General features: G+C 41.9%; 2 protein-coding genes across 3 annotated transcripts; one reads left to right on the forward strand and one right to left on the reverse strand.

Moving 5' to 3' along the window:
- The first annotated feature begins 59704 nt into the window (after positions 1–59704).
- On the forward strand, positions 59705–111402 carry SERPINE3 (serpin family E member 3). The gene is made up of 9 exons (XM_089680358.1): positions 59705–59903; positions 69570–69858; positions 78210–78443; positions 84573–84770; positions 92908–93106; positions 94456–94556; positions 99584–99670; positions 107643–107726; positions 111303–111402. Exons 2-9 carry the CDS (start codon positions 69600–69602, stop codon positions 111344–111346), a joined length of 1206 nt encoding a protein of 401 aa, XP_089536484.1. The 5' UTR covers positions 59705–59903; positions 69570–69599; the 3' UTR covers positions 111347–111402.
- Positions 111403–121005: 9603 nt separating this feature from the next.
- Positions 121006–187331, reverse strand: INTS6 (integrator complex subunit 6). 2 transcript variants are annotated; one of them, XM_089680326.1, is made up of 18 exons: positions 186895–187331; positions 186708–186785; positions 176052–176201; positions 147752–147841; positions 145934–146117; positions 143847–143972; positions 141226–141380; positions 140839–140991; positions 139030–139162; positions 135820–135914; positions 135599–135709; positions 133265–133480; positions 133048–133174; positions 129676–129818; positions 129320–129548; positions 128120–128473; positions 125300–125393; positions 121006–121676 (listed from the first exon to the last, which is right to left on the reverse strand). In XM_089680326.1, the coding sequence occupies exons 1-18, from the start codon at positions 187003–187005 to the stop codon at positions 121583–121585; spliced, it is 2643 nt and encodes an 880-aa protein (XP_089536452.1). In that variant the 5' UTR covers positions 187006–187331; the 3' UTR covers positions 121006–121582. The 2 variants fall into 2 exon arrangements, with proteins under 2 accessions (XP_089536452.1, XP_089536453.1); XM_089680327.1 differs by lacking the exon at positions 176052–176201 and having other exon boundaries at positions 186895–187330.
- Positions 187332–288358: the final 101027 nt, after the last annotated feature.

Genomic DNA, 288358 nt, shown 5'->3' on the forward strand with positions numbered 1-288358 from the left:
CATGATAAATTAGCACTCGCTTCAGGACTCATTTGGTGGGCAAATTACTATGTTGATGCAGAAAAAAAGCAAAGTGGAAGTAAATTCTCAGTCAACATTACCTATTTTTATTCCTTATGCTGCTAGCATTAGTAATGGGAAGGTAGATTATATTTAGTTTCAAACCTTTTTTTTTTCAAACCTTTTTTTTTCTTCAGTTACTTCCTGGTTTCTGGCTTAGGCCAAAATGATGTCATATATCCCAGGAGTCTCCATGGGCATTTTTTTTTTTCATCTAGGAGGAGGGGAGGAAGGGCTGTTTCAGCTAAGCACACCCTCCTGTCTGCTTCCCTATCCGTAGGATCACTCCTAAGCGTTTTCAACAGCATTTTGCAGAAACACAGTACAGTCCATTTAACATGATTTCCTATGGGACATGTTCACATTTGTGTGCTTTCACCCAGTGCATTTTTTGGAAAGGGTCAGGGACTTATTTTAAGGCAAAAAGTTGCATTTTTGGTTCTATAGACTTTAATGGAAACGCATGTACTGTGTTTTTTATGCGTTTTTGCTGTGTTTTTGATGCGTTTTGCATTTTAAATCTGCCTAGCAACAAGAAAAAGAAAAAAAAGTATCAAAAATATGGCGAAACATGGCAAAAACACAGGTGCAAAAACACAAAATGCAACGCAAACCGCAATGCAGAAATGCCTCAAACACAGCCTGCATAGGTGTGACCCTAGCCTTAGTGCAGGTGGATTCCAGGAAGTAAATTCTACATGAATCATCTGCCCTTAATCAAGATGGCCCCAGCTAGATATGTTAGAGGGGAGTTTTTGAAAATGATTTCTCAAAAAAATAAAGTAGGGAAATGACAGACAGGCAGTGGTTCTCTCGTTCTGGGAGGACCTCCAATGACGTCCTCCCACTCTAGTTGTGCATGCGCTCCTCCTGGGATCACCGTTCAATGGAAAGAGCTGATGACGTCGGCTCTGTCATGTGATAAGCTGTGTCCAATCACAGCCGATTGCATGTAAATATGGAAATGCCGATTACACTGTTCAACAGGTAAATAGTTTTGGGCATAAAATTAGCTAATCTTACATAATTTTGGGGTGCTGAAAACGAAAATGACCCTAAAAAATATTGATTGGCTCTAGTTTCCATGATATATTCACCCATCTAATGACGTAAGCCATTCAAAATTATGATGCAACTTCAGCTGCATATTGCGCAATTGATACTGGTGACCAATAGAAAATTGCATGTATACTGAGATGATGCAATATTAGCCTTTAATTGCATCACTTCACTGCATAAAAGCTGCAGTATCTGTAGCTGATTGTAGTTCGACAGCGTTTTTACATTTCGTTTTATGCTTATATAGGCTACTCAGTAATGCCTCGAACTTGTGTGAATAAAGCAGATAATTTCTGCTATATCTGCGGTGAAATAACTTTTATCTCACAAAAAAGGAGGATAACAGGAATGATTAAGAAAGCCTACAACTTGTATTTTGGCTGCAAGATAGGAGACCAGGACAAGAGCTGGGCACCACATATATGCTGCAATTCTTGTGGTACGGCACTGGAGCAATGGTTGAATGGAAAAAAGGCAACTTTGCCTTTCGCTGTGCCAATGATTTGGAGAGAGCCAACAGATCATGTTAGTAATTGTTACTTTTGTATGGTGCCTCCAATTGTAAAAGGGCTAAATAAGAAGAAAAAGTTATCTGTGCACTATCCAAATATTCCATCGGCAATACGTCCAGTTCCTCATGGAGAGGGGCTACCAATTCCTAAAGCACCAGAATCCTTCGTGGTTGAGTCAAGTGAGGAAGAACCTGAAGCGTGTAGTCACGTGCAGTTGTAAGAGATAGCCCTTTCCTCGAATACAAGAGAAAAGCCAAGAGAAGCAAAACTGACACAAACTGAAGACAAAACTAGTGAGAATCCTAAGTATTAAAATGATTCAACTTAGCTTATGGCTATAATTTTTCTTGGTAATCCTATACAATATATTATGCCATTTAGGCTTTGTTATGTAGTCAATATCACTTGCTTTATATTTGTGGAAAGACATCTATCTATATAATTATTGTGCATTATGTAGTCATTACGCCTATAGTAGAAAACTTTCCGTTTACAGAAAAACTAGAGCCAATTGACAAATTTCATTGTTATATTTGAACTCAGAATGTGAAATTCATTAAGAAATGGATCCTTTTGTTTCCAAAACTGGCAAAAAATAAAAATTTGTTGAACAGTGTTATCAGCATTCCTCTCCTCATGAGCTGTCATGCAGACAGCTCGTGAGGAGAGGAGAGCCTGTAATTGGCATTCCTCAGAGGGGACATGTACACTGATTATCAGGGCACTGATGATCAGTGTAGCCCTCTCAGTGCCACCTGTCAATGTCCATCTATGCCACCTGTCAGTGCCCATCAGTGCCATATCAGTGCCTACCAGTGCACATCAATGCCACATATCAGTGCCCATCTGAGCTGCTTTTCATTGCCAACTATCAATGCCAGTCAGTGCCACCTATCAGTGCTGCCAATCAGTGCCACCTATCAGTGCCATTCAGTGCCGCCTATCAATGCCAGTCAGTGCCGCCTATCAGTGCGCATCAGTGCTGTCTATCATTGCCAGTCAGTGCCGCCTATTAGTGCCAGTCCGTGCCGCCTATCAGTGCTCATCACTGCAGCCTATCTGTGCCCATCACTGCAGCCTCATTAGTGCACATCAGTGAAGGAGAAAAATCACTTATTTAAAATTTTATAACAAACTTTTTTTTCTTTAATTTTCAGTTGTTTTTGGTTTGTTTAGCAAATAATAAAAACCCAGAGCTGATTAAACACCACCAAAAGAAAGCTCTATCTGTCTCAAAAAAATGATAAAAAGTTCATATGAGTACAATATTGCATGACCGCGCAATTGTCATTCAAAGTGCAACAGCACTGAAAGCTGAAAATTGGCCTGGGTAGGAAGGGGGTAAAAGTGCCCAGTAGGCAAGTGGTTAAATATTAAAAACAAATGAAATAGCTTTTTCTGTTTTCAGTGCTAAGATACAGTTCCGCTTAAGAACCCTCCTTTTTAAATGTAACTTTTTTTAAAATGTTATTAAACAATTAGAACCTCAGGGATTAAACAAGGTAATCAAAGGTTTCTGGCTGAAATTCGAAAGGAGAAAATCTAAAATCTTCCCATCTGGCCGTTAGTTATGCCTAATTCCCAGCTTGTGCATATTTCACACTTAGTAACACGGATATGCTTTAAAGCATTTTAGAATCAGAGCCCACTGAGTATTTCCCTATCGTTCGATCCCACAGGCTTAGACGCAGTTTCCAAATATTCGGCCTTTGTGCTTGCCACTCACATTATTGACTCCTGTCCGTTTCTGTACAATGCACATTTATCCTCTAATAATGAAAGTATCGCTTAGCATTGTATGTTTCGGGGAACTGAAATGTTTTTTGAAATACAAAGTGTCACCTGTCATGTAGCATTTTCCATTTCCTCTTCTGGGCTTTGCCATTACTATTCACAACAATTTGAGTGCATGCTGTGAGATCTTAACTTATTAGGCAACGATTTCCCCTTGAAGCAGAGAAGGGAAAAACATGAAAGGGAAAAACTGGAACATCTTAACACTTCAGTGCCAGCCACCAAGCACAGATTAAGAGCTTGCAGCAGACTATTCTTCTAAGCTGGGAGTGATATCGCACCAAGCGGTTCCTGGGCACAGGAAATTATTGTTCTTGAAAACACAACAAACAACAATTCATGTATTTTATGTCAGAATGACACTTACACCTAATAAGTCCATATTCTTTAATCAAAGTTCTGATATTGATGTTGCTGTTATCATTATTAGTTAATAAGACTACATCCTCTGCAGCACTGTACAAAGTATGTTAATATTAATACACTTGGCACCACGAAGAAAGGGAGGGGTGTTTCCATTGGTAATTAGGACATCGGGCAGTGAGCTAACCCAGAACTGTGTCTGGCAAATTTGTGCACTTAAAGTGGAACTGAACTCTAAAAAGGGAACATCTAGAAGGGTTAAAATAGAATTAAAGTTAAAACGCTCTTCTTTTCTTTTGTATGGAGTAAGGGAGGGTTATAACCCCTGTTGTTTTTTTTTCTTTTGGCTATCTGTGTCCTGTTGGAATATTTTTCTGCATTTCGAAGATTAATCTTCATTTTCTGTCATATAGCTAACACAGAAAGTGGGAAGAAATCCCACCAAAGTGAAGGAATTCCTGGTTGTCAACAGAACTAGTGTCCCCATTGGAAGGTTTCTCCTTTGTTGCTGTTTTGGTGACAACCCAAATTTTGGTATTTTCCTTCATTTTCACTTTTGGCAATCACAGTAAACAGGAGAAATGGACAGAGAAAAGCTCCCTACCAGGGACATAATCAGCAATAAAAACCTGAAAGGTGTTGTAATTCCTCTCCACTATGTCCAAAACTTAATCAACTATCTTTCACCTGGCCTATAGAACAAAAAACGGCAGAGTGGGTGCTTTCATATTCTGGGTGTATGTCAAATGAAGTCCTCCCAGTCATGGGCCTCACGTGTACCCTAGCGGTTATGCTGCAGCAAGATCTGTCACCTGCTGGGTCCACCAGACAGAGCAGATGACAGATCCCAGTACCGTGTGATCACTGTGACCAATCAGAGCAATCACATGACAGTTGTACACAATGAATGGCTTTCATTCATAGCCATTCATTGTGTACTTTTGTGCTGATCTCTGTGATCGGTCACAGTGATCACATGGTACAGATAGGGTCAATCAGAGCCCATCTATACCATGTGATAGCTGTGGCCAATCACAGCTGTCACAATAGTACGCAATGGCAATGAATGGATGCCAGTCACAAAAATGATTGCTTATAATAGTGATCATCACTGTTATAAACAAGCATAATGTAAAAAAACAAAATTCAGATCACCTCTCCAAAGTAGTAGAGTGTCACTATGGTAACACTGCACAGCTTTGGTCAAAGTATGTAAAAAAAAAGTATACAAGAAAAAAAAGAAGACAATTGTTTAAAAAATTGAAAAAAAAATTATTTTAAATTATTATACACACACACTATATTGCCAAAAGTATTAGGGCGCCTGCCTTTCCACGCACATGAGTTTTTAATGGCATCCCAGTCTTAGTCCGTAGGGTTCAATATTGAGTTGGCCCACCCTTTGCAGTTATAACAGCTTCAACTCTTCTGGGAAGGCTGTCCACAAGGTTTAGGAGTGTGTCTATGGGAATGTTTGACCATTCTTCCAGAAGCACATTTGTGAGGTCAGGCACTGATATCGGACAAGAAGGCCTGGCTCACAGTCTCCACTCTAATTCATCCCAAAGGTGTTCTATAGGGTTGAGGTCAGGATGCAGGCCAGTCAAGTTCCTTCACCCCAAACTCGCTCATCCATGTTTTTATGGACCTTGCTTTGTGCACTGGTGCGCAGTCATGTTGGAACAGGAAGGGGCCATCCCCAAATTGTTCCCACAAAGTTGGAAGCATGAAATTGTCCAAAATGTCTTGGTATGCTGATGTCTTAAGAGTTCCCTTCACTGGAACTAAGGGAGCAAGCCCAACCCCTGAAAAACAACCCCACACCATAATCCCCTCTCCACCAAACTTCACATGCAGTCAGGAAAGTACCGTTCTCCTGGCAACTGCCAAACCCAGACACGTCCATTGGATTGCCAGACAGAGAAGCGTGATTTGTCACTTCAGAGAACACGTCTCCACTGCTCTAGAGCCCAGTGGTGGCATGCTTTACACTGCATCTGACGCTTTGCATTGCACTTGGTGATGTAAGGCTTGGATGCAGCTGCTCGACCATGGAAACCCATTCCATGAAGCTCTCTACTCACTGTTGTTGTGCTAATCTGAAGGCCACATGAAGTTTGGAGGTCTTTAGCTATTGACTCTGCAGACAGTTGGCAACTGCTGGGCACTGTGCGCTTCAGCATGCGCTGACCCCGCTCTGTCATTTTACGTGGCCTACCACTTCATGGCTGAGTTGCTGTTGTGCCCAGTTGCTTCCACTTTGTTATAATACCCCTAACAGTTGACCGTGGAATATTTAGTAGGAAGGAAGTTTCACGGATGGACTTATTGCACAGGTGGTAAACTATCACGGTACCACTCTTGAATCCACTGAGCTCCTGAGAGTGACCCATTCTTTCACAAATGTCTGTAGAAGCAGTCTGCATGCCTAGGTGTTTTATATTATACTCTCGTGGCCATAGGGTGATTAGAACAACTGAATCCAATGATTTGAAGGGTTGTTTTTTGTTTGTTTTTTAAATACTGTCACTAGTCAGTGTCCCTTATCACCGCCACACCAGCCATATGATGATGCTGTCCTGCTCTGGTGATAGCATGTAAAAAAAAATTGTGAATTTTTTTTTTAATTTCTTAATTTTCCAAAAAATTAAGACAACAAAATTACAACTTCAAAAAACTCACCATGCCGCTTTACAAAAAGGGATCAGTATTTGTACTGTCCTGGCATTTTAGGCCTCAAGAAATGTTCTGTCAGTCAGTACATCAGGATTGATCAATTATCAGATATATACCATGATTTGTTGACTCTATAATTTCCCACAGACTAAATAATATACACTGCTTTGGGTTATTTTTACCAAAGAATTGTAGAACCAAAGAAGGATTATTTATTTGCAAACTTTTTAACAGAAACAAAGAAAAATGTGTTTTTTTAAAAAATGTTTATTTTGTGTTTTTGTTTATATACCAAAAAAACTAAAAAATGCAGTGGTGATTAAATATGATCAAACAAATGGTGCAGCGCTATATCATAATCTTACACAACAATGGGATAATGACCTTCTGAAACATATGTCAATGTATAAAGATCAGCATGCACACATATACATGGCAATATACACAGTAGTACAGTACCTATGAATGTGTTAGATCTGACAGGATCTATCAGGTGGTAAATAGTGCAAAGAACAAATGGTCCCATATAGGACCTAAATGCGTGATAATACCTGTCCCCCAATGGGACCAATCCAAAGTGTGATATACAAAAAAAATGGGTCCCTGTGTAGGGATATATAATAGAATCAACAAGTGCTCAGTGTATAAACCCACATCTGCTATTAATACAAGTGTAAACTTCAATGTCCATATTCAACCATCATACATGCTAATGGCGAGAATATAGCAATAACTTCTCCTTGTACGGGTGCTCCAGTGCTGGTGCAAGCGGTGAGTGCAAATCCTAAATGGCAGGCATGCCCGCTCACCTTCCTGCTGCTACCCACAAGGGTCAACACACTTTTCGGATCTCCCCGGATCCTGTACACAATCTCCAGGTAGGTCGGGTTCCACAGCCCCTTAATGATCTCTCCTTCACCTCCAATTACTCCTCCATACACAGGTGACCAAAGGTATACTCATACATACAGTATAGATCATGTTGGAATCATAAAATGATAAAGCAAAGATCCTCCATAGTGCAATACTGTATTTATTATCAAATCAAGTAAAAAACGTCATGGTGTCAACTCACATTTGGGTAGAAACAGTCAGGCTTCTTACACCACTAACCATGGGTGTACTGCATGCGCTTTTGGTGTACTAAGATTGCCCTCACCGAGGGTGCGTCACCACGCCGCATCTACACGTTACGTCACACCCTCGTGACTTCCTCAGGATAGCATCATGGTGTAGCTGGCTCGTATTTATAGGGGGACTTGGTTATCAATCAATTTGTAATGTGAACCACAACAGTCGTGGCCATTTTCCTGTAGTCCCTGTAATCACGGACATTTTGTTGTAGACCCATTCTATCTTATGTATTTTACTGACCTCCTTGTGATGTGTCTCTTGATATATTAGGGGTCTAGCCACTATTGTGACTACCATCTATATCTCCGAGGGTGATAAATGGTCCACTAAGGAACTGAAAAACCCCCGAGTAATGTATTGTGCCGATAGATGGTATATTTATCAGTCGTAATATATGTTTTTAGTAAACCGCTATTAGGTGAAACGTCATCATTTTGGTATCCTGAAACTGATCTGAAATGCGCATAGCTTGCACCAGCACTGGAGCACCCATACAAGGAGAAGTTATTGCTATATTCTCGCCATTACCATGTATGATGGTTGAACATGGACATTGAAGTTACAATTATCCATTACAATTGGACATTATCCCATTGTTGTGTAAGATTATGATGTAGTGCTGCACCATTTGTTTGATCATATTGCATTGTCCAGGTATAGGTGGTAGCTGCTGTAATATAGATTCATTCATTCCTAGCAGCGCAGGAGGTTTTTCACAATATTTTGTCAGTGGTGATTAAATACCACCAAAAGAAAGCTCTATCTGTCTCAAAAATGATAAAAATGTCATACTCGTGACAGTAATTGGCTTTCAAAGTGGCCTGGTCAGGAAGGGGGTGAAAGTGTCCGGTATTTAGGTGGTTAACAAACGTTCTAATAGTGTGTTCATTCCAAGCCGTTCACATAATTTTTCCTTGCCATGGTATGTAAACCAAATTACTAACATTTTCAATGAGCTTTATTTTATTCATGTAATTTAAAAGGAATGTTATATATCATTAAATCTGCTGCTTTCCTTATTATGTATGTCCATCCAAAACATTATTTTTATACTTTTTCCTACCACTGTATACTTTGAAGTTGCTGATCAAATAGCAGCAAATAAACTTTCCTGAAGTGGTCAGATCAATGACATTTAATTAGCACTTTGTTTACAGTGTCATTCATTGAATGAGTTTGATAATGATCAATACACGTGCCAATATCCTCCAATGAATTGCATCGACTCCATCCTGGATCTGGTGCTGATCTGCAGGTTTGTCTTTCAGGTGCATACAATTCCAAAAAGATGTACAGTTGTGACCAAAATTATTCAACCCCCACTGAAATTGAGTGTTTTGGCCAGTTTGACATTGCTTTTGATCATTCAGTCATCTTGCTTACATTTACATTAAAGAGGCACTTGTAGGTCAGACAAATATAACATAACAGTTATAATGAAATAACCACAAATGTCTTTTCTGTGCTCACAGCATTATCAGTTTTATTCAACCCCCAAGTGACATTCAATCTTAGTACTTAGTACAGCATCCTTTTACAGTTATAACAGCTTTTAAACGTGAAGCATAGCTTGACACAAGTGTCTTGCAGCGATCTACGGGTATCTTCGCCCATTCTTCATGGGCAAAGGCCTCCAGTTCAGTCACATTCTTAGGCTTGCGCACTGCAACTGCTTTCTTTAAGTCCCACCAGAGGTTCTCAATCGGATTTAAGTCTGGTGACTGCGATGGCCACTCCAAAATGTTCCAGCCTTTCCTCTGCAACCATGCTCTAGTGGACTTGGAGGTATGCTTGGGATCATTGTCCTGTTGAAAGGTCCAACGTCTCCCAAGCCTCAGGTGTGTGACGGACTGCATCACGTTTCCATCCAATATCTCCTGGTACTGAAGAGAATTCATGGTACCTTGCACACGCTGAAGCTTCCCTGTACCTGCAGAAGCAAAACAGCCCCAAAGCATGATTGACCCTCCACCATGCTTCACAGTAGGCAAGGTGTTCTTTTCATCATAGGCCTTGTTCTTCCTCCTCCAAACATAGCGTTGATCCATGGGCCCAAACAGTTCTAATTTTGTTTCATCAGTCCACAGAACACTATCCCACAACTTTTGTGGTTTGTCCACATGGCTTTTGGCATACTGCAGTCGACTCTTCTTATTCTTTGGAGACAGCAAGGGGGTACGCCTGGGAGTTCTGGCACGGAGGCCTTCATTACGCAGTGTGCGTCTTATTGTCTGGGCTGAAACTTCTGTACCCACATCTGACAAATCTTTTCTCAGTTCCTCAGCAGTCACACGGGGACTTCTCTCCACTCTACGCTTCAGGTAGCGCACAGCAGTCGAAGTCAGCATCTTCTTTCTGCCACGACCAGGTAGCGTTTCAACAGTGCCCTTTGCCTTGAATTTGCGAATGATGCTTCCTAAGGTGTCTCTTGGTATGTTTAACATCTTTGCAATCTTCTTATAGCCATTGCCCTTCCTGTGAAGAGAAATCACCTCTTCTCTTGTCTTCCTGGACCATTCTCTTGCCTTCACCATGTTTGTAACCACACCAGTAAATGTCTAGAAGGAGCTGAGTATCACAGTCATTTTAAAGCTGCCTAATTGGTGCTTATTATGCTTGATTGCTGCTCGGTGACATCCACAGGTGTTTTCAATACCTGATGGAAAGCACCTGTATGAACCTCTGTTCTTCAGAGTGGTAGTCTTTAAGGGGTTGAATAATTGTGGCAATGAAGAAACCACATAAGAACCATTTACTACTGTATTACATAAACAATTGATGTCATTTTAGTTGCATTTGGGTAGTTACAACGTCCTTGTAGGATTTGATTCTGAATACAATTCCAAATGTACACTATAGTCCCTAAACCCCTTTACAGCATTGGGGGTTGAATAATTTTGGTCACAACTGTAGATTGCACACAGACAATCCAAGTTTGAAGCTTTTTTTATTTTGCAAAAAAAGATGTACTGTGGACGTGCGGCTGCTTACTTTCAGCCCCCCCGTCGGCACCCACTGTGATTGCACACAGCAGGAGCCTGTCAGCAAGTCCTGGTCACTGATTCAAGACCTGCTGACTGGCTGTGTACAATCACAGTATAGAGCTCTGTGTTGGTAAACAACATGGAGTTCTGTACAGAGGGAGATATAATTTAGTAAAAGCAGCACACTTTACACACATTACACATAGTGAGGCACACATTTAACCCCTTGAAATTAACTCCTTCTCTGCCAGTGTCATTAGTACAGTGACAGTGTATTGCCACTCATCACTGTATTAATGTCACTGGTGATGTCAGTTAGTCAGTTAGTAGTAAAAATTCCAGTATACATACCATTGTTTGTAAGCGCTATACCTTTCATGCAATCCATATACACTTATTAGGATTTTTTATCAAAGACATGAGAAGAAGTCAAGAAATGTTATTTTTATTTTTTTTTATTGGATGTTTCATAGAACGTAAAAAATATTGTTTTTTTTTTTAAATCAGTCTTTTTTCTTTAACCACTTCCTGTCCGGACACTTATTGTTAATATTGCAAAAAATGGTGATTAAATGCCACCAATAGAAAGCTTTATTTGTGTGAAAAAATTATATAAATTTAATTTGGGTACAGCGTTGCATGACTGCGCATTTACTAGTTAAACTAGAGCAGTGAGGTATAGCAAAGAATAGCCTGGTTATAAAAGGGGTAAAATCTTCCAGAGCTCAAGTGGTTAATCACAAGGTAGCAATATTGGTGAAACGCTTCAAGGTGACTTTGTTGTACCATTTCTTTTTTTTTTATTATTATATCTTTTATTAAATATTTTCCAATGCATAAATCAACATTATATCAAATTTATCAAAAATACAGACATTTCACATAGATTATATATTCCTGTCCCCTCCCACCCTTATCCCACACCCCCCAATTAAATTACCTTGTAATTCCTTACCTCTATTTACTTCCATATTGTCCTCTCTATATCTATATCCCTTTTTTTTCCCTCTTTACTTTTTCTTTCCTTATTCTCTCCTCCTTCCCTTCCTCTTCACTTCCCTCTCTCTCTCTTCTTCCCTTTTTTCCTTCTCTCCTTTCTCTTATCTTCATATACGACCCTCCTTAGTTAAACTCTCTTTCCTCATACTACCTGGGACTCCAACCACAAATATTTTTTTGATGTTTTAAAGTCATACCATCTACCCCATTCCTTTCTCTAATTTTTTTACATTTTATCTTCATCTATATGGTATAACTCCTCCATCTTATTTATATAATCGATCCTATCTATCCAGTCCTTCATTCATGGGGGCTCCTGTGCCTGCCAAAATTTGGGAATGAGTCCTTTGGCCACACTAATTAGTTGGTATAGTACATTTTTTTTTATTGTTTCACTGACATCTCTGACCTATAAAATAAACACACCCACGGGTCCTTCTGTATAGTGATCCCCACTATCTCCTGTATGTTTTGGATTATGTCTTGCCAGAACACCTGTATTTTAGAACAATCCCACCATATATGTGACATTGTATGTGGACGTGGATCACCAATAAAGCCCCAAGGATCCTATCTGATGACCATCCATCCTTTAGAGGGAAACTACATAGTTCCTGACCCCCCTTGATGACACCTGGAGTTTTGATAAAAAAGGCGCATTATATATGCGCATCCGGTGAGTGCGCATTACTTACATTACTGCACAGACACCGGTTCCAGAACTACAACTACTTTAAGAGCACAAGAGTCACTTTCGAACTGTTTTTATATATATATGAACTTTGCATTTGAAATATACTTTTAGTTGATTTTATATGACTTAAGCGCTGCACCTTTTTTACAGTATTTTACTAGGTTTATTCTTTGGTTAACCTTTTGTGCACATCGGCTTTTATTGTGTTATAGAGCGCTCACATTTTCATCCATTTTTATATATTTGCCATTGTCCCCTTAACCCACATCCCCTCCAAAATAATGCTGAAACTTCTGCTCGTTGTCTATGTGCCACACTCGGTGTAATATACCATCTCACTAAACATTTGTAATTCATTTCGACTGTGTTCATACTCATCACCCCATGTGTTAATTTAAATATCTTATTTTTCTGTTGTGCGTTTATTTTTGTTCCCAATTTCCTTTCCCATTTCTCTAAGACTAGCAGAGGGTCAGATCCCATCAATTCAATAAAGGTCTTATAGATCCTAGAGTTGGCATGTTTTGGAGCTTTATTAGAACTCAACATTTTTCCAAATGGGAGCATGTCCTCCGGCATCCTCAGTGGTTTGAGTGAGCATTGAGACAAAGTGTCTTAATTGTTAGTACCTCAATTCATCTAATCTGAAAAGTAAATCTTTTTTACTCTTTAAATCTTGAAAAGTGTGCAACTTTCCTTTATCTATTATGTCCCTTAAATATTATCTTTCCCTGGTGGGAAAAACTCCGTTCCCACCAGGGGAATCAACAGTGAATTATACTTCCAACCCATTTGCTTGTGCATTCCATCCCATACTCTTAACACCTCCCGTGTCAACGTGCTAATATTTTCATCCATAACACAAAACTTTTGTGGCATCCAAATAATCCTCTCTAATTGTGCGTTGCTTAATATACCTTGCATTTTAACCCAACTTTTCTCCGGTGCATTTTATGTCCAATCTACAACTCGTGACAGTATCACCAAAATATATTTCCCTTTACTGTCTCAAAGAAAGATCCTGGTATATATACTGGGAGCATGTGGAACTTATACAAGATTTTTGGGACTATCACCATCTTAACCATATTTATACGCCCAATCCAAAAGATCCAACCCCTTGAGAGTCTGCTCAACTCATCCTTTTTTTCATTTATTAATATGAGATAATTTACCTGATATATGTTCTTTATTGTGGGGGTTAACTTTATTCCTAGATACCCCAAATCCCTCTCCCTCCATGTAAATGGAAAGTCTTTTTGTAGGATCTGCATCTCTGTCTTTGAAATATTAATATTCAGAATTTCTGATTTTGAGGGGTAACGTTAGTCGGGGGTTCAAAATATAAAACAGCATGTCATCCACATACGCTGCTACCCTATGTTCCACCTCTCCTATCCTAATTCCTGTAATATCTACACTCTTTCTTACCATCACTAAAAGTGGTTCCAGGGATATGACGATGAACAATGGGGATAGTGGACATCCATGTCTAGTGCCATTATACATTTTAAGAAACCCTGAAAGGGACCCATTGACCTTTACCGCTACTGACAGGCTATTATAAAGTTCTTTTATCCACCTTAACATTTTGGCCCCTATTCCTAAAGCTTCTAGCATATCTATCATAAATCCCCAATCTAACCTATCAAAAGCTTTTTCAGCATCAGTCGCAGGATTATAGTCAGCCGTTTCTCTCTCTTTGCTTTTTATAGAAGGAACAATGATCTTATACCATTTTCCCTCCCTTCCCACTTGATCTAAGTGTATCCATTCCAGCATCAGCTCTTTCATCCTGGTAGCTAACACATTTGTGTCTATATTTAATAATGATATAGGACTGTACTAGCGCATTGTGAGCTGTCCTTCCCTTCTTTAAGAATAATTGTTATATATGCTTGCAGTGATTCTTCTGCCATTCCCATCCCCTCTTCGAACGCATTCATATATGTACAGATTTTAGGGACCAATAATTCTTTTAATTTCTTATAATGGCCCACTTAGTATCCATCGGGTCCTGGGCTCTTTCCTCCTGCCGTACTCTTCAGGGGCATACTAATCTCATCCTGGGAAATCACTCGTTCTAGGGACACTAACTTTTCTTCTGATATTCTTGGCAGACTTGCTGCCTTTAAATATTCCTGCCTTTTCTCTCTTTTTTCTTCCTCTATAGCTTTCCGGTTCTTAGAATTCACATCATATTACCTACTATAATATTTTTGGAATGTATTGGTGATATCAGTTGTGGAGTACCCCCTTATTATCTTAAATTTTTTCAATAAAATTCTTTGATTTCTTTTCCTTCAACCTATTCATCAGATATTTTCCTTGTCTATTCCCCCACTGGTATCTTTCTTTTGAGACCCTATTGACAATCTTCCTTGTTTTCTGTTCCAACAGATCTTTTAATTCTTCTCTTTTAAGTGTGATCTTTTGATGTGTATCTATATCCTGTTTTTTTTTATGTACCCGTTCTAGTTTATACAGCTCCTCTGTCACCACTCTTATTTTTCTCTCCTGGTCTTTCTTTTTTTTGGTCCCAGTGGCAATCAAAATTCCCCTGATGTAAACCTTATGTGCCTCCAAGTTAGTAGCAACAGATACCTCCTCGGTTTCATTCAGAGCAAAAAATTGCTCTATTTTCTCCCTTAACCTTTTCTCTATTTCAGGGTCTTGTATAAGCGTTTCGTTTAATCTCCACATAGCCCTTTTATTCCATTCACTTCCTACCCATAGTCTCGCCATGACAGGAGCATGATCCGAGATAGACATAACTTCTATCTTAGATTCGACCAGTAAGTCCAATTGTCTGTACTCAATCATTATGTAATCCAATCATGAATATTATCTATGCGCAGGAGAGTAGGAAGTATAATCTCTTTCTTGAGGATGTTTCACTCTCCACGTGTCTATTAATTGACTTTGATATAACATCTTTTTGATCTTTCTTAATTTTTTACCACCCTCTCTCTGAGTACTCGAAGACGTATCCATCCATGGATCCAAACAAAAATTGAAATCTCCTGCCACGATCAAACTACCCATCTAGAAATCCATACGTTTCCCCAACACCCCTTCCAAGAATACCTCTGGATTTTTATTTGGGCAATAGATGTTAACCAATGTATATTTTTGTCCCTGTATTTTCCCTCTTAAACACAGAAACCGACCTTCTGGATCCACCAATTTCTCCTCCACATCAAAACCTATATTTTTTGAGCACCCGATTGCTACACCTTTAGCTCTCTTTATTGGCGAGTCCGCATAGTACCAGGTTGGGTAGTGCTTCAACTTCCATTTGTATCGTAAGATAAATGTGTCTCTTGTAAAAACACCACATCTATAGAATATTGGTGCATTTCCCTAAGTATCTTACGTCTTTTAGTCGGAGAGTTTAGCTCATATCTGTTTACTGTTTCTCTTCTCCTCTGCATTTCCATTCAAAGGGAAAGAGATATAGACTATTCAAATCATGGACCTTCTCCTAATCCCACCCAACCCAGCCTCCCTCCTCCCCACTACCCCCTCCCCCTTCCCACCCACCCTTTCCCTTACCTACGGTACCCCTAAAAAACCTGGCCTACATATTGCCCTGCGATCTGATGTGGTATTGCCCCACTGATGATTCCTATTTTGGGATATGGCTCTAAACATGTACGCCTACTCTGGACCCCAGCTCACAGCATAAGGGTTTTAGAGTTTAGTGACATGTTTGGCCTCCTGACGTCCCACCATTTCTTATTTATCTTCCTTAAGATTCCCTAAGAGTACAAGGGGAGGGGGGACACAGGGAGAGAGAGAGAAAAAAAGGGGAGCCCATGTCCCCAGACCAGGGGGAGAGGTCGGGGGATTACTACCCCCCTCCTCTCCCCCCACCACCCCAACTCTCCCCACCCCAAGTCCATATACCTTCTTTTTTTATTTACTAACTGCAACTTCTCTTTTCTCAGCCTTACACTCTCATTAGACCCCTCTGACCACCCCGCAATGTCCACATTCTGCAGTTCTAGTTTATCTCAAAAGCCACTAAGTTCTTCTGGGAATTTCAACCTTGCCGATTTCTTATCTTTCCACCCAATCCGCCTTTCCACTGGAAAATTTCCCTTCTATTATTTTTCTGGGGCAACCCAAATTTAGTGTTTCCTTTACTTTTACTTTCGATGATAACAGTAAACAGGACAAAAAAAGAGGGGGAATATCCCTAATGGGGTAACAGACAGCAATATAAACCTAATAATTGTTCTATTCCATCTCCACTCTATCTAAAATGAAAAAAAAGTTTTGCCTTTAGTTATACTTTAAGCCAGATTGACAAGAGCACAAATTAGCACTACAGTAATTTTTTCATGTATTTACTTTCACTAAAAATTTGAATGACATTGTGTTCACTTATGAGAGCATTTGATATTTGTGCAGTAAATGCAATGGCATCCAGATCATCTGATCACCTGGAGAAAACATTTTTATTTATTTTTGTATATATATATATATATACATATATATATATATATACACTGTATATATATATATATTAGGAATATTATTAGGAGTGTGTCTATGGGAATGTGTGACCATTCTTCCAGAAGCGCATTTGTGAGGACAAGCACTGATGTCGGACGAGAAGGCCTGGCTTGCAGTCTCCACTCTATTTCATCTCAAAGGTGTTTTATCAGGTTGAGATCAGGATGCAGGCCAGTAAAGTTCCTCCACTCCAAACTCGCTCATTCATGTCTTTGTAGACCTTGCTTTGTGCACTGGAGCACAGTCATGTTGGAGCAGGAAGGGGCCATCACCAAACTGTTCCCACAAAGTTAGAAGCATGAAATTGTACAAAATGTCTTGGTATGCTGATACCCTAAGAGTTCCCTTCACTGGAACTAAGGGGCTAAGCCCAACCCTGAAAAACAACCCCACATCATAATCCCCTCTCCACTAAATTTTACACTTGGCATAATGCACTCAGGCAAGTACCGTTCTCCTAGCAACCGCCAAGCTCAGACACGTCCATTGGATTTCCAGACAGAGAAGCGAGATTTGTCACTCCAGAGAACTCTCTACTGCTCTAGAGTCCAATATCGGCGTGCTTTACACCACTGCATCCCATGCTTTGCATTGCATTTTGTGATGTAAGGTTTGGATGCAGCTGCTCAGCCATGGAAACCCATTCCATGAAGCTCTCTATGCACTGTAGTATTAATTTGAAGGCCACATGAAGTTTGGAGGTCTTTAGCTATTGACTCTGCAGACATTTGGTGACTTCTGCACACTGTGTGCTTCAGCATGCTCTGACCTTGCTCTGTCATTTTACATGGCTTACAGCTTCATGACTGTGTTGCTGTTGTTCCCAGTAGTTTCCACTTTGTTATAATACCACTAACAGATGACCATGGAATATTTATTAGCAAGGAAATTTCACAGATGGACTTATTGCACACGTGGCAACCTATCACAGTACCACGCTTGAATTCACTGAGCTCCTGAGAGCGACCAATTCTTTCACAAATGTTTGTAGAAGCAATCTCCATGCCTAAGTGCTTTATTTTATACACCCGTGGCCATGGAGGTGATTGGAACACCTGAATCCAATGATTTGGAGGACTGTCCCAATACTTTTGGCAATAGAGTATATATATACAGTTGCAAGAAAAAGTATGTGAACCCCTTGGGATTACGTGGAGTTTTGCATGAATTGGGCATAAAATGTGCTCTGAACGTCATCTAAGTCACAACAATAGAAGAACACAGTCTGCTGAACATAATACTACACAAACATTAGATGTTGCCATGGTTTAATTGCACATAACATGTAAACATTCACAGTGCAGGGAGGAAAAAGTATGTGAGGCCCTAGCTTAATGACTTCTCCCAGAGCTAATTGGAGCCAGGAGTGAGCCAACCTTGACTCCAATCAGTGTGATGATATTGGATGTGTTGCTGACAGCTGTCCTGCCCTTAAAAAACACACACCTGTTTTGGGTTTACTGGTTTCAAGAAGCACTGTCTGATGTGAACCATGCCTCGCAGAAAAGAGCTCTCAGAAGACCTACGATCAAGAATTGTTGACTTGCATGAAGCTGGAAAGGGTTACAGAAGTATCTCCAAAAGCCTTGATGTTCATGTGTCCACGGTAAGACAGACTGTCTACAAATGGAGAAAGTTTAGCACTGTTGCTACTCTCCCTAGGAGAGGTCGTCCTGTAAAAATGACTGCAAGAGCACAGCGCAGAATGCTGCATGAGGTAAAGAAGAATCCCAGAGTGTCAGCTAAAGACCTACAGAAATCTCTGGCACATGCTAACATTTTTGTTGACACATCTGCAATAAGGAAAACATTAAACAAGAATGGAGTACATGGGAGGACACCACGGAGGAAGCCATTGCTGTCTGAAAAGAATATTGCAGCACGTTTGAAGTTTGCAAAAGAGCACCTGGATGTTCCACAGCACTACTGGCAAAATATACTGTGGACAGATGAAACCAAGATTGAGTTGTTTGGGAAGAACACACAACACTATGTGTGGAGAAAAAAAGGCACAGCACACCAACATCAAAACCTCATCCCCACTGTAAAACATGGCGGAGGGAGCATCATGGTTTGGGGCTGCTTTGCTGCCTCAGGGCCTGGACGGATTGTTGTCATTGATGGGAAAATTAATTCCAGAGTTTATCAAGACATTTTGCAGGAAAACGTACGACCATCTGTCCGCCAACTGAAGCTCCGCAGAGGATGGGAGATGCAACAGGACAATGACCCAAAGCATACAATAATTCAACAAAACAATGGCTGCAACAGCACAGAATACGCCTTCTGGAGTGGCCCAGTCAGAGTCCTGACCTCAACCCGATTGAAATGCTGTGGCATGACCTTAAGAGAGCGATTCACACCAGACATCCCAAGAATATTGCTATACTGAAACAGTTTTGTGAAGAGGAGTGGTCCAAAATGACTCCAGATCGTTGTGCAGGTCTGATCTGCAACTACAGGAAATGTTTGGTTGAGGTTATTGCTGCCAAAGGAGGGTCAACCAGCTATTAAGTCCAAAGGTTCACATACTTTTTCCTCCCTGCACTGTGCATGTTTACATGTTATGTGCAATTAAACCATGGCAACATCAAATGTTTGTGTAGTATTATGTTCAGGAAAATGTGTTCTTCTATTGTTGTGACTTAGATGACGTTCAGAGCACATTTTATGCCCAATTCATGCAAAACTCCACGTAATCCCAAGGGGTTCACATACTTTTTCTTGCAACTGTATATGTATGTGTGTATATATATATATATATATATATACAGTACACACACATATACTCTCTATATTTATTTATTTAAAAAAATTGTTAACTTGTCAAACTGTATTTTTACATGTTTTTTTTTCATCTATAGGCAGTCTGGATTTGGTGATTGAAGTCCAGATCCAGAACCCCATGCAGCTGTGCAGCAACAGATCATTTCTACTAGTGATTTGTTGTTGGCTGCAGTCAGCCAACAATACATTGCTATAGCAGTGATCTGCTGTAGGGAGAGGAGGAACAGAACTGCACCAGCTCTGCCCAATCCTTTGCACTGACAGTAGGCGCCGTGATGTCAATATACTCCTGATATATGACAAGAAGATCCCACAGCTGGAGTATACAAGACCTACAAGACTGGGACTGTCTCAGCACACTGGACCCCACTTTTGAAAAAACTGAACTTGAAAATTGAGTTTTTCTTAAAAAAAAATTAGAATGTGCTCCACATGTGCCAGATTCACCTCTACACAATAGAACTATGTACTCTGAAGATTTTCATTAGAAGATAAAGAATATGTATTTGAAAGCTGGTATAAAACCAGAGTAACAGTCTAATCTTTTCTCTTTTCTTCTAAATATGATCTGACCAGAAGGGTTCTGTCTGTAATAGATAAATTCATATTGACAGATAATCCAGATCAAGTTACCTCTGCGTACCTGGTGGTACATTACCACCCACCCTCCAAATATCAGCAAGTTTAATTAGGATCGGATTAAACCATGCTGACAACTCCACTGTTCACAAATAGGGCACAAGAGGTTAAGTACCTCACAATTTCATCTGTGTAATGGGAGCTACAATATTACAAAAAGACATAACTGCGTTTAGTATGCGTAACTAACACACACGAAAAGCAGACCGTATTTAAAACCCATTTTTATTTTCATTTTATGTCTTTTTTTTAGTGGTTCTTACATACAGACAGTAAGCTTATCTCCCTTTCAAAAGCAATCTTCAGTGGCTGACAGATGCCTGTTTTTTTTTGTTTTTATTTTACTTTTTTTAATTGCTAAACAGCAATTTTACATTACAGGGCAGTGCTGCAACTGCAACCCAAACATTTTGCTTGTGGTTACGGTGCAGCCCTATCGATCTCAATAGGTGAGATGTCGTCTGTGTTCCATTGGGGACAAAATCCCTCCAAAGCAACAGAATCCCTTGTTGTTCCCAGAGTCACCAAAACTTGTGTCCCCATTGGAAGATTTCTACTTGTAGTGCTACCCCCATAGGAGCCGCTGAGGATTTTTGGGTTCCCTGTCTGTCATGAGCCTGATTTAGAAGCACGACCACTGCTGACACCATCGTAAAACTTTGACCAGGAGAATCCCCTGGCCCTGGAACACAAAGTAATCACACAATTTATGGTGAACCAATATTTTGATTGTATTGATATCAAAGAAATGGTGCCAACACAAAAGAAATAACTGTAATTGTGCACAGATGCTAGACACTCTGCAAGGCTCAGCCAAATAATCAAACACAGTACCCCTTTATCACAAACCCAAAATGTCCTGCAGGACCTGAGTTTAAATGCCATTCACCACACTGAAATATATGTCCCAAAAATGAGCTTTAGTACGGTTATCAGGATATTGGGCTAACTCACTTTGGAGTGTCAGTTGTCTGGAAACAGGGTTTAACTAGAAGATGAATACCCAGATGTTAATGCCCCCTTAAATACCACCCCAAAATAGGAAGAATAATATAACTCTTCTATGCGTGTGTTGGGACTCTAGATGGTGCACGTTATGATCAATGTCCTTTTTGGCTGAGAACAAGATTGAGGAAGGAAACACAGTAGAGGGCAAAATTCCTCCCCTGACTGATGGTGGCAAAGTCAGAGAAAGGCTTCCTTAGTGGGAGTGGGAGTGAGTGAAGGCAAGGATCAATATACTGTAGACGAAGAAGGGAGGGAGTGAACTCCAATAGGATTTGATTTCAATAGTTGGGGAATTGACTTGATGAGGCAAGCTCCTTTTATAGCTATAATATATTGGAGATGAGATATTAAGGGTACTGCTATCCTCCAAGACAAATGTACTGCAGGAGCAGTCCTGCGTTCAGAGCAGTAGGAAAGTGGCACAGAAGCTGTAGACCACAATACTGAATTGAGCTAAGAAGTCTGTGTTGTAGGCTGTGTAGACCTCAGTACTGAATGGGGCTAAGAAGTCTGTGTTGCAGGCTGTGTAGGCCTCAGTACTGAATTGGGCTAAGAAGTCTGTGTTGCAGGCTGTGTAGGCCTCAGTACTGAATTGGGCTAAGAGGTAACTAAAGACAGTTTCAGTAATGGAACCCTCTCACCAAATCTGCAAACTGGGTGGAGTGAAAATGGTCTCTTGGTTGGGGGGCCCCCTGGTCCTCTTGGTCCCTCTGAGAATGGAACGATACCGGGCAGATTCCACCATCTGTAGGCCTACAGAATCAGGTTTCCTGCTTGTCAGCAATGCCAGCTATCTATAATACTTTCTTCCGGATCTCAGATGCAACCCGATCTGGTCTGGGCCTACCGAGTCCCACAACAGCATCCAGCCAATGTCCTCCTTCTCACACAGTCTCTCTCCTGAATTCTGGAAATTCCTGGGCTTTTTGGTTATATAGTTTTGCCAGCTCCTCTGGGAAATGTTGTCTGCTTCCAGCCTGCCTGGGCTGGATCCTGCTGGATCCTGCTGGATCCTGCATTCAGCATACAAGTTCAGCAATGCCTTGCTATGCTCAAGTCTGTAATAGCTAAACTGCAGAACACCGCCATCTTGTGATTAATCAACATCCTTCAAACAGTAACAGTGTAGTGTGTTACATACTCTATTCCTATTCTAGTAGCAACCCAACATTTGGGATTTTCTTTCACTTACTCTTAGTGATACCCATAAACTCTACAAATAGAGAGGGAAAATCTCCCTAATGGGAACACAGACAGTAATACAAACCTGACAGGGGTTCTGATTTCTCTCCACTCTATCCAAAACTAAAAATAAATAATTTGCCTTCAGTAAGACTTTAAGAATGCTTTTTAACGATAGAAGGTAGGGAAGGCAGTATTTTCAACAGAAACCAAAATCAAGAACATGGGGACATGACCTTAATCTAACTGGAGGAAAGTTCAAAACTAATCTCAGAAAGTATTACATTATTGAAAGAGTAGTTGATGCTTGGAATAAACTTCCAGCAGAGGTAGTGAGGCAGTCAACAGTAAATAGCTTCAAACATGCTTGAGACAAGCATTGATCTATACATGGACAAAAAAGCTAATGAAAAAAAAACAAACAAACAAAAAGCCAAATAAAAAACCCAAAAAATAAAAAAACAAAACAGAAAAAAAAATGGGATTACTTGATGGACCACTTGTTCTTTCTCTACCATAACTTTTCTATGTATACTTTTCTAAGGTAAAACTTTTTTTTTTAATTGACACCTTGCTGTATATTGTGGTATGTTAATAATTTATTCATGCAGCTTGTAAAGTTACTGAAAGATCAACTTTAAAGTGTTATTAAACCCAAAATAAAATATTCTTTTATTCCAGTGCACCAATTCTTAGATGTGGCGGCTGTCTTCCCTTTTCTTTTTTTCACCTGGTGATCTGACCTGTAAGTCTGTTATTTTTCAACAGACCAAACTGTCCAGCAAAAGTAGCAGTTAGAGGGTTGAGATAAACCATTTAACACTGACAGCGGTGCTTACAATGGTCAATGTTTATTTATTTATGTAAGACCTTTATCGCAAAATAAAAAAAAAATGTTGCTGAAACTGCTTAAAAAGTAGTAGCTAGAGTTCCACTTTAAATTGTTAGTCACATCCATCTAAATCGTCCAGTGCATCTAACATTACCCGCTCCCCAGCCTGGCAATGCTGCTGTTAAAGGGTTAGTCTCCATTGCTCCACCATTCAGAGTGGAGACATGCTAAGACAAGAAGTATATTACTGGCTGCATCACTGGGTGAAATTAAAAGTAAAAAAAGAAAACAAATGCAGCCATCACATCTAAGAATTGGTAAGCTGCAATATAGTAAATGCTTGTTTTTGCATTTAATATGACTTTAATGATTTTACAATAACATTTTAATTATAAAGAATGATTCTGCTGGACGCTGCATTTGAGCATTGAGAAGGATGTAGTGTGTGTAGTGTGTGGTAGCAAACAGGGGCGGACTGACAACTCATGGGGCCCCTGGGCAATAGGGGATCATGGGGCCTCTGTGTCCTTGCACAAACTCAAAAAAGCCTTTGAAAAAGGTACCAGGGGCATCTCATGGGGCCCCCTACTGACCCCGGGCCCTCGGGCAGTGCCCGAGTTTCCAAATGGTCAGTCCGCCCCTGGTAGCAAATACAAAGCAACATTTACTTTGGCAGTTTATCCAAAAGAATTATCTGGTAGTTAAAGGGAAGTGGAGGCTTGCCCTTGAATGATAAAGAAAATACATTTGTGAAGCAAATAACAGCCCACGTGTGCTATAAAGAAGAAAGGAAACAAGCAGAACAAATCCTATCATGTTCTGAGATGAGCACTGATGACTGAAGAAGAGGTCCTGGAGACTAAGCACTTACAAATGAATCATGCAAGGTTTGTAAATTTTTTACTACTTTAATTTCTGCTTCTTATATATATATACTGTATATACCGTGTAGCACCCTCATAGCTTAAGATGCTGGGCAAATTTAATTTTTGGCTCCTTCGGTAGTCAAGGGAGCAGTGATTGTTGCTTTGCTCTGCTCAGGGTTTCATAGGCTGAAAGTTTGACAGCTTCCCTCTGCCTCTGGAAGAAACTTCCAGAGCACGGGGAGGGGGATTCAAATCATCAGCTGCATATTTATCATTCCCTGGCCATTCCCTGGAGAGGAGTGTCCAGAAGGTGGCCTGGGGAGGTGATAAATAGCCTGAAGCCCTGGAGAGATGGTTCTTTCCTCCCCAGGAGGGTTGCAAGTCTAGGGGGGGGCTGCTGCCCCTCTAAGGCAGCGTGTGGACTGTGTAGCTGTTATTTGAGGTTTCAGGTGTAGCAGAGATGAGAACCTGAAGCAGTCTTTGAGGAGCTGGCTGTTATACTTCAGCATAAGGGATCTGGTCTGGAGAAGGATCATCTCCTTCACTGGGCTGTGTCTGAAAGAAGCTGGAAGGGGTTAAGCTGTCCTTGTGAGCAGGGGCGGACTAAGCATTTGGAAACTGGGGCACTGCCCGAGGGCCCGGGGTTAGTAGGGGGCCCCATGAGATGCCCCTGGTACCTTTTTCATAGGCTTTTTTGAGTTTGGGCAAGGACACAGGGGTCCCATGATCCCCTATTGCCCGGGGGCACCATGAGTTGTCAGTCTGCCCCTGCTTGTGAGTAATGACCCTGAATGACCCTGAATTGTGATCCCCTGTAACTGTGTGCTTTTGGGATGTCAGAGGTCGCTATGGACTGACAGGGCTCTTATAGGGTCTCTGTACTGCCCATTCCCTTGTGTCCGCAGTGGAATGTATGTGTGGAAACCTAGGGAAGAGTGTCCTCCTGTTACTGTGCAGCATTTTGGAGTATCCTATGGCCATACCCCTCTCCTGTATAAAGTTCTTTAACCACTTGCCTACAGGGCACTTTTACACCCTTCCTGCCCTGGCCAATTTTCAGCTTTCAGAGCTGTCGCACTTTGAATGATAATTGTGCGGTCATGCAACACTGTACCCAAACAAAATTTTTATATTTATTTTGAGACAGATAGAACTTTCTTTTGGTGGTATTTAATAATCTCTGGGTTTTTTATTTTTTGCTAAACAAACTAAAAAATACTGAGCATTTTGAAAACATTTTTTCTTAGTTTCTGTTCTAAAATTTTGTACATAAGTAATTTTTCTCCTTCACTGATGTGCACTAATGATGCTGCAGCGATGTGTACTGATAGGCTGCACTGATGGGCACTGATAGGCAACACTGATGAGGAGACACTGATAGGTGGCACTGAAGGGCATTGACAAGCATCACTGATGGGCACTGAAAGGCAGCACTCATATATGGCACTGATAGGTGGCATTGACTGGCACTGATAGGCGGCACTGACTGGCACTGATAGGTGGCACTGAATGGCACTGATAGTTGGCACTGAAAGGCAGCTCTGGTGGGCACTGATATGTGGCATTGATGTGCACTGGTAGGCACTGTTATGTGGCATTGATGTGCACTGATGGGCACTGGTATGTGGCATTGATGGGCAATTACAGGTGACATTGAAGGGCACTGACAGGTGGCACTGATGGGGCTACACTGATCATCAGGGCACTGATCGTCAGTACCTTGATGATCAGTGTAGATGTCCCCTCTGAGGAATGCTCTCCTCTCCTCACTCGCTGTCAGCGTGAGGAGAGGACTGCTGGTAACCGGCATTTCCTATTTACATGTGATCAGCTGTGATTGGACACAGCTGATCATATGACAGAGCCGACCTCATCTGCTCTTTACTCTGATTGGTGATCCTCTGTCTCCCAGGGGTGCGCATGCACAGTCAGAGTGGGAGGACTTCATATGATGTCTTCCCAGAACAAGATAACCGCCGCCCGTCCGTCATTTCCTTATATGGCGGGCAGGAGGCGGTTAACCACTTGCCTACCAGGCACTTATACCCCCTTATTTACCAGGCCAATTTTCAGCTTTCAGCGCTGCCGCACTTTGATTGACAATTGCGCGGTCATGCAACATTGTACCCATATGAAATTTTGATAATTTTTTTCTCACAAATAGAGCTTTCTTTTGGTGGTATTTAATCGCCACTGGGTGCTTTACTTTTTGCGCTATAAATAAAAAAACTGCAAAAAATTTGAAAAAAAAAAAAGTTTCTTTGTTTCTATTATAAAATTTTTCAAACAGGTAATTTTTCTCCTTCACTGATGTGCGTTGATGAGGCAGCACTGATGGGCACTGATAGGCAGCACTGATGGGCACTGATAGGCAGCACTAAAGGGCACTGATAGGCAGTACTAATGAGGTGGCACGGATAGGCGGCACTGATAGACAGCACTAATGAGGTGTCACGAATAGGCAGCACTAATATGCAGCACTGATAGGCGGCACTGATAGGTGACACTGATGATGGGTACTGATAGACGGCACTGACTGGCATCATTGCTGGGCACTGACTGGCGGCACTGACTGGCACAACCGCTGGACACTGACTGGTGGCACTGACTGGCAGCACTGCTGGGCTGCACTGGTGGGTGGCACTGGTGGGCAGCACTGGTGGGTGGGCACAGGTGGGTGGCACTGGTGGGCACAGGTGGGTGGGCACAGGTGGGTGGCACTGCTGGGCACAGGTAGGTGGCACTTCTGGGCACAGGTGTGTGACACTGCAGAGTGGCACAGGTGGGTGCACTGCTGGGCACAGGTGGGTGATCTGCTGGGCACAGGTGGGCGGAGCTAGTGGGCGCACTGCTGGGCACAGGTGGGCGGAACTTGCGGGTGGCACTGCTGGGCACCGATCATCAGGGCACTGATCATCAGTGCCCTGATGATCGGTGCCGATCCTCGCTCTGACAACTGCCGGTTCTCGGCAGTACTTTCCTCACGATCTGACAGCGTGAGGAAAGTGCAGCCGAGAACCGGCACTTGCATTTCCCTCTGATCAGCGTGTCATTGGACACCGCTGATCATGTGGTAAAAGGACGCTGTGATTGGCCTTTTAGCACATCACGTGATCAGCTGTGTCCGTAGGACACAGCGATCACGGAGATCGCCGGGTGCGCGCCCCCTGGGGCGCGCAGGAGAGCGCGTTCTGGGAGGACGTCATATGACGTCCACTCAGAACTGGCCGGCCGCAGTGCAGCCGTCATTCGGCTATCTGCGGTCAGCAACAAGTTAAGCAATAAATATATTGTGAATAATTAGCTATCACCAGGGGTCCCTATGGGGGCAGCGCTATATGAATACCAGTTAACTATTTTCAGCTAAACCCTGAGTTACATTTAATTTGCTAAATCTCTGTGTATCATAAATATCTGCTATGTTCTTTTAATAAAATACATTTCATCTTTTTTTGTATCTTTTGTTGCATCTCAGCACTGCTAATCTCCTGAAGTCACTTCCTGTCTATATGCATACACTCCAGTAATGGTTGCATGATGTTTTTTCAGAGCGGGTTTACCGAGAGAGACAGCAGTGGAACATTCTGTGTGATGTGTAGTTGCCATTGGAAAGCATAACTGGATTTATTAAGCAGGAGCACAATGCAATGGGCCCAGAATAGGTAAATACAATCAACTGATGCTACTTGGGCTAAATAAAGAAAAAATTAAGTCTGGTTGCCGTGTCAAAAGTTTCCCAAAGATGGTGGATGGAGGAATCCTCCCCTGCTATTGTATTCTGACAACAGGACTCCTTCGCTGTCAGGAAACACTGATCAGCATTGCAGCCAATTGGTTGTAGCAGCTTATCAAATTAAACTTTTCCAACATTCCAATTTCACAGAAGTCAATCAGTAACTTGATTTATGTCACGTGGGAATGACGGATGGATCGAAATTTAGCCGGTGCTTGCTGAACCAAAGAAATTTCAATTAATCTATGGCCAGCTTTAAGTATCCTTTCTTAACCAGAATTCTATGGAAACCTGGGACACATATTTATTTATTTATTACTGACATGCGTTGCCCGGTTCACGTAGTCCTTGCTTCATAAGCCAGTTATAGACCGGGGCAGGTGCCATGTGTTATTACACTGTTGTTTTTAAGGTGAGTGCACTGGGCGCCCTGGCTGCCATTGTGCTACATGCTGGGTGTGCTTTGCACTCCTGTGCCTTTAAGAGGGGTGGGCTCCCTTCATGTGCACCTGCCCCTGGTCTATCCTTTAAATGCATATGCCTCTACTATGGGGACTCTCAAATTTGTAGAGTTAGGACCACAGAATATCAGGGTGCCGTGATGTGGCTCTGTGGCTTACGTATGTATTTGCAAATGTGTGCTAACTAAACCCCTGTTTTTAACGCATACTGTTAGGTAAATTTGGTTGTTGGCAAGCTGGCTTGCGAGTTGTTTTTTGAACCATTTTTCCTTTATTACTGACATGCGTTGCCCGGTTCACGTAGTCCTTGCTTCATAAGCCAGTTATAGACCGGGGCAGGTGCTATGTTTTATTAACCTGGGACACATGCAGAGGTTTCTAGGGGTTTGATCTCCCACATGATGGTGCAGAGCCCTTGCTGTTGGAATAGGAGCAGGGAAATGAGAGGTTCCCACTACTAGACAGTGCTGAAGGTCGAATGTAATTTTCTACATTACATTTTTATTAGAAAGCTCTTTTAGTAGTACTGTATATATAAAGGTAATTTTGAATCAAGTAGGAAATGGTCAAAACCCCAGCCCTTTATTATGTTTACTTGGGTCTTGTTGAGGAGAATTCCCTTCAATTCCTGTCCATGAGGAAGTAAGAGGAGATATCACCAAGGCAAGGGGATATGCTTCCAAGACAGTTGTCATAAGAACAGGTTCCCGATTGGAAGATGTTCTCTTACCTCCCGTTTCTATGACAACAATTTTTGGACTTCCTATCACTTTCTGTACTTGGGACAATCACCTGGCCCAATAGAGATTACCTCTCCAATGGAGTCACACACAGCAATGAAAGCCTGACAGTAGTTTTAACCTTCCTATATTCCAACCAAATCTAGAATAAAAGGTTTCGGCTCTACATATAATTTAAATTTTTTCACATTGAGCAATTTTTTTTCTTGCTTGCTATTCAATCTGGGTCCTACCGTTTAGCCAGTGCAGACCTTTTGTTTCAGACTCTTTCTCATGCTGTCTTTCCTAACAAGGCCAGGTAGTCATCAGAATGTGCAGAGCTGGTGTTATAACATAATTGCCACTAAATGGAAAGAATGAATAGGATAAATAGTTGTGTATTAGAGATGCATAAATGAATGCAGAATCCAGCAAATACCATAAATTGTTTTACAGTATAATGAGCAGCAACAATTGTCTTTTCCTCACTTGGGAAGATCTTGTGTCTGTTTTTGTTTTTTTTTTTTAGGATGAACAGAGAGATACAGTACATTAATGATGCCCAAATTCTCTGGAAGTTTTCTCACGGTTTTAGATAAAATTTGAGATCAATTGCCTAAATCACAGTGGTGGTGGCTTGCACAGCTAATAAGGATCTTTTATGGCCATAAAGCTGATCACTAAATCTCACACCATTTACTGGTTATATGTTCAGAGTGGAAACTCAGTTTTCTCCATTTATTAAAATGTTGCTGAATGAAGTTGAATTTTACAGAAAAACAACTTTTTAACCCTATTTTCTATAATGTGCCTCCTTCACTTTCGAAAATTACTTTACTGCAACATTATATGCATTTGAACATACACTATATTGCCAAAAGTATGGGGACAACCCTCCAAAACAGTGGATTCAGGTGTTCCAATCACCTCCATGTCCACAGATGTATAAAATCAAGCACCTAGGCATGCAGACTGCTTCTACAAACATTTGAGAAAGAATGAGTTGCTCTCAGGGGCTCAGTGAATTCAAGCATGGTACCGTGATAGGTTGCCTCCTGTGCAACAAGTCCATCCATGAAATTTCCTTGCTACTAAATATGTTAGTGGTATTATAACAAAGTTGAAGCAAATGGGAACAACAGCAACTGTGGTACATTACGTGGTAGGCCAGGTAAAATGACAGATCGGAGTAAGCGCATGCTGAAGAGCGCAGTGCGCAGAAGTTGCCAACTGTCTGCAGAGTCAACAGCTAAAGACCTCCAAACTTCATGTGGCCTTCAGATTAGCACAAGAACAGTGCGTAGAGAGAGCTTGATGGAATGGGTTTTCATGGCCGAGCAGCTGCATCCAAGCCTTACATCACCAAGTGCAATGCAAAGCGTCAGATGCAGTGGTGTAAACCACACCACCATTGGACTCTAGAGCAGTGGAGACGTGTTCTCTGGAGTGACGAATCATACTTCATTGTCTGGCAATCCGATGGATGTGTCTGGGTTTGGCAGTTGCCAGGAGAACAGTACTTGCCTGAGTGCATTGTGCCAAGTGTACAGTTTGATGAAGGGGGATTTATGGTGTAGGGTTGTGTTTCAGGGGTTGGGCTTGGCCCCTTAGTTCCAGTGAAGAGAACTCTTAAGACATCAGCATACCAAGACATTTTGGAAAATTTCATGTTCCCAACTTTGTGGGAACAGTTTGGGGATGGCCCCTTCCTGTTCCAACATGACTGTGCACCAGTGCACGAAACAAGGTCCAAAAAGACATGGATGAGCGAGTTTGGGGTGGAGGAAATTGACTGGCCTCAACCCGATAGAACACCTTTGGGATGAATTAGAGTGGAGACTGTGAGCCAGGCCTTCTCATCTGATATTAGTGCCTGACCTCACAAATGCGCTTCTGTTAGAATGGTCAAATATTCCCATAGACACACTCCTAAACCTTTTGGACAGCCTTCACAGAAGAGTTGACGCTGTTATAGCTGCAAAGAGTGGGCCAACTCAATATTGAACCCTATGGACTAAGATTAGGATGTCATTAAAGATCATGATCATGTAAAGGCAGGCGTCAAAATACTTTTGGCAATATACAGTTAGGTCCATATATATTTGGACACAGGCACAATTTTAGATTTGTTCAGGTATTTACCAAAATATATTCAAGCTATAGTTATATAATGGATATGGACTGAAAGTGCACACTCTCAGGTTTAATTTGAGGGTATATACATCCAAATTGGAGGAAGGGTTTAAGAATTACAGCTCTTAAGAGTAGCCATCCCCCTTTTTCAAGGGACCAAAAGTAATTGGACAAATGAATGTAATCATCAATAAAATGTTCATTTTTAATATTTTGTTGAGAATCCTTTACTGGCAATGCCTGCCTGAAGTCTGGAACACATGGCCATTACCAAAGACTGGGTTTCCTCCTTTCTGATGCTTTTCCAGGCTCTAACTGCAGCTGTCTTCAGTTGTTCTTTGTTTGTGGGTCTTTTTGTCTTTAGTTTTGCCTTCAGCAAATTAAATGCATGCTCAATTGGGTTGAGTTCAAGCGATTGACTTAGCCATTGCAGAATATTCCACTTCTTTTCCTTCAAAAGCTCCTGGGTTGCTTTTGCAGTGTGTTTTGGATCATTGTCCATTTGCACAGTTAATCAACTTTGCTGCATTTGGCTGAATCTGGGCTGACAGTACATCTCTAAACACTGCTAAATTCATCCGGCTGCTTCTGTCTTCTGTCACATCATCAATAAACATCAATGCCCCAATGCCACTGGAAGCCATGCATGCCCATGCCATCACACTGCCTCCACCATGGTTTACAGATGACGTTGTGTGCTTTGGATCATGAGCTGTTCCAAGCCTTCTCCACACTTTTTTCTTCCCATCATTCTGGTACAGATTAATCTTAGTTTCATCCATCCAAAGAATGCTTTTCCAGAACTGGTCTGGCTTTTTTAGATGTATTTTTTGGCAAAGTCTAATCTGACTTTTATATTCTTCAGGCTTATGAATGGTTTGCACCTTGTGGTGATCCCTCTGTATTTGCTCTCGTGAAGTCTTCTCTTGACTGTAGACTTTGATAATGATACAGCCACCTCCTGGAGAGTGTCCTTCACTTGTCTGGATGTTGTGAATGGGTTTTTCTTTACCATAGAGAGGATCCTGCGATCATCCACCACTGCTGTCTTCTGTGAACATCCATGCCTTTTTATGTTTTTGAGCTTGCCAGTGTGTTTTTCTTTTCTCAGAATGTACCAAACTGTTGATTTGGCCACTCCTAATGTTGTTGCTATCTCTCTGATGGATTTGTTTAATTTTTGAAGCCTTACAATGGCCTGTTTGGACAGCTCCTTTGAACGCATTATGTAGGTTCACAGCAATACATTCCAAATGCAAATACCACACTTAGAATCAACACCAGACCTATTACCTACTTAATTGATGAAGAAATAACGAAGGAGTAGCCCACAGCTGGCCATGAAACAGCTTTTGATTCAATTGTCCAATACTTTTGGTCCCTTGAAAAAGGGCTGATGGCTACTCTTAAGAGCTGTAATTCCTAAACCCTTCCTCCAATTTGGAGTAAACCTGAGAGTGTGCACTTTCAGCCCATATCCATTATATAACTATAGCTTGAATATGTTTTGGTAAATACCTGGAAAAATCTAAAATTGTGCCTGTGTCCAAATATATATGGACCTAACTGTAATGTACATTACACTTTATATACTTTTGTGTATGCGGTATGTTCTAGACAGGAATAATACATCTGCCCCCATAGGCCAACTGTCTTGTGCCTCTTGCTGACTGTTCAGTGTGTACATTTAAACTTTTGGTCACTGAACTTACATTTTGACTTCTAGGACAGTTGCTCAACCAGGGTTCTGCTAGAGGTCCCCAGGGGTCCTGCTTCTGACTAATGTTGTAGACAATGGTGGCTTTAGCGTTCCCTCTGCTGTGACTGCCACTGCAGTGGATTCATGTCAGCCTGACAGAGTCTTTCATTTCAGTTTTGAGTGCCACTGAGCAGATGAAATCCATATGATTATATATATTTAATTCCAGCACCCTATGCTACCACAGTGAGCCACCAGGCAAGCAATGGACAAGGGATGCAGTTTAGTCTTTTAGTCATTATTCGATCGACAACTCAATGACACACTAACATATTGCGACCTATAGATTTGAAAACCATTTGATGAGTTCTTTTTTAACCACTTGCCTACCGGGCACTTATACCCCCTTCTTTACCAGGCCAATTTTCAGCTTTTCATTTTTTCTCACAAATAGAGCTTTCTTTTGGTGGTATTTACTCGCCGCTGGGCGCTTTACTTTTTGCGCTATAAGCAAAAAAAGTGAAAAAAATGTGAAAAAATTTTTTTTTTCTTTGTTTCTATTATGAAATTTTTCAAACAGGTGATTTTTCTCCTTCACTGATGTGCGTTGATGAGGCAGCACTGATGGGCACTGATAGGCGGCACTGATTGGCACTGATAGGCAGCACTGATGGGCACTGATAGGCAGCACTGAAGGGCACTGATAGGCAGCACTAATGAGGTGGCATGGATAGACGGCACAGATAGGCAGCACTAATGAGGTGTCACGGATAGGAGGCACTGATAGACGGCACTGATAGGCGGCACTGATGGACGGCACTGATGATGGGTACTGATAGAGAGCACTGATAGGTGGCAATGACTGGCATCACTGCTGGGCACTGACTGGCGGCACTGCTAGGCATTGACTGGTGGCACTGACTGGCAGCACTGCATTGATGGGCACTGGTGGGTGGCACTAATGGGCACAGGTGGGTGGCACTGCTGGGCACAGGTAGGTGGAATTGCTGGGTGGCACTGCTGGGCACAGGTGGGTGCACTGCTGGGCACAGGTGGGCGGAACTGATGGGTGGCACTGCTGGGCACCAATCATCAGGGCACTGATCATCAGTGCCCTGATGATCGGTGCCGATCCCTGCTCTGACAACTCCTGGTTCTCGGCAGTACTTTCCTCGCGCTCTGACAGTGTGAGGAAAGTGCAGCCGAGAACCGGTAATTGCATTTCCCGGTGATCAGCGTGTCATTGGATACGGCTGATCACGTGGTAAAAGGCCGCTGTGATTGTCCTTTTACCACATCACATGATCAGCTGTGTACGTAGGACACAGCAATCACGGAGATCGCCAGGTGCACGCCCCCGGGGGCACGCAGGAAAGCACGTTCCGAGAGGACGTCATATGACGCCCTCCCAGAACTGGCCGGCCGCAGTGTAGCCGTCATTCGGCTATCTGCGGTTGGCAAGTAGTTAAGGGGTTCCTTCAGGGTAAAATGGGGAAGACTGATCTGGGATTACAATATCTTCAAAAGATGGTAGTAGGAGACAGCAATTCCTGTCAATGGATAAGGCGTCCCAATCAGCTAATTTGTGGGTTTCATTTACACTTCTGGACAAAATTTTGGCTGTTGTAGAGCCATCCATAGGACCTTTTCATTTTGAGGCCTTTACTTTATTATTATTATATTATTATTACCTTTATTTTTTGGCTACCAAAGTATAGACGTTCCATTACTATTTATACCTCAGATCAGCAGGCAGATTGGTGCAGGATGTATGGCTTATACCACACCCATCCTAATACTCACAATTTGACACTATTTTCAAGATGTGGCCTTACAAGTGATTTGTAGAGTGGCAAGACTATATTAGCATCACTTGTTTTATATCCTTTCTTGTATATGGCATTCTTCATTAATGACATCTACACATCCATTTTGACTATATAATACATATTGTTGTGGTGGTTTATGTAAGGATATATATTATTTATAAAGGGCGTGTCCCTTTCCCTTAGATGAAATATTACAGTGCCTCCAGCCGTTAAAATACGGCAAATATTTAGTAAACCAATAATTTGGACACTTTGATAATTTGATCACCACTTATTATTATACCTTGAATTCTTTTAGCCAATATGATTTCGTACCATACACACAAAATTTGCCTTATAATAGATAAATATAAAAATTTATTTATGTACAAAAATTATATATATATTAACACAAAACGCAAAAGACTGGTGATAAATGAATATTGGTACACACAATCAAAAATATAACCTACCAATGTAAGACACACTAATCAAGTTTCTAACTAATTACATCAATCACAAATTTTAAATGATATGAGATTTATTAAATTTATTAATAATTAATAATTTCGAATATCTCAAAGGTTATATTCTCGCACGCCGTGGCCATAGGATTGCAAGAAGTAAGCCCTTGATATGTGATACTCTGGTTATTAATATTCAATAAATTATGAAATATGGAAAAATTTATAATATGGCAATAAACAGTTTTTTTTAACAGTAACACAGTATCTGACTACATATATCTAACTACTCAATATTGTTGTAATACACTAAGGTAATTTTATGATTCTACACAACAGAGAAAGTAATTAATACAAAATCAAATAAACATCTCACCACACCTGGACGTCAGACTAGGCAACTCTCCCGTGGATTTAGCTGGCAGTGGAACGCCTTTAGACTGATATATAGGCAAGTGATAGATTCAATAGGGGAGAATGTAGGAAGTTATAAGTTTAGAGGTTTAAAGTTTTAGGAAGTTTGAAAAGATGGAAGAGTAGTTATTTCAGCAGAGATCTTCTTCAGATGTCAGGTCTTTCCATGAGGTCTTTATGAGGGTTCTTCTTTTTCTTAAAGCACATGGGCTTTTATATCCACTAGTCCATTGTTCTAAGATACCTTCCCACCAGGCTTCCTGATTGGCTAGTTGAGAAATGTGTGTACATAAGCTATTTCTCACCTGCCCACCAGGTGGCGGTCATGTATCACAGAACAATGTGAGTATTTGAGATGACTCATACCTTGGGTGGAATCTTCAGGTAATTTCAGGAATAAAATATACGGCACTTTCCAGATATAGCAGTGATCATACCTATGATATTCTAAATAGGGACCACGGAATATAGGTGTATATTCAGTTATTCCTACTCGAAATATCATCCTGTTTGTTTCCTGATAAGACATGTAACTAATGCTAGTTTATAATACATCTTACTTCCCATCATCTCAATACTCAAGTTAGTGATATATAGTTCCCATTGCTGAGTATTTAGTGGTGTTTAAAGTCTATGACATCTTATTTATAATCTGTTTTTGTAGTACATTTTTGTCATGATATACAGTGAACTTTTAAACTTAAATGTCCTGAATTTCACCCCTTTGTTTCAGAATCAACATTTCCTCTGTGTAGGGAAAAAAAATTCTCTATTTGCCTGGCCCTTGTATTGGACTCATGGTAAACATCTGTTAATGCCTTCACCCTTGGTGAACAATAGTATATGGTAATAGTTTCAGAGGTCTGTTGGTTCATCACACTCTACAAGGTTTGGGTAAGCTCTCAGACAATCAGTTTGGTTCCTCTATTGTCATGTCCAGACCTTGTATATGTTTACCTGCTTATTGAAGTCTGAATAATGGTGTTTGATCACCTGTAGAACTTCAAAATAGTATTGTCTCTAGGAGGAAAGAAAAACAATCCCTTCACCCATTCTCTCCAGTTCTTTAACTAGAATTCTTGGTGGTTCAACCAAGACAAAATTAACTCTTAACATCCGGTTATGCTGATCTGTTTGCCATATAATACTATGTCTTGATAAAAGTCATATTCTTGAGACGTGATTCAAAAGCCCACAACAAAATCCCCCTTTGTTTTTGGGGTATAGGCACGCGTAGAGGGGTGTCTGTATCGAAAAACATGAGTGGGACTTTTGGGTTAGAGTGATCGTTCGTCTTCTCCGGTGAAGGGAATGAAATTCAAAAAAAAAATTTCGATAATAAAATGGCAGCGGTCATGCTGGTTGTTCCTCAACTTGACTCGGCGTCTTTAGATGGACACTTCCGATGATGATCCTGGTCTTGTGATGAGGCCGGCCTGGCCTGGCACATCCACCTTGGGGTCCATGGGTCCTCCGCACGACAGGTCTCTTAGACGGTCTCCTAGGCGGGTCTTTTCCTCTGGACTGGCCCTTGGTGGCCTGGGACATCAGGTTATCGTCTCCGGATCGATCTCTGGCATCTGGTCTTTCCCACAGGACATTATAGCTTCCTTCTAGGGTCCGGTCATTGACACCTCCGATCGCCGGTCTGGTCATAGTCTGGGCCTTCCTTTCTAAATTATTAAAATGAACAGTTTAAGTATGGGATATACATAAAATGATGTTACTGGATCCTGTAAGGCAAAAGATGAATTATATGTTTAAAGGAAATTTAATAATGATCTCAATATCTCCAGATAGGAATTGGTGGGTTCAGTCTTCCAACAACTGCAATTGAGACTTCGGATGGCAAGCACGTAATTGATTGATGTGCACCCATCTATCACTGATTTCACCATACCGGGTAACCTGCAATTTATATGCGACCGGAGAGATTTTATCAATGATAGAGAACGGACCTTTCCAAGATGGAAGGAATTTCCGTTCCTTGATCTGGTCTCTTGCAAAGTTGTATAGATAGACCTTGTCACCAATCTCATATTCCTTCTTGGAGGTTTTGAGATCATAGTATGTCTTAGCACTAGTTGCAGCTCTTTCCAAATTTCGCTGGGCAAAGGCAAAAGCATATTGCAGATGTTTACGTAAATCCTCTATGTACTGGTGTGTGGTGGTAGCATTGATCAAATTTTGATCTGTAGTGCGATACAATAAGTGCTGGGGCAGTACCATCCGTCTACCTGTCATCAGTTCAAAAGATGACATTTTTGTAACTGTATTCGGAGTAGCCCTCAACGCCATCAGGACCAGCGGGAGTTTGACATCCCAATCTTTGCCTGTTTCCTTAACAAATTTCTTAAGGACGTTAACGATGGTCTGATTGTATCGTTCTACACCACCACTAGAGGCTGGCCGATAGGCGATATGCAATTTCCTTTTAACCCCCAAAATTTTCCACAATTTGGCCATCACTTCGCTAGTGAAGTGCGATCCTCTATCAGACTCTATCCTCTGAGGTAAACCAAAACGAGAAAATACATGATTTATTAGCAATGCAGCACATGTCTCGGAGCTATTATTTGGTGCTGGTATACATTCGAGATACTTGGTGAATAAACATGTAACTGTTAACATATACCGATTTCCTCGTGAAGATTTTGTTACGGGCCCAATAAAATCCATTTGAAGGTCTGACCAAGGCATACATATCCCCCTCTTCTGGAGAGGTGCTCTGTGAGTTGGCTTGGTAGGTTGAAATTGGGGACATATTAGGCAACCTTGGCAGTACTCCTTCACATCACGTAACATATGAGGCCAGTAGGCATAATCCCGCAGGATCTCATACGTGATCTTTTCTCCACGATGACCGGAAGTGGGAGCATCATGGGCATGCTGTAGCATCAAACCTCTAAATTTAAGTGGGACGACCCATTGTTGTACGCCACCCTTTGAGGTTCGTATCAACAATCCCTGGTATAAAGAGAATTGGGATTTGGATTTCATTAAGATACGTAAATCCTCCTTCCCACTACATACTTCCTTATTTATGGGATTTTGGTTGGGATCTTCTATATGACTATAAAACAAGCCAATTATTGGGTCTTCTTTTTGGGCAGTAATTAAATCCTCACTAGGAGAATCGTGACTCCACTGTAATGCATTCGGATCACCAGCTGTTCTGGCCTGTTGCCTGGTGACAGCTTCAACCTGTACGGTACCTAAAAATTGATCAATGTCTAACAGTTCACCGGTGATTGCCCCTTCCTTGGCTAGAGAATCGGCCAGATCGTTCCCTTCCTTCTCGGCACCTAGAACCTTGGAGTGGCCTTTGGTCTTCTTGAAGTGCAGGGTGAGATCATTGGACCTTACCAGTTCATCGATGTGACAAAAGAGCTTACCATGTTTCACGGGTTTGTGATTACTCTTGTTCATGTTGTTTCGCTTCCACCTAGGGAAATACTCCACAAAACTATTCCTGACATAATTGGAATCGGTTATGATGGCACACTCTCTGATGTTGAACTCTATAGCCATCTCAACTGCTCTAAGAATTGCAGTAAGTTCAGCAACCTGACTGCTTTTTGGTCCAAGTTTGTATCCCACAGAAATTGGGGTGACACCTTGGGTCCAAACGATTCCAATACCTGCCACTAGTTGGAGCTGTTCCCCATCCTTGTGATGAAAAGCACAACCATCCACATATACACACGGCAGCTGTTTACAGTATTCTTCATCGTAAACCTTGTAAGGAGAGAACAGTTGTTCTTCCAGAAAGTCAGTGTCCGGGGCCTCCATAGCAGGCGTAGTTGCGGAACAATCATGGAGCTCGGCTAGGCCCTGGGCTACTGGACTTTCCTTGTTCTGTTTGTACCGAATTTCAAGAGGCCACCCTTGCAAAGACAAAGTCCAAGCAGTGATGCGGCTATTAGACACATTTCCTCCCTTGATACGTTCACTCTTTAAATACTGTAAAGGCTGGTGTGCCGTTTCAACAATGATTCTCTCTCCCTGAATGTAACTGCGGAAATTCTGTAATGCCCACACGGTGGACAATAGAGCTTTTTCACAGTCACTGAACTTTACTTCAACCGGGGACAAAGTTTTACTGGCATAGGCAATCACCTTACTGACATCATCACGTTTCTGGTAAAGAACAGAACTCATACTTACCTGCGTAAACCCTGTCTCTAGATAGAAATTTTTACCCCCTTCGGGATATCCGAGACACGGAGCTTGTGTGAGACGTTCCTTTAATTCCTTCATGGCGTCCTCCTGTTTCTTACCCCACGACCATTCGACATCCTTCTTCAGTAGGTGAAGCAGTGGCTTGCTTATCTCGGCGTAATTATCAATAAACTTACGCGAGTAGTTTACCATACCTAGGAAGGATCTCAATTCTTTAAGGTTAGTAGGGACTTTACAATTCAGAACCGCCTCAACTTTCTTCTTTTGTGGGTTCAAACCTTCAGCAGTAACTTCATGGCCTAGGAAGTTTACCTTCGTGCGACACCACTGGGCTTTTTGTAAGGACAGTTTTACTCCTGCTGCTTTTAATTGGCCCAGGACATGCCGAAGTTCTGTAATGTGTTTGGCCATATCAGTACTTTTGATCAGGATATCGTCCACATATGCCAACGTCCCCCTTTCGAAGGCGTCTGGCATGGCCTTGTGCATGAACACAGCAAATTCATGTCCGGAATTTATGAATCCAAAAGGCATTCTCACCCAACAATATTGTCGATTCCCAAAACTAAAGGCCAGTTTGTATTGGTCTTCCTCGCTCACCTTTATGGTCCAATACCCCTGTGCACAATCCAAGGCTGTGAAAACTTGGGATCCTTGGAGCTGGGCTAGACATTGGTCTATGTATGGGACAGGCCATCCTGACATGTACACACGCTTGTTTAGCTGACGGAGGTCAGCGCACAGACGCCATTGTCCATTGGGTTTTAAGATACCCAGGATCGGGTGGTTGTAGGAGCTGTGGATGGGCCGAATTATACCCCTTTCATGTAACTTCCTGATAATCTCAGCTAGAGATTCATAGGAAGCTAATGGTAACCTATACTGTCTTACGAATACTGGTGGGGCATCTGGATCTGTTTGGATCCTAGCGATGTGTAGGTCAGTAGTCCCACAATCGTAAGAATCCTTGGCAAAGATCTCTTGGAATTCAAGGAGAAGCTCTCGGAGCAATTGTCGGTCGAGATCACTGGCACACGCGTCGGCGAGGGCCACCATCTCTTCCACTAACTCCTTGAATCCAGGAAAGCTTTCCGGCTGACCTATCTCATATGCCTCTTCAAGTTTTGTGGTGAGGTCATTGGGTATGTGATGTGTGTGTGTGTTCTCCTGCCATCCAGGTTCTTTGGGGTACTCTTGTTCTTTGATTGGGTGATCAAAGACAATTGATGTCTCTTCGACTCGACAGGTGCCATCTTTAGAATCGAATGGATAAATGGACTCTATGGTGAAAATACCCTCTGGTAATGAATGGAATGTTTGTTCAATTAATTGTTCCTCCGACAAATATTCATCGGGGATGAGTCCAATCACCTGGTTAGTAACCCCAAAGGTATAATATTCAGTCTCTACCGCTAGACCAATAAGGGTCTCTTTGGGTAAGACGATGTCCTGATTGGACAGATTATGTATGTAAATGTACATCGGGGATTGATGTGTGTTGACTAGGGGCGTGTGTGTAATGTTCAATCCTTCCCCCTGCATTTTATGGGAGAGGCATACTAATGCATCTGACCCCTTCAGTCTATGTCCCTTTTTAACTTGGATGGGGAGCATGAAATTATTTATGCCCTTAGGAATTGTAATCTTTTGGGCTACCTGGACTTCAACAGCATGAGGCATCTGTTGCTGGGATTTTAAAGCTAAGTCCAGATTTTGGTATTTTTCGGGGTCCCCCTTTAGTCGACTCCATAAACAGTCATTAATTAGGTCGACTTGCATTGCAAAGCGATGTAATACATCGTTGCCAAAATAAATTTTAGTTTGGGGATTATCCAAGACTAGGAACACATGGGTGGCTGTTTTGTTTCCTACAGTGATGTTTAAGAGACACCTAGCCATTGAATTGTGATCATCAGAGTCATCAAGGGAGTCTGAAATCCAATGACGCTGAGGTGTGGAGAAACGGATCATTTCCATTTCGGTCAGGTGTTTTATCAGCCCATGGCTTACAAAGCTGTGTTCCTGTCTCAAATCTAGTTTGGCATATTTTGACCTATTAAGACCATTTATCCGGATGGGGATAAACAAGTCGCTGTTAACCCTTTCAATACCTGTCAAGAATTGGGTATGATCTCCCCCTTTTCTTGGTTTATCCTCCTGATGAAAAGATATCGTAAGGATGTCATCTTGGAGGGAAATATCTTTTATTTTATCTTGGGGAATTCTAAAAATGTGTTCCTCATCTCTTCTGATAGGGTTATGGTCATCAGGTTTGATAACCGTTACATCAGGAAGTTGGCTGTTCCTGAAATGGATTTCTAATGATCCAGGCCTTTCTTCCACCAGGTGGCAGTGTTGTCGGGAATGGGGAGTTTTAAGTTTCCCATATTTAATTGGGGTATTTACCTGTGACCACAGGACTTGGTTCACACAGTCAACTATCGTGTTCAGCCTTTTTAGGAAGTCCATCCCAATTATCATGTGGTGCTGGGAGATGCTGGCAATGATGATGGGGTGTCTCAGTTCCTTGTTACCCAGTTTCAATTTAAGCCAGGCGGTACCCATGACTTGTAACGGGTCTCCACCTACACCAATCAATGAGCTGTCAAAACTTTTAAGTCTCGGCTTGGTGGGCATGACATTCGCCACTTTGTCAAAATGTTCCTGTGACATGATGGTTGCTTGGGATCCAGTGTCTATTAAGCCGACAATCGAAAGATCACTGGCATCCTGCACCTGCACCGTGGCATAATATCTCCCATCAGATTCAGTCAGCTCACACATGAAATTAGTGTGGTTGAAGATCTGTGGGCCCTTCAATAACCTATGACTAGCTCTTATCTCACCGCATGTGGTGGACACATCACCCTTATCCTCCCTGGTGGGATTCTTGGACTGTCTCAAGACAGAAGCACAACTAGAAGTTGGTGCTCCGTCTGGCTTGTCAATCCCGACGACTTCCGATGCCGCGACTATATTAGGGGCAATAGATGGACACTGAAAAGCAGGAGAATCATTAATAACCAACAAATGGTCCCCCTTTGCCTGAGAACTAACTTCTCCATTAGTAGGCGTGTCAGGGACGGGGCACACATCTCCTGTCATTTGACTCAGTGTCCTCCCCTGTTGGTTTAAGGCTTGGTTGCCTGTTAATTCTGTGACCCTTGGTTGGTCACAGGAGCTGCTCCTAAAAAAGGATTGGATGGAAATTGAGTGACAAGCCTGTCCATTTGTTCAGCCATTTTGCTGACCTGTGCCTCTATTTGTCCAATACGCTCAGAGGAGTCATTCTGTTGATTCTCCCTTTTCCTATACTTGCGCTTGTATTTTGGACGAGACTGGTAATGAGACTCAGAGTCAGAACTACTGCTCTGGTCCCGACGCCATTGTTCTCTCTGAGGTTTTGGGGTCTCCCTGTTATTAAAGGGAGCCTGGGGTACTGTATCCCCCCTTTGAGCTTGAGGGTGTTCTTGGCGTGGAGGAAATCTTTGGAAGTCGGAGTTTTTATTAAAATTGGGATTCTTATTGTAATTATGGGGCCTGTTGAAATTGGGGTTCCCATAAAAATTCCCATGTTGGTTTTGGCGAGGATAATAGAACCTCTGAGGATACCATTGCCTCCTTTGATTCTCATCACTATACTGGCCCTTACCATACTTTTTATTCTTCTCACTTCCACTACCGTAGTTCCCTGGCTTTTGTCTATCCTTTCTCACCCACTGGTTTTGGGGTGCAAAGTTATGGACCTCCTTCACTTGCTGGGTTTGAGGTACAAATCTAGGGGAACCATTGGTTTTACCCCCACGGACTACTTCCGCATATGATTTCTTCTCTGCCTGCAAATTTGGATTTGGAGGGGAAACGGTAGTGGCTGCTACTATCTTGGGGCTATTTTTGGGTTCTCTTTTTATCCCGCCCTCACTGGACTGTTGGATCGAGAATAAATAGTCACTCTCTCTCACCAACCAATCAAGAGAGCATCCCTTTCTGTAATCCTTTGCAAGTCCCAATTTTATGTAAGCAGGTAATGCTTCATAGAATAGTGTCTTGAATTCTGGCTGGTTAGGATTGGGATCCTTTTCAGCCAGGAAATAGGCATTTCTGAGGACAGCCAGAAATTCTGCAGGGCTTTGGTGAGGACCACACTTTAAATTGTAGGCCGCAGCCTTGGCAGAGGTTACAGTTTTATAAGGCCCAAATTCCATGTGGCACTTATGTTTAACCTCTCTCCAGGACTGATTGGAATAGGCCCTCAAGGTCTCAAAGAATTGCCGGTATTTCTCTTCAAACACCCATGGCAGCAATTCTATTTTGGTGTGGTCATCTCTAATGCCCAGAATCTCTAACGTCTGTTCATATGTTCTCATGTGTTCGGTGATCTCAAGGGACCCTTTCTTAGAAAACATAGGAACAGTGTCCTTCAGGAACTTAATAACCTTTGGGGTGTCATATCTCCTGAATGACCCCTGGGATTTCCCTTCCTGCCTATATGAAACCTCATATTTTTCTTCAGAGCGCTCTGGAGTGTATCTTGAAAGCTTAGGAGGTGACCTATATTCTGACCCTGACTCACTATCAGATACTTCGCTGTGATGCGGGTATCTCCGCTCATCAGCCTCTGGCTTGACTGGGTTAATCCGTCTTTGGACCCCAGAATTTATTTGGGCCGTCAACCTTATAATCTGCTCCTCCAGAGTTTTCTGCTCAGATTTTATCAAGGTAAGTTCTGACTGGTCATGCTTATCCCCTGGGTGAACTTTAATTTTGACAGGAGATAACCTCTCTGATCTGAAGTACTCCACCTCATCTTTTAAGTCCTGATACTTCTTTTGAAGTTGTTTTAATTCCTGAAAGTTTCTTTCATATAGGTCCTGAGCACTTCGAAAGTCTCCGACCAATCTATCATAATGTTTCTCGGATTCGTCTAAACGAACACCGGCATGACCAAGCTTCCCTTTCAAAGACTCAATGTCCTGATTTTTGCTTTCTAACAAGAGGCGGGCCTCTGACAACTCTTCCCTTAGAGTCATGGTCCGCTGGGCAGCTCCAGCGGTCATGAACCATAACATGGGCCAAGCTTCTAGGAGAAGTCTGTCACGGCTTCTATCACTTTCTGCTCCAGCAAATGCTATTAAAAACCCAACAACCTGGCCCTTTTGGTTGAACAGGTCCTCAAAGGTGCTAATAGCCTGCTTTTTCTCTTCATCCACAAATTCCTTATTGCTATCCCCCAAACTTAATCTCTTGCGGAGATAATCTATTACTTCATTTTCAACATACTTCTGCCAAGCACCGGCAGCTTTCCGAGCTGGCTTCATAGCTTCTTGCTCAATGCCTTGAGCCGCCATATTTTCCTCGTTATGCTTGGAAGAGGTGGATCCGTGATTACTGGATGCCATTTTGATACAAAATATATGTTTGATAAAGTGTACAAATATACAATCACCAGTGCGTTTTGTGTTATGGTACGATTTCTATGAATCTCAGCAGTGCCTCCAAATTTATGTTGTGGTGGTTTATGTAAGGATATATATTATTTATAAAGGGCGTGTCCCTTTCCCTTAGATGAAATATTACAGTGCCTCCAGCCGTTAAAATACGGCAAATATTTAGTAAACCAATAATTTGGACACTTTGATAATTTGATCACCACTTATTATTATACCTTGAATTCTTTTAGCCAATATGATTTCGTACCATACACACAAAATTTGCCTTATAATAGATAAATATAAAAATTTATTTATGTACAAAAATTATATATATATTAACACAAAACGCAAAAGACTGGTGATAAATGAATATTGGTACACACAATCAAAAATATAACCTACCAATGTAAGACACACTAATCAAGTTTCTAACTAATTACATCAATCACAAATTTTAAATGATATGAGATTTATTAAATTTATTAATAATTAATAATTTCGAATATCTCAAAGGTTATATTCTCGCACGCCGTGGCCATAGGATTGCAAGAAGTAAGCCCTTGATATGTGATACTCTGGTTATTAATATTCAATAAATTATGAAATATGGAAAAATTTATAATATGGCAATAAACAGTTTTTTTTAACAGTAACACAGTATCTGACTACATATATCTAACTACTCAATATTGTTGTAATACACTAAGGTAATTTTATGATTCTACACAACAGAGAAAGTAATTAATACAAAATCAAATAAACATCTCACCACACCTGGACGTCAGACTAGGCAACTCTCCCGTGGATTTAGCTGGCAGTGGAACGCCTTTAGACTGATATATAGGCAAGTGATAGATTCAATAGGGGAGAATGTAGGAAGTTATAAGTTTAGAGGTTTAAAGTTTTAGGAAGTTTGAAAAGATGGAAGAGTAGTTATTTCAGCAGAGATCTTCTTCAGATGTCAGGTCTTTCCATGAGGTCTTTATGAGGGTTCTTCTTTTTCTTAAAGCACATGGGCTTTTATATCCACTAGTCCATTGTTCTAAGATACCTTCCCACCAGGCTTCCTGATTGGCTAGTTGAGAAATGTGTGTACATAAGCTATTTCTCACCTGCCCACCAGGTGGCGGTCATGTATCACAGAACAATGTGAGTATTTGAGATGACTCATACCTTGGGTGGAATCTTCAGGTAATTTCAGGAATAAAATATACGGCACTTTCCAGATATAGCAGTGATCATACCTATGATATTCTAAATAGGGACCACGGAATATAGGTGTATATTCAGTTATTCCTACTCGAAATATCATCCTGTTTGTTTCCTGATAAGACATGTAACTAATGCTAGTTTATAATACATCTTACTTCCCATCATCTCAATACTCAAGTTAGTGATATATAGTTCCCATTGCTGAGTATTTAGTGGTGTTTAAAGTCTATGACATCTTATTTATAATCTGTTTTTGTAGTACATTTTTGTCATGATATACAGTGAACTTTTAAACTTAAATGTCCTGAATTTCACCCCTTTGTTTCAGAATCAACATTTCCTCTGTGTAGGGAAAAAAAATTCTCTATTTGCCTGGCCCTTGTATTGGACTCATGGTAAACATCTGTTAATGCCTTCACCCTTGGTGAACAATAGTATATGGTAATAGTTTCAGAGGTCTGTTGGTTCATCACACTCTACAAGGTTTGGGTAAGCTCTCAGACAATCAGTTTGGTTCCTCTATTGTCATGTCCAGACCTTGTATATGTTTACCTGCTTATTGAAGTCTGAATAATGGTGTTTGATCACCTGTAGAACTTCAAAATAGTATTGTCTCTAGGAGGAAAGAAAAACAATCCCTTCACCCATTCTCTCCAGTTCTTTAACTAGAATTCTTGGTGGTTCAACCAAGACAAAATTAACTCTTAACATCCGGTTATGCTGATCTGTTTGCCATATAATACTATGTCTTGATAAAAGTCATATTCTTGAGACGTGATTCAAAAGCCCACAACAATATAATTACATTGAAAGACGAACACCTGTATAAAACCCACCTTGGAATGCATGAAGCAAGGATATATATATATGGTAATGGCTTTATTGCACTTGAAGATCTGTTAATTTTTCTTCTTAGGCTGTCCCAGTGCTAAAGCTGTTCATAGTAAAAAACTAAGAGTTGGAATTAGTATAATGAACAGATGGTAAAACTTTTAAAAGAGATGTCATTTTACCCCTGTACCATTAGTAAGACCTCATCTGCAATACGCAGTTTAGTTTTGGGCACCAATTCACAAAAAGAACATTGGGGAACTGGAGAAAGTGCAGAGAAGGGCAACCAAACTGATAAGAGGCATGGAGGAACTCAGCTATGAGGAAAGATTTGGGAAACTCAATGTATTCTCTCTTCAGAAGAGGAGATTAAGGGGAGATATGATCAACATGTATAAATACATCAGTGGTTCATATAGTGAACTCGGTGTAGAGCTATTCACCCTGAGGTCATCACAGAGGACAAGGGGGCACTCTTTACATCTGGACAAAAATAAATTTAATCTCCAAACACGGAAAGGTTTCTTCACAGTAAGAACTGTGAAAATGTGGAATGGACTCCCTCAAGAGTTGGTTCTGGCCAGCTCCGTGGATTGCTCTAACCTCTTCCATACACTTTTACCCCCTTCCTGCCGAGGCCATTTTTCAGGTTTCAGCGCTCTCACACTTTGAATGACAATTGCGCGGTCATACAACATTGTACCCAAACTAAAATTTTATCATTTTCTTCACACAACTAGAGCTTTCTTTTGGTGGTATTTAATCACCATTGGGGTTTTTATTTTTTGCTAAATTAACAAAAAAAGACAGAGAATTAAAAAAAAAAAAACACGCATTTCTTTGTTTCTGTTATAAAAGTTTGCAAAAAAATAATTGTTCTTCATAAATTTAGGCCAAGATGTATTCTGCTACATGTCTTTGGTGAAAATAACCCAAATTAGGATGTATTTTTTCGTTTGTAGGAAAGTTATAGAGTTTACAAACTATGGGATATATCTGAATATTGTTCAATCCTGAAGTACTGACAGCCAATCTAATTTCTTGAGGTCAAAGAATGTCAGAACAGTACAGATATCCCCCAAATGACTCCTTTTTGCAAAGTAGACAGTCCGACGTAGTTTATAAGAGGCATGGCGAGTTTTCTGAAGTTGTATTTTTTTTGTCATAATTTTTCGGAAAATGAAAAAATTAAAAAAATTATTATTTTTTTTTTTTTTCTTTACATACTGTCACCAGTGCAGTACAGCGTCATCATATAACTGGCATGGCGGTGATCAGGGACACTGACTGGTGACAGTATGAAAATATATATATAATTTTATTTACTTTTTTTTTTTTTATTACATTTTTTTTCTTTTTTTTAAGATTTTTTTTTCATATTTCACTATGACCAAAGTAGTACCATAGTAACATGTTACTACTTTGGGGAAGTGATCAGTATTTTTTTTTTTTTTTTTACACAATTTGCTTATAGCAAAGAATTACTTTGCTATAAGCAAGCATTTACCTGAATGACATTGATTCATTCAGTGTTTTTTTGTTGTTGTTTTTTTTGTGCTTAGCTGTGATTTGGCCACGGCTAATCACATGACACAGCTGGGCTGTGATTGGCCCAGCTTGTGTATGTGATCGCTGTGACCATTCACAGCTAGACATACTAGTATACAATGGATGGCATGCATGAAGCCATCCATTGTATACAACTGTCATGTGACCTGCTGTGATTGGTCACAGCAGGTCACATGGTACCTGCAACAGGGCCGGTACTCAGATCTGTCATCGGCCGTGTCTGAGGTACATGGCCAGTGACAGATCGCGCCGCTGCGCGGCTCTGCAGGCGTGCAAGCTGCGCATGCCCGGGAGGACGCCATACGGCGTCCACCCGGAACGCTGAGGGATTTTGCCGGCTGCCAAACGGCCATTGGCTGGGCGGCAAGAGGTTAAAAAGGCCTGGATTATTTTTTGGATACACAGAATATAACTGGATACTAACATTTATAGGTAAGGTTGATCCAGGGAATATCCGATTGCCTCTCGGGGGGATCAGGAAGGAATTTTTTTCCGCTGCAGGAGAAAATTGGATCATGCTTTGCTGGGTTTTTTTGCCTTCCTCTGGATCAGCTGTGGGTGTAGGATTATAACTTTTTTTTTCAATGATTGAACTGGATGGACTTTTGTCTGTTTTCAGCCAGACTAACTATGTATGTAACTATCTCGGGGGTTAAAAAGGGCAGGAGTGTAAAGAGTAGCCCTCTCATCATTTCGGCCTCTACCACATATGTGACGCAAAGACTTACAGTTTGTTTTCTTTAAAAATTTGCCAAATTCTGAGTAGAAGAGCCTGTCAGCCCTCTCAGCATGTAGGGTAGGGTAGATGGGTGGTACCTCCAAGATATTTCCCTCCTCATTGGGCGCCAAGTGTGGGTAACATGAAAGGTTTAACCTGGGGTGGGTTATTCCGGGCTACACTGGGCAACTAGGACAGGTCACTGTCTTGGACATGGGGTACCTTTACTTGTGCCATGGTCACCAAAGCCCTGGGACAGGGTGGAGGTCCCTTTCAGGGATAGCTCAACCCTAAGACAGACCTCCAGCTACAAGATGGCTGTACACCGTGTACCCTTGAACAGATGACTGAACTCTAGGTAACTCTCTTGAGTCCCATGTCAATGTGCACCACTACTTTAACTTGTTTTATTTAGGAGGGACACGCGGATGCCTTCTCCTCCTGTCCAGCGTATCTCCGCTACCTCACTCCCAGTATCGTAATAGAATCCCACCACTCATCTAGCGTGGACTCAATGTGTGCACTCACTTAACTCTTTCTCTTCCGTACCCTTGACCAGGCCAGGTGCCTCTGCAGTGCTGATCTGCTCCATTGCTACAGTTGTGACCAAAATTATTCAACCCCCAATGCTGTAAAGGGGTTTAGGGACTATAGTGTACATTTGGAATTGTATTCAGAATCAAATCCTACAAGGACGTTGTAACTACCCAAATGCAACTAAAATGACATCAATTGTTTATGTAATACAGTAGTAAATGGTTCTTATGTGGTTTCTTCATTGCCACAATTATTCAACCCCTTAAAGACTACCACTCTGAAGAACAGAGGTTCATACAGGTGCTTTCCATCAGGTATTGAAAACACCTGTGGATGTCACCGAGCAGCAATCAAGCATAATAAGCACCAATTAGGCAGCTTTAAAATGACTGTGATACTCAGCTCCTTCTAGACATTTACTGGTGTGGTTACAAACATGGTGAAGGCAAGAGAATGGTCCAGGAAGACAAGAGAAGAGGTGATTTCTCTTCACAGGAAGGGCAATGGCTATAAGAAGATTGCAAAGATGTTAAACATACCAAGAGACACCTTAGGAAGCATCATTCGCAAATTCAAGGCAAAGGGCACTGTTGAAACGCTACCTGGTCGTGGCAGAAAGAAGATGCTGACTTCGACTGCTGTGCGCTACCTGAAGCGTAGAGTGGAGAGAAGTCCCCGTGTGACTGCTGAGGAACTGAGAAAAGATTTGTCAGATGTGGGTACAGAAGTTTCAGCCCAGACAATAAGACGCACACTGCGTAATGAAGGCCTCCGTGCCAGAACTCCCAGGCGTACCCCCTTGCTGTCTCCAAAGAATAAGAAGAGTCGACTGCAGTATGCCAAAAGCCATGTGGACAAACCACAAAAGTTGTGGGATAGTGTTCTGTGGACTGATGAAACAAAATTAGAACTGTTTGGGCCCATGGATCAACGCTATGTTTGGAGGAGGAAGAACAAGGCCTATGATGAAAAGAACACCTTGCCTACTGTGAAGCATGGTGGAGGGTCAATCATGCTTTGGGGCTGTTTTGCTTCTGCAGGTACAGGGAAGCTTCAGCGTGTGCAAGGTACCATGAATTCTCTTCAGTACCAGGAGATATTGGATGGAAACGTGATGCAGTCCGTCACACACCTGAGGCTTGGGAGACGTTGGACCTTTCAACAGGACAATGATCCCAAGCATACCTCCAAGTCCACTAGAGCATGGTTGCAGAGGAAAGGCTGGAACATTTTGGAGTGGCCATCGCAGTCACCAGACTTAAATCCGATTGAGAACCTCTGGTGGGACTTAAAGAAAGCAGTTGCAGTGCGCAAGCCTAAGAATGTGACTGAACTGGAGGCCTTTGCCCATGAAGAATGGGCGAAGATACCCGTAGATCGCTGCAAGACACTTGTGTCAAGCTATGCTTCACGTTTAAAAGCTGTTATAACTGTAAAAGGATGCTGTACTAAGTACTAAGATTGAATGTCACTTGGGGGTTGAATAAAACTGATAATGCTGTGAGCACAGAAAAGACATTTGTGGTTATTTCATTATAACTGTTATGTTATATTTGTCTGACCTACAAGTGCCTCTTTAATGTAAATGTAAGCAAGATGACTGAATGATCAAAAGCAATGTCAAACTGGCCAAAACACTCAATTTCAGTGGGGGTTGAATAATTTTGGTCACAACTGTATGGGAGACAGACTGCTTGGAGAGAGTGCCGACAACTCCCTCTTTGCCATCCCACTTGACATAGGTACACGCTTCTTCACAGGCTGCTGACTAGACCTTCCTTACCCTTGGTAACCACTTGCTGCTCTCATGCCTCAATGTGCTTACTGACCCAGACTGGAAACTATGTGTGTGCCAGTTACTTAAATACACCCCTTTAAAAAAACTTCAGAACAGGAAGAGGGAAAGTTTCAATACTTTACTTGAATAACTTGAGCAGTCCATATGACAGAATACAGCTCTTCCTTAACCTAATCCCTAACTACAATGGCTGACCCAGCATACCTGCACAGGCACAAATAAATCCATGGAAAGTTCTTATAGGAGATGCTCCAGAATACTGGTGGCCTCAGGAAGGACTGCAAGTCCCAGCAATCCCCCTACATTTTGGATGGTCTTCGGACATGCAGTGCAATTGGACACAGGCACGGGACTTTGTGGCTCCCCAACAGGTTCTCTGACGGCTCCATCTGCTAATGCCTCAGGTTCACTAGCTCCTCCGGGCTCTTGGACTCAAACCACCTTGCCCATTCTCTTTTATAGCCACACAGGACCAGTGGGTTAAACCCATAAAAACCTGCGGAAAGCCGGACCAGGAAATAACAGCAAGTTTAACTCCATCCCTCCAGGCTGGGGCTGCACCTAACTACTACGTTTTAGGCAAGCCACCTAGAAGAATGCTGTAGAGAAGCATCCTTGCTTTCTCTGGGGAAGCAGTGGTCTTTCTTCAGAAGTCTGGCATGCACCCTGATATGTCAGAGCCAGAGCTTAGCATGGGACACGTCAGAGCTCTCCAATAAGACCACGGAAGGTAAATCAATCACTGGTATTTAAAACACATGCAACAGGAAGATGCACCTGCATCACTATTTTATAAATGTCACATTAGAGGGTCATTTAGACAATTGAATGGTTGTTGGCAGCAACTTGTACAGTCCCTGTCCCACTCAGATAAGAAAACTGGCCACCTATTGGGTTAAACTCTCTGCTATATTGTGTCATACTCCCATCGGCCTGCTCACAACATCCCCAGCCAAAAGCCTTAATATTTAAGAACAAAAGGAATGTAAAAGCATTTCAGCACTTTCAGCACTTTACTGCAACTTCACATTTTCACAAAGCTTCCCACGACATTTCAAGTTTAACATACTATCAGAATCTTTGGCATGGAACACCAAGAGCAAGGTTAACACTCTGTAGCAGTCATTTAGTGCAGAGCACATCTTTTAGTTAAGCCATCTTCCCTCTTCTCCATTCCTTTCCTTGGGAGCACCACAGAGTTGGGACCACCTCCCTACATATATTAAGTCTACAGCATCGAGCTTCCATCACCACATTACAGGAGCTGCAGCTGTGGGTCAGGGGGAATAAAGTGCTTCCATTAGTATAACAGTCTCTTCCTAGTGTACATTCTAAAGCTTGGCCGAGCGGAGCACACTCCCAGTTTACATTTTCGATCCCAAGCTTCCACCATTACTCACATATGAGGACTTTGTCCAAGCCCCCAAAGCCTTGTGCACCCCGCTACAGGACCTGCAGGAGACAGTCAGGAGAGACAGGGTGACTTCAGCTTTTCCTCCCATGATCTGTGCCATCTGTTTTAAGAGATCAGCCTTGCAAAGGACCCTTTGGATCAGCACTGTGTAGGACTACATCTCAGCAGCTCTCGGGTGTCCTATTCCATGTCCCGACTACCTACTGGCTCCACCCACAGCTGGCATTTATAGTATGTGGGCACTGACTCCACCCACTACATCACTAGGGATTTCTCTCAAATGGGAGCTAACACTTGCTTACAACTTCCCCCTTACAATGCCACCATGCCTACATATCCATCTAGTGGCAGGCAAGCTAACTGCACCTGCCAACAGGTAGCCCTCTGAAGAGCAATCCGTAGTGGATTTCTTCTCAGACAAGAGGTGAGGAGGCGTTATGTCCCCTCCTTGCCACTTGTTTTAAACCCTAAAAGCCTACACCTCTGTGCCAAAACCACATGCATTGCTTGTGGTTGTGGGGCGGTTGAGGCATGGTCCTGTTCATTTGAATGGTTCACATTCAGCTGCCTGTGCTGCCTAGCGTATACGTTTTATCATGCTGCAATGCAAAGAATCATGGCTGCAGCATGTGTATGCCACTGTACTGCTGCCTTTGTACCTTAGAGGGGACAGTTAGGGGGGCAGTAAAAGCTTAACTGCCTGTTTTTACTGCTTCCCAACTGCTAGTGTAAGCTAAGCTTTACTGCTTTCACAAAAAGGGTTGGGTCCGTTTATAAACAGGTTGCTTTTTTACATATACAGTCATCGCCAAAAATAACACCACCCCTGCATGGAATGTGTCAGATTTGGCTCTTTGCTTTTCCACTTTTCCGTGTCATACCAATACAAACTAAAGAAATAAACATGAGAATGCCTAAACATTTGTAATTGTAACAATTTTCTGGGTGAAGTGGTGTATTATCTGACAGAAATGTAGGGGTGCCAATATTTTTGGCCATGATTGTACATATTGTCCAGAAGATTGTTTCTTTTTAACTGCCTTCCTGCTGTCCTATAGTAGAACTACTGCTACAGGGTGTCAGGGCTGCACAAGATCACACACACACACATATATATATATATATATATATATGTGTGTGTGTGTGATTTGCAGTTCCAGATAGGTGGCACGTGCGTGCAGCTAGGGATGTCAATCACAGGGTCCTGGCCAGAGATTCCGCGCCAGCACCCAGCGATCGCCATGTACAACTGACAGGGGAGAGACCTGTGTGTAAACATACTGCTGTGTATTTCTCTGCACAGCAGTCCCGCAGTCCCACTATAAGTCGCTGATTGACAACATTACTAGTGTAAAAAAAATAAAAATAAAAATTCCAGTATATAAAGGTGATTCAGCGAGCGCTAAGATGATGAGAACATAAGCTGCTGATACACTACAAGGAAAACCATATAACCTCTCGAATATATTCAATATGAAAAAGTGCAGCGTAATAAACAAATTAAATGTGGTATATCAGAGTCTGGCCACACCCTCAAACAGACAGTATAACGTCCATAGGAGCAATGTCCGGTAAATGACAAATGGATGAAATGGTGACTTTGTTACTCCCAGTGAGGCACTCGTTAAAACAGTGTAGGAAATATAAGAAATGCGCACTCACCAGATGCGCATTAGATAAGCGCAATATTAATAACCAGAGGTCCCCTCACTGGGAGTAACAAAGTCACCATTTCATCCATTTGTCATTTACGGGACATTGCTCCTATGGACTTTATACTGTCTGTTTGAGGGTGTGGCCAGACTCTGATATAGCACATTTAATTTGTTTATTAGCGCTGCACTTTTTCATATTGTAAAAATTTCAGTATATATACCACCATTTGTAGACGCTATAACGTTCACGTAAACCAATTAAAAGACATGTAACAGAATACATTTTTTCCTAAATTTATGAAGAAATTCAATTTTTTAAATTTTTTTACTGGATATGTTTTATAGCTAAATGTTAAAAATAATGTTTTTTTTTTTTTTTTTAAATTGTCGGTTGTTTATAGCGCAAAAAAAAAAAGCTGCACAGGTGATCAAATACCACCTAAAGAAAGCTCTATTTGTAGGAAAAAAGGACATAGATTTATTTTATATACAGAGTTGCATGACCGCGCAATTGTCAGTTAATGTATCGCAGCGTCGTATTGCAAAAAATGGCCTGGTCAGGAAGGGGGGTAAATCTTCTGGATGGCAAGTGGTTAAAAAAAAAAAAACAAGAAGCAAATAAAGACTCTGCAACACTTCATCAGCATCAGTGCCACACAGTATTCCATTAACCTCCGTTGAATTGCTCCTTTGCTGGCTCCAAGCATTGACAAATATCGCTCACTTGTAACACAGCTTGTTTGCCCTGCTAGCAATGGAGCAACTCATTAAAGACTGGCAAACTATCTCTTAACAATTCTGACACTGGTGATTTGTCACCAGCATCAAGATTGCCCGTGTCACATAGCCCTTATACAACATTGTATATATTAGGTATATTTTGCTGTATTGTAGAATATTGTTAGAATGAGATATTAAATATAAGAAAATAAATAAGTAAATCATATAGAAACTATTATAAAACTTTGATTTTTTTTTCCTTAATAAATTGTTACTGTTTTTGTACATACAGCTCTATCGTACAGGTAGTTCTAAATACACATAGAATATAACTGGGATGTTGGGAAACAATACCCAAAAATAAATTGGAGGAAGCAGCGGTTGAAGGCTGGATACCCAGTAGAAATTAAAGGGAAGTGATATTTTTTTCCTAGGACCATCTCACCTGTGAGTACTTTAATGCCTGGTGTTGGTTTTTGGGGGAGATAACATCTTGTGGGCTTGATTCCTTGGTGGTGTGATAGAGTAAAAACCCCTACACACAAAAGTTATGAGCTGGCAGAAGAATATTTCTATAACCTATGACAGCCAACTATCTATACCACTCCTATCTAAAGAGGGATTGCCACAGAGGTCAAGGAGAGAGGTGACATAGGGAGGGATAGGGGATCAGGGAAGGATAGATGGGAAGAATATGGAAAAGGGAGGGAGGGGTTCGGATTATGGCCTGGAATGGTGGGTGCTTACCCAGAAGGGCCCTCTTCCATGTCTGGGAAGGCCGGACCCCCTCTAACGCTGCCCACCCAGCATCCAGAGAATGTGTCACTTTCAGAAACCTAAGTAGTACCTTTTGGTTAGTAGTAAAGCATAGTGTGACTCCCTTAGATAAGGACAGACATTATTCTTTTACATCAGAAATTTTGTCCAATCTTAGGACTGATTCCTGTAAAGTAGGGGTGTGTTTAGACAGCCAATGGATGGGAATGCACATTCTGGCTGTCTTGACCATGTGCATAGCTAAGGATTTAAAGTAGTGTTTGTTAGGAAGAGCAGTATGGTTCTGAGGTATTGAGATGGTATATAATTTAGAAGGTGGCTGGATACCACTGCAGTAATGTGGTGTACTTCCCACCAGTAAGTTTGCATTTCAGTGCATTGTCACCATATTCTCTTTCTTTTCACTTCACCAGCATCTATTAGTCATTTTAGGGGAAAGAGTTTGAGCAGTAACAAGAACATTCTATACCATCTGGACCATAATTTCCATTCCGTAACATCCATTTTACTGGATTCTTACATCGAGGGAACCTTTGTGGATCATACAGTTTACTAGCTCCCAATCCTCCACTGTCAGTATTTATCCAGGTCTTTTTCCGATGATTCGAATGCCGACCCAACATTGGGAGTTTGACTGGCATTCATGCTCATGTAAATGGTTGAGATCAGATGACTCTGTGGGGAGACATATCATTTTAATGTTTCAGAGTCTCACAGGACCCTTTCATTAGGCATGTGACACATGAGATGAAGGGGTCCTGCGAGACTCCGAAACGTTACCTTGCTGTAACTATGTGATTGTTCATTAAAACTTTTGGACCCATATTGGTGATCCTCGGTGTGCTGGTGACATTCTCCCTTACTGAAGGAACGGCAAACCCATGCCACTCCTTCAGAGCCAGGTATCACTGCCAAGACTAATCGTGGCTTGGCCAGTCAGCCGGCCAGAGATTGCAAACCCGGAAGGTAGACTGGGTGAAGACTGCTGGAGAACTTTGTTTCAAAGTAAGTCTCTTACAGGTGAAACTCGTAAAATTAGAATATCGTGCAAAAGTTCATTTATTTCAGTAATGCAACTTAAAAGGTGAAACTAATATATGAGATAGACTCATTACATGCAAAGCAAGATAGTTCAAGCCGTGATTTGTCATAATTGTGATGATTATGGCTTACAGCTCATGAAAACCACAAATCCACAATCTCAGAAAATTAGAATATTGTGAAAAGGTGCAATATTCTCGGCTCAAAGTGTCCCACTCTAATCAGCTAATTAAGCCATAACACCTGCAAAGGGTTCCTGAGCCTTTAAATGGTCTCTCAGTCTGGTTCAGTAGGAATCACAATCATGGGAAAGACTGCTGACCTGACAGTTGTGCAGAAAACCATCATTGACACCCTCCATAAGGAGGGAAAGCCTCAAAAGGTAATTGCAAAATAAGTTGGATGTTCCCAAAATGCTGTATCAAAGCACGTTAATAGAGTTAGTTATTTGGAAGGGAAAAGTGTGGAAGAAAAGGGTGCACAAGCAGCAGGGATGACCGCAGCCTGGAGAGGATTGTCAGGAAAAGGCCATTCAAAAGTGTTGGGGACTTTCACAAGGAGTGGACTGAGGCTGGTGTCAGTGCATCAAGAGCCACCACACACAGACGGATCCTGGACATGGGCTTCAAATGTCGTATTCCTCTTGTCAAGCCGCTCCTCAACAACAAACAACGTCAGAAGCGTCTTACCTGGGCTAAAGAAAAACAGACCTGGTCTGTTGCTCAGTGGTCCAAAGTCCTCTTTTCTGGTGAAAGCAACTTTTGCATCTCATTTGAAAACCAAGGACCCAGAGTATGGAGGAAGAATGGAGAGGCACACACTGCAAGATGCTTGAAGTCCAGTGTGAAGTTTCCACAGTCTGTGTTGATTTGGGGAGCCATGCCATCTGCTGGTGTTGGTCCACTGTGCTTCATTAAGTCCAGGGTCAACGCAGCTGTCTACCAGGATATTTTGGAGCACTTTGCTTCCTTCTGCAGACGGGCTTTATGGGGATGCGGACTTCATTTTCCAGCAGGACTTGGCACCTACCCACACTGCCAAAAGCACCAAAACCTGGTTCAATGACCGTGGGATTACTGTGCTTGATTGGCCAGCAAACTCGCCTGACCTGAACCCCATAGAGAATCTATGGGGCATTGCCAAGAGAAAGATGAGAGACATGAGACCGAACAATGCAGAAGAGCTGAAGGCCGCTATTTGAGCATCCTGGTCTTCCATAACACCTCAGCAGTGCCACAGGCTGATAGCTTCCATGCCACGCCACATTGAGTAATTGCTGCAAAAGGGGCCCAAACCAAGTACTGAGTACATATGCATGCTTATACTTTTCAGAGGTCTGATATTTTTCTATGTACAATCCTTGTTTTATTGATTGCATGTAATAATCTAATTTTCTGAGATTGTAGATTTGGGGTTTTCATGAGCTGTAAGCCATAATCATCACAATTATGACAAATCACGACTTGATCTATCTTGCTTTGCATGTAATGAGTCTATCTCATATATTAGTTTCACCTTTTAAGTTGCATTACTGAAATAAATGAACTTTTGCACGATATTCTAATTTTCGAGTTTCACCTGTATAATGTGCTAGTATGTAGTGCATACTAGCACGTTATAATATTGCAGGGGGAAACTTTTTTTTTTAAAGAGTTTAATACCACTTTAAAGAGCACTATTGGGCAATAGTTAGTGACTTAGGGTAGATATTTGCCCTCCTTATGATGAACAGTGATATTGGCTTCCAGTAAACGTGGGAAAGGTGAGGGAAGCTCTGTAAGGGAGTTGAACGCAGACACAAAGTGTGGGGTGAAGCTATGACCCAGGGACACTGTTAGGTCATTTGGCCCAGGACTTTTGCCAGATTTTATTTAGTTTAAGTACTATAGACACTTGGACATTATGGGATGTTCTAGCCATTTAGCTTAATTCTGAGAAAGGACCAGATGAAAGGGTTAAGAAGTTTTGGATTTTCATAAGCATGACTGTTTGGGTTTAAGTTATATAATTGTTCACAGTAGGTCTGAAACTGGAGCTTTGATATTTTTAACAAAAAATGTTTCTTATTCAAAAGACCAATACGAAACATATATCAATACTTCAAATAGACTATTGTCAAAGGCTTTACTATTTATAGCCATGCCTATATAGCATAAAAATCCGCTGAAGTATAATCAGGTCACACTGTTGTAAAGATTGAATGAAAAGTGCTGACTGTATCTCCAAGTGTCCCTTCTTGTGCCTTGCACTGGATTTGCTGGTGAGTGACCAGCCTCTCTGCCTGGCTCTATATAGATCCACCAGTACACAGGAATTTGGCCAGAGTGGTACAGACATCGCCAAAAGAGACTGCAGTCACCGACTATCCCTTTCAATGCAGTCTCATGACTTAGCTTTACACATCCACACATCAAAGTGCCTGACAGAAGGAGATTCACAGAGAGATACGTAGAGGAGGTGCAACACAAGGCAAACTGTGAGTACACCAGCAGACGCCTGCCATGAATCAATCTCTACACAATGAATGGGATGCAACTACATACAAAATCACAAACCTGTAGATTGTTTCTGCCTAAGCTAAAGCTAGAGAAAAGATGTACAAATATTGGAGATGACAGATAAAAACTGGAGCAACTGTAACGCTGTTCCTTATAGTATTCATCTTTCCAATTAAATAAAATCTGACCACATATTGTCATGGACAACTCCAGTTTTAAGAAATCAACCTATTGTGCGGGAATTTTTGAATACTGGAGTAAAAGAAACAAAGAAACAATGGCAGATATAGTAGCCTATCAGATGCCATCTCTTGTTCCTGATAAAAAGAATCCATGAATGTGGTTGGATATTAAGGACAATATATCCAATCCTGCCCCGTTTCATTATTACAGGTTATAAATAGACATTTTTTAAATATAATAAAATATAATAATGAAACGTGAATATATGTAATGAGAAATTATTTTATTTATGTTGATATTGTTTTAATTTTCAACACAAGGAGTTTAATGGCACCCACAAAAACTGTATTAAGATACCTGTGGTTTTGGGAAGTACATATGACAGTCAGGTTAAGCATGGGCTACCACTGATAACAGATCTCTGATAAGGATTGGCCAAAAATGTACCCTCGACTGTCTGATTTCAGTTAATAGACTGCTCAGATTGTTGGCCACACATGTTTTTTTCCAGATTTGATGTGTTACATCAGCAAATTTCACCAACAATTGTGTAAGGTGAGGGTCTACCTGACTACAATATAATGTTAATAGATTGTTAAGGTAAACTCGCGCAGTGAAAAAAATAAAACAATTAAATGAAAAACAAAGTTGTGACTTTTGTCAATCTCTAAGATCGATTCTGATACAAAATGTGTATATGCACACCATTTGTGTTCATAGTTCATAGTGTTCATGGTTGTTTTATACTGTAAGCTCTAATGAGCAAGATTCCCATGTCTCCTGATTCCACCATGTTCTGTAATATGTAATGTTCACTATCTATCTGCACTGCATTTAACCCAGAAAAAGCACACAGATCAGGAATATTGTATAATAATAGCAGGGTGCTGTACTGATTTATTTAAAACCCAACTCTGGGCTAAGAAAAAATTATCCTTGAAGTGGGGCTGTGTCCACACTGCAAGGGTTAACTGTTTATTTATGTCTAGAGCAGCTATTCTCAGTCAGGGTTCTGTGGAACCCGAGGGTTCCTCCAGAGGTTGCTAGGGGTTCCTTGAGCTGTGGCTGATTGACCTCCTTTTTTATGGTGCCTACATAGTTTTAGAGCCAACATCACTTGGCAGAGTCAGCAGCATGACACCAGTGAACTTTTTAGCTATCTTAAAAGCAGCAGTAAACCGCTTAAATCCCCTGAATAATGGCATAATGTGCTAGTATGTATCACATACTAGCACATTATGAAATACTTGACTTAGAAAGAAGCCCCCCAGCATCTTCCCCTGGTCTTCCTTCTGCTTTCACTGGCTCAGGTCCTTTGAATGGCTGAGCCGCGATGACATCACTCCCATACATGGGGGTCATGGTGTACGACACAGAGCTCTGAAGGGACAGCATGGGTGACGGCACCGGCAGCATCCAGTATGAATATCTTCTAAACACTGCAACTTTAGGAGATATTCACTGTACCCAGTGGTGTATTTAGGTTTCGTGCTACCCCAGGCAACACAAAAATCGCCCCCCCCACACGGAGAGACCCTGACACTGACCAACATCCCCCACGAAGAGTGCCTGACATTGACCAATAACACCCCAGCCCCCCCACCCGCACCTGAGAAGAGAGCCTTCCACTACCACTGCCCCCCATACACTGGCAACCCCCCAGTGAAGAAAGAAGACACCCACCTTCACAGCTCTGGACATCCCTGGGAACAAGAGTCAGGCTCTGCATACACCATCAAGCATTCCGCAGCCTCTCTCAGATCCCACCTGGTCCCTATGCTGTGCGTGTCTCTTCTTCCATCCCTTCTTTCAGGGGGTGGCGCTGTCCCCCTGAAAAATTCCTCTGCCCCCATGAAATATGCCACCCTAGACAAATGCCTTGTTTGCCTTGTGGTAAATATGCCTCTGACTGTACCTACAGGTAAGTCTTATTAAAATGACTTCAGCAGAGCACTGGTTAAAGCTTGTAGGAGGAGTTTTCTTTCTGCTTTAGGAGGATGCAAAACCCCTGACCTCTGCTGGACCGTGCTGATTGGCCCTATGCTGATCACATGCACTCTCCCAAGAAAAAAAACCTCTCTAGTAATACACACTATACTGATCATGTGCAGAAGGGCTATGGGTTCAGTCTGTGTTATCAGCGTGGATAGTTGAGCAAGAGGAGGGGCAGAGAAAACAGGATAAAACAGCCTTTTTACACAATGCAGATGATTAACCCCTTAGGTTGCACAGTGAGTATAACCAGCATGCTTTACTGTATATACAGACTGATTTTACTGTTGAGGGTTTAGTAACACTTTAAGCAGACTTTACAACCACTTTAAAGTAGAATTAAACTCCCACTGGACACTTGTACCTAAAGGTAAGCTTATAATAAAGCTTACCTGTAGGCACAAGGAATATCTCCTAAGCGTGCACTGTTTAGGAGATATTCAGTGTCCCTGGAGCCAATGATGTCAACAGCGCATGCGCTCTGAAGGAACAGTATATATAGCTCTGCTCTGAGGCCTAGACTCCCGCGCACATGCACAAGAGTGATGTCATCGCGGTTCGGCCAACTAAGTAGCCAGAACCCGTGAACCCAGAAGGAAGATCGGGTGAAGATGGAAGCCCTGTCAGCAATGACAGCATGCCGCTGGAGGGCTTCATTCTAAGGTAAGTCTTTCACAATGTGCTTGTATGCGATGCATACTAGCACATTATGACGTTATTTTGCAGGGGAATTTTTTTTCTTTTTTTTTTGGCAGTTTACTACCACTTTAAGGGTGTCATTCTGAGTACCACTGTAAGGGGGATTTCTTCCCACTGACCTTCAATGTAAGTGACATTGTTCCCACTTACCCCCCAATGAATTGATTTTAGCAGGGTTTCCCCAACACCTGAAAATTATTTCAAGGATTCCCCAACGGTAAAAAGTTTAAGAAAGGCTGGCCTAGGGAAACAATAAATGGAGATACACTTACCTCACCCTCTGCAGCCAGATCAGTCCCCACAGCTTCTGCACCCCCACACTCTAGCGGTCTAGGGTCCTGACATCATCAAGACCAGAGCAGGGTCCATAGTCCTGCTCTGAACATGAGGACACCAAGGGCAGTCCAGCTCCGGAGCATGGGGGAGCGCCTTCTGCCATTTGCCAGTTGAGTGGAAGATCAGGTAGATAAAATTGTTTCTCCTCTCCCCTGGACCAAATGAGCTATTAACCCTTGCAGGGCAGACACAGCCCCACTGCAAGGGATATTTTTTTCTGCCTGGAGCTGGGCTTTCATTTTTTAGTTTAAAAATGATAAAATCAAATGTAATATAAATGTAAAATCAAGGACTCTTAAGCTGGCTATACATGGATTGAGATTTGGCCAGTTCAATAGGATCAACTTTTCACGAACGGGCTTGTTGAAAAATGTTTACAAGTCAAGCACATGCAGCCAATGTGCTGCAGCACTGATCAGTGCATTCTAATGGCAGGAGGGTTCCTGTGTCTGAATACAACTACACAGTGGGGAGGATTCCCACATCCACATCAAATGTGTTGTTAGGGAATTGCACTCAGCTTTTTTTCCTTCAGTTGGCTGAAGTAAAAAAATTACCAGCTTTACTCTATACTCATCATAGGGTGTCATTCTGTTTGTATTAGTCACAATCTTCCATCATCATTAAAATTTCTATTATTGGAATTACAGTTATTTAAAATTATTATTAGAACAGAAACTATTGATGTTCTGTAGTAAACATAAACTAAATTTGAAGTTCAATAAAAATATAGATAAAAAAGATTTCAGGACTGGAAGGAACAAATGGCAGACACTGCAATGTGTCCATCAGTTATTTGAAGAACAGGCACTATGGGACCTTTAACTGTAGGATCTTCTGTTATTACACTGTCAGATTAGTTTTACATTTTGTCAGCAATCATTCAAGAACAGGGATGAGTAATTTTTGTGAAATTAATTTACCCACAATTATTTTATTTTTTTAATTGTTATATAACCTGTATGGCGTGCTAGGACATCTCCACTGAAAATTCGAGACACGTCACACTGCAAGGATAACATTATCAAAGCATTTTTTTGTTTCAGATATAACAAGGGATATTGTACTGCTATACCAGCCTTTCTCAACCAGGGTTCTCAGGAACTCTGGGGTTCCTCCAGAGGTTGCTAGGGGTCCTTGAGAAGAGAGCAATGGCAGATTGATCTCCTGCCGACATTGGCCACCAAAGAAAGGGGGCACTAAAATGTTCACTGTCTATTTCTTTTCTGGCCATTATTATTCTTTGTTTCATTCAGTGGAACCTAATTAATTATTTAAAAAACATACCAATCATGCTAATGTATCATAAGTTGTAGATTAAATAATTTTAGTTGGGGTTCCCCGAGACCTGAAAACTATTCTCCTTGATAAAAAGGTTGGGAATGGCTGTACTATACAATGCCATCTATAATAGCAAAGAATAATAACAATTGAATAAAAGAGAATTCTAATAACAATTAAAAATAATCACCCCATTTTTATTTTGTTATAGAAGTCTTCCAAATTTAAAAGTCAATCCTCTTTGAGAACAGAATACATAAATTCCTCCAGTTTAGATAGGATTTTTGTCCTGTCAGTCAGAGGCTTGCTAGAAGCCTGGGTTGAGTCAGCCTGGAAGTGAAGCATTGAGGTTACCTCAATACAGGCTGGGAGGCTCTACAGGACAGAGTTTCTGGAGCCTTCCCACCCTTGTAAAAAGCTCTGGCACTTTCTAGAAGAGGGGCAGAGGAGGGGAGGAGGCCTGGATTTGCATGTTTGAGGGAACCGGGCCAATCCCCAGGCAGGAGGCCTGGCATTGTGGCTAGGACAACCCTTAAATATGGGAGAGCCTGATCAGCAGGATTAGTTGGAGTTGAGTGGAAGATGGAGTGAAGTATGGTGCTGGTGTGTGGAGCCCAGGAAGGGACCCCAGCAGATGGGGGGGGGGTGGCTACCTACAGACTGAAGCCAGACAGAAGGAACTCCACTGTCACACAGTCTACTAGGAAAGACAGAATGTTAGCAGGGAAGGAGCTAACCCTGAGTAAAATCTGAAAGCAGCTGTAACCCATTAAGCTACAGGAACAGGAAAGTGTGAGTACTCCTACACTCCCTGGACCAAAGAAGGGAGAGGGCGGTCAGGTGCAATACCCAACTAGTTCTCCCTGGGACTACTTTATTGTAGATCTTGGAATCCCTTGCTCAGGGACACCCTCCGGACAGCCAGTGGATGAGGGATTTTCATCTGGGTTCTTACGAGGTTCACCAAAGGGGACCAAGTGCTCCTTACAGAGATCGTTTGCTGATTTTTGTCCATTTTTGATGAGAAGTTCATCCTCAAAGTTGTACAGTTCCTTGGGCATTCCATACACCCCTAGACCCCATCCAAGTTGTTAAACCCTAATAAAAACAACAAAACCAAGATCAAGGACTGTTTTACTGACTTCAGATGAGAGTGCTGGAAAATGAGTTTTGTCTGGCTGTGCAGAGCTTAGGGTGGACCCAAAAACTCAGCAGCCCTCGAGGGGGTAGCACTACATATCCTTGGTTACATGTAAAATGAAGTTCTCTCATGACTATTTGAATACTACTCCTAGGAAATGTTGTTACTATAAGAATTTTCTTTTAAAAAGCTCAACTTCATCATGATTTTTTAAGTGTAACATTTTAGGTGGGTCAGTGAAAAAAACATCTTGCTATAGATTTATTTATTAAATCTAGGTGAATACTTCCAGATTTTAATTTTTACCTTAGAGAAATTGTCAAACAGATGAAAATAAAGTATATCTAATCCCTAACTGGATGACATTTAGTTTGCTAAAGCACTTGGTATAAATAATTGTCATGTTTTTTCATAAAATACAGTTTAAACTGTGCCGAACAGGGGTGTCCGACTAACGCAACAACGCGCTGTCACTTACGCAACAAAGGCACTCTCAGCCCCACACTACACAAAGATTTTCCAGCTTGCAGGACCACAATCTAGGTGCCAACAGACTGTGAGTGATTGTTACTGAGTTTAGTTAACTAAGCAATTAACTCTTTAAAATGCCACCACCGAAGATGGAAACTTTCACAAGATTAGCAATAGCAATTACGATTTTAAAATAAACTCCTGTACACACACTGTCACCACAGACAGGTATATTCAGAGATTTATCATATACATGTAGCGCTCTTCAAGAGACAGGGATTCTTTTTGTTTGTGTTAGCATGTTAGAGACAGTTTTAACACTTTTCAAAATAGCGTTTAATAATGAAAATGTAAAAATGGTGCAAATAAAATATTTACAAAAAAACAGATATTACAAAGTAACAAAGAGATAACAAGTAACAGAGAAATTAATAGGAGTTGAGGGTGAGAATACTTAACAATGTCCTGGTTTAAGAATCCAATGAATAAGCAAAGACGGTAAAGTGGCTCTCTCAGTCCAGTTAGGTGTTCATTCCTTGCTTTTCTTCACATCAAGGTGGGTGTTGACAGAGACTATCTGACCAATCATCTAGTCTAAGGGGTGGTTGCTGGGATGTAATTACATTTATGACTAAATCCCAGATACAGTTTTCTATAGGTATAAATGTCACTGAATACCTAATATATAAAGACTGCTAATGTGCATATTTTTGTCAAGCATGAAATTTGCTTAGAAATGAATATAAATATGAGAGGTTTCATATGTCTGCTTTACCTAAAAGGGATACAGGGTGCCAGTGATTCTCCATATCTTCTAATATGGTGGTCCACCGAATCTGGTAATAGGCATGATTTACATGGTTCACTCAGGTGATTGGAGTCTTTTCATGCCACTTCAGTATGAAGAGAGATTGATTGTATTTATGAGGATCGCTCTTCATTCATCACTTTGAAGTTGGACTTATGTATATGGACTTTTTATATATATCACATTTGCACTTTTGAATGTTTTTGATGTACTTTAATCTATTGCATTTTGGAGTTTTATGCACTTTATTTTTCTGAATTTGCACAATCAATGGGGTGTGGTGTATGTGTGTAAACGTGCATATTTGCACATGTATGCACATAGTTACATAGTTGGTGAGGTTGAATAAAGCCATCAGTCCATCCATAAAATAAAATACTGATCAGCAGAACAGATTTTTGTATTTTTATTTTTTTTACTTACCTATATGCAGCATTTATTTACTGTGTGTAGAGGCCAATTAAAAACAAAAGGCTGCATTTAGATCAGTAAAAAGAAAAAAGTCTGAGTGCCTGAAAACATGGCATGTGTTCTTGTGCAAGGGTCCATATATGGAAATAAACATATATCAACAAAAAAGTGTAGCGCTACCCTCTTGAGAGCCACTGATTTTAGTTCCCCCTATTTTCCTGCATGACCAGGCAACACGCATTTTCCAAATTTCATGCAGAGTCAGTAACCAGTCCATGGGCTTGTTTTTGTTGTTTTATTTGGGGATAAACAACTTGGATAGGGTCTAGGGGTATATGTAATGCCAACTTGACTAGAACAAAATGTCTGAGGAAAAACTTCACAAAATGTAGGATCCTGGACTCTTCACTTCCTCCGGAGTGGCAACAGTCTCTTGACAGGTCAGTAACACACTCTCTATGAGGTACACTTGGTCCCTTTCAAATTAACCTCTTCAGACCCCAGCTAGAACTACCCATCCACCTGGCTGTCTTTTGAAGAGTATCCTGAGGCAAGAGATTCTGAAGCAGACTTGCAGTACTGTCCCAGGGAGAACTGGTCGGGCACCTTGCAGCCTTCTCTCCTGTAGAGGTATAGAGGTACTCACACTATCCTTGTGTCCTGCATCTTTGGATGAATTGCTTTAGGGATTTTGCTGGACTGGTTTCCTTCCATGCTGTCCTTTCTTGGTGGACAGGCAGTGGAGCTCCCTCTTTCAGCTTTCTTCCGACCTCCAGCCTAGAGGCAAAGCCCCCTTCCTCTGCAGTGCCCTCCCAGGCTAACAACAACACTCCCCAGTACTCCATCTTCCACCTGACTCCCCTGCTGGCTAGGCACTCTCATATTTATGGGCCAGTCTGCCAAACTGCTGGCCTCTTGCCTGGGATTGGTCAGTTTCCCATGAATATGCAGATAAGCTCCTCCTGGCCTCCACCAACTGGCTTCTAGAAACCTCTCCAAGCTTCTAGAGCAGAGACAGGTACCAGAGGACTGACCTGTAGAACCCTCCAGCCTGTCCTGAAGTAAACCTTCTGACTCACACTCAGGCCTCTAACTACACTCACAAACTATGTACACAAGGGGGCACTATAGAAGCTTAAAAAAAACAACATTTTAGTTCCTTTTAGCCCTTAGTTAAACCTAATTAGTTTTTAATAAATTCTTTATTTCTTTTTGCCCTAAATATTTTTGCAGGCTCTTTTGTATGTAAAACTTTGTTTGTAAATTTACATTTGTTCATGCAGTACTAACTTTTAAAATATGTGCAGGCAGGTTGCCTACAGGTTGGGTTTGTTGGGACTTTGGCATCCTAGTCCTGGGTGCCATAGGACCTTGTCTAGCTCTGAGAGTATTTTCATAGTATTTGTGTTTTATAATGCCAAGTAAAAGAGCCGAGGGAGGGCACACTTTAGCATCCTATTTTTTTTACACATACATAGTTACAACAGTAGATCATGCCTGTGCAATGTATGTCAGCACATCTACATGTAGGCCCCAAAAAGGGGCTTATATGATGGAGTGGCAATTCAGGAGCACCATTGTGAGACAGTTGTCAACCCATAATAGGAAGGGCCTAAACAAGGACTTTCATGGCAGGATCAGCAGATATTATTTTAATGAAAGCTGCAGGATGAAAAGAATGTAAATCAGCTTTTGAAATGACATGTTAAAGCTTATAGATTTTAATGTCTGGCTTTAGGTCTGATTTAAAGTGTTACTAAACCCACAACAGTAAAATCAGTCTGTATATGCAGTAAAGCATGCTTGTTATACTCACTGTGGAATTTAAGGGGTTAATCCTCTGCATTGTGTAAAAAGGCTGTTTGATCCTGTCTTCTCTGATATTCCCTTCTTCTAGTGTCTTCCTCTTATCACATGATAAGATATATTGTGCGGAGTCACTCTGCACATGCTCAGTTTGGTGTGTATTGCTAGAGAGGGTTGGTTTTTTTGGGACAGTGCATGTTATCAGCACAGGGCCAATCAGCACTGCCCAGACAAAGGTCAGGGGTTCTGCATCCTCCTAGAGAAAACTCCTCCTACAGGCCTTAACCAGTGCTCTGATGGATACTGATAGAAGCCACAAGACTGCTCTAACTGCTGATGAGAAAAGGTATATAACAGTTTATATTTACTAAAATAATTGTATTTCCATGTTCTGTGTACTGTGGGAGACCAGATATAGTGAATGCAGGGTCCGAGGTTTAGGAACACTTTAAGCATTAAATGCTGTAGTTTGACATGCAGTATCACATCTGTATTTTATCCATTTATATTCCCTAGGACTGGTGATCACCTGGCCACACATTCTCCATGCCTCCAGTTTACCTGCTCCTGATGCTCGTGTGTTTAAGTTGTTTCAGCCGAGGATACAGCCACTCGTATGAGAGACTCAGAGAGCTGAATACGGACTTTGCGGTCAGGCTGTACCAGATGTTAGTGGAGACAGAAAACAGGACTAACTCAGTGATCTCCCCAATCAGTGTGGCCAACTCTCTGGGGTTACTGCAGTTTGGAGCTCGAGGAAGCACCTCCGCTCAGATAGAGAATGTGCTGGGATACAACGTTAATGGTAAAATATTATTTAGAAAATCATTTTTAAAATGTTTAAACTCTTTAAAGCAGTAGTCAACTTGCTGGGGTTGAACTGTGGCCCCTGACATCACCAAAAGGACCATACATGATATTCAATATAAATAATGTATAAAGACTGGAAGGTCTCATTCACACCTGTGGCTAACATAGCTACACCTCTGAATGCAACATGAAGTGGATTGCTTTCGGAGGGCATTTGACAGGCAGCTAGGAGGCGATATGTCATTTTAACCTTCAAAATGCTTTGCAGCGCGGTTGTGGCGCACCCTCATTCACTTGAATGGGTTAGGTTCGTTGGCTGCACCACCAGGAAAAGTGACATGTTGTGTAAAGTGGTTAGAAACCCTTACTTATTCCAAGTAAAGCAACTGGCTTCAGGTGATACACAGAGATAAAACAAATCCTCCTACATTAGTTGTACCTGTTTATCTGCAGCCATTTCTACTCTACATCTGTTTAAAGTCCAGAATTTATAGAGCTTGAATGACCATCAGAAAGCAGGTGGAGGGGAGCTGAAGTTACCCTCTTCATAGCTCAAGGAGAGCTGATTAGAGAGAAGGGACATGGGACACAGCCCCCTTCACACAGCACGAAGGAAGGCTGAGGCTGTCAATCACAGGCTGTGTGCTGGAAATCCCTCCCATCACCTTTTGTTACCTCTTGGTGTCAGGAAATCTTGTCAGAAATGATTCATGCAGATAGCAGAGGAACAAGGCAGCAGACAGAATTGACATTTAGTACTCTGGTTTGAGACAAGACTATACTGTAGCTATAGTTTTGTTCATACTTCATGTCTGAGGTTTACAACCACTTTAACTTTCACTGTGGCTTCACCATGTGTACAGCTGTCAGGAGCCTGTCAGGGGGCAGTAAATCCATGGCTCAACTGCTGGATTTTACTTCCCCCTGGCCACTCGTGTGAATGAGCCCAAAAAAGGCTGCAAAGGTCCTACAGCAGACACACAGAGACTGGTGACATTCTACAGGTGTGGGTAGATATGCAGAGTCTGTCAGAGATAGGGTACATGATGCATGCCAGAGATCACCTGGAGCTTGGAGAGAGTGAGTGAAGGTTGGCAATTTTTTTAATACAGGAAGGAAAATCCTGAAGTTCTAGTTTTAATCCGTTTAAAGCTACATGTCCATTTAAGATATCCTCGTATAGAGGGTGGAAACGCTGCTGTGGGATTTCACTGCAGAACGAAGAACGTTGTCACCCTGCTAAAGGAAATAGAGAAACAAAATCATCTGTTGGGAATTTCAACAACTGATAACACTTTTTTACAGAAATGTCATTTCTGGGGGGCATTCTGTACATCTGTATACAAAACCCCTCCGGGTAGCCATATTGCATTGCATTTTACAGAAGATCACAGAGCTGCAGATTGAAAAGAAAAGAGAATTTTTAATAACATTCAATTAGAATATGACTTGAGTCACAATTGTATACACTATATTATTTGTTTTTGCTGTTTGTTGTTTTTTTCCAACTAAAGCATATATGAACCCTCACCTTGTAAAACAATCTATTCATTTTACCCGCTGGCTAACCACATCACTTAGATGTGTGGCGGCAAGCTGGCTCTCCTACTCTGGATTATGTACTAGGCAGGGGCGGACTGACAACTCATGGGGCCCCCGGGCAATAGGGGATCATGGGACCCCTGTGTCCTTGCCCAAACTAAAAAAAGCCTATGAAAAAGGTACCAGGGTCATCTCATGGGGCCCCCTACTGACCCCAGGCCCTCGGGCAGTGCCCAAGTTTCCAAATGGTCAGTCCTCCCCTGGTACTAGGTACATCCGTCCCAGCTGAGCTGTGATTAGACACATCACAAGCCGATCAGCAGGCCAATGATTGACAGCTGGGACCTGCTGATTGCTGATGAGGAAGACAGGGCAGAGCTCTGTCAATATAAACAATACAGAGCTCTTCCCTGTCAGCAGCGATGTGCCAATTTTTGTTTCCCTGCAAATCTTGAAGTTCTAGCTTTAATCCATGCAAAGACATGCTGATAGGTTAATTGGCTCCTGTCTAAATTGGCCCTAGTATGTATGAATTTGAGTTAGGTACCTTAGATCATATGTTCCTTGAGGGTTTGGGACTGATATGAATGTACAATATATATGTAAAGCACTGTGCAATTTGAAGGCGTTATATAAGTACCTGAAATAAATGATAAATACATTTAAAAAAGACCATTTAAGATTACCTTGTCCATAGGGTGGCAACGCTGCTGTGGGATTTCACTGCAGAACCAAGAGCATTGTCACCCTGCTAAAGTGACAGTTGATAAAACTATTACAGGGGGGGCTCATATAAAGAACCACTGCTTTTTGCCTATAGTTCCACTTTAAATAAAAAGTATGTAACAGTCCAGATAATAGCAAGATTTTTTTATTTTATCGCCCCAATAGCAAATGACCTTTTTTTTGTAATATCCTTTAATAATTTACAATAACAAGGTCAATTTCAGAGGGTCACTGAATGAGTTAAAAAATAGCTTCATACACGTAAGTTTCAATTTAATAAGATACTTAAAGGATTTTTTTATTTAAAAGAATCAAGATAGTAGGATTAGTCGGTGCTCACCTTATGTGGCATGGTGATCAGATGTCTCCCTGAGCATTGTAATAAAGGTCTGTAGGTTTTTTTCCCTTCTCAGTTACATATCTATGAAAGTCAGCTGCTTAGCAGCAAACTGTCGTAGGGTTCCAGTGAGTATTTTACATTATGTTATAGTCTACTGTATAGTGAATTTTATTGTAATGCTCACATTTTCAGTAGCTCATTTTTTATATTTTCAAAATGTTATTTCATTAATATTATTATTATTATACAGTATTTATAAAGCGCCAATAGTTCGCTCAGCGCTGTACATTACAAAGGGGGACAGAACATGTGACAGAACATGTGACAGAACAATAACAATACAATGGAAAACACGAGGGGATCGAGGGCCCTGCTCTTTCGAGCTGACAATCTAGGAGGGAGGGGATGGTGGCACAGGAGGAGATAGCTGTAGAGGATGGAGTGGTAGGAAGAGTGGAGGAGGTTGGCAAGTTAGCAGGGGGTGGGGTAGGCTTCCCTGAAGAGATGGGTTTTCAGGGTGCGCCTAAAGGAGAGGAGAGTAGGTGATAATCTGATGGTTGGGGCAGGGAGTTCCAGAGGATGGGTGACACCCTGGAGAAGTCCTGGAGGCGGGCATGGGAGGAGGAGACCAGGGAACTAGAGAGAAGGAGGTCTTGTGAGGATCGGAGTGTGTGTGCCACACTTCATGTACAGTTTGTAGATTCCCCTTTTAAGAGCTGTCTATATGTAAGGTGTGCTAATTAAAAAAATACTTTCAGTTGAGACTCACGTTTCTTATAAAACTGGGGGATCACAGGGTCACTGGAAGATAATCTAAAACAGTAGTTTGCTTTTCACAGGACATTTTAAAGGTGGTAAGAAAGTGATATGTTACATCCTTGTAGCTTTTTTTAACCCTCAAAATGCAGACCCATCACATGATACCCTGCTTTGCGGCTTCAGCAAAAATGATCTGCCATGTCACATAAGGCTGGCAGGACCAACACCCATCCTGACCCATTCATTTAAATAGGGCCATACAACAACAGCCCTGCAACCGCATGCAGTGCACCTGACTTTATTTGGCATGTAAAAAAAAAAAGGAAGGGGTTCCAAAAGCTCCAATATCATTGGAGCAGATGGTGGATAACTTACGTGCCCACACATGGGGTAGGCTTGTTGCAATAAATCCCCAAACTCCTGCAGCTTCTTCTGTGAACTGATCAGGTGCAGGAGCTCAATACCCTTCTGCATTGAACTAGTGTTTTGAGAGGTAGACACTGCTTTGGGCTTGTAATGTTGAGACGTCAGCCTGATGGTGATGAGTATGTGGGCTGGCATCAGCAAAGCCTACAGGAAGCCTACAAATAGAGCTCGTAATGTGGGAATACTAGCCATATAAAGTACCTGCTGCACTGGTACCCATCAAGGGGTGTATTTGTTGATTTAAAGTATATGTGAACCAGGGACGGACTGACAACTCATGGGGCCCCCGGGCAATAGGGGATTATGGGGCCCCTGTGTCCTTGCCCACACTCAAAAAAGCCTATAAAAAAGGTATCAGGGGCATTTCTTGGGGCCCCCTACTGACCCCAGGCCCTCGGGCGGTGCCCGAGTGCTCGAATGGTCAGTCCGCCCCTGATGTGAACCTTCACCTTGTAAAACAATCCATTTATTTTAAAATAGAAATTAAAAGCAAAACAATTGTATATACTCTATCTTTTCCCTTTTATCATAAGTGATCACGTACCATCTGTTCTCAGCTGCATTGTGAGCTCAGAGAGCTGAGGGAGGAGAAACATCAGCACATTGGCCAATCCCTGTGAATGGCTGTTCACGGGGGGGCATGTCAGGACAAGTCTGATCTTTGGAAGAGAGCAGGCTGAGTTCCCAGCACAGCCAGAAAACTGACCACACTGTGCTCTCATACCTTGTGTGGTCAGTTTTTAATAGGAAAGCGGGGGGTTGGCAGGTTCACCAAGGAGTTCACACAAAGGAAGCAATACAAAGAGAAGAGGATACTTTTTCATATAAGTACATGGTACAGCAGGCAAATATCAGGAATATGAAATGTTGGGTTTATATACTATTTAACTGAAAAAAAAAAAAAAAAGAAACAGTGGATTGGTCATTCACTGATATTCATGGATATCCCAGTCTAGGTTGGATCATAAACCATACAAAGTGATTGGTGGGGATAAAACCACATCACCTGATCAAATATCAAACTTTCTGCAGTTTGAAGTAAACTAGTAGAGTGAAATTTAATAGCAGCTCATTTCTGATTGGGTTAGAACATGTGGTTGGATCTTTAGAACATGATGTTAAAGTGACTCTGACCGGAAGGCATAAGGACTGCAGTGCTCCACCAGGGCCACATACTACCTTTCTACAATCAGTGATTCTATTTTTCTAACTCAGTGATCTACTGCAGCTTCCAAAATTTTCTGAAAGTCAGTATTTACAACTAAGCACAAACCCTCATGCCGCAGGTGACAGACCTCACACTGCTCAAACATGAGAAATGCATTATGATATTATTGAAGGAACGCGCATGTTTTTAGCATACTTAGGTTCCATGCACACTAGCGGGGTTTTTTGCTCACAAAATGCTGGTAGTAGCTTTTTTAGTAGCATTCAGAAACATTTAGGAGTGATAGCGTTTTATTAGCATTTTTAGAGAACATGTAGAGGAAAATAATTATAGAAAAAAGCTGTTAGGAGCTTTTTAGTAGCGCATAGCAGCGTTTAGAATTTGTTTCTGTTGGAAAAACGCTCAAAAAAAATTCTACAAATAAATTTGTTTTTCTACTGCTCCTAGACGTTCAAGTTCAAAAAATGCTAATAGCCTAAAGTAGTGAGCATAGACACACAGGATAACACTATTTAGCTTCTAGGAGTAGAATAATTTCAAATAACAGCTTCTAGGAGCTTCAAAAAATGCCAGTGTGCATGGAGCCTTCGATGTTTGGGCAGGGATGGTAGGGCACACTCTACGAAGTAGGGAGTCACTATACTGGTCCCTCTACAACCAGCAAACCTATTCCTTGCTTCAATGCGTTTGTTGCTGTGTATGTCAGGACACAGTATATTACCACACTGTACAAATGTAGGGGCTATTTTTTTATCATGTTGGGGCTACACTGCACACTCCCAGTTTTAAAACATAAAAAAGTAGATTAACTTATTGTCAGCATGGGGAACCATGCTGATGAACATCAATCTACAGACAAAAATCCAATATAAGGGCTCATGTACACGGGACGTTTGGAAAACTCTTCTGAACTATATAAACTGACTGCTGGAAAATGTAGGTTAAAAAACGTATGTTTAGCCACGTTTGCATACCGTGTTTATGCGCTTTTGCGATTAGAAGCATTTTTTTAAGATAACCTCAGGAGACCTTCCAAAATGCCCAGAATGCACTGAAAAACAGTAAAAAATTTACTATTTCAGACATTTTGAGAGAAATAGAGAGAGCAGAAGCAGAGAGAGCAGTATGTGTTGAGATGATCTGTCTTTTCTGTTTGTATTCACTATGGATCCCATTATGAGCATAATACGGAATGTTCTACCATTTTTTCCTTCACGCAAAACCTAGAACTGACTGCGCTGGTGTACCGGGTCCATTGGAATATATGAAAAACACTTTGCATGTATTTCTGATGATGAAAAAAGGCTCTGGACAGCATCTGGCTATGGAACAGTTAAAAACCGCTTTTAAAGCAAACGCTTATAAACGTGGTAAGCCGCGTTTACAAGCGTTTGGCGTTTGAAACGCTGATAAAATCTACTCCTGAACGCAAGTTTGGTGCTTTCAAAAAAACGACTGTAAACTCAACTGCCTGTAAAAGACTGTAAACAACGATGTGTAAATGGACACATAGGAAAACATTATGGAGAGTTCAGGGGCTGCTACAAAAAATGCAGAAAAGCTCCTAAACGTGAGTTTATCAGCTGCAGTGTACATGAGCCCTAAGAAGAAGCTGACGTGAGTAGCCCAAAATGACTAAAAAACACCACAGCTACTCTACCTGTAGAGATGCAGCCTTCATAACCAGTTAGGGTGCTCAGGAAAAATACAAGGAGGAGAAACAAAGCACAAACCCTTCTCATTACAGCATGCTGACGGCCAAGGCTGGGGCTTGTGGTTACCATCCTGCCATTCCCAGTCCTCATCAGACCCAGGCTGTGTCACCCATTACATGTGAGTGCATTTTTTTTCTAATAAATGTTTTACATATTTAGCTCTACCCCCTAAGGAGCCGCAGGATTTTGGGTCCCTCTATTTCCTGCACTGCCAGGCAACACGTATTTTCAGCAAACACACAAAGCAAAGTATTCAGTCCATGGGCTTGTGTTTGTTGTTTTATTTAGGGGAAAACAACTTGGATAGGGATTAGGGATTATGGGATGCTCAACTTGACAGATTGGGGACCAATGTCCTGTATTTATGTACAAATAAGGATGGATTCTGAATAATACTCCAGCTGAAGTGTGATCAGTCTCTTAAAAGATCAGTAGCAAAGTGACTTCGGTAGCAATGTGACTTAAGGACCTGGTCATTGACACCCGGGGCCGTGATCGGCAGCGTGGGTAGGGCAGTTGCGCACCCCTCCCTAGAAATGCAAAATCACGTATATATACGTGATTTTGCGCAGCAGGCCCACCCTGCAGCAGTAAAAGTACTGTGGGCGGGCCTTAAGCAGTTAAAAGACCAGTGGGTGAGTCATATTTCAGAATACCTATTTAACAAAGATACAATATAAAAATACAATAGTACCCCATTTAATCAATGCAGCAAAAGGGTTGATCCCTGAATTTTGATAGGCCCAAGAGACCCCAAGAATAAAAGACTGGATAAAACGAATAGAATTTATATACAGGAATGGGCAGCACAGTGTGGGCAGCACAGTGGCTAAATGGTTAGCACTTCCGCCTGACAGTACTAGGGTCATTGGGTCAAAACCCAGCCACGACACCACCTGCCTGGAGTTTGCATGTTCTCCCTGTGCCTGCATGGGTTTCCTCCAGGTACTCTGGTTTCCTCCCACACTCAAAAGACATGCTGGTAGGTGAATTGGTTCCTGTCCAAAATTGGCCCTAGTATGTATATGAATGTGAGTTAGGGACCTTAGATTGTACTCCCCTTGAGGGTTAGGGACTGATGTGAATGTACAATATATATGTGTAAAGTGCTGTGTAAATTGACAGCGCTATATAAATAGATAACTATATTTTAGCGGGGAAGATAAAATCATGAAGATCTTGGAAAAGTGAGGAGAATTTAAAACTACACAGAGATTTGTAGAACTGATGAAGTAGAATGGGAAAGAAAATATAGGAAAAAGAAGTAAGGAATAAAAAGTTGATGTTATGATAAGAGGATACATTTGAGTTAGAGGAAGATAGCAGAGGTGAGAAAAACTACTAGGAGTAAAAAGATAGTGAAATGCGGGGGGAAATAATGGGTTGGGGTGGGGGACTTTAGTACTTTTTGAGTCAACAAATATATAACCATTGAAGTCAAAATCCCTGATTTGCATGCTTCTTACAATTAAATGACTCCAATGTTGCTTGCCAGAAGCCATCAAATCTCCATGGCAGCCATGGAAATAGCATTTTTAGTCCACAGCGGCTTCTTATTCAGGTCAGTAGAGGTTTTCTGTAATGGCCAGAGAGTGTAGGGAAATTAGGGTGCTGTATTGGTTTTATTATAGTCTGTACAATAACATGGTATGCTTTCTTCCTTATTTTAGATGAATCTGTACGAAATTTCATGAAAGCTATGCACAGGGAATTGGTGAACTCCAGCCAGGAAACGTCCATGCACTTGGCGTGTGCCTTGTTTGTGCAGACTGGGACCTCCCTGTCTGCCCAGTTTATTGAGAATGCTGCACTGTGGGCAAACAGCAGCCTCCAACAGGCTAACTTCAGTGAGCACACATGGACAGCAAGTCAGATCAACCAATGGGTCACCAGGAACACAGGAGGTGAGGAGATCTCTACTGCAAATCTGTGCCACAATGTACTGTTATCAGAATTTTACTGTAAACAAGGCTAGTATAATTGTATTAAATACAGATATTATTTTAAATATATATAAATTAGCCTCTAGAGGGAGCTATAATATGTTTAGTGTAACTACTTTGTCACTCTTTTAAAAGGATAGGTGAACCTTTAACCTCTTCACGCCGGCCGAACGTAAATGTGCGGCCTCCCGTCGTCTGGGCCTAGACGCCGAGTGGCCGCACATTTGCATTCTATTAAAAAAGGACATATGTGCCGGGAGCGCGCGCCCTGCGCGCTCCCAGCACACATATCCAGTACTCAGGGAAAGGTCCCAATCTCCTCTTTCGATCGGGAAATATCCTGATCATGTGACCGCCGTAACGCGGTCACATGACCCTAAACCCCACCTCCCTGTTTCTGAAACTCTTAAAGGGCCAGGAGGCGCCGATGCAAAGCGGTTAAATAAAGTTGCATGTTCCTCCCTGACCTAGCCCACCCTTCACCTCTCCAGATGTATACTTAGTTCAGTCTGGCTGATGCGGCCTTCAGTATTTGTTTACACCATGGCTGTCCAACCTTGACTTTCCTGGGCCACACTGAAAAAATTGTCTTGTACAGGGGCGGATTGACCATTTGGAAACTCGGGCACTGCCCGAGGGCCCGGGGTCAGGAGGGGGCCCCATGAGATGCCCCTGGTACCTTTTTCATAGGCTTTTTTGAGTTTGGGCAAGGACACAGGGGCCCCATGATCCCCTATTGCCCGGGGGCCACATGAGTTGTCAGTCTGCCCCTGGTCTTGTACCAAATATAAACTTGGGCAAATATACAGTAACAATAAGGATGGCTGGTGAGCAGAAAACGTCAGGCAGATCACAAGTTAGCGATCACTAATATAGATAATGTACTTATTTGAGTAATAAAACTTCATTTTTTGTTTAGTTTTTTCTTTTACAATGGATTTTATTATGGACAACATAACAACAAAGAAACAGTCAAAAGTAAGATCACTGACACAAAAGAATAAAGTATACAATTCTTCTGATGAAGGACGTGACAAATGCACTGAAGTATTGACAAAGAAAGAAACTGAGTACATAAACACAATACATAAAAGGGTGGAAAGAAACCTGATAAATTGCATTAATAGAAAACAAGTAATGACCAATGGGCTAGTAGGAGAGGGCCAAAGATAATCACAAAAATCGCATACAGAGGATAGGAAAAGCTGGGCACGGAGCCGCACTGGACGCACATCGGTACTTCACACCAAGGACTCTTGAGAAGGTCCGACAAGTATATAAAACATTGCAGGTACAATTCTCTAGTAGTATTACAATCAGTGCAAATAGCATGAAGACTAACAAAAACAAAGAAGAGAAAGAGAAAAAAGAAAAAAAAAAAAGAAAAGAAGGGGGAAACAAGGATAGTTAAGACAAAGAAAGGGCTCCAGGGGATTCTTGTATCGAAAAAAGGGTCTGGCCAAATCTAGATGGTTAAGCCACATCAATCCAAGGGAGCCAGATCTGCAAAATTTTTGGGTGGGTGTCTAACAGCATGGCCTTTAGCTTCTCATTAACCATTATAAAATTCATCCGGTTCTTAGCGGTCTCGAAGAGAATAAGAGGAGTTTTTCAAGCTCTCGAGATCGTTAATTTGGTAGCCATAAATAGATGCGATGCCAGCTGCCGCTCCGGACGCAGTAGGCCTACTAATGGTTTAAATAATAGTGCCTTGTATGGGTTGCGCTTAATATCTATGTGCAACATAGTGCGGAGAAGGGCTTGGACCCTAATCCATAATCTGCACACCTTGGGGCAAGTCCACCAAATATTAGCCATGGTGCCTATTTGTTGACAACCCCAAAAGCAAGTCGGAGAATTGTTTTGTTTTTTTATTATAGAAAGTAAAAGAGGGCAACATAAAACTAAAATCAATATCTGCTTCGATGGATGCAGTAGCAATTCTCAATCTATTCTCAAGGTGCTCATCACATATTACAAATATAGGTGTTGCAACAGATAACATGAATAATATGTGACTGTGAACAGTGGGAGATTGTTCTTTGGAAATAAAAAAATGTATAAATGTCCAGAAAAGAGCCATATGTGTTCGCTAAGTGTAAATATATTTTTACAAAAAAAATTCCCCCCCCCCCAAAAAAAAAAATCAAAGTTTTTAGGTAACTTTATCATTTTGTTTTGGGTTGCATTCATAGCCATCTTGGGCTACGTGCGGCCCGTGGACCACAGGTTGGACAAACCCGGTTTACATTTTTCTTCCGAAAGCCTTCTTTGAGCTGGCGGCACCTATGCAGTAGCCCCATGTAACTTATATATATCAATCATTGCTGGGAAGCATTGTGCAAAGTAAATTAAATAAAATAAATGTATATTCTACAACAGATGTGTCTACGTTTAAAAAAAATTACATAAACTATACAGTGAGTCCATAATTGTTATCAAACATTCTTAAATATATGAAGTGAGAGTCCGTGATTATTATCTCCCACGTGTGCCATTTAAAGGATAAGTTCACCTTTGGGAATATGTGAGAAGGTCCACCCATTTTTAGGGTGGCACATGTAACATGTTCCCAATGCTGCAGCCACTACTCAGCACAAATTGGGGAGTGTTTTATTTTTACTTTTTTTTGTCTTCATAAAAACGTGGCCCCTCCCCTCCCTGCACATCATGCGCCTTGACGAATGACATGCATAGCCTTGCTGGACCACCTGGGATATGCATGTCACATATCCCAGGAGGCCTTGAGTGTTCCATTCAGCTAGTAGGAGGGGGTGGGCCTAGCAGCGAGTCATCATGAGGCCCCGCCTGCTGATCCTGAAAGAGCCAATGTAAGATGGTGGCACCAGACTGAACTGTGTCTGGTCACAGAATGTTGTCAGTGGGACAATGCTGGATTCAGTGGCTGGGTGAGTATCCATACTGTGATACAACACCACCAGGTAAGCAGAGGTAAAGTTAAAAAAAAAAGAAGGGGAGGTAAGCTGAAGTTCCTCTTTAGTAAGTATCTGATAATTAGTGGACTGGTTATAACTTGGTAAAGTGGGTCTCTAGCTGAAACCTTTCATTCTAGTGTTGGATAGCGTTGGTAAGGGTTAAACCTCTCTCCGGTTGTTAATGTTGTCTGTGTTCCATCTGGGGAAACCGTGCCACCATGGCATGAAGTAAGGAGAAATTTCCCAAAAAGGGATGCGTTCATCTTTAACCACTTGCCTACTGGGCACTTGTACCCCCTTCCTGCCCAGGCCAATTTTCAGCTTTCAGAGCTGTCGCACTTTGAATGACAATTGCGTGGTTATGCAACACTGTACACAGATGAAATTTTTATCATTTTTTCACACAAATAGAGCTTTTTTTTGGTGGTATTTAATAACTGCTGGGTGTTTTATTTTTTGCGCTATAAACCAAATAAGAGCAAAAAATGTGAAAAACAGTTTTTCTTGTTTCTATTATAAACTTTTGCAAACAGGTAATTTTTCTCCTTCACTGATGTGCATTGATGAGGCTGCACTGATGGGCACTGATGGGCACTGATGGGGTGATAAAGATAGGCAGCACTGATGGGCACTGATAGGCTGCACTGATGAGGTGGCATGGATAAGCAGCACTGATGGGCACTGATAGGCGGCACTAATATGAAACAATGATGGGCACTGATAGGCGGCACTGATGGGCAGCATTGATGGGCACTGACTGGCGGCACTGCTGGGCACTGACTGGCAGCACTTCTGGGTGGCACTTCTTGGCACCATTGATGGGTGGCACTTATGTTGGGCATTGCTGGGCACAGGTGGGTGGCACTACTAGGCAATGCTGGGCACAGGTGTGTGGCACTGCTGGGCACTGATGGGCGGCACTGCTGGGTGGCACTGCTGAGCACTGATCATCAGTGCCCTGATGATCAGTGCCGATCCGTCCTCTGACAATTTCCAGTTATCGGCAGTGCTGTGACAGCTTGAGGAAAGTGCAGCCAATAACTGGCTACTGCATTTCCCAGTGATCTGCTGTGTCATTGGACACAGCGGTAAAAGGCCGCTGTGATTGGCCTTTTACTACATCACTTGCTCAGTGGTATCCGTAGGACACAGCAATCATTTAGATCGCTGGGTGCGCACCCCCGGGGGCACGCGGGAGGGCACGTTCTGGGAGGACATCATATGACGCCCTCCCGGAACTGGACAACCATAGTCGTCATTCGGCTATAGCGCGGTTGGCAAGTGGTTAAAGGATCAGTCTTTATTCTGATTTTTGAGGATCTTTGAAAATTAATTATTCCACAGTGTCCTACAATTTGCAATTATCATCATTAGGACAACTTAGCATGACTTCCTGTATGATCCTGTTAGAGTACATAAACACAACATACACATGCAATCTAAAAATGAGAAGGCTTACCCTCTTCTGTAGCATACACCTGGTGCAGAATGTGTAGCTGTAATCTAAGGTTTTAGCTTTGTCTAATTATCTGTGAATAAAAAAGGAATACAATGTATGATACAAATAGTAGCAGTTCACTGTTACCAGTAGAACTGACAAACTGATCAGTGTAATATTCTCACTGGACCAGGGTTTCTCAACCAGGGTTCCATGGAACCCTATGGTTCCTCCAAAGGTTGCTAGAGGTTCATTGAGGAATTAACAATTTCTGCCTCTTAGATAAGTTCTCACTTACTTATTTTCCACCATAATTTGCAAATACATTCTTTCCAAATCAGCCAATGTGATTGTCTGGATTTTTTTTCTCATTGTCTCTCATAGTTGAGGTCTACCTATGATGCCAATTACAGGCCTCTCTCATCTTTTTAAGTGGGAGAACTTGCACAATTGGTGGCTGACTAAATACTTTTTTGCCCCACTGTAAGTCCCTGCCAATGGATTTTGGTGTGCTTTTGTGAAGTGGGTAGAGTAGGGAGAGAGACTCCATCTGAAATGGAAAGTGACTAGTGACAAGGAAATGTTCCTGATGGGGAGGGACAGGCCAGGCATTCTCTATTCTCAAAGAAGCCTCCCCTTTGGGACTGGACCAGCCAGGCAGCACTTCACCCTCTGAAGCAGATGCTGTCGGTACATCTCTCACTGAAATGTGATTGTTTTTCGATAAGCAGCATTCTCCCACTGGGGTATTTGTATTTGGCATTCTCTTCAATACAAGTTCCAAGTTTTATTGCCACCGGACTCTGTGTCTTTACTGCCGCCGTACCATGCTGCAGCTCATCATTTGTAGATTAGTGGGAGGATTTTGCAATACTAATGTGACTGCTCAGGATATTATGCTACTTGCTGAGACATGGAAACCAGAGATGTCATTGTTTCCTATTTAACGCAAATACTGAAGGTAGCAATAGAGAAGGGGGGAGGGGGGGTTTCTCCCAGGTTCTGAGTTGCTTAGCAGTGATATGTGAGGAAGAGCAAAGTGTTAGGCCTCATGTACACATGAACTCACGCGGTACCAGTTTATCTGTGTTTAGTGCTTGGAGGTTTATTCATTTGATTGGCCAGAGTATTTTCCATTGACATGGATAAATGGCCAAGTGCTAAACGTGGCTACTGTTTAGCCACGTTTAATTGCGTGTACATGCGTTTTTGCTGCATTTAGCAATTTTTTTTGACCAAAATAATCATCTCCTGCATGCACTTATTCTGCATTCACAAGAGGAATGTTTATCTGCCCCTAAACTCTACTGCTCCTAAACTCTTGTAAAAGCCTATCTGTACATGGACACATAAGCTTTTATTGAGTTGAGTCCAGAGGCTTTGACAAAAAAAACGCTGAAAGCTCCTAAACTCACATTTAGGAGCAACAGTGTACATGAGGCCTTATTAGAGAAATGTACCACATAGCCTACACATTCACAAAGCTATAGCTACAAATTCAAAAACACCTGGAAAAGTACCTTTATTTTAACCGCATGACAGTAATTCTAAAATCTCATTGGCCTCAGCTGAAAATCACTGTCTATTTTTTAAAATAAGAATTCTTATCCTGATGTGTGCGCTTTGTGAATCGAGCCTAAAGTGTATGGTAGATACAACATAAAAGCATGATTATAATTTCAAGAAGTCATTAGTAAAAAATTGCTTTCCATCCAGGTGGGATACAGACTCTCGTACCTTGTGGACCTTTCCTGCCAGGTTTTACACAGATCACACTTGTGAGTACAATGTATTTCAGAAGCCGATGGAAAACCAAATTCTCCTTCACAGACACACAGACACTGCCTTTTATCAGCACCGATGGATCGGTGGTCAAAGTTCCTATGATGCATCAAACTGCAGATGTTAACTATGGTAAGGAGGAGCAAATTATACGGTTTATACTGTATGGATTGCAACTAATCTATTACTATAACATAGCACTTACACCTGCTTTTCATACCAATCTTTGTTGTGTTTTTATTTGACAATGACAATATAATGTGGAGGTGTTCTGTTAACCAGGGGAAAAGAAACAGATTTTCACTGTCATTTAACTGCTGATGGTTTGCATCTTTTTAGTTACTATGGGCAATGCTTCCACTCGGGACTGGATCTAGCCTGTCTGATGTGGGGGTGCAGTAAAAAATGTCAGGGGGGCAGAGGATGGGAAGTCAGCAGGGCAGTTTGCAGGGTAGTGTACAGATGCCATTAGTTTGTAGGGCAGTGTAGTGGTCAGCAGGGCTGGGGTAAGGGGTCAGCGAGGTTGAAGACAGGGGTCACTGCTGGCAGGGCAGAGGACAGGGGTCATTTTTCACAGGGCATTCAGCAGAGCTCCTTCTTCCATTCCTTCACTGCACACAGCTTGGGCACAGGCAGCAGAGCTCCTCCGTCCCACAGAGCGCATAGCTGAGATCAGTATAGTGTCAGACAAGGATGGTAAAGTATCAGATTAGGGCAGTATAGTGTCAGGCTAAGGCAGCACAGTGACAGATTACAGCAGCATAGTTTCAGATTAGGGAGGTATAATGGCAGGTTAGGGCAGTAAAGTGGCAAGTTAGGGCAGTATAGAGGCAGGTTAGGGCAGCATAGTGGCAGGTTATTGCAGTATAGTGTCAGGTCAGAGCAGTATTGTGGCAGGTTAGGTCAGTATAGTGGCAGGATTGGGCAGCATAGTGGCAGGTTATTGCAGTATAGTGGCAGGATTGGGCAGCATAGTGGCAGGTTATTACAGTATAGTGCAGGGGTGGGCAAACTTTTTGACCTGAGGGCCGCAATGGGTTCATATATTGGACCCGGGGGCCGGACCAAGAGTAGATGAATGATGTGTATGTGTCATCCATAGTAAGTATAGTAATATTCAATAATAGTAAGCATAGTAATTAATCCCCCATATAGTAATTCATCCCCCATAGTAATTCATCCCCCATATAGTAATTCATCAGCCCCATAGTAATTCATCCCCCATATAGTAATTCATCCCCCATAGTAATTCATCCTCCATAGTAATTCATCCCCCATATAGTAATTCATCCCCCATAGTAATTCATCCCCCATATAGTAATTCATCCCCCTTAGTAATTCATCTCCCATATAGTAATTCATCCCCCCTATAGTAATTCATCCCCCATAGTAATTCATCCCCCATATAGTAATTCATTCCCCCTATAGTAATTCATTCCCCCATATAGTAATTCATTCCCCCATAGTAATTCATCCCCCATAGTAATTCATCCCCCATATAGTAATTCATTCCCCCTATAGTAATTCATTCCCCCTATAGTAATTCATTCCCCATATTAATTCATCCCCCATATTAAGTCCCCAAGTCCCCCCTGTGTCAATTCACTTACCTTTGTTCCGCGCGTTCCTCTCGCCGTGTTCCCGCGCAGTTCCGGTGTAGCATGAAAATCTGTCTCCTATGAGGATCTGTCCCCCTCGACGTATCTGCGCATGTGCCAGTTTCAGGCATTAGCAGCCGATCGGCGATCTCCGGCACATGCGCAGATACGTCGAGGGGGACAGATCCTCATAGGAGACAGATTTTCATGCTACACCGGTCTTCAGGGCGGACTGTGAGAGGAGCCTAGCTCCGCGGGCCGGATTAAAAGGTCCGCCGGGCCGTATACGGCCCGCGGGCCGTAGTTTGCCCATTGCTGGTATAGTGGCATGATTGGGCAGCATAGTGGCAGGTTATTGCAGCATAGTGGCATGATTGGGCAGCATAGTGGCAGGTTATTGCAGCATAGTGGCAGGATTGGGCAGCATAGTGACAGTATAATGGCAGGATTGGACAGCATAGTGGCAGGTTATTGCAGTATAGTGGCAGGATTGGGCAGCACAGTGGCAGGTTATTGCAGTATAGTGTCAGGATTGGACAGCATAGTGGCAGGTTATTGCAGTATAGTGGCATGATTGGGCAGCATAGTTGCAGGTTTTTGCAGTATAGTGGCAAGATTGGGCAGCATAGTTGCAGGTTTTTGCAGTATAGTGGCAATATTGGGCAGCATAGTGGCAGTATAGTGTCAGGATTGGGCAGTATAGTGGCAGGATTTGGCAGCAGTGGCAGGTTATTGCAGTATAGTGGCAGCATAGTGGCAGGTTATTGTAGTATAGTGGCAAGTTAGGGCTGACAGTGTGATAGTGACAGTGTGCTGAGTCAATTACCCCATGGCTGGAGATGAAGACAACCAAGCAAAATAGGTGAGTTGGAAGCTTTCGTGCATGAAGAGAACTATGATTTAATTGGTATTGCTGAATCTTGGCTTCATTCATCACATGACTGGGTCATTAATATTCCTGGCTATGTTCTCTTTCAGAGAAACAGAGTAAATAGGAAAGGTGGTGGTGTCTGTCTCTATGTGAGAAGTGATCTCAGAGCGAGTGTGAAAGAGGACCTTGTTGATGGAGAGTGTGATGAGGCTGAAGTATTATGGGTGGAACTGAACATGGGGGTGCGTACTACAAAGGTAATCATTGGAGTTTGTTATAGGCCTCCCAGTGTTAATGAGGAGGTGGAAACTCAGCTCCTTGCACAGATCGAAAGGGCTGCAAGGGCTGGGACAGTGATAATAATGGGGGATTTTTACTACCCGGAAATTTACTGGAGTAATAGTACTGCAGGAGCAGTTAAAGGGCAAAATTTTTAAACCTACTACAGGACAATTTTAAGGTACAGTTCATGGAGGACCCAACTAGGAATGTTTCTCTGCTGGACCTGGTAATCTCAACCTATGCAGATCTTATTACGAATGTCCATATAAAAGAACATCTGGGTAGCAGTGATCATAACATGATTTCATTTATTGTTCGCTGTAAACAGCAAGCACATACAGGAAAAATAAAAACTCTCAATTTCAAGAGAGCTAATTTTCCAAAGCTGAGAGCTGCTCTCCAAGCCTTAGACTAGGAGCGAATATTGGCATTGATGAACACAAAACAGAAATGGGAGTTCTTCAAAAAGACTGTATGTGAACACACTGCAAAATATATTCCCATGGGCAACACGTTTAAAAGGCTAAAAATCAAACCTATGTGGCTTACTGTCAAAGTTAAAAAAGCTATAGATAATAAGAAAAGAGCTTTTATTAAATATAAAAATGAAGGAACACTATCATCGTTTAAACATTACAAAGAATATAAGAGAAAAAGGAAATAAAGGCCGCAAAAATTGAAAATTGCAAAAGATAGCAGGACCAACCCCAAAAAATTCTTCAAATATATTAATAGTAAAAAGGTCCAGTCAGAGCATGTAGGCCCTTTACAAAATAATCTAGAGTGGGTGACTGGGGACAAAGAGAAGGCAAATTTATTTAATACCTTCTTCAGCTCTTTGTATACAAAGGAGCATGGGGGAGCTCTTGTCCATAATGGGCATGGTATTGACACAGCTCCAGATGATCTACATTGGCTCACATCTTACATGATTCAAAAATATTTAGACAGTATAAAGGTGAATAAAGCACCTGGGCCGGATGGCATACACCCACGGGTCGTTATGGAATTGAGCTCTGTCATTTCAAAGCCATTGTTTCTAATTTTTAGGGACTCTTTAATGACTGGCATAGTACCACTGGATTGGTGTAAGGCCAATGTGGTGCCAATATTTAAAAAGTGGTCAAAATCTTTACCAAGTAATTATAGACCTGTTAGTTTAACTTCTATAGTTGGGAAGATATTGGAGAGTTTAATAAAATACCACATAGATGAGTTCTTGCTGGAAAAAAATATTTTAGGCAACAGACAGCATGGATTCATGAAAGATAGAAGTTGTCAAACAAATCTGATTTCTTTTATATGAGGGGATGAGCAAGACCTTGGACAGAGGGGTGGCGGTGGACATGGTATACTTGGACAGAGGGGTGGCGGTGGACGTGGTATACTTGGACAGAGGGGTGGTGGTGGATGTGGTATACTTGGATTTTGCAAAAGCGTTTGACACAGTTTCCCACACACTGCTAATGTGTAAGGCAGGGGTCCTCAAACTATGGCCCGCGGGCCACATGCGGCCCGCCGAGGACATTTATCTGGCCCGCCGGGCAGGGGCGTATCTGCCGCGAGGCAAGGGACTAGGATTTGGCAGGTCGGGAGAGCTCGGCAGGGCTCGGGCGGGAGGCAGGAGGGCGGGATCAGCAATTCTAGAACAGGGGAAAGTGGGCTCGGCTTATGAACCCGCACCAATCACCTGGCCTCTCTGCAGCCAGCCGGCCATCTATTCTGATCAGTGCATGCAACCGTCACGGCCGGAGGGCGGAGCCTAGAGCTGACCACGAAGAGGGGGAGCAAGAGAGGAGACTCCATCGCTGCATGTCGGGTATCACGGCCACAGACCCTAGAAAAGTGCAATAAATGATCGATCTCCTCCCTCTCTCTTTCCCCCCTCTCTCCTCTCTCCCTCCCCCCTCCTCTCTCTCCCCCCTTCCTCTTTCTCTTGCCCTTTCCTCTCTCTCCCCCCTCCTCTCTCTCCCCCTTCCTCTCTCTCCCCTCTCCTCTCTCTCCCCCTTCCTCTCTCTCCCCTCTCTCTCCCCCTCCTCTCTTTCTCCCCCCTCCTCTCTCCCCCTCCTCTTTCTCCCCCCTCCTCTCTCCCCCTCCTCTCTCCCCCTCCTCTTTCTCCCCCCTCCTCTCTTTCTCCCCCCTCCTCTCTCTCTCCCCCTCCTCTCTCTCTCTCCCCCCTCCTCTCTCTCTCTCTCTCCCCCCCTCCTCTCTCTCTCCCCCCCCCCTCCTCTCTCTCTCTTTACATTGTACATAGATCTGACCCAACAAGGTGTCCTGCATTTACCGTATATTTCGCTCCATAAGACACACTTGGGGGGAAATGTCTGTGCGTCTTATGGAGCGGCTGGCCCAGTATTCCCACCACCATTGTATGTCCGCAGTCCCTGGTCATCTCATGTACTATGTCCGCAGTCTCTGGTCATCTCATGTACTATGTCCGCAGTCTCTGGTCATCTCCTGTACTGTATCCACATTTCTTCATAGTTTTTTTTTTAAACTATAGTCCAGCCCTCTGAGGGATAGTGAACTGGCCCCCAGTTTAAAAAGCTTGAGGACCCCTGGTGTAAGGTAAAGTCTACGGGCTTGGAAAAATCTGTATGTAAATGGATAGAAAACTGGCTAAAAGATCGTATTCAAAGAGTAGTGGTTAATGATTCATACTCTCAGTGGTCTACAGTCATCAGTGGTGTACCCCAAGGTTCAGCGTTGGGACCCTTACTTTTTAATATATTTATACACAATATAGGGTCTGGGATTAAAAATCCCATTTCAGTCTTTGCAGATGACACCAAGCTGTGCAGTGGAATAACGTCCTTACAGGATGTCTTCAACCTACAAGCCGACCTCAATGCTCTGTTTAATTGGGCAACTATATGGCAAATGAGGTTTAATGTTGATAAATGTAAGGTTATGTACTTGGGGGCTAAGAATATGCATGCATCATACATACTAGGGGGGTGCAACTGGGGGAATCAATGGTGGAGAAGGATCTGGGAGTTCTGGAAGATCACAAGCTTAATAATGGCATGCAATGCCAAGCTGCAGTTTCTAAAGCGAGCAAAATCCTCTCTTGTATTAAGAGGTATAGACTCCAGAGAGAGATATCATATTACCCCGCTACAAATCATTAGTAACATCTCATCTGGAATATACAGTTCAGTTTTGGGCACCAATTCACAAAAAGAACATTGGGGAACTGGAGAAAGTACAGAGAAGGGCAACCAAACTGATAAGAGGCATGGAGGAGCTCAGCTATGAGGAAAGATTAGAGGAACTGAATGTATTCTCTCTTGAGAAGAGGAGATTAAGGGGGGATATGATCAACATGTATAAATACATCAGTGGTTCATATAGTGAACTCGGTGTAGAGTTATTCACCCTGAGGTCATCACAAAGGACAAGGGGGCACTCTTTATGTCTGGAGGAAAAGTAATTTAATCTCCAAACACGGAAAGGTTTCTTCACAGTAAGAGCTGTGAAAATGTGGAATAGACTCCCTCAAGAGTTGGTTCTGGCCAGCTTAGTGGATTGCTTTAAAAAAGGCCTGGATTCTTTCTTAGATACACAGAATATAACTGGATACTAACATTTATAGGTAAAGTTGATCCAGGGAATATCCGATTGCCTCACAGGGGATCAGGAAGGAATTTTTTTTCCCAGCAGGTGTAAATTGGATCATGCTTTGCTGGGGGTTTTTTTTTGCCTTCCTCTGGGTCAACTGTGGCTATAGGATTATAACTTTTTTTTTTTTTTTTTTTTTTATGGTTGAACTGGATGTTCTTTTGTCTTTTTTCAGCCGGACTAACTATGTAACTATGAAAAAAACCATGGCAGATCAGTGTCCTGTCTGGCAATATTTACTGATTTTAAAAGGGTATCCACAACTCTTTTATGTGTTTGTTTATGTTGGAGAGCATCATTGAGGATCCTCTGTTTGGGTACATCTTCCATTGTGTGTCATCGTGTTGTGCTGCACTACTAATAGTTGTAGGACTTTTAAGTTGAGCATTCATTTGCCATATTTTAAGACACTACAAGCAAGTGGATCCTGAAGAACCAGCAAAACAAGCGAAACACATTGATCCACTATGTCTTTGCAGTATGATTAGTACACAATTGATGAATTAATGGTGATGGATATGGTTTTTATTTTTTGTTGATTTTAATGTTAAAATAAAAGTTGTATTTTATCTTATGTACTGCATGTCATTTTTGTTGGCACATAAAAAAAATCCCCATTTTCCCGTCTCACCTGTGGATTGATTGGAAATTATTTTTTTTCTATTTATGAATTGAGGTTGATCTGACACCTGAAAATGCATGAATTGGGGCTGATCTGATTTGAGATCTGAAGATGCTTGAATTGGGGCTGATCTGAAATCTAAAGGTGTATGCAGTGGGGCTGAGCTGAGGTATGAAGGTGTATGAATTGAGGTTGATCTGAGGTCTGAAGATGCAGATTTTAGGGCTGATTTGATCTGAGGTCTGAAGGTGCATAAGATGGGGCTGATATGAGGTCTGAAGGTGAATGGATTGGGGCTGAACTTGGGTCTGAAAGTGATTGAAATGGCACTTGGCTGAAGTCTCAAGGTGCATGAATTGGTACTGATCTTAGGTCTAAAGATGCATGAACTAGGGTTGATCTGTGGTCTGGAGGTGTATGAATTATGGCTGATATGAGTTCTGAAAGAGCATGCACTTGGGCTAGTATACATTAATGGTAAATATGAACATGTTTTGTGGGTGCACCAGTTAACATAATTATTACTATTATTGAGTTTTATTTGCCATTACCAGTAAATTATAAGTATAAAAGTTGAAAACAAACATTATAACTATGACAGACTATTGTTTACTGCAAAACCAGTTGGCTAATTCCTGTCAAATTTACCGAAAAAGTTGCTAACCACTGGGATAGAACATCTATTTAATTTGTATTACTCTCTGTGTCTTCCTGTTGTGGTGACACTCTTAACCCTTAATATTTTGTCCTGGTGTCACCAGGGCAAGATGCAAGGTGAGCTATTCCCATATAAGGCTTTAAAACCATCAGAACATGGGGCATTATTAACTCTAGTATACCTGTCTTACAGCACTGCAAATATCAATGCTACTGTGAAAAATGCAGTAACCCATGACAAGTCAACCAATATAAAATCATATACTGTATTTAACTACAGTAAGTGTGAATGTGACGGGTTGCTGTGATTACATCACCAATCTTTTCAGTGCTACATTTAATCAGCTTGTAAATGATTGTGAACCAACAGACAGCATGAACAATGTGAAAGATACCGTGATTCCTGTTATGTGAGGTCCTGTGTTGTTGCAAGATCTGAGACCATTTTCCTCCTCACTTTCCAGAAATGGGTAGAAGGGAGACATTGATATTATTAGCAAAATACAGTATATGTTTATCAAGTTCAGGACTACCAATGAGGGAGCACTGGAGGGTCATGAGTGGAGCACCACCGCTGTATAGTTTTGCTACTAATGCATTTTGTATATTCTTCTCCAGGCCAGTTTGAAACTGCTTCTTTTGAGAAGTTTACGATAGTGGAGCTGCCTTACCTAGGGAATACAGTCAGTATGTTTGTGGTAAGGCCCACAGACAAGAACACACATTTATCTTCTATTGAAGCAAGCTTGACATCAAAGAGCATAGCACTGTGGACCAGCTCCATGAAGAAATTCAAAATGGACATCTTCATGCCCAGGTATATATGAAATGAATATATGAAAGAGGGTTTTCAAAGAGTAAGTTTATTGAAATCTGATAGATCACTTATGAGTGGATGCTCTCAGGCACTCTGTCAGATATATCTCTAAGGCTCTCTGTCAGTAAGTTTACCCAAATTAATCTGATGGGATTTCATCATTAATGTCCCTATTTGTATTGTCGATTATGCAGCTAGAGGAAATTGATTGTCTTGGTTGGCTTCAGAATGCAATGCAACACAGATCTCTCGGAGGGAGACCTCACAACTGGAGTCCCAGAGAGATATAGGTGAAGGGATATCAAACCAATCTTCATTTACCAATACCAAAAATATCTGTTTTGGGTGAACTTAACTTTTAAATCTATTTGGTTGTCAAACTCAAATTGCCAGTAAAGGATTTCCCTGTAAAAAAAAAAAAATAAAGGAAATAATGTGGGGCAGCACAGTGGCTAAATGGTTAGCACTTCCACCTGGCAGTACTAGGGTCATTGGTTCGAATCCCAGCCACGGCACCACCTGCCTGAAGTTTGCATGTTCTCCCTGTACCTTCGTGGGTTTCCTCCAGGCACTCCAGCTTCCTCCCACCCTCCAAAGACATGCTGGTAGGTGAATTGGATCTTGTCTAAATTGGCCCTAGTATGTGTATGTATGAATGTGACTTGGGGACCTTAGATTGTACACCCCTTGAGTGTTAGGGACTGATGTGAATGTACAATATATATATGTAAAGCGCTGCACAAATTGACAGCACTATATAAGTACCTGAAATAAGTAAAATAAATAAATAATGCCTATGCTGCTCAAACACTGCTTTGTAAACCAAAAATCTCCAGCTGAAACTAGCACTTGCAAGATTGTCAATCTCCTGCTCTGCCACAGCTTCAGTGGTTCTGCCCACAAAACCCAATGTCACTAGAGGACACAGTCGCTGGCAGACGGAGAGGTAAATATTTTGTTTCTTTTTTTTTTTAGAGAGAACACGTTTACTGCACAAAGTGTGTATATGCCCCATATCTAGGTTAATGATCTTTCATTTCCAACCCCAAATCTGATGCAGCTTTGTAATGCCATTCCTAAAATCTGAAACCTAATTATAAGACTTTTTGCCAACAAGGTTATACACCATAAATCGCATATGGAGTAATGCTCTCAATTTTAAAAAATGTTTCGGGTTGAACAGAATGTTATGTTATTCTATTGATATATCACATATTAATACTGGAATCTGTTCTTGTTTCCCTATTATTTCTCAATTAAACGGTAACTTATATAGTTTGCATTATCAATGCCATGTCCATGCACTGACACAGTACCTTACTCTTACTTGTCTGCTTTGTACTTTACAGATTCAAATTGGAAAGCCACAGTGACTTAAAGGTGTTATTACCAGCCCTGGGGGTCTTGGATCTTTTTGATCCAAGAAAAGCTGATTTTAAAGGGATATCAGGTATGTTTTTAATTTTTCATTAGTACATATATAAATATATTGTGTAGAATATACAATAACATAATATTTAACACTTTAGAGGAACATAACAATAACATGAACACAAAATAGGACTTGCAGAAGACCACAGCATGGCAATAACACAATAAACATTAAAGCAATACTAAAGGCCTACATTTTTTCCTAAAAATAACAAATATGTCTATACTTACCCGCTGTATGCAGTGGTTTTACACAGAGCAGCCCAGATCCTCCTCTTCTCGGGTCTCCTGCAGGCTCTCCTAGCCCCTCCCTCCTGTCAGGTGCTCTCACAGCAAAGAAAAAACTGATCACCTGCCCAGGTCTATAACTGGCTTTTTAAACAGTGAACATGGGGGGCTGTCACTACGTGAGAAATTTCCAAAAAAGTAGAACTATCCAGTTCAACTTGCCAGCCTACCCCAATCTAATATCGGCTTTTGTTGGCAAGGAACAAAGATATGTATATCTTATCAACAAAGGGGGATAAGAAAAGCCAGTTCAAACTGTCAGCCAGTTAGCCAACTATCAAAAACCAAATTAACCTGTCTGGAAACATGCGTTTAAAAACAGGGGTTTAGTTAGCACACATTTGCAAATACATACGTAAGCCACAGAGCCGAGTCACGGCACCCTGAGTATCTGTGGTCCTAACTCTACAAGTCTAAAGAGTCCTCACAGTGGAGGCACATGCATTTAAATGGATAGAAACAAGGGTATATACATATATTTTTTTCACAATTTATTTGGACACTATTAATTATTTTTATTATTAATATGATTATATATTGTGGATATATTTATAATTGGGTTGTTAATATGAGCGCAAACCTGTTTTTTCACAAACATATTCCTCCATCCACACAAGGTGGATGGAAGAATCCCCCCCTGCTGAGGCATTGTATTCTGGAAGTGAGAACTCAACACTGTTAGAATACAGTGACCATCAGCTGCAGTTGATTGTCTGCAGCCACTGATCAACAAATGTTTTCTAGAAGGTCTTTTCGACAGAAGTTGATCACGCAATCAATTTCTGTAAAGAAAGAATGGCCACATACTGATTGAAATTCATTCGATCCCTCCTGAACCAGCTGAATTTTGATCCCGCTATGGCCAGCTTTAGGGCTGTCTATGAGAGTTAACAGACAGCCTGGAGGAAGTAATACGAGTGTTATAAAAAAAAAAAAAAAAAAAACATAAGTATAATTCCAGGTTTAATTTGACTCTACCAAGCTGGCCCTAATAAACTGTTTCCATTACATAAATATGCAACTGTTGTGTGTGCTGTAATTTACTGTAGCCACATTTGCTACTAACAGTAAGTGGCTCTGTGTTCCGGCAACAGTGCGTGCAGCTTCCAGTCTGCTACTAGAATTAAATAGAGTCAGGCTGAATGCTGCACCTTTCAGAAGTCTTTATTTCTTCTCCGTGCATACAAGACTTCTTGTGATTGGCCTAGGTGGAAATCATGACTTCATGCGCCCGCTTTTCCCACTCTGCCAATTGGAGGAAGCATTTGATAATGGTACAAGGCTTTTCCTGAATGGTTGAGAAGATTTAGCCCAACTCCTTTTAATTCCAGCAGCAAATGGGAAGTTGTCTATTCTGCTTACAGAACACAGTAGGTAATGCTGCTACAGCAGAGGTCTCCAAACTTTCTAAACAAAATGCCAGTTTACTGTCCTTCAGACATTAGGGGGCCAAACTGTTCCAAGTAGGAGAAAACAATGCCCCATCTTTAGTATTAGGTTGAGAAATCATCAGTGTCAGTAGGAGGAATTATGCCCCATCATTGGTGTCAGTGGAAGGAATTATGCCCCATCATTGGTGTCAGTTGGAGGAATACTGCCCCATCGTTAGTATCAGTGGAAGGAATTATGCCCCATCATTGGTGGCAGTGGAAGGGATAGCACCCCATTGTTAGTGTCAGTGGAAGGAATTATGCCCCATCTTTAGTATTAGGTTGAGAAATCATCAGTGTCAGTAGGAGGAATTATGCCCCATCATTGGTGTCAGTGGAAGGAATTATGCCCCATCATTGGTGTCAGTTGGAGGAATACTGCCCCATCATTGGTGTCAGTGGAAGGAATTATGCCCCATCATTGGTGGCAGTGGAAGGGATAGCACCCCATTGTTAGTGTCAGTGGAAGGAATTATGCCCCCTTGTTGGTGTAAGTGGCAGGAACAATGCCTAAAGGCCAAATAAAGGCAAGCAGTTTGAAGACCACTGCACTACAGTATATTACAGCAGGCACAGCATCTCCATAATTATGTAATGGAAATTGTTTTTCTTTAAGCCAGTTTGGCTTGGACAAACTATTTAAATTCAAATTAAATATAGAATTTTACTTTAACTATCCACTAGCCTAGGGACAGCCACTTGTTCACTTGATTACAAGAATAGGCTGGAATTTACTCACTGAGGCCTTCACTTCTCCTGCTGGCAATCTGATCTTAAATCCTCAAAATTTACAAACTGTGATAATTCCTTGCCTTTTTTGTCACCTCTGGACATTCATGACTAAATTTACCAAAACACACAAAACATGAAGCCATGTCCGTATACTCCTGTATTTTAGGCTATACATTGAAGATGAAAATGTGAATATAAAGCAGGGCATATGCTTTCTCTTATCCCTGGTTTACACTTATGCAACTTCACGTGTGATATGCGATTTAAGAATCGCATCTGAAGTGGCATCTAATGTATTTCTATGGCAATGTCTTAATCAGTGTGATTTGAAGTAGCGCAATTTCAAAAATAGTTCCTGCACTTGCTCGATTTCATTGCGACCTTCATTGACTTCTGTTAAATGAAGTCGCAAGCCGCAGTGAAATTGGAGGTACAAATTGCACTGATCTACAACTTTGAAATCACACTACTTCAAGTGAAGTAGCACGATTTCAAAGTTGCATTCAGTGTGAACCTGGCTGATAGGACTTTCCGATATGATAGAGTTTGTACAGCAGGGTGTCCTCATTCAGGGAAAAAAAAGGAAAAGTATCATCCTATATGATACGAAAACCATATCTAAATAATATCTCGGACTCACTTCAAATGAAAGTGTGGAATATAAACCTGAGTATACTGGAACACAGAAAAAATGGCAGTTGACTAGTGCAAAGCTGCCTAGAAAGTGGTTAACTGAAATTCTATGCAGAGTAATATCACTACAAAAGTGGATGCAATATTGTATTTATTCGATCAAATAGATCGTGAAAAAGGTTGACATTGACAGGTTGAACATATTGCAATCATATTGTAATCAAAGAATTAAATTAAAGAACCATTCGGCGTCTTCAAAAACGGCTGTATAAGCAAATGTGATCCATATGAGGCAATAGAATTTCCTTTCTGTATTCATCTGCAGTAAAGTTCCATATTGTAAAACCTGGTAAATTCTTTTTATTCTTAAACTGTTCCTTCATGAACAGTACAATCAAGATGGATGGACTCCTAGGAATTAAATGGATATTGATGAATTAAAAAGAAGCGGGATAATCACTATGACACCAGCTGCATGAACTACTCATAATCAGGTTGATGAGATGTATCTCTCTTTACCTTCTTAGTGGCTGTGTCATAATACAAGCATAATAGGTATACACCTTCATGGATAACCACCACAAATGGAAGTGAATCCACAGTAACAAGTGACTCTAAAGGTGAATAAATATTAAAAGATAAATAATAAATATAGGTGATGCTAGAGTGTCATTAATGAAATTAAAGTGAATTACCATAAGGAAGATCAGAAAAAATTCCTTCTCGCTGAAGGTATGAAAAAAACCCCTATGTGCATGAATAGGGAGGTGAGAGTCCAGGGTAATAACCAGCGATGTTTCAAAAAGGACATACAGGCCTCGGTGACTCCTTGTCAAAATGCCCCTCTAGGGGTTCCAAAAATTGCTCTTATGACAGAGTTGATATAGTTCCTATAGAAATGCGTGAGACTGTTGTCTCATATCACTGATTGTATAGCACACAGTATATAATATATATCTGTAGAGTCCAAAAATTCCCCACAAATTAGGGCTTAGTTAAATCTGATATAAAACAGAGTTGGTGTAATTCCTATAGAAATATAAGACTGATGTCCCATATCACTGACTATATAGCACACAGTATATAGTATATACCTATAAAGTCCAAAAATTCCCCTCAAATTAGGGCTTAGCAAATCTGTTATTACATGGGATATGACTCCCGTTTATAAAAATTGCGGTCTAAAGTGACTCAGCTAAATACTGTACACTATTACTTGCCACCAGTGGAAGTGAACTGTGTCACTTAAATCGCTAAAAAGTCTCCTCAGGATGTTTGGCTATATTCTATGTTGCCTAATGATTATCCAAGATGGAGCCGCAGTGCTTGCTTCTTTCCCCTCATGGATACCGCAGCCTATGAAGATGCCGAGCGTGGTGATGTCATTATGTTGACGCGTTTCGTCCGCCAATCATCGCAGACTTCGTTCTTTATTTTAATTCTTTGATTTTAATATGATTGCAATATGTTCACCCTGTCAATGTCAACCCTTTTCACGATCTATGTGATCGTATAAATACATTATCGCATCCACTTTTGTAGTGATATTACTCCGCATAGGATTTCAATTAACCACTTTCTAGGCGGCTTTGCACGAGTCAACTGCCATTTTTTCTGTGTTATCATTCAGGACTGCCATTGTCAGTATGAATTGTAAGCAGAGCCCTGGATGACTCCATTTTTAAACAGTCCTGGGCTGTAATCATATTACAAAGCATAAAACAGATTGCCTTTTGGCTAAATCTGAGTCTCCTGCTCGCATCTGCAACCCTCTTCCTTTGGTCATTATTCATTTTCATAAAAAACTGTATTGCTTAACTTAAATTTGTTTCATAAATTTGTAGATAACCTTAACATGCTTTTATTTTATTGGCTGTCCAATTTTTTTGGACTGGCTTGAAGCTTTGGCAAAACCGGTGTCCATGTGATAAAAATTAAATGTTCCTCAAACATTTTATTTCAGAGGATAGCAAGGTGTATGTCTCTCAAGCCATTCATAAAGCAGAAATTGAAGTGGCAGAAGGAGGAACAAGAGCTTCAGGAGTTACAGGTTTGTAGTGCGCAAAGTGGTTTCTAGATGAAATAAAGATTTTTTTTTTTATTTTGTATAATGTGTTTTTAGTTTGTGATTTTTTTGTAATACAATACTACAAGTACAAACCGTAAAAAAAAGAGAAACAAACAAAAATTTCTGTGCTAAACAGTAAAAATATTGGCAAGGGATGTAACAGGGAAAGAGTCAATAAGGTATAAAAAGGCTTATCAGGAAACAATAGTGAACAATCATATTTTCTATAGGTACTCTACAGTACAACCCTACAACCCCTTCAGGAAATTCCTTGAGACTTGATGTCAGGGAGAAAAAAAATGGCCCAGATTGGATTTTTCCCAAATAAGACAAAAAAGGGGTGTAGCACCTGGCACTCTGAAAAAGCAGTTGTCTCTATATTAATGTGTAGGACTTTCTCTAGATGAAATAAAGGGGGGGGGACCCTTCTTCTATAGTCATTTGGGATGATGGCACTCCTACTTTATAATGGTGTTTAATAATATGAGGCTTGTTAAATAATGACTTTCTTTATAGGTTGTTTAGATCCCCAGTTTGTATATGTGTTTACAGCAAGTTTTTGCAAAGCAAGCATTCTTTGAATCTATTAAAACATCCTACCAATGAGGTCCAAAATAAATCTGTGAAACTTATTACCTATATTATTATTATACAGGATTTATATAGCGCCAACAGTTTGCTCAGGAAGGCAATACAGCAACAATACTGTTCGATACAAGAGGGTTAGGAGGGCCCTGCTCCATGGAGCTTACAATCTAAGAGGAAGGGGCTGGTGGTACAAAAGGTAATAACTGTGGGGGATGGACTGGTAGAAGGATTCCGTTATAAGCTGAAGGTAGGATAGGCTTCCCTGAAGAGATAGGTTTTCAGAGGTCGCCTAAAAGTGGGCAGAGTAGGCGATAGTCTGATAAATTGGGGTAGAGAGTTCCAGAGGATGGGGGAGGCTCTGGAGAAGTCCTGGAGTTGAGCATGGGAGGAGGAGACAAGGGAGCTTAAGAGCAGGAGGTTAGGAGTGGGAGGAGCGGAGAGGACGGTGTGAGTGTCATTTGGAGACAAAATTGGTGATGTAATTTGGGGCAGAGTTATAAAAAGTTTTATATGTGATTGTTAATGTTTTGAATTTTATCCGTTGGGCAATGGGAAGCCAGTGGAGGGATTGGCAGAGAGGGATGGCAGACACAGAACGGTTAGTAAGGTGGATGAATCTGGCAGCAGCATTCATAATAGACTGAAGAGGGGATAGCCTGTGATTAGGTAGGCCAATGATGAGGGAGTTACAATAGTCAAGGCGAGATATAACAAGGGAGTGAATAAGTTGCTTAGTGGTTTCCGAGGTTAGGAACGGGCGTATCTTGGAGATGTTGCGTAGGTGAATTCTGCAAGATTTTGACAGCGATTGGATTTGGGGCTGAAAGGACAGATGGGAATCTAGGATTACACCTAGTACCCTGGCATGAGGGGAGGGACTGATGGTTGTATTGTTGATCTTGATGGAGAAATCAGGGGAGGGGGCATGAGCTGGAGGAAATAGTATGAGCTCAGTGTTAGAAAGATTTAGTTTGAGGAAGTAGAGTGACATCCATGCTGATATGTCACTTAGTAGGTTAGTAATGCAAGAGGAAGAGGTGAGGAGTAGAAAGATAGATTTGTGTGTCATCAGCATAGAGATGGTACTTAAAGCCGTGGGAGTTTATCAAGTGACCAAGGGAGGAGGTGTAGATGGAGAAGAGAAGGGGTCCAAGGACAGAACCTTGGGGGACCCCTACAGAAAGAGGGAGTGGAGAGGAGGAGACAGAGTTATAGGTAACGCTGAAGGAGCACTGCGATAGGTCAGAAGAGAACCAGGAGACAGCAGAGTCTCAGAGGCCAAGAGAGTGGAGTTTTATGAGGAAGAGGGTATGGTCAACAGTATCAAAAGCCACAGAGAGGTCAAGTAGTAAGAGTACGGAGTAGTGGCCATTGGTTTAACAGTTAGTAGATCATTAGTGAGTTTTAGTAGGCCAGTTTCAGTGGAGTATAGTGAGCGAAAGCCAGACTGTAAAGGGTCAAGAAGGTTGTTGTCAGTTAGGTAGGAGCGCAGGCGATTGTAGACTAAGCGTTTCAAGCATTTAGAGATAAAAGGGAGCAGGGAGATGGGTCTTAAACTGTTCAGGTTGGTTGGGTCCAAGGAGAGTTGTTTAAGTATGGATGTGATGTGCGCATGCTTTAGAGGGGTGGAGAAGGAACCATTAGAGAGGGAGAGATTGAAGATGTGAGTAAGGGAGCATAGGATAGAAGAAGAGGGTGACCATAGTAGTTGTAAGGGGACAGGATCCAGGGGACACATGGTGAGACGGGCTTCTGAGAAAACTTTAGTGACCTCTTCAGTAGTAGCAAGGTCAAAAGAGGAAAGTGTTGAGGGAGGTTTAGTATTATTATTATTATTACATCGAGTTTATATAGCGCCAAAGGGTATACTCAGCGCTGTACAACAAGGTACGCTAAGTGGATAGATGTTTGTGTAGTGGAAATGCCCCTACGAATTGCATCAATCTTATTTTTTAAATGATTTACAATCTCGTAAGCAGTGAGTGAGGTAATGGATGGAGGTGGAGAAAGTAGAGAGTTAAAAGTGGAGAAGAGATGATGAGGACTGGATGATAAGCTATTGATGAGGGTGACAATGCAGGCCTGTTTGGCAGCATGAAGGGAGGAATTGTATGTTAAGAAAGCAGATTTATATAGGGTGCATGCTTGCTGAGATTTGGTTTTACGCCACAATCACTCCAGCACACGACTATGTTGCTTAAGATTTCTGGCGTCGTCAGTCTGACACGGTTGTAATGGTAGGGGCCTGATGCTTCGTGTTAGAGGAGCAAGTGAGTCTAGTGTGGATGAAAGCTTACTAATGTAGACAGCAGTGGCTCAGTCAGGGCAGGATAGGGGAGAGATTCTGTCATAGAGGCGGTCAGTTGCAGAGTGTAAAAGAGAAGGGGTTAAGTTGTGAAGGTTTCTGCGGGTAATTGCTGCTTGGAGGGATAGGTGTTTGAAGACGAGGACACTGTGAAGGTGAGATTATGATCAGGGAGAGGAAAGGGGATGTTTGTGAGGTTGTAGGGAGTGCAAAGATGGGAGAAAACAAGGTCTAATGTATTCCCATCAGTGAGTGGAGTGTGTCCATTGTGTTAAGGCAAAAGAAGAGGTTAGGTTGAAGAGTTGGGATGTAGCTGGGATGTTCACATTAATGGGGATGTTAAAATCTCCAAGAATTATAGCGGGTATTTCAGAGGAGAGAAAGTAGGGTAGCCAGGCAGAGAAGTCATCAAGAAAGCAGGACACCAGTCCAGGAGGCTGGTAGATTACTGCAATCCTCACAGAAATGGGAGAAAACACCCGAATGCAGTGAGTCTTGCAAGAAGAAAAGGATAGAGAGGAAGGGCTATGGAGGACTTGAAAGGTGCTCAGTGGGGATAGAAGCAAACCAACCCCACCTCCTTTCCGACCACTGGGTCTGGGTGAGTGGGTCCAGAGAAGGCCTCCATAGAAAGTGCTGCAGCAGAAGCAGAGTCTGCTGCTTGAAGCCAGGTTTCTGTAATTGCTAGTAGGTTAAGGGAGCAGGAGACAAAAAAGTCATGGACAGAAGTGAGCTTATTACAGACAGAGCAGGCATTCCACAGTGCACATGAAAAAGGGAGGGTGGTTTTTAGGAGCACGGGAATAGGGATTAAATTGAGTGGATTGCGGCTATTCCCGGAGGAAGGAGGGTGCCTAGTATGGGGGTGAGATACTGGAGGACCAGGGTTTGGGGAGATATCCTCAGAGGTTAGGAGAAGAAGGGTGAGGAAAGTAAGATGGGAGCGGGATGTACACGCGTGTACATGCCTTCCTGTCCTGATGTTTGGTTCAGCAGGTGAGTAAAGTATCAGCAGGAGGTGATGAGAGCAGTAGTAGGGAGATGGTATCAGTGAGGGTGATATGTATAAGCTTTGGGGTTGAGCAGAGGGGTAAAGAGCTGAGATTTTGAGAACAGAGGATAGTAATATGAAAAGCAGTAGAGGTGGCATATTAAAAAGGTACATGGAGTGGCAATCAGACTTGTAGATGTTTCCCAGGGTGTTTGCAGTCCTTCCAGCGTGCAGTAGAGTTCTTTGTTGTATCTTCCTGCTACTTGAGTTATCCTGCTTTAAACTGCTATGTTCAACTGCTGCTTCACACTCCAGCATAAAACACACTCATGCTGGAAAAGGATGACCTCTTTCCTTCTCCCCTTTCTTCATTATTCTTTTCTTTTTTCCTTACTTACATTTATTTTTGTTCTATTTTCTACTTTGATGCCGGGTGTGGGACCCCTCGGGGTCCTACTACAATTTTGATGTCAGGAACGGGGATACATTCTTTTCCACCTTTCCTCCCCCCCAACCATTAATCTCCCCTTCTCGAGTATAACGACCACCCTGATTGCTCCAGTAGTATTTTGTTCTACTACCAATATAGGTAGTGGTTGGAATCTTTGATAACTTAACCATACAATACCTGCCCTTCTAAGCTGCTGTTATTCACTACATGATACTTTGTTTGACTGACCTCTGATTACCTGGATAACGATTGCCTCTCATTAGATATAATCTAACATTTCAAGTTTCTGTAATTGATATTTTCAATAAAAATACTGGAAATTAACACATCCTATAGTTTTGGTTTGGAGATACTAAACACAGATCCTTATGGGATTGATGACTGTTATCTTAACCACTTCAGGTCTAGTCTGTAAAATCCCTTAACCACCTCAATAATACTGGACTTTCCCCCTTCTTGCCCAGACAATTTTCACCTTTCAACACTGTCACACTTTGAATGACAATTACTCAGTCATGCAACACTGTACCCAAAAGAAGTTTTGATAATTGTTTTGAGACAGAGCTGTCTTTTGGTGGTATTTAAACACCACTGGGTTTTTTATTGATTGCTATATAAACAAAAAAAAAAAGATTGAAAATGTTCAAAACAAAAATGTGTTTTTCTTTGTTTCTGTGATAACATTTTGCAAATAAATAATCCTTCTTCATAAATTTAGGCCAACATTTATTCTGCTACATTTCTTTGGTAAGAATAACCCAAATAAGTATATATTATTTAGCCCGAGTTCACACTGACACAATTTCAGGTGTGACATGCGATTTACAGATCGTAGCTAAAGTCGCATATAATGTATTTCTATGGCACTGTTTTAATCAGTGTGATTTAAAGTAGCACAATTTCAAAGAGAGTTATGCACTACTTTTTTTTTCCAATTTCATTGTGAATTGCATTGACTTGTTGCAAGAAACAGTGAAATCGGAGGTACAAATCGCACTGATCTGTGGCTTTGAAATCGCAGTATTTCACTTGAATTGATATAAAAGTTGCATGCAGTTTGTAGATTATATAACTTTCCTGCAGACTAAGCCCTGGTACACACTATGGTATATATATATATATATATATATATATATATATATGATAATCTTTCAGTCCTGATGTACTGACAGCCTCTCTCATTTCAGGCCCTAAAATGTGAGGACAGTACAAATATCCACCAAATGACCCCTTTTTCTAAATAGTCCAAGGTATTTAGTAAGTGGCATGCTGAGTTTTTTTGAAGGTGTAATTTTTTGGAAAATGAAGAGAAAAAAAAATGTAGTCACCGAAGCAGTACAGTGTCACCATAGAACTGGTCTGGCAGTAATCAGGGACACTGACTGGTAACAGTATGTTAAAAAAAAAATTTTGTTTGAATTTTTTAAACTTTATTACAATTGTTTTCTTTCTTTTTTTATTTACAGTTGTGTTCAAAATAATAGCAGTCAGACATCACTAACCTGATCAATCACTGTTTTTGGTAGAAATGATATTTCTACATGGCAAATAATTTACTAGTAGGTGTGGTAGAGTAATAGAAATCCAACAGACCCAACAGTCATGACATGCATGCCGCTGATTCTGTGTCATTGAATCACTAATTGAAAGGGGCATGTTCAAAATAATAGCAGTGTGGAGTTCTATTAGTGAGGTCATTCATTCTTTGAAAAACAGGTGGCAATTATTGCCCTTATTTAAGGAAGGAAGGCAGCAAATGCTGTACATGCTGGTTACAGTGCATTTCTCTCTGAAATTCTGAGGAAAATGGGCCGTTCCAGACATTGTTCAGAAGATCAGCGTACCTTGATTAAAAAGTTGGTTGGAGAGGGGAAAACATATAAAGAAGTGCAGAAAATGATAGGCTGCTCAGCTAAAATGATCACAAATGCTTTAAAATGGCAACCAAAACCTGAAAGACGTGGAAGAAAGCAAAAAACTACCATTCGATTGGATAGAAGAATAGTCAAAATGGCAAGGACTCAGCCAACAATCAGCTCCAGGAAGATCAAAGAAGGTCTAAAGTTACCTGTGAGTACTGTTACAATTAGAAGACGCCTATGTGAAGCCAAGCTATCTGCAAGAAGCCCCCGCAAAGTCCCACTGTTGAAAAAAAGACGTGCTGAAGAGGTTACAATTTGCCAAAGAGCACATTGACTGGCCTAAAGAGAAATGGCACAACATTTTGTGGACTGATGAAAGTAAGATTGTTCTTTTTGGGTCTAGTGGCCGGAGACAGTTTGTCAGACGACCCCCAAACACTGAATTCAAGCCACAGTACACTGTGAAGTCAGTGAAGCATGGTGGTGCAAGCATCATGATATGGGGATGTTTCTCATACTACGGTGTTGGGCCTATTTATCGCATACCAGGGATCATGGATCAGTTTGAATACATCAGAATACTTGAAGAGGTCATGCTGCCTTATGCTGAAGAGGAAATGCCCTTGAAATGGGTGTTCCAACAAGACAACGACCCCAAACACACCAGTAAACGTGCAACATCTTGGTTCCAGACCAACAAGATTGACGTTATGGAGTGGCCAGCCCAATCGCCGGATCGTAATCTAATAGAAAACTTGTGGAGTGACATAAAAAATGCAGTTTCTGAGGCAAAACCAAGAAATAGAGAAGAACTGTGGAATGTAGTCCAATCATCCTGGGCTGGAATACCTGTTCACAGGTGCCAGAAGTTGGTTGACTCCATGCAACACAGATGTACAGCAGTTCTCAGAAACAGTGCTTATACAACTAAATATTCATTAAGTGATTCAAAGGAAAGCAAAATCTTCAAACATTTTTCAGTTTATATAGTGAATGTTTGAGTTTGTAAAGAAGAATACAAACACTGCTATTTTTTTGAACAGTCTAATATTCACTTTTCTTCAATTTTTTTTTAGAGGAACAACACAAATTTGATATATTTTTCTTCATGTTTTGATTTGGAATAGAATGTGTCGTGTTCCCAATGCATTTGTGTGTATGGAAATAAAAGCTATTAGAAGGATTTTGAGCTTTATTCACTTTTTTCAACACACTGCTATTATTTTGAACACAACTGTACATACTGTGACAAGAGCAGTACAGTGTTACCATAGTGCTACATATCACTGTGTTACTCTAGGGAGGTGATCAGGATTTTTTTTTTTTTACACACCATGATTTCTTATAACAGTGATAATCACTGTTAAAAGTAATAATATTTTATGAATGGTATCCATTCATCCAGTATGTACTATTGTGAAACTGTGATTGGCCTCAGCTATCACATGGTACAGATGCACTTGATTGGCCCTGTCTGTACCATGTACCACCTGTCAAACTCTGAAGTCCGAGCTAAAATGGCTGCAGCCACGGCATATGTACAGCCCCATCACATGATATTATAATTCTGGTAGGAAGCGGGGGGTGGGAAAACCATGTCTCAGCCACCTATTTTTTCCTCCCCCACCCGAGTGTGTGAAATAGCTCTTACTGTGGGATTGAGAGTGAATAGCTTTCTTACATTGCTGATTCTGTAAAAGGTTTTTTTTTTATATTAGCTGCATGTCTAAATGTCTCTTTTTAAATGTGTTGTTCAGCCATGGTGTTGCTGAAGAGGTCCCGCATGCCTGTATTTAAAGCGGACAGACCATTCTTCTTTTTCTTACGGCAAGCAAGCTCAGGTATGTTACTTCTCTTAATTTAAGTTTTGGGTTTTTTTCCTTCATGTCAGAAATGAATGTTTTACTTTCCCATATTGTAGTCCCAGGAATGGGAGTAAAACAAATTATTTCACATATTAAAGTGGGACAATAGATAAAAAGTAAAATTAAATGACACATGCAATAATACTGCCACTTCAGCTCCAGGAAGGTTTTACCCTCTTCATAACCAGGTCATTTTTTTCTATTCAGCACTGCACTATAACTGCTAGTTGCATGGTCATGCAGCACTGCACCCAAACAAAATGTATATTTTTTTTTTCACACAAATAGAGCTTTATTTTGGGGGTATTTGATCACCACTGGGTTTTTATTTTTTGCAAAATAAATAAAAAAAAGACCAGAAATTTTGGAAGAAAATATTTTTTAGTTTTTTTTTAACTTTTTACTGCTGTAAGACATATCCAATATAAAGTATGTAAAAAATAAATTTTCTTCAAAAAATGACTAAAATGTATTCTGCTACATATCTTTAGTAAAAAAAAATAAGTGTATATTGATTGGTTTGCTTGAAAGTTATAGCGTCTACAAGCAATGGTACATATTGGAATTATTTTTTTTTTGTGCACTACTAATAGCGAACAGCAACGTATAATGGGACTGCGATAGTGTGGCTGGCAATCTGACACAACCGCCACTGACATCACCAGTGACATTAATACATTGATCAATGATAATACTATCACTGTGCTAATGACACTGGCTGGGAAGGGGTTAACATCTAGGGCGATCAAGGGGTTAAATGTGTGTATTATGTGTTGCTTTTACTAACAAATCTCTTTCTTATTCCTAATAAGAAGCAGAGAGATCATTCCCTCTGTACAGAGGCCTGTGTTGAGTGTTAAAGGGCTCTGGGCTATGATTGGGCACAATCCTCCCCCTGCCCCCCCCCCTTTTTGATTTACCTGTAACCCTGTTTGGATTATGGTTACTTATGCCTGTTATACCATCACTTTGTGAGTATATTTCCTTAATAATAAAATTAGTCACTATTTATTGAGGTAATGCGCAAGGTTTGTGCGCTCTTTCATCTTCCTTTATGATTGGGCACAGCCAGTCAGCAGGTCCCGGCCAGGACTTGCTGACAGACTCCTGCTGTATACAATCACAGCGCTTGGCTGCAAGGGGGAGGGGGGGTGGGGCGTATGCACTCATCCTATACCTGGAAGCAGGCAATGACATACCAGTACGTCGCTGTGCCTGCACAGACAACTTATCCGCAGTACATGGTGGGTGGTCTTAAGCGGTTAAAGCGGAACTAAACCCTCCTATCCTTTACAGCCAAGGAGGCTTCCGGTTCTCGAGAGCACAAGCAACTGTGACAGTTATCATTAGTGGCATGCCATAAATGTAACGGTTTTGAGAACCCGTTAAATTGATGGGTTTAGTTCTGCTTTAACACAGCACTTTTTGTTATTCAAAGTCCCTGTAATGATTTTGTTACCCAATAATCCTGCTATTAGATCTGTTATTTTTGCACATTTTGTAATGGGCCAAGCAATCCAGCACAAGTGCAATTAAAGGGAATGGGGAAAAAATCATATTGCACTGCTGGTGAGGCTTACAGACGTCAGCGTTTACACTGTTTATACAAATGAGAAAAAAAAATCTGTTGCTGTAATTACTTAGAAAGTGTAAGCTGGATTTGGGCTTTAATTTAGAACGTAATGTCCGTTTATAATCATGAAGACAACCCTGTCCTCATAGACTCCTGCATTTGTCTGCACCGCACAGCACATCACACCAAAACCGTGCTGTGAAAGGTGACCTGTGTTTATCCAGTGTGGACAATGCAGATCACTGCAGATAGTGTGAAGGAGCCCTTAAGCAGCAAGTATATGAGGAGTTTATCTTAGGGGAGCATATCTGGCTTCACAAGGCAAGGAGAAAAAATTGCATATTAGTATGGGTCATGATGGGACGGGAGGGAAGGATGACCAAAAATGTGTTTTATCCCAGAGTAGGGCTTTAAAGTGGTAGTAAAGGCTCAAGATTTTTTTTTTCACCTTCATGCATTCTATGCATGAAGGTAAACACCGTTCGTGAGGCTCCTCCCACAGGACCCCTGAGCTCAATCTCGCTCCACTGATGTGCACGGGAGCCTTGGCTGCTCCATGTCTCTCTCTCCTCATTGGTTGAGACACAGAAGCAGGAGACATTGGCTCTCACTGCTGTCAATCAGAGCTGGTGAGCCAATAAGGAGAGGGCGAGAGTGGGGTTGTGCCATGGCTCTATGTGTCTTATGGACACAGAGCAGGGCATGGGAGTGAGCACACACCAGCACCCCCATAGCAAGGCACTTGTCAAGAGGGAGGAGCCAGGAGCACCAGCAGGGGACTCGAGAAGAAGAGAATCAGGGCTGCTCTGTGCAAGACCACTGCACAAAGCAGGTAAGTATAACTTTTTTTTTTTTTTATAAGGAACCTTTAATATCACTTTAATGCATTCTCTGCATCAAGGTAAAAATCTTTATTAGCACACCCCCCAGCCCCCTGAAATATTTACCTGAGCCAGCGCTGTGCATGTCTGGAACAGCTATTCTTCCCTGTCTCACAGGCTTGGCTGAGAGCACTGCTGTCATTCAAAACCTGTCAGCATAGAGCTTGAAGTGGGGCCAAGCTTGGGAGTGAGCACGCACATGTGCCCCCATAAGGGGGGGGGGGGGATCCAGGACTGTATAATAATATAATAATTTTAATTTAAAAAAAAAAGTTTAAGGCTTTACAATCACTTTAAGAGCAGAAGATTGTGCAGTGGTTGTTGAGAAATATCAGGTAATGTGCAGTTGCAAAGAGATTGTCACGAACCAAGGTGCTATATAGGATTCCTGAGCCAGTGATCTAGTCTTTTCCATTCATCTAAATGTGACCATACACGTTACAATCTGATTGGATTGTTTAGCTTCGTTCTCATATTACATAGTTTTGGTAAATGGAGATTGTACAATTAATTTGAATTCGGCCACACATGCCCTTACATTAGATCTAGTGCAGATTTTAGAAACAAATTATAGAGTGTAAGTCCGCATGCACACTGTACGTTTCTATGGCTTTTTTTGGCTTTTGGTGGTTTTTGCTACAGCCGGTAAACTCCCCAGCATGTTATCCTATGTGTCCATACATAGACTGTAATCAGCATTTTTTTGGCTGGAAAAAACCCCAGAACTAGTGGGTTTCTAGAGGAGTTTTTTAGTTGTAAAACACGGCAAATGAGCAAAAAAAAAAAAATTGAAAAAAACACCAAAAACTGCAAACATAAAAAAAAAAAGTTGGCTAAACGCTAATGCAAAACCTCTAAAAAAACTCACGTTTTTAACGTGACTTTACACATCTAATGTTACCAGCGTTATTAAAACGCCCCGTGTGCATGCAGCCTAATACAATGACACAGCATTATTACAAAGCATCACCTGTGCCGGGGTGGGCATAGATATCTTCGATAAATTCAATTATGTTGTCTTAGACATGTGTATTCATTGTTTTAATGTCCACCTGTATCCTGGCCCCTAACCTGTGCTCTCTTATGTTATCCTTTTAGGCTCGGTGCTATTCATTGGGAGGGTCACCAACCCCTTGCATTAAACATACATTCTACGCATGCTTTGAGAAGACAAATCAGAGTAGTTGTATTTATTAAAGGATTCAATTCAAAATTTGTTTTTTTTGTTTTTTTTAGATACCTGTGTTAATAAAACAGTGATACTTTTTATATAGAAAGTGTCTGCCTTATTTATTTATTTTTACGTAAACCATGCAAGAGCTGGCTTTGAACAAGTTTGCTTTCTTACTTTTTTTTTTTTATTAAACTTGCGCATCTAAGTCCAAATGATTAAAGCAGAACTTAAAGCAGCCAAAAACAACAAAAATAGTCTAATTAAAGACAAAACAGAAAAACCAGCTTGAGTTGCAATATTCACCTTTAATCCAGGGATTTCCCACCAATAGATGTCTTCATTGATCATAATCATTTAGCCAGTTTCCTCTGAGCCCAGGTCGTCCCAGACGTGCCCTGTGACTTGATGGTAAAAGGAAAAGCAGTATAGTGATGAGCTCAGCTCTTTGGCACTGTTGTCTCCTCCTATCAGGGTGCTTCTGGTCTCTGTGCTGCCTATTCCTCAGAGTCTAGTCTGCTATACAGGGATTACCAGAGGCTGATACCAAGTCTCCAAATTTGCTTTCCCATATTCAGGTTTTTGTACTGCTAACATTGTACAATACATTTAATGATGAATGTATGATTACAAAGCTGCAATAATGTGCATCTTTCCTATCTGTCTTGAGTTCAGTAAAGATACATAGGCATATTACCGATCCAGCCGGTCATGCGGTTCATCCACTAGCCATAGGCCCATACCTACTGGGATCTGTTCCTCCCTGCAGTGTACACCAGATATGAACAGGCTGCACTTCTTCCATTTCTTGCTTGATGTCGAACAAGCTTTATTACAGTTAGTGAAAACTCACAAAGCGTGGCGTATTGCTCAATGCCAGACCTGCTCCTACTCCTTCAGTGTGTTTTTCCCCAATAACGGCTTAGTCACTATCTGGGAGAAAAGTCACAGTAAAATTGTTGGATACAAGACAAAAACAAAAAGCGGAAGTGCAGCCTGTTTTTATGTGGATACTACCTAGAGTACAGCTTTAACACCCTCCCTCCAGCAATACACATATACAGTACCTTGAAAAAGTATTCATACCCCTTGAAATTTTCCACATTTTGTCATGTTACAACCAAAAATGTAAATGTATTTTATTGGGATTTTATGTGATAGACCAGCCTTTCTCAACCAGGGTGCCTTGGCAAAATGTCTAAAAATTGCGTACAATCCAGTGGGTGGATCAAGCCTGCCTTTTAGTTACACAAAACCACAGGTTTTCATTGTGCACCTTTTACCTGCCAGTGTCCTGACAACCAATGACATCATCAGTTGATAAGGAGGATGTCAGCTGCCTGCACAGCATCCTGGTTTGACTCTCCCCTGCCCCTCTCCATCAGTGCTGAGGTCACATTAACTCAGTGATGGAGAAAAACTGAGGGAGAAGAGAAACATCAGAATACTACTCAGCACCAGTGTGCAGAAGTGTATTTGCTTTGGAATAAATCACCTCTGATGTTGCTGCATTAAATAAAAAAATTAGAATAGTTTTTCACATTTTAGAATGGGGTGCCCTTTTACAGTTATGGACAGTCTTGAGGTATCCCATTTTAGAATGGGGTGTCTCAACACTGTCTATAATTTTAAAGGGTGCCTCGGGACTGTTCATAATTTGAAAGGGTGCCTTGACTGAAAAAAGGCTGAGAAACACTGTGATAGACAACACAAAGTGACACATAATTGTGAAGCGGAAGGAAAATGATAAATGGTTTTCAAAATTTTGTACAAATAAATGTCTCCGTGCCTTTATATTCAGACCCCCTAAGTCAATACTTTGTAGAACCAGCTTTCTCTGCAATTACAGTTGCAAGTCTTTTGGGGATGTTTCTACAAACTTTGCATATCTAGAGAGTGAAATGTTTGCCCACTCTTCTTTGAAAAATAGTTCAAGCTCTGTGAACAGCAATTTTCAAGTCTTGCCACAGATTCTCAATTGGATTTAGGTCTGGACTTTGACTGGGCAATTCTAACACATGAATATGCTTTGATCTAAACCAGGGGTCTCCAAACTTTCCAAAGGTCCAGTTTACTGCCCTTCAGACTTTAGGGGGCCCAGATTGTGGAGAGCAGGGGTAGAAAGTCTCAGGGCCAACATCAATGAGCGTAAACAAGGTCTCAGGTGTGGTGTTTAGTTGCATAGTGCCTGTGGTCAGTAGGAGGAGTAGTACCCCATTGTTCCTATCACTGGAAGGAATATTGCCCCATCATTGATGTTATTGGATGTAATAAGGCCCCATCATTGATATTAGTGGGAAGAATAGTGTCCCATTGTTGGTGTCAGTTGGAGAAGTATGCCCCACTTTGGAGTCAGTGTTAGGAATACTGCCCCAAGGGCCGGGTAAAGGCTAGCAAAGGGCCACATCCGGCCCTCGGGCCAGTTTGGAGACCACTGATCTAAACCATTCCATTGAAGCTCTGGCTGTATTGTTCAGGGTTGCTGGAAGGTGAACCTCTGCCCCAGTCTTAAAGCTTTTGCAGACTCTAACAGGCTTTCTTCTAAGATTGCCCTGTATTTGGCTCCATCCATCTTCCCATCAACTCTGATCAGCTTCCCTGTCCTTGCTGAAGAAAAGCATCCCCACAACATCATGCTTCCAGCACGTTTCACAGTGGGGATGGTGTGTTCAGAGAGATGTGCAGTGTTAGTTTTCCGCCACACATAGCGTTTTGCTTTTAGGCCAAAAGGTAAAATTTTGGTCTCATCTGAAGCACCTTTTTCCACGTTTGCTGTCCCCTCCACATAACATCTTGCAAACTGCAAATGGGACTTCTTTTAGCTTTCTTCTTGCCACTCTTCCATAAAGGCCAGATTTGTGGAGTGTATGACTAATAGTTGTCCTGTGGACAGATTCTCCCACCTGAGCTGTGTATCTCTGCAGCTTCTCCAGAGTTACCATGGACCTCTTGGCTGCTTCTCTGATTAATGCTCTCCTTGCCCAGCCTACAAGTTTAGGTGGACGGTCATGTCTTGGTAGGTTTGCAGTTGTTCCATACTCTTTCCATTTTCAGATGATGGATTGAACAGTGCTCTGTGAGATGTTCAAAGCTTGGGATTTTTTTTTTTTTATAAAAAACCCTGCTTTAACCTTCTCCGCAACTTTATCCCTGACCTGTCTGGTGTGCTCCTTGGCCTTCATGATGCGGTTTGTTGACTAATGTTCTCTAACAAACCTCTGAGGGCTTCACAGAACAGCTGTATTAATATTGAGATTACATTACACCCAAGTGGACTCTATTTACTAATTAGGTGACTTCTGAAGACAATTGGTTCCACTAGATTTTAGTTAGGGGTATTAGAGTAAAGAGGGCTGAATACAAATGCACACCACACTTTTCAGATATTTATTTGTACAAAATGTTGAAAACCATTTATCATTTTCCTTCCACTTCACAATTATGTTCCACTTTGTGTTGGTCTATCATATAAAATCCATTTGTTTTTTGGTTGTAACATGACAAAATGTGGAACATTTCAAGGGGTATGAATACTTTTTCAAGGCACTGTATGTGACAGCACACTGATGGGTATTACTTCAGAGCTTGGTACATGTGTGTACAGCCAGGATCACTGTTCTGTGCTGGAAGTGCTCCTACTCTGCACCCGAGACAGCGCTGTTGTCAACAACTCCAGGGTCACCGTTTTAAATGGAACTAAACCCACTGGTTTAAACGTTAAAGTGTAACACTTACATATTACTTAGCATGCATATAACATTAAAAAAATATCTGATGTCTGCTTTAAGTTAAAAAAGCTGCCTATATATGTACAATATGTTTAAAAGAAAAGTATGCACTTAGTACTTGAACCCAAACCAAATTCAAATAAATCACAACTGCAGCCACAAAACACCTAATACCAAGTGTATAACAAAAGTGAACCCAAATAAAATGTGGCACTGTGTCCCTTAAATCTCAATAAAACTCCTATAATAAATATTATACAACATGCAAGCAAAAGGTCCTTTTTCAAAAATTTTGTGTTAGGAGATGATACCACTGTTGCATAAATGTCAGATAATAAGCGGTCTTCATATAATAAAAAAAAATTCTACATACCTGTAAACTCCATTTCTTGGAGTACATCACAGGGGGACACAGAGCCAGCTATAATCATTAATATCTGGGTTATGCGCCACCTATAGGTGAATTGACACTGGCAGACCAAAAGTTATCCCTATATAACCCCTCCTACACAGGAAGTACCTCAGTTTTGTAGCAAACAATGAGTACCAGAAAGAGGGGAGGAACCTCTGTGTCCTGTGATGAACTCCAAGAAATAGATTTTACAGGTAAGTATATAGAAAAAAATTCCTATTTTCTTTATTGTACATCACAGGACACAGAGCAGGCCATTATTAATTACAAGTACTTGTATAGCACTGTCAATTTACGCAGCACTTTACATTGTACATTTACATCGGTCCCTAACCCTCAAGGAGTGTACAACCTAAATGTCCCTAAGTTACATTCATACATACACATACTAGGGCCAATTTTAGGCAGGAGCCAATTAACCTACCAGGATGTCTTTGAAGTGTGGGAGGAAACCCACACAGGCACAGGGAGAACATGCAAACTACAGGCAGGTGGTGCCATGGTTGGGATTCGAACCTATAATCACTACCATCTGGGATGTCCCAAAGCAATCCATTTGAGGGGAGGAAGACAATCTCAGACACTGTAATCAGCCCGAGGACCTACTCCATCGCCTCTAACACACTCTGGCCGAAAGCAGAATCCTCAGTAGCTCTAACATCCACTTGGACCGTATCTAGGATCAACCCCAAATAATCCAGACTTTGAACTGGCTCTAAGGCCAACTTCTTGAAGTTTAGGATCCAGCCTAGGTGTTCTAGAACATGTACTGCATGAGTCACATTTCGCCTTAAGCTTGCTCTCTGAGTAATATGTCATCCAGATACCCTAGTACTGATATTGCTTGGGCCCTTAGTAGGCCCAATACTAGAGCCAGAACTTTTTTGAAAACACGAGGGGCCGTGGCAAGCCCGAAGGGCAGAACCACAAACTGAAAATGATGAAGTTCTACTGCACAGAAACCATTGATGAGGTTGGAATATTGGTACATGAAGACATGCGTCCTTGATGTCTATGTACGCTAGAAAATCCCCTATCTGCAGCGAGGCCACTACTGAATGGACTGATTCCATCCAAAACAAACAAAAAGAATTTGGTTCAGAGCCTTGAGATCTAGTATAGGCCTCACGTCTCCATCTGGTTTTGGAACAGGTTCGAGTAGAAGCCCCTGAACCTCTCGTTTGATGGCACTTCCACAATTTTGATAAATTGCCCCACTGTGCCCGACAGAAGAGAATTACTGCCGTGTGCTGTTATTGGGAACTGCTAAGAAGCCATTATATATACAGTAAGTGTTGGAAATGGATATTATTTCCTAAAAGGGAAACTTTGAAATAATATTTATATGACTGCACAGGCATTTTTAGCAGTCATTACCTCAGTGTCCGAATATTTCAACTCTCTTGACTCATGCTAAACTAGTGATGTTTGAATACCTGGTTACTGCAGAAACGTTTGTGATTATATTAACTGTGTTGAACCTCATTCTACTCTTAAAAAATAAAAAAAATAATTAGTCTTTCCTTGGGTTACAAGTTGCACTAAATAATTCATGTATAGCCAAAATGTTTACGCTTTTTAGAGTAGGAAAAGGTTCAATCCAGAAAGTAAAAATCACACACGGTACTTTAAAAACAGACATCTTAGATGTACTTTGCGGCTTCCTTAAATCTTTTCATGCCAGCCATATGCAGCCACTAGGTGGGTGGCCCTTAACGCTGAGAGGCCACACAGATATGTGATTATCAGTGCCCTGCAGTCAGTGCCTCCCACCAGTGACCATCATTACTGCATATCAGTGCAGCATCATCAGTGCCCCATCAATGCCCATTAGTGCAACTTATCAGTGCCCATCAGTGCCACCTCATCAGTACTACCTATCCGTACAGCCTCATCAATACACATCAGTGAAGGAGAAAAAATGACCTGTTTGCAAAGTTTTATAATAGAAACACAGCAAAAAAAAAAACTTTTTTTTTTTTCAAATTGTTTGCTCTTTGTTTATAGTGCCAAAAATAAAACACCCAGTGGCGATTAAATACCACCATAAGAAAGATCTACTTGTGTGAAAAAATTTCATATGGGTACAGTGTTGCATGACCGCGCAATTGTCAAAGTGCGACAACACTGAACGCTGAAAAGTGGCCTGGGCACGAAGGTGGTAAAAGTGCCCGGAAGGCAAGTGATTAAAGACATTGTCTTTGGGTGTGCAAACCCCCCCAGGTTGCTAGAGTACTAGCGTAGATAAATTTAGTTTAGCTCCTCTATAGCCAGAGAAGCAGAGTTTAATGGAATAGGAATTGAATAGGAAAGGCTGTGCAGAGCTCCACAGGCTGTGGTCTTGCTACTTCCCAGTCTTCTGGAACTTTATGGATAGTACCAGAAGCTAGTGGCTGCAGCCTGAATATTTATGGAGTTTCCACCAATCCCTGGGAGGCAGGGCCCAGACAGAGTGGAGATAACCCATAAATACTGAGAAGTCTGGCAGTCTGGGAGCAGAATCTGGATTCATGTCATCTGGAGGGACCCCCTTTGCTGAGGGCTCTTCCACTGGGGGAAAAAGGAAGAGTGAGAAGAATGCGGCTCCATGACTTCACTCAGCCATAGTTCCAGCTAGGCCTAGCTGGAGACTCCAAGCCAGAATCAGCCGGTATAGCATCAAGGCCCATAAAGCAGCTCTCTGGAAACATTTAAAAGGGACTGAGTAAGTACCTACCAGCCAATATACTCAAAGCCATACAGAAGACCATTTAGTGCCATGCCGCACATGTCTGGGACTTGGGGGACAGCTGGAGCGCAGTGCAAGACAGCCAGGAGCACCCCCAATATCTCTAACTTGGGTCGAAAGCAGTCTAATGCCATAAAACACAGCCAGGTGCTGCGTCTATAACTTTGACTTGTTGAAGCTTTGTTCATTTTACACGCAGTGCCATAATTCACGTTGGTGTGCAGTTTAGTTTAAAGCAGTATACTGCAGCCAAAGACTTTGGCAGGTCCTCAACCGTTGATAGTTTGCAGCACTGCTTCAGTTGGGGCATCCCCTGTACCCCTAACCAGGATTTACCCAAAAATAAAACAAAGAAAAAACAGAACCCCTAGACTGTTTTATGGAGCCATTTGGAGTGTGTGGAACATTCCTATTGCCACGCTGTGGGTGCTGTGTAGGGGAAAAGCACGAAATTCAGTGGCGCTACAGGTGTTAAGGGAGAGAGCCTATTCCAGATATGAAACACAGAAACCTAGCCTTAGTAAATTAGTCCAGCTGTGGATCAAAATCTCTCCCTTGAAATACCTGTTTTCAGGGAACCCATGCTAAAATTTATATCTACAGCTCTATGGAGGAAAAAAAAAAAACACTTGAGACTGACTTTATACCTGGCAGTTATGTGTCATCACTAGTGATCCTGGACAAAAAGTTCAAAGAGCTAATGATGGTGCACTCTGTTCTTTACAATATGACATATTTTTGCATTATCAGATAGGTACACATACACATTGTACAGGAAATGCCAAAACAAACGACTTTCATGAAAGGATCGCAAAGCTACAAATTTGAAAACAAAGAATGACTTAAATATACATCAACATGTTAAATCTTTTGACATTGATTGGTTTAAATTTACCTCTTAATGTTTGGCCTAAATTGGGTTTAAATCCAATACTAGATCTGATGAATAGCGCCCAGACAAGACATCCATGCATAATACACCAGATTAATTTAGCTTGTGGTACAACCAAGTGCTGAATTCCTGTTATGTGTAGTATATAGCATAGAGTCGAAGCCTGCAGAAATTGAGACCACCAGTGTGCTCTCTATAAATGCAGCTCGGCTTTGGCCAGACACAAGCAGAAAATAGATAGCGCTACCTAGACCCCGAAGGGAGGCCTGCTACATGTATTTTTTATTTTATAGAACCTAAATTACATTGACTGGTTATCTTTCACACAGTAACTGTATTTCTGGGGCATCATTAGCAATTTAAGTGCTAAGGGTATTTGTGGCGATTCTTTAGCAGTAACAGGTTATTAAAAGAAATGTGGATTTCTATTGTACAGCCAATTCTGAAAACTATAGCTTCCTGGCAGTCAATACTTACCGTGTCACTGACCAAGAACTGGTAAGGAAATCTCAATAACAGATTTTATTTGCTGTATAGCTACTCCAGATTGGTACTCAAGAGAGTACTGGATGCATTAGGCACCAGGCAACTAGTATTTCCAGAACCAGGGCCCCTGTGGCAGTGTGTCTACTTTACAAGAAATGTTTCCTTTGATGTATACTTAATTAACTGCTTTCCCACCGCCCTATAGCAGATATACTGCTACAAGGCAGCAGGGGTGCGCATATATATATATATATATATATATATACACACATACACACACACACACACACACATATATATACACACATGAAGTAGGGGGTGCGTACAAGCCGCGCGCGCGCCCTACCCGCGATTCTATTCGTGGCCTCGACTGGCAATCACCAGGTCCTGGCCGCTGGTTGCGAAGCATTACTGATGGAGGGAGCGAACTGTATGTAAACAATACAGTTCTCTCCCGTGAGCTCCTGCACACTGCTTTGCATGGCAATGGATAGCACAGCGATGCAAAGCAGTGTGCTTACAGTTGAAAGCACAGACAGCACACAGTAAAAGAGCACACAGCTAATCCTTTGATTGCCCCACATGTCAACCCCTTCCTGCCCAGTACCATTAGTACAGTGTCAGTGCTCTTTATTAGCACTGATCACTGTATTGGTGTCACTGGGGATGTCAGCAACACAGTCAGTTCCCACCAGTATCAGACTGCCCGTCGCAGTCGCACTATAAGTTGCTGATTGCCGCCATAACTAATAAAAAAAAAAAAAATACCACCATTTGTAAATGCTATAACTTTCACAGAAACGAATTAATTTATACGTATTTGTTTTTTTTTTAGTAAAGACATGTAGCAGAATACATTTTGGCCTAAATTTATGACAAAATTTGATTTTTAAAATTTTTTTTGCCGACATGTTTAATAGCATGTTTTTTTCCTCAAAATTGTGAGTCTTATTTTTTCTTAAAGCACAAAAAATAAAAAATGCACAGGCTATCAAATACCACCGAAAGAAAGCTCTATTTGTGAGAAAAAAGGACATAAATTTAATTTGGGTGCAGCGTTGCATGACTGTGCAATTGTCAATTAAATTAAAACAGCGCCGTAATGCAAAAAATGGCCTGGTCAGGAAGGGGGGTAAATCCTTTGGAGGGCAAGTGGTTAATGTCAGGGATCAATGAAAGCATGTCAACTAGCACTGTCAGAAAAAGGCCAGGAAGGACAAGTATTTTTCTTATGGAGTCTCTGCTTTAAAACTCTGTTCTATGTCCTGATGCAGGAAAGATCAGTGAACCAGGGATCAAATATCAATGTTAAATGTACATGTTGCGTAACAAACACTGAATAAGCAGTTATCATCCAGAAAATACAAGAATATAATTCATAATATAGATTTTGCAAAATTATTAAAATAGAGCTTTTTTTATTGATGGAATAACAAAAGTGCCTCTGTTTAAATAGTTTTCAAAATACAACTGTACAACTTACAATATATTCAAAATAATTATATACAAAATATTACCTTGTTTCAACATATGTGCTTCTGCCTAGCTATGTTTTAATTACAAACCTGGGACTGCATTTAAAAGGTCTCCTGTCCAGCATACATGTCGAATGCTAGTGTTCACACCTCCATTGCTAAAACCAGCTGTGGAACAACCTTGAGAGAAGCCCAATCGGATTTTGGCAAAAAAAGACATTAATCCTAGCCAGTGAGGAAACTTGAATGTGAGGCTAAGAGTCAGCTGTGGAACCTGAGAAAGATCAGCATAGCTGGTCAGTGACCACTGGGAACTGATAAAAAATTTCCGTTACTCCATATAAAGGCATCATTATCCATATAAGAAAAAATGGAAGCATATTAAGGGTACAATCAGTCATTGTAAAGATGGTATAGAAATCTGTGGCAACCACCACCGTTCACACCTTGTGCCCAACAGCATACAAGGGTTTTCCTTAGGACCATTTAACAGCCACTGAAGTGGTTCATCTGGTTGGATCTTCTGTGAACCTCTTCTAGAAAATTTTCCAACTGCTCTATCAACATGCGCTTTTTAAATCTAAAAATAAGGGATAAGAAAGAAAAAACTGTAACATTAAATTGCAAGGATTTCTCTTTCCAATCTGATGGACTGCTTTATTAAATTTGTACTAGCTACCCAGCTAATTTAATTCTACATAAAATGTTCTCTTAGTTCCTCCCAAGACCACCTGCTTTCTGGCTTCCTTGTCACTGCCTCCCATGCTCGTCTATAGGACTTATCCCCACCTCCGAGTCTCTCCCATCCTATGGAATTCCCTACCCCAATCTGTCTGACTGTCTCCTACTCGGTCTACATTTAGACAATCCCTGAAAACCCATCTCTTCAGACAAGCCTTTGCTGCCCCTACCTAATATCTGTACTTTTATTTTCTCCATCAACTCACCCCCCACAGTTCTCTTTTGTATCACTTGACCCTACCTTTTAGATTGTAAGCTCTAACAAGCAGGGCCCTCTGTTTCCAGCTGTATTAAATTGTATTGTAATTGTACTGTCTGCCCTCACGCTGTAGAGTGCTACCGCACACTGTTGGTGCTGTATAGATCCTGTATAATAATAGTAATTAAAGAGAATATATGGTCTTAATTTGTATAAGGCCATATTTATGTATATATAAAATCAGTTTAATAAAAAAGCAGTCTGGCTCTGCGTGCTACATTGATTATAATGTAAAATTACGTGAGAATTAAATCTCACCAACGTGCATTAATGTTTTGCAACTTATTTTATGGAAACTTTTGTGTTTTAGTCAGAATGGAGTTATAGATTTAAATCCCTAGTCATCTCAGGGGACATTTAGCGATGACGTGATTGGTACTACTTCTTCCATCATCTGGATGTTTGGTAGCAGCTGCTAACCAAGCATTCTGGAACATCCACAGGGTTATTAAAAAGGAGAAAATACAGCCAAAGCTCTTTTGGCTGTACTTCTGAGGACCACAGAAATGCAGTTTGTTCTAAACTCCTGTGACACATTTTTCTTAGCTGGTCCAGGCTGGGGAAAGATCCTGACTTTAAAGTCAGGATCCATCCCAGGGTCTGGAGCAGCACCAGGCTCAGCCTCTCAGGAGTCCGCTGAGAGCCTGACCCACCCGCTCCCTCCCCCTCCAGTGATCGCAGGGGGGGCAGAGCAGACAGCTGTGACTGATAGTCACTGGTCTCTGCTCACAGCGGCTGTGAGAACTAATCGCTCAACGCTCATGTGATTGCCGAGTTCTCACACTTATAGCCGGTGGGGGACAGATGGAGCACTAGACCAATGCTGCATCCACCTAGGGAGGCATGATTTTTTAAAAAAACAAAAACCCATACTCCTCTTAAGTATGGACATGGTTTGATCGGGCCTTCAAACTTGAATGCAATATGGGCCCATCATTACAACAGGGGATGGCAAGCTATGGCACTGCCAGGAAGTGTTGGTGATTTGTGAATGTGTGCGGGTTTAGGTATAGCAACAGGACTAGCAAACCAAATACGCTATTCACAGGTATAAACTACTAGGTTTGAAGATGATTGACCAGTCCACCCTAATAAAGCTGATATTCCTGGGTTGAATCACCCTTTGTCTTCATAGATTTCATGGAGACTGGAGATCTTTGCATTTGAACTGCTGGTTCCCAAGCACCTGCAGCCATTACATGAAGACTCAACCTATCAGTTTCTATTTATTTTACATTACCAGGAATATAGCAGACAGAGCCAGACTGCTTTTCCTACAACAAGAGGAATAAGACTTGATTTTAGCATGTGATACAGATCTTGCCACTGGAGATATAGCAATCTGTGAGTAGATTTAGATACTATTTTCCCAGCAAAACGAAGATAAAAATGACTAAACATCTACAGTTAGGTCCATATATATTTGGACACAGGCACAATTTTCACACTTTTGGCTCTGTATGCCACCAGAATAACTTAAAAGAAAACAATTCAAATGAATTGGAAGTGCAGACTTTCAACTTTAATTCAAGTGGTTGAACATAAATATCAAGCACAAATTTTAGGAACTGCAACCATTTTTAAACACAGTCCCTCCATTTTTAGGGGCTCAAATGTAATTGGACAAATGAATATAATCATAAATAAAATGTTGATTTTTAATATTTTGTTGAGAATCCTTTACTGGCAATGACTGCCTGAAGTCTGGAACCCATGGACATTCCCAAAGACTGGCTTTCTTTCTTTCTGATGCTTTGCCAGGCTCTAACTGCAGCTGTCTTCAGTTGTTCTTTGTTTGTGGGTCTTTCAGCCTTTATTTTTACCTTCAGCAAGTGAAATGCATGCTCAATTGGGTTGAGATCAGGTGATTGACTCACCCCATTGCAGAATATTCCACTTCTTTTCCTTCAAAAGCTGCTGGGTTGCTTTTGCAGTGTGTTTTGGATCATTGTCCATCTGTACTGTGAAGCACCTTCCAATCAACTTCGTTGCATTTGGCTGAATCTGGGCTGACCGTATATTTCTAAACACTGCAGAATTCATCCGGCTGCTTCTGTCACATCATCAATAAACACCAATGACCCAGTGCCACTGGAAGCCATGCATGCCCATGCCATCACACTGCCTCCACCATGTTTTACAGATGACGTTGTGTGCTTTGGATTATGAGCTGTTCCAAGCCTTCTCCACACTTTTTTCTTCCCGTCATTCTGGTACAGATTAATCCAGAACTTTTCCAGAACTGATCTGGCTTTTTTAGATGTTTTTTGGCAAAGTCTAATCTGGCTTTTCTATTTTTCAGGCTTATGAATGGGGTTTGCACCTTGTGGTGAACCCTCTGTATTTGCTCTTGTGAAGTCTTCTCTTGATTGTAGACTTTGACAATGATACGTCCACCTGCTGGAGAGTGTCTTTCTGGATGTTGTAAATGGGTTTTTCTTTACCAAAGAGGATCCTGCGATCATCCACCACTGTTATCTTCCGTGGACGTCCATGCCTTTTTATGTTGCTGAACTCACCAGTGCGTTCTTCTTTCCTCAGAATGTACCACCCTTAATGTTGCTGCTATCTCTCTGATGGTTTGTTTCATTTTTGAAGCCTTACAATGGCTGTCTCACTTGCATGGTCAGCTCCTTTGAACGCATTATGTAGGTTCACAGCAATAGACTCCAAATGCAAATATCACACTAAGAATCAACTCCAGACCTTTTACCTGCTTAATTGATGAAGAAATAACGAAGGAGTAGCCCACACCTGGCCATGAAACAGCTTCTGACTCAATTGTCCAATTACTTTTAGTCCTTTGATAAAGGGGGGATGGCTACTCTCAAGAGCTGTAATTTCTAAACCCTTCCTCCAAATTGGATGTACATACCCTCAAATTAAACCTGAGAGAGTGTGCACTTCCAGCCTATATCCATTATATAACTATAGCTTGAATATGTTTTGGTCAATACCTGAAAAAAACTAAAATTGTGCCTGTGTCCAAATATATATGGACCTAACTGTATATAGCTACAATATGAACATACTTCTATAGTTGGATGGAATCTTGCGAGGTGTGGACTTCTAGTGTAAAACATACTCACAGGTCTCTGGACAATTCTGTCTTTTATGCATAATGACATCATTTGACTTATACTTAGTGATAAACAAGACTACTATATTCCATTCAATTCTGAAAAATGAACTGCAAAGCTTACCTTGCTGCCTCTTTGATAACATTTTGCAAGAAGAGAAGCCGTGTTTGTAGATCACCTTGTACTTCTTGTAGTAAAGCAAAAATAGGCTCATACTCTAAAAACAAAGAAAACATGATTATACTCTGCCAGCCTGTGTGCGTAATGCAATACTGTGGTTGCATGGAGCATAATAAAGTAAGGCTCTCTTTTTCAAATAATCAATTATTTTGTTTCAAACATTTTAGATTGTGTGAGGATATATCAAAGAACATTGTGCAGAATTACAAAAACGAAACCAAGGTCATTTCTTTTTCTGTGTATTTTTCCTGTGTGCACAACTTTAAATGCAGTACTTGTATGGATTTTACTATTTAACGAAGAAAGCTGCCCCTCTTTAGTCTGCATTTTAGACGCTCCTATTCTGAATGTTACCATGGTTCAACCCATGTCCACAGGTCACTGAAGCCTCAATGCCCTGGCCAACTTTTACATTGTCGTTGGTTAACCTAATAGGCTATAAACAATTTGCCTACCTACCTTTTTTTTTTAAATCTGATATATGGTTTCACCACTTCAATACTGGGCACTTTCATCCCCTTCCCGCCCAGGCCAATTTTTGGCTTTCAGTGCTGTCACATTTTGATTGACAATTGCTCGGTCATGAAACACTGTACCCATATGACATTTTATCTTTTTTTTTTTTCTTTTTTTTTTTTGAGACAAATAGAGCTTCCTTTTGATGGTATTTAATCACCACTGGGTTCTTTATTTTTTAAGCAAAAATGTTTTAGTTTCGGTTATAAAATTTTGTGAATAAGTACTTCTTCACTGTTGTGCGCTTATGAGGCTGCACTGATGGGCACTGATGAGAAGGCACTGATGATCAGCGCCCTATCAGTGTAAACAAACTGACAGCCTTGCTAATATCGGCTGTGACTGGCCATTTACCACGATCTGTGATCAGCTCTGTCCAAAGAACACAGTTGTCACAGAGCACGCCCAAAGCGTACCCCAGGGGGCCTGTGGGAGTTGTGTTCTGGCAGGACCTCTATAGACGCCCTCCCAGAACAAGAGAACCGCACTGTAGCCATCTTTCGGCTATAGAAAGGAACTAAAGTGTTTAATAAAGTACCAACTCATTCTTTATAAGATGACAAATAGACAAAAAAATGCATTTGATTTTTCCCCATTGAAAGCAACAGGAGCCTGACAGAGCCCCCAGCTATTCCTGGCTGTTCACATGTAAACACTCATGCAGGTAATCGCTGCGTAGGCAATAACACACAAACAGCGAGTGGGGGGGAATAACTGGGGACGTCGACAGTCTCCCATTACTTTTAATGGGGCTTTCTGCCCGGACCTATTTGCACGGATCCTCGCCAAATCTTTTGCTAGTAATTGCAAAGTGCTCTATTCACGAGTGTGAATGAGGCATAACATATGGCGACAGCTGAAGCTGGTAGGCATTTTTGGAAACAAAACTTAAAGACATCACCATCATTGCCTGTCATCGCATTGACATAAATTTGTAACAACATTGATTAGCTCTCTATTGCTAGCGTGATACTGGGGGCATTCAGTACAATGCAACCTCAGAACTAAAAATGTGCACAGGTGTGCACCGGTAGTTCCCAGACAGGCCGCAGGCATCCTGTAGTCCGATTTATAGTTCTATAGTGCAGCATATTAAAATACTTCTAGATAGAGATTTTTGTATGTAAAACAAAAGTTAACCGTAAACAGAATGTCCCTTGCTGTGCTCTGTGGTTTCATTCATTGGCCTTAGGACACAGCAATCATGAAGAGGCTGGCAGTAAAAAAACAAAACAAAACAAAAACACAAACAGCGCAGTAGGGAACTGGGCATCTGACACACCGAGACGTGTGCTGGATGATAAAAATGTATAGCAAGTTTCCCTCTTCAACACAGCAGTGTTTGGTAGCAGAAATGCAAGTTTTATTTTCTTAGCAGGAAGCAATTATTTTTGTTTTTTATTTTAAAATTTGCAAACTTGATGTGAGCTCTTGTTCAAAGCAAAGTTACTTAATTTTACATTTTAGTATGTATTTGTCTTTGCAAGCACTTTTAGTTGAATTGCTCTTTGCCATCTAGAGATACCCATTACAGAAAAATGTCCTGTGTGAATGCAGAGAAAAGAAAGGGTATTGATACTAGAGAGGACATAGAAGGGAACAGTTTTAAAGTATAACTAAAGGCAAAAAACTTTTCTTTTAGTTTTGGATAGAGTGGCGAGGTATTGGAACACCTTTCCGTTTTAATTGCAGTCTGTGCACCCGGTAAATAGATTAATTCGGCTATCACTGAAAGTGAAAGTAAAAGACAAATCTCAAATTTTGGGTTGTCCACAGAAAAGTAATAGAGGGGAAATCTTCCAATGGGGACACCTGAGTGTCCCCAAGGAATTCCCTTGATTTGCAGAGATTTCCTCTCACTTCCTGTTTGGCTATGGGGCAGGAAGTGAAGGGGAATTTCCACAATAGGACACAGTTTGCAGAAAAAAAAAAATAAGACGGGTTAAAACTCTTCCTTGCTCCACCCAAAATGAAAAAAAAAAAGGTTTTGCTTATAGTTCCACTTTAATGCTTAGCATATCATCTCAAAAAATGGAGCAAGTAAGTAGTAATTACTGTATTTTGAACTGCGAGCTTATCAACAGTCCTAAATAAAACCATGAAAATAAAATTCACATTTATAATTTGTTCCTAATAAAGCGCAACAAAAAAACCACTAGTATTTCAGACATGAATATGCAACCCCGATTAAAAAAGAGGAAATTACAAGTGATAGTTGTGATGCTCCAAAACTGTGTTTATACTTACTCCTCCCTGGCTTCCTAATTTCTTTCATTATTCTGATTTTCAGCTCTGTGTTGACTTCCTCATAACTCCGGCACGGACGCAACCTCCTCATCTTGAGTGAAAGTGCTGTTGTGTCATTTCCAAAGCAGTTGCCCAAGTTTTCCGACGGTTTTGGATTTTCTATAAACCGCTCAGTTTTATTAGTAAAACTATCGGAATCGCTATCTTCAGTGGAATCTTCTGCACTTTCCAGAGAGTTCAAGGAAACCTGGGACAAAGTCTCAAACCGCTCTGAAGTATCCATGAACAGATCTGGGGTAAGTTGGTCCTCAACATGGTTTTCAACAGCGTCTGTCAAATTGTTAATAACAGGATCTGGAAAAGAATATCATACAATACTAATACAAAACAAAATGGGCTATTTTAGGCAAGAGATATTGGGCTAGCTTATATTTTGTGGATGGCATCACACAGTTTAGCAGATGTTTGGTAAAGCAGGAAATACTTAAGAGATCCTAAGGTTTCTTCCGCTTGTCTGGTGGGAAACATAAGAATATATTTGGAAGTGAGCAAAATTAAAAACTGCACTAGTCACATGCCCCAATCACAAGTAGCATTTTGTGTGTTCACTTTTTTTTACTCTGGAGAAACATCCGTATTAAATTCTATACAAAGCTCAGTAAATGTGTAAAAATAAAATACTATAGTGCAGAACAGGGCCAGAAGCAGTCTGTGCATTTTTCTAGGGTGGAATAACTGAAAAACAAAATTTATGTTATTTCCTTACATAGAAATGTTGTGGTGCAGAGGAAAGAGCTGCGTTAGGTATTTCTGCAAAACTCAGCATTCTGAATTTTGGATGCACCCAGAGATGTCGCAGAAAAGGTACAGTTGCCCTCAATTAAATATGAGTATGCATGGCTTTCCACTGGTGACACAACTAAAGAATTACTAACTGGACAATGTAGGGGACTTTCCAATATACTAGGTAATACATTTGAACTTCAACTACTCTGTCTGACACAACATAAAGAGATGTAAAGGAGAGAGGTATGTTTTCCATTACTAGGGCAATTAAAAAGAAACCTGTATTAAGATAGATATGTTTCCAATCAGATAAGGTTTTCCAATCAAATCACTTGACCCTGACCACTTGACCACATCTGCTTTGTTACTACAGTTTAACAATATTAATTTATCAACGTAAGCATTATTACATACGTTCATGTCCATCTTCTGTTTTTGGTGAATCTGGTGAACCTTGTGTGACAGATGGGGAACCTTTTCCTCCTATGTGATTGTTTACAACAGGAGAAGCAGGACGGTTTCTTAGCAGAGGTGACATACATCGTCTCCTCTTTGGGATGCCCATCATGCTGGGTTCTCCTGGGCGCTTGTGCTTGCTTTGATGACCAGACACAAACTCATCTGCTTCATCAATCATCATACCCTGGAAAGAATAAACACACACAGAATTAAAATTCAAAAACAGTTACAGAGATTATCATCAGATATTATATTCGGTTATTGTAACAGGAGTGTTGTGATTCTAGAAAAGTATACCGTTTGACCATTACCTTTTTGTCCAGTTTAAATGGATTTCCAAATGTGTGTAGTCTTCTTGGCTGGTCAGCATCCAGCTCTCTTAAGGGTGAAGGGATGTTTCTTAGATATTCCTGATAATTTCCCATTTGCACTATGGGTACACTATGCAAGTGATCTGCAGAGTTAACAAGAAAGTAAAGATGAGAGATGGAGGGGGGCAGAAAACACTGGTCTGTCTACAGGAGAGTCAAAAGTTTATTTGCAGACTTAGGCCTCTGAATGTGGACAATTGTAATCCAAGAAATGAAGGCTTACAAGTAGCAAAGTAAAGCTGGCCATTTTCTGTTTCTTTGTTCATACAGCCAGAGGGCTGAACAAGAGGAAAAAGGAAAAAAACAAAACAAAACAAAAAAAAAAACAAAAACAGATCCTTCCATCCACACAAACATGGTGGATGGAGGAATCCCCCCACAGGGACACAGCCGCACCTACAGCTGTAGAATACAGTGATCAGTGGATGAAGCCACTAAGCAAGAAACATTTGCCAATGTGTCTCTTTGACCTGCTGAATGTTCGGAATTTCGATCAGTTTATGGCTACCTTTAAGCAATCTATCTCTCTCCATCTATCTTAGAGCTGCAAGTGGCCCTGCAGTACTGCAACAGATGTAAAGCAACTGCTGGTCTCAACTGCAGGCATTTATACAGAGTTGCACCTTCTGTCCTTTGTGGCTATTTGTGCCCAAAGAACATTTGTAAGGTCAAGTATGGATATGTTGGAAAATAAGGCCTGGTTGGCAACTGGATTTCAAATTCATTCCAGAAGGTGGTCAGGGCACTGTACAGGCCACTCAATGTCCTCCACATCATACTCCTAAAACAATGTCTTTATGGAGCTGGCTTTTTGCACTGGGGTATGGTCATGCGTCAAAAGAAAAGGGCATTCTCCAAAGTTTCACTATGAGGCTGAGAGTCAATAATTGTTTAAAATGTGTTTGTATGCTGTAACCTTACCCTTCACTGAAACACCAGAACGTCACCAAACTTATGTGGCCAGATAGCGCAACTCATAAAAGCACCACAGTAAAGCTGTTTATATCTACACATACACATTTTTTGTCAAAATGGCACAAAAAGTAGACCTTGTGAAACTGGCCTCATCTTAGGACAAAGTTTTAATAAACACTGACAAACAGTGAATTTTTACATTATAAATACGTTGACTGCACATGAGAAGAGCATTTCTTTGTAGTGTACCCTGCATTTCAACCTGAGAAAAAACACACTTATGTGTTCGTATGTAACCACTTATTAACCCTTAGTTTACCCTAATAAATCCTAATCTACTATTTCTCTTCTCCCCTCAATTAAAGTGGTTCCAAAGTCAAGACTTGTTTTTATTTTAATGCACTCCCTGCATTAACCCCTTGACGCCGATCGCACGCAAATATGTGGCCTCTCGGCGTCTGGTCCGTGACGCTGAGCGGCCGCATATTTGCGTGCAATAAGAAATTACATATGTGCTGAGACCGCGCGCCCTGCTCGTTTCCAGCACATGTCCGCGGCTCCCGGAAAAGTCACGATCTCCCCTTTCGATCGGGACCTTTTCTGATCATGTGACTGCCGTGGCAGCGAATCACAGCGGTCACGTGACCCTAAAAACCCACCCCTGCCTTCTGAAACTCTTAAAGGGCCGGGAGGTGCCGGCGCCAAGAGGTTAAGGTAGAAAATATCCCAATAGACGCCCACTCCACCTACCCAAACACTTACCCAAGTCTTTTCTTGATCCAGTGCTGTGCCCGTCTGCAGCGGCACTCTCCCCTCTTTCTTCTCTCTCCAGACACAAAGGCAGCAGCGGGATAGCAGTTGGCTTGCTATAGGGGCACTCACAGAAGAGGAGGCATGGAGAGCATCAGCGGTGAACCTCAAGTGGAGGTAAGGGGCCGTTCTGTACATTACCATTGCACAGAGCATGTAAGTATTAGGGATGCACAGAAAATTCGGCCACCGAAACATATAGGCCGAAAATAGCCCTATTGGCATTTTGCCGATAGGAACAACTTAGCCGATACAGGAGACTGTGTGTACTGCAGATGTGGGGGGGGGGGGGGGTGACGGGTGAGAAGGGCAAGAGAGGAGCAGTGTATACAGTGACTGGCTGTCAGTATATGTCAGTGCCTGTTTTTAAATGTAATTACCGGTTTTCTTTTTTTTTCTTCACTATAGCTCACAGAATTAGCTGTCACTTTCCCCGCTAAAGGAAACAAAGTTTACTTTTAGTTTCTTTTCTGAGATAAAAGGAACAAAGTTTCCTTTAGCTCCAGGAAAAGTGACAGCTAATTCTGTGAGCCATAGTGAAGAACAAAAAAAAGCCGCCAATTACATTTAAAAATCGGCACCGACATATAGTGACCGCCAGTGAGGGAGCCTCTCTATATACACTGCTCCCTCACTGTATACACTGCTCCTCTTCTGCCCCTTCTCCTTGCACACACTGCCCCCACCCACTCCCCCCTACAAAGAGGATCTGCCACTCATATGCTATCACATAGGGGACTATTGGTCCCCTATGTGATAGCAATAAAATCATAAGTTTAAAAACCCCCAAAAAATACATGAAAGTAGGAAAAAAAAAAACATTGGAGCCTCCCCACCCCCACTTATGCAGACATTTCGGTTTCGGTCCAGTTTTCGGCTACATGCATTCTGAATTTTCTGTATCAGTTTCGGCACCAGAATTTTTATTTCGGTGCACCACTAGTAAGTATAACTTCATTTTTTATTTTAGGTGGAAAACAAGAAGGCTTTACAACAACATTAATATTCATCTTTTTTGCTTTTAATGGTTTGTCTTTTATTTTTTGCATTAAAAAAAGAGCAAAATTGAAAACCTTGTAAAAACCTTTGCTGCAATTGTACCAGAATATTTTTAATATAATTTTAAACAGTATCAATTATCAAATAAAATTAATCAGCAGTGACATTAAGTTTTATTTTTTTTTTTTATGTTTTGCACAAAAAAATTTAATTTTTACAAGAAAATATCACCTAGAGAAAGCCTTGCTAGTCTAAAACAAAATTACATGTATTGCCTTGTTATCTCTGTAAGTAATGACAAAGTTATTGCAGAATGAAAAGAAATGTAAAAAAAACTTTAGAGTAAAAAGGTGTGAGCTGAGGTGGTTAAATCACTTTTTTTGCCATAATGAAAGAAAAAATTCCAGTATAAAAACGGTTGCCTAACCAGACCTTTAAGACTTGACATAGTAACGCACCCTTTGTAAGTTTTAATGGGATCTGCAAATACCAATTATTGCAAAGTGGGTTTAGTGACTAGCACCATTAAAAAAATCTGGCATTCTATATAACTAGCCCATGTCCTACAGCACACAGCAAATTGCTTACCTTCATCTTGTACACTGAAGAACTTGCGAGTTGATTTGAGAAGATTTGTTCTCATTCTTGTCAGATGATCCAGGAGACTGCTTCTAGATATATCATAGGCATTTCTAAAAGTCTGTGGCTTCAGATCCTGCACAATGTAAAAGCGAGTGAGATCTACCCCGGGATAGGAAGGGAGAACGGAAGTACACACAAAAGTTCTCTACAAGTTCAAACAAACCTTATTTAGCAGGGCTATCTGGAAACCAGGAAACTCTTTCACATTTACATCTGACTGCCTCTGTGGCACTTCACCAGTAATTTCCTGCAGCAGTTCATTAAAATCCTTCCTGACAGCCAGTGAAGATAGTGTTTTGCCATTTCTTACTTTGATACCAGTTTCCTGTGGACATTTTTTCCCTATAGCGCTTATAACTCGATCAGATTCCATTTTGGCCTACAAAAAAAAATAAATAAAATACTGTCTCACTACCTAAATAAGAACAGAATAACATATACATTTCTAATGGAAAGCTACAAATACAAGAGGAATTTTAGATGAAATGGGCTTCATATAGGCACTGTGGTTGATAAATGCTATTGCTCCATTTCAATACAATGGCATTCATCTCAACTTCCTTATATGGGAATGGAACCACTTACCCCTCTAATGCAATGTAAAAAATATATTAAAAGGGTCCTATTGCCAATAAGGAAACTATATGTGACAGTGGAAAAACCCCAAAATGTTGTCTATATTGAGGAGATACACAAGTGCTTATTCTCTACTCTCCAAAAGTTATAGCAGCCAGCACCTTGCAGAATGATACAGACTTCATTGAGTCTTTTGCAGTCATACAGTAAAATGACAAACCAGTCAACTGCTTTGATGATAACACAGAGACCATTAACAGGTACCACCAGTTATCTGCGGAGCAACTTTGGGGGTCATCACCATTTAGATTACCTGGAAGTCTTCAACAATGCATTCAAGCCTCAGAAACTACTCCTTATTGCTAAGAGCTGCACTTTGAAGGTAAAAGGCGGCTTTAGAAAATCACTGAAAGCAAACTGTTTTCAAGGCCAGGCTGCACCAAGCCAAATAAATTCACTGGAAATCAGCAGTAGCTTTGAAGCTGCTTTGAACTGGATTTGTAAGAGTCTACCTATAAAGGAACCCACAATGATTACTGTGGAATGGGAGTAGAAAAGGCTTTCCACAGTCAGACAGTAATTTCTTAGGAATCGAACCATTAACCACTTGCTGACCGCAGATAGCCGAATGATGGCTTCAGTTCTGGGAGGGCATCACATGACGTCCTCCCAGAACACACCCTTTGATCTCTATGATGGCTGTGTCCTACGGACACAGCTGATCATGTGATGCGGTAAAAGGCCAATCACAGCAGCCTTTTACTACGTGATCAACCGTGTCCAATGACACAGCAGATCACCAGTAAATGCAGTTGCCTGTTATCGGCTGTACTTTCCTCACACTGTCACAGCGTGAAAAAAGTACTGCCAATGACCGCTAATTGTCAGAGGAAAGATCGGCACCGATCATCAGGGCACTGATGATCGGTGCCTAGCAGTGCCACACACCAGTTACCTGTTCGCAAAATGTTATAATAGAAACTAATTATTTTTTTTTTATATAAATGCAAAAAATAAAATACCCAAGGGTGAGTACATACCACCAAAAGAAAGATCTATTTGTGTAAAAAAAATTTCTAAACATTTCATATGGATGCAGTGTTGAATGGCCGCGCAATAGTCATTAAAAGTATGACAGCGCAGAAAGCTGAAAATTGGCCTCAGCAGAAAGAGGGTGTAAGTGCCTGTTAGGCAAGTGGTTAAAGGGGCTACATTGTACTTAGCAACCAGTAAAATCTATAATGCTGGAATATGTAGCTTAACTGCTGCAAGTGTCCATAAATCAATGCACAAGCTCAGTTATTGAGCTAAGGTGTTGAAATCTAAGCTACCACATAATGCGTATCCGATTTCATCAACTGGGGGCAGCACAGTGGCTAAATGGTTAGCACTTCAGCCTGGCAGCACTAAAGTCATTGGTTCAAATTCCAACCACGGCATTACCTGCAGTTTGCATGTTCTCCCTGTAGCTGCATGGGTTTCTTCTGGGTACTCCGGCTTCCTCCACACTCCAAAGTTAAGCTGATAGGTCAATTGGATCCTGTCTAAATTGGCCCTAGTATGTGTATGTATGAATGTAAGAGACCTTAGATTTTAAGCTCCTTGAGGGCAGGGACTGATGTGACTGTACAATATATATGCGAAGAGCTATGCAAATTGATGGCGCTATACAAGTACCTGTAATAATTAACTATTTTTGCCAGCAGTGCAGCTCACTGCAGCATTTATACATTGCCTGGATGCCAGCAAGAGGCTAGTTAGCAAGGCATTGGTTAAGATTTTCAGTACTTTTTATCCAGCTAAATAGGTCAACACACAGAATAGCAATCATCCAGTATCCTGGCGTCTGTCACTGTGCATCCGGCAACTGATCAGCAGTGATAAAAAAGCAAAACAGGGTTTCAGTAACATCATGCTATACCTGTTGGCTAAGTTTTTTGAGGTAGGAGACAATGCTGTAGCTTAATCCATATTCCATGTTTTCTGGAAGGAGGTTTGAAGCACCCATCATTCTTAGAGCTTTCTTTAGAGGCTGAAAAATAAGCCCAGGAGGAAATTCAGCACCAAAACAAAAACAGGCAACATGTTAAAAATATTTCTTGTAAACTGTGACTTTAACTATTTTACAGACTAAACACTTACTCCAATATAGTATGGTGGCATTGTTTTCAAGTAGTTTTCAAAGAGCTGTCTCCACTTTAAAGATGGTTTAGTCTTGTGTACTTTTAACAAGTCATCTGAAGGAATAAAAACAAAAAAACAAAACCCACAACATTCTTAGTAGCTCGATTATTAACAAGTACTTAAGGACATTTCTTATTTACGTATTATTAGTTTATGTTAGACTTTCTTATAAAGCTAAATCTGCACTGGATACATAGGATTCTCTTCTAAAAATACTAGTTTTCTGGCTTTAATATAGTCACTATTACATGCCATTGAGGGCAAACTACAGATCTGAATAGTTACTCTGGGAAAACTACATAAAGATTTAAAGCTGGAAGATCAGCATGCTACCAAGCAGTTTTGCTTTTTCAGAGAGGTCAGCAGTCTACGTATTGACCTCCATGCAGTATGTGTGAAGACTCATTTATTCAGGTTTTGGTATATCCAATAGAAGGTATTCACGCTGAACATGTTTCATAGCTTCTCCAAACCACTTCTGTTCTAATGAGAGTCAACAAGATAACCCAGCATTTATATCCACACAGGTAGCAGAAGCACTCTAATTCAATCACCATGGACTGTGAAGATGTTGATTGTCCAAGAACAGAATGCTGGGGTATCATCCTGAAACGTTGCAATGAAGAAGTGGCTTGGAGTAGATACAAAATGTCTTCAACATTACACGACCAGTCCAGGTAGCCTCCCTAGCGGTCTGATTATGTCAGTATTTCTGTGCTCAAAGCGGTACATTTGTTTGCATGGAAATATGTCTTTTTTTTATTGTAGGCCTGTAATTCTTAGGAATAACTCATTGAAATCTGTCCGAACAAGAGTCTAGTAAACATACCGGGTATGTTAAAATGTGAAATACAAAATCATAAATTATAATTTAATAATCATAAAAAAAATATAATAAAAATAATTTAATTCAATAATGTAATAAAACCAAAAGCACTGAAATTTGAAATATAACGCCAAGTTCGCACATCACTGATCTTAGTCACAAAATCGTTTTCAGTGTCTGATGCCGAATTTCTCCACGAATCATTATCACTCAATTCTGCAAGTGTTTCTAATTTACTATCACTGTTCTCTAGCTGGTCTAAAACCGCTTTTGACCTAAAGGGACGCTTTTTGGACGCCATAGACGTTTCTCAGTTTCCAGGCAGAAAGAACAGTAAAAATGCAGGCAGGGCACAGGACAAAGCACTCGGGACAAAATGTATGTGAAATGCTTTGATACAGTAATGTTTTACTATGTGATTTTAGTGTATTTAGTGAATGTCACTTTTTAAAATTTTTTAAATTTCCCCCCTACGTTCCGACGTTACAGGGAATGGAACCCGGAAGACGGATGCCGGCATCGGCTGGAGGAGATGGCCGGGGACGCTGCAGGGGGGACATCGTGGGAGCGAAGGACAAGGTAAGTGCAGAAGGGATCCCGGAGCAACGCTGCAGGGTATTCCCGAGTGTAGCTCGGGGTTACCGCTTGTAGTGCTGAAACTTTACCCCGAGCTACACTCGGGAATACCTCCAGCGAGGTTAATTGTGACCAACTACTAATAGATATATCTCAGCACAAGTGACACGAAATTCTGGTTTCTGAAAAAAAAAAAAAGTTATTCAGGTATGTATTCTTCTATTTGTCTCAGCCTTTTTTTTTGCCGCTGTGATCTGACTTCCTGTTAGAGGGTGCCTACGTTTATTGTTCCACTGACAGATTTTTCAAAGGTTTTATTTACTGATGAGATGAGACTCTTGACGGACCAGATGGATTGGCCCATGGCTGGATCAGTAACGGCCACAAAGCTCCCTCTTCGACACCAGAAAGGTGGAGGTGGGGTACTGGTATGGGTTGGTATTAATAAAGATGAGTTAGTTGGATCTTTTCAGGTTGAAGACAGACTCAAAATCAACTCCCCAACCTACTGCCAGTTTTTAGAAGACACTTCTTTCAAGCAATGGTACAGGAAAAAGTCTGCATTTTCCTCACCTGGCCTAAACCCTATTGAGAACTTGTGGGCCCTTCTTAAAAGGGAGATTTATGGTGAAGGAAAACAGTACACTTCTCTGAATAGTGTCTGGGAGGCTGTGGTTGCTGCTGCACAAAAACTTGATAGTCATCAGATGAAGAAACTGATATACTCAATGAATGGAAGGCTTATGACTGTTTTCAAAAAGAGGAGAGACTATATTGGTCGATTATTTTTTTAAATGTCAGAAATGTTTATTTGTAAATTTTTAGTTATTTATTATTCCCACTTTAACAGATGAAAACAAACAAGTGAGACGGGAAATTTTTCATTTAGTTGCATAATTGTGCACACTAATTGTTGCCCAATAATTGTGCGCACAGTTATTCTCCTAAGAAAGCCAGAACCTCACTTTGCCTTTCTTAAATATTCAGATATGAGGTGTGTTAAATTGGTTGTAAAGGAAGAAGGTGTTTTACCTTCATGCATTCTATACATAAAGGCAAAAAACCTTCTGTGTGCAGCAGTGCCCCCAGCCCCCTCAATACTTACCTGAGCCTCATCATGATCCAACGATGTGAATAACAGCCCTGGCTGCCCCGGGTTCCTACCTCCTCATTGGCTGAGACAACAAGCAGGAACCTTTGGCTCCCACTGCTGTCAATCACAGCCAGTCAGCCAATGAGGAGAGAGGGGGCGGGGGGCCAAGCCACGGCTCCGTGTATGAATAGACACAAGGAGCAGCGGGTGCCCCCATAGCAAGCTGCTTGCTGTGGGGGCACCCAATAGACAGGAGGAGTCAGGAGAGCCTGTGGTTGGACCCAAGAAGAGGATGCAGGCTGCTCTGTGCAAAACCACTGCACACAGAAGGTAAGTATAGACATGTTTGTTATTTTCCATTAAAAAAAAAAAAATCTTTAGAATCGCTTTAACATTTTGGATTGACCATGAGCACTGTAGTTGTTCAGTAATACAACTTGCCTAATAATTGTGCACACAGTGTACAGTCCATTTTACACAGTTTTCTATGGGACATGTTCACATCTATGCATTTACAGCTGCTGTGTTTTTGAATAAGGTCAGGAATAATTCTCACAGCAGATTGCAACACACATAGTTGTGAACCAGGCCTAAGGTTGCGTTTGAAGTAGTCATGATGTAGCTGCCCCACCTCCTTCAATCTCACAGCATTTACATGTGTTATTAGACTTACCTAGTAAAGGGAGAAGAACAGGATAGTTATAAGGCATCACAAACAAGTTGACACAATTCAGGGCAGTGCTAGCTTTCAAGTAGCCAAAAGGGTGACCAAGTTCACTGTACTTGGCACTGTTTGCTACAAACACCTGGTTGAAAGAAAAAAATATATAAATATGTCATTGAGTTGCCTGCATCATCAGTTCTCAAACACAGAAACCTGCTTGCCACAGAAGACACCCACACCTCACCTATTCTACACATTAGTGAAAAACATCGGAGGAAGCTTTAAAGGCTACGTTCATCTTTTAAAAACAAGTCATAAAATTAGGACCACAGCCAAATGCGCCTACAATGGGCATGTGAGCATCAGAACTGGATCATGGAGCAATGGAAGCAGGTGGCCTGGTCTGATGAATCACATTTCCGTTTACTTCATGTGGATGGCCGGGTGTGTGTCTCACTTAACTGGGGAATAGATGGCACCAGAATGCAGTACAGGAAGAAGGCAAGCTAGTGGAGGCAGTGTGATTAATTGCCAATGTTCTGTTGGGATACTTTGGATACTGCCATTCATGTGGATGTTACTTGATACATACCACCTACCTAAACATTTGTGATGAAGAACATCCCTTCATATAAACAGTAATCCCTGATGGCAGTGCTCTTTTTCAGCTTGATAATGCACCCTGCCACACTGCAAAAATGTTTCAAGAATGGTTTGAAGAACATGACAACGAGGTCAAGTTGTTGACTTGACTTCAAAATTTTCCAGATCTCAATCACATTGAGCATCTGTGGAATGTGCTGGAAAAACAATTCTGATCCATGGAGGACCCACCTTGCAACTTACAGGACTTAAAGGATCTGCTGACTGCTTGGTGCCAGATACCACAGTATACCTTCAGAGGTCTAGTGGAGTTCATGCCTCAATGGGTCAGGGCTGTTTTGGCGGCAAAAGGGGGACCAACTTCATTATCAAGAGGGTCATCAAAATGTCATGGCTGTTCGGTGTATTTTTGCAGGGAAAAAAGGTGTCACAGGAGCCTGCACCCATAATCAGTGGATCAGATTTACACCATGTTACACCCTAAATACAGGTGTAACATGTAACCTGGTATAAAAGTTGAACTTAGCTTTCAAATAACTCCTACACATTTACATTGCATTTGTAAAAAACTTTCCAGTGATGAAGATACCTTGAAAGTGGAGTAGATAGACAGAACACCAAGTTAAAATTCACTTTTACTGGATTACTTTTGTTTAACAGAGCCAGACTAATAAAACCACTATACTGTGGGACTAATATGCAAGCCACTCAGGGCACTGCAAAATAGCCTTGTGCAGCTCAAGCAGCGTCAATCTACAGACAAGGAACAGAGACTTGTCAGCTGAATGAGCTAAGGCAGCAACAGGTCTGTTTTTATGTGACTGTCTGGACCAGTTAAACTAGGAAAATTCTAACTAGATTTTTCCTTTAAACTATATTCCATGAAAAGACAAAAAATCATGAAACATTTTTGATATGCGAACAGAATTGTAAAAAAAAAAAAATACAAATGTAGGTTTTGAAAAGAGTCACAAAACACTATAGGGGTTATTTACTAAAGCTGGAGGGTGCAAAATCTGGTGCAGCTCTGCAAAGATACCAAACAGCTTCCAGGTTTTACTGTGAAAGCCTAATTTTACAAGCTGAAGTTAGAAGCTGATTGGATACCATGCACAGCTGCACCACATTCTGGGTGCACCAGTTTTAGTAAATCTACTCCATTGTGTGGTTAGAAAACCTTGATATATGTTGGAACAAATAAGGACAAAAACTCACAGGCCAACACGTATGTGGTGATTTTCTTTCTAAAATATACTGTGTCAGTGGTGATGGCTCCAACTCATACTTGTCAAATGGCAGCTTATCTATGACCATCGGTTCAGAATCCGTGCAGGAAAACCTCACAATGGGATGGGAGGATCGTGGGGGCTGTTGAAAGACAGAATATATGTGTTACGCATATCATAGTTAAGTAAAAACAATTGGGATAGGCCTTTAATCAATAACATTTTCATTTTCTGACTTGAATGAGAAAAAAATATGCTCTGCAGTTATAACAAAATGCTATAGGTTGGTGTAAGACATTCAGTAAATATCTGGTTGTTCTGGGTAAAAGACACAGATTTCTAGATCACTGCACAGTACACAGACTCCTTTACTTACTAGTGTTGGAGAATTCTGATCTGGCCAGAAGGACTCTGGTACAGGCCAGTGACCAAGAGGGACACCAGTTTTAGGATTCGGTCGAACATAAATTAGTTTTCGACAGCTATGCCAAGGCTGGACTCCAACTGCTTTGATGTTATCTGTAATTCCATCTGTAATATAATAAGCCATTTTAAATGAGAAATAATTACCACATTCTGCAACAAATATAATACAGGCCTGTTTACCAGATCAGTCAACCTGTGCAAGCAAACCATTAAAGTAGGGAGAAGGAAACTTATAGTTTCTCTTGACGTTACAAAATGGCACAAACACAAGCTCACTGTCATAGTAAAACTTCATTAGTACATCACTAAACTAAGCAACTAGCTAAAAACACAGATGGAACATATATTTTGGAACGGTTTGTCAATATAGCACCACAGTTAGCAGTGATCTGTTTTTCACAAAGCAACTGCCATTTCCTGTGCAGTCAACTGAGCAGCCAGCAAAGCACTGCTACTTTCAATAGTCTGACACCGCAACGTTCACTCCATCTTTTCCGACACTTGCCAGCGTTCCCTTCACAAGATCACCAGGAGAGGAAAAGTGCTTACAAACTTATTCTGCTGATCTTGTCTGCTCTGATTGCGTGATCTGTTGGATAGACAGTGTGTATAGCAGGGTTCATTTGATCTCATTTGTTATCACAGTATTCAGACTCAAGTGTATTTAGAGACCTGTCATCACCTCCATATGCTCTGAAGTGAGCTAGAAGAAAAGAAAATCGCTCAATTCCCCCATCAACACAGACAGTGTTTATGGGGAAATCCCTTCCACAGAGCTTTTGTGGTCTCCCAGTGGGGGGAGGGTGCGGGGAGCTGTCCCTGCCAGGAGAACAGACACTGATTATTGCTAGCGGATATAGCCGCTGGCAATAATTGCATGAAAAAAATGACATGCTGGTTGTACCAAAGTTGATTGATCGATCACCTTGGGGACAATCAGCCTGCCCATACATGGTTCGAATCTCAGCCAAAATTCTGTCTATGGCCAGCTTTACGCTTCCAAACAGGCATCCAAACAGGCATCCGTACACTGATAAAAGCAAAAAATGATTTTAAAAGTCATAAACACAAACGTATACAGATAAAAAGCAGAATCTTCCACAGCTGAACTGAATGCTGTGAGGGTAGACTGCAGGAGAGCAGGATGTTAAGCAACCTGTGTGCCGTCTATGTAAACATGCTTGCTGGCATCTGCCAAACCTGAGGGTGTATGGACAAAAGAAAAATATTCAAAGATTTAACATCACAAAATTTTGTGAGGATTTTCATCTGTATTGAGGTATAGCCAATTTGTAAAAGTGGATCTTCCATGAAAAATGGAAGGTCTTCTTCCCTGACTACTTCTTCACTGCTTAAATAAATTAGCATTAAATTGAAAGTAAAGGTAATTTTTCTTTTTTCTTAAAATAACAAACATGTTATACTCACCTCCTCTGTGCAATGGGTTTGCACAGAACGGCCCCAATCCTCCTTTTCTTGGTTTCCCTGCTGGAGATCTGGCTCCTCCTCTTCGTCATGTGCTCCCCTTAGCAAGCCACAACGTGTGCTCATACACACACATAGCGGGGCTTAGCCCTGCACCCCCTTCCTCCTCACTACATTTGATTCACAGCTGCAGGAGCCAATGGCTCCTGCTGCTGCTTGTGTCCTGTGTGAAGAGGAAGAGAGGGGAGAACAGATGCAGCCGTGCATAGCGCTGGATCTCTCCTCCCCTCTCTCTCGCCACTCACATAGGGAAGGGGGAGGGCAGAGAGCAGTAAAACGTTTTTTTACCTTAATGCAGGGAATACATTAAGGTAGAAAAAAAAATTGGCTTTAGGACTACTTTAGATTATAAAATAAAGAATTTAAAAGAAATAAGGTAAAACCTACTTACCTAGCTCCCAGCTTATGGGAGGTGCAGGTAATGTCACGGCTCCATTCAACGTCCTCCTGGCCACTCGAAATCCCACAAGAATGCATTACTGCAATGACTGGGATGTATTAGCTTGTGTCCAGCTATACATCCCAGTCATTGCAGTAATGATTTCAAGTGTTCAGCTATCCCAGGAGGCAATAGTATGAAAACAAATATGTGAAAAATATTGTTTTTTTTCTTAGGCTAGGTTCACACCTATGCAATTTGCGTTGGATCCGCTTCTGCAGTGCGTTGTGCGGTTTTTGCACGAGTTGATGCGTCTTGCGTTTTTTTTTTCTTTGCCAACTTGTCGCTGGGCAGATTAAAACGCAAAATGCACCAAAAACGTAGTACGTGCATTTCTGCAGCGTCTCCATTGAGGTCTATTGACCGAAAACGCAAAGTTTTGCATTTAAAAAAGTCCCTGACCCTTTCCAAAAAATGCACTGGGTGAAAACACGGAGATGTGAACGTGCCCCCATAGGAAATAATGTTAAATGGACCGTACTGCATTGCTGCAAAATGCCAAACACACCGCAAAATGCTTAGATGTGAACCTAGACAATCTGCTAATTTTGTTTTAGAGGCAGGGGCTGGTAGGGAAGCGTGCCTTCCTTTCCTCATGGATGGTCTAGTTTAATAAAAAAAAAAAAAAAGTAATTAAATGCGATTACCATCAGGAAGTGAAGGATCAGGTCCAGATTTTTCAAAGTTTATCACCACACCACTTTGAACTTTTTGTGCCAATGACTCCAGACATTGATTCAACATTCGCTGTGAGAACACACCGTATGAGCGACCTGGAAAAGAGGAAAATATTCTTGCTTACTTTAAACTTTTTTTTTTTCATTAAAATTTTCTGCAGAAAGAAAATGTTGATTTCAGTCAGAGAGTACATCTACTATGCTAGGTTCATAAAGAGAACTGGTATGACAAATTGTGTCAGAGGTGATTTTCAGTGTTATTTTCACCACTGGATGACGCAAAGCCATGCTAAATCCTGCTACTGTCAGCACTGTCTGATCTGCGTTTGTCGATATCAAACAGGCGTAGAAGAGCAATTTATAGGACTCAAACTACAAACAGGCTCCTGTCCTAACCAATCAAGGAATAGCACTTATGCCAATTTAGTGACCTCCCCCTTCCTTCCTTCCCCCACTCCCCATTGCGCACAGTTCACCTGTTATTTCATTCTTTTTCCTATCACTTTTTTCTGAAAATCCTTCGCCACATTCCTTAGTCTCACACATCCTTGACACCATAAATCCAATCGCCATCTGACTTGGAATATGGCAATTAATTTGCAATCTACATTCACCATGAACTAGAGTGTCTACCCTGTAAATGAACTCTCCAGTTTTGACCTCTCCATAATGGAGGTTATGGATTAGTTAAAACTCTCCAAAATGGTTTTTCAAACCCATATTTTCAGTAAAAAATACACTAAAGTTAACTTTATTGGAAACAATATATGACCCAATTTTTTTTTAGTAAATATAAACAATAAGGTTCAGGGGCGGACTGACAACTCATGGGGCCCCCGGGCAATAAGGGATCATGGGGCCCCTGTGTCCTTGCCCAAACTCAAAAAAGCCTATGAAAAAGGTACAAGGGGCATCTCATGGGGCCCCCTACTGACCCCAGGCCCTCGGGCAGTGCCGAGTTTCCAAATGGTCAGTCCGCCCCTGATAAGGTTGTATTAAGCAAATGGCTACTCAACATGTGAAATTTTAAACTGCTTGTGCCCATGAAATGGTGGCAAACTTTGGTACCCAAATTTTCTATAGGCTATGCTTTAAAAGCCTATACAGGTTATCAGTTAAGAATTACCATCAAAGCGGAATTAACCACTTAAGCTCCACCGACATATCCGTATCTCGCTGGAGTTTGAGCCGTTGTACCGGGACGATCCCTGCAGCTGCAGGCATCATCCCAGTACCATTATTCAGAGCCAACAGTTGGCTTTGTTCAACTCTGTTAAATAGTAAACCGAAGCAATGACCTGACATTGCTTCCGGTTTACTTAGAAATACACAGCACCATATTGGTATCATTGAATGCTTTTAAGGGCAGAGGAGGGATTTGGGGTCTCAGTGACCCCAGACCCCTCCATAAACAGTATCTGTCACATGCATATTGCTGCCCCAATTGATGTTTACATTCTTTGTGACAGCAATAAAAGTAATAATAAAAAAAATGTAAAGCGACAATGAAAAAAATAATAATTACAAAAATGAAAAATCAATGTATCCCTGTCCTTATGTGCAAAGGTGAACACAGGCATCGGGCACAATTTTAAAGCGTGACATGTTTGGTATCCATTTACTCGGCATAACATCTTTTATATTTTACAAAAAATGGGTTATGTATTGTGTTTTTTTTTTTTGCATTTCTTCCCCAAAAAATTGCATTTGAAAAATTGCTGCGCAAATACTGTGTGCTATTTAAAAAAAAAATTACAAAACCCACCAATTTATTCTTTAGGGCTTCTGCTTTAAAATACATAATGTTTAGGGGCTTTGTAGCAAAAAATACTGACTGTTACATGTAAACAAAAGGTGCCAGAAAAGGCTTGGTCTGGAAGTGGTTAAACCCAAAACCAAAATATGTTTTCTTTAGTTTTCTTTTTTAGGCTTAGGCTAAAAATGTATAACATAATTTTATCACTGTACTGTTACAATATAAATTGAACAAGTCAGCTACGTCCAAGTGTTCCTTTTAAGAAGTCAATCAAGTTTTACTCCAGAGAGAAGACACTAACCTCCAGTGACATCACACATAGGAGTGATTGAGGAGTCATCCGCCTGGACAGCAGTCACCTGTTCTTGCTCAACAGATGTTGCGCCGGGTATTCGAAGAACTAAGGCAAAAAGTCTTTGATCCCACCGAAATGGCTCTTTTGTTAACTCGCTTCCAGGTAATGGAGAATTTAAAGGCAAGTGGAGCTAAGAGCAATAAATACGTAATTAGAAAAAATTATGGATACTCAGCCAGAATGCCTGCAATGAACGTTTAAAAAACAAGGCATATAGTGGTTTAAACAGATTTTTTTTAAAGGCTTTCCTGGTCACAGAACAGCAGATAAGTAACACTTTGGAAAAGAAAAAAGCTGCAAACATAGCAGTATCTCAAATATTTTACCTCTTTAAAGCTAACAATTGAACCCAATCCTACCATATAGCATTGAAAGGTCTACCTCCAACCACCAGTCCCATAAGAGACGTTGTGCTGTTTTTGTATTCAAAAAACAAGTTATCCTATAAAAACAAAGTGGTTGTAAAGGAAAACTAAAAGAAACAAAAAAAAAAAAAAAAACTCACATCTATACTTACCTGCTCTGTTCAATAGAATTGTATAGAGCAGCTCTGATCTTCCCTTTCTCGGGTCCCCCTGCCGGCGCTCCTGGCTCCTCCTCTCTTTCTGGTGCTCCCAAAAGGAAGCCAATTTCCATGGGGGCACTCGTGCAGGCTCGCTCCATTGACACCAGGCAGTGGGACCACCCACTCCCTTGTCATAGGAATTGAGTCCGCTGCCATCGATCTACCCAGTGAGGAGGGACAAAGCCAGGAGAGCCGCAGCTCTCACAAAAAGTGATGCATCGCAATGGGGCTCAGATAAGTATAAAGGGGGTGAGGGGGCATATCTGTGACACAGAAGGTTTTTTACCTTAATGCAAAGAATGCATCAAGATAAAATTCCTTGAGGCTTTACAACTGGTTTAGCTAGGAGAAAATAAATAAACCAAACCATTCAAAATACAGTTGAAAGAATATTTTTTCTTCACTGGCTTGAGTAAGCACCTATGCAAGAAAACCGACTACTGCCTGCAGGCTCTCAGGCGAATGCTGGCTAATTATAAGGAACAAAAAGGTACTACAGACACTAGTTAAAGGATAAGTTCACTTAAATAAATAAAATAAATAATAAATGCACATCTTTTTGCAGGTAAACAAAATGTGCATATTTTTATTTATTTTTTTTAAGAACCTGGAAAGCATTGTACCAGTGATCAGATCACTGGTACTATGCAGGTCTCCTGCAGACTGTCAGTGTAAGCTGTCTGTTCGTATATCGTACAGGCAGGCAGTTTCACACTGACAGAAAAAAATCAATGTAGTTAATTGAGAACTACAAGCTGACAGCTGCAAAGGCTGTCAAGTAACTGCAGTTTCCCATTCACAGAACTCTGTGAACAAATGACGCAGCTGGGCAGGCACAGCCCCACAGGGGCCCATTTGTTTAAAATTGTGACAACTAGCTGGGTAGAAGATTCCCAACTATCTGTCACAACGGGGGATCGGGGGTACAGGGGCTGGTGCTACAATAAAGTTACACCCTGAAAATAGGTGTAACATTTTACGAAAGATGAACTTATCCTTTAAAGAAAATATAACCCAGTGCTATAGGGATGAAGCATTTGTGTCTAGGTGAGCCAAGCAAACATCTTCTTGTTACAATACAACTTCCCATTGTGGCAGTTTTAATAAATTGCAGCAAATTCAAAACTAAAAGACCAGGAGAATAGCAAAAGTCATGCAACAAAATAGCATTCGTCACAGAAAGGAAAATATGTTCTTACTTCCTCCTGAACTCCACTGTTAGTTGTAAGTTTACTTCCATCTGTTATTGCAATTATGATAGCAGGCTCCAAGAAGAAAGGATTTCTTCCCTGTGAGGGAAAAAATGAAATTAGGTTAAATTAAGGTTCTGAATTCAGTTATCCGCAAGGCTTTTGCTGTATTTATGGGCCTCGGAATGTTCTCCCTGTATCTGCATGGGCTTCTGCCAGAATGTTCAGACATAGTGGTAGATCAACTTGCCTTCCTCTCAACTGTATGGTAAAGTGTGTGTGTGTATATATATATATATATATATATATATATATATATATATATATATATATATATAAAATATCTATCTGTAGAGGGGAGAGATCGGGACAGGGATTAACGTGAATGGCTCTGCGTGCTTGGGAAAGCATTATAGAAAGCCATCACTCCACCATTTCGTTCAGCTGGTATGAATTTAAGATTATAGAGCGTTGTAAACAAGTAGTAAAAGCAGAATTAAACACTATGCTTTACAACCAAGAATGCAGTCATCTTAGCCTATGATTTACAGTTGACATGGTGCTGTATGTGATCAATTTGAAAACAAACCATATGATGACTTGACAGTTCGGTTGAGAACAGAAACAACTGACAGTTTTCACAGAATGCCTTGACTAACGGTTTTGGGAAACCGTTAAATCGACGGGCTTAGTTCCGCTTTGGGAACAATCAGGTAAAAAAATAAAAGGAAGCCTAAAGTATGCCTTGCTGACTTGACTGGGACACCCCTCCAAATCATTAGATTTAGGTGTTCCAATCACCTCCATGGTCACAGGTGTATAAAAATCAAGCACCTAGGCATGTAGACTGCTTCTACAAAGGAAGTGAATCCAATCATGATACTGTGATAGGTTGCCTCCTGTTGAATAAGTCCATCCATGAAATTTCCTTGCTACTAAATATTCCACAATCAACTGTTAGTGGTAGTATAACAAAATGGGAGCAACTGGAAACAGAAGCAACTCAGCCACGAAGTGGTAGGTCACGTAAAATCACAGAGAGGGGTCAGTGCATGCTGATTTGTTTCATTTTTGAAGCCTTACAATGGCCTGTTTCACTTGCATGGACAGCTCCTTTGAATGCATGATATAGGTTGACAACAATAGATTCCAAATGCAAATACCACACTAAGAACCAACTCCAGACCTTTTACCTGCTTAATTGATGAAGAAATAACGAAGGAGTAGCCCATACATGGTCATGAAACAGCTTTTGATTCAACTGTTCAATTTCTTTTGATCCCTTGAAAAAGGGGGGATGACTACTCTTAGAGAGCTGTAATTCCTAAACCCTTCCTCCAATTTGGATGTACATACCCTCAAATTAAACCTGAGAGAGTGTGCACTTTCAGCCCATATCCATTATATAACTATAGCTTGAATATATTTTGGTAAGTACCTGAAAAAAACTAAAATTGTGCCTGTGTCCAAATACATATATAAACCGAAGTGTATTTACATAGTTAGTCTGGCTGAAAAAAGACAAAAGTCCATCCACTTCAACCATAAAAAAAAAAAAAAAAAAAGTTATAAATCCTATACCCACAGTTGATCCATAGGGAGGCAAAAAACCCAGCAAAGCACGATCCAATTTGCTCCTGCAGGGGGAAAAAATTCCTTCCTGATCCCCCGAGAGGCAATCGGATATTGGCTGGATCAACCTTACCTATAAATGTTAGTATCCAGCTATATTCTGTGTATCTAGGATATTATCCAGGCCTTTTTTTTAAAGCAATCCACTAAGCTGGCCAGAACCAACTCTTGATGGAGTCTATTCCACATTTTCACAGCTCTCACTGTGAAGAAACCTTTCCATATTTGGAGATCAAATTTCTTTTCCTCCAGACATAAAGAGTGCCCCCTTGTCCTCTGTGATGACCTCAGGGTGAATAACTCTACACCGAGTTCACTATATGAACCACTGATTTTTTTGCAAACTTTTATAACAGAAACAAAGAAATGCGTGGTTTTTTTTTTAATTTTCTGTCTTTTTTTGTTAATTTAGCAAAAAATAAAAACCCCAATGGTGATTAAATACCACCAAAAGAAAGCTCTAGTTGTGTGAAGAAAATGATAAAATTTTAGTTTGGGTACAATGTTGTATGACCGCGCAATTGTCATTCAAAGTGTGAGAGCGCTGAAACCTGAAAAATGGCCTCGGCAGGAAGGGGGTAAAAGTATATGGAAGAGGTTAGAGCAATCCACTGAGCTGGCCAGAACCAACTCTTGAGGGAGTCCATTCCACATTTTCACAGTTCTTACTGTGAAGAAACCTTTCCGTGTTTGGAGATTAAATTTATTTTTGTCCAGATGTAAAGAGTGCCCCCTTGTCCTCTGTGAGGATCTCAGGGTGAATAGCTCTACACCAAGTTCACTATATGAACCACTGATGTATTTATACATGTTGATCATATCCCCCCTTAATTTCCTCTTCTCAAGAGAGAATAAATTCAGTTCCTCTAATCTTTCCTCATAGCTGATCTCCTCCATTCCTCGTATCAGTTTGGTTGTCCTTCTCCGCACTACTTTCTCCAGTTCCCCAATGTTCTTTTTGTGAATTGGTGCCCAAAATTGAACTGCATATCCCAGATGAGGTGTTACTAAAGATTTGTACCGGGGTAATATGATATCTCTCTCTCTCAGGAGTCTATACCTTTTAATACAAGAGAGGATTTTGATCGCTTTAGAAACCGCAGCTTGGCATTGCATGCCATTATTAAGCTTTGATCTACCAGAACTCCCAGATCCTTCTCCACCATTGATTCCCCCAGTTGTACCCCCCTAGTATTTATGAAGCATGCATATTCTTAGCCCCCAAGTGCAGAACCTTACATTTATCAACATTAAATCTCATTTGCCACATAATTTGCCCAATTAAACAGAGCATTGAGGTTGGCTTGTAAGTTGGAGACATCCTGTAAGGACGTTATTCCACTGCACAGCTTGGTGTCATCTGCAAAGACTGAAATGGGATTTTTAATTCCAGACCCTATATCGTTTATAAATATATTAAAAAGGGTCCCAACACTGAACCTTGGTGGACACCACTGACAATACTAGACCATTCAGAGTATGAATCATTAACCACTACTCTCTGAATACGATCTTTTAGCCAGTTTTCTATCCATTTACATACAGATTTTTCCAAGCCTGTAGACTTTACCTTACACATTAGCCATGTGTGGGGAACTGTGTCAAACGCTTTTGCAAAATCCAAGTATACCACGTCCACCGCCACCCCTCTGTCCAAGTATACCACGTCCACCGCCACCCCTGTCCAAAATTTTGCTCACCTCCTCATAAAAAGAAATCAGATTTGTTTGACAACTTCTGTCTTTCATGAATCCATGCTGTCTGTTGCTTAAAATATATTTTTCCAGCAAGAACTCATCTATGTGGTCTTTTATTAAACTCTCCAGTATCTTCCCAACTATAGAAGTTAAACTAAAAGGTCTATAATTACTTGGTAAAGATTTACCCCTTTTTAAATATTGGCACCACATTGGCCTTACGCCAATCCAGTGGTACTATGCCAGTCATTAGAGTCCTTTAAAAATTATAAACAATGGCTTTGAAATGTCAGAGTTCAATTCTTTAAGGACCCGTGGGTGTATGCCATCCAGTCCAGGTGCTTTATTTACCTTTATTCTATATTTATTCTAAATATTTTTGGATCATATCAATTGTGAGCAAATGTGGATCATCTGGAGCTGTGTCAATACCATGCCCGTTATAGACAAGAGCTCCCCCATGCTCCTTAGTATACACAGAGCTGAAGAAGGTATTTAATAATTTTGCCTTCTCTTTGTCCCCAGTCACCCACTCTAGATTATTTTGTAAAGGGCCTACACGCTCGGACCGGACTTTTTTACTATTAATATATTTGAAGGATTTTTTGGGGTTTGTCCTGCTATCTTTTGCAATCTGTTGTTCGTTTTCAAATTTTGCGGCCTTTATTTCCTTTTTGCATATTCTGTTATATTCTTTGTAACGTTTAAATGATGATAGCCTTGCTTAATTTTTATATTTAAAAAAAAGCTATTTTATTATCTATAGCTTTTTTTTTTAGAACTTTGGCTGTAAGCCACATAGGTGTGAATTGTAGCCTTTTAAACTTGTATGTATGTGTATATATATATATATATATATATATATATATATATATATATATATATATATATATACACACACATACAATAGTTCAATGCTTTAGCAGTATGCCTCAAGTTATTAGTATCTGTTTTGCAAATAAGTAAAATATATAAATTCGTAAAGTACATCAAGCCACCCCAGTCAAGGTTTTTTTAATGTTATCGGTGGCTCCATTAGAAAAATTTACTATTACTTGCTCTGCTAACAACTGTTTCACCAAACAGGAAGTGAAGGGAAATCTACAACTGGGACACAAAGTGACAGGTATTCTAACCTTCCCTTACTCCACTAAAGAAAACCATTTTTCTTTCTGTTATTGGTGGAGAATTCACCCCACTTTCTTTTTCGTTAATGTGGACAACAGAACAAGAAACGCAGGCAAATCTCTATAAAGGTGCCCCATTTTGCAGTAAAAAAAAAAACAAAAAAAAAAAAACACAGAAAGGGGTTCTTAACCTTCCTCACTATCCAAAACAAAACCTGGCTATACATGGCTTGAACTTCAGCCGAATCCTGCTAAACTGGACAAAAATCGAGCGGTGGGTGGCCTTGTGGGCACCATCCAGCTCAAAGGAACCTGGTGCAAAACTGTTGGCAGAACAGTGACTGCATCCAATCAAATGCCATCATTGTTTGGGCATTCAAGGGCCTTGGGTCCTACGTTTGTTTGAATATTATAGCCGGCAATAAATGGGCTGAATAAAAGATATCTAGTGTGCTAGCTTTAGAAAACGTGTTGTGGGTTGTACACTTTAAACTAAAAGTAGTGCAGCAGCACTGAAGGCCTAGGAATCTTGGCAGTCCCAACCTTGCACAATGGTTTCTGCAGCTAAATGTGCCAATGCCGAGAAAGGAGAACTGCAACGGTGACATCTACAGGTCAAAAAGGAGTTTAACTTGATTGATAAACGATATAGAACTCTGTACATGTACAGTAATGTAACAATAATGTACTACAAAGCCCACAAAACCATTGTAGATAATCAGGAGAAATACTGTATGTTATCTAGCAGCATGTTTGGATTGATATTTTGCACTGGATTTACATATGTTGAGTAGAATACATAAAATAGTAAAGCTGGCCATTGGCAATAAGCAGGTAGAACAGCCCACACATTTACATTTTATCTAGAAAAAGTGCACATTACACCCTTACATTAGAAAAGGGAATTCGTAGAATCCATAGCCAGAAAAAAAAAAATTCCAAGCCCTGACATTCAAGTGAAGATGCTGCTTAGATAAGCTACAAAACATCTTTAACATAACAGAATAGGCCCAGTGAATGTGACTAATACAAACTATACTATAACCTGAAAAAATGAGAATGCTTTCATACAAAAGAAATTCAACTATTTACATGAAGTTAGCCAGGGAAGTCTCAAGCTATCCTGACAAGTTAGGCTCCACTAGCCTTCTGCATTTATTTTACTCAGGAAAAATTATTTGTGTATAAACTTTATGCTTCCCAGAAGTAGTTCTGCATTTTAAAAGTACATGCATTCAGAGTCACTAATCTGCCCCTGGAAGCACAAAATTCTATTTTATCTAAAAACAGCTAAACTGAATGTGCCTAAACACAGGTAAATGCAAGGTTTGAATTATACCATTTAAAATGATACATATGTATATGTGTTTAGAAATATCATATAAACGTGTGAAAGAAGCCTTTAACATGAACAGGCAGAGCAAGTGGCCATCTTACTTTTTTACTTGCCGACTAAGGTTCCATTCACATTAGCACGTCTCCAAAGTCGTGTGATTTCCAGTGCGACTTTGATCCGACTTTACATTTACTGGACTAAAGTCACATCAAACGTTGTACCAAAGTAGTGCAGGAACTACCTTGAAGTTGCACAGACTGAAAGGGTAGTCACTGGGAAACATGGGGTGCGACCCTAAAGTGGGCCTGAATCGTATGTCTCAACTGCAAGTATTTATTTAAAAAAACAAAACATAAAAAAAACCAAAAAAAAAACCACATGGGGTAAATCATATTGCTGACTTAGATATTCAAATGAGTGTAATGTTCTATGATCATATATGTGTTTCAATGTAACTATTCCTCTAGGTATTCACAAACCACTATCAGAAAATACATTGAGATGTTCTACAGAAGGATTGTTCCACATAAGAACCTCTAGGGGAGTACCCATAAATCCCGCTAACTTTTTAACCTCTCTCCACACTGTCCTAGCCGGAGTCACTATAGAGATCTTCACTCAGGCCTTCCATTCCACATTCATAGGTCCAGTTTTATTGCAAATCTTTCAACATTTTAAGACATTGTCTTAAATTTAAAAAAGATATAAAGCAAAGTTTTCCTAAAATAATCCTAAAATCTAGAAAATCTGAAGCCTTGTTTTACAAAAGCACACATAGGGGTTTTCAAAGTAGCGGACATTTGAACTGATTGGACTATGCCTATACTTCCTTTCTATAGTCAAATGACCCCCATTACCTTTTCCATTGCCTGTCCTCTTCCTCACAGTCACAAGACAAAAGTAGAAGCTGTAAAATACTTATCTTTCTTCTAGAAATTGCTTCCCTGGGACCCCTACAGAAGACATTTGAGTGTCTGAATGTCTGGGCATTTAGTCAGATTTTGCTGAAGTGGAGGATCACAGTTTCTGCAGCAAGATATTTCATGGTTTCGGCTATCATTATTATTACACGACTTAAATAACGCCAAATGTTTGCGCAGCACTTTACAATATAAAATTACTTAATACTATAAAATGGTGATCTTAATCTTTGCCCTCATCAGGATCATATGTGCCACCTGTATTACAATACAGTTCCCAGTCCCTCCTGCCCGATTGACGTGTCACAACAATGTCTGTATATATAGATGTACTCTCAGCTGCAGTACCTTAAAAGAAAATGGCACAGGATTAAAAGCTTCCCAGCCTCACAAATATACATCACTGATCAACAAGTGTAAAGCCCAATTCTAGCCAAAACTTTGCTTCATTTTACATACAGCAGGAAAGGGTTAGAACAAGAGGTGTCCAACCTGTGACCCAAGACTGCTATAAATGCAGCCCAATACAAAATCGTAATGTTACATTTTTGGTGGGATTGTTTTGTAAAAATGAGTTTACATGCAGCCGCAGAACAGTTTGACAGTGTCTCATACAGGACTTTTATCCTCCCAAAGAAAAATATCCCACTCTTCACAATCACGCCTTATTTATGACACAAGTTTCGGGAAGCACCTATATTTGTGAGCAACTATTTTCATGGAACACACGAAGAGCAAAATTAAAACCAAAAAAATCTGATGAGCATCTTAAGAATTCATTGAGAATTACTACTACATCCATTAAACCAGATATTGATGCGTTTATCAAAGATCATGTCAAATATCACACTAGTTTTATGTTGTCCTCTTTTACTTTTAGAACAAAAAAATATTACAATAAAAATGAAGTTTTATTACTCAGATAGGTACATTATCTATATCAAGGATCATTAACTTGTGATCTGACTTTTTCTGCTCATCAGATATCCTTTTTGTGAGTGTATTTTATGTGTGGCCCTAGACAATTCCTCCTCTTCCAATGTGGCCCAGGAAAGTCAAAAGGTTTGACATCCCTGAGTTAAATCTTGTGATTTTGCTTTCCACGTTACCATCGGGGAGATTTTGCTGCACTTCTTCTCATGACAGAAAGTGAAGGAAAGTCTCTCCTACGGGGGTAAAGAAACTAACATTTTTAATAGAGCAGAAAGTTAATAGGTAGAAAGTTTTTCCGATCTGTGCAAGAAACAAGAAATGAAGGAAAATCTCCAACAGGGGGGTCACATAAAATAAAAATTTGGCAAATAAAAATCTGTCTGGAATTGGACTATAAAGTCATTAAGGATGGTTTGCTGATAGATGCATGTGGACGTTAGATGGTAAACAACTGTACTATTCTTATTAGAAACTGATCCATGCTGCATGCAAGACCCAACTGTATGGGGCACACATGAAACAAGACAAAAGGCACATATTCTATGGCAGAGACCATAATCACTATTTCTTTGCAGTGACACACTGTCATTGCAGAACTGAGGCACTAGATTTATAGAACACAAAAGCATCCAATATTTAGTATCCAGGTGCCCGTTCACAGAACCCAGTTTTTACGTAAGGATAACCTGAACGGCATTTTGCAGAACAGGTTGCATTCCCCCTGAAAAGCAAGTACATACTGCCAGATTAGCACAAGTGCTATTAGACAAATATGCTTCCCTCACATCACAAGAGGCTAGGTGATGATCTGTCTCAACCAATGACTGGATGACCAAACATCAGGAATTGTTCAGCTGAGAGGCAGGAGTCTATAATTGAGTTTTAGGAGCAGAAAAAAAGTCCTTATAAACAAGACCACCAAATATCCATATTGTCAGAACTGGGCACATCACCTAAGGCCACAAGCACAGCTACTGTAGAGATGAAGACAAACCAAGTCTCTAGCAACTCTGTAAAGAACAAATATAAAAAGGTAGATTATGAAGAGATGCAGTAACTGATATCAAAAACTTTGGGGGTCAGAGAACATGCAGATGACCAGTGTCATCACCCTGTTGGTAAAAGTAAAAATTCAGAACAGCTTTGACTCAAAGTATTTCAGAATATTGGGCTTTTTCCTGAAAGTTAAGTTCACCTTTGGAACAAGTTACATGTTCTACTTGTTGTTAGGGTGGAACATGTAACACGTTCCAGTATCTGCACTCCGCACCCCCAATCCCCCTCCTTGTGACAGCAGGCGTGGGATCCTCTCCCTGCACCCACTTTTACAATTTGAATACAGCGTGGCTGTGCAGGGCTCCGCCCACACAGCCATGTCATCCATTCAGTTTCCTGTGAATTGATAGACTACAAGTATGGTCATCCATTGCAGCTGACCACTTGTAGTTCCCAATGAACTACGAGGTACGGGTAGACAGCTATTCTGAGAACCTGCAGGAGCCTGAGGTTGCAGATCAGATCACAGGTGTAATTTAGTTTCCTGTGTTGAGATGAATGTTTTATGGGCTAAAATGAACCCAAATGCATGTCGAGCAGAGGCTTGGGGAAGATCTGAGGAGTCAAGGTGTTCAACTCCTATAGTCTTCTAAAAGGAAATCTGTTTGAGAGAAATATGTATGCTGCTAGTGTTCACCACTGAAAAACTTTACTTTTGTGGCTGTCATGCTAATCCTTATACTTAATATTTTGACCAGAAGGATGTAGATCAGAAGTTTAGTCCGTGACTCATTGAAGCAAGTATCAGCAAGAAAAACCAGGAAATATCTAGTTATATTTATTATACATACATATACACATACTCACCGGCCGCTTTATTAGGTACACCTCGCTAGAGACAAGAAAATATCCCCCACACCATTACACCACCACCACCAGCCTGAACCGTTGATACAAGGCAGGATGGCTCCATACTTTCATGTTGTTTGACTGCTTTAGTGCCACCCCATAGCAGAATTACTGCTACAGGGCGTCAACGGTGCACAAAATCACGTGTGTGTGTGTGAGATTTTGAATTTCCAGGTAGGGGGAACACACATCCTACACGCGTCGCCATTCGCAGCCTTGGCTGTCAATCACCAGGTCCTGGCCGGTGATTACTCGCCGGTGCCACAGCCATACAAAGCAGTGTGTATACAGTGAAGCACAAACAGCACACAATTAGAAATGGCACAAAGTTAACTCTTTGATTTTCCCATGTTAACCCCTCCCTGCCCAGTGCCATTAGTACAGTGTCAGTGCTTTTTATTAGCACTGATCACTGTAGAGGTGTCACTGGGGATGTCAGTGACACCAAGTCAGTTCCCCCCAGTGTCAGAATGTCCGCCACAGTCCCGCTATAAAGTCACTGATCGCAACAATTACTAGTAAAAATAAAAACTTTCTTTAAAAATTCCAGTATATACACCGCCATTTGTAAACGCTATAACTTTCACATAAACCAATTTACACGTATTGGGATTTTTTTTTTACCAAAGACATGTAGCAGAATACATTTTGGCCTAAATTAATGACGAAATTTGATCTTTTAATTTTTTTTTTACTGGACATCTTTAACCACTTCCCGTCCGGCCCATGTATATAAACGGCCAGACGGTGGCAGTGCAGGGTCAGGTGGCCATTTATAAATGGCCTCCCTGCACCGTGTCCTCTGGACACAGTGGAACACCGATCGCACGGGACCTCTGTGCGAGGTCCCGATCATGTGATCACTGATTGGCCAATCAGTGATCACATGCAGAGTAGTAAGCAAGATGTCACTTCTAACATCATTGCTTACTACGTGTGAAATCTGTGAATGATCACAGAGGTCACATGGTACAAGGCTATTCACAACAGCCTTGTACCATGTGACAAGCTGTGACCAATCACAGCTCACACAGTAGTTCTCAATGGCTGCAAGAATGCAGCTAGAGAGAAGGAGAAATGATTGCTTTTATAGCCTTGGGTGTAAAAGCAATCAGTGTAAAAAAAAATCTTCATCACCCCCCACAAGTAGTACAGTGTCACCATGGTGACACTGTACTGCTAGGGTGACAGTATGTAAAAAAAATATATATATAAAAAATAAAATAAAAATGTAAAAAAATGTTTAAAAATTATAATTTTTGGTTATAAACTAATTTGGGTTATTTTTTTTATTATTAAAAAGATAACGGAATAAATTTTGGCCAAAATGTATGATGAAATGCTATTTATTTGCAACATTTTATAAGAAAAACACTTTTTTTCAAAATTTTTGGACTTTTTCATTTACAAGTAATGCAGCGCCATAACGCAAAAAATGGCCTGGTCAGGAAGGGGGGTAAATCCTCTGGAGGGCAAGTGGTTAAGTCAAATTCTGACCCTCCCATCTGAAAGTCACAGCTGAAATTGAGACTCAGACCAGGCAATGTTTTTTCAGGCTTCTATTGTCCAATTTTGGTGAGCCTGGGTGAATTGTAGCCTACGTTTCCTGATCTTAGCAAACAGGAGTGGCACCCGGTGTAGTCTTCTGCTGCTGTGGCCCATCTGCTTCAAGTTTTGATGTGTTGTGCATTCAGAGATAGTACTGTTGCCTTTATATCATCTCGAACGAGTCTGGCCATTCTCCTCTGACATCAACAAGGCATTTTCATCCACACAACTGCTACTCATTGGATATTTTCAATTTTTCTGAACATTTTCTGTAAACCTTAGAGATGGTTGTACGTGAAAATCCCAGATCAGCAGTTTTTTAAATGCTCAGACCATCCCGCCTGGCACCAACAACCATACCATGTTCATAGACACTTAAATCCCCTTTCTTCTCCATTCTGATGCCCAGTTTGAACTTTAGCAAGTCGTCTTCACCACATCTAGATGCCTAAATGCATTGAGTTGCTGCTATTTCATTAGCTGATTAGCACGTTGTGTCCCCAATCAATTGGACATATGTACATACACGTACACACACACTCTATATTGCCAAAAGTATTGGGTCACCCCTCCAAATCACTGGATTCAGGTTCCAATCACCTCCATGGCCACAGGTGTATAAAATCAAGCACCTAGGCATGCAGACTGCTTCTAGAAACATTTGTGAAAGAATGGTTCGCTCTCAGGAGCTCAGTAAATTCAAGCGTGGTACCATGATAGGTTGCCATCTGTGCATTAAGTCCATCCGTGACATTTCCTTGCTACTAAATGTTCTACGGTCAACTGATATTGGTATTATAACAAAGTGGAAGCAACTGGGAACAACAGCAACTCAGCCATGAAAAATTACAGAGCGGAGTTAGTGAATTCTGAAGTGCACAGTGAGCAGAAGGTGCCGACTGCAGAGTCAATCGCTAAAGACCTCCAAACTTCCTATGGCCTTCAGATTAGCACAATAATAGTGCATAGAGAGCTTCATGGGTTTTCATGGCCAAGCAGCTGTATCCAAGCCTTACATCACCAAGTGATGCAGGATGCAGTGGTGTAAAGAACACCGCCACTGGACACTAGAGTAGTGGAGACGTGTTCTCTGGAGTGTCGAATCACGCTTCTCAGTATGGCAATCTGACAGTTGCCAGGAGAATGGTACTTGCCTTACTGCACTGTGCCAAGTGAAAAGTTTGGTGGAGGGGAGATTATGGTGTGGGGTTGTTTTTCAGGGGTTGGACTTGGCCCCTTAGTTCCAGTGAAGGGAACTCTTAAGGCGTCAGCATACCAAGACATTTTGGACAATTTCATGCTCCCAACTTTGTGGGAACACTTTGGGGATGGCCCCTTCCTGTTCCAACATGACTGTGCATCAGCCCTGACCTCAACCCGACAGAGCACCTTCGGGATGAATCAGAGTGAAGACTGTGAGCCAGGGCTTCTCATCAGACAGTGCCTGACCTGGCAAGTGTGCTTCTGAAAGAATGGTCAAACATACACACACATACACAAACATTCATTTCTTGGAAACACAAAGCAGGCTTTCATGTGTTTTGCACTGGTGAGAGGCTAGCCACTTTGATATAAAGTCCAGATTCTTTCATTTGAGAATTGTGCAGCAGACATTTTTAGTTGCATTCTCCAGACCTGTGCCTTGCAACAATCCAGTTTTGGAGCTCTGCAGGCAGTTCCTTTGACCTCATGGCTTTTGCTCTGATACAGCATGCATTGTCTACTTAATTTGGACTCCAATCAAGGTGTAGAGACATCTCAGCAACAATCAAGAGAAACGGGAGGCACCTGAGCTAAATTTCAAGCATTGTTCCAAAGGGTCTGAAACCTATACCAATATGATATTTCAGTTTTTCGTTTTTCATAAATTTGCAAGCATTTCTAAAATTCTGATGGTCATTATGGGGTACCGAGTGCAGATTAATGAGAAACAAATTAATTTAAAAAAACTGTAGTATCAGGCTGCAACATAACAATATTGAAAAACGTCAAGGGGGACTGAATACTTTATGAATGATTTTATATATATATATATATATATATATATATATATATATATATATATATATATATATGAATGACTATTTATGAATGCAATATATAATTATCTAGCTCAACGGGGTTAACTTTAGACAAAGAAGAACCTGCAGATTGTTTACCTTTAAATTCTAACACAAGGAGCCAAGACTTTAGTCATATAGCTCTTCAGGCAGGAAGACTGTGTGCAGAAGCACTGAACACTGAAGGCTAGACAGCCTATATCCACATCACATAGTCACATATCCTCTAAACTGCATCTGCTAGATAGTTTCTTTGTGGCTTTCAGGAGGGTGTACCGAATAGTTGATCAAGGTAGGAGTTAAGTGCTTTAATAATGCATACTAATGCAAGGGCTGGTTTACAAGTGAAGCCGGTGGTGAACACAAAGCTTTCCATAGGTTTACTGATGGGGATTTTAAAGGCAGCAGAATGGCATCCTACACGGATGAGAATCCAGGTCATCCAATACTAGTCATCAGCCCACAGGTTAAAATCAGACTTAGAGAAGAGAGGAAGGTAAGAATCTCTTAGAAGGCTTTTACCATCTTACTGAAAGGTCATCTAGGGGAAAGGCAACAGGATTAAAATCACATCTATGGAATTGAGACTGGGAAGCAGAAGCACAATCCTACAGTTCCTTGATGCTGGGAGTAGATAAAAACCCTCATGAAAGTCAACAGCTTCAAAACATAAGGGTGTATAATCCATATGAAGAGCACTAGATACATTAAGGACTATAGCCTTTGATGCAATCGATAATTTTACCTTTATCCCTAAATGAGTCCTGAGATAAATCAGCACCCTTTCCATCCACCCAAAAACCTTCCAGTGGGGCTGGGTGACTAAAATTTCTAACTGGAAGCAGAAAGTGCCATAAACTACCAGGTGATTAGTATGCAACAAGCAAATACCAAAAGCATGTGATAAGGTGACAAACATTAAGGGCTAGTTCACACCACAAAAACACACTCCAGATGCGTTTTTGCTTACAGTTCACAGCGCACTCTGTAATGGTGTGTTTTTGATGCGTTGTGCTGTGTTCCAGTATAGTTCTGTGCAGAAAAAATGCAATGTGTTTTTTTTCTGCACTGAAAACTAGAACTAGGGCCATTGGAATACATGGACAAAACTGTGCATGCATTTTTGATGCAGAAAAAAAAAAAAACCACTGGACTAAAACTGGTGTGAACCAGACCTAAGCATAGAAACCAAAATGTTGTAATTAAAGTTTGGAAAAGAGAACATACATACACACAAGTCACAAGCTCTATTTTCAAATCTATGAAATGACAGTTTACAAATAGGAGTGAGAAATTACAGAAATAGACCAGCTACAGTGAACGGAAGAATAAATATTTACATTACATGGTTTCCTGGGGTCATGCATTTCAAGGGGAAAAAAGGCCATCACCTACAACATTTTAAGATGAGTAAAGTTTAAATATATTTTATGCTGCAATCATTATGTAAAATCCATAAACACACCCAGAAAATGGATTATTCTGACACTGCTGGCCTCATTGACAGCTTTTGTACCATGTGTGATGGGTCCCAGACAAACACGCACTATAACCATTAATACAATCTTTCATAATCACTGGACTTTTGTCCACAAATACAAACTGTAAACAGAACGGACAAAGGGAATTTTATAGAACAGGGGGGAGTTTTGCAAATATTCTGTATAACCCAAGCCTAACGAGAACATCTTCTCTTAAACTTCAACCACTTAAGAAATTGCACTTTCACACCCATCAAGAATCACAGCATTTTAAAAATTTTTGCTTATGGGCCTGCTATTTGGTGTTACTTTTGTATAAAATTACATACAATATTTAGGACACAAAATTAGTGAGATTGTCTTGCATAAACTATTTTCTATACAATCCAAAGATTTTGTTTTTTTTTTTAATAGATTAAAAAAAAAAAAAAATGAAGACTGTAGATAAGAAGTATGATATTTATTTGTGCAGTTTAAAGCACTGGAATATTGATTTTTTTCTAAAAAGCATTGCAAGTTACTTGCAAACTAAGGTTCCATGCACACAGGCTTAAAAAAAAAATGCTAATTTAGAATTTTTTTTTTGTACTAACGTTTAGGGTACTGCCAGAAAAATGCTCTCAAAAACACAAAACAGAACGTTTTTTTTTTCTGCCTCTAAACGCTGAACTTAAAGCGTTTAGAGGCAGAAAAGGGGAAGTTCCGCTTAAAAGATTGGTCCCATTCCCCATTAAGGATTGGCACCTTTGGGGAAACGGGGGGGAGGGGGGGGTTAACAGGTACCCGAATTTGGCAGGTACCAGCTCCCACTTCCGCTGCGATCGCCTGGGCGATCGGAAACGGAAGTCTTGCGGGACACGTGACAGGTCCCAGAAGACGACGGGGCCATTCAGGAAGCGCAGCGCTACTCGCACATGCACAGTGGGCACCCAGCTGTGAAGCCACAAGCTGTCACAACCGGGTGCCCGCACTGAAGATGCCGGTGCCTGGAATACAGAACGGCCGGTGAAACGGACAACGTGAGATCATGGGACAGGTGGGTGGCTGTTTTTTTAAAAGTCAGCAGCTACAGTTTTTGTAGCTGCTGACTTTTATTTTTTTTTACAGAGTGAGTGGAACTCCGCTTTAAAAAGCGCCTCTTGACTATCTAAAGTGCATGAACACATAGGATAGAATCAATTGCCTTTAAAGGCAAAACGCTAAACTCCCCTAGAATTTACCAAGTAAATACAATATAGCAGAAGAGCATTGCAATATTTAAAAAAAATGTAGGGGTTCAAAACGCATTCGCAGATTAATCTTATATGAACCAAGGATTGACTGTTATATTGTGGCTGATCCATGCCTGAACATAATGCACTGCCATCTAAATACTGCCGAAGTCCACTTCACTTCAATTTAAATCAAAATGGTTACCTGTTTGTTTATAATTTGGCATACAAAAGTGTAACATATAGATTCTAAGGTTCTTTACCAAAACCTTCTGAGCTTTTGAATTTGGAAAATAACTTTGGGCCTCATGCGCACTGGGTGTTTTTACAGAGGTTGTTTTTGACTTCTGGCATTTTTCTCTACAGCCAGTAAACTCCCCAGCATGTTATTCTGTGTATCCATGCAAACATAGGCTGGAAAAAAACAGAACTAGTTGGTTGCAAGAGGTTTTTTTTAGCCTTAAAATGGTAAACGCGGTAAAATGTGGCAAACCGGCATTTTTTAGGCCAATTTTATTTGTGTGTTCTAAAAACTGCTAACACAGAAAAGCGCTATTGCAAACACACAGAAAAACTTGCGTTCTTAACGCGACTTTATACAGCCAATGCTACCAGTGCTTTTAAAATGCCCAGTGTGCATGAGGCCTGTAGCAGACTCTTTGATAATTAAAAATCACGCTATAAAATCCCTTCTGATACAGCCTCTATTGGTGGTTTATTGCCGATAGTGTCCTCATTAGAGAGATTTGTGAATTTTCAGTCTAGTTGACACCTGCCACCACAGCACAAAATAAGGAAAGCAATAACACATTTGAAAAAGGAGTAAAAAAAATATCCTGTGCGTTAATATGCCTAGACTGATTGCAAAGCATGAGAGGGGTAAAAGGACAATCTTAACAGACCTGTCTCATAAGGGTATGAAATGACTATGCGCAAACTGTAGTAACCCTCACATATCTCCTGTAATGTCAAAGCCCATTATAAACACACCTAAGGCTGACTGCACCATTTAATATTTTAATAAAACTGCACATCTTTGTGCAAATTCCCTGCTACACAGGGTAGCCAGTATATAAACACAGGTCAAACTTATAAACAATTGAAATGTGTGGCTTGGTATCTTTGATATTTCACAGCTCAAAAGCAACTGCCCATGCAACTGGCAATTATCCAGATGAGACTGTCCGTGAATGTCAGCAGTCAGGCCAGAGCACACATTTGAAACCGATATATACCAAAGGAAAAGAAAATTCCCTGTAGACTGTGCATTCACCGATAAAAAAAAATATTAAATGGTTCTTCATCCGAAACAACAAAATACAGTTTTGCACTTGGCAGTTTTAGACTTGCTGCTGACAATACATAACAGAGAAAAAAAAAAACAAAAGAAAAAAAAAAGCAAAAAAAAAAAAAACACATGAACATACTCCTCTGGGGTGAACAGATATTAAAGTAAATCTGGCATAAACCTGGATAATCAAGAAGCATAGGATGGGCAAATATGGAGATTACCAATAGTGAAAAACACATGAAAATAATTGGTGCATCTAGATGTACAAGCCCAGCTGAAGTTAAATGCAAAACGACTTTTCCTGTAAGTCCAGCAAAGCATACATGGTAACAGCAATGAAGTCCAAGCACCTTCTAATGCCGGAAAATGCCAGTGTGATCTGAACATTTTACATTATAGAGAAGGGTAGGAACCTGTTTTTTATTGTTGTCTTTGTAAACAGGGAGAGCAAAATAATCTGCCCAAAAGTTGGAAAAAGTGGCAAAATCCCACATACATCTGTCACTGAACAAGTGTCCCCATTGGAAGATTTTCCCTCTAGTTCAGTGTCGGTGGCAAGATAAATAAATAAAAGATGGATTTCCTGAACGTTTCTGTTCCTGTAACATGGGAATAAAACAAACGTGTGGAAGGAGCACAGAGAGCAACAAGACTATGACTGATCTACCCTTTTGTCGATATAGTTACATATAAAAAGGATAGCTGATGTTCAGTTTTAATCTCCAAGTCCATGTGTGTCCCTGAACAGCCCCTTGAGCTCTAGCAGCCAAAGCACACACAGGCCTCTACCTTTCTTTAAAGTATGACTATAGGCAAAACATTTGGAGATTGGAGAGGGATTAGAACATGTCAGTTTTTATTGCGGTCTGTACCCTCGTTAAGGAGTTTCACCCTCTCTATTTGTCTTGTTCACCATTATCATTGAAAGTGAAAGCAAAGAAAATTCCAACTTTTGGGTTGTCCTCAGAAAAGCAATAGAAGGGAAATCTTCCAATGGCAACACTAGTTCTGGTGACCTGGGGGTCACCAGAACTTGCCTTAATTTGCAAGGATTTCCCTATTTGCCTATGGGACAGGAAGTGAAGGTAAATCTCTGACACAGATGGCAAAAAAAAACGCAAAACACTGACAGGGGTTATAACTCTAACTTGCTTTATCCAAAATGAAAAAAAAAAAAAAAAAAAAAAAAAAAAACTTTTGCCTACAGTTCTACTTTCAGGTGAAGAGAGGTTGAGACCTTGCATATAGCTCAACTGGATAGAGAATCCAGGGGGCCTCTATCCAGAACGGATCGATCTGATGGTTAACAAGAGAACTCACAATCTCTCTCTTTTTCTATATTTTTTTCTTTGAACACTACTTTAGAGTTCTGTTGATGAAAGAAGTCACTGAAGCATTTGATTGGAGAAATGAACCATTCTGATCTACCTTTGTGATCTCAGTCACGCCATATATTATTCTAGAATTGCCCATAAATATCTCAGGATTGCTGGATATAGAAGCATGTTTTGGTCTGTAGACGTCTTTTAGCACAGCTTTGGCCATTACCAAGTATACTCGTGTCACACTTGAGAACCTGCGTAGGCGAATTGCATGAGGGAGCTGCAGTTCTCTAAACATTTGCTTTTGGTGCTAAGAGTCCAATGTAGGTGTTTAATGCTTATACTTGTTACATTGTAAATAGACACCACAGGGTTAACCACCTGATGTTTATCATCTTGCTGCTAATAATGCTGCAACAGGATAAAGTTGTAATTAGGGGTTAAAAAGCATTACTAAATCCACAACAGAACAATTAGTCTGTATAAAAGGCTGTTTGATTCTGTCTTCTCTAGTCCTCCCCATTTTCCAGTCCCTAATCCGTCTGCTGATAGTACAGAGCCCCAGGAGGCACGCTGCACATGAGCAGTTTGGTGTGTTTTGCTAGGTTGTTTTTTGGGGGGTGGGGCGGGAAGCATGTGATTGGCACAGGGCCAACCAGCACTGTCCAGACAGAGGGTCTGGGGTCATGCAACCTCATAGGACAGTCAGAGGAGAATGAAAACTCCTCCTACAAACTTTAACCTGTGCTTGGCCGGACACTGATAGAAGTCACAAGACTGCTATAAATTGCTGACAAGAAAATGTATTTAGCAGTTATATTTACTAAAATAATTGCATTCCCATGTTCTTTGTACTGTGGGCGGCCAGATATAGTAAATGCAGGGTCCCGGGTTTAGTAACACTAAGGGCTCGTTCACACTAGGCTGTTTTGCCAACGCTTGCCAAACGCCCCTATAGCGTTTGGCAAGCGTTGGTCCGGTGTTTGCGGAGCGTTTTTAACGCTCGGCAAACGCCGCATGCGCGGTTTAGCGGCGGTTGCTAGGCGTTTGCCGAGCGTTAATAACGCCCCACAAACGCCTATAATGCATTTGAGTGGTGTTACCGCTCCGCAAACGCCCCGCAACCGCGTCGCAACCGCACCGCAAACGCCGGCCGGGCGTTTGCGGAGCGGCACCATAGACGAGAATAGGAGGCTTCAAAGCCTCCTGACTCAACCAGAGGCGTCCGTTTTGCCGCGACGCAACGCGATGCAAACGCTCCTGTTAGAACAGCACCATGTGCTGTAATGTGCAGAGTTGGCAGAGGCGTTTGGGAAGCGGTAAAAACGCTTCCCAAATGCCTCTCTGCCGCCTGCACACAAGGCTAGTGTGAACGTAGCCTAAGTATGGATGTCAGGTTCGGGCTGAAGAGAACCTGACCAAACAAAAGGTCTGAGAAACTGTCTTCGGAATACAGTATAACTTGTTCCTAGGAATATTCCTTACCTTACCTCTTCTATTTACTGTCAAAAGTCCTCCCCCGCCTTTTCCTTTAAAAACACTGGTGCTGTCACAGCAAAAAGGGTAAGAACAGACTCAATAGAAGCCAAACTCCTGAATGGCCACAACCTCTCTACATTTTGAAAGTGTGTTAGCTATAGGAAATAAATGACTGTGTAATCCAAGTTTGCCTGAATTCTTGTACCAGTTTCAGACCACATAAAAGAGAGGAACTTCACAGGGCTGTGCGAATGGTCTGAGCTGGTCTTGTTTTTGACTACTGATGGCCAAATCATCGTTATACTGAAGCACCATAGCACTGCTTAGATTACATAGATTCAGTCACAGAAGCAAGAAGGGCAAGTGCCAAACTAGGTTTAAGACCCACTCACACCAATGCATTGTATTTACCGATGCATAGAAGTGCCCCATGCAAGCGCTGCAGTTATTTATTTTCAAAAGCACTCCAACACACTAGGAGTGCACATGCATTGCAGCACAAAGTAAAACTACTGTGCATTGTGGTATGCTGTCTGAAAAAACGTTGCCGGTCCAATTTGTGGTGTGCTGACAGTCCATTTAAATGAATAATTTGCTTTAATGCAACACACAAGCGCACAATACACACCACAATAGAACAGATAGAAGTGAATAGGCCTTTAGATTACACAGGATGTGACAACAGGATTCCTTTAGGGGTTAGGTCAAAAGGGTTTTTTTTCTTTTTAATATTTGATAGGTTTATAACAAATGCAGTAAACATCGGTACTGGGAAAAAAAAAATACCATAGGCTCACATTGTAGATAGTCCAAACTCAGGGTAATAATGGGAGAAACAACAACAAGATATTCTAACTTGTCTGTATCATTGCCTGAACCTGCCCAACCACAAGATAGTCACCCAGCCCATGTGAAAGTAGTCAGGACAGGCGACAACCATCTTTTGGCACCTGTGTCTGTACATCTAGCTCTCCTCCAGTCACTATGCCATTGATTCATGAAATCTGAATCAATGAAAAACAGAGCAAATACAGAATTACAATACACGGAAGTCACGTTTTATTTTGCATGGGAAATAAAGATTAACCTTAGTTTCATCTTTAGATAGTACTGTTTTAGCTTTCATAGGTTCAGGATAGGTATTGTTCTGTCCATTGTGATTCTGACAGATACAGTGCGGTACTTTTAGTGTTTTATTTTATGCCTCTAGAAGCACCTGTTATCCTATGTGCCAATGAACATTAGGCCATCTAGAGGCGTTATTTTAACCACTTCCAGACCGGACACTTTTACCCCCTTCCTGACCAGGGCAATTTTCAGCTTTTAGCGCTATCACACTTTGAATGACAATTGCGCGGTCATGCAACACTGTACCCAAATGAATTTTTTACCATATTTTTGAGACAGATAAAGCTTTATTTTGGTGGTATTTATTCACCACTGGGATTTGTATTTTTTTTGCTATGTAAATGAAATGTCCAAAAATTTTGAAAAAAAGTTTTTTTAATAAAATTTTGCAAATAAATAATATTTCATCATAAATCTTAGCCAAAATTTATTCCGTTATCTTTTTAGTAAAAAAAAAAAATCCAAATTAGTTTAAAAAAAAAATTATAATTTTTAAACATTTTTTGTTACATTTTTATTTTTTTTTACATACTGTCACCATGGTGACACTGTACTACTTGTGGGGGGTGATGAAGATTTTTTTTTTTTTTTTACACCGATTGCTTTTACACCCATATAGGATGTAAAAGCAATCATTTCTCTTTCTCTCTGTGTGCATTCTTGCACTCATTGAGAAGTACTGAGTGAGCTGTGATTGGTCACAAGCTTGTCACATGGTACAAGGCTTTTATGAATAGCCTTGTACCATGTGACCTCTGTGATCATTCACAGATTTCACACGTAGTAAGCAATGATGTCAGAAGTGACATCTTGCTTACTACTTTGCATGTGATCACTGATTGGCCAATCAGTGATCACATGATCGGGACCTCATACAGAGGTCCCGTCCGACGATCGGTGTTTCACTGTGTCCGGAGGACACAGCGGGCACCGGATCGCGGTGCTGCGTCCTCCCAGGGAGCGCGCACAAGCAGGGTGTGGGGAGGCCGTTTATAAACGGCCACCCAACCCTGCAGTGCCACCGTCCGGCCGTTTATATGCAACGGCCGGTCGGGAAGTGGTTAAGCTAAGCATTTAGAAGCAAAAAAAAAAAACCTTCAGGTTTTGTTTTTTAAAAGTATATTTCTGGCAGAAAAAAAAAGAAGCTAAACGCATCTAAATGCTGCCGTACACAAATTGCCTAAAGCTAGCCACATACTGGTTGCATTTTGGTCAGTTCCTGTTGAATCAGCCAAAAGTGTCCTTTCGGCACCACCAAGCTAGACATAAATGAGTATTCCTGGCATTACACATACTTGAGTTTGTTTTCAATTTTAAAAAGAATGGATTCTCACAGGTTATACAAATACACACATACATTTAAAGGAACAGCACATATCAGAATTCTAGCCTTGCAGGACTAGGGTGAAACATTCATAAAAGAATGATGGCAGAAAAGTGTGGTCCATTGAGTTTAACCCCCCCCCCCCCTTTTTCTTTTTTGGCTGAGTATAGAGCAATGTTGACCCAGGCATGTTTGAACATTTACTGTTGACTCGCTACCTCTGCTGGTGGTCTATTCAAAGTATCAAATACTCTTTCAGTAAAATAATACTTTGTAAGAGTATTTTTGATCTTCCCTACTGCTAGTTTGAGGTCATTACCCGGTGCGCTTCATCTTAGCTTCATATTGACAATACTGCCCTCCATACAGTGGTAGTTAAAAAAAAAAAAAAAAAAAAAAAAAAGCATGGGCCCCAGGTGACTTAACCACTTCCAAGTCCAGACACTGCATTCTTGCAGCCATTCAGAAATACTGTGAGAGCTGTGATTGGTCACAGCTTGTCACATGGTACAAGGCTGTTGTGAATAGCCTTGTACCATGTGACCTCTGTGATCATTCACAGATTTCACAGGTAGTAAGCAATGATGTCAGAAGTGACATCTTGCTTACTACTCTTCACGTGATCACTGACTGGCCAATCAGTGATCACATGATCGAGACCTCGCACAGAGGTCCCGTCCAACGATCCGTGTTCCACTGTGTCCGGAGGACACAGCGGGCACCGGATTGTGGTGCTGCGCTCTCCCAGGGAGCGCGCACAAGCAGGGAGCGGGGAGGCCATTTATAAAAGGCCACCCGCCCCTGCACTGCTCCCGTCTGGCCGTTTATGTACATGGGCTGGACGGGAAGTGGTTAAGCCATAATGTGCTAGTATGCACCGCATACTAGCTCAGTATGGCATACTTATCCTAAAACAAAGCCTGCCAGCGGCACGCTGTCACCACTGACAGGGTTTCCATCTTCACCTGATCTTCCTTCTGGGTTCGCAGATTTGCAGCAGCTTGAATGGCCGAGCCGTGATGATGTCATTCCACCGGCTGCATCCTATGTGAATGTCTCCTAAATACCACAAGTTTAGGAGATATTCACTGTACCTACATGTAAGCCTTATTATAGTTCAAAGCAGAGTTGACTACCGCTTTAATATTATTCAAACCTATAATGTATTTAAAGGTTTCAATCACATCTCCCCTTTCCTCCAGGCTGTACATTTCAAGTTCCTGAAGTGTCGTCTGAAACATTTTATTCCCCAGACCCTTCACTATCTGTCAATATCTGTTTATATAAAATGACCAAAAATACAATTTTCAAACATGCATGAAAATTATTCGCTATTACAAACACAACAAATATCTAAAATATGGTCGTGAGAAGAGATTTTCCCACACATAGATGACTTAGTGAGTAAACTCAGATGTACACAGGATGGGTCACACTGGTAAGCAGAGATGTTCAATTTATATCGCCCGATGCCCAGGAAATGTAGTGCTGGGCAGGTAGTTTTTTTTTTTATTTTTTAACCTTTAGCCCTGCTGCGGGTAAGCAGCAGGGCTCATGTCAGGTGGAAGCATTTGGGTGGCAGCGCAGCCGCCTGATTGCTTCCATACAACCCACTATAGTGCTAGCCTCCGCCCCCCAGCCCGCTATGTCTCCTTGGCTCCGCTTGCCCATCTGCGGGCCCAGGACCAGTTCAGTGGGTGCTGGCAGCTATAGGGGAGGGAGGAGAGCGAACACATCTGCACCCCTCCCCTTCTTGTCCTGACCTGGAAGTGATGGGACTTCTGGGTCCCCGTTGACAGATTTCCTGGCCATCGAGGAGAGGAAAGACTATAACGCAGTGTGATGTGCACTGCACTGCATTCTGTGTAGTACAGGGGAGACATGCAGGGTTTTTTTAGACCCTGCATGTCTCAATCAAGAGAACCTGTCACCAAAAAATCATCCCACGATGATTATGAAAAAAAAAAAAAGTTAAGCAAAATAATTTTTTTTTTTTTAAAATTAAAAGTTACATCCAAGCATATAACACCCCCCCCCCCCCCCACAAATTTTTTTCAAGGCCACCCACATATGTACGCATGTACAAACATAAATGCACACCTGGGGCACCTACGCTTGAAAATGACGATTGCGATACGTTACATATCGCTGCACACGCCATTATGAGAGCAATAATTCTAGCACAAGATCCCATCCGTAACACTAAACTGATGACCTATGAGGGGATTTAAAAGCATCACCCATAGAAAATATAGGGTACTAAAGTTTGTTGCCATTTCACGTGAGCGCACAAATTTAAGGTTTGACATGTTGGATATCTATTTACTTGATGCAACCTCATGTTTTATATTTATATTAAAATTGGATAATATATTGCTTTTTGTGCCCTAAAATTAACTTGTGAATTATTTACTGAAATTTTGTGTTTCCTAGATCTTTGTGATCATATCGTGTGACAAACAATTGGAACTACCACTATTTTATTCTCTACGGTGTCTGATTTTTGAAAATATATCATGTTTGGAAGTTTTGTGTAATCTTCAGGTCTTAAATTACTTTTTTAAACGTATGCAAAAAACGCAAAAACAGCTCTGTCAGCGAAAAGGATAAAGGATAAGCCTGACACTCCCTTTTCCTGTGGAGCACCCAATCGGTGCTCATTATACTGCAGGGTCTCTCTCATCTCTGCTAGTCCCAGGGTGTAGTGCTGGAGACAGGCAGGGAGGTGAGGAGGAGATATACAGTGCAATGTTAAAAATATTTCAAATTAATTAAATAATGAAGTCACCATTAAGCCCCTTTAGTTTTTAAAAGCCCCAGACATTACTTAAAGCACCTCAGATTTAAATACGATTTTGGTTAAAGTTTTTTTTTTTTTTTTTCTAATCAGGACAAGTAGATTGTCATGAGGGACAAGTAGATTGGGGCACTGATTTAGTCCCTGGACAAGCAGTTTTTTCAAACATTTCCACACCCCTGGGTAAGGCTCCTCAGTTGAAAATAGCTGATGACATTGAACACACTTTATGTCATTCTTATTGGAAACAAATATTTTAAAAATCCTAATTTTGTATAGCAATAAGAGGCTGCACCTAACTTTCTTAGCGTTATTAGTAATTAAACATATGGGTAGTTCAAATATTAGGGTTAATATGCCTTTAAAAACTTAGCGTGGTGCTGTAATCATGCATGTATTTAAAGCAAACATGCAGCACACTGGACCTAATAAAATAGGCGGATATACAGAGCACATTCACTTTAATGCATGTAAACTATGCACACCATATAAGGCTGGAGAGTGACAAACATCGGGTAAAGAAATCCCCAAGAGTTAAACGTCTGCTTGCATATGAGAAAAGGCTATTATGAGAAAAGAGTACAGCCCTCAAGTTCCAGTTAACCAGATTATAGATGAGTCACCGTCTAACAGGAAGTAATGAATCAGCCATCTTAGTTGAGGGCAAACAAACATTAACCCTTACCTTAGATTCAAACAGCAATTGAATGTGCAAATGGTCACACACTGTTTTACACCATCCCAAAAGGGTTTATCAACCTCTTAAACAAAAGTGTTTGTGCTATAAGTGTGCTGATTTAATTTAGAACATATATATATTTTATTCAAAAAATGTTCTGTAAAATCTGGCTAAACAGGGAGGGGATTGTGTATAGGGATCGCACAAAAACGATCATTAAACCAAAACTAATGCCAAGCTAAAATCCATCCTTTCCAACAGGCCCAAATAAAAAAAAAAAAAAAAACATTATTTTTAATAATCACTGTAGTATATTGCGGTGTGTATATATCTCTATTGCATCAGTTCTCAATTGTGAACTGCCTCATTTATGAAGTTGCCAAACACATCACGGACATATCTAGGCCTACCCTTAGTGTAGTCAGCATTCAGCGTTAACAGGATAAAATTGTTTCCAATCCAACGCAGCACCTGACTTAGAAAAGATAAAAGCATACAAGCTGCCATTGTATGTAAACCATCAGGGCCGGTTCACACTAGAACGTGATGCGGGAAACCCGCATTCCATGCGAGTTTCCCGCACCCTGTTCAAAAAGTATTGCAGGTGCGATCTGCAGCGAGTGTCAATAATAATGACACCTCAAACGCAGTGCATTTGCCTGCATTGGATTGCATGGTACAGATGTACCATGCAATTGGTCGCAGTGAATTTCCAAAAGTATTAGTGCGGTGCGATTTCACCCCATTCAAAATGAATGGGCTAAAATCACACCGCACAGAACTGCATGTGAATCGCCTAGAAATACACAGCACATTCCTGTGCCATTCCAGGTGTGAACTGACCCTAATGAACAGTCTCTCATTTGCTCCCTTTCAGTCTGTAAAATACACCAATAAACTGCTTTATTACATCTGTTCAATAGATATACTTATCTATCGTTTCATAAATGCAGAGCTGTACTGCGCATACTTCCTGTGTTATCTCAAGGAGTTAAATTAGAAGATGGAGAGGGAATTAGCTGAGCAAAAGAAAAAAAAAAACTGAGCAGAACCGATACCATCCAGTCCACAAAAATGCTGTGTGTTGTCAGCCCTCAGGAGAGAATTAGGAGGTAAAGGCATTACTGGCAGATCAACAGCTATTTTTCTGTGGGATAAAACACAGAGAAATGTGCATGTACTGCATATGTTTTTATATTTTACCTGACATCCATTAAGTGTATCTCTAAGAAAATCAGTTTTTTTTGGTTTTTGAAAGGACAATCATTGTCACGAAGAAAAAAAAAGAAAAAAAGTGAGGGGAAACCCAAAATTTTAGGAGTTTCCCAGGAACAAGAGGCAAGGGGAACTCTTCCAAGGGGAATACCTGTTGAAGACTCACTTCAAAAGCTTAGGCTGAGTCTCTGGGATAGGAAGCGAATGGAAATTACCCAAATTGAACAATCTGAGTTGTCAGTGGCAGGGTTCTAGACCAGTCATCATTGGAAGTTAACACGGTAGGAGTGTCATACTTACACATTATAGCAAGAGCACATATAATTTATATGTGCAATAGTTTAGTTTCATTTTAAAGCTGCAGATTTCAGAACCATCATCCTGATCCTGAATTCACTATCTAGTAAGCAACTAACCTGGAACATTAAAACAGGTTGGGAATTCAGGCATCACCGGCTCCATGTCTGTCCAAGTTTAGACACTCGCTAGCTTGTGAAACCAAGGTGAGGATTATAGCATTACAGCTTTACAAGTTCCCATGTTTCTGTTATTAGATTTCTTTTAAATAAAGGAATCTAAGGACAAATAAAATCTGTCCTATTCCTTTTATATAAAGGAATCCAAGTACACACTTCTAGCCTGGGAGCCCCTAAAAACAGAGAGCTCAATATGTAAATGGTAGCATACTGCGTTGAAGCCAGTGCTACAGTCCCCTTTCCCCATATCCCTCAATGCATTGTGTGTTTCTGACCAATGGAGTACACATTGCAGGGAAGAGGAGAGGTTGCAGAAGAGTTCAGACAGATTAGTGATATTCGCATATTGCGCTTCCTGGAATAAAAGGCTCTCAGGGTATCTAGAAAGAGGAGAGATCTACAAATGTATCTCTTGATGCTTACTGTAAAGTCTTCAGGACAGCTTTTATAGCCACTACAAGTTCATTTGACTGCACTACTTTAATAGAGGAATCTTGTGGTTCAACCACCACATACCGTGATCCTTTGTTCACCTGAAATGCTAATCCATCAAACTGTGCAAATCAGGTAACCTTTCCATACCTGTTTTGTGGCAGTAATAGGGAGTGACCAGTTATCTCTATTCACCTCATCAGAAATGAACAGAAGATCAGACACGCTTGTCTTCTAGCAATGTTTCAATGTGAAAAAAAAAACAAAAAAAACTGAATGAGCTGGGGAAGCCGTTTCCTTCAATATTTGAACCTACCTGTCCATAGTTGTCTATGCCAGTTACTAATCTATTTAAATTTAACAAATCAAAGGCTGTCCTTAGGGCTTGACCAAGTGTAGTGAGTCCCACAGCTTGAAGATTTTTCAGCTCGTTCATAAAGGTAGCATGATTTTCTTTCCAACCAGCCTGTGAAAATAAAGATAGAAATATATATTCTTCAAATTCCAGGGCATATTTGGATGTCTAAACAAAGAATACTTTAACCTCTAAGTAATAAATAGTTCATTACAAGGGTAAACAGCTGTAAGGGTTTGGTATGACTTTAGGCTAAATCCAATGGTAAAGGGATTGAAAAGGGCTGATAGCAGTAGACTTCTAAAAGAAGTTTTCTCATTTTCAATAGCAGGCGACAAACTCCTCCAGTCACTGAGCTCTGCAGTCTCTCCTCCCAGACACCCACTAATCACATAAATGCAGTTAGCACAGAAAGTATTTGGACTAAGAGCCTTATAGGTGACCTGGAAAATAAATTTGTCCAAAAACAACAGTCTCCAAATTCAAACTGTCACTACCGCCATTATGGCGGTAAATCAAGTCAAAGAACATGCTGGAAAGCAAAGCCACAGGCCAGCAATGTTGGCCACATACAGACAACTGTTGTAAAGCGCTGCATAAACTGTTGGAATTGTATAAATCCCAAGTAATAATAATAACTCTCTAAACTGACTAAATCTGCCTGAATCCATCATTGATAGGACATTGTCAGCTCAAGCAGCATTTACACATAGTTTAACCTCCCTGGCGGTATGATTATTTCAGATTTTTGGTGCTGAAAGCGGTACCATTATTTTGTATGGAAATTTGGCGTTTTATATTGTAGGCCTGTAATTCTTAGGAATAACTCACTGAAATCTGTCCGAACAAGAGTCTAGTAAACATCCCAGGTATGATAAAATTTGAAACACAAAATCATAAATTATAATTTAATAAATAATCATAAAAAATAATAATATAATAATAAATTTAATTCAATAATATAATCAAACCAAAAACACTGAAATCATTATCACTCAATTCTGCAAGTGGTTCTAATTTACTATCGCTGTTCTCTAGCTGGTCTAAAACTGCTTTTGACGTAAAGGGATGCTTTTTGGACGCCATGGACATTTCTCAGTTTCCAGGTAGAAAGAACAGTAAAAATGCAGGCAGGGCACAGGACAAAGCACTCGGGACAAAATGTATGTGAAATGGTTTGGTACAGTAATGTTTTACTATGTGATTTTAGTGATTTTTGTGAATGTCACTTTTTGCCATTTTCAAATTTCCCGCTGTTCCGTCCCCCGTACGTCCCAACACTCGCAGAGGACGGAACCCAGATGACAGATGCCTGCATCCGCTGGATTACATTGCCGGGGACACTGCAGGAGGGACATCGCGGGAGCGCAGGACAAGGTAAGTGATCGAGGGATCGCGGAGCAGCGCTGCTTGGTAAGCCCGAGTGTAGCTCGGGGTTACCGCTTGTGGTACTGAAACTTTACCCCGAGCTACACTCGGGAATACCGTCAGGGAGGTTAAAGAGCTTTCTGGTCATTCAGGAGTCAGAAACTTTCTACCATGTTGCACTTTCACTGCAGGCAAATAAAATACTTCAAGTGCTTGAAGGGTGTTCTTGTTTGCAAGGGCATACCTAGATGACCTGTTTCAAGATATTCTCAAATCTACTGCAATGAACATTATATAAACACCTTAAAGTAGAACTTTACCCATAAAAAATAATGTTCTTCAGCAAAGAACATACATTCCACAATAATAATTATGCCACCAAAATTAGAGTGTACTGTAAATTGCCTCCAGCATTGTTCCTGTTTCTTCTTGCTGGAGGCTGCCATTTTGCTGAAGCCCAGAGCCCCTGAGCAACATTAAATATTTAGGCTGCCAGCAGATCGGCCTCTACATTTTCAGCCAGTGCCAAAATAGAGAGCAACAGAGCATGTGCAGAGCAGGGTGAGACAGTGTATTACTGCATTTTAAACAGTATAGGCACTTAATAATGTTTTACATAGCTATACCTGTAAAGGGGTCAGCATGAAGTGATCTAGCAGAACTTAAAGTGATATTAAAACAGAGAAGTGTTAATTGCCATAATGCTTTCACATACATCGTATATCATGGTGCTAATATTTTTCCTCCAAATACCATATTCCTGTAGAGCTGTTGTGTGTTCACATGATCTTTCCCTGTTCATTGGCATCTGCAGGGAAAAATCCTTGGGAGGGGATTCTATTACTACAAACAGCCCTGATTGGGGCTGTGCCAGTCACATGACTTAAAAAAAATGTTTTAGAAGAGCAATTAAAATTAAATAAATATCAAAAAAACTGTTTTACAGCTCCCAATAAATCTTTATTGAACATTAAATATGTATTTTTTTGTGCGCTAATATAGTGTAAGCGGAGTCAAAGATGATTGACACTAGGTTTGTTCAGAGACGCATGAACTTCCTTTCTATTCCACAATAAAGTACCTCTTGGACTGCAGTTTTTTTTTGTTTTTCGTTTCTTTTTTTTAGTTTAGTTTCATTTTTCATGAACAGGAAGTTATGAAGACACTATAAATCTGGCAAGATCAAAAGGTATTTTCTATACTTGCAGAAATTGTACTTTGCCTTTAAAAAAGAAAACAAATACAGTTACTGTAGCTAAGGACTGGTAAGCTGCAACATATTATATTTTCATTTTTTGGTTTCGGTCCCCTTTAAGAAATGACATTAAAAAAAGAATTACACAGGGTTTATTATAAAAAGGGATCCAACCTGTAAGAATACCTTCCTAACCAGCTGTCATTCTACTACAGGACGATAAAGCCAACATCTGGCTGCTTCAAGGAAAAAAAAGACTTCTGCACACTTTCTTGCTTTTTCAGCCAGTCTCATTATTGCTGCCCCCACCTTCTTGCTTTATGGTGGCTACTTGCCTAGCAGGGTCCTATGGAGACACCCCATATGATGACAGGCATGCATTGACAGGCACAGGCAGTCCAAGAGAACAATAAACAAACCCACTGTCAATCTTTTCCCTTGTATGAGTGGAGGTGTGTCTTCAATGTGTTGTCCTCTCAGGCTGCCTGTGTGTCACACAGATGAGCTGTTAAGGTAAGACTGTATAACGAAACTTTGAAGAACCAGGTAGATGGGGGAGATCACCCAGGGACCCAATGATGCAGTCATTTGCACCTTTCTGCTATTACAAACATCAAGTAGGTCTACCTACTATGTATATTCTCTAAATGGCAGGGCACGCATGCATGCTGGTGCTTTGCAGGATGGGACAGGTAGCCCCAATTCATGTATTTAGTGGCTGGTAATGATGTTATGAGTGCACACAGGAAGACAGAGGGTGTGGCTGATTAATGACAAAAATGTATGTGTTTCTGGACTGTGTAGGAAAAAAATTACTGTGCTGAGCAAAAATAATCAATGCCAATTTCCTGTTAAAACAAATAAGGCTTTGTTACTATTTTAGGCCTCATTTACACTTGTGTTTGGAGGGTGCTAAAATCCGACAGCTGAACCACATTATTACCACCCCCATGCTGCAAAGGCAGAGGGGGGAGTACATATGCTACAGCAAAAAATATTCCTGCTGTCGAGTTCAGTGGGCACTACCTCCCACTGATCACGACCCATCTGCAACAGTGTACAATGCACGTAGCTGCAGTGCCCTTGTGCAGGGTTTAAGGTGTTAAAACAGAATTGAGAAGGTGATGATATACCACCTCACCGACTGTCAAATGACCGCCTGTCAAAGGGAGACAACTCTTTCCCTGTCTCCCTATTATGCTTTTGCATTATTACCCTGCCACATTTGCTTTTCATGTAGACTACAACTGGCCATTTCAAAACACATTACACAGATATGGTCCACTGTTGTCATCATCAAGAATCCCGCCCTGAGAAATGCCATACAGCCATCGTTGGAGTGCATGTGTAGACAGCAGGTGTCTGCAAATAGTCTGCAGGAGATCAGCAGCACTGTGATGCAACAAAGGTTGGAAAAAAACATGAAAACAAATATATTCAAGAAAAATAATAATGGAAGTTGTTAAATAGTACACAGTGCTTTAGAGTACTAAACACCAGTCAGTTAGGGTTAATATCTACTTTAAAGTGGTTGTAAGCCCTTACATATACCCAGTGAAGTGATTGGCTTCAGGTTATACACACAGAAGTCCTCCTACATAAGTTGTACCTGTCTATCTATAGCTGTCTTTTCCCTACATCCACTCAAAGTGCAGAATTTACAAAGGATCTCTCAGCTAAAAAATCAGGGGGTGGGGAGCTGAAGTTAAATCAACGAGGAGCGCTGATTGGAGGGAAGGGACACACACCCCTTTACACAGCTCACAGGAACAGAGCTGAGGCTGTCAATCTGCTGGAGGTACCTCCCCTGTCACCTTTTTTCTCTTGGTGTCAAGAAAACTCATCAGAAGTGATTCATGCTGATAGCAGACGAATGAGGCAGCAGACAGAAATGAAACTTAAGTGTTCTGGATTGAGACAACACTATAGAGGGATATGCTTTTTCACATTTCATGTGTGAGGCCTTCAACCACATTACATTTCCACTGTTATTGAACTGAACCAGAGAGTAAGAGGACACCTGGAGACTAACATTTGCTGCTCCATTAACGTCCTCTCCTCTCGGTCTCCCAGCTTTTGAGTGTGCAAAGCAAACCAACCCCCCTTAATCAAAGGATTGCAAACTACAGGGCTATGATATTTGACACTATAATGCATTTTTAGAAGACAGGACACAATGTGTGTGAGATCAGGTAGTCCACAGAGACAACAAATGTCAGGCTTGAGGTGACCTCTAGTGACTTTCTAATAGAGAGTCAGGATCAGAAAATACAAGTAGAGAGAAATTAGGGGATTAATACCTTCTATGTGCAGGCCTGCACGGTTTTGAAATTTGTAGGTCAAGGATTCAGATTCCTGCCTAATCTTAGTTATGACCGGTACTCAAAATGCAAGTCCAGCCTCAATTTCTTTTAGTATTATTAGAGTGGATGACAATCAGGAATGCCTTTTTGTTTAAACGGTTACCTAGGGCCCTATTGCAGAGATTTCCTATTACTAAGGGTTCACCCACACTATGCATTGTGCAATACATTAACCTGGCAGTACACTCAACATTATTATCATTTTTATTAACCACACAACACAGTGCATGCCACACGCCTTGCTCGCTACTGCAGCATTGTGTTACACCACATTACTGCTCACACGTTAACATGTATTGCGGTACCGTATGGTATAAACGGCATCCATGTGAAAAGGGGGTTAAAATTGCTGTCAGTTTATTGCCGTTTGTTGCAGGTCTTCACTCCGTCTTGTGAAACCTCCAATTATTTATGTGATGGTGGTCAAATCATGTTGCATGTACTGTATATGTGTTGGTTGTCAGATTATGTAGCATATATATGTGTGTTGGTTGTCAGATCATGTTTCATGTATGTGTGTGTTGGTTATCAGATCATGTTGCATGTATGTGTCTGTTGGTTGTCAGATTATGTTGCATATATACATGTGTTGGTTGTCAGATTATTTTGCATGTATATGTGTGTTGGCTGTCAGATCATGTTTCATGTATGTGTGTGTTGGTTATCAGATCATGTTGCATGTATGTGTGTGTTGGTTGTCAGATTATGGTGCATTTATACGTGTGTTGGTTGTCAGATTATTTTGCATGTATATGTGTGTTGGTTGTCAGACCATGTTTCATGTATACCTTTGTTGGTTGTCAGACCATGTTTCATGTATACCTTTGTTGGTTGTCAGATCTTGTTGCTTGTATGTGTGTTGGTTATCAGATCATGTTGCATGTATACCTTTGTTGGTTGGCAGATTATGTTGCATATATACGTGTGTTGGTTGTCAGATTATGTTGCATATATACGTGTGTTGGTTGTCAGATTATGTTGCATATATACGTGTGTTGGTTGTCAGATTATTTTGCATGTATATGTGTGTTGGTTGTCAGACCATGTTTCATGTATACGTTTGTTGGTTGTCAGATCTTGTTGCTTGTATGTGTGTATTGGTTATCAGATCATGTTGCATGTATGTGTGTGTTGGTTGGCAGATCATGCTGCATATCAGTCCACCCTATCATCAGGGTGAACACTATTACCATACTTTTCCTACTGCACTCACACACAGTATGGTCAGTCCTAGGTGGCAGCTGATTGTGTGTATCATTCTACAATGTCAATACAAACTACTGTGTATATATAGCCAAAATTTGTTTTTCTAGTTTGGGATATAGGGAGGACGAGCACCTGTCAGGTCTTATTGTTATCTGGAGCTGTTCAAGAGTCTTCCCCTCACTTCTTGTTCTGGCATCGCTTATTTTCACCAGAAAGGAAGTGAAGGAAACTCTCCAATGGCAGCACAGTTAAAAAATCCCTTTTTTTCTTTTAACGTTAAAAATTAACTTTAGCCCCATTCTCACTGGGAAAGGGGGGGGGGTAAGTTTGCTTTTAAGCCCCTCTCACCATGCCCACTGGGTTGCACACAAATAACATACACATGCAAAGAATCCAGCGTTGCCCTGCTGTGATCCGTCACCAGAACAGGAAGTAAGGTGAAATTTCTCTAAAGTCTGGTTTACACTTGTGCTAGCCTGTGATGGATTGCTCACTGCCTGTTTTAACCCCTCGAAGCACACACCACCAAAACTGCATGTATTGCACAAGGTTGTGGGGTAGTTACAGTGCAGCCCCATTCAACTGAATGGGTTGTACTTGGCTGGCATTACTGCCTCCTGAATACAACAGAGGAGATATATATATATATATATATAATTTATTTTAATCACGATACGATGCTAAGCAGTACCATATATATATATTACACACCTTGTGGTTGATGGGCAGTGAAAACTCGCCTAAGCCATTTGTTTTCAGCACCACCCAACCGCAAGCATAAACTAGACCTAAGACCCCTTTCACACGAAGGGGGAAGTAAAACCAGTCGATAGATCTGCGTTTTACCCCTAACCGCCCCAATCCTCCACCCATCCACAAATTAACCCTTTACCGCCCACATCGGTAACCCTTTAAAAAGTTATGAACACTGGGGGACAGGAAAAATTGGCCAATCAGGTCACCACTGCAACTGGCTGTCACAGTGGTCACATGATTGAGAGCCTAATGGGATAAGTGGCGCAAGTGCGGCATATGGGAGTTAAAGCCCACCCTTTTGCTGCCGCATGCATGTCTTACCCAGGAAGCAAGGGGTTACCATGACACCTGCTCAGGTCCTGCCTGCAGTGGCCATGGTACTTCACAGTGTGACAAACCAAACTCAGCATGTCATGGTTGTCAGATTGTGCCGCTTGCAAACAAGCCCATTGTCAAACATGCCCACTGAAGTCAATGGAACGGCACCACAACTGCATACCAATGCACTATTGTAATGCAATATTGGAATTTGAAAGAAAAAAAAACAATTATATAATTTTAAAAAATGATGGCGGTGCAACCTCCCGAACACCTCCGTGCAGATCTCTTTTAAGGCTGGGTTCACACCTAAGCTGCTCTGCAAGCCACATTTGTACATTTCAAAAGGGCAGGCTGCTGTGCATATGTTTCATGCAAGAAAAAGGATCCTACACCTTTTTTAAAACATAGCCGCAGGGAAATCACATGCTTTTGCACTAAGCGATTTGCTGCAACGAACAATGCTCCGCCTTTTTTTTTTTCCCCCAGATGTGGGGTTGCTATTAGGAACAAATGGCAGCCCTGAACATCTGCAAAAGAGCAGCACAGTTTGGCTGCATGTGCGATTTACATGCTGTACCGTAACCACCCGCACAAATGTAAAGCTAGCTTTAGGGTCCGTTCAGGGCGCTTTCACAGAGCCTTTCGCTGCACATTTTTGGTGCGGGTAATCTGTGCTTTGCTATAGACGTCTATTAAGTCCTGCGGTTTTGGTGAGTTTTGCAAGACTTTTGATGCTGTTTTAGAAAATGCACCAAAACCTCACGATACAATAGAGGTCTATGCCAAAGCACAACAAACCCACATCAAAGCCATGGGTACACTGCACTGCGGCCAAAGCACAGTGGATCAGCGTAAGAAGCCACCTTCACACATACGTGGCACGAGAACCTTGTCCTTGATAGGCCTCATGCACACTGGATATTTCACAGCTGCTCCTAGGGGTGTCTAGCATTTGTTTTTCTGCCTCTAAGCACCCTTGCGTGCTATCCTATGTGTCCATACACACACAGACTTTTGGAGGAGTTTAGAGGCAGAAAAAAACCCCACTGTCAGCCTGTCCAGAAGCAGCAGCGTTTTGGCAGAAGAAAACAAGCGCCTACACATGCCTATGCGCTAGAGCTTTAAATTCATTTTAATGACCAGAATAAATTATCATAATAAGGATAAGTTGACCTTTGGGAACATGTTACTCCAGTTTTTTGGATGGAACATATTCCCATAGCTGCAGCCCCCGCCCCCTCCTTCTGACAGATAGTTTGAGGATACTTCTCCCCGTACTGTCAAATTTGAAAACAGGGCAGCCAAGCGGAGCTCCGCCCACACAGCCGTGTCACTCATTCACAGAGTTCTGTGAATGAGTGCCTACAAGTCCCAACAGCCTTAGTGGCTGTCGGCTTGTACTTTTCAATGAACTACCACGGTGCTGTGGAGCTCCATGGTAGTTCATTGAAGCTTCATGTCAGAATATCTACTTGCTCGTACAACCCATATGGCAAGCAGATATTTATTTCAGGTACTTATATAGCGCCATCAATTTACGCAGTGCTTTACATATATATTGTACATTCACATCAGTCCCTAACCCTCAAGGGGCGTACAATCTAAGGTATTCTGACAAGTCTGCATCAGCGATCTACTGATTGGACAAAAATAATAAATGCTTATTTTTTTTACCTGCAAAAAAAATAAAAATAGGTATTTACTATTTTTGTCTAAAAGGTGAACTTATCCTTTAAATCACAGAACAGCTGGAGCGATACAGCTCTCCGGGCGCTCTGCGTTGCTGGCTGGCTAGGGGACAGTGTGGTGCGCGGTTCAGTGTGTACTGTGTGGCTATGGGGCAGTGTGGTGCATGGGTTTTTTTTTTTTTGTACTAGCTTTATTTGATGTATACAAAATGTACACTACATTCACTGCAATGTCAGGCGGGGTGATGCGCTGCCTGACATTGCAGTGCGATTTGGACCACTGCACTGCGATAAAATTATGCATGTCTGCATTTTAGCGCAGCACTAGGCTGCATTGCAGTGTGACTGGGACACACAGGAAACAACTGTTCCCTGTGTGTCTCTGTGGCAGACATTTACCATATTGTTAAAATGTTTGTCACCACATATCGTCTGAATTGCCCCTAAAGCATGTCGAGTTGTGTTAATGCACATTGACGCACCTTAAAACGTGCGTCAATGCACATTTTAGCACGTTAAAATGCTTTGCATTTTGCAGGATTTCATGTGACATCACATCCTGTGGGTCACAAAATAAATCACAAAACTAGTTTTCTTTACTAGGGCAACATGCATTGTGTTTAAAAGCATACACGTTGCATTTTAAAGCAACAAAGGTCAACACAGCGTTTCTGTATTCACACTGACCATGCATGTACATTTCAATGCATGTTAGACCCCTTTCACAGGGGCAGACTGATCGGGCCCTCCATTGTTCTCTATGGGGAGGTGGATGTAAACAGACGTGTCCATTTACAACCGCGTGCATCCAATGCAATGGCTAAAAACAGATGGATGGGGATCCATTCCTCATCCCTCTAGCGGATCGGATGACAGTCAGATGTAAACGGAGAAGCGGTGCATTTACATCAGACCACCCCATAGAGAACAGCGGGCTGAGTCTGTTCTGCACAAGCTGAGCAGACACGAACCTATCATCCGCCTGCTCAGCGGGGTTCAGTGGACAGATTCCCCACCAAGCAGACAGATCCACTTGGCGGAGTCCGCCTGTATAAAAGGGGCCTTAGTCGCGCTTTACTGTGCGTTGACTTGCATCGATGCGCGTTTCAGCGCACATTAAACTGCACTGCATCTTGCAGGATTTCCTGTGACATCACATCCTGTGGGTCACAAAAAGAAAACTTTTTTTTTCTTTATTTACGTTGCTTTTCGCTGCCCTGACCTGCACTGCATTAAAACACATTCATGCTGCATTTTAGCGCAGGACAACGCATCGCTGTAGTGCGAATGAGCTGCGCTAAAATGCAGATCGACGCACTAGTGTGAATTAGCCCTAAAAGTACTTTTGGCGCGTTCGTCAACTCAGTGAAAACGAACAGGCTGTCATAAACCGAATGGCGAGAAGAGCCCCTAGAGGTCTGCTGCCCATCAGACACGGGCCTAGCGGATCCCCCAGACTGGGATAAGACCTGACAGGGGTTCTAACCCCCCTACAGACAGATGGGTTACAGGGCCCTCCATGCAGTGACAGCTGTGTAGGGAGCAGTGATCCCTGCCAGCTGTTGCTATGTGATGAGGACTGATGGGAATTGGGAGGACTGTGGTCCATGTGCAGCCCTCCAGGGCCTGATCCCCCCCTCCACCACCTCCCATAGTGCCTTGCAGGCAGTCGGGGGGAGGTCTGTCGGCCATGTTGCTGTCAGTGTGTGCGGTGTCATACCTTGATCCCATACGGGGGCTCCTCCAGGGTGACCAGCATGTACCTGTCTCCTCTGCTGGCGGGATCCCGAGACCGGAGCTGGGGGGACAGAGAAGAGGGGGGTGATGAGGAGTACACACACACATACACAGGGAGCTGCACTTCTTCCCCGCTCCGGGGGGGGCGCTGTGTCCCGGTACTACTATACCTTCATGAACGTCTCTACAGCGCCCTTAGCTATGTCCAGGTAGGTAGTGCCCAGGTGGGTGCGCTGGTTCATGGACGCGGACGTGTCTAGCAGGAAGAGTAAGATGGGCATAGTGCTGCCGGTATGGGGGAGGGGAGAGGACGGGTAAGGTGGGGGGGACCCGCTCAGCCTATGTGCCCCATCTCCTCTTTGTGTGATAGGCGTGTGGCGTTTATCGGGGGTGGCCGGTCATATGTCTCTGTCTAGGGAGGCCCGGGGCTCAGTGTTGGTGTTTGTGGGCCGGACTGCCTTGTTTATACCCCCGGTTCCCTTCTCCCTTCTTCGGTGGATGTGACAGAAGTTTGAATGAGTTCAGCACTACTTCCCCTCTCGCAGCCTCTGTCTCCCTCTACTGAGCGCTTGCTTTCGCACTCGCGGCTTTTTAAGGCGGGCGGGAGGGGCCTCAGCGGTTCCTAGTAAAGGCCTCCAACGTCAGGCTCGACACGTGACCCAGCCAGAGCCCGCCGCTCATTGGTCCGGGGAGGAGGGAGAGCGCGCGTAACCGTGTCGCGGCCGGGTCCGCTCTGACTGGCTAAGGAGGTCGGCGCGCCCTGCTTGGCGAGGGAGGTGTTAAAGCGCGCGGTTGGGAAGGGAGGAGGAGTTGAAGCGGCGGAAAAGGGGAGGGGTTCCTTCGTGGCCGCGCACATTTTTTCCTCCTCTTCTCTTGTCTATAACGGGCGTCGTCGTTGGTGATTTTTCTTTCAGTCGTCAGCGGGGCGGCGGAGGGGGAGGATGGTTTGTTGTCGGTAGAGTCGCTCTGATTCACCGAGACGCACCGTCCGCCGTGTCCTTGACTGCGGGACTCTGTGTCCTATGGGCTGGGGCCGGCCATGGCCTCCCAGTGTGAAGGAGAAATGAGAAGAGAGCGGGCCCCTCAATACAGGGGCGCATTACTGATTACCAGGGAGCCCTGCGTGTGTCCTTGTATTCAGGGAGGGGGGCTTACTGGCTAATGGCAGCTCCTGGGAGTCCCTCCTGAGCCAAGTGAAGAAAACGGACTCTTGGGGGCCCTTCCTGAGCCAGCTGTGTGACGACCAATAGAAACGTGGGGGGCCCCTGCTGTGCCAGCTGTCCTGACAATTGAAATATGGGGGGCCCTCCTGAGCCAGCTGTGTGACAACCAATAGAAATGTGGGGAGCCCTGTTGTGCCAGCTGTCCTGACAATCAATAGAAATATGGGGGGGCCCTTCCTGAGCCAGCTGTGTGACAACCAATAAAAACGTGGGGGCCCCTGCTGTGCCAGCTGTCCTGACAATCAATAGAAATATGGGGGCCCTCCTGAGCTAGCTGTGTGACCAGCAAAAATGTGGGTGGCCGTCCTGAGCCAGCTGTGTTACAACTAATAGAAACATGGGGGGCCCTGCTGTGCTAGCTGTCTTGACAACCAATAGAAACGGGGGGCCCTGCTGTGCTAGCTGTCTTGACAACCAATAGAAACATGGGGGGGGGGCCCTGCTGTGCTAGCTGTCTTGACAACCAGTAGAAACATGGGGGCCCTCCTGAGCCAGCAGTGTGACAACCAATAGAAACATGGGGGGCCCTGCTGTGCTAGCTGTCTTGACAACCAGTAGAGACATGGGGGGGGGGGCCCTGCTGTGCTAGCTGTCTTGACAACCAGTAGAAACATGGGGGCCCTCCTGAGCCAGCAGTGTGACAACCAATAGAAACATAGGGGCCCCTATTGTCCAGGTGTATGTCAACCAATAGAAACATGGCTGCCCTGGGGCCCCTCCTGAGCCAGCTTTATGAAGACCAATAGAAACATGACTGCCCTAAGGGGCCCTCCTGAACCAGCTGTATGACAACCAATAGAAACATGGGTGCCTCTTTTGAGCTTGGTGTATAACAAGCAATAAAAATATGACCACTCTTGGGGGGGAGCCCCCTGAGCCAGGTGTATGACAACCAATAGAAACATGCTGCCCTGGGGCCCTCAGATACCAGGATGGGGCTCAGAGAGGCTGGGGCCCTTTTTATTGGCATCTAGGATCCCTTTAGATTGGGGCAGTTGAGGCTGCTTTTGATCTGGGTAGCCAGGGTCCTGTTAGATTTGGATAACTGGGTAGCTTTTAGATTTGGGGAGCCAGGACCCTTTACATTTGGATAATTGGGGCCCCTTTAGATTTGGCATCTGGGGTCCCTTTAAATTTAGAGAATGGCCTGTTCAGATTTGGGTAACGGGCCTTTTTAGGTTTAGGTAGCCAGGGGTCCGTTTAGATTTGGATATCTGGGGCCCTTTTAGGTTTGGGCAGCCGAGGCCTCTTTAGATTTAAGTAAGTGGGGCCCTTTTGATTTAGATATCTGGGCCATTTGGATAATTGGGGCCCTTTTAGATGAGCGCAGCTGGGGTCCCTTTAGATTTGGACAGCCAGGCCCCTTTAAATTTGGGTAACTGGGGCCTTTTAAGACTTGCGCATCCGGGGTCCCTTCAGTCTAGGTTCACACGTGTGCTTGCGTGGGCACAGCTGTACCTGCAAAAAAGACAGATAAAAATCCCTTTAAAAAAAAAACCACCATGCAGTTTAGCTCATGCAAAGTGTTTTCCGATGCATGGGGGTGCCATTAAAAATTAATCCCCCCCCCCCACATCTGCTAAAGAACAGTATGCTCTACCTGCAGGTTGGGAACACACATTCTCCACCTAGCCATAGATAGATCCCTTTAGATTTGGGAAGCCAGGGGGCTCTTTAAGGCCCGTTCACACTACGGATTGCATTTGAATCGTGGTTCCTGTGCGATTCACAGACAGTCCTGTGCGGTGCGATTAATTGCACTGCACCAAAAGTAATGCATGCACTACTTTTGCTGGATCACATGGGTACATAAGTAGGGGAATGCACTGTTTGCGACCTGCGTTAGGGGTCTGTACTTTGCACTGACACCTACTGCAGACTGCAAGGGCAGTGTGTTTTGAATGTGCTGCAGGAAACAGGCATGGAATGCAGATTTCCCACACCGCAATCTAGTATCAACGGGCCCTAAATTTAGGCAGTTGGTGGTCCCTTTAGATCTGGGCTGTTTGGCCCTTTTATATTTGGGGATCCATGGGTCCTCTTTAGATTTAGGCAGCTGAGGCCCCTAAGGCAGCACATAGATGAGTCAGTATTTTTTTCGTACAACCAGCAGGTTGAAAAAAAACACTTGATTTCCCTGTTTGCACATTTGAGGTGGATGGGGGAATCCTCCCTGCTGTGCTACTGTATTGTGACAGTGGAGAGACCTCCCCACCATCAGAATACACAGATCAGCGTTGTATGCTAAAGCCTGCAGCGCAGATCGAGTGGGGAAAATCTGACAGGGTGGTTGTGCAGAAATTGATCTACCTCCCCGGCCATACAGTATGTGGCTCAAAACGTCAGCAGATCCCTGTTGAACTGGCTAAATTTCAAAGCATGAATGGCCGGCTTTAGTCTTGGGCAGCCAGGGTGCCTTTGCATTTGGGCACCTGGGGTCCCTTTAGATTTGGGCAGCTGGTGTCCCTACAAATCTTGATGACTGCAGCTCTGGAAGAAAGGTGTCAACACAGGGATGTGTACTCCCTCTCTGGCTGGAAAAAACGTGTAGCTGTCCTGCAGCTCTGTAATCAGGGATTGATATGGCAGCTGGTGGGTCATGTTAGCATTTGTAGCACCGCACCAGGCAGAGAGCGGCCAATGTAGGCTGGTAAAGACTCGGGTACAATGCCTGAGTGCCATCTGGCAGCTTGTTCATATTCTAGTCTGCAGCAGGGAGGTTAACTACAGTCTGGGCTATAGAGATCAGTGATGCTGTGGTCGCATGAAATGTACAGCCATAGCATGCTGAGATCTGTAGTGTCTTATGCAGGCCATAGACAGTTCGTTTATTGGCCGATTTTTCATCCGAAAGAATAATCGGCAGATTTTCGCACTGTTAGTAGGGCAATAGCATCGCCTGATTTTCACGGTTCCTCATCGTTTATCGGTCATGCTGGAAAATTTGTGAAAAACAGACGATTTTCGCCATCATTGGTGGCAACACCGGTTTACAGAACTAACGATGTTTCGTTTTTCGGACGAAAAATCGTCCGATAAATGAACCGTCTATTGCCTGCATTACACTACTGGAATACAACAGGAATCTCGGCTGTAAGAGCAGCAGGCCTGGGCTGACACCTGCCCCTCATAGGGTACTCTAGGACTTATTATGCAGGTCACCTTTATATGGAACCAGAAGTTGCAGCATATCTATTGTGTGCTCACAGTTGTCTCTCCGCATTTGGACCCAAATAACCCACAAAGGAGCCAACACTGGCAGTCGGATGGTTAAATTCAAGTTTATCAAGTTCGCTTCCTGTGAGTTTTGGATGCCACATTTCCGGGCACACATCTCGATCCCCTTCTGAAGCCTGTGGGTGACCGCCGTCTTTATGATTTCCACACAAAACGATTTGTTTGGTTATCTCAGACGTCCATCCAGAAAGTCAGGCTCCTTAACAGGCTGTGTTTTCATAATGCAGCATAAAGAAATGAGGAGTTATTAATGTGCAAGCTATTGCTGAATAGGCAGTGACAGCAGACATGGGAGAGAACATCAAACCCCACCCAAGTCTGAGGTCATGTTTACTAGGGAACTTTAATAGTCATGTATCCGTCGGAGGAAAACCTTCTGGCTGCCGTGAGCTCTCACATGGAACACATCCTGATGGAGTGCATAAATTCTATCAACAATACACATGCAGGTGTTTATTTGTTTTTCTAATTGTCCATCTGAAGGTTGATGATGTTTATATTTTATCAAATAAAATCCTGTATAAGAGTACAGGGGATGTGCTTTGATATTTTTTCTCCTGAGGGGTTTTTCACAATGGATTCATCAAGAGAACAATTTTCTAAAGGCAGCTGCAAGCCTGCTGAGGTTCCTTTACAAGGGTAGGAAACTCCATGGGCTTTACTTCTGCAAACCTCAGCCAGCTCTGACAACTATCAGCTCTAAGCAGACGTCTATGATAAATGAGGGTTTCTGCATAGCAGTGTGCCTGGGTACAGCTCTGTACTGATGCATGCTGTGCTATACATGAACCTGTGTTAATCATAGAGATGAATAGAGGTCCCCTGATAACAGATGACAGCTCAACAACATGGAATTGCTTTGGACTTGTGTGTTGCTCAAGGAGCTTCATGTCCAGTGAGGACTCCTTATGAAATTTCTGTCTGTCCATTCAGTTATTGGTTTAAAGTGGAACGTCACTGTATCTGAGCACTAAAAATGCTATTACATTCATTTTTAATATTCAAAGCAAACTCCCCCATCTATCCATGTCTGTGTGCTTTATTTTGCAGGGAAATTGCTTTGAAGAACATCCCCCTAGCTTTTCTGGCCATGGCCATCTTGAGTAAGGGCAGATGATTCATGTAGCATTTACTTCCTGTAATCCATCTGCCCTTAGCTGCAGGCTAGAGGGTGTGCTTGGCTGAGAAAGCCCCTCCTGAAGACTCCTGGGATGTATGACATCATTTGCCTAGGCCTGGAAACCAGGAAGAAATTTAAAAAAAAAGTTTAAAACAAGTAAATATACACTATATTGCCAAAAGTATTGGGACGCCTGCCTTTACATGCACATGAACTTTAATGGCATCCCAGTCTTAGTCCGTAGGGTTCAATATTGAGTTGGCCCACCCTTTGCAGCTATAACAGCTTCAACTCTTCTGGGAAGGCCATCCACAAGGTTTAGGAGTGTGTCTAAGGGAATGTTTGACCATTCTTCCAGAAGTGCATTTATCAGGTCAGGTACTGATGTCGGACAAGAAGGCCGGGCTCACATTCTCCACACTAATTCATCCCAAAGGTGTTCTATCTGGTTGAGGTCAGGACTCTGTGTAGGCCAGTCAAGTTCCTCCACCTCAAACTCGCTCATCCATGTCTTTATGGACCTTGCTTTGTGCACTGGTGCGCAGTCATGTTGGAACAGGAAGGGGCCATCCCCAAACTGTTCCCACAAAGTTGGGAGCATGAAATTGTCCGAAATGTCTTGGTATGCTGATGCCTTAAGGGTTCCCTTCACTGGAACTAGGGGGCCAAGCCCAACCCCTGGAAAACAACCCCACACCGTAATCCCCCCTCCACCAAACTTTACACTTGGCACAATGCAGTCAGGCAAGCACTGTTCTCCTGGCAACCGCCAAACTCAGACCCATCCATCAGATTGCCAGATAGAGAAGCGTGATTCATCACTCCAGAGAACACGTCTCCACTGCTCTAGAGTCCAGTGGCGGTGTGCTTTACATGACTGCATCTGATGCTTTGCATTGCACTTGGTGATGTAAGGCTTGGATGCAGCTGCTCGGCCATGGAAACCCATTCTATGAAGCTCTCTACACACTGTTGTTGTGCTAATCTGAAGGCTGCACGAAGTTTGGAGGTCTTTATCTATTGACTCTGTGGACAGTTGGCAACTTTGTGAATGTAAAACTTTTTTCGGGCCTAACCCTCAACATGGGCGTTACAAAAAAGAATGAATTGCGGTCATATTGATCCGCTAACATCCGCAGAGCCGATTCATCATATGCCCATGTTCTCTGCTGTTATACAGTTGTGTCCAAAATTATTCAACCCCCAATGCTGTAAAGGGGTTTAGGGACTATAGTGTACATTTGGAATTGTATTCAGAATCAAATCCTACAAGGACGTTGTAACTACCCAAATGCAACTAAAATGACATCAATTGTTTATGTAATACAGTAGTAAATGGTTCTTATGTGGTTTCTTCATTGCCACAATTATTCAACCCCTTAAAGACTACCACTCTGAAGAACAGAGGTTCATACAGGTGCTTTCCATCAGGTATTGAAAACACCTGTGGATGTCACCGAGCAGCAATCAAGCATAATAAGCACCAATTAGGCAGCTTTAAAATGACTGTGATACTCAGCTCCTTCTAGACATTTACTGGTGTGGTTACAAACATGGTGAAGGCAAGAGAATGGTCCAGGAAGACAAGAGAAGAGGTGATTTCTCTTCACAGGAAGGGCAATGGCTATAAGAAGATTGCAAAGATGTTAAACATACCAAGAGACACCTTAGGAAGCATCATTCGCAAATTCAAGGCAAAGGGCACTGTTGAAACGCTACCTGGTCGTGGCAGAAAGAAGATGCTGACTTCGACTGCTGTGCGCTACCTGAAGCGTAGAGTGGAGAGAAGTCCCCGTGTGACTGCTGAGGAACTGAGAAAAGATTTGTCAGATGTGGGTACAGAAGTTTCAGCCCAGACAATAAGACGCACACTGCGTAATGAAGGCCTCCGTGCCAGAACTCCCAGGCGTACCCCCTTGCTGTCTCCAAAGAATAAGAAGAGTCGACTGCAGTATGCCAAAAGCCATGTGGACAAACCACAAAAGTTGTGGGATAGTGTTCTGTGGACTGATGAAACAAAATTAGAACTGTTTGGGCCCATGGATCAACGCTATGTTTGGAGGAGGAAGAACAAGGCCTATGATGAAAAGAACACCTTGCCTACTGTGAAGCATGGTGGAGGGTCAATCATGCTTTGGGGCTGTTTTGCTTCTGCAGGTACAGGGAAGCTTCAGCGTGTGCAAGGTACCATGAATTCTCTTCAGTACCAGGAGATATTGGATGGAAACGTGATGCAGTCCGTCACACACCTGAGGCTTGGGAGACGTTGGACCTTTCAACAGGACAATGATCCCAAGCATACCTCCAAGTCCACTAGAGCATGGTTGCAGAGGAAAGGCTGGAACATTTTGGAGTGGCCATCGCAGTCACCAGACTTAAATCCGATTGAGAACCTCTGGTGGGACTTAAAGAAAGCAGTTGCAGTGCGCAAGCCTAAGAATGTGACTGAACTGGAGGCCTTTGCCCATGAAGAATGGGCGAAGATACCCGTAGATCGCTGCAAGACACTTGTGTCAAGCTATGCTTCACGTTTAAAAGCTGTTATAACTGTAAAAGGATGCTGTACTAAGTACTAAGATTGAATGTCACTTGGGGGTTGAATAAAACTGATAATGCTGTGAGCACAGAAAAGACATTTGTGGTTATTTCATTATAACTGTTATGTTATATTTGTCTGACCTACAAGTGCCTCTTTAATGTAAATGTAAGCAAGATGACTGAATGATCAAAAGCAATGTCAAACTGGCCAAAACACTCAATTTCAGTGGGGGTTGAATAATTTTGGACACAACTGTATATATGCCCAACATGGACCAGCAATGTATTGGTACGTCACTGGACTTTTGAGTGGTTATACCGGGATGATGCCTGCAGCTACATATTTTTTTTCAGCTGGCGGTCGGCTTTCATGTAAAAGCAATTCTAGTGGAGAATCAGCTGCTGAATTGTTTTTATGAGCAGCGGGAAGGGACAACCACCCCCCTCCTGCCACCTTCCACAGTTTTCTTGGGCTCTCCTGTCCCACGGGAATCCGAGAATGCAGCCAACAGTTCTGCTGGCTGACCAGAGACCAGAATGGCTCCAATCATCTCTATAGTCTAAGAGACCGGAAGCTACAAGCATTTCATCACTTCAGTTTCGCAGGATATAAACAGCTCCTTTTGTAAATTGGGAAAGCATCTGATCACAGCGATCTTGGTGAGATCAGATGATGTAAAGGCAGAGGAGATACAGTGGGGCAAAAAAGTATTTAGTCAGCCACCAATTGTGCAAGTTCTCCCACTTAAAAAGATGAGAGAGGCCTGTAATTGGCATCATAGGTAGACCTCAACTATAAGAGAAAAAAAAATCCAGACAATCACATTGGCTGATTTGGAAAGAATTTATTTGCAAATTTTGGTGGAAAATAAGTATTTGGTCAATATCAAAAGTGCATCTCAATACTTTGTTATATATCCTTTGTTGGCAATGACAGAGGTCAAACATTTCCTGTAAGTCTTCACAAGGTTGGCACACACTGTTGCTGGTATGTTGGCCCATTCCTCCATGCAGATCTCCTCTAGAGCAGTGATGTTTTGGGGCTGTCGCTGGGCAACACGGACTTTCAACTCCCTCCATAGGTTTTCTATGGGGTTGAGATCTGGAGACTGGCTAGTCCACTCCAGGACCTTGAAATGCTTCTTACGAAGCCACTCCTTCGCTGCCCGGGCGGTATGTTTGGGATCATTTGTCATGGAAGACCCAGCCACATTTCATCTTCAATGCCCTTGCTGATGGAAGGAGGTTTACACTCAAAATCTCACGATACATGGCCCCATTCATTCTGTCCTGTACATGGATCAGTTGTCCTGGTCCCTTTGCGGAGAAACAGCCCCAAAGCATGATGTTGCCACCCCCATGCTTCACAGTAGGTATGGTGTTCTTTGGATGCAACTCAGCATTCTCTCTCCTCCAAACACGACGAGTTGTGTTTCTACCAAACAGTTCTATTTTGGTTTCATATGACATTCTCCCAATCCTCTTCTGGATCGTCCAAATGCTCTCTAGCAAACTTCAGACGGGCCCAGACCTGTACTGGCTTAAGCAGGGGGACATGTCTGGCACTGCAGGATCTGAGTCCCTGGCGGCGTAGTGTGTTACTGATGGTAGCCTTTGTTACGTTGGTCCCAGCTCTCTGCAGGTCATTCACTAGGTCCCCCCGTGTGGTCATGGGATTTTTGCTCACCGTTCTTGTGATCATTTTGACCCCACGGGGTGAGATCTTGCGTGGAGCCCCAGATCAAGGGAGATTATCAGTGGTCTTCCATTTTCTAATTATTGCTCCCACAGTTGATTTGTCTATTGCAGATTGCCTATTGCAGATTCAGTCTTCCCAGCCTGGTGCAGGTCTACAATTTTGTTTCTGGTGTCCTTCGACAGCTCTTTGGTCTTCACCATAGTGGAGTTTGGAGTGCGAATGTTTGAGGTTGTGGACAGGTGTCTTTTATACTAACAAGTTGAAACAGGTGCCATTGATACAGGTAATGAGTGCAGGACAGAGGAGCCTCTTAAAGAAGAAGGTACAGGTCTGTGAGAGCCAGAAATCTTGCTTGTTTGTAGGTGACCAAATATTTATTTTCCACCATAATTTGCAAATAAATTCTTTCCAAATCAGCCAATGTGATTGTCTGGATTTTTTTTCTCATTTTGTCTCTCATAGTTGAGGTCTACCTATGATGCCAATTACAGGCCTCTCTCATCTTTTTAAGTGGGAGAACTTGCACAATTGGTGGCTGACTAAATACTTTTTTGCCCCACTGTATCTAGAGTCTGATAGACCCCAGATTTCTCAAAAAAGAATATATGACTTCCCATTAAAGTTATAGGGGATATTTGCATTCCCTGTGACAGCATTAAAAGTGATTAAAAAAAATGAAAGGGACAGTGTAAAAATAATAAAAAAAAAAAAAAGCACCCATGTCTCACTGGACATGCAAGTGTTGACCCCATGAATGTATGTAAACAGCGGTTGCACCATGCATGTGAGGTATTGCCGATCGAGGGCAGTACTGTATTTTTCGCTCCATAACACGCACCTGACCATAAGATACACCCAGATTTTAGAAGAGGAAAACAAAAAAAATTCTGAACCAATGGAGTGCAGTCATAGTACAGGAAATGACTAGAGACTTTGGACATAGTACAGGAGATGACCAGAGACTTTGGACATAGTACAGGAGATAACCAGAGAGTGCAGACCTTTGGGGGGGGGGGGGGCGGGTACCCAAATTTGACAGGTACCCGCTCCCAATTCCACGGAGTTGTCCTCTCCCCTCCCTCCCCATAGTCTTGTGGGACACGTGACAGGTCCCAGAAGACTACGGGTCCATTCACAAAGTGCAGCACGTCTTGCGCATGCGCAGTGGGAACCCGGCTGTGAAGCCATAAGCTGTGACAGCCAGGTGCCCACACTGAAGATGCTGGCGCCAGAGAGAAAAGATGGCTAATGGAAGCAGGATACTGCTGGACCGAGGAACAGGTAGGACAGAGGAGCAGGTTCTTCTGCACAGTAGAGCCGAGCGGCCGGCCCAGTATTCTAACACAGCGGCTGCGACGCTGTAATTTCTAAACCCTTCCTCCAATTTGGATGTACATACCCTCAAATTAAACCTGAGAGTGTGCACTTTCTGCCCATATACATTATATAACCATAGCTTGAAAAATATTTATGTTTTTAGCGCAAAAATTAAAAACCGCAGAGGTGATCAAATACTACCAAAGGAAAGCTCTATTTGTGTGAAAAAAACAAATTTAGTTTGGTACAGCATTGCAGGACCGCACAATTACCAGTGGAAATAACGCAATGCCGAACAGCAAAAAATGGCCTGGTCAGGAAGGGGGAATAAATCCTCTGGAGGGCAGGTGGTTAAGAAATGCACTTGGCTACCATGGTTATACTTTACTATAGCTGTTGTACCACTGAGTTTGAAGTAGTTAAGTAGTCAGATTGCTCTGGCTCCCCTTGGCTTATGCTCCCCGCTCAGCATCATTGCCCTGTCTCTCTGCTTCCTGTACACCTCACACTGTGTTAAAAGCACAAAGGCTGTGTCCCGGAGTGCCCTCGGGATCAGCATCCAGATTTCTGTGCAGGACACAGATTGGCCTATTTAAATAGAAGGTGCACTGAGCAGCAGAAGTCTCTTTCAGATGTTTTATCTTTCTCTTCACGGCTGTATTTTACACTCGTTCTTCACCCTTTCTTCTGGTGTTCACATCATTCCTATTCTCAGTCATTCTTTCACATCTTTTTAATTCCTTTTCTGCCTGTTTGCTAACATGATGGAATGTCAATACAGGACAACAAGGTCTAGATGTATGTGCATTCGGCTGTGCGTGAGATCGTGCCACAGATTCTCATAAGAGTGAAATAAGGGTCAGCTGGGGCCACTGATGTCAGCTGCAAGATGGTGCTCAGCAACAATCCCTGTTCTTTTTGTGAAAGAGTGAAGAAGGCACCTCGCAGGCCAAAATCCTGGCAGGAGGGATTGGCACTGCCATGCCTTTATCTTACATTAAAAAATAAGGGAAATCAAAAGGACAGCATCCCTGTGAGAAAAGTCTTTACAAATCTGGGACCCCTTTCCCACTGATGAGCTTTTGACGCACTGGGATACACTTCTCCAGCACGACAAAAGTGCATCAAAATTATTCCCCTTTAAATCCTATGTGTCTTTTCACATTGCTGCACTGTACTTGCATCCCGCATGCAAGTCCTGCATGCTGCACCAAAATGAACCAAAAACGCACCCAGGGTGCATTTTTAGTTACGTTTGTGGGGTCACATGGCAAAAATATGCTGGTTGTTAAGGAGCAGACACCCACCAGTGTCCTTACCAACCAGTGAATAGCTGATCGTTAAGGAGCCAGCACATGCTGACTTCCTTAAGCCAGCCATAGATGGACCGAATCTCAGCCAGTTCAGCAGCAACCAATGAATAGCCGGTTGTTAAGCAGTCAGCACCCAACAGCATCCTTAAAGTGGAGTTCCACTCACCTGTCAAAAAATAAAAGTCAGCAGCTACAAAAGCTGTAGCTGCTGACTTTTAAAAAAACAGCCACTTACCTGTCCCTCGGTCCCATGGTGTGTCCTCCATAGGCCGTTTACCGGCCGTCCTGGATTACTGGAGTAATGCATCTTCATTGTGGACACCTGGCTGTGACAGCTTGTGGCTTCACAGCCGGGTACCCACTGCGCATGCACGAGTAGCGCTGCACTTCATGAATGGCCCCGTTGTCTACTGGGACCTGTCACGTGTCCCAAAAAACTACAGGGAGAGAGGACACCTTCCATTTCTGATCGCCTAGGCGTTCGGACTGGAAATGGGAGCAGGTACCTGTCAAATTCGGGTACCCGCCCCCCAAAGGTGCCAATCCTTAATGGGGAGCGGGGGGAGCAGTCCTTAAAGCGGAACTTCCCCTTTTGGGTGGAGCTCCGCTTTAACAACCAGCTATTCACCCTATTTAAACTGTAAAGCAACGCATTTAAAACATGTTTTGCATTTTTTTCAAAACGTATAGTGCATTTTAGAAGCGCTGCAGTGTGAACACAGCCCAAAGCTAAAATCTGAGCAAAAATATAAATATTATCTATATACAAGATAGTATTATTACTTAAATCTTGAGTTCACCTTTCTAAAAGAAAATCAGTGCAGTCAAGGGGCCCCAGAAGTTTACAAACATGGTGCAAAAGAGAGAACCGTACTTTCCTTCAAATTATATACCTGTAGGCCAACTGCAGTTTCCCCAAAGTCAAAAATTTTGATCGGCGCCATCCTGCATGTGAGCTAGTATGGATGGTGTGTTAAAGTGATAATAAACCCTCATTTTGTGTTTAGAATATTAAAGCAGAGTTTCAGTGAAAATGTAAAACTGTAGTTACTCAACTTTCCCTCAATCCCGTGGTGTCCTCTCCGCAGCCCGCATCACCAGCCATCCTGTGTTCCCGGTGCTGGCATCTTCATTGTGGGCACCCAGCTGTGACAGCTTGCGGTTTACAGCTGGGTACCCACTACGCATGCGCGAGTAAAGCTGCGCTTTCCAAATGGTCCCGGAGTCTTCTGGGACCTGTTACATGTCCCATATGACTAAGGGGGGGAGGGGAGAGTACAACTTCAATTTCCGATCGCCTAGGCCAGGGCTTGAAAAAGCTGCTTGCCAAATGCGAGGAGAAATTCTTGTGTGGCGAGCACAGACAATGGAGTGGCTCGACCTGCGTTGTGAAGCCGAGTTCCAGTTTCCAACTTCCGGTTTCCGGCTTCTTCGGCTCCGCCATTACACTGGTAGCGCCGCTGAGGGGACAGGTGCAGAAGAGGTCCACTCTCCTCCGCTGAGAGTAGACACCCTTTCCACCACCGCGGGGGACACGAGGAGAGGCCCGCTCTCCACCGCCACGGGGGACACAAGGCCCGCTCTCCATCGAAAAAGGGTATTACACAAGTCTTGGTCCTGCTGTACAATGAAAACCATTGCAAATCTTGATGTGAAACTGGCTTCCTACTGCTTTTTGTCATTCAAAAAAATATTTTTTGGTGTTTTTTCCCGAGTCATCTTCTAGGACAGCTCACTTGAGAGATAGGGCTCCTCCCAGGAAACACCCGCTCCACCTTTTTTCCCCTTTTATAGGCGTCCTCTCTCCCATTGCCCCCAGTTTTAGTGTTTCCTCCGGCCAGGAAGGGAACGGGGAAGAAGTTGGAGGCTGGCCAGCCCAGTGCGGATCACCACGGATGCAAGCATGACTGGTTGGGGTGCCCATATGGAAGACGGCCTCGCCCAGGGCACGTGGGGTGCAGTGGACTCCAGCAGGTCGTCAAATTACAGGGAGCTGTTGGCAGTTTTCAAGGCACTTACGACCTTTCAGGAAAAGATAAGGGGGAGAGGTGTCCAGGTTCTCTCCGACAATACCACTGCAGTGGCATATTTGAACAGGCAGGGAGGCACAAGGTCCCCAAGGCTGATGGAGTTGGCCGGATCCCTCCTGAGCTGGGCGGAGGAAAACCTGGAGTTCATCACGGCAGTACATCTGAAAGGGGACCTGAACCAATTGGCGGATCAGCTGAGCCGAAGAGAGGTCAGCCAGACAGAATGGTGCCTCAGCCAATCAGCGTTCGATCAGATTTGCGCCAGGTGGGGCTCCCCCTCTATCGATCTATTTGCCAACGGCCAGAACACAAAGCGGGAAAGGTACTTCTGCCTGCAGAGGGACCCCAAAAGCGAGGGGATAGATGCGCTAGCCCAGCAGTGGGAAGGAGACCTCCTTTATGCCTTCCCTCCATTCAGACTACTGCCGCAGGTGATACAGAAGATCCAATTGTCTCAAACCACAGTTGTTCTGATCGCACCATTCTGGCCCAAGAGATCTTGGTTCTCCCGGTTGAAGGAGCTCAGTTTAGCGGACCCTTGGATGATGCCACCCACACGCGATTTACTCACCCAGGGGAGGGTGATGCATCCTCATCCAGAAAGGCTGTCCTTAGCGGCGTGGCTTCTGAGCGGGACCGGCTAGCGGAAATGGGGCTGTCGGCAAGAGTGGTCGCCACCCTCTTGGAGGGCCGGAAGAGGTCGACGAACGCCTTGTACGACAAGGTCTGGAAGAAGTTTTCCGCCTGGAAGGTCAGAAACGCAGCACCGGGCACGCCCATTTTGCATGCCGTTCTTGAATTCCTTCAAGCCGGTGCGGATAAGAATCTGGCCGCCAATACCCTCAAAGTACAGGTAGCGGCTCTGTCGAACTTTCTCGAGCTGAGGTTGGCGGCAGACCCCTTGGTAATCAGATTCCTGAAGGCTATCTCCAGGCGCCGTGCCCCGCCCTTGCCAAAACTGCCAACATGGGACCTGGGCACAGTCCTGAAGAGCTTTCAGCGGGGGCCCTTCGAACCGCTGGATGAGTGTTCGCTCAGGTTTTTGACGCTTAAAACCATCCTCCTCACGGCACTAGTTTCTGCCCGCAGGGTCAGCGAGTTGCATGCCCTTTCAGTGATCGAGCCGTACTGCACCATCTTCTTGGATAGGATCATCCTCCGCACGGACGCGGCCTTCCTACCTAAGGTCGCGTCACACTTCCATAGATCTCAGGAAATAGTAATACCTTCCCTGGAGGCCGATCCGGGCAGCACGGAAGACTATAGCAGGTTAGACGTTCGACGGTGTTTGATCACGTACATCGAACGCACGAAGACATGGAGACACTCGTCCCGGCTTTTCGTCCTATTCCAGGGGCCAAGGAAGGGGGACGGTGCCTCCAAGGGCACCATCGCCAGATGGATCAGGGAGGCAGTTTCGGAAGGTTACAAGTCGGCAGGCCTGTCACCACCGCCCGGCCTAAAAGCCCACTCCACGAGGGCCACTGCGGCCTCCTGGGCGGAAAAAGGGGGGGCCTCCCCCGGACAGATCTGCAGAGCCGCAACGTGGTCCAGTTTCGCCACCTTCACTAAGCATTACAGGCTGGATCTGATCGGCAGCAAGGACCAGGCATTTGGCAGGAAGGTCCTACAAGCAGGGTGCCCGCCCTAATGTACGTATTTCTATTCTACTCCTCTCAAGTGAGCTGTCCTAGAAGATGACTCGGGAAAACGCAGTTATTTACCTGTTAACTGTATTTCCAGGAATCTTCTAGGACAGCGTAACTCCCCCCCGATTACTGTTTGATCACACAATTATGTGCAGGTATGTTGCGAACCTATGGGGGATGTCTTTATTACCGGTTTTCTTCTTTGTTTTCTCCTAGGCCTTCGGTCATATTCTTATACTGGGGGCAATGGGAGAGAGGACGCCTATAAAAGGGGAAAAAAGGTGGAGCGGGTGTTTCCTGGGAGGAGCCCTATCTCTCAAGTGAGCTGTCCTAGAAGATTCCTGGAAATACAGTTAACAGGTAAATAACTGCGTTTTTTTCTTAATTGAATAGAATGCAATCCACACACAGCCATTGAAGTGGTATTTTGCATCAGAAAAAGGGTATTACACAAGTCTTGGTCATGCTGTACAACACAAACCATGGCTGCTCTATTAGCACATCTTTGGTAAAATGTTTACTATTGTTCTGCCATGTTTTTTGGCATCTAAATAAGCACATTTTTGTTTTTTCTTAATGCACTACTTCTCTAAGCTCTCTTAATAGGATGCTGGAGATAAAAAATGCAAAAATGTTTACTATTGTTATTTATTTTATGCAATGTTTTTTGCCCATCAAAAGAGGCATATTTTTCTTTTTTCTTAATGCCACACTTCTCTAAGGTCTCTGCTGGAGATAAAAAATACAACATGTTTACAGGAACTATTATTCCATGTATTTTTGGCATCAAAATAAGCACTTTTTCTTATGCTATACTTCTGTAAAATAAACTTACATCTTTAAAAGAGACTTTATCTCCTGCATCTTTAAAAAGAGACTTTAGTAAGTAAACAAAAAAAATACAAAATGTTCACTACAGGTTTAAAGCTGTAAAGTGTGATATTTTGATTGTACCCTATTGCTATTAAGCTATTGCTGTTATGTTCAAATTGACATAATAAAGCTATGTTATAATTGCAGTTTTTTTATATTTTGTACTCTTTAAAGAATAATGTAATTTCATAAGCATTAAGGGGTTGTGGTTGGGGGCAGGGCTGGGTTGGGGATGGGCTGGGAGTGGGGTTGGAGGTGGACCTGGGCAAGGTTGGGTGGGGCAACTGGTGGAGAGTAAGGTTTGTGCCTGGCTAGTGGTCTAGACTTGAAATTCTAAGCCCTAATCTAGGCGATCGCAGTGGGTACCTGTCAATTTTGGGTACCTGCTCCCCAAAGGTGCCAATCCTTAATGGGGAGCAGGGAACCAGTCCTTTAAGCACTTACAGTTTAAACTGGTGCCGTGACCACTGCCCCAGGTTTCCTGTTTCAGGGTGGCTCCTTTCTCTCATGCAGCATCCTATCGAGCCACCCTTGCATGCCGAGACTAGAGTTATATCTACCTACATTGTGTGCATCAATAGATAAACACATATATTTTATTATGCTCAATATGTTAGGCTAAAAATTGCTGAAAGTTTAAAGTGATTGTAAAGATTCACATTTTTTTATATTTTAAAATTACGAACATGTTTTACTTACCTGCACAGAGCTGCCCTGATCCTCCTCTTCTGTGGTCCCGTCTGGCGCTTCTGGTTTCTCCTTTTTTGGCGAGTGCTCCCATAGGCTAACATTTCACCGGCTGTGATTGGCAGGAGCCAATGGCTCCCATTGCTGTCTCTGAGCCCATGAGGAGAGAGAGAGGGAGAGCAGCAATTTATAACCACTTTAATACAACTTTTAGCACACCCCCATCATCCCAAGAATGAGTGCCGAGTAGCAGTATTGATCTTTAACAAGGAGCTTAAAATTTGTTTTGTACTTTAGTGACCAGGTCACTTATCTATACCTTATGTAGCGCTACTTTCTTGAGAGCCACTGGTTTTGGGTCTCCCTTTTACTTCTTGCACAGCCAGGCAACACACATTTTCCAGACACAAGAAACAGTCCATGGGCTTGTTTTTTTTTACTTTATTAAGGAATTCAACTTGGATGGGGTAAAGGGGTTATGGACTGCCCAACTTGATTGAATAATAACAAATGAGGACAATTTCCTTCTCTAAACTACTACAAAAATGGCAGTTATTTGACTTCCATTCATAACAGTCTTTAGCAAAGTGACAACTTGCAGGAGCTCTTAGTCCCAGGACAAGGGATTTAATAAGCTATGAACTGTCCCCTGAAGACTTGCCAAGAACTTGCATCCAGCAGACTTCACCCTTCTAGGCCCTGGAGGTGTAGAGGTCACACTGCCTTTGTCCTGCATCTATGGATAGAACTGCTTTCAGGGCTTCTGCTGGGCTGGTTCCTCTACAAGCTATGTGGGTGTCAAGGATCCGGGTATGACCAGAAATGTGTGGACTGATACAGATAAGTAACAGGCTTCAGGAATGATATAATAATATAATTTATTATTAGCTACCCAAATATACAACGCACAGTAAATAAACCAACCTTCCACTAATCTTAGTATGTGCAGGAACACAGGCGCAGTCAGGGCTGGAGAGGTGGAAGGGTCAGGCTGGCCATATGGTTCTGTAACGACCGTCTGGTGGTACCCCAAGCAGTCCTCAGGACAGGATTCCCCAGGGCACGGAGTCTAAGTCCCAGTCTGCTTATTCACCAGGGCCCCTGATGGTGGGGATGGACTTGGAGCAGTCAGGAACCAGGTCGCGGCCCCTGAGTACACCTGCTCGTGGTAGAGGGATCCGCCAGAGGTATATGCAGGTAGGAAGCCTGATGTGAAGAGGCAGAAGGTGTGAGCAGGGATGGCTGGATCCGTGCAGGATGGATGGATCGTCTGGGTAGCGTAAGGCGTACTTAGGCAGGCCAGGTCAGCAACGTGCGGGCAGCGAGGTACCGAAGGAGCAGGCAGAGAATAGTCAGGGTCACAAGCGGGGTTCAGTAACTCACGGGCAGCGCGGTACAGAGGATCAGGCAGAGAATGGTCGGGGACACAAGCCGGGTTCAGTAACTCACGGGCAGCACGGTACAGAGGATCAGGCAGAAGGATGGCCAGGCAAGCCAGGGGTTAAACAGGAGACGGTCAGCAGGGTCAGGAACAATGCAGAGTCGGAAACAAATCAGATAGGCAGAGGAACAGGAACAAAGGATACACGGTACAGGGGCTCATGGGAAACATACACCAAGGCCCTGATCACAGGCCTGGTCATTCCTTAAATACACCTCCTGCAATCAGCCCCAGGTGTTGGCTGACTGCAGGATTGAGCTTCTGGCTGCTGAGAGCACCCACTGATCAGCCATAGTACTGCAGCCCACACGGCAGGTGAGTCCCACCACCAGTGCTGAGTCCATTCCTGACAGTGGTCTGTCTTTCCCTGGTGAACTGCAGGGCAGTGGAGCTCCCTCCTTTAGTTTTCCTCCAACCTCCAGACCCCCCTTCTCCGGGGCCCCCTCCCAGGCTACACAGCAGCACTTCACCAGTCCATCTTTCACCTGACTCCACTGCTGGCTAGGCACTGTCATATTTGTGGGCTTGTCTGCCACACTGTCAGTGTTCAGACTCCCATAAATATGCAGATCTGCCCCACCTAACCTCCACCTACTGACTTCTAGAAGCTTCTCCAAGGTTCTAGAGCAGGGGGAGGTACCAGAGGACTGACAGGTAGAGCCCTCCAGCCTGCCCTGACATAACCCTTTGTCTAAACCCAGGCTTCTAGCAAGCCTCACACAAACGCACCATCCATATTTTACTATGTTTTGTAAAGCAGGCACAATGCATGAGCTACGAAGAATCCATGGTGACATGCATTGTCCCATTCAAGTCTATTGAATAACACCTTACAACATTGAGGAGCAATGACTGAAAATGCATGTTTTAAGCCCCTTCTGCACTTATGTTTCGATCAGGTCCCCCTGCCCGTTTTTCAGGCAGACTCAATCGGAACCTCTATGCTCCTATATGGTATGAAGGGTGTAAACGGACGTGTCTGTTTACACCTGCCGACATCCAATCTGATCCAATCCACCAAAAAAAGAGATGGATGGGGATCATTCCCCTTCCGTCTGTCACATCGAATGGCAGTCAGATGGAAACGAACAGGCGGTCCATTTCCATCCAACTGCCCATAGAGGACAGCGGGCTGTGTCTGTGCCCGCTCTGCAGCAGCATAACAGACATGGACCTGTCATTCCCTTGCTCAGCAGGGATCAGGGGAGAGATTCCCTGCTGAGCAAGCGGATCCGCTGATGGGTCCGCCCCTTGTGAATGAGGCCTTAACGTAAATGAGCCCTTGCAAGGCAAAGCATCAAATATCAGCCTTTCAGCAGGATTTTTCCTAACATACTGCAACAGAAATGAGTCTTTAGGGCTGGATTCACACCAGTGCCTGCGGTAACACGCCTTATTAGGGTTGCCACCTCATCCCTTTAAAACTGAACACATATTAATTACACAGTTTCTGAGGCTAATTTAATATAAATAAGGCACTAATGAGTTTAAGGACCACCTTAATCAGCCACAGAACCTGCGTAATTAATATGTGTTTGGTTTTAAAGGGATGAGGTGGCAACCCTACGCCTTAAGCGTGTTGGTGCATTGTCGTGCTATTCATTATCAGTAGCACCCCAATGTACTTACCACATGCTGCATTAGGAAAAAAGATGCAGGTACATTATTTCTATCCACTTTAAAATGGAATGGGTGGCGTGAATGAAATGAGATAAAAAAGGCATGCTTTTAAGGGCTCATGTACACGGGGCGTTTGGAAAACTCTTCTGAATGATGGAAACAGACTGCTGGAAAACGTAGGTTGAAAAAATGTCAGTTTAGCCGCGTTTGCATACCGCGTTTATGTGTGTTTGCGTTTAGAAGCGTTTTTAAAAGATAACCTCAGGAGACCTTCCAAAATGCCCAGAATACACTGAAAAATAGTAAAAAATTAACTATTTCAGACATTTTGAGAGGATTAGAGAGAGCATAAGCAGGGAGAGCAGTATGTGTTGAGATGGCCTGTCTTTTCTGGTTGTATTCACTATGGAACCCATCATGAGCATAATGCATTACGTTCTACCATTTTTTCCTTCACGCAAAACCTGCAACTGACTGTGCTGGTGTACCGGGTCCATTTGAACATGGAAAACGCTTTGCATGCATTTCTGATGATGAAAAAAGGCTCTGGACATGGAACAGTTAAAAAAAGCTTCTAAACGCAAACGCTTATAAATGCGGTGAACTGCGTTCACACGCATTTCCAAGCATTTGGCGTTTGAAACGCCAGTAAAATCTACTCTTGAACGCAAGTTTGGTGCGTTCAAAAAAATGACTGTAAATTCAACTGCCTGTAAATGACATAGTGTACATGGACACATAGGAAAACATTAGGGAGAGTTCAGGGGCTGCTGAAAAAAATGCTGAACAGCTCCTGATTGTCAGTTTAGGAGCTGCAGTGTTCATGAGCCCTTAGCGCTCTTTTCTAAGTTTTTTAATGTGGTGCATTTTTAACATTCTGCTTGAAGCATTTTTTCCTTGTGAGTGTATCTTTCATGTTACTGTTTGTAAAACACAGTATAAATGTATTTTACTGGATGAAGCTTCATCACAATATGCTTCCTCTCTGAAAACAAGAGATTGCATGAGATAACCTGAATACACAAATACTAAGCACATAGGTATGAATGCTCCCCCACCCATAATGCATGACACATGACATGTTTGCTTCACTGTGATTGTGCCTTAATCATTTCTGTTGTGCCTCTTTCTCTCTCATTTCAGTTGATACTTAACCTATATTAAATGAAATGTATGTATGGGCTGCTTTGCTAATGTCCTGACAAATTCTCGTTGTCTGTCTCTAATACTGAACAGCTCTAATGCTATGAGTTGGTGAGGATCTGAAGTTCTGAATTTACGTAGGGCATGTTTTTTTCTGGGTTGGTGTATTAAAACAAGAGACAGCCAGGCAACTAGTATTTTCAGGAGGTAAGCAATGACCAGGTACATTTTTTAAAGATAAGCACAGGAGATCCTCCCAAATGCCCAGAATGCACTGAAAAGTGGTAAATTATTAACTATTTCAGACCAGGGCGGACTGACCATTTGGAAACTCGGGCACTATCCGAGGGCCCAGGGTCAGTAGGGGGCCCCATGAGATGCCCCTGGTACTGTTTTCATAGGCTTTTTTGAGTTTGGGCAAGGATACAGAGGCCCCATGATCCCCTATTGCCCGGGGGCCCCATGAGTTGTCAGTCTGCCCCTGGCAATGACATTCTACATACTGTATTTTTCAGTCCAGATTTCATTACAGCAACGTTTTCTGGGATTTCCACCGTGGGCGGTCACTTTTACAGTACAGTATGAGGATTTTAGCACATTCTATTGGTGCCTTATCTCCTTTTGCTCTGTAGAAAACTCTGTTCATTGCAGTGCACTTAGGCCTTGTTCACACTAGTGTACACTAGTGAATGGGCTGCCATGCTCACTTTTCACTCAAGAAAAAGGTGCATGCACCTTTTAAAAAATGCATCCGCAGGAAACCACATGGTCAAAAAGACCATGGGGATTCCCTGTGGTTCCCGCACCGTAATCGTGCTGCGGGCTACGATGCGTGGGAGTGCCATTCAGAACAAATGGCAGCCCTGTGCATCTCACAAGAGCAGTGCAATTCAGCTGCAGTGGGTTGCGGGTGCAGGAAAAGGTGCAATTCCTGCACCTGAAACCAGCCGGCAGCATGCGGGCTAGTGTGAACCTAGCCTAAGGCTGGCCATACATTATACAATTTTCTTGAGATTTTTGGTTTAGATTTACCAAAAACCATATAACGTGAGGTCAAACCTAACAACAATTGTATCCAATTAGGCAGGCTCTTGTACTACATAGTTGAAGGTAAATCTAAAGGAAATTGGGCAGAAATTGGACAGAAAATTGTATAGTGTATGGCCAGTCTAACTGACCATTGCAATCCGCCAACATCCCATTCATTTGTATATGCAGACTGCTCCTGCAGAAGGCAGTGATCTCAGCAGCTGAGTTGTTTTTTTCTCCAGTATTACACATTAAACAGAAAAGTCTAAGGCTTCACTTACATATCACATAGCAGAAAAAAGCGTTCCCGCTCGTGAATTTTTCCTGCATGAATTTCTAGTGATTTTTTGTCTTACACAAAGGAAAGCCCATTCACTTCAATCTGCTTCCCTATGTGTTTTTGTCAATTGTCAAAAAATTGTGGCAGAATCACACTGGCTTTGGGGTGTCATTAAAGAATAACAGAAACCAAGCTTGTGTCACACTTTTTGCTGTATTTGGAAACGCGGCGATTCTACCAATTTACAATTTCTACAATTTCAAATTGCAAGAGCTGAATGGAGTCTCAGGTTTGGAGGCGAATGTTGGAATGAAAGTTCTTGAACAGGCACATGCTAACACAACTTCTTATAATTACAGGCACAGAGATGCTCTAAAGATGTATGTGGTATCGTGGAACAGCACGATTTTCACAGACAACCGCAGTGATAGCGTAGTTTGGGGACGCATATTTGGTGGCGAATCTAATTTTTATCTTTTTTTTAAATTAACTTGGCTTAAAGACAGAAGCAGCATCCTAAAACTAACTAGCAGTTAAACAATGGGAAAAAAGTGTTTTTGTCCTTTGCCATAAAAAAATGATTGATTAATGATGGGTGATCCATTACTGGCTGTTGCTGCGTTTAGTAGCGCTCTTACTTTCATTGAGCCTAAACACAACTGTAACTGCTGAACTCCTGCCACAGAATCTTACAGTCTCACTTCTAGTACACTGGGTCACATAGATATACCTCCTCCATTCACAAAACATCTTGTATTGTTTTCATAGGATTCAAGGTGTTCTGTGAATGGAAGAGGTACAGATGAATGTCATGATCATTACTCCTACAATCCCATAATGCCTTGCTTTCTATGAAAAGAAGCAGGTTTTTTCCTACAGTAAAAATGAGGGCATGGCTGCTGAGGTTAAAAAAAATTGACCAGCAACAAGACAGCCTGTGAGCAGTGTGACAGAAAGCCAGGAAGAACTAAGGGCTGTGTCCAGGATGGGAAGTATATTTGTCCAGATTCATGCTCTATACTGACTGTTTTTCCTTTTGTGCTGTGTAGTCAGCCTGTTTGGCTCACTGATGATTTCATGAGCTCAGCTGTAGCAGGGTAAGGGCTCTGTGCTGTATAAAACTCCCAGGCTGCTTAGGGAGAATACTCCAACCTGGAACCAGTGTTCTGTGCAGGACAGACTGGGGAGCAACCAATCAAACAATACTATGGTGAGAGTAAAGCAGGCCATACATGGGTCGAATTCTGAATGATTTTTCAATCGAAAATCAAAAACGTTGTTCGTTCTGTAATCTGATGGTGCCACCAATGATTGTGAAAATCAGTCCTTTTTCACAAATTTTCCAACATGTCCGATAAACGGAATGGGGAGGAACCACGAAAATCGGAGCCATTGCACCACTAACAGAGTGAAAATCAGTTGATTATTGTTAGGTCCGATTTTCAAACTAAATATTGTTCAGAAATCGGCCAATGTATGACCGGCCTAAGTCTGTGTAATCTTGGACTTGGAGATACTCTGTCTGAACTCCATGGGGTTTATTTACTAAAGCTGGAGAGTCCAAAATCAGACTCCCTTCTGCATAGAAACCAATCAGCTTCTAACCTCAGCTTGTTCAATGAAGCTTTGGCAATGAAACCTGGAAGCTGATTGGTTTCTATGCAGAAGGGAGTCTGATTTTGGACTCTCCAGCTTTAGTAAATAAACCCCCATGTGTCTTAGCAATGGTAGGCTGTATCCAGACAAGTAGATAGGATCCTGAGTTTGCAGTTAGATGCCCAATGTGGCAAGGCTTTATTTTCTGTCTGTGTTTTTTTGTTTTGCTATTTTTGGATTTATTACGTGTTCTTGCATGGCAAGACCACTTACTGTTATCTCACATATATATTCTTATTATTATAGCCAAATTTACCACCCTAACTCCTCCCACAGTTTTTGCACTACATAGACAGTAATATACCGAAACGTGCAGATTGTTCCCGATTGGTGTGCTATTACTTTGTGGAACATTTCGCCAAATGGTTCACGAAATATCAGTGTTTTTGTGGTGAAATTGGTCCCATAGGAATGAATGGCAGAATGTTCAAAACTAGAGTGGGAGCTGACAAAAGCTAGAGTGTGAGCTGAAAAATCAGGACATGATATCTAAACTGCCATCACTCCCTCATTTTTAAGCCCACCTACACACATCCTATATCAAAACGTTCAGCTATCCCTGCTGCCACTAAAACTGTCCACGGCTAAGCCATAGTCCTGATAGTTTTCACTATATGACCATTTGTTTGCAACTGACGCCGCCCATTGACATTCATTGAACTGCACTCTAGTCACCTCAAATTTGAAGGGCAATTTCTAAACTGCGACTGTGCCTTCGTTTTTAATATTTCACAGACATACTATGCATCAAAATGTAGTTTGTTTTTAACCGCTCTTCTCTGCCCTATTTGAAATCTAATTTTGAATTGGTGACAGTTTGGCCGGCTTCTGGTTAAAGGTTTGGAAATAAGTTTTCTACAGTAGAGAGTATTTGAGGTGATAATGCTGCTAATGTTTTTATAAATGTATGTTTTAATGTAACTGTGAAGCACTTTGGGCAACAACATTGCAATTAAATGTGCTATATAAATCATTAAAAGTTGAAATGCATTTCTCACTCTATCAAGCTTGCCATGTGCACTTTTTAAATTTGATCAGTCAATTGGTTAGTGTAATGTTTGCTATCTTTACTCACTCCAAACACTCCACACAGTTACTCTGCCCGATCCATAAAGTTACTCTGCCCAGTCCAACCTTTTCACAGTTACTCCAGCCACTCCCACCACACAACAGTTACTCCAGCCACTCCACCCAGTTACTCTGTCCACTCCAGTTGTAGACTACTGGTGGAGGCAAGAACACTTCACACAATTTCCCCAGAAATTGTAGCTTTTATAGTTATTATTATTATACAGGATTTATATAGCGCCAACAGTTTGCGCAGCGCTTTACAATATAAGGGAGACAATACAATTACAATACATTTCAGTACAGAAGGAATGTGAGGGCTCTGCTTGTGGAGCTTACAATATAAATCTTGTGATCACCAGCCTTGTAAATAAAGCACAACTTTCTTCACCAAGATCCTGCTGTTTTGCGGAGCCTCTTTCATTGTGCTCTGACTCATCCAGGGGGTCAAGCACAACCTGATACTGAGCTAATTCCTCACAGCAGGTAGAACTGACCCAAAGCTGTACTTTCTGGCATAAAAAAAATGATGATTTTACTTTACACAGTAATGATCCAGACATAGGACTTTCCATACAGCACAAGTCGCAACATTTTTTTTCCCTGGAGCTCCACTTTGATGTTTTAAACAGGATGATTTTAGCTCCAGGAGGACTATATAAATGGTATTTCTTGCCTTAATACTGCTTGTACACCATATGAAAAAAAAATCAGTCCTGTGACAGCAGGACACAGCATTATAATTCACCAGCAGTGAGGGACACAAGGTCAGACCCTTCTTAAGAAAGGCCAATCCCTACTGCATCACAGAAGAACCTTAAAAACATTAAAATCCTGTATATTCCAGTTCAGCAGAACATGATGTCATGCTGTTTGCCCAGTAATTTCCTGAACATTAATTTGTCCTTTCCTTCTGGAAATATTCCTTAAGGTCACTTGTTGATTTTTTTTTTGCCTCCAATCTCAATAACTTGCCAAGCTTCCTTTCCCATTTCCATGCAGTGAGGCAGCAGAAACTGATACCTTGTGCCTTACATGTCTTTTTGGACGGTTTAGGTCTTTTCCATTATCCTACTTCTTTTCTCTCCTCCTCATACTCTATGTAACTTTTGGCCCAGGAGGCTTTGGAATTTTTCTTTGGTCTTGAAATGTATTGCTAGTCACCCTTTGGAACACATGTGCAGTATAATGTTTATCTGTGCTATATTGATCTAAAAATTGTCTTCATAATTACCTTCTCTTTTGCCAGAAGAGTCTTGGAAATTTGCTGGGTTGTCTTTCTTTCCAGATAGAGCTGTACTCCATTTATTATTTTAATGCCCACCTATAGTTATTTCCCAGTTTCATGTCAGTGTCAGGATGCCAGGCAGAACAGAGGTGTCAATATACAAGTTGGGAACTTCTGCCAGTAACCTGCATGGCACGGCAACATGTGTATGTGAGTTGTGCAGATGTCTGCTTGTGCTGGCACTCGGTTGCACACGTCCAATGCCAGAACTGGTGCCAAAAGTCCTATTTAGGAAAGGAGTAATAACTGATAATTGCTGGATGATCTTCAGCTAATTTGTGATCCTTGTTCCTATGAATCCTGATTCTGTGTTACTCTGATTACATGTTACTGACTCAGCTTTTCCTTGTATTTCTCTATGACTGACTCCTGATCATGACCTTGGCTCAATGAAATACCCTGCTTCTGTTTGATCTATTGTGTATGTCCCTGGCCTGGCTTCTGACCTGTCTCCTGCTTCCAGCTGTACTGTTGCATGACCTCTGCTTGACTTTGACCTTGACATTGCTGTCTTCCAGACCTGCCTTACGGGTCCTGACCTGTATCATCATACCACAAGTGTACAGGGTACCAGCTGCAGATGCTCCTTGGGATCCTTCAGAGATTCATGTCTGCTGCCCGGAAACAGTTCCTAATGACCATCTCCACAGGCAACTATGGACAGCTTGGATCCCAAGCACCCATGCTACTTTGTGCCTTGCAGGCTCTCACACCTTATCCAAGGGTGTTCAGGCCAAAGCAGAAAGGGAAGCCCGCTCATCACTTCAGCCTCCCACCAGGAACATGACAGTCAGTCAAGACTGGGTCTTCTTAGCTTTCTTTTCAAACAGTGCTGCCTTGGACCAGTTTCTGAAAGTGGATTGTGTCTTGAAAATATATCACAAATCTTTTAGATCTTTTGATAATCCAGGCAAAATGGGGGGAAACTTTCACAGTTTTGTGGATCCTCAAGCTGACTCAACACTAGACATGTGCACACTGGAAATTCTCATCTAGTTTCGGATGCATTTGTTGATTGAAGAATTTGGCTTTGTCATATTCTTTATGTTGAACCAATTTGTTTTTTTGGGATTCGTTTCATATCTTTGACATTAATTTTATATATTCGTTGGTCCAGGTGGATTCCAAATATTTAGCAGTTTTTCTGGAAGATTGCTATATATTCAATATATTATCGATTTGGAAGTATTTGCTAGTCCAACCCCACCAAGAGAAATGGCATGAGCTAATTGGACAATATCCACTGGTGCCATGTGCATCTTTAACAAATGGAACAAAGTTTGGATCCATTTGTTATCTGAATTATAGAACAAAATCTAAAATTCAGTGCATTTCCCCATGGGTCCGAACTACTATTGCATCATGTGATGTCACTTGAATTAAATGAATGCATTAGTTATTTTAGTAATAACTTTTTTGGGGGATTCATTGTCCATTCAGAGAATCATATATATCCAAATCCCTGAAAATGGTTTAATTCGAAAAACAAATCGTAATTATTATTATTATACAGTATTTATATAGCGCCAAAGGGTTTGCTCAGCGCTGTACAATAGCAAGGGGGGACAGAACATGAGACAAGACAGAAACAATACAATACACGAGGGGTTCGAGGGCCCTGCTCTTTGGAGCTTACAATCTAGGAAGGAGGGGAAAGTGGTACAGGAGAAAATGGCTGTGGGGGATGGAGTGGTGGGAGGAATGGAGGAGGTCAGTTGTTAGGTGAGGGTGGGGTAGGCTTCCCTGAAGCAGTTTGAATTTGATGCGCTGGGCAATCGGGAGCCAGTGAAAGGATTGGCAGAGGGGGGTGGCGGATGTGGAGCGGTTGGTGAGGTGGATGAGTCTAGCCGCTGAGTTCAGTATCGACTGGAGAGGGGATAGTGTTTGTTTGGGTAGGCCAGTGAGAAGGGAGTTGCAGTAGTCCAGGTGTGAGACGATGAGGGAGTGTACGAGTTGTTTAGTAGTGTCTGGGGTGAGGAATGTACGTATCTTGGAGATGTTGCGGATGTGGAGCCTGCATGATCTTGATAGTAATTGGACGTGAGGTAGGAAGGAAAGGTTTGAGTCCAGGGTGACACCCAGGACCTTGACATGTGGGGTGGTAGTGATGGTGGCGTTGTTAGTAGCGATGGACAGGATGGGGGGGCGCGGGGTGGGGGGAAGACCAGGAGCTCGGTTTTGGACAGGTTTAATTTGAGGAAATGGAGCGACATCCAGTCTGATATGTCGTTCAGGAGGTGGGCGATGCGGGCGAAGAGTGAGGGGGTGAGGTGGGGGGTGGAGAGGGAAATTTGTGTGTCGGCGGCATAGAGGTGGTAATTGAAGCCGTGGGAGTGTATTAGTTTGCCAAGGGAGGAGGTGTAGATGGAGAAGAGGAGGGGTCAGAGGACAGAGCCTTGGGGGACCCCTACAGAGAGAGGGAGAGATGGGGAGGTGGCAGTGTTACAGGTGACGCTGAAGGAGCGTTGGGATAGATAGGAGGAGAACCAGGAGAGAGCAGCATCCCTGATGCCAAGGGAGTGCAGTTTAGTAAGGAGGAGAGGGTGGTCAACAGTGTCGAAAGCCGCGGAGAGGACAGAGTAATGGCCATTCGCTTTTGCGGTTAGCAGGTCGTTGGTGATTTTAAGTAGGGCGGTTTCGGTGGAGTGTAGGGGACGGAAGCCAGACTGTAGAGGATCAAGGAGGTTGTTATCAGTGAGGTGGGCACTTAGGCGATTGTAGGCCAGGCGCTCAAAGAGCTTGGAAGTGAATGGTAGCAGGGAGATGGGTCTAAGGTTGTTCAGGTCAGTGGGGTCAAGGGACGTTTTTTTGAGTATGGGGGTGATGTGCGCGTGCTTTAGAGGGGAGGGGAAAGTGCCAGTGGAGAGGGAGAGATTGAAGATGTGGGTGAGGGAGCGAATGATAGAGGGGGGGGTGACTGGAGGAGCTGTGAGGCGATAGGGTCCAGGGGGCAGGTGGTGAGGCGGGCTTCAGTGAAGACCTTAGAGACCTCCTCAGGATAGCTGGGCTGAAGGAGCGGAGCGTTGGGGAGGTGATAATGTGCGGGGCATTAGGCATAGTGGGGGGTAGTGCGACTATGAGGTCGGAGGAGTGGAGGGTTGAGGGGTTGATGGAGGGCGGGGGGCTGAGTGGAGAGGTAGAATGTGAGTTGACAATGTTCTTACGGATTGCGTCAATCTTGTTTTGGAAATGATTGGCAATCTCGTGGGCGGTGAGTGAGATACTGGGTGGCGGTGGGGGGGGGAGAGAGCAGGGATTTGAAAGTGGAGAAGAGCCGACAAGGACAGGTGGAGATGGTGTTGATAAGGGTTATGAAATAGGCTTGCTTGGCGGCGTGGAGGGAGGTGGTGTAGGTGAGGAAGGCGGCTTTGTAGAGGGAGAACGCGTGAGGGGATCTGTTTTTGCACCATAAGCGCTCCAGCGCGTGACTGCGTCGTTTGAGACATTTCGTATGGTCGTTTTGCCAGGGTTGAAGCGGTCGGGGTCTGGTGTGACACGTGGTTAGGGGTGCCAGGGAGTCGAGGGCAGCCGACAGTGAGCCGTTGTACACAGTAGTGGCCAGGTCAGGGCATGACAGAGGAAGGATACTGTCATACAGACGGTCAGCTGCCGGGTGGAGATGGGTCGGGTTCAGATTGCAGAGGTTGCGAATGATGGTTAGACGCTTTGGGGGAGGGGAGTTAAGGGAGGGGGAGATGGAGAATGTGAGGAGGTGGTCATCAGAGAGGGGGAAGGGGGTGTTAGTGAAGTCGTGGGGGGTGCAGAGGTGGGAGAAAACAAGGTCCAGGGTGTTTCCATTGGTGTGGGTTAGGAGGAGAAGTTGGGAAGTAGCCGGGCTGTTGGCGTTGATGGGGATGTTGAAATCCCCGAGGATGATGGTCGGTAGCTCGGAGGAGAGGAAGAAGGGAAGCCAGGCGGCAAAGTTTAGGTAGAGGGTGCGGAACCAGGAGGCCGATAGATTACCGCAATCCTCAGGGGGGTGGGAGAGAAGAGCCGGATGCAGTGGGCCTCGAAGGAGGAGAAGGATAGAGAGGGGGGGTTAGGGAGGACCTGGAAGGTGCTCAGCGGTGGCAGGAGCATACCGACCCCACCGCCTCTGCGGCCGCTCAGTCTGGGTGAGTGGGTCCAGACGAGGCCTCCATAGGAGATTGCTGCAGGGGAGGTGGAGTCAGTGGCTTGGATCCAGGTTTCAGTGACCGCTAGGAGGTTGAGGGATTGGGAGACAAAGAGGTCGTGGATGGCGGTGAGCTTGTTGCAAACCAAGCGGGCGTTCAGGAGTGTAACCGAGAGAGGAGGGGTAGATGCGGGGAGGAGGGGGACAGATATGAGGTTGAAGGGGTTGCGGCAGCTGGCGGGAGCAGGGGGGTGCTGAGAGGGGGAGTGGGGAGGTGGGGGGCCAGGGTTCGGGGAGATGTCTCCGGCGGTTAGAAGGAGAAGGGTGAGGAAGGTGGCATGGGAACGGGATGCGCAGGAGCGTGTGGGTCTGTCAGTAGTAGCGTGTGGGTCAGCGGGGAGTGGAGTATCAGGAGGAGGTGGTGAGAGCCGTAGAGCGGAGAAGGAAGAAGTGAGGGTGCAATGTAGGGCTGTTTTGGGGGAGCAGGGGGGTAGAGGGAGGCAAGTTTGGGAATGGAGGGGAGGAGAACAAGGAGGAGGTGTGCAGGTGGCATGCTAGGGTGAGCGGAGTGCTGGGAGGAGGGAGGTTTTAGTCAGGACGTGAGGATGGGGAGAGTCCGTTATGCCATGTCGGAGTTCATCAGTGTCCATTCGTAGGGGGGGAGTGGGAGTGGTGGGCGGCTGGGTCCGCAGCTGGCTGGTTGCAGTCTGTGGGTGCTGTAGGCCGGCGTCCGTGGGAGTTGTGACACGGCGTCAGTGGGTACAGTGGTTCGGCGACTGGACAAGCCGTAGGGCGCTGTGTTTGGAGGTGTTGTAGGCCCGTCATCAGGGGGTGCTGGAGGCCCAGCGTCGGGAGGTGATGAGGGCCCGGCGTCTGGAGGTGCCGAGGGCCCGGCGTCTGGAGGTGCCGAGGGCCCGGCGTCTGGAGGTGCCGAGGGCCCGGCGTCTGGAGGTGCCGAGGGCCCGGCGTCTGGAGGTGCCGAGGGCCCGGCGTCTGGAGGTGCCGAGGGCCCGGCGTCTGGAGGTGCCGAGGGCCCGGCGTCTGGAGGTGCCGAGGGCCCGGCGTCTGGAGGTGCCGAGGGCCCGGCGTCTGGAGGTGCCGAGGGCCCGGCGTCTGGAGGTGCCGAGGGCCCGGCGTCTGGAGGTGCCGAGGGCCCGGCGTCTGGAGGCGCCGAGGGCCCGGCGTCTGGAGGCGCCGAGGGCCCGGCGTCAGGGGGTGCCGAAGGCCCGGCGTCAGGGGGTGCCGAAGGCCCGGCGTCAGGGGGTGCCGAAGGCCCGGCGTCAGGAGGTGCTAGAGGCCCGGCAGCAGGAGGTGCTAGAGGCCCGGTAGCAGGAGGTGGTGTAGGCCGACGTCTGAAGGTGATGTGGGCCGATTTCCAGAGGTGGAGTGGGCTAGGCTTTGGTGGGCGCCTCTGCCGGATGGAGCGGGGCTCAGGGCTGTGCGGTGGCAGGGGCATAGCTGAGTGGAGCACGGTGGGGAGCAGATGTGGCAACGGTGGCTTACCCACTCGGGGCCGATGGCGGCTTACCCTCTCCGTACCAGTGAGGGTGGTTGCTGCTTCCTTCTATCTGCAGAGCCCAGAGCGGGGTGTCTCGGCGACAATCCTCGGCCCTCCGTGGTCTGCCGGCCGGTAGGTAAGGCCGCGGCTTCAGGGGTCGTGGTAGGCCGCGAGTCGCCGGATCTCCGCTGGAGAGACAGCGGGCCGGAGGGCAGGGTGGTGGGCTTACGGTCCCTGGTGGGGTGGTGGGCTTGCGATCCCAGGTGGGGTGGTGGGTTAGCGATCCCTGGTGGGGTGGTGGTCTTGCGATCCCTGCTGGGATAGTAGCCTAAGGTCCCTGGTGGTTTGCAGTCCCTGGTGGGTAGTGGGTACCCCTGATTGTGTCCCTGGTGGCTAGCGGTGTGATGGCGGCTGGGCTCCCTGGTGGGTAGTGGGTGCCCCTGATTGAGTACCTGGTGTCCCGGGCATGGCTGGCAGGAAACACCACGGCATTGGGTGCCGTGGTAGGCCTCAACCCGCTTCGACCGGCCGGAGCTCTGCCGGAGGGACGGAGTGTCCAGGGCCCCTTCAGGGTGTTGGTGGGGACTCAGCGGCAGCTCGGGGGCCCGGGTGGTGGCGGATGGCAGCGGATGGAGTGCGGGGGTTCCGGAGCTGGCGGTCATGCGGCTGACTGCTGCTCAGTCCTCTGGCATTCTAGTAATGAAACTAAACACACATGTCTACTTAACACCCCTGTCTGTATGCTGCCATGGAGATAAGGGAAGAAAGGTTACAGTAGGCAAATAACAATTTCCCATTTTTACATGTTTTAGCTTGAAAACACACAAACGGGGTTCTTCAAGGGTGGCCAAATAAAGCAAGCAGGTCCAAGCAACATTTGGGAAAATCAGTGCTGCTTTGATGAAACAGATGAAAAGCAGGGACTCCTGTGGGGGTGGGGTAATGGGACAAAAACACAGGTTTTTTTCCCTAAAGTGGAAGACGTTATTGCATTACAAAAAGGCCGATATTTAATTTTTAACTGATCTGGTGTGACAGGATAATTGGAATATAATATTACAGGTAATTTACGCACAGCATATTTCAGTAAATATATAAAAACGTTAATTCTTTTCTATACCAGCCTTGAAAATTACCATTTAAAAAATTGCAAGTTTCAAAAATACATAAGATCCATGGGACGGTTAAAACAGTAATATTAGATTACAAATACTTTGTTTGAAACATAAGGGACAGCTTGCAGACACAGTAGATCCAACCTATGGTGGGAAAAGGTGTTGTGGCACCCAAGACAAAGAAGCCAAACTGTACCATCTGTTTACTTTTGATGAATCATACCGATAATTATTTCATAATGGTGTATAGAAACGCCAGTGGATATGATTGTATTCTGTGTATCTCAGAGGCCTAGGAAGAATTTAATAAGCCAGGGGAAAGTAGGCCATGTAATCAAATAAAACAGAGCACCCTCCTTTCTGATGGCCAGGTGTAGACTGTATATTGTCAACACAGCCCTCTTTCTTAATCTCAGATGCAGCCAATACTGTTTATGTACCCCAACTGCTGCTGCACAACAAACAGTTGTTCACCTGCCCAATATTTGTTTTGACTATATCCCCCTGGTTAAATTCTAGCCTACATTGTCAGGTGCAAGTTCAACCTGTTGGACTGAAGAGTAGGGCCGGCTGGGATAAGTACACTCCTTGGAGGAGCTCAGGAGTATTTGCACAAGAGCCCGAACCCACCAAGCTATCCTGCAGCTGTCAAAGGCAGCAGAGGTAGACCCTGTCCTGCAGGTCGCCCTTTCCCTTGGTGTGGCTGTGGGGCAGGGACTACCTCTGCCACCTATGACAGCTGCAGGATAGCTTGGTGGGTGTAAGCTTTGCTGGCTAGGGTTACTTACAGCACATCTCCACTTTGTTGCACAGCTGTGCCAGTTGGGGGCCGGCAAGGCAGGGACAAGATCATGATCTACCTGTCACCTACCTGCAGTCGACTGGTAGATTGTGATGCGTGGGTTGCTGGTCCAAGGTATTTCTGTCCTGACTTACTTAGTCCTTGATCAAGGAATCCTCCTACCATGGGGTGCAGTCTCCAGCAGAAACACACAGCTCTCCTGCCAGAGCTCTGTCTCCTCTCTCTCCAAAATGGAGACATAACAAATACTTCAGAGCTTCTCAAACTGCAACTTTGAAAATTCGGTGTCATTTCCATATCCAATTTCGTAAACACCACGGCAGGGCCTCGCACTGTAACACTAAAAAATTCAAGATAGATATTTTCACTATTTAAAATCTAGCAGCCACAGAGCTAGCACAGAAAGTGACCAAGGTGAGGACACCCATGTTATGTAAGAAATAATAAGAAATGCACTGCATACTGTATGTTGAAGGTGAATCAATTGTTTTGGGGAGGCATTGGAACCTAATGCCTATGTCAGGGGTGGACTGACAACTCATGGGGCCCCCGGGCAATAGGGGATCATAGGGCCCCTCTGTCCTCGTTCACATCCAAAAAAGCCTATGAAGAAGCCAGTGAAAGATACCAGGGGCATCTCATGGGGCCCCCTACGGACTCCGGGCCCTTGGGCAGTGCCCGAGTGCTCAAATAGTCAGTCCACCCCTGGCCTATGTAAGATGTGAGCTAAGATGAGAAAGTCTGGGGCAAGAGAGATTATTGCTTCAGGTACTGGAAGTGCAATGTAATTCATAGGATAACCATTTTTTTTACAATATTTGCCTGTCTATGGTAGCACTGAAGTCATGAAAGCAATTTCACATACTGGTGGAAAAAGTGTTAATTAAAGAATAATTTCAACTTTTTAGGAAAAAATTTGCAGGAAAAAAAATGTGCATTTATTATTTTTTTCCTGTAGAAGCTTGAAAAGCATGATCAGTAGATCAAAGGTGTAATGTCAGGCTTCTGCAAACAAGTCCTACAACTTCAGCCTGTACCTCCATAAAGGCTGTCAGTTTGAAAGCTATACAGGGCTTGTGACTGAATTACAAGGGGGTCATCAGCACCCTTGCAGTTCATTTAGAAGGACAAGCTGTCTGCTGCAGTTGCTGATGGTACTTGTAGTTCATTAATTCACAAGAAAAGATGACAGAGCCCTGTGTACCGAGTTTTTAAATTGTGACAATGGTCAAGGGGAGAAGATCTGTCACACTGAGGGGGGGATCGGGGGAGTGGTGGCAGGAGCTGGAACATGTTACAGATACAGGTGGAACTTGTAGCATGTTCCAAAAGGTGAACTTATCCTTTAAAAACCAATCCAGCTTTTTTTTTTTAGGTTTGGAAAGAGTGTGGAAAAGTTTTTATTATTATTTCTCCTTCTTTTAGGGTTGGGTGTCAGAAGAGAAAGAGAGGCAAAACTCCCCAATTACACATACAGCAATTATTTTGGTAAGTTGGCTAACGTTAGAACTTTTGTCAGGATGGCATTACTGTCTGTATTAGCAGATTTTGCAACATGCAATGGATCTAAGACTGAATTGAAAGTAAGGGGTGATCTCTATTGAGATGTAGACAGCATTTTAAGCCAAACAAAAATCTCAGCGGAAAACAGAGGAAATTAAAAACCTGACAAAGGTTCTAACCCCTTCTTACGCTGCACCAGATACATTTTCATTTTACCTACTTGCCCTCCAGAAGATTTACCCCCCCCCCCCCCTTCCTGACCAGGCCATTTTTTGCGATACGGCACTGCGTTACTTTAATTGAAAATTGCGCGGTCATGCCCACTGTACATAAATAAAATTTATGTCATTTTTTTCCCCACAAATAGAGCTTTCTTCCGTTGCTTTCTCACCACCACTGCATTTTTTATTCTTTTTGCTATAAACAAAAAAAGACTGACAATTGTGAAAGAAAAAAACAATATTTTTGACTTTTTGCTATAAAACATATCCAATAAAAAAAAATCGTCATAAATTTAGACCAAAATGTATTCTGCTACATGTCTTTGCTAAACAAAAATCCCAATAAGTGTAAATGAATTGGTTACGTGAAAGTTATAGGATCTACAAATGGTGGTGTATATATACTGGAATTTTTATTTATTTTTTTATGACTCACTGCAGGACTGCGGCGGGCATTCTGACAGGGGGGGGGGAACTGACTAACTGCCACTGACATCTCCAGTGACACTAATACAGTGATTAGTGGTAATAAAAAGCACTGACACTGTACTAATGACACTGGGCAGGAAGGAGTTAACATCTGTGGCGATCAAGGGTTAACTGTGTTAGGGAGAGATTTTATTGTGTACTGTGTTGTGTTTTACTAAGCAGACCTGCTATGTTCTATCTCTCTGCTGGTTGTTAAGGAGAGGGCCGGGAAGCCTCATCAGCTGTCAGTGGTTTCCCCAAAATCCATAGCAGACCCTTATCTAATTGCGTAGCCCAGCAGGTCAGGAAAGGGGCAGGCGCAAGCAAGCGCCCCCCAGAACCATACCAGGCCACATGCCCTCAACATGAGGACGGGTTTTTGGGGTTGGGGGCCATGTTGATGAGGACAAGTCTTTTCACACTTTTAACAGCATTTTAACTTTTTAAACATTTTAACAGGTCACGTTACATTGTAACATAGGACCCCTTATTTGATAGCAGCTTCACAAGTCTTGCATCCATTGAACTTGTGAGTTTTTGGACAGTTTCTGCTTGAATTTGTTTGCAAGATGTCAGAATAGCCTCCCAGAGCTGCTCTTTGGATGTAAACTACCTCCCACCCTCATAGATCTTTTGCTTGAGGATGCTCCAAAGGTTCTCAATAGGATTGAGGTCAGGGGAGGAAGGAGGCCAAAGCATGACTTTCTCTCCTTTTATCCCCATAGCAGCCATTGATGCAGAGGTATTCTTTGCAGCATGAGATGGTGCATTGTCATGCATGAAGATGATTTTATTACGGAAAGCATAGTTCTTCTGTACCAGGGAAGAAAGTGGTCAGTCTTAAACTCCACATACTATGCAGAGGTCATCTTTACACATTCAGGGACCCTAAAGGGGCCGACCAGCTCTGTTCCTATGATTCCCGCCCAAAACATGACTCCACCACCTCCTTGCTGACGTCGCAGCCTTGTTGGAACAGGGTGGCCGTCCACCAACCATCCACTACTCCATCCATCTGGACCATCCAGGGTTGCACGGCACTCATCAGTGAACAGGACTGTTTGAAAATTAGTCTTCATGTATTTTTCTGTCCAATGCAGCCGTTTCTGCTTGTGAGCATTGGTTAGTGGTGGCCAAATAGAAGGTTTATGCACAGTTGCAAGACTCTGAAGGACTCTACACCTTGATGTCCGTGGGACTCCAGAGGCACCAGCAGCTTCAAATATCGGTTTGCTGCTATGTAATGGTATTTTAGCAGCTGCTCTCTTGATCTGATGCATGGATCTGGCAGAAATCTTCCTCAATGTGCCTTTATCTGCACGAACCAGTCTGTGCTCTGAATCAGCCACAAATCTCTTAATAGTGCGATGATCACGCTTAAGTTTTCGTGAAATATCTAATGGTTTCATACCTCGTCCAAGGCATTGAACTATTTCATTCTTTTCGGCAGCAGAGAGATCCTTTTTCTTCCCCATATTGCTGGAAAATGGTGCTCTGCTTAATAATGTGGAACACCCTCCTTTGTTCGTTTTTCATTAAATTGGGCTCACCTGCCAATCTAATTATCATAGGTGTCCGAGATTGTTTTCAGTGATCAAAAGAGCCCTGATACACAATGCCATCCATGAGTTACACTAAAAAACAAAATATTTAATCTTCGTGACACTTAAATAGAATTTGCATAATAATTTGGAACAGGGTATATATATATATATATATATATATATATATACATACACACACATATATATATACATATATACATATATACATACACACACATATATATACACATATATACATATATACATACACACACATATATATACACATATATACATATATACATACACACACATATATATACACATATACACATATATACATACACACACATATATATACACATATATACATACATACATATATACATACATACACATATATATACACATATATACATACATACATACATACATACATACATATATACATACATACATACATATACATATATATATACATACATACATACATATACATATATATATACATACATACATATACATATATATATACATACATACATATACATATATATATACATACATACATATACATATATATATACATACATACATACATACATATATATATATACATACACGTGATTTTGCGCACCCGTGCCGCCCCGGAGCAGTATTTCTGCTATAGGGTGGTCGGGAAGTGATATTGTTTTTTTTACTTTCTAGTCTCAGCAGGGAATCCCGCTGACAGCAGATGAGTCATTGTTGTTAAGGACGCCACTGGCCGCCCACTCCTTAACAACCAGAAATTCTGAATATACAAAAGAAAAAAATTGGGGGGAACCCACACCATTTTTTTTTTTTAATGTTGGCTTTTTTTTATGCTATTCTGAATAAACAATACTAAAAATACAAAACAAAGTCCAAACTTCCAAAAACAAATTGGTCCAATATTGAATCAATGGACCAATTCATTTTTGGAATTTCGGAATTTGTTTTGTATTTTTAGTATTGTTTATTCAGAATAGCATAAAAAAAAAGCCAACATTAAAAAAAAAAAAAATGGTGTGGGTTCCCCCCCAAAATCCATACAAAACCTTTATCATGCAGCCCAGCAGGACGAGCGAGGGCCCCCCTCCTGAACCATACCAGGCCACATGCCTTAACATGGAGGGGTGCTTTGGTGTAGGGGGTCCCCCCCCAAAAGCACCTTGTCCCCATGTTGATGTGGACATGGGACTCTTCCCCACAACCGTGGGCGGTGGCTGTGGGGGTCTGGGTCCACTGACAGTTCTTAAATATCAAAGGTGACCTGTCAAAGGGTGACTTGTAACATCATAGACCCAGCATACCCCAGTCAACGTCAGCAGGTGACCCCCGCCCCTTGGATATTTAAGAACTGTCAGACTGAAAAAAACCTAAAGAAAGAAAACAAATGCAGCCACCACTTCCAAGGATTGGGAAGCTTAGCTTTCATGTACAATAGCAGCTCCTAAACTCAACTCCATAAAAGCTTATGTGTCCATGTACAGAGTTGAGGAGCTGCCGTGTTCAGGTTAAACCTCCCTCTCCTGAACGCAGAAGAATCACGTTCAAGACAGGAACGGTTTGACTGCCAACCAAAGGAAAAAGCAAAACATGGCAAAATGCAGCAAAACACGGCAACCGTGGTACCACGTTTTTGCCATGATTTGTGTTGCCAGCGATCAGGGTGGGCTTGTGTACATGAAGCCCTAAACTGCAATATATTACCTTTTTTAGTTAGGCTTTTAATCCCGCTTTAAGTTGCTTTCTTTGTGTGAATTCAGTGTTGTTTCCTAATAAGTAGAACTGACTTCCTGTGTTCCTTATGGTATAAAGCAGTTGTCTCCAAACTGTGGCCCTTTTCTTGCCTTTATCCAGCCCTTGGGGCACTATTCATTCCAACGAGAACTATTCTGCCTGCTGACACCAACAATGGGGCAACATTCCTGCCATTGACATCAACAATGGGGTACTATTCCTTCTACTGACACCAACGGCGGGTCACTATTCTTCTGCCTTATACCAAAGATGGGGCACTGTTTAAACCCACTGATATCAGGAAAATGTCTATTGCTGCTGACCACAGTCCACCCCCGTAAAGTCTGAAGGACAATAAATTAGCCCTTTGTTTAAAAGTTTGGAGACCCCTGGCAAAAGGTGATCATTTTAACCACTTGCCATCCTGAGGATTTACCCCCCTTAATAGCCAGGCCTCTTTTTGTTATTCGGTGCTGCACTATTTCAACTGATAATTGCGCGGTCATGCAATGCTGTACCCAAACGAAATTTACATCCTTTTTTCACACAAATAGAGCTTTCTTTTGGTGGTATTTGATCACCTGTGAGCTTTTTATTTTTCATGCTGTAAACAAAAAAAGACTGAAAATGTTGAAGAAAAACAATATTTTTTACTTTCCGCTATAAAAAATATATAGTAAACTCAAAGTTAGTCATAAATTTAGGCCAAAATGTATTCTGCTACATGTATTTGGTAAACAAATCCCAATAAGTGTATATTGATTGCTTTGTGTGAAAGTTATAGCGTCTACAAACTATGGTATAGATACTGCAATTTAAGCCATTTTTTTGCTATACAGCACTGCACTAGTTTAACTGACAATTGCGCAGTCATGCAATATGGTACATAAATTAAATTTGCGTTCTTTTTTTCACACAAATAGAGCATTCTTTTGGTGGTATTTGATCACCTGTGCGATTTTTATTTTTGGAGCTAAAAACAAAAACAGTTTTGAAAAAAAACAATATTTTCTCATTTCTGTCATAAAAAATATCAAAAAAACTCAAATTTTGTCATAAATTTAGCACAAAATGTATTCTGCTACATATGTTTGGTTAAAAAAATCCCATTAAGTGTATATTGATTACTTTGTGTGAAAGTTATAGCCTCTACAAACTATGGTATAGATAATGGAATTTATACAGCTTTTACTTTCTGACTGCCCATCATATTTCTTGAGGTGCTAAAATACCAGGACAGTACAAACACCCCCAAATGACTCCTTTTCAGAAAGTAGACACCCTAAGCTATCTGCTGAGAGGCATATTGAGTCCATGGAAGATTTATTTTTTTTTCCACAAGTTTTTGGAAAATGACAAAAACATTTTTTTTTTAAACACAAAGTTGTCATTTAAATTATATATTTCTCACACAAGCCATGGGTATATGTGGAATTACACTCCAAAATACCTACTGCTACTTCTACTGAGTATGGTGATACCACATGTGTGACAACTTTGGGAGCCTAGCCACACACAGGAGCCTGAAATCCAATGACCACTTTGAAAGCCTGAAGGTGTGTAACCTCCTCATTTCACTTCCTCACTACCTATTACAGTTTCAGAGGCCCTGAGATGACAGGATAGCACCAAACTCCCCCAAATTACCCCTTTTTGGAAAGTAGATACCCCAAGGAATTTAAAAAGAGGCATGGTAAGTATTTTGCAGATCTCATGTTTACTCGCAAGGTTTTGAAATATAAAAAAAGAAAAAAAATATGTTTTTGTTTTCTTTCTTCACTTTCCAAAATCTTGTAGCAACAAACGAGATCTGCAAAATGTTCACCATGTTTCTTATCAAATTCCTTGGGGTGTCTACTTTCCAAAAAGGGTCATTTGGGGGGGTTTGGTGCTATCCTGGCATTTCAGGGCCTCCAAAACTGTGATAGGTAGTCAGGAAGTGTAATGAGGAAATAAAGCCCTTTAAAAGCCTGAAGGTGCTTATTTGATTTTGGGGACATGTACTTGGCTAGACTGCCAAAAAGTCTCTCACATGTGGTACTCCCATACTCGGGAGAAGTAGCAGAATGTATTTTGGGGAGTAAATCCACATATACCCATGGCATGTGTGGGCAATAAATCATTTAAGTGACAATTTTGTGTAAAAATAAAAAAAACATTTTTTTTTCATTTTCCAAAAACTTGTGGTAAAAAAATAAATTCTTCTATTGACTCAACATGCCTCTCAGCAAATAGCTTGGAGTGTCTACTTTCCAAAAAGCAGGCATTTTATGCCCAGCATTAGAAGTTTATGCCACACATCACTCACTCTTCTAACCACCTGAAGCCCAAGCCTTTTCTGACACTTTTTGTTCACATGAAAAAAAAATCTGTATTTTTTGCTAGAAAATTAATTTGAACCCCCAAACATTATATATTTTTTAAATCAGACACCCTAGTGAATAAAATGGTGGGTGCTGCATTTTATGTCACAAAGATTTTTCAAACGCAAATATTTTGAAAAAGATACACTTTTTTTACTTTTAATGCACAAAAACACAATATATTGGCCAATTATTTGGTAAGATATAAAAGATTATGGTATGCCGAGTAAATAGATACCAAACACGACATGCTTTAAAACTGTATATGCCCAGTGCAATGGCGACAAACTGCATACATTCTTAATATCCATAGACAACACTTTAAAAGCCTTTACAAGCTACCATTTTAAATTTACAGAGGAGGTCTAGTGCTAGAATTACTGCCTTGATCTGACGTTCGCGGCGAAAAGTTATTTAGATTTTTTTGATTTTTACACTGTCTCATTTTTTTTTTTAGCACTTTTAATGTTATCATAGGGAATGCAAATATCTACAACTTCAATGATACTGTAGATATTTCCTCTGCCTTTACATTATCTAATCTCATCAAAATCAGTGTGAACAGATGCTTTCCCAATTTAGGAATGGCGCTGTTTATATATCCTGCGAAACTGAAGTGATGAAATGCTTGTAGCTTCCAATTTCTTAGACTATAGAGATGATTCCGGTCTCTGATCAGCTCTATGGTCAGCTGGCAGAAACACCGGCTGCATTTTCAGGTTCTCCTAATGGCACAGGGCTGCCCAAGAAGGCCGTGGGAGGCAGCGGGGGAGGGGGGCATTGTCTCCCGCTGCTTGTAAAAGCAATCCTGCAGCTAGCCACTAGGATTTATTTTACATGAAAGCCAATTGCCAGCTGAAAAAAACAATACCAGGATGATGCCTGCAGCTGTAGGCATCATCCTGGTATAACCATTCAAAGTCCAGTGATGTACCAGTACGCCGCTGGTCCTTGTTCGGTATATATGCTCTTTTTTTTATGCAGCCTGTTGGATGAATGAAAAAAAGAGAAGAAATCTCTGCCAGAAAAAGTGTGTTGTATGCCCACCATTAGAATATATCGCTCTGCATCCACCCACTTCTAATAGTGGGCACACATTAGGTTGTACGGTGCCACATACGGCAATTCCAAGATTGTACAAATGTCTAAGTAGTGGCACGCTTGAATAAAAATTTTCCACTTATAAGTGGTACCAAATATGGAAAAAGGATGACACCAAGTCCCAAACTATCTTGCCACTACTCCCCATGTAAATCCCAAACTTATATGTATAGCCTGTTGCCCTCTCACAGGTCATCTGGGGACACTATACTAATGTGAACGCTGGAATAGTGCTGATCTGATCAAAGATATTGATCCGTACAGACACTATACTAGCAATGAAGGTTTATTGTGTATGAGCATGTTCAACTCAAGGGGTTGGAAATCAAGGGGTTAAATGATTACTGGTGCACTGACAGGCAATCTGACTCTATCTGGGAGGGACGTGAAAACCACGGGCGTGTGAATCATGTATATATACGTTATTTTGCGTACCCGTGCTGCCCTATAGCAGTATTTCTGCTACAGGGTGGTCATGAAGCTGTTAAAGATGAAGTTTGCATTACGGCGCTGCGTTATTTTAACTGACAATAGCGCGGTCATGCAGTGCTGCACCCAAATGAAATATACATCCCCTTTTTTTCCCACGAATTGAGCTTTCTTTTGGTGGTATTTGATCGCCTGTGCGTTTTTTAGTTTTTGCGCTATAAAAAAAAAAAAGACCAACAATTTTGAGAAAAAAAAACAATATTTTGGACTTTTTGCTATTAAACATGTCCAGTAAAAAATGTAAAAATCAAATTTCATCATAAATTTAGGCCAAAATGTATTCTGCGACATGTCTTTGCTAAAAAAAAAATCCCAATATGTGTAAATTTATAGGTTTACATGAAAGTTATAGTGTTTATAAGTGACGGTATAGATACTGTAATTTTTTATCTATATACTAATAATGGCGCAGATTAGCGACTTATGGCTGCAATCAGCTACTTATAGCGGGACTGTGGCTGGCATACAACTGGTGGTGTATATATACTGGAATTTTTATTTATTTTTTTATGACTCACTGCGGGACTGCGACGGACATTCTGACACTGGGGGGAACTGACTTGATGTCACTGACATCCCCAGTTACACCTATCAAGTGATCAGTGCTAAAAAAAAAAAAGCACTGACACTGTACTAATGGCACTGGGCAGGAAGGGGTTAACAATGAGGGTCAATCAAAGGGTTAACTGTGTGATGGGAGTGTTTTTCTAGGGGGCGGGGGAGGGCTGTGCTTCACTGTAAGCACACTGATCGGGATGGCGGTGCTCCGTCATCCTGAACAGTGTGCCCAAACTAACAGGGAGGAGAGCTGTTGGTAAACATTGCAGCCCTCCTCCCTGTCGGTGATTGCTATTATTCTCCGGGTGCCGGTAGGGCGGGCATGCGCCTTGTGTGCGCCCCCTACCCGGAAATGCAGCACTGTTCTGTGGGCGGTCCTTATGTGGTTATTGTGAGCTGAATTACAGAAGCAGTAATGTTTGTCAACACTGTTCAGAAACATGACTCAATAGTACAATGTAACATTACTGTGTATTTACTCTGCTTCATTCATATAAAATTCACAGAGGTGACCACTGATCTGCATTTGATGTCAGATAAGGCAGTCATGTGACTTTGGACATCAATGTCACATGACAAGTCACAGCCCATTCTTTTCAATGGCAAATTGGTGCAACAACTTTGAAAAGGTGCCTGCACTACTTTGGTTTGATATTTGATGTGACTTAGATCCACTGAGTGTAAAGTTGGATCAAAGTTGCACTGAAAGTCGCAAGTTGTGTGATTTTGGAGTCCCGCTAGTGTAAATGGAGCCTAAAGCAAGCTTACAAATAAAAAAAAATAATGTAATTCTGTTTAACCCCTTATTAACTGTTAGTTAGCCCTAATCACCATTAATTAACTTCTGCCCCTGTCCCCCTTAGCTACCCTTAACCCGGCTTTAAACAATAGGATTTTCTTTCCTGCAACCATGGGTTGATTCCCCCATCAAAAGAATCAGTGTTGATAAGGGAATTCCTCCCGCAGAGCTATTGTGTTCTCCTGGATGGATGATGCAGGAAGCATCCTTACACAGCTGCTGGCAATAATTGCATGAAAAATCCAACAAGTTGGTTGTACCCAAGTCATACAACAATCGAACTAGGTACAATCATCTTGTCCATAAATGGTTAAAATTTTGGCCAGTCCCTGCTGAACCAGACAAGATTTAAACCATCTATGGCTGGCTTTAGTCTTAATCAACCTTAATTCCCACCTTCTCTACGCTCCCCTTCAGCAATTATTTTTCTGCTTATCTTATTACCTTTTGGTTTAAAAAAAAAATAGTATTTAAAGGGTAAGTTTATTTTTTAAAAAAAATTAAAAGGTGACAAAACAACCTACACCCTCCCCACCCCTCCAAGGCACGCTGTACTTACCTTTCTGGGTGATGACCTGTCAGGGCAGGAACGCTGGAATGGGCAGGCAGGCCTATGGTACGGTCACGCTGCGACTGACGACAGCCACTACCCACAGACCAGAGCCCCTCAGGGCGCGGAGTCTAAGCCCCAGGCTACCCTTCACCAGGGCCCCTGATGGTGGGGATGGACTTGACGCAGCCTGAGACCAGGTCGCGGCCCCCGAGTGACCCCAGCCGCGATAACGACTGCCGCCAATGGCGTACAGCTGGTGGGAGCTAGATGGGAACACGAGTAGAGTAGTCAGACAAGCCGGGTCAATAACAATGGAGCAGACAGTACTAGACGGTAGGCAAAGAATACTCAGGTTACGGGCCGGGTTCAGCAACGGAAGGTCAGGTAAAGGGTTAACACAGAGAGTAGTCTTGTCCAAGCCGAGTCGGTTACCAGGAGAGCAATGGGAACAACACAAGAGCTTGCAACAGGGCAACATACAGGACACAAGTGCAGAGCACACTTGCAGACAGCAGGTTTAAATGTGCTCAACCACACCCTTCTGAGGAGGAGCCGCAGAAGCCTGAAGGCATAAAGGTTCCCACCATGCTTTGCAGAAAACCAAGATGGATGCCAGCTCATGGAGATGCACAAGCTCTGAAGAAAGGTAGGACCTTGACATGACCTGTCAGTGCCCATGCAGCTGGTTCAGTAGTCCACGGATTTGAATTCCTACTCTTCTCCCCCTTCTTTTTGCGCGGTCTCTGGGATGGACCAGAGCGATTCTCTGTGCTAACTAATCAGAATCAGCTTGATCCATCCCAGAAGCCCTACAAAAAGGGGAAGAAGAGTGGGAATTTCAAATCCCCGAACTGCTACAAAGGCTGTTTGGGCACTGACAGCTCATCACCCACTGAGGTAAGTACTGCTAGGACCAAGGGGTGGTTTAGTTCACCTTTAAAAAAAAATTTTTTATTAGTATTTGCTTTATTCCTTAATTTTTTTGGCATGCGAAATGTAAAATTTAAAAACAAAAACCCCTTTTTTAAAATTTGTAAATTAGTTTGCAATGCTTTACCGAATTTGTAATTTTATCATCATTATAAACAGGGCATACGATAGAATACACATTATACTACAGTTACATTATTCTTTAAAAAACATTCATCAAAGTTTTAAAAAGTGTGTGTTTTGTATGTAGATTGCATAAGAAAGAAAAATATTTTTGCACAACAGTATCAGCAAAAGAGAGAAAAAATTTGATGGAAAAAAAATAAGCAAAAGAAAAAAAATTCCGTTGATGTTATACTTTGTTCACACTTTGTGATCAAGATAAAGTCAGATTTAAATACATTGCTGATTTTTCTTCAAGTTGCAAATGAATAGACAGCTTTGAATAAGAATACTTTAGAAGTGCTGATCTCTTTATCATCATGCTTTAAGGCACCGTAAAACCCAGCTGAAGTGTTTCTTTTTACAGTAGTTATGCAGTCAGACTGCATAACAAGTTAAGAATGTTTTTTTTATGTGCATGTATAGGAAATTACCCTATGTCAGCAGCACACTGGAGAGCTAGACCACTTCTCTTACATAGAGTGCAGCAGTCCTGGATTTCAATGGTCCAACTCCTTTCACAGAAATGTAATCAACAATGCTCCCACTCAAAGGGAAACTTGTTTACACATATATGCATGTACAAGGGTTGTAAAAAATGCAATTACCTTAAAGCGGTTCTAAAGGTTCAGATTTTTTTTCATTAAAATACTAAACTCATACTTACCTGCTCTGTGCAATGGTTTTGCACAGAGCAGCCCCAATCCTCCTCTTCTTGGGTCCCCAGCCAGTGCTTCTGGCCCTTCCTTCTTTCAAGTGTCCCCAGAACAAGCTGCTTGCTCTGCGGGTACTTGCACGTGCTCACTCCCGAGCCGCTTCTGTGTGTCTATGGGACACAGAGCATGGCTCAGTCCTGAAAAGCCCCTTCTCCCCCTTCTTACTGGTTGAGATTGACAGCAGATGGAGCCATTGGCTCAGTCAATGAGGAGAGAGAGACCCTGGACAGCAGCCATTCTCGTGTACATCACTGGATTGAGATTGCGCTCAGGTAAGTATTAGGGGGGGGGGGGGGCTGTGGAAGGGAGCTGCACACTGAAGGGTTTTTTTTAACCTTCATGCATATTATGCATGAAGGTAAAAAACTGCATGGTATTTTGCCATTGAGTAGTATGAAAATTGTAAACTTAAAAGTGAATCCCATTGAAGTCTGTGGAGGGAGTGAGATCTTGAAAATCAACTCTGACTATTAAAAAAGGCAAAGTATTGTCAAAAAAGTGCATGGGTCACTGGGCGCTGCCATGGACATGTACCAATGCAAAAAAATTTAAAACATGGACAGCACAGTGGCTAAATGATTAGCACTTCCGCCTGGCAGTACTAGGGTCATTGGTTTGAATCCCAACCATGGCACCACCTGCCTGGAGTTTGCATGTTCTCCCTGTGCCTGCGTGGGTTTCCTCTGGGTACTCCAGTTTCCTCCCATATTCCAAAGATATGCTGGTAGGTTAATTCAATCCTGTCTAAATTGGCTCCAGTATGTGTATGTATGAATGTGAGTTAGGAACCTTAGATTGTACACCCCTTGAGGGTTAGGGATCGATGTGAATGTACAATATATATGTAAAGCGCTGCGTAAATTGATGGCACCTGAAATAAATAAAATAAATAAATAAAAATACCGTACAGGGAGAGGGTCTACCTTTTTATGTGACTTCAAGAATACCATGGGAAAACACTAATGTTTCTAATTACATGCTTGAAAGATGCCTTTAGGTGTTATGGAACAGTATTATCTTCACAGACATTGTTAGCGACACCATATTCTGGCATTACATATTTTTGATGTGCTATTGAATTTTAAAATTTTACTTTTACCTTAACCTAAAGTGGTTGTAAAGGCTAAAGGATTTTTACCCGAATGCATTCTCTGCGTTAAGGTAAAAAAACCTTTTAGGTGAAGTTCCCCCCCTGCCCCCCTAAATACTTACTTGAGACCATTCTAGATCCAGCAATGTGCCCAAGAGCACCACCTGCTATCTCTCTCCCTCTTCACTGGACTCAGTGAGAGCAGCAGAAACCATTGGCTCCTGCTGCTGTCGATCAAATCCAATGACAAGGGAGCAGGGGGACAACACCAAGCCCAACTGTGTGTGTCACCAGATTAAGCCAGCACGAGTACCCCCAACAAGTGGCTTGTTAGATGGGTACCCAGAAGGCAGGAGGAGGCAGGAGCGCCAACGGGGAGCCCTAGAACAGGTGGAGGTGGAACAGGTGCAACCCAAGAGGAGAAAGGAGTGCCAACGGGGAACCCTAGAACAGGTGGGGGTGGAACAGGTGGAACCCAAGAGGAGGAAGGAGTGCCAATGGGAACCCTAGAACAGGTGGAGGTGGAACAAGTGGAACCCAAGAGGAGGAAGGAGCGCCAACGGGAACCCTAGAACAGGTGGAGGTGGAACAAGTGGAACCCAAGAGGAGGAAGGAGCGCCAACGGGAACCCTAGAACAGGTGGAGGTAGAACCCAAGAGGGAGCACCATTGCAAAGAGCAGGTAAGTATAACAAGCTTATCATTTAAAAAAAAAACACACACAAAAAAGAAAAAGATCCTTTACAATCACTTTAAAAACAGCAGCACTCCAATCAGGTTGATTTAAAAAAAAAAATGACATCGTTTTGGCTGTGACACCTCATTTTTATCCAGGAGGTAATAGGCCTGAATTGAACAGTGGAAATAGCAGCCATAAAGCTATAGATAAGTCCTCAGCTTTTCAGTAAGTGGCCAGTGGCATATCAGTATGATAGTATGGTTTATGGACTGCTTTTATTCACAGGAGATGTGTTGGGGTGCTGGCAGGGACAAGAAGGACATTTTTTTGAGAAGCTTCAAGAGGGATGTTTCATCCACTCCCTGATACAAAGGGTAGAATCTGTGAGATTTACTGCCACCATCCCAGGCACACTCTGAGGATGTGGTCCAAAGAAACTTCCACATTTGCTGATGGTGTCTGGATCCCCCATACTGAGGGCATAGCTGCAGGGGGAAACCCATGTCCAATGGATGCCCATCCTTCCACATTGGCACTTTGACAGAGGATACTTGTTGCGGACACAAGAAAAGCTGCTCTTTATTTGCAGCCAATCAGCGCATACTAGGGTAAAACTGAGTGCACCAAATCACTGCATACTTATCCCACTATTGCCATAGCTGCCATTTCATTTAGGAAACCCCCCTTATTAAAGGACGATACAAGTAAGAGGCATACGTTCTGCATGCAGCGGTAGTAGTTTTTTCCTTGTAAGGCCATCCATGCCCTGGTGAAACAAGCACAGACAGGCACAGCAATACGGACTGGGTAGTCTTCTCAGACAAGACAGAAGTCCTAGGCCACATCACCAGCTTGTCCCTGTGCAAAAATAAAGAAAGGGCTTAGACATTCGCATGAAACGACTCCCTGGTGCAAACAAAAGGCAGCTCCAAGAATTGATGCTCATGTTAACAAGTGAATGCTGCGTTGTGAGCATCCCAAACTTATAAAAAGGCCCAATCAACTTAAAATAAAATCTAAACACAAACAAACAAAAGAATTACATGCTTTAGTGACCAGTCATACCTGTGTGATTTCAGGTGTGATTTGCAAATTTAAATCACACCTGAAGTTGCATCTAATGAATATGAATGTTAGTGTCTTAACTAGAGATGAGCGAAGAAATGAAAAATTCGATTCGGCTGATTCGGCGAATTCCAGTGTGAGATTCGATGCGAATTTCTCCGCTACGAAGATGACTTATTTAAAGGGTTTCTAGGCTTCAGAGAGCCTTTAAATTAGTGCAGAACACTGTACATTTAATTTAAATGCCCTTGGAGATGAGGAAGGAGAAGGAGAAGGAGAAGGATGAGAAGAAGGAGAAGGAGAAGGATGAGAAGAAGGAGAAGGAGAAGGATGAGAAGAAGGAGAAGGATGAGAAGAAGGAGAAGGATGAGAAGAAGGAGAAGGAGAAGGATGAGAAGAAGGAGAAGGAGAAGGATGAGAAGAAGGAGAAGGATGAGAAGAAGGAGAAGGAGAAGGATGAGAAGAAGGAGAAGGATGAGAAGAAGGAGAAGGATGAGAAGGAGAAGGATGAGAAGGAGAAGGATGAGAAGAAGAAGGCTGAGAATAAGGAGAAGGATGAGAAGAAGGAGAAGGAGAAGGATGAGAAGAAGGAGAAGGATGAGAAGAAGGAGAAGGAGAAGGATGAGAAGAAAGAGAAGGATGAGAAGGAGAAGGATGAGAAGAAGAAGGATGAGAAGAAGAAGGATGAGAAGAAGGAAAAGGATGAGAAGAAGAAGGATGAGAAGAAGGAGAAGGATGAGAAGAAGGAGAATGATGAGAAGAAGGAGAAGGATGATAAGAAGGAGAAGGAAGAGAAGAAGGAGAAGGAGAAGGATGAGAAGAAGGAGAAGGATGAGAAGAAGGAGAAGGATGAGAAGAAGGAGAAGGAGAAGGATGAGAAGAAGGAGAAGGATGAGAAGAAGAAGGATGAGAAGAAGGATGAGAAGAAGGAGGAGAAGGATGAGAAGAAGGATGAGAAGAAGGAGAAGGATGAGAAGAAGGAGAAGGAAGAGAAGAAGGAGAAGGAGAAGGATGAGAAGGAGAAGGATGAGAAGGAGAAGGATGAGAAGAAGGAGAAGGATGAGAAGAAGGAGAAGGATGAGAAGAAGAAGGATGAGAAGAAGGATGAGAAGGATGAGAAGAAGGAGAAGGATGAGAAGAAGGAGAATGATGAGAAGAAGGAGAAGAAGGAGAAGGATGAGAAGAAGGAGAAGGATGAGAAGAAGGAGAAGGATGAGAAGAAGGAGAAGGATGAGAAGAAGGAGAAGGAGAAGGATGAGAAGAAAAAGGATGAGGAGAAGGAGAAGGATGAGAAGAAGGAGAAGGATGAGAAGGAGAAGGAGAAGGATGAGAAGAAGGAGAAGGAGAAGGATGAGAAGAAGGAGAAGGATGAGAAGAAGGAGAAGGAGAAGGATGAGAAGGAGAAGGATGAGAAGAAGGAGAAGGAGAAGGATGAGAAGAAGGAGAAGGAGAAGGATGAGAAGAAGGAGAAGGATGAGAAGAAGGATGAGCAGAAGGAGAAGGATGAGCAGAAGGAGAAGGATGAGAAGAAGGAGAAGGATGAGAAGAAGGAGAAGGATGAGAAGAAGGAGAAGGATGAGAAGAAGGATGAGAAGAAGGAGAAGGATGAGAAGAAGGACAGTTCTGTGACAGTTTCTGTCTATTTCTGACAGTTCTGGGACATTCACTCCATACAGCGGTTTCAACCGCTGTATGGAGGGAATGTCATAGAACTGTCAGAAATAGACTATTAATGACAGTTCTGGGACTGTCCTTCCATGCAGCGGTTGAAACATTGTATGTATTTGTTTCCATAAATGGATCCATTTATGGAAACAAATACATACAATGTTTCAACCGCTGCATGGAAGGACAGTCCCAGAACTGTCATTAATAGTCTATTTCTGACAGTTCCATGACATTCCCTCCATACAGCGGTTAAAACAGCTGTATGCAGTGAATGTCCCAGAACTGTCATAAATAGTCTATTTCTGATAGATCTGGGACATTCACTCCATACAGCTGTTTTAACCGCTGTATGGAGGGAATGTCATGGAACTGTCAGAAATAGACTATTAATGACAGTTCTGGGACTGTCCTTCCATGCAGCGGTTGAAACATTGTATGTATTTGTTTCCATAAATGGATCCATTTATGGAAACAAATACATACAATGTTTCAACCGCTGCATTGAAGGACAGTCCCAGAACTGTCATTAATAGTCTATTTCTGACAGTTCCATGACATTCCCTCCATACAGCGGTTAAAACAGCTGTATGCAGTGAATGTCCCAGAACTGTCATAAATAGTCTATTTCTGATAGATCTGGGACATTCACTCCATACAGCTGTTTTAACCGCTGTATGGAGGGAATGTCATGGAACTGTCAGAAATAGACTATTAATGACAGTTCTGGGACTGTCCTTCCATGCAGCGGTTGAAACATTGTATGTATTTGTTTCCATAAATGGATCCATTTATGGAAACAAATACATACAATGTTTCAACCGCTGCATTGAAGGACAGTCCCAGAACTGTCATTAATAGTCTATTTCTGACAGTTCCATGACATTCCCTCCATACAGCGGTTAAAACAGCTGTATGCAGTGAATGTCCCAGAACTGTCATAAATAGTCTATTTCTGATAGATCTGGGACATTCACTCCATACAGCTGTTTTAACCGCTGTATGGAGGGAATGTCATGGAACTGTCAGAAATAGACTATTAATGACAGTTCTGGGACTGTCCTTCCATGCAGCGGTTGAAACATTGTATGTATTTGTTTCCATAAATGGATCCATTTATGGAAACAAATACATACAATGTTTCAACCGCTGCATTGAAGGACAGTCCCAGAACTGTCATTAATAGTCTATTTCTGACAGTTCCATGACATTCCCTCCATACAGCGGTTAAAACAGCTGTATGCAGTGAATGTCCCAGAACTGTCATAAATAGTCTATTTCTGATAGATCTGGGACATTCACTCCATACAGCTGTTTTAACCGCTGTATGGAGGGAATGTCATGGAACTGTCAGAAATAGACTATTAATGACAGTTCTGGGACTGTCCTTCCATGCAGCGGTTGAAACATTGTATGTATTTGTTTCCATAAATGGATCCATTTATGGAAACAAATACATACAATGTTTCAACCGCTGCATTGAAGGACAGTCCCAGAACTGTCATTAATAGTCTATTTCTGACAGTTCCATGACATTCCCTCCATACAGCGGTTAAAACAGCTGTATGCAGTGAATGTCCCAGAACTGTCATAAATAGTCTATTTCTGATAGATCTGGGACATTCACTCCATACAGCTGTTTTAACCGCTGTATGGAGGGAATGTCATGGAACTGTCAGAAATAGACTATTAATGACAGTTGTGGGACTGTCCTTCCATACAGCGGTTGAAACATTGTATGTATTTGTTTCCATAAATGGATCCATTTATGGAAACAAATACATACAATGTTTCAACCGCTGCATGGAAGGACAGTCCCAGAACTGTCATTAATAGTCTATTTCTGACAGTTCCATGACATTCCCTCCATACAGCGGTTAAAACAGCTGTATGCAGTGAATGTCCCAGAACTGTCATAAATAGTCTATTTCTGATAGATCTGGGACATTCACTCCATACAGCTGTTTTAACCGCTGTATGGAGGGAATGTCATGGAACTGTCAGAAATAGACTATTAATGACAGTTCTGGGACTGTCCTTCCATGCAGCGGTTGAAACATTGTATGTATTTGTTTCCATAAATGGATCCATTTATGGAAACAAATACATACAATGTTTCAACCGCTGCATTGAAGGACAGTCCCAGAACTGTCATTAATAGTCTATTTCTGACAGTTCCATGACATTCCCTCCATACAGCGGTTAAAACAGCTGTATGCAGTGAATGTCCCAGAACTGTCATAAATAGTCTATTTCTGATAGATCTGGGACATTCACTCCATACAGCTGTTTTAACCGCTGTATGGAGGGAATGTCATGGAACTGTCAGAAATAGACTATTAATGACAGTTCTGGGACTGTCCTTCCATGCAGCGGTTGAAACATTGTATGTATTTGTTTCCATAAATGGATCCATTTATGGAAACAAATACATACAATGTTTCAACCGCTGCATTGAAGGACAGTCCCAGAACTGTCATTAATAGTCTATTTCTGACAGTTCCATGACATTCCCTCCATACAGCGGTTAAAACAGCTGTATGCAGTGAATGTCCCAGAACTGTCATAAATAGTCTATTTCTGATAGATCTGGGACATTCACTCCATACAGCTGTTTTAACCGCTGTATGGAGGGAATGTCATGGAACTGTCAGAAATAGACTATTAATGACAGTTCTGGGACTGTCCTTCCATGCAGCGGTTGAAACATTGTATGTATTTGTTTCCATAAATGGATCCATTTATGGAAACAAATACATACAATGTTTCAACCGCTGCATTGAAGGACAGTCCCAGAACTGTCATTAATAGTCTATTTCTGACAGTTCCATGACATTCCCTCCATACAGCGGTTAAAACAGCTGTATGCAGTGAATGTCCCAGAACTGTCATAAATAGTCTATTTCTGACAGTTCTGGGACATTCACTCCATACAGCGGTTTCCGGCAAAAAGTGTATGTGCAGAGTTCCTCTATTCTGCAGATACACTTAGAGGAGCTCTGCAGATACACTTAGAGGAGCTCTGCACATACACTTTTTTCCGGTTTGGAATTATTCTTATTTTCATCCTACTTCTTCTTCTTCTTCTTCATCCTCATCCTCATCCTCTTCTTCTTCTGAGGATGAGGATGAAGAAGAAGAAGAAGAAGAAGAAGAAGTAGGATGAAAATAAGATTAATTCCAAGCCGGCAAAAAGTGTATGTGCAGAGCTCCTCTAAGTGTATCTGCAGAGCTCCTCTAAGTGTATCTGCAGAATAGAGGAACTCTGCACATACACTTTTTGCCGGCTTGGAATTATTCTTCTTTTCATCCTACTTCTTCTTCTTCTTCTTCATCCTCATCCTCAGAAGAAGAGGATGAGGATGAGGAAGAAGAAGAAGAATGAAAAGAAGAATAATTCCAAGCCGGCAAAAAGTGTATGTGCAGAGTTCCTCTATTTCTGACAGTTCTCTCACAGCTTCTTCACATGTACAGCGGTTGAAATATCTGTATCCTAAATGGAAACTAATAGATACAAATTGTATCTATTAGTTTCCATTTAGGATACAGATGTTTCAACCGCTGTACATGTGAAGAAGCTGTGAGAGAACTGTCAGAAATAGAGGAACTCTGCACATACACTTTTTGCCGGCTTGGAATTATTCTTCTTTTCATCCTACTTCTTCTTCTTCTTCTTCTTCTTCTTCATCCTCATCCTCATCCTCTTCTTCTGAGGATGAAGAAGAAGAAGTAGGATGAAAAGAAGAATAATTCCAAGCCGGCAAAAAGTGTATGTGCAGAGTTCCTCTATTTCTGACAGTTCTCTCACAACTTCTTCACATGTACAGTGGTTGAAACATCTGTATCCTAAATGTAAACTAATAGATACAATGTTTCAACCGCTAAACATGTGTTCCTTCTGTCAGAGAACTGTCAGAAATAGCGGAGCTCACTGCAGGGACACTTTTGCCGGCTGATCGGGAAATGTTCGATTCGCGCACCCGAAGTAGGCAAAATTTCGGTTTCGACACGAATCGAATATTTCCTGAAATTCGACTCGAATTCCGGTTCGCCTAGTTCGATTCGCTCATCTCTAGTCTTAACATGTGCGATTTGCTGCAGCGTGACTTCTAAAGTAATTCTTGCATTACTTTTTCTGCAGTTTATTGCGATTTCACATACATAGAATATAGTGGAAATCGCAATGCAAATCTCAAGAAACCAGTGAAAGTCTCAATAAAGTCTTTAGAAATCACGTTGAAATCGCACACAAATCGCAACGATGTGACCAGTGACTAACTTGCCACGTATTAACGTATTGACGTCACTACGCTCGGCGTCTTCATAGGGTGCGGCGCCCATGAGGTGGGAAGGAACGGCGGTGTCACAGCTCCTTGCTAGGAAGGCACGAGGCCCTCTGAAAAACTACCATAAGGCTACTATTACAGCGGTTCGCAAACGGCAATCCCCTAGGGGAATATACCTTCCACCGGTGGCAAGTTATTTAAGCTTACAGCTGTTTAGATTTATAGAGCATAAATGGAGTTAAGAAGGCATCTCATACGGGCCTAATTTACCCTGTATACACGGGGAATTTTTTGGAATCCTCTTCGGAGGATAACATATATATATATATATATATATATATATATATACACGCTATCCTATTTAGGCATTGCATGCTGTGACATAGCCATATCCTAATGAAACCGCTTCAATTTTCTCAGATTGAGTAATTTTTGGAAACCCTTTATTGGGTATATAGACTCAGGTTCTCACGGCCTGCTACATACATATATGTGTTTGGAATCTACGTACTGTGACTACCTGGCTTCCCACCCCCATATGCACCTTTGAACAAGCATCAAGGACCTGATCTTATTTCAAGTCGACGGGAGTCTTCTTGATCTTTATTGATGGTAATATACCCACATTGTGTTCCTTGTTTTCAGGGTCTACTTGATGCCTGTGATCTATACATTTATTTTCATTTTTATATATATCCCCAGAATCATTTGGTACTGTAGACTTTGTTTCACTTGGGGTGGCTACCCAGGAAGTCCCCATATTTGAGAAGCGGGTATGACAGTCTTACAACTGAGAAGGTAATTGAAGTGTCCACTAATTGCTGTAGAGGGAGGCTTGGTGAGGCCTGGATGCGATTTAGCTCCTATATTCTCATACATACATTGTGTATTTTTTGTGTTCCAGCTTTCACTTACCAGGAGGTTCCTGACGTATATTGGGAATATATCTGCTGTATACATGGCTCACTCTAATGTAAGCTGGAAATTCATGGAAATCTAGGAGAATTACCTCACCATTACCCTATATTGCCTTATATGGTGCTCTACTTGCTAAAATGACCCTATAATGAAGACGCCAAGTGCTTTTTAACATGATTTTATTTGTTTGACATGTTCACCGTGCTTATGTTTAACCTCCTTATGATCTATGTTATCAAATAAAGTATTGTCTGAATTTTTTGAATTCATATTACTCCGCGTGGATCATTTAGTAACCTTCTGTTTTCAGGTAGGGGTGCTCTTGTCACACTACCATATTGTTTAGTATGCATTTTCTGGGTTTATGGATCCACACTTATACAAGTGAGTCGGAGATATGATAATGACACCAGCTATTCGTGTCATTTTAGGTGGCTTGTTTCTGCTCTATTTTTGTGACTAACTTACCACCCCTAAGTCTACAAGTGTCAGTCTGACCACAACTAAATAGTGACCTGGATATATTGAGATATTTTTTTACTATTTTGGTCAGATTGATGATTATAAATGGTGTTTTTTCTGCTTTGCACCCCATAGTGGGCGGGGTCTTCTTTTTCTTCCCCCCTTCTCCTGTCTTTTTGGTAGTCTCAGTGTGAAGTTGTCCAGATTTGGGCACTCACTTTTCATGGCGGCCTCTGTGGGTACCGACAGATATTGACAGATGTTTTAATGTGGATACAGCTGCATTCCATCCTAATGTATGTACTATGGAAGTGCTTATTCTTCTGTATGTAAATCACCTATTTTGAGTTATTATTTATGTTTATGTTTATTATAACGTATTCATGTTATAGAACATACTATCTTCCTCCACAACTTACCCCTGATGAAAGAGAATGATCTGAAACTCATGGGTTTTCCATTGGTGACATTCCAATAGGAGAAGGAGGATATTCCATCTTGACCTTGCTGATTATATTGGATGTTTCAATTATTGCAGCCATTTAGTACTCAGTACAGTATTTCTGGTTTTATAATAATGACATGACTGTAATGACTGTGTGTCTTTAGATATTATAATAAAGCTTTGTTATTTTACCCCAGCCCTTTTCGAGTTGCCCTTAAAGTCCCATAATTCCAGTTTTTATAGGGTCTCTCACCTACAACTAAATAGCGAGCTTAACAGACAGGCTAAGCAGAGATTCGCCTTGTAGGTGCTTTTTCAACCAGCATGAGTGTTCTGGTGCCACCTATACCTCCCAGTCCTGAAACAAAGCAACCTGTAGCAAGGAAGGGGAAAAACATGCTAATAAACCTACAAGTAGCTGATCTGCTTTGCTGCTGGGATGTGACATGGATTAGGTCATATTAAAGGAGTAAGAGGACAACAGCCTTTTAAACAAGATAGAAAGGGCAGAAATCTGACTTTTGATAGCTCTAAGTCCTCATGCACACTTGACGTTTTTTACAGCTGCTGTTTTTGGCTTTTGACGGTTTTTTCTACAGCTAGTAAACCCCCCAGCATGTTATCCTATGTGTCCATGCACACATAGACTGGAATCAATGATTTTTGGCTGGAAAAAAAACCCCAGGACTAGTGGGTTTCTAGAGGAGTTTTTTAGCTGTATAACGCTCTGACGCTGAAAAAAGCATCAAAACACCGCAAAACTGGCATTTTTAAACCACTTCCATACAGGGCACTTTTACCCCCATCCTGCCCAGGCCGATTTTTAGGTTTCAGCGCTCTCACACTTTGAATGACAATTGCTCGGTCATACAACTCTGTACCCAAACTAAAATTTTACCATTTTTTTCACACAACTAGAGCTTTCTTTTGGTGGTATTTAATCACTGCTGGGGTTTTTATCTTTTGCTAAATTACCAAAAATAGACCAAAAATTTTGAAAAAAAAACACGTTTTTCTTTGTTTCTGTTATAAAAGTTTGCAAATACTTGTTCTTCATAAATTTAGGCCAAGATGTATTCTGCTACATGTCTTTGGTGAAAATAACCCAAATTAGTATTTATTATTTAGTTTGTAGGAAAGTTATAGAGTTCACAAACTATGGTATAGATCTGAATATTGATCAATCCTGAAGTACTGACGGCCAATCTAATTTCTTGAGGTCCAAGAATGTCAGAACAGTACAGATATCCCCCAAATGACCCCTTTTTGCAAAGTAGACAGTCCGACGTATTTCATAAGAGGCATGGCGAATTTTTTGAAGTTGTAATTTTTTTGTCATAATTTTTCGGAAATGAAGAAATTAAAAAAAATGATTTTCACTATTTTTTTTTTTACATACTGTCACCAGTGCAGTACAGCGTCATCATATAACTGGCATGGGTGTGATCAGGACTGTAAAATGAAATAAAAAACAAGAAGCGCACCAGCCTTGCGCATTACCTCAGCGACCAAAATTTATTACTTGTAAAAAACATACTCACAAACAGCGAATAAAATCAGGCATGTAAGTCCTCTCAGGGACTTGAAGATAACATGAGTCCCATCAGGGGAATAGGTGTTCAGTACAGCTGACGCGTTTCGAAGGGAGTCCCTTCTTCCTCAGAGCTAACTGAACCATACGTGCACCCTCCTATATATACCCATATCTCTGGACTAAAAATAAGCCCTCCCTACCCGGGTTGGGCAGTCTCAGGATAGTAGGAGATTAACCATCAAAATATCCGGTGATTAACAATCTGTATTAAGAACTTATGATTATTGTCACATTGATCGCTATATTTCCATCCAGCGTTATGACAAGTCCTCTGGATGAAGTATCCATGGGACACATTGTGCACTAATGCAACACGGAACATGACAATGTTTCATAACTGTGGAAGACCATTATCTCCTCTGGTGTCATAGTCAAATTGAGGGATTAGATGCACACCAAGTGGCGTATGCAATATAGGGTTTTTTTTTTTTTTTTTTTTTTTTTATATATATATTTTTTTAAGATATATATTTTATATAGGTTTTTTATGTTCTCTATGTATTTTATGTATTTTATTCATTTTATAATTTATATGTTATATCTCTCTCTAATGGCATTGTAAATATTGATGGTTAGTTTATGAGATTTTGGCCCCTCCTACTATCCTGAGACTGCCCAACCCGGGTAGGGAGGGCTTATTTTTAGTCCAGAGATATGGGTATATATAGGAGGGTGCACGTATGGTTCAGTTAGCTCTGAGGAAGAAGGGACTCCCTTCGAAACGCGTCAGCTGTACTGAACACCTATTCCCCTGATGGGACTCATGTTATCTTCAAGTCCCTGAGAGGACTTACATGCCTGATTTTATTCGCTGTTTGTGAGTATGTTTTTTACAAGTAATAAATTTTGGTCGCTGAGGTAATGCGCAAGGCTGGTGCGCTTCTTGTTTTTTATTTCATTTTACAGTGCTGATTGGGCTTCCCCAGCCTTGGTTTGGAGCTGCACAGCCCTTTATGCAGTGGTGTTCGTTCTCCCCAGGCCTGGTTCCATCTTGTGCCACCTGTCTGAGTCTTGGAGCGCAGGAGAATTCTTTTTCGTTTTTCCATGGGTGTGATCAGGGACACTGACTGGTGACAGTACGAAAAAAAGATAATTTTTTTTATTTTTTTACATTTGTTTTATTTTTTATTACATTTTTTATCTAATTTTTAAGATTTGTTTTTCATATTTCACTATGACCAAAGTAGTATAATGTTACCATAGTAACATTGTACTACTTTGGGGAAGTGATCTATATATATAAAAAAAAAAAAATTATATATATATATATATATAATTTTTTTTTTTTTTTCTTTACACAATTTGCTTATAGCAAAGAATTACTTTGCTATAAGCAAGCATTTACCTGAATGACATCGATTCATTCAGGATTTTTTTTTTCCTTAACTGTGATTTGACCACAGCTAATCACATGACTGTGATTGGCCCAGCTTGTGCATGTGATTGCTGTGACCATTCACAGCTAGCCACACTTGTATACAATGGATGGCATGATAGGAAGCCATCCATTGTATACAACTGTCATGTGACCTGCTGTGATTGGTCACAGCAGGTCACATGGGACTGGCAACGGGGTCAGTACACAGATCTGTCATCGGCCGTGTCTGAGGTACACGGGCGGTGACAGATCGTGCCACTGCGTGGCTCTGCTGGCATGCAAACTATGCATGCCTGAAAGGACGCCATATGGCGTCCACCCGGAGGGACGAGGGTTTTTTGCTGGCCGCCATTCAGCCATGGGTCGGGCGGGAACCAGATAAAGTTTTTTTGACCAAAAAAAATTTTTTTAGGTGAAAAAAATGCTAAAAAATGCAAACGCAGAAAAAATATGGGAAAACGCCACTAAACGCGGCAAAACACTAATACCAAAATGCTAAAAAAGCTGAAAAACACACGGATGTAACATGACTTTACACAGCTAACGTTACCAGCATTAGCAAAGCATCCAGTGTGCATGAGGACTAGCAGGTAAGCACTGTTCCAGATCTAGCCATTTTCCCACTCACTTTAACTATTCTTAATTTGTTTCACATTAACAGAGTAGGGTTTTTTTTACCATTTCCATTTATTATCTTTATTTTTTAGTGTTATTTTCCTCGTAAGATTGTATCTGCCTTGCTCAAGCAAACACAGCAGGCAGGGATAGCATGACTGTAACTAAAGGCTGATCATAACTCTTAAGTTAAAGGCAGAACAGCTTGCTTTTCCTGCCACAGACATGAATACCTATGGAAAGATTTTGCTATGCCTCTGCAAGGCAGCAAAGACATTGTAATCAACTCAAATAAAGGTTAGACTAAAAAAAATAGAATATCGTGCAAAAGTTCATTTATTTCAGTAATGCAACTTAAAAGGTGAAACTAATATATGAGATAGACTCATTACATGCAAAGCAAGATAGTTCAAGCTGTGATTTGTCATAATTGTGATGATTATGGCTTACAGCTCATTAAAACCCCAAATCCACAATCTCAGAAAATTAGAATATTACATGCAATCAATAAAACAAGGATTGTACATAGAACAATATCGGACCTCTGAAAAGTATAAGCATGCATATGTACTCAGTACTTGGTTTGGGCCCTTTTTGCAGCAATTACTGCCTCAATGCGGCGTGGCATGGAAGCTATCAGCTTGTGGCACTGCTGAGGTGTTATGGAAGACCAGGATGCTTCAATAGCGGCCTTCAGCTCTTCTGCATTGTTCGGTCTCGTGTCTCTAATCTTTCTCTTGGCAATGCCCCATAGATTCTCTATGGGGTTCAGGTCAGGCGAGTTTGCTGGCCAATCAAGCACAGTAATCCCACGGTCATTAAACCAGGTTTTGGTGCTTTTGGCAGTGTGGATAGGTGCAAAGTCCTGCTGGAAAATTAAGTCCACATCCCCATAAAGCTCGTCTGTGGAAGGAAGCATGAAGTGCTCCAAAATCTCCTGGTAGACGGCTGCGTTGACCCTGGACTTAATGAAGCACAGTGGACCAACACCAGTAGATGACATGGCTCCCCAAATCAACACAGACTGTGGAAACGTCACACAGGACTTAAAGCATCTTACAGTGTGTGACTCTCCATTCTTCCTCCATACTCTGGGTCCTTGGTTCCAAATGAGATGCAAAAGTTGCTCTCATCCGAAAAGAGGACTTTGGACCACTGAACAACAGACCAGGTCTGTTTTTCTTTAGCCCAGGTAAGACGCTTTTGAGGTTGTTTGTTGTTCAGGAGCGGCTTGACAAGAGGAATACGACATTTGAAGCCAATGTTCAGGATCCATCTGTGTGTGGTGGCTCTTGATGCACTGACTCCAGCCTCAGTCCACTCCTTGTGAAAGTCCTCAACACTTTTGAATGGCCTTTTCCTGACAATACTCTCCAGGCTGCGGTCATCCCTGCTGCTTGTGCACCTTTTTCTTCCACACTTTTCCCCTCCACATAACTTTCTATTAATGTGCTATGATACAGCACTTTGGGAACATCCAACTTCTTTTGCAATTACCTTTTGAGGCTTTCCCTCCTTATGGAGGGTGTCAATGATGGTTTTCTGCACAACTGTCAGGTCAGCAGTCTTTCCCATGATTGTGATTCCTACTGAACCAGACTGAGAGACCATTTAAAGGCTCAGGAACCCTTTGCAGGTGTTATGGCTTAATTAGCTATTAGAGTGGGACACTTTGAGCCTAGAATATTGCACCTTTTCAAAATATTCTAATTTTCTGAGATTGTGGATTTGGGGTTTTCATGAGCTGTAAGCCATAATCATCACAATTATGACAAATGGCTTGAACTATCTTGCTTTGCATGTAATGAGTCTATCTCATATATTAGTTTCACCTTTTAAGTTGCGTTACTGAAATAAATGAACTTTTGCACGATATTCTAATTTTTTTGAGTTTCACCTGTAGGACTCCTGATCTAAAAAGGATTGCAGTAGACACCAAAGCAAAAGATCTTCTATGCAGCTTACTTTGTTGTGGCAATCACATAAAGGCCAATCACATCAAAGTTTATGAATATTTTGATTGCCAAAGCAGTTGTAACTCCTTGCCTGTCAAAGGTTAAGAGTTTGATAGGAATACATGCACCAACTATGCATAAACAAATTTGAGTTGCAGGATTACCTTTCTCTTTGCAGAAGAGGAAAAAATGCCATATTTCTCTTGATTATGCAGCTCATTGTATATAAGGCCTACGTGTGTTTAGGCAGCTGAATAATTTTTGTTTTGTGAACAGTTTATAATATTTTATCTATGGGGATCGGAGAGTAAAGTGAATGTAAGGGCTGATGTACACTGCAGCTGATAAACTCACGTATAGGAGCTGTTCAGCGTTTTTTTCAGCCCCCTGAACTCTAATGTTTTCCTATGTGTCCATGTGCACATCTTTGTTTACAGTTGTTTACAGGCATTTGAGTTTACAGTTATTTTTTTGAATGCAGAAAACTTGCATTCAGCAGTCGATTTTATCAGCGTTTCAAATGCAAACCGCTTGTAAACGTGTTTATAAGCGTTTGCTTTTGAAAATTTTTTTAAGTCTTCCAGTTCCAAATGCTGTCCAGAGCCTTTTTTCATCATGAAAAATGCATACAAAGTGTTTTCAAGGTGCTCGGATGGACAAACCACTGAACACAGAATGTTCCTACCAAGCTTGTCATACACTGTAATGACCAATTCACACCTCAGACCTCTCCCACCCTTGAAAACAAAAGATATGTTAATGACCATTCACACCTCAAATTCCTCATGAAGACCCCCTGCAAGGTGGCCTTAATGACTCACTCCACCAGGCACCTTTCCCACCCTTGGAAACAAAAGAAATGTTAATGAGCAACTCACACCTAAACTAACCTCAACACATACTGCTGTCTCTGCTTCTGCTCTCTGTATCTCTCTGAAATAGGGGCGGACTGACAACTCATGGGGCCCCCGGGCAATAGGGGATCATGGGGCCCCTGTGTCCTTACCCAAACTCAAAAAAGCCTATGAAAAAAGGTACCATGGGGCCCCCTATTGACCTCAGGCCCTCGGGCAGTGCCCGAGTTTCCAAATGGTCAGTCCACCCCTCGTCTGAAATAGTTAATAGTTTACCACTTTTCAGTGCATTCTGGGCATTTGGGAGGATCTCCTGTGCTTATCTTTAAAAAATGCTTCTAAATGCAAACACGCATAAACGCGTTATGCAAACACAACTAAACAGACGTTTTTTAACCTACATTTTCCAGCAGTCAGTTTCCATCATTCAGAAGTGTCCCGTGTACATGGGGCCTAAGTGATGTAATGTTAGGTGGTTTAGGTGCACACTGTTTTTGCACTTATTCATTTTTTTTTTTTTTTTTTTTTTGCTTTTAAGCCCCAATTACATTTGCAAATTGGGCCGTTTGCAATTACCCGTGGGAAAATCAGCAGGGATTCTAGAGAATGGGTGTGGGTGGGAAGCCCTGTTAAAAGCAATGGGAGCCTGACAGTGCCTGTGACTATTTAAGACATACATATGTATTCGCTCATGTAGCGATTACCTGCGGATGATCTTCCCCGGACACTGAGGCCCTGATTTACTATTGTGCCTAGGCACATTTCCGTGGGCTAATGTCTACTTTTTAATAACGACCGTCTACTTTTAGACGGCAAAGCCATTTACTAAAGAAAGCGTCAATAAGTAGACGCAAAATCGAATTTACTAACCAGGTACAATCCAGGAATCAGTCTCAAAAAGCAGACTTGCTAAGAAGCATGTCTAACACCACGAAAAATCACTGCAGAGACATGTTCACATTGAAATTTTCTTTTCAAATATCGGGACTTCACTTTAAACAATATCTGACATTTCCAAAAAATTTTAAAAATGTGTAAAAAATAGTTTTTTAAAGCAAATCGTGACAGTGAAGAGCTAAACGCTTTTCCAGCGTCTATGGACGGATATAAATGCGCATGTGCAGAACACATTTTAGCCGTCTGCCGTGGGCACTTTCTTTTTAGACGCTATTTAATAGTAAATCTCTGTGTGGAGTCCACTGACAGACGACACTCAATCGCGTCTACTGTGTTTAACAAACAGCACTATTTGTAGCCAGGCATATCTTTATGTATTCTAATTTGATTTCCTTAGTTCTATTTATTCCGTTTTTGTTTCTTACCCTTTATAATTATTTCTGTAATGATTTTACTTATTTTGAAGGTCTAGATAATATATATTTTGACAGCTTAATCTAAAAATAAATGTCTACAATAAAAAAAAAAAAACAACGGCGTGGGGTCCCCCCTCCCATACATACCAAGCCCTTGGGGTCCAGTATGGATATTAAGGGGTAACTCCATGCCAAAATTTAAAAAAAAAAAAAACGGTGTGGGGTCCCCCCCAAAATCCATACCAGACCCTTATCCGAGCAGGTCAGGAAAGGGGGGGGATGAGCGAGCACCCCCCCTCCTGAACCATACCAGGTCACATGCCCTCAACATGGGGACAAGGTGCTTTGGGGCAGGGGGGCTCCCCCCCAAACCACCTTGTCCCCATGTTGATGGGGACAAGGGCCTCTTCCCCACAACCCTGTCCGGTGGTTGTGGGGGTCTGCGGCGGGGGGGCTTATCAGAATCTGGAAGCCCCCTTTAACAAGGGGGCCCCAAGATCCTGCCCCCCCCACGTGAATGAGTATGGGGTACATGGTAATGCTACTAATTCACAAAACAACCCAAAGTGTAGTGTAAAAAAACACAAGACACGGTCTTTGACAAGTTCTTTAAAAAAAGAAAAATCTCAAAGAATGTCCCCCGAAGTAGATCCAACATCAATCACAAAGCCCGCCACCGGCGACCGAAAAAAAAAGAAAAAAAAAAAACAGGTTCAATGTCTGACGCTGGCTGCCAGCCTTCTGCTGCGAGCCTGGGTGACAGCTCTTAAATATGTAAGGGGCGGGGCCATTTGGGGACATCATCTGAGTGACCCCGCCCCATGTGGCATAATTGATGTCACATGGGGTGGGATAACATGCGTTTTGTGGGGAAGAGGCCCTTGTCCCCATCAACATGAGGACAAGATGTTTTGGGGGGAGCCCCCCCTGCCTCAAAGCACCCCCCCATGTTGAGGGCATGTGGCCTGGTATGGTTCAGAAGGGGGGGCGCTCGCTTGTCCCCCCCTTTCCTGACCTGCCGGGCTGCATGCTTGGATAAGGGTCTGGTATGGATTTTGGAGGGGACCCCACGCCGGTTTCTTTTTTTACATTTTGGCCCCTTAAGATACATACCGGACCCGAAGTGCTTGGTATGGATGGGAGGGGGGACCCCACGCCGTTTTTTATTTATTATGGTGCTGGTTTTTAAATGTAATTCTCCCTTTTTTTTCTTCACTATAGCTCAGAAATTCTGCTGTCACTTCCCCCAGCTAAAAGAGAAAAGTTTTCTTTGAATTTATATCCCTAAAGGAAACAATGTTTACTTTTAGTTTATTAAAAGATACAAAGTTTTCTGTAACTTTGGGGAAAGTGACATCTAAGCTTGTGAACTATAGTGAAGAAAAAAAAAAGGCTAGCATTTGCATTTGAAAATCAGCGCCGACAAACACTTTGTATTGCGAAAAAAAGTATTAACAATTGTGTAAACCGAGGCATTATTTTCATTCTTAAACCGAAAATTACGTTAACCGAGGTCTTGGTAAACCGAGGTACGCCTGTATTAGTATTGCAATCCTTTGTATTGGGATACATAGAACCAACATACATCTGAATTGGCAACATAGTACAACATTTGTGTCACATTTGAGATATCTGGCTAGTTACACTGACCTTGCCCAGGGACCTAGGATTGATTCACAACACAGAAATACAGGCTGGATTAGTATTCAACAGCTCTGTGGATTAGTGGTTAGCACTGCTGCCTCACAACTAGGGTTGTTGGTTTGAATCCCAACCACAGCAATGAAGTTGCATGAACTCTGTGTGACTACCCTAACATACATGTGCTGGTGGCAGCATCTTTGCTTTCTGTCTAAATGATCCCTAGAATGTGAATTAGAATGAGGCCTTGTCTGTTCAAACACCTTTAAAGCTGCATCTTATGTGAATGTGAACTACTTTTGAAATTGTGCTGCAGCAAATCGCTTATGTTAAGACACTCACATCCACATTCATTAGATCTGATATCAGGTACAATTTCAATTCCCAAATCACACCTGAAATTGTGCACCCTGGATGCGACTTGGCATACGATTTGCATGCCTTGCAATTTGCAAATCGCATGCCAAATTGCACCTGATGTGACCGGGGGCTAACACCACAGTCACATCTAATCCAATTTGGAAATTGGGCAACTTACAATGAAGTCGCACGATTTCAAAATCAGATTGGATGTGAATGGAGCCTATAGTGGACAATAGGGTGTGACTTGGCCTACGATTTGCAAGTCGCCTAGCATTCAAATCGCATGCCAAATTGCACCCGATGTGACTGGGGGCCACCCCAGTCACATCAAAGCGGATTTTGAAGTGGTGCGACTTACACTACGGTCATATCATGTGACTTGCAGTGAAGTCGCACGATTTCAAAATCAGATTGGATGTGAATGGAGCCTATAGTGGACAATAGGGTGTGACTTGGCCTACGATTTGCAAGTCGCCTAGCATTCAAATCGCATGCCAAATTGCACCCGATGTGACTGGGGACCACCCCAGTCTCATCAAAGCGGATTTTGAAGTGGTGCGACTTACACTACGGTCACATCATGTGACTTACAGTGAAGTCGCATGATTTCAAAGTCGGGGGACATGCTGATTTAAAGTGCGATTTGCAAGACATCTGACACAGATCTCTCTGCAAATCGCATGAAAAGTAGTGTATTCATTACTTTAGAAATTGTTGCGGCTCCGACCAAGTTTGAACCACACCAATATGAACACTGTAATAGCGGTCACATTGAGTGCGACTTGGCATGTGCTTTGCATGACATGTGACTTGCAAATCGTATGTCAAGTCGCACCCTATTGTCTGCTATTAGAGCAGTCACATGGGTGCGTTTCCGACACTGATTTGGGTGCGTTTCCGACACTGATTTCTAAAGTAGTACATGTACTACTTTTGTGGTGATTTTCATAGATATCTGTGTCAGATCTCTTGCAAATCGCAAGGAAATCGGCATCTTCACTGTAAGTCTCACGATTTCTAAATCAGCTTTGATGTGACCGGGGTGTAAGGCTTTTTTATGTTTGATTTCCTGAGTGTTTTCCGATTTATGGGAAATCCCGCATACTAGCAAAAGTGAATTGACATTTTCAGTATTGCATGCGAGATGTAGTCATGTGACTGCCTTAACTCATGCGATAATCTGGAGTGAATTGTGCCCATAGTGCCAATAAATATTGCCAATGGGGTTCCCTTTCACATCCCTGTTCAATGTTCTGTTGTATGCTGCACAGATACACTTCACTGTGGCTTTCGTTCTGACTCTGATTTGAGGGGCCTGTATACCAAGGGTTAACGCAGGTGGGAAGAGAATTAATCAGGTGCAAACACTTTCTCTGACCAAATGAATGACAGTGGTGGGTGTGGCCTATGTTATACAAAGAGTTGCAGTAGTGGGTGATTTTGCCTTGTACAGGCCACGTTATTTTCTGCAAGTCCTTGCCTGTGGTGGTTTGGGGAGGAAGAGATATTGTGGTGAATTGCCCCAGGCCACACTCACGCTGTGTTTTGATGTGGGCTGTAAATGTTTTGCATGTTCTTCCTTCTAAGGTGTGTTTGTGTGTTATTGTACAATGATTGTGTGTTTATTATCTTTGCATTGTAATCCTAACACATGTCAGTTGCCCTTCTCTTCCAAATCTGCACTTGGCTATAGTTTGCTTTATTTACACTGAAATGCAGTTTTCAGACAAACCTGATGAGAAATGTATGTGTGGGGATTTGGGGAGGTGGGAGGTGTTTTATTTTGGCACGTATGTATTTTTCTATTAATATTTTGATCTGCAGCCTGTTTTGTGGATAGATAAGTCTACTACGTGATTCATATTAACTGTTTGTTTCCTGCTGTAACCTGTGAAAGCACAGTTCATTAGAAGTATAATCTTTTAGATTGTAAGCTCTTATGAGCAGGACCGTTCTATTTTAGCAACATCAATCCTGCTTTTTTTTTTTTTTCACCAAGAAATTGAATGTACCTACTTGGTGTTGCTGTCCAAATGTTTATTGATCAAATACACATTCCACATTTATTTGGACTATGTATTTTTTGGGGTAATTATTTAATGTTCTAGTTGAATGTACTAGCACCCCTAACACTTATTTTTGCGAGCTATATAATATGCCCAAATCTTCCTGGTTAGAGTGCACATATGCAAGTGTGTCCAAACTAACAAACCAAAAGCCCCCTATTGCACCACAAGACCATGTTATGTACCAAAGGTCATGTTCAATGTGCAGCTAGCTATTCTTTTTCTACAATCCTCTTAACAGTAATAAATTAAGCCCCCAATTTATGTTGACTTTGGGCCTTTACCGGCTAATATATATCCACGAATGTCATATACACAATAGAGCTGCAAACATACATTCACCAATATCATATACACAATAGAGCTGCAAACATATATTCGCCAATGCCAAATACACAGTAGTGCTGCAAACATATATTCGCCAATGTCATATACACGGTAGAGATGCAAACATATATTCGCCAATGCCAAATACACAGTAGAGCTGCAAACATATATTCACCAATGCCAAATACACAGTAGAGCTGCAAACATACATTCACCAATGTCATATGCACAGTAGAGCTGCAAACATATATTTGCGAATGTCATATACACAGTAGAGCTGCAAACATACATTCACCAATGCCAAATCCAAAATAGAACTGCAAACATATATTTGCGAATGTCATATACACAATGGAGCAGCGTGGAAAATTGCTATGGTGCACAAATAAACGCCAAGACGGCTGTTGGAGGAGGCGCTAGAGCCAGTGGATGGGATGTAGTTATGAGAGTTTAGTGGTAATTTGCAAGTCTATTTTTTAGCTTTGTGAATTGTTCTTTTGTGGAATTCCAGACCACATCTGGACATGGCGAGATCGCTGTTCTCCACCAAGGAGCTGATCCTCATTTGCCAGGGAAACATTACTAATAATTGTATTTTCAGTTGAAAACATGTCCAATTCCTAGATATATTGAGGTACATAGCAGAGGTTCAAGGTATTTCATAGAAGAAGTTATTGTTCTTCCTAACTATACAGGTGTCACAGACACAAGCATACACCCTGGGCCACTGTTAGATATCATGGGGCCCCGTACAGCCTACCTGACAGCCTCCCACCGCCAGAGAAAATATCCAAATTATATTTATGGTAAAAATACACTAAAAACATTATTAATGGACACAATCCCAACCAAATTCCTGTGTGTGTAATTGAGGTCTTGGGGCGCATTCACATGGGTGCTGTGACCTGTAGAGTGGGAATCAGTGGTTTGTTTTTGTGCCTGTCACCGTTTGCAGGCAACCTGTGTTACACTATGGAAATGCTGCAGGTCTTAATTTGACAAGCATATGGGTGCAGGTGTACAGCCCTGAACACAGACAGTGAGCATTCAGGGCCACTTCCCACACCTGCACACCTGTCAGATTAAAACCTGTGTTCATACAGCTGCTGTGTCCCCATAGTGTAACAGGTGGCTCCAGCCACATGAACAACCCCCTCATTCATGCTGCACAGGCCAGAGGACCTGTGTGAATGGGGCATTTTTTACTTTTTTTTCCTCAGCTCATTAATTTCAATGGGCTGCCTAATGTGTGGTAACATGCAAAAATACTGCAGGCATATTATTGTAAAAGTGTGTTGCACCTAACCGCACAGTAGTATGGTGCCATGCGTTTTGGTGGCTGTGAATGCGTCTGTGTTTACGAGATGTGTGGAGGTGCAATGAAGTTTTCATCATGGTACCTGCGCTCATCTGCAGAGGGCATTGCATTTCTTTGCTGTGCTGGAAAAAATGTGCTCTTGCATGCGTTTCTGCACCACAAATGGTGTGAACAAGTCCTAAGGGCCAGTTCACAGTATAGAAACACAGTCTAGATGTGTTCCAGATGCGTTTTTGCATGCACTTTTTTGATGCATGTTTAGCGTGTTCCAGAGCATTTTGGATGTGTTTTTTTGTGTGTTCCAGTGCATTTTGGATGCGTTTTTGGTTTGTTCCAGTGCATTTTGGATGCGTTTTTGACGTGTTCCAGTGCATTTTTTTATGCATTCCAGTTAATTTTTTCCCCTCTCTTTTTCTTAAATTTAATTAGGGACATGTGCGTTTTAGTGCATTCCAGGGCGTTTTACCGTGTTAAAGTACAGTTCTATGCATAAACAATGCAGCCTGTTCGACTTTTTTGGCAGCACCTGCAATGCACTGGAACTGCAAGCGCTGATGTGAACTATGACATTGACAAACATATAACCTTCTTTCTGTGCGTTTTGGATGCAAAAAAAGCAACTGATACACATGTAGTGTGAACTGGCCCTAAATGTTATTATAGGTAAGGGAACTGGACTGACCAGGAATTGTGAATTCAATCAGATTAGTGGTGAGATACAATCAGGAATCCTATAATAATGCGAGATCTGAGCTGGAGGTGATAGGAAATGAGACACATGAACTCGATCAGTAAATAAATAGTTAAATAAAAAGAGTGGAGCGGTGATACATAGATTTGCAGATGGAACAGGTGATGACAGGGGGGGTGGGGGAGGGGGTCACGTTGTATAAGGAAAGAGGTTTAAGGGCTCATTCACACTTGACTTTATTTCTAACTCTTGCCAAACAGCCCTATAGCGTTTTACAGGCGTTTGGGAAGCATTTTTAATGCTCCTCAAATGCTCTCCAAACGCCCTATGTGTGGTTTTGAGGCATGTGATAAGCATTTGCCAAGCGTTAAAACTGCATCACAAATGCCTGTAATTAAGTTAAATGGTATTAAATATTTATCCGTGACGGACAGTAGTGCATGAACTCGTGAAAGGTAATCCACCCTTGGGACGGATGTACACTAACCAGAACAAAAGTATTAATACGCATGGGTTATACACATCACACATCTGGGGGTGCAGCGGTATGCTGGCAACTATGGGTTAGTCATCCAGCTTCTTCCATCCATCCATCCATCCATCCATCAGGGTGCATGCCAAAATGGTCCTGGGGAGGAATTAGCTCAGCCACAGGAGCCAGAAAGGTGCTTAATAGTGTAGTACTTTATTCTAGTGAAAACGAGTAACAATTTAAAATATCCACGTGGAGTAATAAAAATAATAGTAATAGTTGGTACTTTCACACAAAGGGCATTCCATTATTCAGGAATGATTATATGAACTTTTTTTAGCACCATTTACCATTTTACATCATTATTGCACTTATTTGAACGTTTTTATTTTTCATGCGTTTATGATTGATAACATGCATTTATAGCGCTGCACTATTTTTTATTTTAAATGATAAGTATTCTCATATGCAAACAGAAAACCGCCAAAGGGACAAAGCCCGCGGTTGTGCGCCACCTAGCGAACATATACGGTATTGCATCCAGAAATGTGCTAGACGTGATTTCGGATTTACTGACAGGAAAAAAGTCTACAAGTAGACTCTTTTCAATGAGTTTGCTAGACACCTTTCTGAAGACTGACAGGTCTTGATTGATTGAATTGAGTCTGCCTGAATGTTCAGCATCTGCAGGTAGACTGAATTCTTAGTAAATCAGGGCCTGACTGTCAAAAGTGTGAATGGGGTTTTAAAATGATTTTTTTTACCCCATTTATTAGAAAAAAAAGTTGCCAAAGAGTTATCTATCAATCAGTTGAACGAAAACTGAAACATAGCACTGCAATCCAAAGAATGCAAGCATATGTAGATGTAAACCCAACCATTAAAATGTCATATAAGCTTTAACAGCTGATGATACTGATATAAATGTTTGGAGTGAAAACACTCTGCCCTTGTCTCCAACAATCTCTTGCCTGCAGATCACTCTGTCACATACCTTCCCAAAAGAAGAAAAAAAAGCTTCTCTGCATGTGCTGATGAACATTATTATACAGTATTTATTATACATTGCCTGGGAATATTGTACTGGATTTAAAAAGTCTTTAAAAAATTGCAGCCAGCAACAATTAGGAATGTGCCCTGTGAAAAAACACATGGAGTTGATTATGAAGTGCATGACAGAATGTGAAAGAAATCAATTGCTGCCAACAAGTGTATGAAATAGGTTTTGTGAAAAAAAAAGTAGCCTGCTATGACTGCAATTCATGTGGACAGCGACAGGCTGCAAGAAATTCAATTGTACCCAGCAAAAATAGAAAACGCACATTTATCCTGTTATGACTCTAGACGGTGCATGTGAATAGGCTGTAAAGAAGCTGCAAGACACACATTAGCAGCATTAGGATGTAAAAATACTTCCATCACTCATCCCCAAATTTCTTGCTACCTGAAGAACATTCAGTAATGGTTTACAACTACATTAAGAGACCAATGCTCAGGGCCACCAATAGAGGAGTAGAGTAGTGGCTCTATCCTCCTAGCAGAGGAGCCTGGGGGCAGAGAGGAGGAGACTTGTTAATTTTTCTTTGGCCACAGTTTTCCAAAGGTTAGGTTCCCCAGGCCCCATCAATTCAGCAGCAGAACCTGGAGCCAGAGAAGGGACCTGCTAACAATCTTTGGGCACAGGCTTAGTAATCCAGTTGCCGTGGCTCTGTACAATTAAATTCAAGTTCCAGGTCCTACTTTCTGTCCCGGCAGATTGATTCAAAGGATATGAAAGTTTGTGGCCAAAGCAGCAGGTAGGAACTTGGAGTCTGGGACTAGTAATAACCTCCTACCCAGGCAGCAGTAAAAAGGTCCACACCCTTGTACTCTGAGTTACGTACTCCTGACTCCTGACCACTGAACCCTGTGTTGTATACCCCTGTGCCATGTGCTGCACACCCATGACCCCTGCACTCTGCTCTGCATACCCCTGACCTCTGTACTCTGAGCTGCATACTACTGACCTCTCTATCCTCGTTACTATTGTCACATTCACATTCCATTGGATGAACCAAGGGTGAGGGGAGCCCTGCAAAGTAGGCTGATTCCTAATGGTAACCTTGCCAGTTCCTACATGCTCCACATTAATCTGTCATTATGCACTTTATCAGCAGCCTTCACTATGTCTTCCTATCACAACATTGTCAATATGGCTGCTGGGAACTCTGTCTTCTTAAAGTAAGGGGGCTGGCACATAACAAAGCCCCCATTATTGGCCATTCTAAACCACCTGAATTAGGGTCACAGGCCAGGAAGAGCATTATTGGTAATTAGTTGCTATGCTGCATTAATTTGCTGTATCCATGAACTGAGAACTGGTTGGGATCGCCACAAACCCATGTTCGACCTGAACCATAAGCTCATGTCTAATCATGAGCACATAATGAAATTAAAAAAGCCATATTATTTACTTTTCAGACAGCCTGACTACGTAACAAGTATAAATGGCAAGATTTCAATTAGGCTTTAAGTGCTATTTCAGCTTGATGAATCAGGGGCATGGTATACTGCAGGTTTCAAATAGAACATATTTTAGAGCGCATTTTAAAAAATGTTCTTGTTCTTCGTATGTTTTTCATTCCTAAATTCAGTACACGTTTTCCTGTCCAATTTTCTCCTGTATTATTATTTATAAAGTTTCAAGATACCCAGCTGTCTTCTAAGCATTTGAACCAGCCGTGATCTTCTGACCTGCTAGCAGCATTATTTATGAGAATTCCTAATTATTGTAGCTACATATTTGATATTGTCAATTTATGTCAAAGAAGTGGGCCTCATGCAAGAGAATAGCATTGACATTTTTATTTGATCTTTTTGCTTGAATTGCACATTGATTGCATAATAAAATCAAAGCGGTATGTGTGCCATTAATCTTAATCTTTTCTGTGTGTCTGGAGAGCCTTTTAAATAAGCAGGGTGTATACAGTGTGTAAATTTTGACTTCTTCTCTAACCCAGCAATAAGCCTTTCCCAAGAGAGCTAAACCCAACCCATGTTGCACAACATCCAAGATGAAGTAACCAGTACTTGACACAAAGGTTGGATTATACTGGAGTGTAGGGAAGGACTTAGTTGTAAATTGATGCAGAATTTGAGACCCATGTTTAAGATGCTACCAGGGGCGGGCTGACAACTCATGGGGCCCCTGTGTCCTTGCCCAAACTCAAAAAAGCCTATGAAAAAGGTACCAGGGGCATCTCATGGGGCCCCCTACTGACCCCGGGCCCTCGGGCAGTGCCCGAATTTCCAAGTGGTCAGTCTGCCCCTGGATGCTACTGTAATTGAGGGACTCCCTGGACAAACAGAAAAAAAGATTTCTGATTGTAAGCACTACAAGTCTGCCTACCTTTTGAGAATAATGTATTTCACTTTGATTAACTTTTAGGTTTAATTAGCATGCTTTTTTCCACTATTTACATATTCTTTTTGTATAGCATAAATTTGATTCCTTAAAATACTGCAAAATAATCAGCAGAGAAGGACTCCCAACAAATGTCCTATTAGCAGCTTCATGAGTGCCAATAGCGAAGACTAGGCTCTCCTTTTATATTCATCGCTATGTGTAATGTAGGGAGCCAGAATGGAACAGCCCAACCCTGACTCTGCCAGAAAGTGCACATTAGAATCAGTTTGCAGAGCAGTATGGGCTTTACATAACTTTTCAGTGCTGTCGAGGATTTACAGCAGATGTCTGGAAAAGGAAATGAGAATATGAAACTCAATACCTTGCCTCTGAGAGATTGCAGATGAAGGAAATATATGTAATACATGAAACAATAAACACTTGGTATAAAGAGGAACAGCAGAAAGGTTCTTCCTCATACTGGGGTTCCAAAGGACAGCAGAACCAATCAATCTAGGGAGCAGCCACATTTTTATGTGCTAGGGCAAATTGGTGTTTTATTTGGTAGAAGCACAGTAACAAGCATGTTCTGCAAAATAATGCAGTCTATAGCAGCACAATAAAACAGCAGAACTGCCCTCAGGCAGGTCTTTAGCCTCTCTTAAATATGGCCTAACCTTTTATACCCTATGTTCTTTCTTTGGAAGTCCCAGGAAGCACCCTGAACCCAAACACTTTCAGTATTCAGATAGCAAGTTCAACTTTATATCACAGCCCTGGAATACCCCTATCACCCCCGCCACCACCATATATTACAATGCCTACTGTACAGACCAATGGAGAGAAGCACATATTGTAGTGTGTGAGTGACTGAGCTTCTAATAGGAGCTGAAATTGCAATCTGCATACTGATCCTCAGGGACATACCTACAGGGGTCACAGAGGTTGTAATTGCGACCTGGCTCCATGCTGCAGGGGGCCCGTGTAGCCCCTCTGTATGCCTGGAAAGGAGCAGCAGTGGGGGCTGCTGCATTTAGAGGAATAAATCTCTCCATTTTCCTCCTGCAGCCACTGAATGCCTGCTGGAGGGAGAGGAGGAGAAGCTGGCATTCAGTGGCTGCAGGAGGAACATGGAGAAATCGATTCCTCTATATGGAACTGCCCCCACTACTCCTCCTATCCATCTTCTTACTGCTCCCCCCCCCATGCCCTCTGCCCCCTCTGTGCTCTCCACCGCCCCCAGTGCTCTCCACACTCCAACCCCCATGCTTTCCGTTCACCCCCAGTGCTCTCCGGTGCCCCCCCCCCTGAGCTTTTTCCTGGCCATTCTTCTCCAGCCTCCTCCCCCACATCACTGCTGGGCTCTGCCCTCTCTCACCGTCTACTGCGGGGGATGTTGTCAGGATGGAAAGCGGGGAAAGGGGCCAGTAAATATGTCATTTACAGACCCCTATATTTTCTGAATGGAGAGTTAATGATTGATACCAACCACTGACTCTGTCCATTCATAAATGAAGTGTAGTAAACTGTGTTTACTATGCTTCAGTTTGTGAATGAACAGGAAGCTCTGTACAGAACTACTCCCATCCATTCATTCTGTACAGGTGAGGCTGTAGAGTTGGAGTTTGATGGCCATGTCCTCAATCTCCTTTCGCTGTCTCTAAAGTGAAACATCAGAGGTCTGTTTGCACCCCTGATATTCCACCAAAGCCCCCCAACAGAACTGAAAAAAAAAATGTAAACTAAATAAAATAACAAAAATAAAAAAAATACTGGCACCAGAGGCGGAACTACCAAGGTCGCAAAGATCACACTTGCACCCAACCCTGGGTTCAGGTATCTGAAAAAGTTATGTGTTGGCTCCCTTCAGTGAGGGTTTTTTTTTTTATTGTGTGTTACACAAATAAATGTATTTATTTATTTCAAGTACCTATATAGAGCTGTCAATTTGCGCAGCGCTTTACATATTTATTACACATTTACATCAGTCCCTGCCCCCAAGGAGCTTACAATTTAAGGTCCCTAACTCACATTCATACATACACATACTAAGGCCAATTTAGAAAGGAGCCAATTAACCTACCAGCATGTCTTTAAAGTGTGGGAGCAAATTGGAGTACTATTAATCTTAATAGACGTGTACTCCAGAAATGTTTGTTTCGTTTCAGATGCATTTGTTCATTGAAGAATTTTGTTTTGTCATATTCGCTGTGTTGTCCAGTTTCATTTTTGGAATTCTTTCATTATATTTGGCATTTGCTTCGTATATTTATTAGTCAGGTTGGATTAAAAAATTTTGCAGTTTTTTTTTTTTTGAAGATGGCTATATAGTAGTTTTCAATTTTGATATTTCGGTTGGATTTGTTATTTATATATCGGAACTATTCGGAAGGATTACATTTTTTTCAGACTCAACAAAATAAATAATGCAAGATTCGGCGGCCCCGAAATTCAAACCTAAGATTTGCATTAGACTGTGGAACTTGACTGACTGATAATTCCAAATTTTAAAATTTAAACCATACATTTAGTTTATTGCACAAGCACTAAGACCTATGGGCACTCCACAGGCAGCATAACCAGAATTCAAAATTTGGATTAATTCGTTAACTGAATCCGAATTATCAAACTAATTTGAAAATTCAATTAATTTCCTCATAAACCCAAACTGCTTTTGTTAACTTTTTTTTTTATTCATTTACATTTGATACTATGTCTACTGGGAGATTCAGATACATACAAATCTCCAAAAATCGTTTCAAAACAAAATGCACATGTCTAATTCTTAATGGCAGGTGTCATTTGAGAAAATCCTCTCTTTCTGTAACGGTAGGGGTTGGCTTACCAAGAATACTTTTGATCAAAGCCCCCCCTCAAAATACTCTATAATGCCAAATGTATTGGGACGCCTGCCTTTACATGCACATGAACTTTAATGGCATTCCAGTCTTGGTCTGTAGGGTTCAATATTGAGTTGGTCCACACTTTGCAGCCATAACAGCTTCAACTCTTCTGGGAGGGCTGTCCACAAGGTTTAGGAGTGTGTCTATAGGAATGTTTGACCATTCTTCCAGAAGTGCATTTGTGAGGTCAGGCACTGATGTTGGACAAGAAGGCCTGGCTCGCAGTCTCCACTCTAATTCATCCCAGAGGTGTTCTATCGGGTTGAGGTCAGGATTCTGTGCAGGCCAGTCAAGTTCCTCGACCCCAAACTCACTCATTCATGTCTTTATGAACCTTGCGCAGTCATGTTGGAACAGGAAGGGGCCATCCCCAAACTGTTTCCACAAAGTTGGGAGCATGAAATTGTCCAAAATATCTTGGTATGCTGACGCCTTAAGAGTTCCCTTAACTGGAACTTAAACAAACCCTGAAAAACAACCCCACACCATATCCCCCCTCCACCAAACTATATACTTGGCATAATGCAGTCAGGTAAGGACCGTTCTCCTGGCAACCGCCAAACCCAGACACATCCATCAGATTGCAGACAAAGAAGCGTGATTTGTCACTCCAGAGAACACATCTCCACTTCTCTAGAGTTCATTGGCGGCATGCTTTACACCGCTGCATCCGACGCTTTGCATTGCACTGCATTGGATTGCTTGGACATGGAAACCCATTCCATGAAGCTCTCTACGCACTGTTGTTGTTCTAATCTGAAGACCACACGAAGTTTAGAGGTCTTTAGCTATTGATTCTGCAGAGAGTTGGCGACTTCTGTGCACTGTGCGCTTCAGCATGCGCTGACCCCGCTCTGTCATTTTACGTGGCCTACCATTTTGTGACTGAGTTGCTGTTGTTCCCAGTTGCTTCCACTTTGTTATAATACCACTAACAGTTGACCGTGGAATATTTAGTGGCAAGGAAATTTCATGGATGGACTTATTGCACAGGTGGCAACCTATCACGGCACTACGCTTGCATTTACTGAGCTCCTGAGAGCGACCCATTCTTTCACAAATGTTTGTAGAAGCAGTCTGCATGTCTAGGTGCTTGATTTTATACACCTCTAGCCATGAAGGTGTTGGAATACCTAAATCCAATGATTTGGAGGAGTGTCCCAATACTTTAAACATGTATGCTGGTGGGTAGTGTATGGGAGCAGGGGCAGACTGACCATTTGGAAACTCGAGCACTGCCCGGGGTCAGTAGGGGGCCAGATGAGATGCCCCTGGTACCTTTTTCATAGGCTTTTTTGAATTTGGGAAAGGACACAGGGGCCCCATGATCCCCTATTGCCCGGGGTCCCCATGAGTTGTCAGTCCGCCCCTGTATGGGAGTGAACTGGAAGATATATTTTGTCACTAATGAATGCTGCCCACTGACACCATTGCTGCAGTTTTGCTAGAGTGTTATAAAGCAGGTAGAATGGACAAATATCAGACACCATTTTGTATGCTGTGCTGTACACTAAATATTCCAGGTAGCTATATTCTGTGTGCTGCATTATATACTGTATACTCCTGATGTTCGCTCTATGTACACGGTGCTATGTTGTGTGCTACATAATCCAACTGGTTGTTCATGTTACATACTATAGAGCTCTCCACTCTGTACACTCTGTTTATTGAATATTCTGAGCCACTCCAGTCTGTTTGTTGTACTGTATATTACATACAGCAGACTGCCCTATTATGTATGTTGTGTTTTCCTGTACATGCTCTGGAGTCTGGACCACTGTATTGTACATTACAGACTTCAGACAGCAATGTTGTACATTACATACTCAAGACTGCTACAGTCTGCATGCTGTGCTGTACAGTACATGCCATGGATTGCTCCACCTAATATGCAGCTCTATGTTACATACTGTGGCCTGCTGTGTAGGCTTTTCTGTGTGCTACATACTGCAGACCTTCCCAATCTGTGTGTGATGTATTACATATTGTGAACTGTTCCTTTCTGCAGGCTATTCTTGACTACTGTAGTGTCTGTTGTATACACCACACCACTATGTTCTGTGTTACATATTCCAAGCTGCCTCAGTTTTGTTTGTGCTGTATATTACACATCATGGACTGCTCTACAGTCTAAACGGATCTGTACCTTACATGTCATGTTCTGTTCTATTTTGTACATTACATACTGCTGTTCATTATGTATTTCAGCATGGTACACTGTGTTGTACATTTTATAATCAAGACTGCTGCACTCTACACAGTGTCCTGTATATTATATCCTCCAGATGTTCACACTCTGTGTGCTTTGTTGTTAGTTGCATATTTGAGACTGTTGAACTCTGTATACTCTCCTGTACATCACATACTTATATTACACACTCCAGACAATCATACTCTGTTTACTGTGCTGTATATTACACACTCCAGACAATCATACGCTGTATACTGTGCTGTATATTACACACTCCAGACAATCGTACTCTATATGCTGTGCTGTATATTACACACTCCAAACAATCGTACTCTGTATGCTGTGCTGTATATTACACATTCCAAACAATCGTACTCTGTATGATGTGCTGTATATTACACATTCCAAACAATAGTACTCTGCATGCTGTGCTGTATATTACACACTCCAGACAATCGTACTCTATATGCTGTGCTGTATATTACACACACCAAACAATCGTACTCTGTATGCTGTGCTGTATATTACACATTCCAAACAATAGTACTCTGCATGCTGTGCTGTATATTACACACTCCAGACAATCGTACTCTATATGCTGTGCTGTATATTACACACTCCAGACAATCGTACTCTGTATACTGTGCTGTATATTACACACTCCAGACAATCATACGCTGTATACTGTGCTGTATATTACACACTCCAGACAATCGTACTCTGTATGATGTGCTGTATATTACACATTCCAAACAATAGTACTCTGCATGCTGTGCTGTATATTACACACTCCAGAAAATCGTACTCTGTATGCTGTGCTGTATATTACACACTCCAAACAATAGTACTCTGCATGCTCTGCTGTATATTACACACTCCTGACAATCGTACTCTGTATGCTGTGCTGTATATCACAAACTTCAGACTTTCGTACTCTGTAAGCTGTGCTGTATGTTACATACTGTGGATTGCTGCACTCTATATGATATGTCACTGCACACTGTATATTATATATATTGGTTTTATTTCCCATATAGCTGTAACCTGTGTGCTGTTCTTCACGTTTTATAATATATATTGCTAACAATTATAGTATCATTACTTTAACACAGTTATCTGTATGGCAAGAAATTTTTTTGGACTTCGCAATTTCACTTCAATTAACGAATATGCACACTTTTCCCAGCATTGCACACAACATTGCTAATTATTCTCACATTATGAGCACCTGCAATAAATGCTGTAACCATAGTGAACTTAGAATTGTCAAAGGGAAAGGTTCCCTCTAGTGGTTAGAAGATATTCATTTTAGCTCAGTAAGAAGGTTATTGTGCTCCTGTCTCTCTGTTACTGCAGATAAACAAGTTGCACTTGATAATGAAGCAACAGAACAGATATATATATATATATGTGTACACAGTTGTGCTAAAAAGTTTGCATACCCTGGCAGAAATCATGAAATTTTGGCATTGATATTTAAAATATGACTGCTCATGCCAAAATCTATCAATAGACTCCTAAATTGCACCCCTACCACAAATCACTACTTTCTCCCTAGAAAGTATATAATCTATTTAAATTCTTTTTGTGATACACATCCAAATCACCCAAAAATATCTCCAAATATAACATAATTAAATAAAACCACACATAATAATTCCAAATAAATAGAATAGATATATATATCTAAAATATATTAATATATTAATAAACCCCAAAAAGTGTCCAAGTCCCAAAAAATAATTTCCAAAAAATAATATTTTCTTATAAGTCCAGTGAAGCAAAAACGATTCAAAATACTCCTTGATAACCTCAAAGAAAAAAGAGAAGAAAAAAATTCATAGTGTAATACCCTAAAAATATAAATTTATATACTTCACTCTGTGCACAACTCAAAACACATCAAAAATTGTGCAAATCCAATTAATTAAATATCAATCCAAATAATTATAAATTTTAAATAAATAGAATAAAAATAAAATAAAACCAAAAACGTGAAAATTCGTGATCACTCCAACCACAAGTGAATGGTGATACTAGGTACTAGTACCCTTTAAACTCCAGCCAAAAGTGATACCAAATACCATTACCCTCTTTCAATAGTTTTCAGGCATAAGCTGACATAAAGAAAAGGTCGCCCTCCATCCTTCTTTTCACGGGGTATTCCTCATACAGGTAAAGAGAGGCTCTTTTAGACAGGATCCATAAAAAGGAACAGATTTTAATCAGAACTTACATATAAAACAGGGATATCCAGCTTCCAGCACTAATCAATCCAATCCTGGGTTGAAAACCATATGTTTCCAACCAACAAAATGGCTGCGGCGACACTTCCTGTCGGCGTGTGTGCGTGATGACATCACTCCCCTTAGGGGAGTGACGTCATCACGCACACACGCCGACCGGAAGTGTCGCCGCGGCCATTTTGTTGGTTGGAAACATATGGTTTTCAACCCAGGATTGGATTGATTAGTGCTGGAAGCTGGATATCCCTGTTTTATATGTAAGTTCTGATTAAAATCTGTTCGGCGTGTGTGCGTGATGACGTCACTCCCCTTAGGGGAGTGACGTCATCACGCACACACGCCGACCGGAAGTGTCGCCGCGGCCATTTTGTTGGTTGGAAACATATGGTTTTCAACCCAGGATTGGATTGATTAGTGCTGGAAGCTGGATATCCCTGTTTTATATGCAAGTTCTGATTAAAATCTGTTCCTTTTTATGGATCCTGTCTAAAAGAGCCTTTCTTTACCTGTATGAGGAATACCCCGTGAAAAGAAGGATGGAGGGAGACCTTTTCTTTATGTCAGCTTATGCCTGAAAACTATTGAAAGAGGGTAATGGTATTTGGTATCACTTTTGGCTGGAGTTTAAAGGGTACTAGTACCTAGTATCACCATTCACTTGTGGTTGGAGTGATCATGAATTTTCACGTTTTTGGTTTTATTTTATTTTTATTCTATTTATTTAAAATTTATAATTATTTGGATTGATATTTAATTAATTGGATTTGCACAATTTTTGATGTGTTTTGAGTTGTGCACAGAGTGAAGTATATAAATTTATATTTTTAGGGTAATACACTATGAATTTTTTTCTTCTCTTTTTTCTTTGAGGTTATCAAGGAGTATTTTGAATCGTTTTTGCTTCACTGGACTTATAAGAAACTATTATTTTTTGGAAATTATTTTTTGGGACTTTGACACTTTTTGGGGTTTATTAATATATTAATATATTTTAGATATATATATCCTATTTATTTGGAATTATTATGTGTGGTTTTATTTAATTATGTTATATTTGGAGATATTTTTGGGTGATTTGGATGTGTATCACAAAAAATTTAAATAGATTACATGCCAAAATCTGTTTATCTGCAGTCTTCTCTTCTCTACATCTGTTTATAGTGCTGAATATATAAAGCTTGTCTTAGCTTTCAGAACGCGAGGGGTGGAGAACTGAAATTACACTCTGCAGAGCTCAGTGAGGAAAGCTCTGAGAGCTAATAGGAGTGAAGGGACACACCCCCTCCACAGAGCACACAAGAAAAGAGCCGAGGCTGTCAATCTGCTGGAGGTCCCACCCCTGTCACCATTTTTCTCTTGGTGTCAAGAAAACTTGTCAGAAGAGATTCATGCTGATAGCAGAGGTATGAAGAACCAGACAGAAATGACACTCAATGCTCTTAATTGACACAAATACACACTATAGAGGGATATGCTTTATTTATATTTCATGTCTGAGGTATACAATCACTTTAATTGTAAGTGCTGGCAACTCTGCCACTGTATTGAATGGCTTTTGTGCACAAAGGGTAGATTCTATTCACAGATGTAGCAGATGTCTAAGCTACAGACACAAAACATTGCGAAACTGTGCTTTTTCTTGTGCATTCATATCTCAAACAAAAAAATGGTTCATGTAAACAGCCATTTATATTTCATGCCTAGATAAATAAATAATATTGTGTGTTTTTGGGTATTTCAAGTGTGGTTTTGCCTGTTCGTTCAGATAAAAGTATTTTTTAATGCAATCTAATGGTACAACTGTATTTGGGAATGTGTGCAATTTGTATAGCACATTATTGATTATTTTAGCAGCAACATTAAATGCTTTGAATGTGGAGTGGCTTTATTTCTAAAAGATTTGCTAAACTGATATGTAGTTAAAGCACGACAGCAGCCAAGCTGGCTTTTCTTTATTCTTTTTTTTTTATTATTCTTTATTTATATATCTGCAAGATTAATAAATATACGTGTTGTTTAAACCCAACAAGACCAACAATTACAAGCTATGGCCCATCCATTACAGTGTCATGTCCATAGATTTTGCCACATATGAACCTCTTACCTACTTACATGAGTATGATTAAATATAAAAATTCATATTCTATCCAAAGAGCCTTTTATCTTTCAACAGACTAATTATAATTTTTCAAAAAATACCCATAAGAAAACCAAAACGACAACACAAAAAAAAAGAAAACACCCTCCAGCACCCCCACACTCAAACCTCCCCAACGTTGCCTTCTTATCTTCCCTACTGTTCTGTCTCTCCAATCTAAGCATTGAAAGTGTGATCTCTGTAACTCACAGTTGTGATGAGATAGCGATAACTCCAATCTTAGTTGAATAACACAGGCAGTGACTCTATCGGATGACACCTTGTAGATCTTGTGAAGTTTATTCCATAAACTGAGAGAATCTTACAACAATGAACATCGGATAGGTCAAAAGATCATAATGTGATCTGCTTCATGACATGAGGCTTGAAGCTGAAATGCCTTACTGGGAAAAGGGGTAGGCTATCTATACAGCATGAACTAAACCAGAGGAAAGGGAGGATCAGAGACAAAATACAAAGAACACTTAAAGGCATATGACAGTCATGTGAAACATGACATCTACCCTTCCCACATCTCAGGTAAGTCTTTATCTCTCTAAAAGCCTCCCTGAAATTTCCAGGCTAATTGCTCTTTGTATAGAAGGAAAGGAGACCAGTACAGGATTCCAGTACAGCTCACTCAGTTCTCTCTTGGCCATAGTTAAGTCTTCCATTATTTGGATTTCCGTTATTCTCGCCAGCCAGTGAGACTTGGTGGAGCCTTATTTTTCCAGGCTGCTGGAATACATGCCCTTGCCGCTATAATAGGATGTTTTAACAAAGAGTTCTTATATTTCCTTTAAGGTGAAGGTGTGTAAAGTAGGTAAACCGTCGGCTTCCTCTCGAGAGATTACCCCTGTTATTTCTTTAACCTTCCTGGCAGTATTCCCGAATGTAGCTTGGGGTAAAATGTCAGTACCAAAAGCGGTAACCCCGAGCTACACTCGGGCTTACCATGCGGCGCTGCATAGGGAGTCCCTGCAGCACTTACCCTGTCCTTCGCTCCCGTGATGTGTCCCCTGCAGCGTCCCCGGCTATCTCCTCCGGCTGATGCCGGCATCCGGCTCCTGTGTTCCGGTCCCTGTGACGTCAGGGAAATTTGAAAATTTTAAAAAAATGTCATTTTTTTCAAAACAATTTTACATAGTAAAACATTGCTGTTTCAGCCCATTTCACATACATTTTGTCCCTAGTTCTTTGTCCTGTGCCCTGCCTGCATTTTGACTGTTCTTTCTGCCTGGAAACTTAGAAAAGTCCATGGCGTCCAAAAAGTGTCCCTTTAGGTCAAAAGTGGGTTTAGATCAGCTAGAGAACAGCGATAGTAAATCAGAACCACTTGCAGAATTGAGTGATAATAATTTGTGGGGAAATTCGTCATCAGACACTGAAAACAATTTTGCGACTTTGCTCAGTGATGTGCGAACTTGGCGCTCTATTTCAAATTTCAGTGTTTTTGGTTTGATTATATTATTGAATTAAATGTATTATTATTATATTATTATTTTTTATGATTATTTATTAAATTATAATTTATGATTTTGTGGTTCAAATTTTATCATACCCGGGATGTTTAATAGACTCTTGTTCGGACAGATTTCAGTGAGTTATTCCTAAATATTACAGCCTACAATAAAAAAACTACATATTTCCATGCAAAATAATGGTACCGCTTTCAGCACCAAAAATCTGAAATAATCATACCGCTAGGGAGGTTAATTGTGTGTTCCACCATCTTCCAAAATTCTTTTAATTTAAGGCATGCCCAGAAAATGTGAAGTAGGGTGCCTGAAAAAATTGCACCCTTTGGCAATCTGTCCAAAATGAAAAAAAAAATTGGTTTTGTTGCCTTAGCTGGTGGACTCTTTAAGAAGCGGGAGTTGCAAAGCCTAGGCTATTATCATGCCGTGCTGAAGGATCTTTTTCTTCTCTCAGCCTTTGATGGATAAGTTACAAAAAGCAGGGAGGAAAAAGCACTGTTATTGGCCACATCAGCAGCCAGGATTAGGTCTCCAACCATTTATATAGAGCCAAGGAGAACTCAAGAAAAAGAGATGGTCTGTAAGGAAAGAGCTGCTGGAGCCTGCATAGAGGACTGTGTGAGAGGCTGAGAAAGGGAAGCCTAGGGCAGACCCCCTCATAAGTCCTCATGCACACTGAACATTTTTACAGCGGCTGTTTTCAGCTTTTGACATTTTTTTCTACAGCCAGTAAACTCCCCAGCAATTTATCCTATGTGTCCATGTACACATAGACTGTAATCAACATTTTTGACAGGGGCATTTTTTGGCTAGAAAAAAAACCCAGACCTAGTGGGTTCCTAGAGGAGTTTTTTAGCTGTAAAAACGCTCTAACATTGAAAAACGCAGTAAATCGCGGCAAACCAGTGTTTTTGGACTTATGTTTACCAAAATAAATTTTTTTTGGGGTAAAAAAGAAAGCCGCAAAAAAAGTGGCTAAACGATAAAAAAGTCACGTTTTTAATGTGACCCTACACAGCTAACGTTACCAGCGTTAATAAAATGCCCAGTGTGCATGGAGCCTGAAAGAGAGTGAGATTGGTGGGGGTGGGGGCAGGGATTACATCACTTGCAGCTCCAGTATCATGTACCTGGTGCTGGAGGCCAATGGAGAGAGGGCTTCCCTTGCTGCTAAGTTCCAGACTCCCCTGGAGATGGGACAGAAGGAGTCAGGCCCAAAGTAGCACGTGTCGCCTGCAGGAGTGCTTGTAGAGATGATCTGACTGAGGGTGCTTGTCAGAGGTACACCCAGGAGCACAGGTGATTCACTGGAATGGTGTCTTCAGACGGGTGGCTCCTGTCAGAGATAGCAGGCCTTCAGGGTAGCAGAGGACAGCAGAGTAGTCGGTTCAGAGCCAGAGTCAGATGCCAGGTGGGGATTAGAGCAGATGTAGTCAAATGGATAGCCGCAGTCATACACAGAAGAGCAAGTGAGAATATCCATTTGCCAAGCTGGAGTCCTACACAGGAGAGCAAGTGAGCATATCCGTTAGCCAAGCCAAGGTCAGATCAGGAGACAGGCAGGGAAGACAGATCCAGGAACAAGCCAAGTCAGTAACAGCAGATCACAATCGCAAGGGAACACGGGACAAAGGTACTGAGGAGCCAGAGATCAACCAGGAATTTGAGAGAGTGATGGGCTTCCTTATATAGCTGTCTGGTGCCAAACTGGGCTAATGCGTGCATAACTGTGTGCCAGTGCGCATGCGTGTTCCGGCTCACATTCCGTACGCCAATGCACATAGATGTTCACCAGTGTGCATTTCTGTGGCCATGCAAGGTACTGTCAGGAGTGCCAGGTCTCCAAGTAACCCCACTGTGGACAAAGCTCTGACATCCAGAGACCCACAAGGCCACCTTGTAACACGATGTAGACTAAAGAGGTCCAGAGCAAAGAGAGACATGCCAGCAGCGCAGAAGCCACCAAACAGACAGCCACAGACATTGGGGTCCACCTTCCACCCACCATCATCTAGCCAGAACAGTGCAGCCTACCTCCCATCCATGACCTTCCAGTCTACAGGAGTGGTTGACATACCTTGTTGCAATGTTTGTTCCTGTGTTTGGTATTGGGTTAAAACTGTCATTGTTTAAACTGTTTAATCAGAACTTCCTTTACAGGGCTTTCTTTATTCCTGCTTATAAAAAGCCCATTTTATCACTACTGGTGTGTCAATAAGGCAAATGTTTAATTTTTGTAACTGACTTTTTATAATAAAAATCATGTCTTTGTATAGAGCAAATGTAATCTTTTCTATTGGCTACCAGTGGTATATTCAAAGTCCCAACTTTATACTTTACTCAAACCTTACATGTACATGTGATGATACCCTGGAGAGCCAAACTATTTAACTAGCCTAGACATCCCAACCCTACACAGCAGTTTCTAACTCCTTAGGGAGTCCTTCCCACAGGGAAGAAAAATATATTGGAAATATATTTTAAAAATATTCTTTCCAAATATATTGCCATATATTTGAAGTACTACAATTTTGGCCATATTCTATATATATATTTAAAAATACATTTCAAATATACTGTATGTCTTTAAAAATACAAATCTACATTTTTTTGTATGCATTTACAAATATATATAAAAATGTATGTTAACATTTTTTTACAATTTTAAAATTAAAAAAAAAAAATATTGGGCCTTAAAGCACTTATAACAGAGGACACTGGGCTGAAATTCCCACTGTTTTTTATTTTAGGTTTATTTGCACTCTAATTTTCACACTAGAAACCTGCAACATTAATGCACTCATTAGAGTCTATTGTTTAAACTGGGTCATGTTCATATTTGCACACTGCACTTTGATGAAATAATATCCTGACTGTTGGTTTTAGGTTGCATTGACCTGCACTGCCTTATTCTATTCAACTGAAAGAGGTTCTTCACAAAGCAATAAATATGCCTCTAAACACCTGATTAATGCCCAGATTGTATTGGGGAACGCATCTTTCAGGTGCTCCCATTTAAAAATAAGGTCCAGAAAATTCTGCTCTTCTTCTACTGTATTACAAGCTGCAAGTAAAATACATGCAAACAAAAAACCTGGCTATGTTCACGCTCAAGTGTAAATGGGGGCTAAAAGTGAGCATTATCATTGTTATCTTGTTGAAGGTTTCACAGTAGTTGTTATCATCTGGAACTTCTTTCATCTGAAGCAATCTGTCTCAGAAAGTTGATTATGAAATTATGGATTTCACATTGTTACTAAATTTTTTTCCTTCAGGGGATTTTAGGGATTCCTCGACCACAAATGTAAGAAGCATTCTTCCCAATGACCATTATGCTAATATACCATATTCTATAGGTAGTAATAGTAGTAGCTAGTATTGTCAGGGGTTCCCTTAGACTAATATGTGATTTCAAGGGTCCCCCATGGTTGAGAAAGGTTGGTCTAATGCCTATACAGCACTGATTGCATGTGTATATATATATACACACACACTGCATGTTGAAATGCGTTTTTATTACAAAATATATGAAAAATATTTTATATATGTATTATTATTATACAGTATTTATAAAGCACCGATAGTTCGCTCAGCGCTGTACATTACAAAGGGGGACAGAACATGTGACAGAACAATAACAATACAATGCAAAACATGAGGGGATTGAGGGCCCTGCTCTTTTGAGCTTACAATCTATGATGTATAAATATATATTTATTTCAGGTACTTATACAGCACCATCAATTTATGCAGCACTTTACATACAGTATATATTGTGCATTCACATCAGTCCCTAACCCTCAAGGGGTGTACAATCTAAAGTCCCCAACTCACATTCATACATATACATACTAGGGCCAATTTAGACAGGAGCCAATTCACCTACCAGCATGCCTTTGGAGTGTGGGAGGAAACTGGAGTACCTGGAGGAAACCCACGCAGTCACAGGGAGAACATGCAAACTCCAGGCAGGTGGTGCTGTGGGTGGGATTTGAACCAACGACCGTAGTACTGCCAGGCGGAAGGGCTAACCATTTAGCCACTCTGCTGCCTGTATACATCTATATATTTATATGTGTATGTTTCTGTATATATATATATATATATTCAGAAACTTAGAGATCAAGTCTACAAATGTCGGAGAGTGGGCACCCAAGAGAAGCCAGCCAGTAATAAAGATGGTGCTGTTAATATTTTTTTTTGCTTTTAGTAATGAAATCTGTTTGGAAAGACTTTTCAAAGATGCCAGCAGGCTTAGAGAACAAGTATTACTAGGGATTGATGTAAGCTCTAGACAAAAACGTTAAAGCCAGGTTCACATCTGTCCACTTTTGTCTGTTTTTTAATGCGTTTTTAACGTGTTGTAGTGCGTTTACACACATTTTCATTATTCTGTTGGGCATCACAGCACATGAAAATGCACAGAAAAATTGGCATGCCTCATTTTTCAAACCACAGCACAATGCACCGCAGAGATCTGAACAGCCCCACTGAATAACATTGCTTCTTTTTTTGCTTTGCAACACACACAATAAAGCACTAAGGTGTGAACGGGACTCAAGAGCTCATTCACCAGGTGCTTTGATTGAACATCATGAGCAAGTAAAAAAGTTTTTATATGCATAAAATGGTCTAAATCACTTTAAAATGTGTAACCTCTAAGACAGTGTAAATGAAACTGCCCAAAACCCATTGTGCTTTCCCTTTTAAAGTGGAACTAAACTAGTTTAAATCCTTATGCTTCTAGGATTAGTAAATAGATAGGAAGGTATTTTATATTTGCTTTTTTTTTTTCTCCATATGCTTCCTGGTTTCTGGCCTAGGCCAAAATTATGTCATACATCACAGAAGTCTTCATGAGCATATTTTTTTTTTCATCTGGAAGAGGGGTTTTCTCAGCTAAGCACACCCTCCTGCCCGCAGGCCTGAGCTAAGGGCAGATGGATTCCAGGAAGTAAATGCTATATGAAACATCTGCCCTTAGTCAAGATGGCCATGGCTAGATATGCTTGGGAGGTGTTTTTCAAACAGTGGCGGACTGACCATTTGGAAACTCGGGCACTGCCCGAGGACCCAGGGTCAGTAGGGGGCCCCATGAGATGCCCCTGGTACCTTTTTCATAGGCTTTTTTGAGTTTGGGCAAGGACACAGGGGCCCCATGATCCCCTATTGCCCGGGGGTCCCAAGAGTTGTTAGTCCACCCCTGTTTTCAAAATGATTTCTCAACAAAGTAAAGCACAGATACATGGATGAGTTTGCACTGAATATTAACCCCTTTCTTCTAACTGTATACATATATGCAGTGGGCTTTTTCTCCGTGGGACTGCATACATGCATACCTGTCTTTGTGCTGGGAGCGCTCCACACAGAATGCTCCCAGCACTAGGCTCTCACCAGGATCCCTGGTTCCCGTACTAACAATCAGGACCCAGGATTCCCAGTTCCAGGTCATCTGATCGCTATGATAGCCTCTGAATGGCTATAAGGTCCCTTTCAGATGGGGCAGAGGTGAATGACAGGTCTGTGTCTGCTCCGCTGCTGCAGAGCGGACACAGACACTGCTCGCTGTCCATCTGACTGCCATCCAATTCACTAGACGGATGGGGAACAGATCCCCATCCATCTGTTTTTGAATCAGATCAGATGCTGGCGGGTGTCAGCGGACACTTTTCCGCTGACACGCATCAGTCCATAGAGGTCTATGGATGGTCAGACCATCAGTGTGAAAGGGCCCTAACAGTGATCAGTCACTGTACAGACCCCCTGTGTTTTCTTTCTCTCTGAATGGAGAGAGATACATTGTATCTCTCACTCCTTGCAGGGAGAAAGTTGTGTAAACAAATGTAAAAATAAATAATAAAAAAATAAAGAAAAAATGGCTAGATCAAGGTTTGATTTTGGTCAGTGTCAGGGTTAATGTTTGTGTCAGGTAAGGGTCAAAGGTCATGGTCAGTATTTTATGGCTAGGAATTAAAAAGTAACAAAACATTTTTTAAATTATTATCAGTGTCAGTTAGTGTCAGTGTGTTTTAGGTAGCAAAAAAAAAAAAGAAAATACATACTATTTCTGAGCTGTACTAATGGTGCAAACAACAAATAATATACACATATGTGGTATAGCTGCGATTGTCAGGAGGAGAATTTATTTTGGGTTGTTCATTGGTGGTAGGCTATGGTAATAGCATTTATTTATTTCAGGTACTTATATAGCGCCATCAATTTACGCAGCGCTTTACATATATTGTACATTCATATCAGTCCCTAACCCTTAAGGGGCTTACAATCTAAGGTAATAATAAACATACAGCTACATTTTAAAATGTTTTAAACATTTTTAATAATTTATAAAAAATAGATTTTGTAAAAAAATTAATTTTTTTACAAATTAAAAAAATTTTATAAAAAAAAGAGGAGTTATCTGTTACCTTTAACCACCAAAAGAAAACCCAATTGGTCCTGGAAAAAAACAACAAGAAGGTATTATCCATCTGGATGCACAAAGTAGTTGCGATGATATGTACGGTTTTACTAATACATACCAACACATGTCAAAGTTGAAAAATTGTGTTCAGGCATTAGCATTTGTTTTACCCTCAGCCACTAAGGGATTAAAAATGAATGAAATAGCATTTTCAGTTTGTGGTGCACAGATACTGTTAAGTTCTGTTTTAATGAAAAAAAAAAAAAGTCTGGGATGCCAATACTTATACAATTGCAGTTACTCTGTGATGGGGAAGACACAATTGGATTACTGTTGCTGGTGCCCAGTGACATATATTTATTTATTTCAGGTACTTATATAGCACTGTCAGTTTATGCAGTGCTTTACACATATATAAAAAAACAAAACACATATACACATTGAACATCAGTCCCTAACCCTCAAGGGGTGTACAATCTAAGGTCCCTAACTCACATTCATATATACATGGAACAATTTAGACAGGATCCAATTAACCTACCAGCATGTCTTTGGAGTGTGGGAGGAAACCCATGCAAGCTCCATGCAGGAGGTGCCATGGTCAGGAATCAAACCCATGACCCATCTACTGCCAGGCAGACATGCTAACCACTAAGCCACTGTGCTGCCTGCACATGGCAGCAACTATGGCCATCAAACTGCAGGCAAAACAGTTCCCCTACAAAGGTTGTCTGCTTTATATGCTGGCTGCTGTTATGAACCACACATGTTGCTGTGTACACTACCTACGTCTGGGATGAATTCATATCTCCTCTATTTCTCCCCCTGAGAGATGAGAGTTCAGGCTTTAGGCCTTCCCCAGATGCCTATTTTAATTTCATTGTGAGACTCACGCTACTGACTCTGCAGTCAGCACAGAGAACATGCTGAAATCAGCACTGCCCCGAGAGGACATCTGAAAAAAAGAGTTGCTGTAAACGAATATTCAGCAAGGTTCGTTAATTATTCTCAAAGCTTCAAAAGACTTTATTTAAAAATGATCCTGTGGCATGAAGTGGAAAATGAACTACTGTGGTTTCTGCAAGTGACATGCTTATGTTCAGCATGCAGCTCTGCTGAAAGTCTCCCTATGATCACATGAACAACTGAAACTTTTACAAATCTATAAAACATTCGCAAGTCAAAAAGTTACAGAAAACTGAATAGGTTCCCAGATGTTGACAAATGACAGTGATCTGAATCTGGTCGATGACCACTGGGAAAAACATACATGCAAACACACATGCACATATCAAATTAGTAAATGGCATGCACTAACTAAACCAAAAGCAGCAGGCACAAGCAGGGGCGGACTGACCATTTGGAAACTCGTGCACTGCCTGAGGGTCAGTAGGGGGCCCCATGAGATGCTCCTGGTACCTTTTTCTTAGGCTTTTTTGAGTTTGGGCAAGGACACAGGGGCCCCATGATCCCCTATTGCCCGGGGGGCACAATGAGTTGTCAGTCCGTCCCTGGGCACAAGAGACAGTGACAATCAATCCCAAAATAACATATGTAAATAAAGTGCAGAGCTAAAACAAAAATTAGGATTGAATCCAACATATGGAAACCACAACACAAAACATGTATATGCAAATTAGTGCAAAAGGTGTGTATATAACAACACATAAACAAGTGAATGTAGCGAACAAATATAGTCCATTCAGTGAAAATCTGTGTATCAGTGGAACTATGAAACACAGCAAAAAAGTGTCCAATTCCACACAGTGTCTGGGGATCAAAAATATGTAATCAAAACCACAATTATATCAACATGTACACACACCAAAAAAGAAAGGAAATTATTTATCATTAAACTTGAAAAAACTACATACCATCCACTAGAAAATGATTCTGGCAGGTCTTAGAAAAGCTGGATGCAACAGTCAAATAGCCAGTGTCAGCTGGCTTTTATATCCCTCCCATCCAGGGGATGTGGATGTAGCAGTGTGAACCAAGCCTAAAGCAAGCCATAGATTACACAATTGCTTGATTCCCCCACCAACACAATCAGTGTTGATGGGGGAATTCCTCCTGCAGAGCTAATGTGTTCTGTTGGTAGGAAACCTTCCCTGCCAGCATAACACAATGATCACCACTGCCGGGTATAGCCACCAGCAGTGATCGAATAAAAAAAAACCCAACAGGTTGTAGTGAAGTTGATTGATGTTTTGACTTCAGAACAACCAGTCTGCCCACAGATGGATCGAATGTCAGCCGGTCCCTGCTGAACGTTAGTGAGAGTGCTTCTTGTATCTGTGGGCAGACTGGTTGTTCTGAAGTCAAAACATCAATCAACTTCAATACAACCTGTTGGGTTTTTGTCATTCGATCACTGCTGGTGGCTATACCCGGCAGTGGTGATCATTGTGTTCTGCTGGCAGGGAAGGTTTCCTGCCAACAGAACACAGTAGCTCTGCAGGAGGATTTCCCCCATCAACACTGATTGTGTTGGTGGGGGAATCAAGCATTTTTTTCTCCTTCCACCCATGGTGGAAGGAAAGAAAATGGTATAATCTATGGCTTGCTTTAGTCTTGGTTCACACTGCTACATCCACATCCCCTGGATGGAAGGGATATAAAAGCCAGCTAACACTGGCTATTTGACTGTTGCATCCAGCTTTTCTAAGACCTGCCAGAATTATTTTCTAGTGGATGGTATGTAGTTTTTTCAAGTTTAATGATAAATAATTTACTTTCTTTTTTGGTGTGTGTACATGTTGATATAATTGTGGTTTTGATTATACATTTTTTTCTATTGGAAATGTAAGAGTTTACATAGGTTTGGTGAGGTCCTTCCCTGTATCCCTTGAGGTAAATAGCTGGCAATTGAATATCCTGGATCGCTTGAGGCGAGAGTGTTCACTCATGAGTTTATGAATTCCTCTTAAATTTTTTGTCTTTTTTTTTTTTCTGTAATTTAAATATTTATTAGTTTTTCATGTTATTACAAAAAAATCCATAAAAAGGGACACAATACATATAAATATTCATTACATTTCTAATTTACCCCTTCTAATAACTCTTTTCTTTCCCACCCATCCCAACCCATTCCCACCCCTCTTCCCTCTCCCTCCCCTCTGCAGGTTCTCTCCCTCTCTAATCTCTCGAGGCCTAATAACTTTAAATACCGTCCTAGTTTATAGTTTTCTATATTTCTCTTTCAATCCTGATTTTTCTCATTTTTCCCATCTCGTATAGTATACTCCCAACCTATCTTCCTGCATATGGTAAAATGTTTCCATTCTACTAATCTGGTTTACTCTATTGATCCAGTCTTCCTCCTTCGGCACCTCTGTTTTCTGCCAAAACTTGGGTATCAAACCTTTTGCAGCATTTAAATAGTACCATACGCCTGATTCTTTATATTTATTTACTGATGTCTCAACATTATGTAGGAGACACATCGTTGGGTCTAACCCTATGTCATTTCCAGTTATTATTTCTATCAATTTAACTATTGTCTTCCAAAAAGCTTGAATTTTCGGACATTCCCACCATATGTGAATCACCGTGCCCATCTCTCCACATCCTCTCCAACACATTTTTGAATTTTCCCCACTCATCTTATACTCAGTACTCGGTGTAATATGCCATCGTGTCAAACATTTATAATTAATCTCAACCTCTCTCATACTAACATTCTCGTGTATCAATCTAAATATCTTTTTCTGTTTATCCTCGTCTAACACCACATCCATAATTTTTTGTCTTTTTTGCCTGATTAAATGTATATATACATTTATGTTTTTTGGGATTTTTTTGTATTTATCTATTTAGTTTGTTGCATAGATGGGGTGCTGTGTTTGTTAGCAGGGTGGTCCGTATTGGGGGGTTGCAGCTTTCTTTCGCTCTTTTGGCTCATTTTGGACTCCTCTGGGAATATGAGAGTGGATGCTTGTCTCTTGTGCTCTTGTTAATGAAGATACACCTGGTAAGAACAGCCCTGGTAGGTTAACCCTATAAAACCTATATCAAGCAGGCATAGTAAATTATGTAAGTCTAGGATGTATTGATGATTTTTGTATGTTTTTTTTGTATTTTTGTTGTTATATTTTATTTCCTCCTAGTGGCAATTATAAGCAATTATCTGTAAATCTCCTGAAGAAGCGTAAAATTTGTCAAAACATGTTGAGTGGGAATTGTTGCATGTGAAATCTAAGCCACATGGAGCGCTCTGTTGGTTTTAAGCTCCTTAACTACCAATATAATGTAATCTTTTATATGACAATATGTAATAAAGTTTTGTATGATTTTAGTACAATGTTTGGAGCTTTTTGAGCACCTTAAAAATTCCCTTACTATTTGTGTATATTGTTGGTTATTTACTACATGCACAGATGCACGTGTGTGAACAACCACATACCTAGTAGAGTGAACTAAGTCTTGGAGAACATAAATGTGACGCTTGGGAACATACATAAACACACGTGTTTTATGCGCGTTCCCACGTGCCGTGTTTATGTGCGAGAAACATGGAAAAGAAGTCCCTGACTCTTTTCCAATACCATGCTGCACTGATTTACAATTAATGGTACCATGCACTTTTGCTAAGGTGCAGCACTCTTCTCTGCGTGTCAGGGAAACGGCATGATTTTGCTTTGCGTTTCCAACACACATAGATGTGAACTTAGCCTAAGGTGGAGGTCACCCTGCAGCAAAGGGGCAGTAAAAACAATTTGATCATTTTTTTTACCACCTCCTGACTGCCCACCTACAAAAAAAAAGCATGGTGGCTGCTGAGATACATTCACATGAGCCATGGCCACATTGATCTATGGACAGACTCCCATCTGTCCTTCCAGCCCCAGATCCAATCGCTGACAAAATCATGTAGACTTCACCTCCGCAACATCTCCAAGATACGACCGTTCCTAACCCCAGAAACCACTAAGCAACTTATTCATTCCCATTTCATATCATGCCTCGACTACTGTAATTCCCTCCTCATTGGCCTGCCTCATCGCAGGCTATCCCCCCTCCAGTCTATCATGAATGCTGCTGCCAGAATCATCCACCTCATTAACCGCTCTGTATCCGCCACCCCTCTCTGCCAATCCCTCCACTGGCTCCCAGTTGCCCAACGGATAAAATTCAAAACTTCAAAATTCAAAAGCCATCCACAACACTGCCCCAATTTACATAACCGATCTCATCTCTAAATATCACCCAAACTGTACACTCCGCTCCTCGCAGGACCTCTTACTCTTTACCTCCCTTATTTCCTCCTCCCATGCTCGTCTCCAAGACTTCTCCAGGGCGGCACCCATCCTCTGGAACTCCCTACCCCAATCTGACAATCACCTACTCTATTTGCCTTTTGGCGATCACTGAAAAACTCTCTCCAGGGAAGCCTATCCCGCCCTCTGCTAATTCCGGAATCCTCTAATCTTCCAACAACGCCATCCCCCACAGTGACTACCTACTGTACCACTCACCCCTCCCTCCTAGATTGTAAGCTCCAAGGATCAGGGCCCTCAAATCCCTCTTGTATTGAACTGTATTGTTGCTGTATTGTCTCCCACTGTAGTGTAAAGCGCTGAGCAAACTGTTGGTACTATATAAATCCTGCATAATAATAATAATGGTGCAGCAAATGTAACTCAGAATGTTATATTTGCAGACGGTGCCATTTACCAAACCTTTGAAGTTGATGGGACAGTAGCATAACCGTGTGCTAAGCAGTTGGCATAAGGTTGCGGAGCAGTGTGGCAATGCAAAATCCACCTTGAGATCAGGAAAAAAACTGACATTCAAGAGGCAGCAGTATCACCTCCTTAAAACCTGCAAATTGTTGCTTGACCATCTCTGATCCACTGCCAGTTTTAACAAGGCCTTACTCTATTTTTAGTGTACAAAAGTAATGTTAAAGGAGCAGTATGGAATATGAAAAAAACAAATCTTCATACTTACCTTCATGCTGCAGCATCAGTACTGAGGTGCAGCTGTACCCCGCCAGCTCTAAGATGAAGAACTGAGAGATCACATGATCCCTGATTGCTCAGTTCTCCACACTGCTCCTCCAGCACTCACTGGAGCATCAGGATGGGTAGGGAGTGGGCTTGGCTCTCAGTCACACCCTGAAAGGCAAAGCCAGCTGTCAGCCAGGCAGTAGGGTTGATCCTGACAATATTGTCAGGATCTTTCCAGAGACTTGTAAGGCAAGATGTGCCCTATCACCTGACTGTGAAAGCAGATTAATTTCAACTAAATAAAAGTAAGTGCACTGCTGTGACCCACAGCAGGAAAATGGCCAAAAATACTTAGGCCATACTTTTTTTTTTAACTTTCCTTGTTAGCAGTCTTGCACAGCCTGTTGAAGACGTATACCTCTTTCCACTACATTCTTTTGGGGCTGGTGGTTGCTGGACAACAGGGCTAAAAAACATAATTGTGCAAAGGTGTAGCTACAAACCCAGGGCCCTCATCCCAAGCATCCTTGAGCTCCCCAAAGAAGATATTCAGCAACATGGTCCTCTCTACTTGCTGCACAAAAGCACTAATCACACGATATCACACTTACATTAAAAATGCAGGGCGCACACAGAGGATGTCATCCTACAGAGCTCCCCAGGATAGTTATCAAGCCTGCACATGGGTGTTTCTTCATGCATTCCTTGTGAATGGTCATCTGACATCAAAGATGTGCAAAGTTTTACAGTTCATTTTCATTATAAAACAGCCACATCTTGAGTAGAAAAGTTGGTCCCCTGCCAGCATGCTATAGAGAAGGTCTCTTGTGTTGAGCAAAAGTCTCTCTGCAGATGCTTAACACATGCCTTGCTGAGTCAAACCTGCAATCGGCAAAGCCCATGCTCCTTGCAGTTTGGAGAGCTCTAGCTCTGACTCACCAGGGGGCATGTTGGATCCCTACAGAGAAACCACTTCTTCTACACAGAGGGCAAGGATCTTTACCTACACAGCATGCTAGTAGGTTGCTTGCTTTTTAAAGCGGAGTTTCACCTGAAAAAAAAAACAAAAGTCAGCAGCTTGGATTTTGCAAAAGTGTTTGACACAATTCCCTATACATGGCTAATGTGTAAGGTAAGGTCTACAGGCTTTGAAAAATCCATATGTAAATGGATAGAAAATTAGCTAAAAGATCGTATTCAGAGAGTAGTGGTTAATGATTCGTACTCTGAATGGTCTAGTATTGTCAGTGGTGTACCCCAAGGTTCAGTGTTGGGACCCTTACTTTTTAATATATTTATAAACAATATAGGGTCTGAGATTAAAAATCCCATTTCATTCTTTGCAGATGACACCAAGCTGTGCAGTGGAATAACGTCCTTACAGGATGTCTCCAATTTACAAGCCGACCTCAATGCTCTGTGTAATTGGGCAACTATGTGGCAAATGAGGTTTAATGTTGATAAATGTAAGGTTCTGCACTTGGGGGCTAAGAATATGCATGCATCATACATACTAGGGGGGGTACAACTGGGGGAATCAATGGTGGAGAAGGATCTGGGGGTTCTGGTAGATCACAAGCTTAATAATGACATGCAATGCCAAGCTGCGGCTTCTAAAACGAGCAAAATCCTCTCTTGTATTAAAAGAGAGTATTATAGCTGAGCTCCTCCATGCCTCTTATCAGTTTGGTTGCCCTTCTCTGTACTTTCTCCAGTTCCCCAATGTTCTTTTTGTGAATTGGTGCCCAAAACTGAACTGCATATTCCAGATCAGGTCTTACTAATGATTTGTACCGGGGTGATATGATATCTCTC

The sequence above is a fragment of the Staurois parvus genome, unplaced genomic scaffold, assembly GCF_062004578.1.
Source record: "Staurois parvus isolate SC_StPar_1 unplaced genomic scaffold, SC_StPar_1.0 ptg000242l, whole genome shotgun sequence".
Classification (NCBI taxonomy): Eukaryota; Metazoa; Chordata; class Amphibia; order Anura; family Ranidae; genus Staurois; species Staurois parvus.

Coding starts and splice junctions, on each gene's coding strand:
- SERPINE3 (XM_089680358.1), top strand. CDS start 69,600: ATGCCTCCAGTTTACCTGCTCCTGATGCTCGTGTGTTTAAGTTGTTTC. Junction 69,859..78,209: donor GCTGGGATACAACGTTAATG/GTAAAATATTAT, acceptor TCCTTATTTTAG/ATGAATCTGTACGAAATTTC. Junction 94,557..99,583: donor TGATTTTAAAGGGATATCAG/GTATGTTTTTAA, acceptor ATTTTATTTCAG/AGGATAGCAAGGTGTATGTC.
- INTS6 (XM_089680326.1), bottom strand. CDS start 187,005: ATGCCCATCTTACTCTTCCTGCTAGACACGTCCGCGTCCATGAACCAG. Junction 135,915..139,029: donor TGTTCTTCTCCCTTTACTAG/GTAAGTCTAATA, acceptor TTATTCCTTCAG/ATGACTTGTTAAAAGTACAC. Junction 128,474..129,319: donor AACAGAAGATGGACATGAAC/GTATGTAATAAT, acceptor ATTCTTTTCCAG/ATCCTGTTATTAACAATTTG.